General features: G+C 43.3%; 13 protein-coding genes and 1 long non-coding RNA gene across 27 annotated transcripts in view; 7 read left to right on the forward strand and 7 right to left on the reverse strand.

The window, feature by feature from the left end:
- The window catches only part of sh2d3a (SH2 domain containing 3A), a 20,508-nt gene extending 7,293 nt beyond the window's left edge, over positions 1-13,215 (forward strand). For 2 of the 4 annotated variants that reach the window (XM_061770314.1, XM_061770316.1), the window contains 13 exons: positions 392-431; positions 521-637; positions 716-859; positions 1,767-2,056; positions 2,139-2,224; positions 2,784-2,903; positions 2,987-3,147; positions 4,462-4,635; positions 6,014-6,291; positions 7,464-7,635; positions 9,162-9,273; positions 10,349-10,534; positions 11,705-13,215. In XM_061770314.1, the coding sequence (XP_061626298.1) occupies positions 392-431; positions 521-637; positions 716-859; positions 1,767-2,056; positions 2,139-2,224; positions 2,784-2,903; positions 2,987-3,147; positions 4,462-4,635; positions 6,014-6,291; positions 7,464-7,635; positions 9,162-9,273; positions 10,349-10,534; positions 11,705-11,898 (2,074 nt within the window). In that variant the 3' untranslated portion in view covers positions 11,899-13,215. Of the gene's footprint in view, positions 273-391; positions 432-520; positions 638-715; positions 860-1,766; positions 2,057-2,138; positions 2,225-2,783; positions 2,904-2,986; positions 3,148-4,461; positions 4,636-6,013; positions 6,292-7,463; positions 7,636-9,161; positions 9,274-10,348; positions 10,535-11,682 lie in introns of all 4 variants that reach the window. The other 2 variants (XM_061770317.1, XM_061770315.1) reach the window with 2 other exon arrangements.
- On the reverse strand, positions 12,825-31,156 carry trip10b (thyroid hormone receptor interactor 10b). 2 transcript variants are annotated; one of them, XM_061770318.1, is made up of 16 exons: positions 31,083-31,156; positions 28,411-28,567; positions 24,218-24,333; positions 24,095-24,148; positions 22,732-22,879; positions 22,600-22,662; positions 22,262-22,366; positions 21,210-21,338; positions 19,783-19,929; positions 18,539-18,700; positions 17,934-17,957; positions 16,521-16,630; positions 15,633-15,765; positions 15,480-15,562; positions 15,296-15,390; positions 12,825-14,245 (listed from the first exon to the last, which is right to left on the reverse strand). In XM_061770318.1, exons 2-16 carry the CDS (start codon positions 28,432-28,434, stop codon positions 14,100-14,102), a joined length of 1,539 nt encoding a protein of 512 aa, XP_061626302.1. In that variant the 5' UTR covers positions 28,435-28,567; positions 31,083-31,156; the 3' UTR covers positions 12,825-14,099. The 2 variants fall into 2 exon arrangements, with proteins under 2 accessions (XP_061626302.1, XP_061626303.1); XM_061770319.1 differs by lacking the exon at positions 17,934-17,957 and having other exon boundaries at positions 31,083-31,151.
- A 2,811-nt stretch (positions 31,157-33,967) lies between these two features.
- On the reverse strand, positions 33,968-50,202 carry LOC133476649 (noelin-2-like). Its single transcript, XM_061770320.1, has 8 exons — positions 49,795-50,202; positions 47,271-47,420; positions 45,965-46,120; positions 39,550-39,769; positions 37,175-37,281; positions 35,267-35,443; positions 34,777-34,950; positions 33,968-34,403 (listed from the first exon to the last, which is right to left on the reverse strand). Exons 1-8 carry the CDS (start codon positions 49,942-49,944, stop codon positions 34,083-34,085), a joined length of 1,455 nt encoding a protein of 484 aa, XP_061626304.1. The 5' UTR covers positions 49,945-50,202; the 3' UTR covers positions 33,968-34,082.
- A 5,814-nt stretch (positions 50,203-56,016) lies between these two features.
- On the reverse strand, positions 56,017-96,027 carry LOC133476653 (collagen alpha-1(XI) chain-like). 2 transcript variants are annotated; one of them, XM_061770325.1, is made up of 66 exons: positions 95,773-96,027; positions 89,178-89,345; positions 89,004-89,095; positions 87,294-87,415; positions 86,107-86,269; positions 85,349-85,477; positions 83,757-83,882; positions 83,540-83,674; positions 83,119-83,166; positions 81,965-82,006; positions 81,829-81,891; positions 81,678-81,752; positions 80,975-81,055; positions 78,462-78,518; positions 78,270-78,323; positions 78,147-78,200; positions 78,006-78,059; positions 77,887-77,940; positions 76,454-76,507; positions 76,336-76,380; positions 75,257-75,310; positions 75,126-75,170; positions 74,999-75,052; positions 74,871-74,915; positions 74,747-74,800; positions 74,515-74,559; positions 74,379-74,432; positions 73,479-73,523; positions 73,238-73,399; positions 71,889-71,942; positions 71,753-71,806; positions 71,633-71,677; positions 69,996-70,049; positions 69,876-69,920; positions 69,223-69,276; positions 68,787-68,840; positions 68,652-68,705; positions 67,756-67,863; positions 67,589-67,678; positions 67,459-67,512; positions 67,228-67,335; positions 67,049-67,156; positions 65,677-65,730; positions 65,548-65,601; positions 65,332-65,439; positions 65,207-65,260; positions 65,065-65,118; positions 64,939-64,992; positions 64,661-64,714; positions 64,465-64,572; positions 64,324-64,377; positions 64,151-64,204; positions 64,008-64,061; positions 63,525-63,578; positions 63,335-63,442; positions 63,205-63,258; positions 63,082-63,135; positions 62,909-63,016; positions 61,621-61,674; positions 61,506-61,541; positions 61,380-61,433; positions 60,994-61,309; positions 59,427-59,539; positions 59,285-59,353; positions 58,073-58,303; positions 56,017-56,775 (listed from the first exon to the last, which is right to left on the reverse strand). In XM_061770325.1, the coding sequence occupies exons 1-66, from the start codon at positions 95,837-95,839 to the stop codon at positions 56,629-56,631; spliced, it is 5,223 nt and encodes a 1,740-aa protein (XP_061626309.1). In that variant the 5' UTR covers positions 95,840-96,027; the 3' UTR covers positions 56,017-56,628. The 2 variants fall into 2 exon arrangements, with proteins under 2 accessions (XP_061626309.1, XP_061626310.1); XM_061770326.1 differs by lacking the exons at positions 81,678-81,752; positions 81,829-81,891; positions 81,965-82,006.
- A 1,897-nt stretch (positions 96,028-97,924) lies between these two features.
- On the forward strand, positions 97,925-106,087 carry LOC133476654 (retinol dehydrogenase 8-like). Its single transcript, XM_061770327.1, has 6 exons — positions 97,925-98,083; positions 101,109-101,270; positions 103,509-103,688; positions 104,220-104,313; positions 104,989-105,172; positions 105,434-106,087. Exons 1-6 carry the CDS (start codon positions 97,978-97,980, stop codon positions 105,659-105,661), a joined length of 954 nt encoding a protein of 317 aa, XP_061626311.1. The 5' UTR covers positions 97,925-97,977; the 3' UTR covers positions 105,662-106,087.
- Positions 106,088-106,544: 457 nt separating this feature from the next.
- Positions 106,545-121,962, forward strand: fbxl18 (F-box and leucine-rich repeat protein 18). 8 transcript variants are annotated; one of them, XM_061770328.1, is made up of 11 exons: positions 106,621-106,664; positions 109,641-109,723; positions 109,910-110,109; positions 111,520-111,869; positions 112,551-112,686; positions 113,137-113,199; positions 113,312-113,581; positions 115,803-116,226; positions 118,567-118,951; positions 120,827-121,045; positions 121,495-121,962. In XM_061770328.1, the coding sequence occupies exons 1-11, from the start codon at positions 106,636-106,638 to the stop codon at positions 121,649-121,651; spliced, it is 2,316 nt and encodes a 771-aa protein (XP_061626312.1). In that variant the 5' UTR covers positions 106,621-106,635; the 3' UTR covers positions 121,652-121,962. The 8 variants fall into 8 exon arrangements, with proteins under 8 accessions (XP_061626318.1, XP_061626312.1, XP_061626314.1 ...); XM_061770331.1 differs by lacking the exon at positions 106,621-106,664 and adding an exon at positions 107,132-107,389; XM_061770333.1 differs by lacking the exon at positions 106,621-106,664 and adding an exon at positions 107,180-107,298.
- A 2,259-nt stretch (positions 121,963-124,221) lies between these two features.
- On the forward strand, positions 124,222-130,139 carry ptcd1 (pentatricopeptide repeat domain 1). The gene is made up of 8 exons (XM_061770340.1): positions 124,222-124,773; positions 125,436-125,576; positions 126,032-126,250; positions 126,544-126,645; positions 126,773-127,366; positions 127,789-127,905; positions 128,000-128,182; positions 129,389-130,139. Exons 1-8 carry the CDS (start codon positions 124,360-124,362, stop codon positions 129,605-129,607), a joined length of 1,989 nt encoding a protein of 662 aa, XP_061626324.1. The 5' UTR covers positions 124,222-124,359; the 3' UTR covers positions 129,608-130,139.
- Positions 130,140-131,492: 1,353 nt separating this feature from the next.
- zgc:112980 (uncharacterized protein LOC503706 homolog) lies at positions 131,493-147,138 on the forward strand. Its single transcript, XM_061770339.1, has 26 exons — positions 131,493-131,532; positions 131,621-131,673; positions 132,205-132,340; positions 132,411-132,519; positions 133,512-133,602; positions 134,706-134,856; positions 134,926-135,016; positions 135,080-135,205; positions 135,763-135,825; positions 135,895-136,017; positions 136,730-136,885; positions 138,728-138,781; positions 138,874-139,100; positions 139,174-139,253; positions 140,940-141,029; positions 141,116-141,193; positions 141,410-141,517; positions 143,147-143,252; positions 143,349-143,418; positions 144,302-144,525; positions 144,651-144,730; positions 144,852-144,938; positions 145,881-145,967; positions 146,046-146,150; positions 146,297-146,399; positions 146,814-147,138. Exons 3-26 carry the CDS (start codon positions 132,214-132,216, stop codon positions 146,897-146,899), a joined length of 2,622 nt encoding a protein of 873 aa, XP_061626323.1. The 5' UTR covers positions 131,493-131,532; positions 131,621-131,673; positions 132,205-132,213; the 3' UTR covers positions 146,900-147,138.
- A 327-nt stretch (positions 147,139-147,465) lies between these two features.
- On the reverse strand, positions 147,466-155,400 carry smcr8b (Smith-Magenis syndrome chromosome region, candidate 8b). 2 transcript variants are annotated; one of them, XM_061770337.1, is made up of 4 exons: positions 155,182-155,400; positions 153,020-153,426; positions 151,534-152,826; positions 147,466-149,550 (listed from the first exon to the last, which is right to left on the reverse strand). In XM_061770337.1, the coding sequence occupies exons 1-4, from the start codon at positions 155,398-155,400 to the stop codon at positions 149,178-149,180; spliced, it is 2,292 nt and encodes a 763-aa protein (XP_061626321.1). In that variant the 3' UTR covers positions 147,466-149,177. The 2 variants fall into 2 exon arrangements, with proteins under 2 accessions (XP_061626321.1, XP_061626322.1); XM_061770338.1 differs by having other exon boundaries at positions 155,108-155,240.
- Positions 149,348-155,190, forward strand: LOC133476662 (uncharacterized). Its single transcript, XR_009788106.1, has 3 exons — positions 149,348-149,501; positions 153,684-154,174; positions 155,053-155,190. It is a non-coding gene; the product is annotated as an uncharacterized LOC133476662 (long non-coding RNA).
- A 988-nt stretch (positions 155,401-156,388) lies between the features above and the next one.
- mief2 (mitochondrial elongation factor 2) lies at positions 156,389-165,001 on the reverse strand. The gene is made up of 8 exons (XM_061770341.1): positions 164,813-165,001; positions 161,847-162,012; positions 161,156-161,300; positions 161,019-161,083; positions 160,339-160,515; positions 159,970-160,133; positions 158,796-158,948; positions 156,389-158,518 (listed from the first exon to the last, which is right to left on the reverse strand). The coding sequence occupies exons 2-8, from the start codon at positions 161,985-161,987 to the stop codon at positions 158,011-158,013; spliced, it is 1,353 nt and encodes a 450-aa protein (XP_061626325.1). The 5' UTR covers positions 161,988-162,012; positions 164,813-165,001; the 3' UTR covers positions 156,389-158,010.
- Positions 165,002-166,418: 1,417 nt separating this feature from the next.
- On the reverse strand, positions 166,419-175,318 carry alkbh5 (alkB homolog 5, RNA demethylase). The gene is made up of 6 exons (XM_061770342.1): positions 175,080-175,318; positions 174,591-174,942; positions 173,768-174,494; positions 172,676-172,756; positions 169,227-169,349; positions 166,419-166,902 (listed from the first exon to the last, which is right to left on the reverse strand). The coding sequence occupies exons 3-6, from the start codon at positions 174,469-174,471 to the stop codon at positions 166,743-166,745; spliced, it is 1,068 nt and encodes a 355-aa protein (XP_061626326.1). The 5' UTR covers positions 174,472-174,494; positions 174,591-174,942; positions 175,080-175,318; the 3' UTR covers positions 166,419-166,742.
- A 290-nt stretch (positions 175,319-175,608) lies between these two features.
- On the reverse strand, positions 175,609-225,343 carry myo15ab (myosin XVAb). The gene is given in 70 exon segments (XM_061770344.1): positions 175,609-177,435; positions 177,501-177,641; positions 178,795-178,928; positions 179,932-180,065; positions 180,895-181,028; positions 181,472-181,632; positions 181,911-182,085; positions 182,180-182,274; positions 184,555-184,685; positions 185,948-186,030; positions 186,131-186,204; positions 186,452-186,524; positions 186,650-186,719; positions 187,449-187,570; positions 188,560-188,759; positions 189,496-189,570; positions 190,523-190,776; positions 191,231-191,349; positions 191,763-191,878; positions 191,988-192,063; positions 192,427-192,486; positions 192,628-192,743; positions 192,816-192,933; positions 193,443-193,536; positions 193,647-193,707; positions 194,219-194,302; positions 194,378-194,468; positions 195,916-196,259; positions 196,336-196,420; positions 200,343-200,507; positions 200,581-200,654; positions 200,729-200,808; positions 201,118-201,309; positions 201,419-201,491; positions 203,139-203,317; positions 204,411-204,517; positions 204,602-204,730; positions 205,630-205,725; positions 205,797-205,927; positions 206,006-206,087; positions 206,176-206,208; positions 207,184-207,268; positions 207,370-207,545; positions 207,619-207,736; positions 210,279-210,403; positions 210,479-210,524; positions 210,601-210,752; positions 210,817-210,894; positions 211,233-211,358; positions 211,439-211,570; positions 212,697-212,792; positions 212,875-212,998; positions 214,407-214,465; positions 214,564-214,677; positions 215,777-215,938; positions 217,624-217,737; positions 218,812-218,875; positions 219,989-220,092; positions 220,171-220,176; positions 220,281-220,371; positions 220,461-220,535; positions 221,242-221,351; positions 221,412-221,475; positions 221,551-221,633; positions 221,722-222,115; positions 222,194-222,435; positions 222,523-222,720; positions 222,834-223,242; positions 223,244-223,353; positions 224,284-225,343. Coding segments are annotated over 70 exon segments (9,552 nt in total). The 5' UTR covers positions 225,316-225,343; the 3' UTR covers positions 175,609-177,333.
- A 9,039-nt stretch (positions 225,344-234,382) lies between these two features.
- grin2ab (glutamate receptor, ionotropic, N-methyl D-aspartate 2A, b) overlaps positions 234,383-245,639 on the forward strand; it is a 127,473-nt gene continuing 116,216 nt past the window's right edge. Inside the window, exon 1 of the mRNA XM_061770346.1 lies at positions 234,383-234,821. Within this exon, the coding sequence (XP_061626330.1) occupies positions 234,819-234,821 (3 nt within the window). The 5' untranslated portion in view covers positions 234,383-234,818. The remainder of the gene's footprint in view (positions 234,822-245,639) is intronic.

Below are 245,639 nucleotides of genomic sequence, written 5' to 3' on the forward strand. Positions count from 1 at the left end.
AGCAGATGCCACAAAACAGCCAAAATCCAAGGTCATATGGTGGCGCTGAGCTTGGCCCTGGAGCGGTCCCTTGACGCACGAGGCGGCAATGGGAGGAAGGAAGGACGGGAAAAGGGAGGCTATTCAAAGCCTGTTTGTCTCTGGAAAACAAGTGTTATGGTAGCGGCTGATGTCCTACAATGTCCCGTGTGCGTGTTTGAGGGAACAATATGGGAGTGTCACATGGATATTGGCATTGACGCACCACTGCGAAAGCAGTGAAAAGTAAAAAGGTATGTTTTGATCACTATGTTGGTTAGTTAGTTACAGTCGCTATCACGATTACACAAAAAGTGCTCATTTATGTAAAAAAACACAACAATTTGTCCCTAATCAATTCCGTGTTTTCCAGCAAAAGGAGGAGCGTCGCCGCATACTTGAGCCATCTGAAGGTAAACATTGATGCGTGTGTGCTGCCTATTTGACACATTTGCCAAAATGCTGTGTGAGTGAGTGCCGTGCATTTGACACATGATGAAAGGTGTTTGGAGGTCGTAAGGAGATGGACTCACTAAAGAAGGAGCTTGAAGAAGAGCTGAAGCTCAGCACCGAGGACCCCAGGAGCCATGCCTGGTACCACGGACCCCTCACCAGAGAGGTACAACAATTTACAGGGAATTCATGCAAGTATGATGTAAATGGGAACCTACACGCGCGACTAATGTCGGGGCTTCAGGCTGCCGAGGCTCTGTTCGAGAGGGACGGAGACTTCCTGGTGCGTGACTCCGGCTCGTCCCCGGGCGACTATGTCCTGAGCTGCTACTGGAAGAACGAGCCCATGCACTTTAAGATCATACGAGTGGTCCTGAGACCCAAAAAGGTGCGTCATCAGTGGTTCTCAAGCTTTTTATACCAAGTACCATCTCCAAAATGATTTAGATTTCGAAGTACAACGTCCCAATTCCAACGGAGTTGGGACGTTGTGTTAAACATAAATAAAAACAGAATACAATGAGGAAAAGAACCATCCGGACTGTTATGGACGCAAAGTTCAAAAGCCAGCATCTGCGATGGTATCGGGTAACTTTTCAGTCTTTAAAAAAAAAAAAAAAATTTTAAAAAATTCTAAGTTAATGATTATTTGCTAACAATCAAGTTCGTCAGTTTGAACATGAAATATCTTGTCTTTGTAGTGTATTCCATTAAACATAGGTTGAACATGATTTGCAAATCCTTGTATTCTGTTTTGGCGACCGGTTAGAGCGTCAGCCTCACAGTTCTGAGGAGCCGGGTTCAATCCCCGTCCCCGCCTGTGTGGAGTTTGCATGTTCTCCCCGTGCCTGCGTGGGTTTTCTCCAGGCACTCCGCTTTCCTCCCACATCCCAAAAAAAACGTGCATGAGTTGGAGACTCTAAATTGCCCGTAGGCGTGACTGTGAGTGCGAATGGTTGTTTGTTTCGATGTGCCCTGCGATTGGCTGGCAACCAGTTGAGGGTGTACCCCGCCTCCTGCCCGATGACAGCCGGGATAGGCTCCGGCACGCCCGCGACCCGCGTGAGGAGAAGCGGCTCGGAAAATGGATGGATGGATGGATGGATGTATTCTGTTTTTATTTATTTTAGTTTAACACAATGTCCCAACTTCATTGGAATTGGGGTGGTACTTACACGGCGGTGGTCCTGAGGCCGGCCGGGCCCCCCGGGCTGGATGACTGCTTGGTGTCGGGGCTAACCTCAACCTTTTTCCTGTTGGGAAAAAATATGTATGCGCGTGTGCGTGTTTGACAGGGCTACTCCCGGGAGCTGTTCCAGTTCGAGGAGGACCGCTTCGACAACGTTCCCGCTCTGATCCGCTTCTATGTGGGCGGGCGACGGCCCATCTCCCAGGCCTCGGGCGCCGTGGTCTTCCACCCGCTGACCAGGACGCTGCCCCTGCGCGTCATCGCCGAGCGACAGCAGGCCGACTGTAAGAGCGCCGCAGGAAGATCGGCGGAGGGGAAGTCCCATCACGAACGCAGCAAGCGGCTCAGCTTCAGCAGCGCCCTGGGAGACGCCCTGCACATCAACCCTCTGCTCAGGTGGGCTGGAAGCCTTGCCTCGTTCGCCTCGGTACCAAACGCAAAGCCCGCTTCCTGATAAACCTCTCTTCCTGTGCGGCAGGAGCGGGAGTCACCCCGGCAACCTGGAGAACCTCGGCTGCAGGCCTTCACTTCAGTCAGCCCAGTCGGACAGCAACCTGAGGCCCGGTACCCGTCGCATTCTCTCACATACTGTATACGGACAAAAAGAATTGGTCTTAGCCATCCAATTGAGTCAGGCGTTGCCTTCAGGGACATTCTGAAATCACATTTATTTCCTCACGGCTCGGGATGTTCAGTATCACTTTTTTTCAGACCGACACCAGTACAACTGTTGACTCTTGAGTACTCGCAGAGTACCAAGTACCGATACCAATAGTACTTTTCAAACCTAAACGTTCAATGAACACAATGACAGATCATTGTAAAAAAAAAAAGACATTTCTCTCTTTCTGACACACACGATGATCCGCAGTGTAGCTCCAACTACTGACAAGGAGGACATTTTTTTGCCCTACGTATTGGTGGCTGGTCTCGGCAGCCTTCACGAGTTCTCAATACCTTCAAATGAGGCCGGTCTCTGCCCAATAGCGATACCTAGATATCTATTCGCAACGTTGTTCCAAATACCTAATTATCTAATCTAGTTAAGTCGAGTGTCCCAATAGTTTTGTGCACTTCATTAGCCGAGCATCATCCAGCGACGTTTTTCCTCTTCATCACGCAGGCGCTCCTCAGAAAGCCAAACCGGAGGACGTCGGCCCGCCTTCCATCTCGCCAGTGTTCCGCACAGGGAGCGAGCCCCTTCTCAGCCCCAAGCCGCGCCAAACGCATCCCTGCCACCCCGGTAACGTACGCGCACGCTGACATTGAATCTTTCTATTGGCCCGCATTGGATTGTTTACCTCATGTTTTATCCACTCACCGCAGGCGGGGGTGTGACGCTGCGGGGGTCCGACGGACAGCTGCACTCCCGAGCGCCCCCCAAGCCACTTAGGATATCTGCCGTGTTCCCCAAAGCGTACCGACCCACTCCGCTGTCAGACCGGAAAGACGACCCGTCCGCTTTCTATGACGAGCTGGTCGTTCAGGTCTGCCCCTTTCATGCGGGGACCCTGCAAAACGCACTTACAAATAGCCACATGACATTCAAATCATCATTCCCCATTCAAATGAATTGAAATGCCATCAATTCGTTCCAGTCCCCCCAAAAAACACACATTCCATTTGTTACCTTTCGAACAAAAGTTGGGAAAATTCCAGGTCAACTTTTTCACCCCATTCCATGTTGGTACGTTTCACTAAGAACGTTTCAAAAGTTCTGGGTCAACTTCATCACCCCCATTCTGTGTACCTTTCATACAGCTTGGTTGAAAATTGCTGGGTAGACTACGACTCCAAATTCCGTGTAGGTACCTTTCACACAGAAAGGTTGAAAAATGCTGGGTTGACTTCATCACCCCAATCCATGTTGCTACCGTTGATACAGAAAGCTGGAAAAATTCCAGGTCAGCTTTATAACCCCATTCCATGTTGGTACCTTTCACACAAAAGGCAGGGAGGGTAAACACTAGGTGGACTTCATCCCCCTGTTCCGTGTCGATACCGTTCACACATGAAGGTTGAAAATTGTTGAGTTGACGATGCCCCCACATTCTTTCACACAGAAAGTGGGGAGGAAAAGACTAGTTTGCCTTCGTCCCCCCCATTACACGTCTGTACCTTTCTCGCATGAAGGTTGAAAAATGCTGGGTTGGATTTCTCCTTGCATTTTGTGTTGGTACCTTTCACGTAGAAAGGAGAAAAACGCTGGGTTGACTATGTCCCCACATTCTGTGTCCGTACCTTTCACGCAGAAAGTCGAGTCAAGTCATTGCTTGGTTTAAGCAAGTCGCAAGTCAAGTCATGCAATCTCGCTCCAGTCACAACATACTGTATATTGGCGTGGTAACAACATGCTTTTTCACAACCCCCCCCTCCATAAATCACACTTAAAAAGGTATTCACACCTTTATAGAAGTTAGATGAAGAACAATTGCACTGAATTGCTTTAAAGTTGAACGCAACTTTATTTCTGAACAAACTATGCCGTGTGCTTTGTGATGACAGCCTTTTAAGTCCTACGGTTCTTAAGCGAAGCCAAGACAAATATAATTCGATGCGTATTACATCCCCACATTCTTTATTGGTATACTTCACACAGAAAGCGGGGAGAAGAAAGTACCTTTTGAAAAATGCTAGGTTGACTATGTTCCCAAATTCCGTTTTGGTACCTTTCACGCAGAGAGAAGGAAACTGCTGGGTTGACTTCCTCCCCCCCATTGTGAATATTCCGTCTTTTACAGGCAGTATGAAAGTGACTTCTTGTGTCTTTGAGTCCTCACATGTTACCTTGGCGTGTTCAGGTTCCTCAGTCCCAGCGCAAAGGCCACGTGGATCGACTACGAGCAGAGGAAAAGTGGCAGAGTCGGGCGCGGATCACCGAAACCTCCTTTGGCTTCCTGGATGCTGACAACGAGAGCGAGGCGGCGTCCCGTCTGCCGCGACTTCCCGACAAGGATCGCTTCGAACGTCCGCAGGTTCCGACCCACCGCACGACTCAACAGAGTGGTTGCATTCAAACTTCATGAATTCTTCCTTGACCCCGCCCTGTCTCTCCACAAATTCTCAGGAACTGCGTAAAGTTTTTCTTGCTTATTTCTACTCACTCCCCCAAAATGGCAGTGAAAAGGTCAAACTCCCCGGCTGAGGGGATTACAAACAGTATCTTCAATGCCAGTCCAAAGTTTGCAGTCTTCATACCCCCATTCCTGTGCGTGTACCTTTTGCGCTACAAAGTTGTAAAACGACACGTCAACTTTGTCGCTTTACTCTGTGTTAGTAAGTTTCACACAGAAAGGTAGAAAAATGCCAGATCCACTTCGCCACCCCCATTCAGTTTCTGTACCTTTCACGCAGGGAAGAAGAAAAAAATACCATGTTGACTGAGTCCCAACATTCTATGTTGGCACCTTTCACGCAGAAAAGTGGAAAAACACTATTTTGACAAGCTGTGTCAGTACCTTTCATGTGGAAAGGTTGAAAAATTCTCGAACTTCGCCTCGCCATTCCGTGTCGGAATGTCATGTTAACTGCATTCCCACATTCCGTGTTGGCCCCTTTCTCACAGAAAATTCTCTGTTGACTGTGTGTCCCCCCCCCCCCCCCACCCCATTCACCTTTCATGCAGAAAGATGGAAAAATACTGGGTTGAATTCGTCCTGCCATTCTGGATGTGTAACTTTCAAAATTCTGGGTTGGTTTCCGTACCTTTCACACGCACAGGTTGAAAAATACTATTTTGACTGTGTTTCTACATTCCGTGTTGTCACCTTTCGGGCAGAATTGTGTAAAATTACTGGGTTGACATTGTGTGTTGGTACCTTTCGCAAAGAAAATTGAAAAATACCGGTTGGCTTCGTCCCTGCATTCCTTCTTGGTACCTTTCATGTAGTAAGGTTGAAAAATGACATATAGACTGCATCGCTAAATGAATTGTTGGCTCCTTTTATGCAGAAACGTTCAAAAGTGCTGCATTAACTGCATGCCCGCATTCCATGTTGGTACCTTTCAAGCAAAAAGGTTACAAATTCTGTGTCGACTGCATCCCCACAACGTGTGTTGGTACCTTTCGCGCAGACAGGTGGAGAAATACTTGGTTGACTTTGTCCTGCGATTCAGTGTTGGTACCTTTCGCGCCGACGGGTGGAGGAATGCGATGTTGACTTGATCCCTTCTGTTCTGTGTCTGTACCATTTAAAATAACTCGACTGCTGCTTTACAGTATTTTAAATCTTTGACAGAGATTTAGCAAAATGTCTGTATCAGATTTATCCGCTTGTGCGTTTTACACAGACCACAGCGAGGCGGGATATTTGAAAGAAAGTCTCTCTTTTTTCCCCTCCACCACGCTCACAGACGGAGTGGAACTCGTGCTTCCAGTTGGAGCGGTTCCAGTCTCTGCTGTTGCCGGACAACAACCGTCCGCTGGAGCCGAGCGTACTGCTGGCGCTCAAGGAGCTCTTCGACCGCTCGGACCCCAACACTACCGCGCTGCACATACTCAGCGTGGACTGCCAGGTGGCGCGCATCGCGGGCGTGACGGCCGAACACAGGAGAACGATGGGAGTGGGCTCGGGGCTGGAGCTCATCACGCTGCCGCACGGCCGACAATTGCGGCGAGACCTGCTCGAGAGGTACCGAGTGCTCTCATTAAGAATCCGTATCCGCTTCACGCAATAGAAATAAGCAGAATGACCCCCCCAAAAAAAACCATAGTGATCACGTGCACACATGAGCACATCAGCAGAGCGAGCCCTCCCCAATGTGGCGCCCGAGACCAGATTACATTTGCCCCCTGGCAGTTTTAATATGGCATGTAGGAATACTCGGTTATGAAGTATTGATGATGATGATGATAATCAACTGCTTAGCACATCCGCCTCACAGTTCTGAGGACCCGCCTGTGTGGAGTTTGCATGTTCTCCCCCCCGTGCCCGGGTGGCTTTTCTCCGGGTACTCCGCTTTCCTCCCGCATCCCCAAAACATGCATGCTAGGTTGATTTGAAGATTCCACATTTAGTTTTTGTTTCTATGTGCCCTGCGATTGGCCGGCGACCAGTTCAGGGTGTGAACTTTTCCTCCTGTTGACAAAGAACACAAATTGGATGCTTTTCATATAAAATATTGATTAGATCCTTCATAAAAGTAATTATTATTATTATTATTATTTTTTTTTAAATGTGCCAAGCATTCTTGTATTTCATAGACTAAGCACTGAATAATTCTTTATTAATCCCCCCCCCCAAGTATCATTTAGAACTCGCGGAACTTTACTATTAACAAACCGTCTTCATAACGGAAAAGACAAAAGTGCACAAGAATGAAGACAACAACAAGTTTATATATCAGTCACATGAGTCGCACTAGTTCCATGTTGCCCCTCAAACTTTGTGGATACAAGTGCATAAATGATCCGAAGTACTCATTAAAGCCATTACGGTCTTGTCTTTATATGTTCATAAAAATGGTAAAGACGTGCAGTGTTTCTGACACTTTCACAAATTCATCCATATTTCCGATATAACACCATCCATTTTGCCGTGTGTAATTATGTGAATGCAAAATGGCCGCCGGATCCCGGCACTCCAGATGTTCAGCGCGATATGTCTTTACGGTTATCGATGAAATGATATGCCGATGAGCCTTGGATTTGAGCCTTGACTGCAGGCTTAGCGTTTTCCTACACTATGCTGCCTAATTGGTGAGCCGGCGCTGTGTCGTGCCATCTATCGGGGCGCTCCCCTCGCCAGTTGTTTATGATAACCGCCGCCCGGCGCAATAGAACTAAACACCGACGTCCCCGCAGGCACCATCTAATTGCGTTGGGCGTGGCTGTGGACATCCTGGGCTGCACGGGCACGGTGAGCCAGCGGGCCACGGTGCTGCATAAGTTCATCCTACTGGCGCGGGCCCTGAAGGAGCACGCCCGCGACCTCTACGCCTTCTCCGCCGTCATGAAGGCGTTGGACATGCCTCAGGTGGGCCGCAACTGCCGACTTTGTCGGAATGATGTGAATAGGGAATATGACTCCCCATCGACTGTGACTTCACCACTTTATAGCGCTGTTCGAATGTGCGGCGGGTATCCAAAGTCTACACACCCCTGTTCAAATCCCAGGTTTTCGTGATGCAAAAACATGAGCCAAAAGGGGAGGGGAGGAAACATGAACAACTGCGATAATGCGCTGTGGTCCAAAACTACTTTTTTTATTGGACTAATGAGTCAACAACAGTACATAGTGAACGAATGCATGATTCCCAATCAAGCGACTGCGTTTGCCTGAATCACTGCACAGGGATTTTAAATGGACTTTTTAGTCAACTCGATGCAGTAGTAGACTATATCAAAAAATCTGACATTATTCTTGTTACATGATGACGTTTTATTCTCAAAAGATTTGACTTTATTCTCCTATCCTACTATTGCAACATTGGTTCTTTTTTCATATTTCAATGAAATACAAATTAAGTCTGGGGGAAAAAAAATGTATTCTCATGAATTTGACATTTTTTTGACCAAAAGATTTACTTGTTACTTTATTCATTATAATTTGGATGTCCAATGACTTTATTCTCAAAATATTACAACATTTTTATCTCGAATCCCCCAAAATATACATTGATTCCATTTTACTTGAAAAATCCATCCATTTTCTGTGTTGCTTATCATTACTAGGGTCGCGGGCGTGCCGGCGCCTAGCCCACCTTCGGGCGAGAGGCGGGGTACACCCTGAACTGGTCGCCGGCCAATCGCAGGGCACATAGAAACAAACAACCATCCGCACTCACATTCACAATTGTCACAAAAGTCTTCCATCAACCTAGCATGCGTGTTTTGTGGGGAAGTGGGAGGAAACCGGAGTACCCGGAGAAAAGCCACCCGGGCACGCGGAGAACATGCAAACGCCACACCGGCGAGGCCGGATTGGAACCCGGGTCCTCAGGCAGTCGTCCACCGTGCCGCCCCATTTTGGGAATATTGGAAAAAAATACTTTATTCTTGTAATATGGCTTTTTAGTCTAAGAATAAATCCAAATGTTTTCTCTTATTACATAAAAAATACAACTTGAATCTCCCCAAAATAGGAATGTATTTATCATAACTTTATAAATCATTCATTTAAGTAATAGTGTGAAAAATACTAGATTCTCATAATGTTACAACTTTTTATTAAGAAAGTCTGACTTTGTTCTGCTAGTATTACAACAGTTTTATGTTGAAAGGAATACTTAAAATCCTTCCAAAAAATAGGATTTATGAATATAAATAAGATTCTGAATGAGTTGATGTTTGTAATATTCGCGGTAAATGACTACCTTTTTATTCTTAAAAACTTTGGACTCCGTTCTACTGACATGACAACATGTTCATATTAAAGAACTAAAACTTTCAATTTGAGAAAATATACATTTCTTCTCATAAGGTGTACTTTTTTTCTCATAAATCGGAGTTTAATTTTTGGGCCAAAAAAAGCTTGATTCTCGTGTATTCACTTGCACGCAGGTGGTGCGACTGGAGATGACGTGGCGCTTGTTGAGGAGGAATCACACGGAGAGCGCCGTCCTGTTCGAGAAGACCCTCAAGCCCTTCATGAACTCGCTGAACGAGAGCGACGGTAAGACGCGCGCAAAGCCAAAGAAAAAGCCAGGGCCCAGCTGGGCCAGACAAATATTTGAGCTCAAGGGGCTACATTTCAATTGTTCAAAACAATTGATGGGCGTTGAGGTAAAAAAAACAACAAAAAAAACAACTTTATTTTGATATTTTTATATCAAATAATAACAGATATCTATAACTAAATATTATTAATATATGACATTTTTGTAATGTATATTTTAAATGTTTATTTAAATTGTTTATTGTAATATTGTTTTACCATACAAAATACTCACTTTTTTGTTTTGTTTAATTTTACTTGAATATTTAAATGTTATTATTCAGAAGAAAAAAAATAAACAATTATTTAACAAAATACATACAAACCTTGTTACTATATAATAAAAAAAAGTTGTATATTTTTCTTGAATTTCTCTATTGTGGGACTAATAGAGGTTATCATATAATAAAAAATAACCTGCTATTTAATCAAATAATTACAAAAGAACTTGTAACTATGTAAAATACTTGGCCAATTTTTTTCCTCTTATTTAGATTAACCATTTTTGATTGAATTAAATTAAAATGTTAACTATTTATACAAGATTATTTCACAATTTCTTTTCTTTTACGATAAATAACAACCAATTATTAAAATGAATATGTTAAATGTATATTTAAGTGTTCATTTTACTAATATGTTTCTTTAATTATTTACAGTAAATAAATCAATCAGTTGTTTAAAAAAATAAAAACAGTATTTTATTTATTTTACCAAACTTTCAAAGAACAAATGACTCAATTATTTCAGTCAAACTACACGGTGTGTGTGTGTTGTGTGTTTTGGGGGATCTGGTCAGATCGATGTTAAATGTATATGAAAATACATATTTTATAATGTTCTTTTCTCATTTACAATAAATACATCAAGTGATTATTTGATCAAATAAAACATGTTAACTGTATATATGTAAAATACTTGATTTGACTAATATTTGGATCATATGTACGATGAATGAATGACTCAATTATTTCAGGCAAAATACACAACGCGCATGTTTTAACGAGTGTCGTGTGCGTGTGTGCGTGTTGAGAGAGTGTTTTGGGCGGTGCAGTGGCCGTGCCCCACCTGGTGCCCGCGCTGCTGCTGCTGGAGGGTGAGGACGGCGTGGAGGACAGCGAGCGAGACGTCCAGACGCTCTACGACGTCCTACAGGCGGCACGGCGCCACGCCACGCACGCGCGCGACTACCAGCAGCACGCCAGCGCTCTCCTCAAGGGTACGCGCGCCCACACCCACCCACACACACACACACACACACACACACAATCACAATCACTTTTCAACTCATGCCCATGTAGCCAGCTGAAATGCTGCAGGAATTCTACATTTTAAGTCAGAAAATACGCCTTCGTTCTTGTAATAGGCCGTCAAGAGCTTTATTCGGAAACTATACGAAGATATCCATCCATCCATCCATCCATCCATCCATTTTCTGAGCCGCTTCTCCTCACTAGGGTCATCGGGCAGGAGGCGGGGGGCACCCTCAACTGGTTGCCAGCCAATCGCAGGGCAACATACAAACAAACAACCAACCATTTGCACTCACAGCCACACCTACGGGCAATTTAGAGTCTCCAATGAATGCATGTTTTGGGGATGTGGGAGGAAACCCACGCAGATATCATTCTCTATTATGTTTTTCTTTTTTTTTTTTTTTTCCACCAGAAAAAAATATTTTATTCTTGGAGAAATAAATAGTATACTCCTTTATTCTGATATTTTAATTTTAAAAAAGTCCAATTTAATGACCGTAATATTAGAAAATCTTTACGTAATTTTTTTTTTACTTTAATTATTAATTTATTTTCACAATTTCATTGCTTTTTACAAAAAAATTACTTTTGTCTGCTATTTACTTTTCCCACAAAATAGAATGAATTTTATATCAAAATACTTAATTATTATTATTATATTAGGACTTTATTATAATTCTTCATTTTAATTAGATTTAATTCTTGTAATATGCAGTTTTTTTTTAAATAAAAACTTTTTTTCTTGTAACATTATGACTAGGTCAAAAAATACCATTCTGCTCTTAAAAAAAAGAAATATGACATTTTATGTAAAAAAAAAACCAATCAAACCACTGTTCTCATAATATTACAAAGAAATTATGTCAAAAATGCATGCTCCTATGTTTGATTTAAAAATAGATATTTGTGTAATATTATACATTTTATTTCCATAATTTAGGCCATTGCGGTAATATTATGACTTGGTTTTAAAAAACTATTCTTTATGATCATGTTTTTAATAAAAAAAACAAAAACAAAAAAAGGACTTTATGCTTGCAATGTTACGACGTTAATCTCGAAAAAAGCCATCTTTCTCATAATGTTTTTTTTAAATGTACCAAATCAAAAGGACTGACCGCATCCCTCTCTAGGCGACTGGACGCCCATCCCCGAGATGCTGGAGGCCTTCCGAACCGAGTTTGCCCTGCGACTCTTCTGGGGCCAGTCGGGCGCGGAGGCGGACAAGAACGAACGCCACGACAAGTTTGACAAAATTCTCAGCGTGCTCTCGGACAAACTGGAACCGGTCGAGATCAGACCCGAACCGACCCGGCCCCTCAGCTGAGACCGTGGAAACTGCTGTCCTGATAAAAAGGTGATTCCAGTCAGGATGAGAGAAATCTTTGTCAAAGTTCAATCAAACGGATACAACCGGTGGACCTTTCGGTCTTTAAGTGGACCACAGCCCAAACTCCCCCAATCTGCTTTTTGTGAGGACGAGGAGTTCGCCGTCATTTCTGTCCCAACACAAAAGCGCATTTTTACATTCAATTCTACGTGCAAGCAGTGGAGCCCATCGAGGCGTCTTTTGTGATGAAAATGTTATTTTGCGTCAGGACAGAGATGTCCTTGTGCAAATGAGCCGAATTGGATTGCGGCCCAACTACGCAGTTGTACCAACTTCTCCGACGTGTGATTTTGAGTCGAGGCAGAAACAGCATAACAGACAACGCTTTGTCAAATAGGAAATGATGTGAATACAATATGAGCACGTCTGCCTCACGATTCTGAGGACCGGCTTCAAGTACATACATACATACATACAACTGGACTCGTCACTCTTTAGCTTGACCGGAGTTGTACAAACGTCACCTCTATCTTTGGGGATGAGAATGTGATTTGAAGAACTCCTTGTCATAGTTCAATTGCACATATGAGAGGACTCCTGAGTCGAAGAGAACCGCAGCCGCGCAAACGTTCCAAAGATTTTGCGATGAAGGCGAATTTGGACATCACAGAAATGTCGTGGTTCAAGCGCGGCCCATCTGGGCGCTTGTCCACTAGAAAATGAGCACATTGTGGTTTTCCACTGATTCTGGATCAATGTTGGCGTACTCGGCTGATGCTTGCCACACTACAAAATGTTTTTTTTCCACTTGTGTAAATATTATCGTTGAGTAAATTCACTCGCAGTATTTTGACATATGAACACATCAATAATTAGCACCGCAACTCGACTCGCATCAATAAGATCAGCAAGTCACGTTATACTTGGTTCATATTTAATGTTTATTATATTTCTGTTTACAATTGAGCCGTTTTCGCACAGCGTCCTCGTGCCCGTTAGGCCCCAAATGCGGCGCAGACCGTGTGACCCTGAATAGGCTCCTAAACTAAGAATAATAGTCAAATCAATGACATCACTGTGCCTTTGATAGACAAACGTTGACGGTGTCAAGTGGGCGTGACGTAGGAAGGGCCGCCCTAAAACAACAACAACGCAGCAGATTTTCACTTTTCACAGCAGTTTTTGCAAAAAACAACAAGAAATGCAAAAGACAGGATTACTGACTATTCTTAAGATTTCCTAATATTGTTTTTTAGCTTTGAAAATGCTATTCCTGTTTTTTTGTTCTTGAAAAAAATGACTTTTTGAAAAATTGTTGTGAGATTGACTTTTTTTTCTTGAAAATACTTTATGCTCATTACATTTTCTCCAACAAATATGACCTATTATTATTACATTTTAAGCAAACAATTATGACTGGTTTTGTAACGATTTCAATCATGAAAAAAATGTAACATTACTTTATATTTTTAAGAATAAATACCTTTTTATTTAGAAAAAATACAACAATCTGATCCATGAAGTGAAAACTTACTAGTTTGATCTGTTTTTTAACAAATGTTTTCTCATAAGATCACTACTTTTTCCCCCAAAAGATGTCTTTATTTTTGTAATATAATTTAATTATAAATTTAAAAAAAAAGCTTCATTGTCGTAATATTACGTTTTTACTGGTCATTTTTTTGGGTTAAAAAAATGTAACATGCTGTTTTTATTCTCTCCAGAAAATACATTTTGGTAATTTTTGTAAAAAAATATGACTATCCCCATACGATTGTGACTAAAAAAAAAAAAGAGAATATTTTCATAATACATATAAAGACTATCGGTTAGAATGTTTTTTTTCCCCCTCAACTTTATTCATAATATTAAGCTTGAATGCAACTTTATTCTGAAAATGATTTTCTAATAAGATTCCAACTTTTTTTCCCCTTCAGAAAACATGACTTTATTGTGGTTGTATCGTTCATCTTGGTAACTTCCGTGGAAAGACGATATGTTATTTTCCGGAGTAGTGGTTTCGTTCAGTTATTTCGATTTTTGAAAATGACAAAAGTCCAATCCGATCGGGAAAGCGGGGCACAACTTCAGCAGGTTGCGAAATAAAGTGTTTGTTTGTTTGTTTGTTTGTTTGTTGTCACGAAATGCACTGTGAAAGAAGTTGTCCATTTTCTACATGGAGAAGTTTCAACCGCACGTTAGGAGGAGAGTTTGACGTAGGAGGACGGGATGAAGCCCTCCTCCCCGTTGGCCCGCAGGACCCTCATCCAGCCGTCGCCTTTGTCTTCCTCCATGACGCTCAGGAGCTCGCCGTCCGTCACCGAGATGGTGCCCTCGCTATTCCCTGCGTGCCAAAAGCAAATGCGTCGGCGCTTCAAACGTTGGGAGACCGCGTTAGGGGCAGAGGGAACGGTGCCCCACCACACGGCGCCTTTTGTGTCGTTGACATCATCAAGTGGAAACATAAGCTTCGGTTTTTTTTTGGGGTTCTTTTTTTCTGAAAATAATTAGATTTTACTCTCTTAAGGTTACGAGGGGGTTTTCCCAATTCAATGTGACTTTATTCTTGAAAAGACCATTTAGAATATCACGATTGCTTTTTTTCCTCCATTGCGCTTTTCAGGAAAAAATGACAATCTGGAAAAAAAATACAGCTTCATTCTAATATTACATCTAAAAGCTTCTTTATAAACATGAAAAATACGACTTTGTTATTAACAGAGACAGCTTTACTGTCCATTATGTTTTTCTAAAAAAGACTTTCATATTTTTTATCTTCAATATACTTGACTATATTCTCATAATATGACTTTTTAATCCTGATAAATTTAGACTTTATTCTTAAAAAAAATCTAATGGAAAAAACTACTATCTAAAACTACATGACTTTATTGTTATAGGACTGTTACAAAATGTAGTCTATAATTTTTTTTCTAGAAAAAACCCCAACAAAAACGGAAAACAAATAGTATAATGACATTGTGTTTAGCATGGAAAATGCAGCTTTATTCTTGAAAAATAAAACCAACTTCTCTAGTCCCCCCGAAAAAAGGTTTATTCTGGAAAATACTATTCTCAGAGTAAAGGTTTTTATCTTAAAAAATGGGCCTATGACTTCATTCAAAAGAAATGATGATTACTTTATTTTTAAAAACGCGACTATATTCTATTGTGTTTTTTCCCCAAAAAGCCCGTTTGATTCTTTAACAAAATGATTCTCACGACCTTGATCACAAAATACAAATGAATCTAGAACACTTCACTCTTGAAAAAAATACAACTAATATTGCTTAATTACAAGCATTATTAGTTATACAAAGAAATGCAGTTTTGAAATCTGCCTAGTAACAAACAAGCGGACCTAGCTAATTGTTTGCTAGTGTGGGGGAAAAACCTTCAAAGCTGTACAAAGCCGTGCACTGGCTGAACTCGTCAAAGTCGTCGTCAAACTCGGTGTAAATGTTCTGCTGCTTCTCAGGCGTCACGACACTGTGGACACACGCACGCACGCACGCACACATAAGAGCAAATGTCATCAGTTCCTTGCGTTGTCCCTCAGAAAACAAGTTTGTCCTCACGTGTTTGGCGCGTGGTGGCTGTTGTTGTTGTTGTTGATGGCGTTGGCACATTCGTCTCCTCCCACCGCCTCGGACAACCACGTCTACGGAAGCACGGAAAAAGCGTGACGAGGAGCGTCGTAAAAAGCCGCTTCTGCCGTTCTATTGTTGTACTTCGTATTTGGCGATCTCGCCACGCAGGTATCCCATGTTGTGCACCGTCTCGGCGATCTTGGGTTCCAAAGTGGACGGGTCTCCCAAGTTGGCGTTCTGCTCGTACACGCCCTTCATCTTTTCCAGAGCCTCACTGACACACACAAATGCACAAATTATTACTTTGTATAATTACACTTGATTTTTCATTCAATTGTAGTAGATTTGTCAGTATACTCGGATCTATTTCAGTTCATATAGTTACTTTCATTTCAAGTACTTTTTAATTACAAATATGGAATAGTGTTTCATTTGTATTCTATTCACAAAATCCAACGTCATTTTAAAGATGTATTTTCATTGTAAATCAATTTGTCTTCAATATTTATAATTACAGTCAATTATGTCTTTAAATTTTTTTATGAAATGTAGAATGTAATCATACATTAAATGTATTATTTCATTAGATCCTTCATTTAAAGTAGGCATTTTGGAATATATTTTTCGAATTTGATGGCATTGTACAAATTCATTTCAGTAGTGTGTTTTACCGACAAAATGGCCTTCAAATTCAATGTTATTTCATGTTTATTCATCTTGACTTGAATTGAAACTCATTTACATGTGTTTCCATTTCAAATGTGTACATGTTAAACATCTGTCATTCAAAATATCAATTTTTTGAAATGATTCCTTTCACGTTGAAGTTTTTCAATGTTTGCCGCGATTCAAAAGCGGTGCCCACAGAGAATGGATGTTATTTCCATTTTTGACACACTGTACGTGGCGCCATCCCTTCAATGTTAAATGACCGCACACTAACCGACCGTCCGCTTTATTGGGAACAGCCAATAAAGCTCTGGAGCCGGCCGCCGCCGCAGCGAGCGAGGGAGGGTCGGCGCTCTTCACCTGGTCTCCTGCTCCATGTGAAGCTTTTTGAACACGTCGTGGATCTTGGCCTGCAGCTTCTTCTTCCTCTGCTCGGGGGGGAGGTGAGAGAAGTCCTCGGCGGGAGGCGGCTACACACACGCGCACACATTTACTGTACGCGTCAACGATGCCGACCACCGCGATTCCACACAAAAGCCACAATCGTTCGTTCTTTTTGTCTTCTGTGATGTCATCGCAAATCTTCCCCACATTTTGGTTCCCAAATTTGCTTGCGATTTGGTCAGAGTTAGTTCGGATTCTTTCAAATGATATTTGCTTTGCTTTGGTTTGGTTTGGTTTTACCTTCATTCTTTTGGGAAAAGTTGCCTTCATGACATTTTTGTATTACTATTATGAATTGCATTTCATATATGATATCATGACATTATGAATTGAACAGAATTAAAGGCAGTCACGTAGGGTGTAATATGTTAAACTATCGCACACTCCATTTCAAATTACATAACGCATTTTTATAAAAACTCGAATTGCAAAATGAAACCAACACTTAAAGAAATGAGAATTCAATTTAATTTCATAATATTAAAAAGAAAATTCCAAATTCAATTAAAAATGAAATTTAAAAACTAAAATTGAAAATAAAAATAAAGAAACAAAGAAATAAAATCAAGAATTGCGTTAACACAAAATCCAAAAAAACCCTGAAAATTCATTAAAAAGCAGAAAAACTTAATTGAAATTACAACTCAAATTCAAAACATTTTGTTTTAATTTTAAATAGAAATGGAACTTTAAAATTTAAAAATCAAAATACAATTTTAAATAAGTAAAAATGACAATGAAAATTACACACTTTCATAAAAGACCTAACAAAAACTAAGAAACAAAACAATTAATCCAACATGTATAAACTAATTTAATTAAAATTTAAATTATGTAAATTTGTTGATGAAATACAACTTAAAAAATATTGCTAAAAATCGATTTGAAAATGCAATTGTTATTTAATTTAGTTTTCTCAATTTGATTGGCATTCTTAGGCTAAAAAAGCAAACATTTAATAAATAATATTTTCCCCCAATTGACATCCATTTCCTGGCTACTTGATTAGGTACACTTGCACAAAGCTCCAATCAGGTATTAATATGACTAACCTTTTTATTTATCTATTATCTTGTACTTAGTTGTACTTAATTGCGCTACAGCTTACCGACAGATGTTCCTAATATTTTGGCTGGATGAGATCACCAAAATATTAGGAACAACTTTTGCTCAGATTTTCCGTCACTATATTTTTGCAATGCTGTACCAAATGAAGCGGCCATTGGGTATGACATCACAGAATCAATGATTGATTCATTATTATTGTCAAGAAATGAACAAACAAAACAGCACCTCCCCGCACCGTGAGATCAAATGATCAAATGTTACCACGTGTTTCTCAGCATGCGACGTCTGGACGGAAAGAGAGCATCGTTCATTTGAGTGTGACACACACACGTGAAAAACGTGGAAAACGTCAAATTCCCTATAATGCTGCGTGTGTTCCAAGTGCTGTTTGTGCGCTGTTGTGTGGAGAGGAAACAAGTCAGTGCAGGAATTAGACAGGCCCCACGGGGAAACCACAGGAATGTGCACTTTGTTTTACAAGGGTACTCGCTTTTCAGCATTCTTTCTTTCTTGTGTGTGTGTGCGCGCGTGTGTGTGTGTGGATTTTAAAGCTGTTGTCGTGGCGACCATAGAAGAGGGTTAGGGTCAACAATGGACGGAAACAATCTTTAAATACCATGAGCATAATTGGACTTACAAGGGCACAAATGCAAAAAAAAAAACCACAAATAATGATTCCCATATAACCTGAACACTGGTGACCAATGACTAATGATGTATCTGACCAATGGCACATGCTACGCTTAACGAATGACATGTAGGCCCAACGGTGACGAGTAAGTGACGTGATGGACCAATCTCTGGTGCTGCGTGTTAAATGCCTGACATTTAAAGCGACCGATCCAGGTACGCGTGTGTGTAATCACCTTGTGCTTCCTACTGATTGGCCACAGCTTGGATCGAAATTTGGGAAGGTTGAGGCTGGAGTCGGAGCTGGCCGCTTTGATTCCCTGCGTGTAGTCCTCGAAGTCGACGTCGGAAGGACGCTCGAAGCCCGACTTGTGCTGCTCCACCAACAGCACAGAGTCCTGATGGGACCGAGACAAACAAAATGAGCGCGCGCGCACACACACACACACACACACACACCTTGAACTCATTAACGCACAACCTTGAACACGAAGAAACCAAAACACAACATGAACACAGTAGGACAACACTTGAAGACACAAACACATTAACAAACAATCGGAACACAAACAAACCACCTTAACATAAAGACAAACACACACACACAACACACAATATGAACGCGCAACCTGAACCTGAAGACAAAAACACACACTGGACACATTAACCAAACATTTGCCGATGTAACCTCAAAACAAGCACACAATCACACAAAGAACCCCAAACAAATCCACACAACATGAAGATATTGACACACAACCCACAAACACAAAGACACTAATGCATCTCTGTTATTGACCAAAAGTGACCAGTCATGTGCTTGAGAACTATCTGCACCATTTGCACAATTGTCACTGTTCCAGATTGTCGCTCTAGTCATTAGTCATTTCAAACTGCTCTCAACTGCATCATTCGCACAGTTGTCAAAAAGGAAAGAAAAAAGAAACATTGTATTAGCATTACCGCATTATCGTTAATCTTTCATTGCTCAGTGACTCACTGTAGTCTATTTTTATGTTTTTATGTCTCAAAAGTATTTGGGGCAAAATGGCTGTACGAGAGCGGCTCCAACTGCCGGAGACAAATTCATTGTGCGTTTTTGACACACAACATTAACACGTTAACACACAACCTGAACATAGAGACACAAACACTCGTTGAACGTATTTACACGCAATCTGGGCAGAAACAAAATTGAACATAAACAAACAAACACACAACATGAACACATTAACTCACAACCTCAAGACACAAACACTCAACCTAAACACAAAAACACACTCAACACATTAACACACAACCTGAATGTAAACACACACACACACACACACACAGCTTGAATATAAAACCACATTGACACACACAATGTGAACACACAACCTGAACATGAAGACGGAAACACACTGAGCACATTTTCACACAACCAGCGTTTTTGTGTGTTCAGTGTGTAGTATTTGTGGTGTGTCAGCGTGTGACCGGCCTGCTTTGCGTCGACTTTTGCTCCGGCTGCCGAGATTCCGTCCAAACATTTGGAGATGATGGGCTGCACCTTCTTCTCCAAGTCGGAGAACTGGCAATATCCATCCGCCAGACGACGAATCCGACGCTCGTCTAGATCCTGGAGCTTCTACGCACAGATGTACACACGATGTCAACCGGTGCATACCCACAATGCACTGCATGCGGGTCTCAGCAGACCACGGGACGTGTTTCCTCGTAATCCATGTCTTTCGCGTGTTTGTCTTCAGCAAACTGCTTGCGGGCTTCCTCGTTAATTACACTGAGGAACAATTGGAATTTTTTTTCCCTGTCAAGTTAGATCTTTATTGTTGATGAAAAGGCTGATTCCCAAATTGTTCTAGCACGTCACGTTTTTTTTCTCCACAGCTCACCGTGGAGATAAGCACAATTCCACTCATTAGCTGCACTAAGACTTGCGAGCTGATTACGATTGGACTCATCTACAGCTACGTGGCAACTTGTTTGTGCAGTCACAATTGAGACAGTGCGCTGATAAGCGTGTGCAGCTCCCAATAGGTCAGTAGTATCAATATCTGGAAACAGAAAGCTAGCATAGTAGGAATTAAGAGGATTTGTGCCACGTCCTTTGTAAAACATAATAGTGTTAAATAAACATTGCAGTCATGCCTGTTTCTTTCATATTTCATTGTTTGAAGAGTTTTGTAAAACAAGTACAGTACGTTTCGTATTCTTTAAGAAAATGGGGATCTACAGTTCAAAAACTTGACGTGATAGAGAAAGACTGAGATCAGTTTTGGATTCCGCACCCAAAAAAGAGATAAAAACAGCTGTCAGACCTAACTCAACAAAGATTGCGTTCCCCGGTGTTATCTTCAGAGGAGGCTTCCTTCTGGGACGACAAGGCAAGCGACGTTTTTGCCAGCTTGTGAGCTTCAGGGCCTACCTCCTACCTGGAGACGAGTCGGCGACCTGATGGTGACTCGAGTCTCGGCCGATCGCGTCCCCGTCACGTCTCCCGGAGACGAGCCGTGTCGCCTGGGAGTCACGATAAAAACAAATTTCCGTGTCCTTTTGGAGACTTTTTCCAAGTCTCCGATGAGGAGACGTCTCCCGCAAGGTCTCTGCGACATCTTCCAGACTTGCTGCAGAGACGACTTCCGATTTCCGGAGTTCTTTGTGTCATATTGAACTTCCAGTGAGCAAAATATGAGAGAGTGCGAGAGCAATGACACTCAATTGAACACCACCTGAGACCTTGTAACACTAACGGGTCACATAACACCGGGCAGGAAAAATGGCTAATTGGGCCCCATTTGAACATTTTGGACATTAATGGCTGTGAGTCGAGTTATTTTGAGGGGACGGTAAATGTACACTGCTATACAAGCTGTACACTGACTACTGTTATTATTATGATGCTCTCACGTTGAATATTTGCGGTATCTCGGTGTAGTAGTAGTAGTTCTGCTCCTTGTTGTACTTCTGTAGTTGCGCGGCGTAGTCGTTGCGGCATTCCTCCGCCGTGTGCGTGCGGGCGTGCGCGTGCTGCTTGGCCTTCGGTGCAGGAAGAAGACAAGGGACGACAAAGTCAGCAGGAGAATGATGCTGAGAAACAATAAGACACGGATAACGCAACGCAGCCTATGAAAGCTCGAGCCTCGTCTCTCAGCATTCCCACAATAAGATTTGGGAGAAATAATGCCACTGCGAATGCTTGTCTTTCAGCATCCACCAATTTTGGTCAACCTCACTATTGGGACCGTGATTGACGGTCCATTTTTCAACCAATCAACGACAGTGAGTGCTCGTCCCTGAGCAGCCAATGTACTTTTTGTACGGGAAATAAATATTATGACTATATGTAAGTTGTTGTCTCTCAACATTCGCACAATATCATTTTCAACACATTTTACTATTACCGTACTGTAAACCTAATATGATTGTGAAAGCCTGTCACTCAGGATTGATCAACTACGAACGTTTGTCTCGAGGCTTTGCCCCAAATCACATCATTGATCAAGTATAACTATGAATGCTTGTCTCTTTGCATTCCCACATTTTGTAATTGTAATATTGTGACTGAGTCCTCAATGCTCAGCGTTCCCACAATATGATTTTAGGCTTAACATTGGATTACTGGGAATGATTGTATTTCACCATCCATTTTATGATGGGAAAGAAAAAGGAGTACATATTTGTACGTTTACTGGATCGGTAATTGTCATACCAACGCACATTTACACATTTGCTAAACGAAAGGAAATGTGACAGCAAGCTGCCGGATTAGCCCGATAAGTCTCGAGACTTGCGACATATAAAGAGGAAAAAGAAAGATAAAGAAGATAAACAATCAAAAGAAAAGCATCCGCACAAATGTTTTAATAACGTCATAACAATTCTTTTGGACGCACAATATCATCAGTGGGAATGCTTGTCTCTCAGGATTGAAGTGTGCGTGTGTGCGTGTGTGCGTTTACTTTATCTACGTCGATCTTTGTGGCGTTCGCGTCGTTCTCCGTTTTCTCGGCCTGTTGTGTTGCTTTTTCAGCCTCCGCCCACTCCTTGGCGAAGCGCCTCTTTGTCTACAGACACACACACACACACACACACACACTTAACGCATTACAATACAACCTGAAGACACAAACACCAACTTGAATGCACGCATACACACACACAACCTAAAGACACAAACACACAACCTGACAACAAAAACACATACTGAACACATTAACACTCGACCTGAACAACAACAAAAAAAACACACACTGAACAAAATAACACAAATGTGAACACACAGCGTCATGTGACTTACACTTTCCAGCTGTTTGAAGCTGCTCTCCAGGTTCTGTTGGGCTCGCTTGGCATCAGAAAGGTGCTGTGAAGGCAACACGATGCGTTCAGTGACGATTGTCGCTACGCCTGCTGTTGTGTGCGTTTAACTCACTGCTTTGCGGTCCTGTTTGAGGTCCTGCAGGAACTTGATGAGGTCCACGCAGATGTTGGTCATCATGTTCTCGCCGATCAACTCCCGCTGGCCCGCGTAGTCGTTTAACTCGTTCAAGATCTCCTGCAAGGCGGCGTGGTTGCTGAACCTGAACGCAACACACACACACACACACCGCACACAAAACAAAACATGCTTTGAACACACAATACGAACAGACAAACGTATCATACAAATAAACCACCTGAACACACACACATATGATGAGAAATATGAACACGCAGCATCGACATGAAGACAAAATCACACAACCTGAACACGAAGACACAAATTCACAGCCTGAATAACAAAGCACAGACACACAACTTTAAGAAACAAAAACACAAAACACAACTTGTACCTAAACAAACAAAACAAACACACACACAACTTCAACCTGAAGACACAAGAAAAAAACACAACAACAAAAAAACAGAACATGAAGACGCACACAATTTGAGCACACAAACAACAACAACCTGAGCCTGAACACAAAAAAACACAACCTGTACATGAAAACGCATGCACACAAATGGAAGACACAAAAACATGACAGAGAACCCAAAGTACACAACAAACAAATTGAACATAAACCCAAGCAGACACACAACAACGACCCTGAGACAACAAAAAAACACACAACCCGAAGCCACAAACACGCAATGACACAACAAACAGCTTGAACACAACAAAAACACACGTCATCATAAAAACACACAAACACAACTTTAAAACAAATACAAAAGACGTAACCCCAACGCACACACACAACCTTAACACAATTAGACAAAGACACAGCCCGAACACACACACTCTGAAGACACCAAAATACACTAACAAACTTGAATGCGACAAAACACACACAACCTAATTACACAAATCCACAACCTTAACATGGACTCTCACACACACAAACACAGACACACACATGCGCACACACACGCCTATACACACACAACCTTGACACAAATACACAAAGATGCAAACACACATCCTGAGCACGACGACGCAATGACACCACCTGAACACAAATACACGAACACACAACCTTAATAAGACATGAAAGACACAACCTGAACATTGAGACACAAACACACAACCTGAACACAAATATGCAAACACACCACTAACAACTTGAACACAACAAAAACATACCCTGTTACACAAACACATTACCTGAACATGCATGGAATCACAAACACACACGCACACACACGGTCACACACACACACTCTCACGACCTGAAAGTGGAGACACAACCTTAACACAAAGACGCCAACACGCAATGACCATGTAGTAGTTATTGCTGTAGTTGTGTTGTGACCTGCAGTCTTGATCATCTTTGCTTCCTTTCTTTGCGTACTTCTTTGACAGACTCCTGCAACACACGCAGTCAGCGTTATACAATCGCACAATGACACACACACACAAGGCGAGCGGCCCACACCTGAGCTGCTTGGCGTAGTTCTGCTCGAGCTCGGTGCGCTCCTTGACGAACTTGATGTAGCGCTCCACTAGGTCCAGGCCCGCCTGAGTGTGCTTGTCGATCACGTCGCCCTGGTCCTGACGTCACATCACACAGACGCACTTCACGTCAGCCATAATGTTGCAGTTTCGTTTTCAAGACCACGATATCCGAGACCAAGACTTACCAGGGGCCAGAACTCACTGAGACCAGGACAAGACCGAGACCGAGACCGAGACCGAGACCAAAACAAGCCAAGAACATAAAAACAATGTGAAAAACCATGACAAGGTTGAACAGTTCAAGGTGGCATATTTTGGCTGCTCAGACCTCAGATCTCACATGGACTTAGGATACAAGTGTCCATTTCAATGAGTTCGATTCAACTTTACTCGTGTCAGTAGTGACGGTGACAACGATGACGGTGATGACATCATGACGTCAATGATAAATGGTCTTTCACTTTTATAGCGCTTTTGTACCATCAAGGTACTCAAAGCGCTTTAACACTGTCCGGGGGTTCGGCGTCTTGCTCAAGGACACTTCGACATGGTCACACGCGCTCAGGATCGATCCGGCAAAACCACCATACCACCTGAGCCACGCCGCCCACCACGGAACTCTAAAAGTGTCAGTGCTCATGATGATGATGAGGATGAGGATGATGATTTGCTGATTTTTCAGTGGGACGATAATGCGTTGTAGGAAGGAGTCCGGCCCACCATGAAGTCATGCGGCCTTCTGTGAAAGGCCATTGTACACCGCCCTATGATGTCATCAACATCTTTTACAGTCAAATATGCGCTCAAAAACAAAAGTGTACCTGAACATACACACGGCACGCAATACGAACGCACAACCTGAACATAAACAAATGCACAACAACTGAAGACCGAAACACACACGCACGCACACAATAAAAAACAAACCCACACCAACTGAAGACCAAAACACACAACCTGAACATGACCACATACACAACACACAATATGAACACTGATACATGATACACGAACACGCAACACACAATGAGAATGTGGACACATAAACATACAGTATGAACACATTTTTGAACCTCAGCACACACATGACACACAACAACTGAGTACCAATACATTTAAACTGCACCAGGACACACAACACGCGCACAAACATGCATGCATGCATGCACACGTACACACGTGTGCTCACACATGACATGAACACAAAAACACATTATTGTGAAGACACAACTTGAACCACAACATACACAAAAGAATTGCTGCAGTGTCTGTTGCAGTGTCTTCCCTAGTGTGAGTACGTCGTGTAATTCGTCTCCAAAGACGAACGAAAAACACAAAAACATAGACAGAACTAGAACACAAGCGCATGTCGGCACACGTTTGAAGTCAGCCAAAAAAAAAAAAAAGTTGCGTAACGCGAACGTTAGCCTTCGTAGCAGCCGAACAAATGTGACAGTCACATCGCCTGCGACACGTTGGTCTTTCCTGGCAGCAGACGCCGCCGACACCAATGCCGCGCCACAACCTGGTCCGACTGGTACCACACTTGCGCTTGTGTGTATTGTGTGTGTGCATGTGTGTGTTGTACACGTGCGTGTCTTGGGAGTGAGTGTATATGTTGTACAACCCCAATTCCAATGAAGTTGGAACGTTGTGTTAAACATAAATGTGTGTTTTGTGTTTCTGTGTGTTGTGTGTCTCGTGTACATGCGTTGTGTGAAAATGTGTGTTGTGTTTTGTGCGTGTATTGTGTACACACATCTGTTGTGTAACTGTTTTGTTGTGTGCGTGTTATATGCATGTTGTGTGTGTTGTGTGCGCATGTGTATGTTGTTGTGACATACATGAGTTGCATGTGTGTCGCGTACGTGTGTCATGCATATGCATGTTGTGTGTTGTGTAGGTTGTGTGCGCGTGTAGTGCATGTGCTTTGTGAGTGTTGTGTGTACATATGTGTGTGTATTTTGTGTTTGAGTGTGCTGTGTTCGTGTCGCATGCACATTGCTTGTTTTGCATTGTGCGTGTTTGTCGCGGATGTGTTTTGAAAATGTGTCGTGTGTTTTGTGTCTGTGTTCTACGTGTTGTGTTGTGTCTGTGGGCATGTGTGTTGTGAACATATTGCGTGAGTGTGTGTGTGTGTGTTTGTGTTGTGCACGTGTGTCGTGTACATGTGCTCTGTGTGTGACAGAAAGCATGATGACATCGTTGGAATTGCCACACACTGACTAAGACAAAGACTCCACCTAAGTGATGTATGTCAAGGGCAAAGGTTAGGCGGCGTCCTGGAGAGGAAGGAAAGCGGGACACAATGGAGAGGATGAGGACGCCAGCTGACCCCCAACAAGATGGCTCTGCTGGTAACGCCCTTCAGTCGTCATATGTCTGTCTTATGTCACACAATATGACGCCATCCTAAACTCAGCCGCTGACCGACGAACAGACGGAGAGACTGACGGACGACCCTGCAAGCGCCACCGAGGCCTGGAACCAGTCCGACCGGCGCTTGGATTATTTCTAGTGTGCACGGTGGCGGTTATCCTGAAGGGAAAAGTGCGCTAACTGATTCAGTGTCATCGAAAACAACGAACTAACGAATGACCAAACGAACTAAATCATGAAAACAAAAGAGCAGTACATCAAAGGAGCGAGCAAACTCAATAACAAAAAAAGAGAAAACGAGGGAACCCAGTCAATAACGAAAGAATAAATCCATTGATTGACGAAGAAACGAGCAGGCGAGGGAACTCATGAAAGAACAAATGATTGAGTTTACGGAAGTATCGAACAAGTGAGCTAACTAACTAACTAATTACACTTTCACATTGCAGTAAATTGACATTTCGCATTTTATTTCACAGTAAAACAAAATGACAGTTACAGTAGTTAACTACAGTTTTCACTGCATCATGGGTCACACGGAGAATTAGTGGCCTCGCCTGTGTGGAGTTTGCATGTTCTCCACATGCCTGCGCGGCTTTTCTCCAGGTACTCCAGTTTCCTTCCACATTCCCAAAACATGCGTGGTAGGTTTATTGAAGACTCAATTGAATTGAATTGCCCATAGGTGTGAGTGCGAATGGTTGGCTGGCAACCAGTTGGGTGTGAGGATAAGCCATACGGAAAAGGAATGAATGAATGATCATGCGTGTTTCTGTTACTCATAGTCCGTGAACGTGTGTCTCATTTAACACTGGCTTTACACGTATGTTGCACTTTGTTTTCATGAAACCCTGACTGTGGGTCGGCTGCAATAAAGTGACATGCCGGTCAGTTCTGCTGTATGCTTAGTGAAGCTGAGAGAAGCGTTACCTGGCCTCTCCTGTTTACCTCATAAGCTCATGTTACTCATCAGCGCCGCAATTCATAACAACATTGATTTGACACTGTCGTCCGTAAGTACAGTGATCAAGTTTACTTACAACTTTGTTGCCAGTAAGTTACTGGACAAACCCTATGAAATGTCTTACAATGTAAAGAGTGAACTACTTCATGAAAGAAATTCATAAACAAACTAACAGAGTAGTATATGATGTAATAGAGCTAACCAAGCAAATAACAACTCATTTATTAATCAACAAACCAAACAAAGAGAAAAACCAGTACGAGAAGTACTAGAAATAACCACCCAACCAATGCACGTATGAACAAACTAATGTAATAACTAGCTAACCAAGCTATGCAAAAATATAAAAACGTAACTTCTGACTTTTGTGCTTAACTGGGGTACTTTTCACTATTGCGAATGTAACAATGGTTACATTCGGTCTGGGACTTCTCACTCTATCTTCTTGGGAGGAGTAAAAAATAACCCACAAAAAAACAACCAACAGCCAAAGGACAAAACTAAGACTAAAATGACTTCCTTTTTTTTTTTTTTAACATAACAACAAGGTGAGAATGTGGAGGTGTGAGGCGTCCACTAGTAGAGGAATGGACGCTGACCACTTCTTGTCATGCATGAAAAGCAAACAGGTGAAATAGGGTATGATACACTTTGAAGAGAAAACAACAGAAGGTATGCAGGAGTGAGAGATTGTGAAATCTTCTTCTCGCACACCCTTACACACACACACACAAATTATATCCACACTCATGTGCTTGACATGACTTAAAGCAGGCTTCAAAGTTCCAATGAGTTGTTGTTGTTGTTGTTTGTGAAGGTGTGAAACTCACCCACAAATCAGTGCCCCAGTCCATGTCTGCACCTTTCACTCGTCTTACAAGCTGGAATTCTCCTGGAAGTGTTTTGAGGAAGTCCACGCCTTCGCTCTGTGCAAAATAATGCCTTTTTTTTTTTTTACCCTCCCTCCTCTTGAAACTGGTTTGTGTCCTGAGAGAGAGAGAGAGAGAGAGAGAGAGAGTCAAAGAGGGGAGGAGTGCAGCAGCTGAGCTGAGCTGAGCTTAAGACTGAATCACCGGAGTTGTACTAAAGAAGACTAATCAACTGTCAACGTAAAAGCAGATGAATGGACAATCCAATCGCGCAAGCAAAGTAACAAAACGCGTAAACTCACTCACTCACTCACTCACGTGTGAACGATGCGTGAACAAGGGAGCAAGTACCAAACTAAAAAAAAAAAACTAACAAACAAATGATGTAACGAACATAAGTATGAAGGAGTCAACTAACTATGTAACTAGCTATCAAAATAATGGAGGAGTGAGCTAACTAAAAAGAACATCTACGCACTGTTACCAACCAATGAACAAATCCATGTGCAAATGAGTGAAGTAGCTAAACAAAAAACAAAAGAACAAACAATCAAAGTAACTGAATCACAAAACAACAAATAAGCCGTTGACCATAAAGGTAAACGTAATCGCGCAAACTAACTAACAAAGGAACGAACAGCTGGGCGAACTAACTCAATCACAGAGAATGAACATTCAAGCTAACAAAAAAGTACGACATTGAAAGCGAGCAAACAAATTCATGTAAGTAAATAACAAATCAATGTATGAGCAAGCAAGCAAGTGAACAAAGTAACACAAAAACAAACAAGCATGCTAACATGCTGTAGATAGTTGGCTCGCCAAATTCGTTCATACATTAGTTAGCTTGCCAGCTCGCTCTTTTGGTTAGTTAGTTTGCTAGCTTATTCACGCTCTTATTAGTTTGCTTGTTTTTGCTTTTATTATTTCATAGTTAGTGTGCTCGTTTGTTCCTTCGTTAGTTTGCTGCTTTGTTCTTTCGTTGTTTGTTCTCGCATGCTTTTTTACCATGTTAGATGGGGTGCTTGTTTGCATTTTCATGATTTCATTTTTTTTTTTGTAGTTAGTTCACTTGCTCGCTTGTTAGTTAGCTATGTAACTAACTTAACAAACAAACGAACGCACGACCGATTGAATGAGTCGACTTCTTTTCCTTTGGGCTTGTCCCGTGAGGGGTCGCCACAGCGTGTCATCCTTTTCCATGTAAGCCAATCTCCTGCATCCTCCTTCTCTCTGGTCTTCCTCTCGCTCTCTCTTGCCTGGCAGCTCCATCCTCATCACCCTTCTACCACTAGACTCACTATCTCTCCTCTGGACAATTGAATGAGTCAACTAAAAAATTAACATTAAAACAGCTATCATTGGGCAGGAGGCGGGGTACACCCTGAACTGGTCGCCAGCCAATCGCAGGGCACACAGAAGCAAACAACCAGTCGCACTCACATTCACACCTACAGGCAATTTGGAGTTGTCAATGAACCTAGCATGCATGTTTTTGGGATGTGGGAGGCAACCGGAGTGCCCGGAGAAAAGCCACGCAGGCACGGGGAGAACATGCAAACTCCACACAGGCAGGGGCGGGGATTGAACCCCGGTCCTCAGAACTGTGAGGCAGACGCTCTAACCAGTCGTCCGCCGTACCGCCGAGAAGTGGATTACTTAGCGAAATGAAATAGTAGTGAGTCGAGTTTAAAATTTCCTTAATCATCAGCCACAGCATCAGGCACACACTCTAATGAGGGCAAATACAAAAATGGCGCTTTAATAAAGATAATAATACTAAGTTTTGATTGACACTGGTTCATCAGGTTAAACAAGTTAATCTGGTCGTATTAGCAGGGTGTGTCAATATAAACACAATTATAACAAAAAGAAATACAGAAACCTTTTCTACTAGAGAGAAAGGAAACGCAGCCAACTGGTTATTACTCTCGTTCAATGGAGACAGAGTATGTTTTTTTTTTCTTCTTCTTTCTAAGCCTTCACATTTCCAAACAAACGTCTCCTGCTGAAAGTGCGGAAAAGCAGCGAGGGCCCAAGACAATTACAGCATTTTGATTGTGGTGCACGTACACCAAGCCAAATACAACCCACCCTATTAAAACAAACAAACCAAAAAATAAAACCAACCAAAAAAAACAACAAAACAACAAAAACGGGAATTTGAACACAAAAGATGCAGCAACAAAGGTAGACAGACAATATAACAATACTCACAAGGATGCTTAATATTCGGTGAATAAACAACTTATATTACTGCAGCTGAGTCACTTTAGTTGTGAAATTGTTCTTCGTTAGCGTCCGCATGGCTATTATACTGCTCCCCGGTGGCCGAGTCAATCAGTTCCCGTCCAAAAGAAGGAGCCGCAATGAATGAATTGTGGTGCACAAACTGTTTCATTCTTTATATTCCATTTCATATGTGATGTGATTATACAGTGATATTTTTCTGGTTTAAAAAAGTTTTTGGAGGGGGAGGCTGGAACGAATGAATGGCATTTACATTCATTCCAAATAGGAAAGTTGATTTGAGGTACAAATGTTTTGAGTTACGAGCGTAGTCACAGAATGAATTAAATTCATATCGCAAGGCACCACTGTATTACCAGTGCGAACACTGCAGCTTTGCTTACCTTTTGTCTTAGACATGGTAGTGAGTCAGTGTTTCTTTCGCTGTGGAACTTCGTCCAGTCGAGCTGCCAAGCCATTGGTGGCAAAAAATCAGAACGACACGCTTACAGACACATTTTAGGACATATTCAGAAAACTAAAGATTTACTTGGTTGTTGAATTTGACACTTGATGGGTAGGCAGGCACTTTAGAGGCACAAATATTTGGTATCAAAACATTAAAGAAGTCCATTTTCAATAATACGTCGCCTTTGGATGAGGGGGCAGAGGTTCATCTTACTGCATTTTAAACCACTGAATATACGATTACGGGTTAGTATAATTAAAATATAAGCATGGTAAGTAAATATCATTACGTAAAAAATCATAAAGGGGTCAAAGTGACATGATGAGCTTGCGGGGACCATAAACAATCGACTGTCTCTCATATTGATCTGAAGTAACATTGCCCTGTGTATGTTTGACCTTGTTGCCATGGTAACATGGGCGCCCATAACTCCCTGCTCCTCCTTTTCTTTGTCTCCCTTTCGTGGTTCCGAGGATGAGGAGTCCGCTCCTGTCGCTGTGGAAACCGCTGCTAATAAACGACGGTCATCATCATAAACATGCCTTCGCAGAGAAAGTAGGGCGCAGAGTGAAAGAGAGCGAGAAAGAGAAAAAGAGATGAAGGAGAAAGAAAATGGAGTTGCGTGTGTGTGCTTGTTTTCGTACGTGCCCAGTTAGGCCAACTTCCTGTCACACACACACGCACACGCTCTAATTCACACATAATGCGGCTACAAAGAGCATGTGCGCACAAACCCTTTTCAATGGACCTGTGTGTTGGTGTGCGTGTGTGTGTACACCGATAGTTCAGACTGGGAGAATATGCGTCTTTTCCTGACCAAACGCTGACCAAATTTCCTGTGTCCTACTGAGATACAATCTGCTTACACGCACACACTTATATAAGTGCGCATCAGCAAATCCAAACTGGCACCACACACACTGTTCCATTTGTTGTTGTTGACGTTTCCGTCTTTCTATTATTGCATGACTTGTCTATTAAGTGTTTCTCAATGTTTGGTTAAATTATTGTGGAGCTTTAGTTAGTTAGTCACTGACTTTAGTTTAATTTAGGTTTTGGCAGTGGTTCACTAACCTTTTACACTTGTACAACAGTTAAATGTATCTTCAAAGGCAAATAGTTTGACTTGATTTCATTTTCTTGTCCTTTTGCCGTGGTTTTTGTTGTTGTGTTACAACTTCTTGTCGTACTTGTATGACAATTAAGCATTTAAAGATCACCTAAACAGGTGATTAAAAGATGTTTCAATTGGCAAAGTTTGACCGAGGCGCAGATGGATTCTGCTTGGATTATTTTCAAAGGGGGAAAATTCACTTTCAGTTCAATTTGAATGGATGAATTTTCCTTTTGTGGAAATACTTCATCATTCACCTCAGGCCTTGCTGTGCTTGCATGTGTGTGTGTGTGTGTGTGTGTGTGTGTGTGTAATTGGCCGCTGGCTTGCTGTGTAGGCTATAAATAGATTCAAAAAGGTTGTCCTCCCTGCTTGTGAAATATTAACCAGACTCCACCACACATTAAGCATAATGTTCTTTTGTGTGTATAGTACAATATACACGTTCCCTTTATTTCTCCTGTATTTCACCCCCCCTGCTCAGGTTGTCTCTTTTAATGGACGTGCATTATTTAGCAGGGGGCCATCTGACCAGGGGGGCGAAAAGTCAGAGGATAATCGGGGAGATGAATAAATGAAAGTCTGGAACTGATACAGACACCAAGGTCGAACTGAGCCAAAATAACATTTCCAGTTGGCCATATGATAAATAATTAAGCAGCTAGAGTGGAGAGAGAGAGAAAAAAAAACCTCATGAAACAAAACTAAGCTGGCGGTTGTAGTATTCAGCTGAGAAGCTCCTGTTAGCGTGGCTTTGCTTGTTAAAAATCCTAACAAACGACTAAGATAATTGTTCAATTTAGCCAGTTGCAATCTGCTAGTTGACAACTGCGAAGAATGCTACGTACAATGAATGCTCATAAAAAGAATCCACTGAGCAGGGGCAATTGTCAGATCAGAGGTTTAGGTGTGCTGAGCTCCCGTCCAGGCAAGATACATTTCACAGTTTTGTACATTTGAATGCGATTTCTATGAATGATAAGCATAACACTTATTGGGAAAGTCTGTGAATAAACCATCAAATCAGATAACGGTTATTTAAATGTTGAGCCACAGAAAAAAAGGAATGGATTGGATTTATTTATTTCCTTGTTACCCATTCTTGCTAATGTTAACATCACCTGGGACCTGAAAAAAGGCCGGCGAGCGCTATCGACAAAATCCGAAGAAGGCATGATGTTTGTTGACGTTTTTTGAAGTAACGCAACCACGTGGACCTGACGCATCTGCCACAAACTCGACTGTGCTCCTGATACCGCTCCAGACCCGTCAAACATGGTCTGCCAATTGATGCATATGAAATGAAAGCGCGTGATATTGTAGAGCACCTTGTGGCCTGATCGATACTAAGGAGCCAGTTATAATTCCTCTGTTAGCCAGGTATGACAATCTGCTAACAACTCCGACGAAAGCTAACATTAGCCAGCTACGTCCATTTGCTAACCAGCAACTCTGACGAATGGTAATGTTAGCCAGTTACATTCTGCAAATTAACAACTAACAATGATAATGAGTACTAACAATCACAATGTTCTAACTAACAACTCTTAATGAATGCTAACATTAGCCAGTCACGACAATTTGCTAACTAATGCTAACTTCAGCCTGTTACCGATGCTAGCGTATGCTAACCTTCAGTAACTTTGGCATTCGCATTGAGGCCTTTTTTGTGTGTCTAAAACAAAAGAAGAAGAAGAAGAGAGGTGTGAAGTTTGTTGACATTTATTGAAGGAACAGAACCATGCAGACCCGACACATCGACCACAAACCCAACAAACGCAACAGTGTCCATGACTCCTCTCCAGACCCGTCCAATTCGGTCTACCCGTCGGTGCGAATGACATGAAAAAGCGTGACGTTGTAGAGCACCTGGTGTCCGTTGTTCCAGGTGTAGAGTGCCCTCTCTCGGGGGTTGTAGTCCATCATGCTGATGTGTGAGTACAGGTTGTGGAAGGGCACGTCCGTGTACTCATAGGTGGACGTGTTGGTGTTGTAGGCGAAGTGGACCTTGGCTCCGGCCAGGTGCGAGTTGGTGACATAGAGGACGCCGCAGATCATGAAGGCCTCGCCCGCACTGCGTTTGGGGAAGCCCGTGGACCAGCTACGAAGCACGTCCAGAGAGCGCGGGCACAGGCGACTTACCTGAGTACAGTATAGACGGAATTATAATCTGCGAACAAACAACTCCGATGAATGCTAGAGTTAGCCAGTTACAACGAGCAAACTTAATCTTACAAAAGCTAAAATGATCTAATTACAAACCACCAATGAACAACTCTGAAGAATACTGATGTTAGCTAGTTACAAAAATTGAGTAACAAGTCTGTTGAATGCTAATGTCAGCCAGTTAACAAACAACTCTAAGGAATGCTACTATTGGCCAGTTACAATAATAGCCTGACTAACAAATCCTTTGAATTCTAATATGAAAACAAATTCTAACATCAGCCAGTTAAAATCAACCAATGTCACAACTCCAATGCTGGCTAATGTTAGCTAATTAGTTATGTTGTACCACAATGTTTCCGGCGTTGGGTATGGATGTGTATACGGCCCACAGGCCTGTCTCGTCGGCCATGAGGTCGATGTCGGACGATCCCCCCCAGCTGTACGGGAAGGTGTTATTGTAGCCTGCGCCGCTCAGGCTACGCTGCAGCAGCACACTGCGAGAGCGGAAGTGGTACTGCACCTACAACACAAACGCATACAAAGTTGTCTAATTATAATATATATATATATATATATATATATATATATATATATATTTTTTTTTTCTTTTTTTTTTCTTTTTTGCAAAAACAAAAAATAATATTTTTAACTTTACTTATTTGTTAGTTAATTCTAATATCTATAAATAATACAATAAAAAAGAGCATGAATTATAATTGTATTCTTATATTTATTTATTTTTCAAATGTTATTCAATAAGTGCTCATGTCTAATTTACGAAATGTTTGCCCTCCCTGCAGCAAAGTGTATTGCAGCGGAGGTGAATGTTTGCGTACCAAAATGTTGCTCTGGTGCTTGTTGTAGTAGAGCGAGCCGTTGTAGACCACGTGGCCTGTGCCGGCCCAAGCGTGCGGGAGCAGGTGCTGCGCGAAGTTCTGGCCCTTGGTGAAGTCGGCCATGGTTCGGTACTCCAGCACGCGGCGGCCTCGATAGAAGCCGTCCATGGACCACACCTCCATGAGAAACACGATGACGCAATATTTCAACACCACTTTTTAGATCAAAAACAAACCGACGCATTGATTGGTTTTACAAAAAAATGTCATTTCATTTGTTTTCTTCAAACAACCTTTTTCTTGCCAAACAAACAAGTCTGATTTTTGGGAAGAAAAGACTACTTTATTCTTGTAAAATCTGGCTTTATTCTGTGAAAAGTACCGTTTCTTCGCAACATAAATACTCCAGTAAAAGTCAAAAGTATGGTGCAACGCATTCCTACGTACCTGTGATTATTACTGTCTGTTTTCATAAAGTACAATACTGTTGAGTTGCAATTTTTCTTATTAAAAAAACACGTTCCAAATTTTATGCCGCTGCTGATGCCGTTGTGTTGCTGCTCCTGCGTGTCTCCGGGGAGAAACTCCGACAATGTGCAGGGTCACGGCGGCATTATGAATCACGCCTCGCGAGGAGGTCCTGACAGTTGCCTGAACAACCGCTTTCCTGTGCTCAATCAACATTACAGGGCACGTTTGTTTGTGTACACTTACACACACACATACAGAAAATGTACTACCTTGCATTTTATTGATTAATTTCTTCATTTATTTGTATACTTGTGACAAAAACTGCTACTTTCTGCTCCCTTAATTGCCCCACAGGGGAAAAAAATTAAGTTATTTGGAACTGAATCTCATGTCGTTTTCATTTTACTGTTGTAATCAAGGGTTCTCAAACTTTTTGGGTCCGGGAAAACGCTCACAGCGACTCAGTAAGCCGCATTAATATTAGTCATTTTGATATATTGTTATTGTTATATTGTCTGTCTGCATGTGTTGATGCACCATTTGTGTTCAAATAGCCTTTGCTTAAAGCGCGATAACGCTGCCACATAGATACTTTCCGTTCATCCTTTTAAGGTGTTTCACATTATGTTATAGTGGATTTGACGGCAAAGTTATACGTTCTAAGTTGAAATCATCTTGTAATTGTCTTTGTTTGATGTTTCGTTTGACAATCAACTCCAATAAGCAGCTGAAGCCTCTCTTTCGAAGAATTGTTCAGTCCTGCCAAAGTGTGAGTTGGGTTCACCGCCACTGCTCGTATCTCAAAGTGTTGTTCGCAAATCAAAGCAAACAAATCAGCCCAACGCCGGCTCGTATCTCGAAAAAACCCATAGGTCGGGACACTCGTGTCTCAGGGCGCCACTGCATATTCTGGAACAGTGATTCTCAAAGTGTGGTACCCGTGCTCCCCTCTAGTGGTACGCCAAATAATCATTTTTACAATTCGATTGTTCAAATTTCGTTTTAGAACAATTTGGTTTTCAAATTGAATTTATATTTGAATTGAATAATTCATTATTGATAAATAATTGAAGTACAGATTTCTTTCTTCCTGTATTTAAGCGGAGCGATAATGTTCCAACTGTGCATAATTTTACAGCAGCTTACAATAATAGTGAATATTATTTTTAGGAAGAAAACCTTGTGTTTCGATGAGCACCTAGGCCTACAATGCTACTGTATTTGAATGTTAGTCATGATGCGGTACTGGGAGAGCTCAGTGTTTTTTGATCTGGTACTATATGTGAAACATACAGAGGGCCAAAAAGACTTTGCCAAGAGGCTACTGTTACAAAAAAAACCAAAACAATACAAACCATAAAACAGAAAGACATCAAACATCCATGCTCTTTGTTGTCGTATGAAAGACACACACACAGTGCCGAGTTTAAGACTCACCCTGCTGTCAGAGCTGGGAATCATGGCGTCAGTCATCCAGGAGCCGAAGCGGGACCCCGACGCCCTGACGGTGATGGGCCCGGTGACGGCTGTCAGGCGACCGCAACCTGCGCACCGAATGCACACCAATATAACTTTCATTTGGATTTTGGTGCGTTCCGTCATTTTGCAATGCATGAGAACTGGAATGCAGGCAGATGCTAAACGGCCATTTCGTTAGACAAAACCTAATGACGTCCAAAAATAGACACACAACTTTTTTTTCCCCTTGAAAAAGTAGACATTTATTCTTGGAAGATCATGACTTTACTATCCAAAACTGAGAAGTTATTCTCAGACAATAACGAATTATTTCAGGAACATGATTTTTTTTTCTTGAGCAAATCATCTTTATTAAACATGATTTCAATGTGGTCAGATTATGACTTCAAAAAAACTTAATTCATAGTTATGTCTCATAATATTCCAACATTTTCACAAATATGACTATTTTCTAAGAAATTCATCTTATTTCTTGTAATATTATGCTGGTTTTTTTTGTTTTTTTTTACAGACAACACAACCATTTTATTTTAACTTTTATCTTGAAAAATCAAACTTTTTATCTAAAAAACCCTAAAGACTTCATTCTTGAAAAATATGACTTTTTCTCCTAAGATTCTGACTTTCTGTGCGAAAAACACGATTATTCTCGAAAAAATGTTTTTTTAACTTTTTTTTCCATAAAAGATTGAGAGTTGTTTCTCGAAAAACTCAGACAAACCTTGAATCAATTCAATTTCATTGTGGTAAGATTGCAATTTCCCCCCAAATTATTACATTCTCATATTTACATGTTTTCACACAAAAAATAAGACTTGCATTTGAAAGAAAAGTTATGTCAAAGAAATACCACCTTTAATCACCCAAAAAAATCCCAAGCTATGATTGTAGTGTTATTTCAGTTTTTTCAGAAAAAGATCTCCCAACATCCGACTTTAGTCACATGTTGTTTAAGTTGTTTCAAGGAAAAATGAGAACATCTCGAAACAAATGCAACAGAGGAACTCACAAGCTAACTTACACATTCTAACAAAGGAAATCAAAATTGACATTTGATTCCTATTCGAGTGATCCTTCACGAATAGGGCAGCGTGTCAATAGTTATTGACACCTACCTAAAATTTGTTGAATTATATTTACAGTTTAAGGCGTAAATATATCACAAACTACCATGCCAAAACACTTCGAAATCAAAGTCCTTTTACATTACCCTTGAACACAAATGGCTTCGAGAAGAGTTCATGTAAAAAAATAAAAATAAAATGTATTGAAAGTGTGCACAGCATGTACAGTACTGTACATGGATATGTGGAGAAGACTGTAACTTCCGCTAACAACCCAGACTAAAATGAGCTCCTCCCCAACACAAAAAGCTTGTGTGTCAGTTGAAGTGTACGACTGTAACATACCGTATTTTCACGACCATAAGGCGCACTTAAAAGTCTTCAATTCCCCCCAAAATGGACGGGGGGCGCCTTATAATGCGGCGCGCCTGATGTGTGCACCGAGTTCCAAAATCTGTAAATGTTGTTGTGTGACTTTAATGAGCGCTCCGCTTGAGCGACCGGGAGCATTTTCCTGCCGACACGCTGCTTATATAGAGGAAGGCGGACGTGACTGAGGACAGCATGCGGACGTGAAGGGACAGAGGAGGCTAAAGACACGCCCCCAGTAGGTATGTAGTTCCGGTATGTGCATCGGTTTGGCTAAGGACCCCCGAAAATGGCACCTACGAAGAGACACGCGTACGAAGCACAGTTCAAACTGCAAGCTATTAGTTACGCGGAGGAGCACGGGAATCGAGAATTCGAGATCAACGAATCCATGGTTCGCCAGTGGAGGAAGCAGGAAAACGAGCTTCGCCAAGTCAAGAAGACGAAGCTGAGTTTCCGCGGGAAAAAAAGAAAAAGAAAATCCGGAAACAAGGCGAGGTGGATTAATGAGCAAAGAACAGCCGGGAGAAGCGTCTCTACAGTCGCCATTGGACTGAGTGCAATAACTCGGAGCTTGCCATCAGGCTTGACCGACCGCTGGACATCCGTGTGAACAGGGCGTTCAAAAGGAAGTTGTGAGCGGCGTGGGAGCGATGGCGAACACAGGAGGCAGAGGCAGCGGCTGGCGACTTACGCCGCAATTTGCCAATGGATGGTGTCTGCTTGCACTGATTTCAGAAATAGCATGAATAAATGCAAAAGTAAGTATTTTAGCAAATAGCCGGGGAGAGGTTTCCTTGAAAAAAACGCCAGTAGGAGAATTTGGGAATAGTAAAGCAAGAATATGGGGGGGGGGGGGGGGGGGGATTACTGTAATGTACTGGTAAGTTGCTTCTGGACCTAGTTTGTTCATGCAGCTGTGCAGCCTGGTCTCCAGCAGCAGGACTCTCCTCTGAAGCTCCTCGTAGTCGTACGCTCCTATCTCCTCCTGGATGGACGTCAGGACGACGGACAGGTTGAGCAGTTCGCCTCGCAGGGCGGCCAGCGTCTGAACGTCGGACCGGTACTGATCTGCCGTGGACAGGAGGGGCTGAAGCTGAGTCACCTGACCCTTCAGCTCCTAAACAAGAGGAAGAAGCCGGCAGGTTAGCTAGCTGCCAAACATTTCAAATTGGCTTGTAGGCTTAGGGTTCGGGCTTTACAGAGAGGGGCTTAGGTTTAAGGTTGTCAGGGTGTTAATGTGTTAGGGGTTGGGGTTCAGGCTAAATGTTAGGTCAGAGGGGTTGTGGTTTAAGGTGTTACAGTACTAGGGATTGAGCTTTGCAGGATTAATGTACTCGCGTTTAAGGTTTAGGGGTTAGCTTTAAGCTGTTCTGGTACAGTGGCGCCTTGCAACACGAGTGACCCGACGTACGAATTTTCCAAGATATTCGGCTGATTTTTGTCGTCATTCATGAACAACTTGTTGAAAGGCATTCATCTTTTGAGAGAATCAAATCACTTCACGACTGATTCCTTCCTTTATTGGTTTCGTTAAGCTCGGCTGCAAGCCCGCAGCGCACAAAAAGGTTCCCCGCAAACGGCGCCACTCGGGCCGGCCGGCTGCTGGCGAGGCGGCGGGCTCGGAGGGCCCCGGACGTCTCGGTCTCGCCGTCAAAATATCTTCACGTGAAATCAGACTGCGGTGCAGAAAAGATGGGGGATCACTGCACGGTCCCGTGCTGTAAGCAGCATGGCGCCCTGCGCGAGAGAGACCCCTCAATGGGACCCCCATCTCACCCTGTCATCTTCCTCATCATCATCATTGCTAATGGCAATGTGGGCTGGCACAACAAATTGGCAAATTTCCTCACCGGATTATAAAATGAGTATCTGGTTAGAAACACAGCTATATACAGAATGCCAGGTATAAGAGATAATATACGTGTCGAGATGAATGTCTATTGCTCCGAGTATGTACAGGCTGAGTATACCAGCTGGGAAATGGCTCAGACTAAGACTAATCAAATGTAAAACGTGACGTACAAAGACGTACAAAGTTCTAAACTCGTTAAACAAACTACATCTGTTTGTACAGAAAATAACTAAGTAAGTGAGTAACGAATAGGATGTATTTGTACAAACAGACATCGGTGGGTCATGAAAAAAAAAATAGATTTATTTAAAGAAGAACATTTATTTGTAAAAGATTCTGGCAAACAACTAACGTTATTCTTGAAAAATACAACTTTGATGTCTAGAAATGAGAGTTTTACTTTTGAAAAACATCACTTTATTCCTGTAACTATGATTTTTTAAATTGAAAACAAAAAAATATTCTCAATGAATAACTTCATTCACGTATTACATTTCTTTTTCATTAAAAATATGTTTTTTAATCTGAAAATGACAAGTTTACTCTACAAAACATTGCGCCTTTTTTCCCACAAAAATACGACTTCTAAAAAAATCTGACTTTATTTTAATATTACGATTTATTTTTCCTTCGAAAAAAATAAATAAATAAACTTTATCAAAGAAATTCAAAATGTATTCTCTTAAAAATGCCCGGACTCTTCTCATACAATTTAACTTTTTTTTTTTTAAATCAGACTCATTCTCATAAAATCACCTTTTTTTTTTTTTAAGTCAGACTTTTTTCCAGATAACTGAAAAGAGAATTCCACCCCCCCCCCCCTTTTTTAAATTTTTTATTATTATTATTATTTTTTTTTAGAAAAATCAAACTTTATTCTGATCAAGGCGGCACGTCGGACGACCGGTTAGAGCGTCTGCCTCACAGTTCTGAGGTGCGGGGTTCGATCCCCGGCCCCGCCTGTGTGGAGTTTGCATGTTCTCCCCGTGCCTGCGTGGCTTTTCTCCGTCCGGGCGCTCCGCTTTCCTCCCACATCCCAAACAAAACCACGCATGCTAGGTTGATTGAGGACTCTAAATTGCCCGTAGGCGTGAATGTGAGTGCGAACGGTTGTTTCTTTATGTGTGCCCTGCGATTGGCTGGCAACCAGTTGAGGGCGTACCCCGCCTCCCGCCCGATGACAGCTGGGATAGGCTCCGGCACGCCCGCCACCCTAGTGAGTTAGGGTTAGGGTTAGGGTTTTCAAAAAAGCCCTCTTTTACTAGTTTTGAGATTAAAACTTTTAAATCTCACATTAATCTTGCAAAATCACAACTCCCATCCCCAAATCTTTTTTTCTTGAAAAATACAACATAATTGTCAACAAATATCAATTGCTTAAAGAAATACAAGCATTTATCTTGAAAATTCCCAAATACCATCCTTGAAATGTGTTTTTTTTCCTCAAGAAAAACAATGATTTCTTCTTTTTATATGTCGTCTATTGACTCCTATGTCTCGTCTCTGCCGGGAGGTGCGAAAGAGCCGCCCGCCAAGCGAGGAGCCGCAGCGGATAAATGGAAAAAGCCCCATCTGCTCGGCATGGGATAATCCCGGAGGAATCCCGCAGCGTACCACTCAGGCTATGAGTTGTGTTACAAGACCGCTAAACTGAAATGGTTGTGCAGAATTGAGGCCAACTGGATTGGGATAGAGATACTTGGGGATGATGTTTGGGGATCTCCGTGGACTTGTTATCCAGGTCTTTCTTTTGTTGCTGCTCTCCATTGTTGAGGGTTAGTTGCGTTTATGTCCTTGGAGGGAAATGATGCAGATCATCATCATCATCATTTTCGCCTACTCTCCAGCCTACAACGCAGTCCTTCGAGAAAGTGCGTCGTGGTCCATTCACATGAATCTAGGTCTAGCCGAAGATGTATGTTAGATTTGGAGAAGACTACATTGTCTTGAATGTTTACAAAAAGGCGCATGTTAGGTTGGCCTTAGCAAAAGTTCCTTGGGTTTTGTTGTGGATACTAGATTGTCTTTGATGTTCACAAAAACACACACATTACATTCGTGGAAGACTCCAAACGATCTCGGATATTTACAAAAAAATTGACATGAGGTTCATTAAAGATGCTAAATTGTCTTCGGTGTTTACGAGAACATGTACATTGAGTTTACCAAAGTTGCTACGTTGTCTTTGATGTTTATGAAAACCCCGTGAACAAATGCTAAATCGTCATGGATGTTCACAAAAACATTTCTATTTTTTCATTAAGCATCTGCAATGAACCTAACGCATTTGTAACATACAAACGTAATGTATGTGGCTGATGTAGCGTTTTTCACAAACCTAACGTATGTGAACATCAAACTTCGACAACCATAGCGTACATGTTTTACGTTTAAAAAAAAACACAAATCAAAGACATTCTTCATAGACATCAAAGACAGGTTTGTTTTCATAAACACCATCGAAAATGTGCAGCCCTCGTCAATCCTAACAAGCATAAGTCAGTTTTCATAAACATCAAACCCTTCAGCGAACATGCACGTTTTAGTTTTCTTGCAGTAGATTGTTGTTAATGTTAGGGTCTAAATTGTCTCCCATACTTACCAAAATGCATGCATTACTTTATTGAGGACTTTAAATTGTCTTCGATGTTTACAAGCCAACATTTCATCATGACTACGAACAGACAGTTTTGAGTCTAGGACACACCTATCGTATGCTTTTGTCAAGACAATTTAGCTTTGGGCAAACCCGACATACGTTCATTTACCATCAAAGACGTTAGCTTGTTCAACTAACCTAATATCCATGTTTTCGTAGAAGATCAAAGACAATTCAGCACCATCCGACCGAGCACATTGACATTGTGGTTGTTTGTTTCCTCCCATGGAGAGGTCAAATCTTTTACTGCAGCCGTGCAGCCTCATTTGATTACGTACCAACATCATCACGTCTTCAACAAACCTACTGTGTATATAATATCGCGTGAATATCAAAGACATTGTGGGGTCGAAACTACAATTTGTAGAGACTGTAAATGATATTTACAAAAACCCATATGTTATGTTTGTTGAAGACGCCAGTGTGTCTTCATTGTTTTAGAAAAATGCATCCATCGTGTTTGTCCGAGACTCTAAATTTAAACGTTAGGTTCTTGGAGACTACATTGTCTCTGATGCGCACAAAAAGACAGATGTTATGTTATTTGGCGACTAAGTCGTCTTCGACGTTCAGAAAAACGCGCACATTAAGTTTGTCGGCGACTGCGACGTGTCTTCAGATTGATTTGTCCAAGACCTGTAAATTGCCTTCGACGGTGACAAAAACACCTACAGTATGTTAGGTTACTTGGAGACTAAATTGTCTTCAACGTCTCCAAAAACACGTACGTTGGGTTCGTGGAAAGAAATTGTTTCCCAGTTTGAAGACGATGGAAGGAAACAACTAGAATTCGACATTTGCACCCATTGACTGAGATCAGTATGAAACAAAATCAATGTTCTGTGTTCCGAATGTCCTCCGGCAGCATCTTGTTGGATGGAACGGGAGAGTGTGGAAAGAAAAAAACAACCAAATCCAAATATGACTTGATTTTACTTGCTAATGCTTCATCTTCCTCATATTCATCCGACTGCGCCTCTGGCCAACCTTTCCGAATTCCTTCCTTTCATCCGGAACCCCTGCAGAGAGGAACCCCCAGTAATTCCCCACTCCAACTCCCGACACACCCCTCCCGCAACGTGGCTAAAAATAGCATGTGGATATTGATTAGTTAAGTTATTGAATATGCGCCAGCTCTGCTTCTCAGTGTAATGAGGAACCCTTTTCCGATTGTCTTGAGTCATTACTTTAGTAAAACTAAGCGAGCGCATTTGGCGATTGCGTGCTAAGGCAGATAACTTGTGTCTGAACCTAAGGTACAAAAAAAAGACAATTGAGCTTCATTGACAACCCTAACATTGTATTTAAGATGAAGCTAAAGTAGGTGTTATGGTAGCCAAATCTATCCATTCATCCACTGGTGGATGTTCTGCAGCCTCTCACCCAGCTGACTGGGTGAGAGGCTACCTGCACAAATGACAGTTACTGAGTTCGCCAGCCAATCGCAGGGCACACAGGAACAAACAACCATTCACACTCACATTCGCACCTACGGACAATTTAGACTAGTCTTCAATTAACCTACCAAGCATGTATTTAGAATGTGGGATGAAACCGGAGTACCCGTACAAAACCCACACAGGTACAGGGACAGGGACAGGGAGAACATGCAAACTCCACACAGGAAGGCCTGAACCCACGACCTCAAAACTATGAAGCGGATGTGCTAACCACTCAACCGCCGTGCCGCCCCCCCCCCTTTGTGAACATGCCATGAGAATTGTGTTAGTACAGCGATGCAGGTGTCAACACGACGGCAGCGTCCACACGCACACGCTGCTGTTTGTCCTCTTCCTCCTCCCCCACTGCGTGAAATCAATGCCATCACGCTGGAGCGTAACCGAGTAACCATGTTCAAATACTTTGTTACATTTGTTTTTCTGTTGGCTTATTACTTTTACTCCCTACATTTGAAACAAGATACCTGTACTTTGTACTCCTTACTTTGTCAAAATAGGCTTGTTACTCTTTTCAACCTCAGCAAATGACACCACGACGTAAGACAATAGAAATAAGGGGAACACTAGCTAGTGCTTAATAACATGCGGCGTGTAACGTGACTTTTTTTTCCTTCTCAGTGTGACCACTATGAAAGAAAGTATAATTAGTTTGTTTCCATTGTACCAAGTTATAGTAGTATAGTATAGTAACAGTGGAATCTTTGTTTACGTATGCCCCAGTTTTTGTATGATTTGGTTTTCGATTTTTTTTTCTGTCCCAGTTTTTGTACATCCACTCTGTTTTTCTAGAAATTAAAATGCTTCGTACGAAACTCATCGCCACGTGTTTGGGCGACTCATTTCCTACAATCTAGCATGCGCAACTTTTCTGAGTGTTGTTGAGCGAGTGCCAAACTGGCGGTCATCCGAAGCATTTCTAAAGTTTTTTTTATGCATATTTATTGAGTGCGACTGTTCAATATGTCCCCATTAATTAAAAGAAAAATAAGAATAATAAAGTGAGAAACATCTTAGAATTTAAAAAAAAAAACCTCATAGCAAAGTACAAAGGTTTTCTTATTATTATTACACATTATTATTTCTTCTTATTATTGCACATATTACACATTACTTATTATTATTACTACACACACAAAAAAAGCACAAGGTTCCACTGTAATGGGCAGTTTTTTAAAATGTTTATTTGTTTACTTTTAAGTAAAGAAGTTGAATCGGTACTTCTACCCTTAACAGATTTGTATTTATTTTTTTTAAACACAAGTAACTGTGCTTCTATTTCAGTACATCTCTGTGATGTGTGCATGTGCGTGCGTGCGTGCGTGCGTGTGCGCATGTGTGCACCTGTAGACCCTTGGATGTGAGTGTCCGGGGGCTGCTGGCGTACGAGTGCAGACGTCCATCCACGCCCCGCAGCAGCGGCTCATACTCGCGGAAGTGTCGCAGCTCCCTGGAGGTCCGCAGGTGGACCCCCTCCATGGACCGACTCACATTCTGCACCTGAACCACAACAACAACAACAGCAACATCGATCTGCCCATTTTCCAGCCTGTGGCAAAATGTTTTCTTTTTTCATGTATGCGAACATCCCGAGAGGACTGCACACTAAAAGTCACTCATGACAGCTATGCTGAATCATTGAGCATCCATTTCTCACAGAAACACTCCCACTCTCATCACAGTCATCCCCAAAACTCGAAACATATCTCAAAGAAAGCCCTCCAGCTTCCCCCCACATTCCCAAAACATGCATTGTTGGTTAATTGAAGACTAAGTTGTCCGTAGGTGTGAATGTGAGGTTCAATGTTTGTTTGTCTACGTGTGGCCTCCGACTGGCTGGTGACCAGTTCGGGGTGTGCCCTGCCTTTCACCTAAAGTTAGCTGGGATAGGCTCGATTTCACCCGCAACCCTGGTCAGAATAAGCGGATCCAAAAAATGGAAGAAAATTGTTTTAAACTGACCTGACCTACATTTCGTCATGAAATTCAAAAGACAATTTAGTGTCTTCAAATAAACTAACCTAACACTGTCAGTATGGCTAAGCACCAATCGGTGGTGACAGAAATTGGCACGCAAATTGGAATCACAACCAATCAAACAACAACATACTACTTAAATGATTCTGACAACATCTGAAATTCATCTGAAAATATCTCACCCACGCACGCACTCACATTCACACACACACACATTTCACAATGTTTAGTCAGAATGGCAGAATGAATTGGGGAAAGTTTATTCAACACAGCGTGGCAGATACGCAGCCGGCTAGGTCACCTGGAGGCTAGCTAGAAAAAGACAGCTTGTCCACGGCACCGACAGGCGCAAACCCCAGCGAGGGATCCTGGTTAAAGTAAGCCATTTTCAACTAAAAAGAACAACTTTTCTGTAGGGACTCATGGCATATTGGCTTTTTCATTTGTTGGACTATTATTCTGGAATAGTACAAGGAGTAATGATTAGATTCTGATTTGGAAATGATTTGTTACTGTCCGAGCCCTAACTGTCAGACATCACCTCAGTTCAGTGAGCATCAAAAAATGAATTGTGCCTGTTTGGCTTTTTCTTTGGCTTTTTGGGTGACACTTGTCGATACACAGGAAGTTGCATGGATGTGTATGACACACACACACACACACACGCACTCACCTGTTGAGTCAGCAAGCTTATCTGCCAACTGCGGTGGTCTCGTTTGCAAAGGTTCCGGGCAGACGCGACCACCGCGCAAACACACTGGCCGTCCAGGTCCGATGCGGTGCTGTACACCTGCCAAGCCTCCTCCGAGCCCGGATACAAACCCTGCGGTACGTACGTACGCACACACACACACTCAAAATGTCAACAGCAATCCTCCATCTTCCCTTTGATTGCTTCATAAATCACGCTGCTGTGAGCTTTCTGCATAATTGTGCACGCCGGCGTACAAAAGCGGGAATCTGTATCTAAATGAAGCTCTCCCCCGCGTCTCGGACGGGCAGATTTGGCGGGAGCGCGGCCATCCCGCTTCTTTTCATCCAACTGGGGCTTTCAAAGAAACACGTTTTCTTTGAAAAATAAAGCCACCCCCAAATAGATCACAGCACATTTTGCAATTTTCAATCATAGCTTGCTCCTGGGAGCACAAGACCGTCTTGTTGCTTGTTGTTTAGGAATTCGACATAGTTATTAGCCAGCCAAGATGTCAATCAGTGCAGAGCAGCGCTTGGCCCGCTGTTTGGCTGTTAGGAACCCCAATAGAATGACACAACGCAACACTGGTTGCTGTCCAACTGACAAGCATCTCTAAGGAGCCTCACTCAGCCTCTGACATCTCCATCTGTCTGCGTGCGCGTGTGCAGCTCCAGGGTTTGCCATGGTTTGTTGTTGCTACGGTAACAAATGGAGATGTCCTGTGGGTGAGTCAGCCTTCCCAGAGAGAAAATATCACCCCTGGTAGCACAAACAAGCCTGTGTGTGTGTGTGTGTGTAAATGCTGCATATTAAATAAACACCTCCATTTATTAAAAAGAAAATCACCGGTGTTGTTCAATGGTTCTTTCCTTTACTATGACTTCTGTAAACACCTGCATCGCAGACGTGACATCTGTAAAGCTGATGTTTTTGGCATAGTTCAAAGACAGTGGTTATAATTTCCTACGCTATCACATCTGATACCATATGTGATTCTGTCAGTAGGTGTCACTGCTGCTACATTTTATTTTAAGAGCCTTTCAAGAAACCCAAGGGCACTGAACAACACTACTACTAATACCACTACTAATGCAATTACGATGCGGCGTAAGTAAAGCTGAATATGAACACACAACTTGAACATAAACACACAACATCTGAAGACCAAAACACACGATCTGAACCTGAACACACACACACACAAACATAAATAACACACAATATGAGCGGTACACAAACCCAGAAGACACACACACAAAACACCTGAAGACTAAAACACACTCTGTACATTGTGTATTTCACTAAACCACATGACTTAAGGGACTCAGCTAGCTTAGTGCTAACACACAATGCAAAACCCCACAGAAAACACAAAGTTGTGCTCATATGTTTGATGACCCAGGGACAATTTGTAAGATGGCTACAATTCTTTAAAGAAAACATGAAGGACCAGGCGAAACACATTGAATTGTATTTTAATTGGATTCAAATGAAACGGTCAAGCATTTCAGAAAAGCATTATCATTAAACAAAACATAACCATAAAGAAATGATTGATGGTTGTTGTTCATTCAACAGTCATATTTAAAAAAAATAGATATATATTTCCCAAATTCTGCCAGGGTATGTAAACTTATGAGCATAACTGTACATATATGCAGTCGTACGTACCTCCTGTCATATTGGAATGAAAGTGTAGGCTACACCCTTCTTATAGCCGCTAGGTGGCGGTGGCATTTCGGAATAAAAGTCTACAGCTTTTTCATTACCACAAGATAGCGGGTTGTTTGTTTTTGATGTGCCCTGCGATTGGCTGGCAACCAGTTGAGGGTGTAACCCCGCCTCCTGCCCGAGGACAGCTGGGATAGGCTCCGGCACGCCCGCGACCCGCGTGAGGAGAAGCGCGACAGAAAATGGATGGATGGATGGATAGCGGCATACATTTATAAAATCTGAAAGCTTTTTTTTCCATTTGCCCCTATACCCACGTATAATGCGCACGATTGACTTTTGACAATTTTTGATGGGAAAAAATGCACATTATACACGAGAAATTATGGTAATAGTTGAACAGTTTTCATTAGCTTCTGATTTCTAAAGTAGTTATTCCTCAATTTGCTGTGCCTTTGTAATATGTGGCCATTATACATTTGTATGGATTCACAGCCATAGCAGTCCTCTTAGGGAAACCATAACTACGATGTGGCCCATGCCAAAAATGAGTTTGATACCTCGACTCTAAACTCTTCATCGATTCAAATATTTGTCGATTCATTTGAGAATCGATGAGCTGTCAAATAATCGATTGACTGTCGCACCTCTAGTTTTCGCTACAACCCTCAAGGGTGTCCCTAATGTTCAGAGTTGTCTGTCTTCTCCAATCTTCCGTGGACTTTTTGATGCTAAATTCCTCTTTCGTGTGACAACTTCAGCTGACAGCACATAAGCAACCCTTGCAGTGTGTGCGCGCGTGTCCGTGTCTAATAATAGCGAGAGCACATACGCTGACGACGCGTTCGTGCGTGCCATCGGGGGAGACGCCGACGGTCGTCCCGTTGAGTCCCACCAGTGAGGGCAGCGTCTGGGACATCCAGTTGGTGACCATGGCCATGGTGCTCAGCACGGCTCCAATCTTCAGCATGGGCACGCTCATCTTCACCCCCACCACCCCGCCCCCACACACACACACACACACACACAGTAGCTCCTTAATTAAACTGTTGACATGCTTCAAAAAAGAAAAAAACTGAAAAAAAGAAAAGGTCCACTCAATTGCTTCCCAACGTCAAGCATCGACGGTGATGTTAAATCCATGTGAGGATGGTTCCAAGATACTGTGTGTGAGGAGCTTTCTCTCTTTCTCTCTCTCTCTCTCTCTCTCATCCCTCCTCTTCCAACCTGAGATGTGACGTCAAAAAACGACACAAAAAAAACCAAAAGCATGTGCCCTCTTTTTCCCTTCCCTCCCTTTTGTCCTTGTCCTCCTTCCCATCCACCGCAGTCCATCTCCTCGCTCTGCTTCCTGTCCATGTATTGATTGATTTCCTATGCGAGGGAGAGAAAAAGAGAGAATTGATCAGCATCTTTCCTGCTCTGTGGCCTGGTGCTGTTAGTATCTTGGTCAATTGTTTTTCCCACGCGCAACACTGCCACCTTGTGGTCTTGAATGCGTCTCATGCAGTCTCATTTTGTATGAGACGTGCGGGACATCCACAGATGGGTTGGGTTGTCATTAGCTAGCCAATTGGACTCCACTCGAGTGCAGATCGAGATGTCCTCAGTTCAACTCGAAGTAACAGTGAATGGCAAATTTACATTTTCAGGAACGGAAATATGCCTCAAAAGGTGGCAAAGCTATGCTAGGCTGCACTGTAGGTCTGGCTGGAACTGGTGGAAGTGTCTGGAGAGAAAATAACATACGGCGACAGGACGTCGTCTGAAATCAGAAATGAATTAGTACGTCGCTGCGTACGGCACCTGTAAAAGTATCTTCAAATAATAAATATGTATAACCTTTATTAGTCCCACAATAGGGAAATGTGTATCGTTTCAGCAGCACCAGTGGCGACAGGAAATGAAGGCTCGAAACGGATGAATGGCGTTTCTGTTCATTTCAATGGGGAAAGATGATTTGAGATATGATTGTTTTGTGCTCCGAGCGTGGTCACAAAGCCAGTTAAACTTGTATCTCAAGGCCGCACTGTATTGCACGAGTTGAGGCTAAAGGTGGAGCTGATGTTTCAGGCAAATGTCAGGACGCCTGTTTTAAAGAGGGCACGCGCACGCGCACGCGCAACGATAAAAAAAAAAAAAAAGTCCATGAACCTCAAATTGCCCGCTACTTCCATTTTGGGCTGCCATTTATAATGCTGCCTTTGACGAGTGATGCATAATGTATGGCTGAAAACAGTCCGGGAACGACTCGTGTGCTGCAGATGTGCTTCGGCGGGAAGATGTCGTGAATGATGAACGAACGGGCTGTGGCGAATGCAAATCGCCGACCTGCTTTAACTGTAATTCCGCAGGTGGAAATAAAGGTGGGTACGACTCACCTAACAGGAGAAATACTCTTCGGTGGCAACAACATATGAAACAGTACTTTTTCAAATGTATTTAGTGGGGATGGGCCGGAAGTAAATGACGTGCTTAAGCTGACAGAAGACAGAACGCTTTTGTGTGCCAAAACCAAACAACAATTTAGCGGCTAATAACCGTTAGCTACATTGCTAACGTTAGCTACCGTACTGACTCATCGTACAGTATACTGTATGACCATTGGCCACATATTTTTAATCATCTTATGATGACCCTAGAATTACATTACTGAATAAAATGAAGCACTTATCACCGGTATGGTTTATAGATGAAATTAGCATAAAAAGGAAGCACAAAGCCAAAATTATGTGTAGGATTTCCTCCAAGAGCTTGATTATATTCAGCCAGTCTTTCTTACTAGGTGTTGACAAAAAGAAAATAAGGACACATAAAGACAAGTTTCCTTCTATAATCTTAGGGTTTATATCAATATTAAGTTTGTATTTCGAACAAATGTTTTCCCCTCTGAAAACATTTTTTGGGGGAAGGAAAACAAGCATTAGGATATACTGTATGTATTTACTTAAATGATTACTATTCGAAACATTAAGAGTGCCATAGTAAAATGACAAACAGATAAGAAGGTATTACAAATGGATAATTCCCAAGCCTACGCTATAGTCTTCTTTAACTTCTGTCTTGGACTAGCTTCCAGTGGCCTTCCCCAGTCGGCTTCTTCTGATGTGAGAATTAGCAGACAGTCCACTATGTGTCCAAGAGATTCATAGTGAATGGCCCCAGCTCCAAGCCTTGGTTTGTTTGAACAGTTTTCATTGGTCTAGTCTAATTCACCTTACCGTCTCACAGCGCTGATGCTGACCCAGATGGTGGTGTCAGACATGCCCCTTGCTCCATCGCCGGGCACATATAAATAAACAACCATTCACATTCACCAATTTAGAGTCTTCAATTAACCTACCATGCGTGTGTTTTGGGATGCGGGAGGAAACCGGAGTACCCGGAGAAAAGCCACGCAGGCACGGGGAGAACATGCAAACTCCACACAGGCGGGGCCCAGGATTGAACCCGGGTCCTCGCCTGTGTGCAGTGTACTCTTTTGAACAAAACACTTGCAATGAAGGACATTTTATGCATTGCATAACTTTTTTATTTTGCAATTAATTCTATAAAAACACACAATGCATTGTTACTTTATTGTTACATTCATGGTCAAAGTAGACAATTATCCTAAGGGTTTGTTGGTCTGCATTTCGAAGATGCTGGTGTTCCTGTCCAGTCAACCACTTTATCACTCCAGGGACATTGAATGCATCTTCATCCTCGACTGTTCCATCTGGGGAAATTCGAAATAAGGTGTGGGACACAAAAAGAAAGCGATGTGATATTGCTTGGTAGTAGGTTGATGGAGGTCATAGTTGACTTAAGATTTATCCATGCCTTAGAGTTGTTTGCTGCAAACACTGAGTTATTGTATTTCAAAGGGGAAATAAACCCTATTATAAAAAGGAAAACTGTCTTTATCTGTCATTATTATTGGTGTGTTGCTGCCAAAATATTTTTGGATTTGCTAACTCAGTTTAGGTGGTATAATGACTTTCTGACATAACAGTTATTCTGTGTGAATTGCATCCTTCTCTATGTCCTCTCATATGCACAATTAAGATGCGCTGTCTGTAAATACAGTATATATTCAGGGTGATTGAAAAGTAACTCCCTATTTTAAAACACTTATAATTTATTCATATGTTATAATATTTTTCTAAATGTTTTTGTGTATGTTCCAACTGGTGGCTAATGCTCGGCGCCCATTTCGAATTTGAAATAAAACTCCATGCAATGCACTTTCTTCTCGTGTTCATTTCTCGTAAGAATTATAGTTCCGAAATAAATTACAAGTACTTATAAATAGGAGTTACTTTTCAATCACCCAGTATTTTACAATGCTGTAGAAAAATCTCATGCCACGTCACCAAACATAAATGACAAAAAAAGTATATATACTACAATCATTTTTAATAACTACATTTCAGACCGATTAAGTGCAATGGGATAATATTAGCCGCATACCCTGATCTCTCACAACGCAGATCCGGCCTAGTTGACACACGAGTCCACGAGGACACAAGTCCACTATGACAAGTAGGCGAGTCCACTAAGACACAAGGATGCTAGGACACTAGTAGACAAGTACAGTGTTTGTAAATCTGTATTCATGGTCAGAAGACCTCCTTTAGCCTGACTCCTTGTTCAGGTCGCCTGTTGAACCAAATCCATTTGAATACAAGCTGACAACCACTTTAGTCAACATTTTGAGGTCATTTTTCTACATTTTTCATCCTTCCTCTGTGAAAAGCCTGCGCAAATCTAAATGACCGAATTCAAGCGTTTGCAGGAGAAATTGTGTGTCTATGAAGTTGATTCAATTCAGGGTTGGATTGATGTACTGTCTTGCTGCAAACACATCAAGATGATAGTTGGCGCTGATGTTATGTAAACGTCAGGGGAGTCACTGTTGAAGTGTTGAACTCCATTCAAACATTTGCTCAACTTGGGGGGGAAGACGAAACAAAAAAACCTCTTCTGTTCCCAATGGTATTCTGCTGGGGTAAAATATCAGGGGAACAATAAAATAAAACAAAACTTAGCCAGACTGTGTGACGTCAAATTAACCCTTTAGGTCCATTTTGGATGTGTTGAACAAACACACAGTAGGTGGAATTTGGAATATGCTATTCATTTTCAAAACATTTTACCAATGTCATCTGTTGCTTAAATTAGCATCAAATAATAAAGCTATAAACAGCAGAAATGTCCTATTGAAAATGTATGCTAACTTCAATTCATGTGATCATTTATTTGACTTTTTAATTTCGACTTCAAGCATGACTTTTTGTCCTCCAGATGGCAATCCATTTTCCCCAATTCAAAGCATGCAGTATTATTTGTATCCACAAAAACATTGAAAATGTTTCTTCCAATCAGTCATTCTATCTCAAGGCCTAATTATTACATAATTCTGTTTCAATTTGGACCATTAGGTATTTTCTGTTTGTGTACACACACACACACACACACACACACAAAAGCACTGGAAATGTTGCTTCCAATAAAATGGACCCATCTCAGGGCCTACTATTAAAATATATTGGACTACTTAACTTTATTCTTTTCCACCAGATGGTGATACTGTTCAAATCATGTTCATTCATTCATTCACCTTCCGTTCCGCTTATCCTCGTTAGGGTCGCGGGGGTGATGGAGCCCATCCCAGGTATCTTCGGGCGAAGACACCTGGGATGTGGGAGGAAAGCGGAGTGCCCGGAGAAAAGCCACGCAGGCACGGGGAGAACATGCAAACTCCACACAGGCGGGGGCCCGGGATTGGAACCCCGGTCCTCAGAACTGTTAGGCATATGTGCTAACCAGTCGTCCACCGTGCCGCCACAAATCATGTTACACATTGCAAATAAAACGAACAATGATTGAAAATGAATGATTTGACCAAACGGTATTGTTTTTGTTGACATACTTGCCTTTAAAGCGTTAAAACCTATGCAGATTTATTCCTCCCATTCAAAACACAGAACAATGCCCCACTTTTCGCTGTTTTCTGACACTACAAAAAATATCCATGCATGAAAATCATTGTTGCTGTCAAACATTCACCCATCTGAGGGCCTACTAACAATAAACAACGTCAAATTGGACTAGTTATTTTTTAGGTGTGTCTACCAGATGGTGCTACTCTTCCTCCATTCAAAGCATACAGCAAAAATGCTTACGTTCTGACTGTTTTCTAACACAACAAAAACATGAAAATCAAATGATAGGCCTATAAAAACAATACTGCTTCCAATCACTAAATAATCTCAGGTTCTAATAACAATAATATTAAGCAAATACTCCTGATAATGTATATTGACTTTTCAGTTGATTTGATTTGTTGTGTTTATCTTAAGACATCCATCCATCCATTTTCAACACCGCTTATCCTGGTTAAGGTCGTGGCCGACTACACCCTGAACTGGTCGCCAGTCAGTCACTGAGTGGGAACTGAACCTACACTGCCCACACCAAAGTCAGGCAAGTGTACCACTACATCATCAGTGACCTAGGGTTAAACACTCCAAGTATAGTTTATATTTCGTAAGTATATTTCAGGTTTCAAACTGACCTGTTATCCATCCCTCCATTTTCTGAGCCGCTTCTCCTCACGTGGGTCGCGGGCGTGCCGGAGCCTATCCCAGCTGTCATCGGGCAGGAGGCGGGGTAAACCCCCTCAACCGGTTGCCAGCCAATCGCAGGGCACATACAACCAAACAACCAACCATTCGCACTCACAGTCACACCTACGGGCAATTTAGAGTCTCCAGGGATGCGGGAGGAAAAGCGGAGTGCCCGGAGAAAAGCCACGCAGGCACGGGGAGAACATGCAAACTCCACACAGGCGGGGCCCGGGATTTGAACCCCGGTCCTCAGAACTGTGAGGCAGAGGCTGACGCTCTAACCAGTCGTCCACCGTGCTGCCCCTGACCTGTTATAGGAGGGAAAATGCAAATGAACTATAAATGTACAGTACTGTGTCGTATTTTGATTTTATTGTATTTTTTTCAGAGCAGTTTTATAGAAGGTGCCAAGTTTTGTGGTTGCAGACAAATGAAGGAGTATATTAAATATTTCAATGTACATTATGTACTTCTTTTATTTTTAAGTCACTTCCCCACACAATGTTAAACTTCTCAATATACATTAAAACAAATAAAAATGCACTGTCCCAGTTTCCCTTTGCAGACGATAGCACCATGATGACATCACAACAACACACATAAGGATAACAACGTGGCTAACTAATAAACAACAGCAATGAGGGTTTTGGCAGGTGAATTTGGGTGAAATGCGACCATTCAAGTGTTTTTGCAATGGTGTGTAGTAGCGACCATTCAAAGAGTGGAGCAGCGGGTGAAGGCAACAATGAGCAATCATCCAGCCATCCATTTTTTTATAGCGTTTGTCCTTATTAGGGTGACACAGGACGAGCGGAGCTGAGATTCAAACCCCGAACTTCAGAGCTGTGAGGCAGATGTGCTAACCCACACTGTGCTGCTTAATCAGTAAGCAATAAGGTATAAATATGACGAGGCGAGGCACCCGCTCGGAGTCGTGGAAGTAGTTTGTTTTTTCTTTTCCCTGCACGTTAAAAGAGTCAGTCAGTATTGCTCTTTTTATTTGTATTTGTATTTTTTTGGTCCCGTTCCATCCAGTCTTGTCCCGTCCGGAAACGTTAACCACCAAAGCAGACTGGCCCGACCTGGAAGCCAAACTTCTGGCCTGCGTTGCCGAAGTCGCCCACCGCCACGTCGACGACGGGCAATGAGGAGGACTGGGGGGCGTCCATTTCCAACACCGTCCTCTCCTGCCCGGAGCGCATCTGCGGGTCAAAGAAGTGCCATCACACAGCGTTTGCGTTTCGGGGTCATGAGCGTACATTGGGATCGATTGTTCGGAACCGTGGGGTGTGTGGAAGAGAGGTGAAAAAAGAAAGTTTGACAGAAGAGCAGCAGCTAAAGTGAAAGGAAAGCTTTCTAGGTTGCTAGTGAGAGCAGCCATGTATCGTTTGGGGACAGAAGGTAGGAGACAGAGCGGCAGAGTTGAAGATGATGAGATTCTCTTTAAGCTCGTCATAGGGACAGCAAAGACTGGAACAAAACTAGTCGAGGACAAAACTAGCGCTGATGTTCCAATCCGAGAAGAGAATATCCTGACTCATTGTGGCTGCCGCTTCTCCCTCTAGGACATTTTTTTTCCCCCCACCTTTCAGTTTAAAATGGTTTACTTGAACCAGAATCCATCGCTGTACCATGGCCGAAGGTGGAAGGCCGTTGGTTTGCATTTGCACTTGTCTCGGCACCGTAAATCCTCGGTGGCTGGGAACAGCTGCCTCCTTTCTAGCTAGCGCAGCTCTCGTCATCTGTCACGCTGTGTTGGTGCCTGCTCCACTTTGTCGGTCAAACGTCCACCTCCAGCACGGAGTTCAGTTGAAAATTCATGCAGCTCCTCGTGCTCGGCTCTCGGATGCCTTTTTTCCTGCAGAGATCACCGTCTGAGAGGAAGGAGGCCTCTGGACTTCACCGCCGTCCCCGCTGGGGCCACCGAGGCTCCCGCCAAGGACTGTCGGCAGGTCAGCGGCGGTGGACGGCATCTCATTTCTGTGGTTGACCACAGTACGGACACCGGCTCCTGCACTTAACGCTCGACCCCCTTTTTTATTTTTGGTTTATTTGTAAAGTTTCCTTTGGTGTCTTCAAAGGGGCTATGTAAGGCTTGGAGACAGTAGTAATGAGCAGAGGACAGGAGACAGAGACGGAGGTGGCAGAGTCGAAGATCCTGAGATTCTCTTTAGCAGTGATGAGAATAGAAAGGATCAGGAATGAGCTCATTAGAGGGAAAGCGCAGACTGACATAGCGAGAGAAGCTAGATTGACATGGTTTGGACATGTACAGAGCGGAAACAGTAGATACATTGGGAGAAATGGATCTGCCATGTAGAAGGCAAAGAGGAGATTTATGGACATGGTGAGGGAAGACTTGCAGATGACTGGAGTTAGAGGAGAAGATGCAGAGGACGGGGCAATATGGAAGAGGATGATTCCCTGTGGCCACCCCTGAATAGGGTTAAGCCCAAAGAGAAAGAAGAAGAAGCGTATGTTAGCGCGTTTCCCCCTCACCTGACAGCCGTCGTAGCGGGCACGGATGTAATGTGCGTTTTCGTGCGTCAGCTCGCCGTCACCGCCGCGGAAGCGCAGCGCCACCTCGTGGCCGCCGGTGTCGCCATTCAGCCAGGCCACGGAGTTGAGGCAGTGGTAGGTGAACGTCTGCCTGGCCTTCACGCTCAGCAGCTTGAGGAAGTTCATCTGCACCACATGCACCGGAACGCCGTCCACGCCGGAGTACGAGAACTGGGGGTAAAAAAGAGAGGACCGCGTTTTCAGGCTGAAGCAGGTGCAGGCAGGCCGAGGCATAATATAGTTGTAAGTTACAATTGCTTTCAGAGAACTAAGTGTCAGGTTTTAACCCTCATTCTGTATAGGTGCTGTTTATAAGGAAGCAGAAAAATGCCAGCATTTGCAGGCAATGCAAAAACTATGAAATAGCATGCCTCTTTCTCATAGTTTTCGTAATATTGACAAATCAGAGCCACAAGCAAAAAAATGTGGCATTTATGCAGCTTTGTGTTTTTCAAGTAGCCTCTGGAAGCGGGTTGCTGCTGCACCTTTATAAAGCAACACGGCATCCCACAATCAGATATTAAGATGACAGCGGTACCAGTGACTGGTGTGACACATCAAATAGGTGGTGTGCAGCGACAATTGCTTTCAACACAACAGGTTAGGCAAAGTTATTGTGTTAAACTGCACATCCCTGATCTGGTTTTCCACAATTCCCTTTCACACAGCTGCTGTCCCACCTCTGATACTACATTGGAAGCGGGGAAATCCTTGACTTCAACCTGCATTTTGTGCTGTTGCGAATACAGTAGGCTGTGTTAACTGGACTGAAGTCAGCCAACCATAAGCCCGAAGAAAGTCATTTCCAGAAAAGACAATCAGATAATCATAAGATGACAGCATCTGGTGTGACATATAAAAAAACACATTTTAACCCACAGGGTGAGACAGGTGAGTGTCAGATCTTGTGACTACCCCTGAAGCTCGGAAATTTGTGTCTGTGCTATTTGTACAGAACAGAGAAGCAAGAAATTCTTTGCTTTTCCTGGAAATTGCTGCTTTCAGAGGACCTCTTTCACCCTGAGTTGTCACATGATCCCACCGAAGCCCTGGCTAATGGGAAAGTAGTAATCGGTGTCAAGTAAAGTACATGATGCAGAAGTGATCCATCTCCACTATAGTTTGTTTGGTGATTGAAACATTCTAGTGTACCTCTTTTCCTTTCCGGAATTGACTGTACCAGGTGCCGGGTTTCTCCCCTTTCCACCCAGCCAGCTTCACCTGATGGTAAAAACAAAGTCCAATTAATACATGAGACTTTAGAAGATTTTTTTTGTGGTGCCAACAAACTGACCGACTGAAACTTCTTGTCCGGATAGAGACACGTCTCGCCCTGAGCGGTGAAGTTGCAAAACACCTTGAAGGAGTCTCGGTGGCAGCCTCGGTTGGGGTCAATCCAGTACTCACCTGGAGGCACACACGGAGCAAGTTTCAGTTGCAGTTCTCGCGCGGTTTGGAATGGTGTTCCCACATAAAGCTTGTGTTTCCTCAGCGTGGGATGTAGGCAGGATGGTGATAAGTATACTATACTATACTATACAAGTTTGAGTGGAACAGATACTTGCCCAGTAAATATGTACAATACTCCAAAGCAGAGATGGGAGGAAGTCATATATGTGCAAGTCATAAGTCAATCTCGAACCTTAACCTTTCAGTTTCAAACAAGTCCAGATTTACTATGGTATAAATTAAGGAAGTTGAGTCTCAAGCCAAATTTCAAGCAGGTCGAGTTAAGTCATTAGTTAGTTTAAGCAAGTCATATGTTAAATCATACAGTCTTGTGCAGTCACAACATATATTTGTACATTAGCCACTTTGCACTCAATATCTGCACATGCGGTAGTTGGCTGTACTAACACATTCGCAGTCACAAAAGCAGTCTAATGATGGTTTATTACTTTGCCTTCTCAATTGCAACAGAACAAAAGAAGAACAAAAAGCATACCCGGGAAGCTTAGCTCACATTTAGCCCATAATTCACTCCTTTTTTGTAATTTTTGTGTAATTAACATTGTTTTGTCTCTTATCTTTGAGTTGCAAACCTTGCATGTTGCCATTTATTTTATTTTTTTTCACGATTTGATCAAAACCTGAATTATTGACTCCAAATGTAACAATCTTCAGATATCCCCCCCCCATGATACTTGCTTCGTGAGGTAGCCTCTCTGCACCCCGCCTCAAAGCATACTGGTGAGTTGCAGGTTTGCGCACACTACAGAACATAAAAATGTATTTTCTTCAAAAAATAAAAAGACAAAAATGGCACAGTGTCTTGCAAACAATGCCAAATGTTAACAGGCAAGACTGATCCTGTTTCCCTGCCTGGGTGTTTATGACGCTTTTGGCCTTGCTGGGCGGAGCCTCCTGTCACACCTACTGACGATGAGAATGCTCGTGCCTTTTGGACTTACTGTGAGTATTCTGGCTTTGGTGCTTACCATTTGTTTGTCTGTCTTGACGAATGCGAGTACTTCAGTTTCTGTATTTAGTTATTTTGTTTCCTCGCCTTGTATAGTCTAGAATCATGTTGTGTTATTTCTTAGATGGGGTTATCCTTCACTGTGACTCTTATCTCTTTGAGTTCTGTTTTGTACTATTTATCTTATTTATTCACGTCAACCTTTTGTCTTCGTGGTTAGTTGTCTTAAGTTTTAGTTGTTTTTCACAAAAAAGATTAGTCAAGTCGTGCAAGTCTAAGTCAAGTTGAGTTGAATAAGTTAATAGGTTTTAGCCAAGCAAGTCCCAAATCCTAAAATTGGAGACTTTGGTCTGATTCCAGTCAAGTCATGTGACTCCAGTCCCCCACCTCTGCTCCTTAGTAGGCTTAGACACATAGATGAACAGATGATATATAAAAGTACCATTGGGAAGTTCTGGACTAAGTAGCCAGAGCTCCTTGCAGGAGCGGGCGGGGCTGTGGTAGGTCCCTTGGGGGGTGCGCAGTCCCTCCACCTCCACTTTAATAGAGGAAAGAGAGGCGAACACCTCCTCCATGCCTTGGCCCTCGTTCTTTTCATTGGCCCAAGCATTCGACTCGGCCTGATCCCCCTGAATCCACTCCTCGTCCTCTTCGCTGCCATCCACCATCTTGTCCTCCCCTTCCAGAACAGCACCGTCCAGAACATGGGTCCGCCTTTGCCGCCCTCGTTCCGGCAGTGGGGTGACCGCCGGGAGTCCCTAACACATGATCCACTTTCAAATGTCAGTGCTAACAGGGCTACTGCTTTTTTTTTTTTACAGTACTCACAGGGAGTCCTGGAGGTCCTGCAGGTCCGGTGTCTCCTCGTTGGCCAATCGGACCCTAAGGTCACACATAGCGGATTAGTTCAGTGCAGGTTTTTACGACACTGTCACATTAGTTAAAGACACTTACAGGATTTCCTTTAGAACCCTTTATCCCGATAGCACCCTGCAAAGAACAAAGAGGCAGACGGTTGTCCCACAACTCTGCCCTATAATACATATTTGAATCTAACAATTGTACTCACAGATAGACCTGTAGGGCCAGGAGGGCCATGAGGACCTGCAGGGCCAACGGGACCCTGGAATTTAACACAAAAGGAGCAGCAAAGTCAATCGCCATCAAGTAACTTCAAGATCAAGACGAAGACCAAGTCCAGACCAATACTTTGAGGAATTGTTTTTGGAGTTTAGACCAAGTCAAGACCAAGAAAGGGGGACTAATTCTCTCTTAGAACAGTTTTAAAAATGATGACATTCACAGCTTTGGTCTTGAGACCTAATGCTGAGTCCCAGTCCGAGGTAACACAAGACCAAGACCCTCAAAAACAACCTTGAGTTCTGTGTAGACATCAAGAACAATCCAGAGTACTACAACACTACAGACTGGTAAAACCTGCTCTGGCGTACGGTTCCACCATTTTGTTTTGTCATGTAACACACAAGTGCCCCAATGCACAAGTTTGTTTTCGAGTCATGAGCCAAAGCGTCATCATTTTGCACTTTGTGTGGCGAGCCAAATTTGAGATCCAAGCGAATTTCAGATAAGTCACTGCTTGGCTGAAGTAAAAAAAATAAATACAAAAAGCAGTTCTGTCCCCACATACTGGTAGCGATAAGGGTGGCACACTCTATTATCTACTATCGGAGTCCACAGCGTTGAATTTATTGACTGAGTGGCATGCTATTTGCGGTAATTTTGGAAGCTAGCAATCTGGCACAAGTACTTACACGCACGGCGGGGACTCCCCTTGAAGCCCACAGCAATGGGGGAGACGAGTTGTTGAACATATGTATAGCGAGGGGGCCACTGGGAGTTTGGTTGTTTGGTATCAAGTTGACCCTGGATAGTTGTTTTTGCTAGCTGCTGGCCCCTAGCTAGCAGCTAGTAGAGTAGTGATCGAAATAGGAGTGAATTTCTGACTGACACCTTTTAACGGTAGTCACCTGGAAACCACGTTACAGTGGAAAGTAACTGGTAAATTACCAGGAATAGGAAAAGAGTAGACAGCGTCGATAAGCACGAATATGCATAACATGCACTCCAACCATTTTTGTTGTGATTTTTGGCTTGTCCCAATATATAGTAATTACACTTTTTAAAACTAGTTTGTTTCTTTAAATTCTCTTTCACTATGTTAATAGTTCTATTAGCTTAATAGCATTTCAATAGCGAAAAATGATTTGATTTACAAGTAATTTAAGTCACAAACCTTGTCATGAATTAAACTCATAAGTCCTGGTGGCACTGTACTGGTATGACTTTGCCTGGTTGGCCAGCCATGTTTGTATCTGGGATGTTTGTGTTTTTAATACCTCATGTCCTTTCGAACCCGGTAGTCCCTGGTTTCCTGGCAGCCCTCGGTCTCCCTTCTCGCCGATGTCCCCTGGGGGCCCAATCAAACCTATGAGGCCGCTATGACCCTGCACAGGTGGGATTGAGTTCACATGGACTGTTTGCAAATGTGCGCCATTAATCCTGAACCCACTTTGTCGCCGATCTTTCCATGATCTCCCTTTAGTCCGAGTAATCCTGGTGGACCCTGAAAGATATTGTGAAAATATCCTTTAATTGAATGATGTCCAAAGAAGTGTGGTCTAAACAATCTTACCATTGGACCAGGTGGACCCATCTGGCCTGATGGTCCAGTCAAGCCTTGTTCACCCTGGAAAAAAAAAAAAAAAAAAAAGAGTCACAAACTTAACGATTGTACAAATGTATCTCTTGCTCAGCTGACTTACAGCAGGACCAGGAATCCCTCTGAGACCCTGTGGACCAGCCTTTCCGGAGTGCCCCTGACGACCCACCGGCCCTGTTTTCCCGATAGGACCCTCAAATCCAGGAGCACCCTGACACGAACACAAAGTAACGACACTTTCAGATGTGAACTTTCTCAAGCAGTGATTCGAGAGGCGCTTTTTTTACACTTACCTTAGCTCCTTTTTGGCCTTCCTTTCCATTTTTCCCAGCTTTTCCCAAGTGGCCCTGCAGAGGGACATTTTAGAGACTGTAAGATTCCACTGAGGCAAGACTTTCGAGGAGTTAAGAACATGGCTAGACCAAGACTTCGAGGAGTTAAGAACATGGCTAGACCAAGACTTCGAGGAGTTAAGAACATGGCTAGACCAAGACTTCGAGGAGTTAAGACCAGGTCAAGACCAAGACTTTAGGACTTACAACCAAGACATTGAGGAGTTGGACAACAATACAAGAGTTTGAAGGGTTATGACTAAGAAAAGACCCAAACTTTGAGGATTTAAGTCCAAGTCAAGATCAAGACTTTGAAGTTTTTACATCAAGTCAAGACCAAGCCCAAGAGGACCAACCTTATCTAGTCATCCTAATGTCTCGTTAACTCTGGACTGTTTCATTTTTGGTGTCAACATAGATTCAGGGTCCAAAAAATACACCCACCCTTCGGCCAGGAGGTCCTAGTGGCCCTGGTTCTCCCGCTGCTCCTGGTGGTCCCTGGGAAGTAAAGAACGAAGAAACAGCTTATACTATCAGCTATCTTGTTGTTATATATACAGTATTTAACATATATGATTTGGATTTACAGATTTTCCAGGCTCTCCAGTGTCTCCTTTAGACCCAGGAAGGCTGTCCAAACCCTGACAGACAACCAAACACCTTACCGTCATGACAGCATTACATTTATCAACATGAAAATCAGTGATTGTGAAGAAGGTATTCATTGGTGGCTAGCATGTAGCAGAGACGGTACACTCACGTTGGGGCCAGCCTCCCCTTGCTGTCCAAGGTCCCCGGTGAGACCAATAGGACCCTGAGACCAGAGCAGCCCTATTATAACATGTTTTGACGGTGAATATATTTCCCGAATGGTTTTTGAGGGGCCTCTGTGGCTACTCACCGCATTGCCCTTGGCTCCGTCCTCCCCTGGGGTGCCTCGGGAACCTGGAGGACCAGCTGCTCCCGGAGGACCAGTATCTCCTTTCTCCCCTTGGTCACCCGTCTCACCCTAAGGCAGCAAAGATGACAAACATGAAGCGTAGAGACGAGTCAGGACGGATTTTTGAGAAAGTTGGGAATAGAAATAATGAACTCACTATTTTTCCTGAAAAACCAACTGGGCCAGGATCACCTGATTCACCATCCTCCCCCTGAGTGAGAGACAAGAGTGAATGGATAGTGCACGGACTAAGGATTACCATGTAGACCAATAAACGGAAAATGGCATCACCAACCTATCACTGGTGTTGCTTGTAATGACTGACATTTAATCTAACCAATTCAGAGCAAGGGGTGGAACCAACAAATTCCCCGGGACTGTGTGTACAGATTGACACATCACTTTGAAGGGTTTCTGACCCTCCAAAATGATTACCTTTTCTCCAACGAGACCGGGCTGCCCCACCATACCCAGCCGACCCGTGGGCCCCTGTGTACGACATAAAAGTCATCAGAATCCGATGAACTAAAATGCATTGAAACATATGTAGGCGTTCTGTACCTGTCCTCCAATTGGTCCTTGAGAACCGGTTGGCCCTTGTTGCCCAGGTGGACCCTAAAAACCAGTCCTCAAATAAATGAGGGGGAAAAGTACAGTACAAGTACATGCATGTGATACAGAAAGAAAATGGCTGCCAGCTCACCATCAGCCCAACATGTCCGCTCTCGCCTTTTTCACCAGGGAGGCCCGGCATGCCCTTGAAATTCAACATCCGTCAAAGCATTAGATGCTATAACGCGGTGTCCTGATTGGCTGTGCACGTTTCACCTGTAATCCTATTGGTCCTCCCAAACCCTTGAAGCCGCGTAGTCCCTCGTCTCCTTTGGGTCCGTACATTCCCTGCTGACCTTGGGGCCCTACCTCCCCATCTTGACCCTGGAACACAAGATGGCATACTCGGGGTAGCTTCAAGGTTGTTTGTTCTTCACCCCACGATCTCGGGTTTTTGTTTTGACAAGTTCACATCTAGACAAGCCGACTCACGGGAAGTCCTAGTTGTCCGAGGGGCCCCTGAGTACCAGTGGGTCCTGGGGGTCCCTGCAGAGGGAAAGGGACACATGATCAGAGGTGTTATGTTCATGGCGGCCATGTAGAGTGTCTAGATGAACTCACAGCTTCGCCTTTGTCGCCTTTACTTCCTTTCTGGCCTGGTCCTCCTTGCTCCCCCTTTAGACACAGACACGTTATTACATGTTGTTAAGTGCAAAGATACATGCTCCTTTAATACTGCCACTAAACGCTAGTTTAGGGAAGCCGTTTCGTGTAAACCAACACAGAATGGGTCGCAGAGGCAGGAAGGAAATCCCCCAAATTTGAGATGCCGTGATGCAACAGCACTCGCTTCTCCCACGTTGTTGCAGTCAACTATTTAATGAACACAGTTGTAGCAATATCCTGCTTATGCCTGGATCAAACTACAAGATTTTAACCCCATTACTGGCCCGATTTGCTATAGCAAACCATTTTCCAGATCGGGCCCGACCTATTTTGTTGGGAATGAGACAACTAATAATAATAATCCACGCTCAACGAATTGGCCCTATGATAGCCCTACAATGGCAAAATGAAGAGTCGAGGATGTTTGATTTTTTTTTATTTTTTTTATATATATCGTCCGTGTAGTTTGGCATATCAACGAGAACCCTCTCACATACAGTAGCACTTGGACATCGACCAATAGGATTGCCTCGCCTCCCTTGGTCACCATTGGCTAAAATGTTTTGCACACACAAACTAATGTTTACCGAATGACTCGACAGAATGCCAGCATACTGTAATGTTTGCTGACAATCTACCTCGCTACATAACATTATGTTACCTGCTTTCTCGCGGTATTAAAAGTACAGAACATGAACGTTATCTCGAGCGCTCCTTGAAGAATGGACACCCCAAACCGTTCTCTCAACCCGCGACCCTAACCAGGATAAACAGTGTTGAAAATGGATGGATGGATGGCGTTTGCCAGTGTCCTGACTGAGACATGGCAGGATTCTGTGGCAGTAGTCTGACATAGTGTCATCAAATTGAGAGAGACCAAATTGGCTTGATCCAAGCATTAGATGGGTTCTGTGTAAAAGGCACAGGTGCATAAAACTTGTATCAACTGTTACGGCTCTGATACAGTAATTCTGAGCCAACAGCCCCTTCCCCACTGCCTGTTAAAAAGTACAAGTAGTATCAGTACCGAAATAGAGGTGCTACCATCTGGCCCTGTCTTTAGCCCCATAGAGTCCGCAAAATTACCTTAGAAACAAACTTTTACACAAAATCCAATAAAGCTGACAGCATCTGGTGTGATGTACAAGTTTGTTTTCAGACAGCGACAATTGCTTTTGACGCAACAGGGCATGAGGGCGGGAGAAGTGAGTCAGGCGTTAAGCTTGACATCCCGGTCCTGGCTATTCCCGTCCCGTATTAGCCGTCGTTCGGTTCCCCGGTGCCCCTTTTCATGCAGTAAATAGCTTCTGTAACACACACAGATTACCTTGTCTCCATCATCTCCCGCGGGTCCCGCAGGGCCTGCAGCTCCGAGCATGCCCCCCGGTCCATGTTCCCCATCCTGACCTGCCGGTCCCATTGGACCTTTCTCACCCTAGGACAAACACTCAGAGTAAGCACTACAGTAAAGACGTTTTTTTAGGCTATTAAAGACGTATATCTTACAGGCTCGCCCTTCTCTCCCATCGGTCCTGGTCCTCCAATGGCTCCGGCCCGTCCTGGCTGTCCGATGGCTCCGGCCGGCCCGGGGGGACCTCGCTCGGTGGCTGGCCCCTACACCGACAGGAACATTTTGTTTACTTTGAATGGTGTTCAGGTTAAATTGCAGAGGTTTTCTTCGTTCGTGTGGTACCCGCTGGCCATATTTTGACCAACCCTGATACTGAGGTAACTCACCATGGCACCTGGGGCTCCAGAAGGTCCCGCACTTCCTTTTAGACCAGGAGGGCCCTTAGAACATGAAACTCATTATCAAAGCGGTTGAAATCACATCAACTATTGAGTAAATGGGACTTCTTTGCGTCACCATAACGCCAGGAGCTCCTCTGCTTCCCCTGAACCCCTTCAGTCCCGGGGGTCCGCTCTTCCCCATAGTTCCGGGTAATCCGGGATCACCCTGCACAAAAAACAAACCGACGCAAGATGACACAGAGATGATGATAGCGATGGGTGCGAGCGGATTCACGGGCCCACCTTTCCACCTTCCTTCCCGGCCGAACCAGGCAAACCGTGTTCTCCGGGTACACCCGGTGAACCTGGATGACCTCGGTCCCCCGTGGGGCCAGGTTCGCCCGATTTTCCCTGTAATGCACACACAGACGGAACAGAGGCTACGAGCTCATAGCGAATCCAAAATAAACCTTTTATGCCATGCCCGAAATGGCTTCTTCAAACTAAAATAGCCAACTTCCATGAGTCCTCGAGACTTGTATGTGCATTTGTTATCATTGACACTTCAATCCTATTTTGTGTCGATTGGTGAAACTGGTGTCGGGGGCTGACTTTCTTTTTTACATTCCAGGGGGCTTGATTGGGTGAAATCCGTAGTGGGAGTTTGTCAAAGCCCTGGAATTTTCCCCAAATTCCCAAAAGGGCTGTTTCAAATGGCCATTATCCTGTTCAATATGGGGCATGGGTTCTTGAGACCTTTGGGTGTGTCCTCTTGTGATACAATTTCGGGCTGATTTTTTGGAACTTTCCAATTGGGTGACTTCCGCAGTCGGAGGCCAGGAATACGCCCAAAAGGGCTCTTTCATCACTCAAATGGACAATTTATGGCATATGAGTCCTTGAGACTTTTTTGTGCGAGTAGGAGTTTGTCAAAATCCTGGAATTCACCCAAATGGGCTGCTTCAAACCAAAATTGGCCTGTTCAATTTTGGGTTTGGGTACTTGAGACCATTTGGATTCTCCTCCTCCGATTGACATGTCCAACCAATTTCGTGTCGGACGCGGAAACTGGCTGCTTCAAACCACAATGGCTCACTTTGTCAACCTAAGTTCATGTTGATTGGTGAAACTGGTGTCATGAGTTATTTATCACTTTGATACAGGGTGAGTTTTTCCTTGGGGTTATGTTGTATACCCACCTGTGGTCCCACCACACCAGAGGGTCCTGGGGGTCCCGTCTTCCCCTGGAATCCCTGCAGTTAAAACATAATGGTCAGTAAAAGTGTATTCACGATGCATCCAGAGTCCATTAAGCAGAAGAATAGTTAACTTACCGGTTCTCCTCGTTGACCTGGGTGTCCTGGAAGACCGTCTTTCCCACCCGGACCCTACACGAGTGTGTCAAAATGTCGTGAAAAAAAAAAAAATAATAATATTGGAATAATCACATGAAAGTCATACAAGTTGGCCTTCAACCAAATGTTTTCAGAAATGTACGTTGTTGTTGTTGTTGTTTGTAATGTGCTTAGCTAGCTGCGTAAATCCACTTTGTATACACGATGCAATACTCAAAAGATGCCACAAGGTGAGAGCATCACTCTGTCTGTCAGGTATCTCCATAAATTGAGTAGTTTTAACTTTGTTGTTTGATTATATGCTGGGCAACTCCTTTTTACTAGTATTAGACAGATACAATAGTTTTTTTTAAAAAATGGTATAAAATATGTAATTTCAAAATAATAAGAATGTCAGAGTCAGTGGGGAACTCACAGATGCTCCTTTGGGTCCAGGCTCTCCACCTCTTCCTTGAGGTCCTTGTGGTCCCTTTTGAAAATACACATCAATCCATTAATACCCTGCAGGCTGTTAAATCCATCCATCCACCCACCCATCCATCCATCCATCCATCCACCCACCCATCCATCCATCCACTCATCCACCCACCCATCCATCCATCCACTCATCCATCCATCCACCCACCCATCCATCCATCCATCCATCCACTCATGCATCCATCCACCCATCCATCCATCTATCCATTTTCTGAGCCGCTTATCCTCACAAGGGTCACGGGAGTGCTGGAGCCTATCCCAGCTATCTTCGGGCAGGAGGCAGGGTACACCCTGAACTGGTCGCCGGCCAATCGCAGGGCACATATAAACAAACAACCAGTCGCACTCACATTCACACCTACGGGCAATTTAAAGTCTTCAATTAACCTACCACGCATGTTTTTGGGAAGCGGGAGGAAAGCGGAGTGCCCGGAGAAAAGCCACGCAGGCACGGGGAGAACATGCAAACTCCACACAGGCGGGGCCGGGATTTGAACCCCGGTCCTCAGAACTGCGAGGCAGATGCTCTAACTAGTCGTCCACCGTGCCGACGGCTGTTAAATCAATTAATGAATTCGTGCTGTCTCCCACCCTCTCGCCAGTCGATCCCTGGACGCCGTCGTGTCCAGAAGCTCCCTGACAAAAATAATAAAAAAGGAGAATGTGGGTGAAGCATGGATCCAAACTGTCCTTCATTAAATGTCAGCTGACCTTTTCTCCAGGTTTCCCTGTGGGTCCTCTGGCCCCTCTGCCTCCCCGTGCACCCTGACGGGACATCTCAGGGATTATTATTTGTATTTGTTATTAATGAGTACTATTTTCAAATAATTCGTGGAATATTGATTTTTAATTACATGACATTGTTTTTTCTCAATATGAGAAGAGTTTTTTCTTGATACATTTCACTGATGGTGTCGTGGTACATTTGCCTGACTTTGGCGCGGCGAGCGTGGGTTCAGTTCCGTTCAGTTCAGTGCGAATGGCTGTCTGTGTTTATATGCGCCCACTTCAGGCTATAGTCGGCCTTTCGCCTCAAGTCAGTATTAAGAATGGATGGATGTTTACTTATGTAGTATACTCATTATGATCCAACAAGGGGGGAATTCATTCTACACTCTGATCAGTGTTGCACACCACACCGAAAATTACGTTTAAACATAATATGTGGTGTGTTTTTTATGTATTTAAAGACCTATTCTTACTAAATTTGAGTTTTAAAAAATGAGAAAATAAAAATCTGATTATCCCAATAAAACTAAAGAAATCATTTTATTGTAAACGTCTGTGTGTTTTTACGGATTATTATTATGGTATTATTTATCAATATGAATATTCATGTTTACTATAAATACCATACATAATAAAATATATAATTATTTGCAATTGATAATTCATATGTTTTATAATTTAGTTTTAAAAACATGTTTTTTAATTATTTACTTCATTTCTTTGAGTTTTCATCATATACCTATATACATATTAATATTACTACATTTTCTGGTTTTCATTTTCACAAATATGTAATTTTTAAAATGAATATGACTTAATTTTAGTTGGAAAAAATAAAAATCAAATATAGAAAATGATGATTATTTTGTAGACACTATCATAAACGACTGGAGGATGTTACATTGTGGAAAAAAGTAAACGGAATATGAATGTAGACAGGTAGCTAAACAATTGGAGGAGACTATGTGAGGGATACATTGTGCTCATCTCTTCAGATTGTTTTCCTGTTGTGTGGTTTTTCATTTTTGTTTTTCATTCATTAATATGATTGCTGTTATTATTTATACAAATCACAATGAATTAGAATCAACTGTCTTTATTGTAAACAGTTTCATAATCAGTTGGAGGAGACGCCGAGTGGGCTACATTTTGGTCATCTGTAACCATGTATTTCTCAAAACAAGAATCACGCTCTATTAGTAGAGAGCAGGTATCCAACTTGTGGCCTGTGGGCCAGATCCGGCCCACCACATCACTTGATGTGGCCCACGAAAGCAAATCATGTGGAATCAACTTCTTGCTAAAAAACAGAATTGCAAATTACCTTCACTTTTAATAGCATTGACATATTGTAAGCAGTTTTTGTTACCAATCTCACTTTTAAAATAAATTGAATCGTTGAACAATTTTGAATGACTTCTGATTTCATAGCTAGTTATCATCAATTTGATTTGTATATTTAATAATACGAGGCGATCATACATTTACATGAGTTCACAGTCACAACGGCCGTATGACAGAAACCTTAACTACGATGTGGCCCGCGCCAAAAAGGAGTTTGACACGTGTACCTAATAAAGTGTCCAGTAAGTAGAAATGCTAGTAAGTCTTGCACTTACATTTGGACCCCTCTGTCCTGCACTTCCTGGTTGTCCTGGAGGACCCTGTGAACATAGAATGGAATGTTTGTTAAAGTAAAAATACTTCTATGGCCTAAAAGCCTGTTTTTTTAAACTCACTTTTTTGCCTTTCTCTCCAGGAGCCCCTAGTATTCCCGGAAAACCATCAGAGCCCTGTGACAATACATCGGATTAACCAAGCCAGCCGTGTATCCCACTTATGTACTCTACGTAGGTGGATTCTTAACAAAATGACCTTTGGTCCAAGTCGTCCTGGATATCCCGGCAATCCGGGTACTCCAAGTTTTCCCTGAAAAACAGCAGGAAGGTGTTCAATCCTCTTTTTTTCTTCTTCTTCCTTTTCTTTTATAGGGCTGGGTGGGTGAGATGGACTTCAAATACAATCTCATCTTTTCTTCACAAAAATATGCACTCTCTTGTAATTTCCTCCATTAACAACCCGGGCTAAACGTAGCTCCTGCGCGACATACAAAAACATACATGGATCACTTCAACATACTTTCCTTGGCACCAAGAGGTCACAAGATGGCATGGCACCAAAGCCCTCTCTAAGAGAACAATAGGATTACTTTTCAACTAGGGCTTTGGCGCATTTTAGGGTATTTCAAAAAGAGCACAAGCGTGCGATGAGATGAATTCTCGAATAGTAGTGATGGGCAAATGCAGCTTTTGTGAAGCACTGAACCACTTGGACGTGAATTGTTTACAAAAATGATTCCAGATTCAAGATGTTTATTGTCAAATGCACAGTAAGAAGACAAAGGTAGCACTGAGCAAATTCTTCCTTTGATAGTCCCCTTCCACATATACAAAGAATATAAACGATAAAGAACAAACATAAGCATAGAATGTGCAAAGATGCAAGCATTTGACTTCCAGTAGAATCAGCTGGTTGTAGAAGTATTGCGCAGTGTAAACATTCAAGTGAGCAGGGTTACAAATGAAAACAATATTGCAGTGTTTGCTCATTTGATCAAGAGACCGATGGCGCGTGGATAGAAGTTACTGAAGTTCTTTTTTTTTTTTTTGGTCTCGTTCTGGATGCGACGCTCCTGCCGCGTCTGCCGGTGTTTGTTTTGCGGATGCGTGGTGTCTCCTATAATGTTCTGTGCCCTCGGTGGCACGGCTCTCGTAAACGCGGTGTCGTCTATTTTGCAAGGAGCGAACCGAAACTTACATTCAGGCTAACCTGCCATGCTGGTGACATCACTTGGCCACACAGTTCAGGCACGCAGTTGTTAAAGTTACTTCTGACTTCCAACTCCGGTTCATTTCTTTACATTCTCTTTTATTATGTGCTCGTTTCCGTGATTAAAAACACATACAAAATGGTGGTGTTTTGGGGGCTGGAACAGATGAATGGAATTTCAATATATTTGAATGGGGAATATTGAGTTGACGTATGAGTGAAATGAGTTACAATCTTGGTCACAAAACTAATTCCTCCCGTAAATCAACGCACCGTTGTCTACTGTAAAATCCCATCAAAACGATCACGTAAAAATCTGCAGTATTGCGGGGGAAGACTAGTCGATACAATCGACTAACCACCCAGCCCTACTTTCTGAGGACTGCACTTTGTACCTTCTCTCCAAGGATACCCGCGGGGCCTGTTTCTCCCAGAGGCCCCATCTGCCCTTTGGGTCCCTCGGGTCCGTCTTCTCCTCGTCCTCCCGTTGCGCCGTTGTCGCCGCTGTCACCTTTGCCGCCCATCTCGCCCTTGGCGCCGGGGAAGCCGTCCTCGCCCTGAAGTCGGCGAGGAAGGAGGTTAGCGAGGAAGACAACATTTGAGGACTCGGTGAAGGTTGCTGTGGATGGAGCTCACCTTCTCACCTTTGCTGCCCTTCAGTCCTCGGACGCCGTCGGCTCCCTGGCCAACACAGAAGATGTAAGAATTCTCACATTTGTATTTAAAAGAGATGTATTGGGCTCATTTTGGCCATTTCCTTCAAAGATTAACTTGTCCCAGAAAAATTCAGCCCCCAAAGTCAGCTTCCCTTAGCAACCTCAGATTTGGTAGACATCTCTATCATGAGTAGACCCACCAAAAAAACTCTCAAGAAGCCAAGTCTGAAAAGACACGGGAGGACTGCCTTGTTGGTTTGAAGCAGCCATTTTTGGGCTCATTTTGGCCATTTCCTTCAAAGACGAACTTGTCAAAGCCAGTTTCCTTTAGCAACATGAAATTTGGTAGACTTTTCTATCATAAGTAGAACCACAAAAAAGTCTTATGAAGCCATGCCCAAAAACACCCATTTGAGCTCAAAGCAGCCATTTAAGGCTCATTTTGGCCAAATTTGTCATATATTGTCCTAAGACTTTTCTATCGTTAAGTAGACCTACAAAAAAGTCTCAAGAAGCCATGCCCAAAAACACACAAAGTCTGCTTCTTACGCTCAAAGTGGATATTTTAGGCCCTCTTTGCCATTTCCTTAAAAGACAAAAAAAAAAAAGAAGCCCCGAAAGACACATGAAATTTGGTAGACAGGCCCATCATAAGTTGACCCAGAAAAGTCTCAAGAAGCCTTGCTGAAAAAACACACAGGAAGTCTGCTGTTTAACATCGAAATGAAGATTTTAGCCTTAAAACACAAACTTGTCCTAGATTGTCTTCAGAATTCAGCCCCTGAAGCTTGTTTCCTTTAGCAACCTCAAGTTTGGTAGACAGGTCTATCATGAGTAGACCCACCAAAAATTCTCAAGAGGCCTGAAAACACAGACAAACCTTGACTCCTCGTTGTCCGGGGTATCCGACCGGCCCCTGCACTCCCACGGGACCCTGTAATAAAAAAATCACACATTTAGGCGTAACATGTTGCTAGCCCGGCCAATGAAAAAACAAACAAATGCATTCATCGTACCGGTAAACCTTTTTCACCGGGAGTACCTTCCCGTCCAGGATGACCCTGTTGGCGAGAACATGTGCTAATATTGCTAATATGACATGCTAATGTGTCAGTTGATGCTTATCAATCTGGGAAAGACACTGTTTCCACCAAGCAGTAAATAAATAATAAACAAGTGTGTCCATAACCCCCAAAAATGGATCAGTCTGTAGGAATTGTTTTTTTTTTTCCCCCGAGATGAGCTTACGGGAGGTCCGTCATTTCCAGGTAAGCCCTGCATCCCTTTCTTCCCTTGTGGCCCCTGTCAAAAGAAAAAACAAGAACAAAGTTGACAGTCCTCCGAATGACAAAAGTCTTTTTCTCTCTTTTACCTTCTCTCCAGGCAGCCCGACTAATCCCTGAGGACCAGGAAAGCCCTGAGGGAGATACAAAAAACTCGTTTTTTGAACATTCTGAATTTTCGAGGTGATTCCGCTTTTATTTTTGACTGCGCTTGCACCTGAATTCCAAGGTTGCCTTGCTGTCCTGGTGCTCCGATGTCCCCCGGGACCCCCTTAAATACACAAACATGCAAAGCATGGAATCATCCCTCCATATCAGACGAAATAATGACTCCAAATACTCACAAAGTTGCCCTTTGAACCTTGAACACCATCGATTCCCCGAATTCCCTGCGAGGAGAAGACATAGGTATTTAAAAGCGTGCGTGCGTGCGTGCGTGCGTGCGTGCATGCGTTTTGGAAACGTTCACACTCACTGACTGTCCTGGAGGTCCCTGACGACCTCGAGGGCCGTTCATACCTCTTGAACCCTGCAACACACACCATTTTTACATGCTTCAAAAGTAAAGAGCCCTGTCACCGTGCAAAAAAAAAAGACTAGTACTGACCTATACCTGAGTAAAAGTAAAAAAAAAAAATATATATATATATATATATATATATATAAATCAAATGAATTAGAGGTTCTGTAATTGATTCATCTCAAAAACTCCCTTTCAATTCGAATCAAAATATTTGACACAATAAGTGATGCCCTTCAATTCAATGAAATTTTGATCCACCCTCATTACTGTGCCACGCAAGTTCTGTAGGTGTCATAGCATGCATGTAGCATGGTTTCAGACGTTTGCCATGGTAATGTTAAGAAGGACACTAACTATTTGCTTCTCTTAACCGGATGTGCCTCCAAAAACTAACCAAGCACATTTGTACTCATCTTTCAGCCAGACAAAGTAGCGTTAGCTCGTAGGCTAACGTTGACGCTTGCCTCCGCGCATGTTTTGCATTTGCGCAAATCGTATTGTGTTTTAAGTGGGGTCTGTGATTCGAAAGGTCTTTGTGCAGAACGTCACATGATCGAATCCGGGAAACAGCTTGGGACAGGCCTGGTGTCTTGGGACAAAAGTTGAACACGTACAGTATATCATTTATTTATATAAATATATGATATGATATACGTAAACACAAACAGAGGGAAGTGCTTTCACCTGTTTTGCCGAATGCGGAAGTTGGCAGCGCATATAATTGTGCTTTTGATCGAAAAGCGCCATTCAATATGACATTTTCTGCAATAAAGTAAACGAAATTAACATGTTTAAGTCACGACCCGGCATCTCAAAGGCTTCCCCAACGGTGGTCTATATGATTGATTAGTGACCAGTCCAAGGTGTACCAGAATTCTGCCAGGGCAGCTGTCTGCATGTGACTTTAAAATGGCACTAATGAAAGTAATGCGTCTGCATTGGACACTTTGAGTAACAGAACAGGTCAAAGCAACCCGTTTGCACACTTGTGAAACAAGTGTGAAACCCTTTCAATGTGTGTGAACACTCACAGCATCGCCAGGTTGTCCTCTAGGTCCCGGCGGGCCCTCAGAACCCTGCGCACGACAACAACAACAACAACAACGTCAAAAACAACAACACCAAGAGCCACAATACTAGAATTTCTACCTTTTCTCCCAGCTCTCCGGCAGGACCGTGGGGCCCCGGCTTTCCCCTCTCGCCCTGAGGAAACACGTACAATGGCGGCCAGTTCAATCAAGCCTTTCGCAACGAGATGCCACGCTTAATTCATCTTTGGGACTGTTCATGTGCTTTGGCGAGGGCTGCTTTTTTACTCGCAATTAACGAGGCCTCGTGTTAGTAGCATGACGTTAGTATTTTTAGGTAACAGCAGCGACACGTTATTTTACAGCGAGTATGAGTACATCGCTTACCTTGGAGCAGACGAAAGGTGTGTGATTGTTGAATTTTTGAGGGATTTAACTGAGTACGCACATAGTCACGTAGCTTTATCCTGAGCTATTTGGAGTGAGAGAAAAAACTCCAGATACACTTGTTTGATAACTATAAAAAAGTACAATTGCTGCTCTGAACCAAAATGATCAACTTCTTGTTCCAATTTTGGGCATGGGTCCTGGAGACATTTCTGTGCGTTCTGCTACGGTATACATGTGCACCCAATTCCAACTTTTACAGGGGCCTTGATTGACCAGACCAGAATGGTGGACTTCTACTTTGATTTTGGGCATGGGTCTGACTTCAAGACATTTTCATACACCCCGTTATGATAGATTGACGTGTCTAGCCAATTTTGTGCCGCTCGGTGATTTTGTCATTTGTCATTTTTTTTTGTCAGGCTAAATTGGCTGAATTGCCTTGTAGACGTTTGTCAAAGTCTGAGCTCTGGAATTCGCCTGAAGTGGCTGCTTTGAAACAAAATGACCAGCTTCCTGTTCAATATCACTTATTGGTCTTTGTGACTTGTTTATGCACCCTGTTATGTTAAACACGTCCACTCAATTTCATGTCAATCAGTGAAACTGTCAGGGGGATTTTTTTTCCCCAACTGCCTCACGGGTACTACAGACTTAATTTGCCCAAAATGTCAGACTTCTTGTTCAATTTGGAGCAAAGGTCCTTTAGACTTTTGCGTGCATCCTGTTATGATAGTCATAAAACAAATTTGTTTCTAATGTTCACGGGCGCTCGACTAGGAGTTTGTCTCAGTTAAGATCCACCAGAAATTGCTGCCTCAGACCAAAATGACCGAGCGCCTGTCCAGCATCAGTCATGGGTGGGTCTTTGAGACTTTTTGTGTGCCTCCTGTCCCCCAATTTTGCGTTGGCCAGTGAAACTGGTTCCGGGGTAGAAAAGCAAAATCGAACTTTCAAGCCCTGGAATTCACCCTGAAATGGTTGCTTTGAACCAAAATGGCAGACTTAATGTTCAATTTAGAACATTTTGTGTTTTGTCCTGTTATGATAGACATACCCACCGAATTTCCTGTGGACCGTGAAAACCAGTGTCTGAGGCGGATTTTTTTGTCTATTCCCAGTGGGCTCGACTGGCGGAATTCCCGAGTAGGAGTTTGTCATACTTACTTTATTTCCCTTGTTTCCAGGCAGACCGGGCAGGCCCTCAAAGCCTCTGTCCCCCTGGGAGGAAAAGCTGTTTTAGGAGGACATTTCTGACGTGCGGTCGTGTTGTGAGTGGTCTTCACCTTGACGCCCGTCTCTCCGATGTCACCTCGCCCGCCGTCCGCCCCCGCTCGTCCCTGGACAACACCCCAAAAAAACTTTAGCCTCCGTGTTTCACTCACTTGTAAACTTGGGGGTCAAAAAATGAACGAATAAAATCACACCCTTTTTCCAGGGCGTCCGTTCTGGCCTGGGATTCCCGGGGCTCCGGGGGAACCCTAAGGCGGAGCATGGTGTTGAGATGTGAAAGGAGTGGGTCATACAGTGACGACCGGCTTTTTACTTACAGGTGGTCCCAGCTCCCCATTGCTGCCCTTCCAACCGGATGGACCCGGTATGCCCTGGAAGACGCAAAACAATAGTGTATATAATATATTGTATATCTGTTTATGTGTGTATTTACTACACGTGTGTTTGTGTGTGTGCGTGCGTCTGCATGTGTGTGTGTGTGTGTGTGTGTGTGAAAAAAGAAAACTCACGAGCGGACCAGGTCGTCCTCTGAGGCCAAGTGGACCAGGAGGACCTTTCATAGACAACTAGAAAAAGAAGTACGACATGATTGCAATAGGTAACAGATGGCTTTTCCTTTTTTTTGGAAACCTGTGCATGGCCATGCTGAATGGTGGATCCGTATGCCTTTTGTGCTGGAACAGTTTTGCTCTTTAACAGTTTGAAATACTCCCTCTGTTTAATTTGTCATCATTTTTGTTCATTCTCTTTTATGTATATATATCACAGAAAAGGGTTTTAGGGGACAGACAGGGGGGAAAAATAATATTTGAAGTTGGGTGTATCAAGTCAGCCTTCTGGTTTACTTTTCGGAAGGGTGGATAGACTCATTCAATTGTTCTTATTTTTAGAGTCAAACTTTAAAATGGCAGGCTAGCATTTGGAACCACTTTAACATGGTTTTGAAGGGTACCGTTGAAAATAAATAGCTCATTTGAGGTTATGTTTTCATTTTTAGCGTAGCTATACACCTATGAAGGGAGGCTGAAGGTAGGCTGTTCCAACATGTTAAATCATCACAGATTTTTTTCCCCCCAGTAGATGAACGGGATTTGGATTATTTAACTCTGCAAGTTTTGATGCCTAGATATTTGACTCTTCGCTGGCACGGTGGCCGACCGGTTAGAGCGTCAGCCTCACAGTTCTGAGGACCGGGGTTCAATCCTCGGCCCCGCCTGTGTGGAGTTTGCCTGCGTGGCTTTTCTCCGGGCACTCCGCTTTCCTCCCACACCCCAAAAACAGGCATGAATTGGAGACTCTAAATTGCCCGTAGGTGCGAATGGTTGTTTGTTTGTATGTGCCCTGCGATTGGCTGGCAACCGGTTCGAGACAATTGCTTTGAGATTATGACACTGAGACGTACCCATTAGGTTTATCAGCCGCCTGACACTATTGGTGAATTTTGATTAGTGAGCGCAGTCCGTTATTAGCTTTCCCTGGTTTTAGCAGTATTTCTATTGCATCTGTATTCATTTGGCTTCTAATTAGGCCTTTTATCTTTTATGTCTGTCTCCGTTTTGCAAAATAGTAAAGACCCAAAATGTTTCTAAATCTGTCGTTGCCTGAAGCTCTACCCGGTGGCATATCGTTTAAGGCCACATGCAATTCTGCGAGGGTTAATGGGGCGTCGGAAGACTTTTTACTTTCTGGCGTTCATTGAGGGATGCTTCGGTTATTGAGAAAGGTTTTAATGTCATTTGGATTCGTAAGTTACTGTCGTAGTTGTCGAATATATCATTTCTTTCCTAAGGTGATTGAGTCAATTTGACATTTCAATCTTGTATAATGGTCATCGGTATGTTTTCTGGGTTACGTACAAGTTGTTTTGTGAGAAATTGTCCTGGTTCATTATTGTGCTAAAAATGAGTGTAGCTTAGCTGTTGTAGTCGGAACTCTGTTGTTTTTGATAATATGCGATCAAGTTGTTGTTCATCGTTACAAAGTTGGTTCCTAAGTAGGTTCGTCAGATTGATTGCATTTTCTTCCGTACGTCTTTTGATTTTCATCTTCAATTCGCTGTGTACTTTTTGGTGCTGTTTTTTTCTCGTAGGAAGAGTATGGATTGATTTTGCCTCTAATTCCAGCTTTCCCTGCTTCCCAAAGTCAGGATGGAGATAAGAGTTGTGGAATCATCCAAATTTGAGAAAATCTTTCCATTCCTTCTTTACAAATCTATGGAAACTCTGGATCTTTCAGTCGAGAAGTAATAAAGCGTCAAGATTGGAGAAGGTATCGTGTTTGATTCAAGTTTGAGGCAGAGAGAAATTGCAGAAAGTGATTGTTGATTATTGCTGGATGTATTTTGTAAGAAAGTAGTCCATTCTAGAGAAGGGAAATAAATCGTATTCCTTTTTGTTTTGTTTCTCGAGTCTCCATATGTGGGCGAGTCCCAAATCGCGCACATATTGATATAATATTCGAGAAGATTGCCACTGCTCGGTATTTGTTGTTTTTATTTAAGCAGTCTCCGGTTGGATTTGGATGAAGTGCTCTATGAAAGTCTCCAACTATGATAATTGTTGAATTAGCGTACAAATGGGTCAGGTGGGTACACAAAAGTACATGAAGAAAAGCTGGATCATCATTATTAGGAGCATATATATGAACTAATGTGCATGACTTGTTCAATAGAGTTGCCCGAACAATTATGTATCAGCCTTCTGGGTCAGTTTCATTATTTTTGCCTGTGAACGAATTCCATAAAACAAAAGTTTTGTGTGACATATTGATGATAAGTGTACAATTGTAAGTGATCGTGGGACAATCTGTGTATACGTTTGTGGGAAAGATAAACAACTCTCCGAGAGATTCGATATTTAGTGGGAATGTTCTTATTGAGGTAAAAGGAGGTTTGAGTTTGGAGGTGTTATGTAATGAGGTATTGAATGTATTGTACAGTGTATGAGTTCAGCAACGTAAGGGACAAAGACAAGGGGATATATAACACAAAGATCTGTTCATTCGGTTGAAGGGATTCATTTACCTCGGTCTGCTGCAGGATGGCCTGAGCTTGAGCTTCCTGTGCGGAAAAGGTTGCCGACTTTTGGCCGCCGCCCGCCCGGAACTGCACACACAAACAGAGACTGAAGGTTCGTTCCGTCCTCGTGGCGATGCGGAGGGACACGTAGCTTTATCCGGGACCCTGCATTTATCCGGGCTACTTTTTGTTTTGGGGAAATTTGCACTCGATAGTATCCGTAAACAACATTTACGTTGGTTAGCTGTGGAAACATAATTTTCCAAAAAAAAAAAAAACATTTCCATTCTGCACAGAAATAGACTTAAGGCACCGCCTTATTGACTAAGTTTTGAATTGAAAAAGCAACATTTACACAAATGCACAAATGAACAGGCGCCACATAGTCCGACCTCGTGACTATGTGGCTGGCTGCATAGCTTTATCCAGGAGCTGCATTTATCGGCGTTAGTTTGGGAGTTTGGAAGAAAAACAAACATTTCCACTGCACACCGCGGCCTTGTGACGACGCGGAGGGCCACATAGCTTTGTCCATATCCCGTATTTAATGTAATGCCCATGCTTTAAATCGAGGATTTTTAAAGAAGCGCAAGAAATACTCAGAACAATAGGCTGCAGCAGCCCGCGACCCCACTGAGGATAAGCGCTAAAGAAATACATGGATGGATGGATGGATGGAAATACATTTTGCTTTTTTTCCCCACATTACCGGTAAGAGCATTATGTTTCCCGGGGGTCCCGGTATCCCGTCAACTCCGTTCAGGCCCGGTCGTCCTGGGGGTCCCTAAGAAGCCCACAATGATGAGACCGATTGGGAGCGAGCTGCGTCACTTTGACAACAAACAGAGGACGACCCTGACCGGTTCTCCGAGGTCTCCCCGAGGTCCCACCAGCCCCGTGATTCCGGGGGGGCCAGCCGCTCCCTACACACAAACGTGACAAATATGGATCCTCGCGTTGGTGAGCGATATGTTTTATGTCCCGCAGGGCACCAACCTGCGCTCCCAGAGGCCCGTAAGAACCCACAAATCGTGTGCCCTGAAACCACAACAAACAAATTGTTACAAATGGGACTATTCAAACTTATACAGGTGCATCCCAATAAATGAAAATACTGTAGGAGAGTTGATTGTTCAATTCCCAAAGTGAAATTCGTAAATTATACGGCTTCATTCATTCGTCACCAAAAAAAGTACTACAGATTCCAACCTAATTTCCATGTTAATATCTTTTTGCCTCGCATTCGAATTTCTTGGGGATGAATAAATGTGGGTTTTCGTTAGCTGTAAGCTAAAATCATCCAAAATAATAACCAATGAAATCATAAATGCATTCTATTGTGTGTGGTGAATCTATATGATACTGTTTACTAGTCCCAGTTTTTGAATTGAACTACAAAAATACAATAAATAAATGTTTTTTTCATTGTAAAGTTTAGTGAGATGCACCTGTACAGTGAGTTGGCCATTTCAGGGTGCTGTTCAAAGTTTCGGTGAGCGCCTATATCACCGCCGTCAAACTCGAGGCATGGGGGCCAGATCTGGCCCGCCGCATCAATTTAGGTGGCCCGCTAAAGCGAATCATGTTTTCTAAAACTGTCGATGTCATGTTTCCTGGTCAAATCTGCACCCAAATTACAAACGACAAAAAGACAAAAGTGTCTTCACTTTTAATAACGTAGCCCTTTTTGAAACAAATGGAACAATAGTTGAACAAGCTCTTTTTTATTTGAACTTAAAATGTGGGGTGCATGCAGAAAATTGAGGGACAGATTTCCTCTCACTTTAACTGTATGACGAATAATACGCAGCCACACCCAAAACTTCGCAAATCGAGTCACACCGAATCAGAATTTGGAGAGGAACAATATATGATGTGATGCCCAGAGCCACCTCTTTTCACACATTAGCCAGTCACAGTGGTCAAAGAAGTGCTTCATTTGTTCATTATTTTTTAACGGAAGGTCCACCTTCTGTTCTGAACTTTGGAATTCTGCAACAACAACGGCGCCCGAGTAGCATTCCAAAACGATTTTTCTTTTGACTGATGACTCAACAGACTATATAACAATTCCTATATAGTGATTACGGCGGAGGGAATGCCGAAATGATTGCGAACACAGTAGTAGTCTTTAAAAGGAGTTTTCTTACCGCTCCCAAAAGGGCCGGCTCCCCTTTTTCTCCTTTCTCCGGAACGTACTGGCAGGAAGCGGAAGACGACAACATGATCAATATGTCGGTCGCTTGAACATTGGCCCCAACAGCCTGACACCTTGCCACGGTTGGCAAAAATACCACGATCGTGTTCATTGGCCGATTAGATGCAACGCATTCTAGTGAAAGTCATACAGTATGCATGGTGAGAGAAAATTATACATCACAATATTGATACCACGCCCCACCCGTATCGTCTGCCACCTCCGATATTTGACGCCTGTGTATTGATACGGTAAAGTAATAGAAAACAATGAGATACATCGCGATAACGCTCATTTGCCCCGCCCATATGATGGTCTACCCTTTCTGGGATGTTTTTGATATAGAAGGCGGTGTGGGAAGTTTGGGTTGATACCTGCGTGTCCAGACCGTATCCCCCTTCCCTCTCAGCCGGCCTGTAATGTCCGTCCACTTCCTCCTCCTCCTCGTATTCGTACTCGTTCACCTGGTAGCTGTCTGTGAAGTTGTCGTAGTCCTCGTACTCGAAGATCTGTCCGGCGAACGAGAGGTGAGAGGCGACTGGCAAAAAAAATAATAATAATACAAAAAATAGCAACGGACGTTAACCTCACCTCGTACTCGCTGACGTTGGGCCCAGCCGTCACCGTGGAGACGGAGACGGAGACGTCCTGGTAGAGGTCGCTGAAGTCGTACTCGTCCAACTCCTCCACCACATGTTTCTTTGGTGCTACGTCCACCTGAAGACCACAAAGAAGATGAACTTCAAAGTCCATTTTGACTTCATTGGCTCCATTTTCTCGACTGTTGTAAATCCAGCGCTGCGACTGGCATACCTCCGGGAGGAGGCGGGTTGGACCCGGTCTCGGTAATATTTCCTACGGGAGGAAGCGCATTGAAAAGTGTTCGCAAGCAACTTCGATCTTGTCCAGTCGAAGCAGCTCCTCTCATTCCCTTTAAATGTGGCCCGTGAGCGGCACACTGATAATCTTTGAAACAAACTCATCTGCTGATTTGAGTCCAGGAGGTCGAAGCGGTCAAAGTACGTTTGTAAGGAACTGCAGGCAGACCTCGGCGGGCTGATGATCTAAACTTCGCCACAATGATTCAGAGGGTACGACGCACACTGTTCAGAGACACGACTTTTTACACTCAAGCGCATCTACGAAAACAGTGTGTGTCCGTGTGTGTCCCTCAGTCTACAGCGGTGTATTTTTGTATCATTTACAGTCCATCCGGAAGGTATCGCTTCACCTTTTTCCACATTTTGTTATGTTACAATCGATATCTCCAGAAGGTGCCCCAAAAAGTTGAGCATTTCTACTGAAATTCATATACATTGTATTAGGTACAGTAGATGTTACGCTTTTACAAATGCTTATTGGTCAAGTTCCCACAGACAAATATGTACGCTCGCTGAAAGGGTTGAGTGCCAGGGTGGGCATACTGCATTTGGCTGTTCGCAGTTAATGAGCACTCGGTGGACCTTCACTTCGGAAACACCAGAAGGTAATAGGAGCGTTTTTGTTAAAGTGCTGAAATGAAGAAAAGCTGCCTAAGCTCCTTGACTGTTTTCCTTTCCTTTTGGACTGGTCTCTTTCATCAGCGGAATCTGGGGTGAGCCCCTTAAACCCTCAAAAGGGAAAAAAAGACATCCTGCAGCGCTTTGGAGCCCGCAGCCAGTCAATCCTAAATCACATTTGTGGTCTTTGGAACTAAAACAGTCTGACATGGACAAGTGGAAAAATAAAAATGAAAGTCAATGGGGACTTTTCTGCAAGATAAAATAATCATTCTAAACACTTCTGTGGCCTTTTCAGCTTGACCGATGTTTTATTAGATGATTTGAAAACAGCTGGAATACTGCGGCCTTTGAGCCTTGCTTTTTTTCTGCGCAACCTTGTGACCTCTCCATGCCAATCAGCAAAGAAAGGTTAGGATTACAATTTGAAAGTTATTACAGTACAGTGTTCAGAAAAAGGATATTATTATTATTATTACTGATATTATCACTGATGGTGTAGTGGTACACTCGCCTGACTTTGGTGCAGGCGCAGTGGGTTTAGGACCTCAGAGCAAATATCTTGCGGTCCATAAATACTAACCCATAATAATATTTGTATAGGTCACACAACTTTGGGATTTCTACCATCCAACACCTGTCACATGGCACCCCACCTGGAGTGGGGGCGCGCAGGGGGCTCACCTCGTCGGCCGAGATGTCCACCGGGATGCCGTGGTAAGGCAGCGCGCTGTCGCAATCCGGAATGAAATCCCTGCAGTACGTCTCGGCCGCCGCTGGGTCATCCACCAGCAGAAGCTGCTGGATGTCACCCTGTGGAGTAAAACAATTATTCAATTGTTGACATTTTTTTTTTTTAGATTTTCTCACACAGAACAGTAAAACACAAATACAAAATGAGAAGACTTGCAAGGAGCTGCTGTAGGCCACAACTCACGCTCACACAGAAACTAACGGGCCTTGTTCCTGATGTCACTCACTTGTCCACGCCCCTTAAAGGCATGCATACCAAACTCCAGTTGCCATGACTTTCAACTTCTCCCAAAAGTAATTGCACTTCATAAAACCACTTTATTTCTCTACATGATTTTTTGATTTGGCTGTATGATATTTGTACACAATACAATTGCTATTTTTCTTCTTTTCTAAAATCACACAAAAACACCAGCTTCTGGGTGGCTCGAACCAATTTGTGCTATTTCAATTCATTACAATGGGGATTATTGATTTGATGTGAGTAAATTAAGGTACGAATGAAACTCGTAAATCGAGGTCAATGGTTGAAAAAATAACTCAAACGACGAAAGCATTTTTTGACAATTATTATCGTTACTTTTTGAGAATCCCAACTTTTTTCCGACCGCGCTGCGCTCCATTCAAATACGAGCTGCGGCAGTCCGCAAATTTGGACGGCCCCGGTTTAGGGATTCTAGCTCGCCGACCTCAAAGACGTCTCGGTCCAACAGACGAGTTCCAAACACGGCGACGCCGTCGGTGCTGACGTGCGGTCGGGGTCCCCGCGGCAGTTCCAAGGTCTCCAGCTCGATGCAGTCCAAGTAGAGAGTGACCCGCTGGGCCTTCACGCTGTAGGCCACTCGGTGCCACCTGGCGGAAGCGCAGTAAAGTCAGCAAACATGACGGTACAAAGACACGGACGTTAAGTTCAATCACGACAATAAAATGTCAACGAAAAGACGTATGGTGGCCTCGCTGACGTTTACAAGAAACACGGCATTCGGTTCTTTCGAGACGACATTCCTTTTGTGTTCAACGTTTGTTCAAGACTTAATCATATGAAAATATATATGTTAGATGTGCTGTAGACTAAATTGTATGTTCCGTTTACAAAAAACCCACATTAGATTTGTTGAACTCAATAGTATTTGGTTTCCCGAAACACAAGATTGCTTCATTGACGAGTCCAAATTGCCTTTGATGTTTATGTCACCGCATAAGACTAAACTGTCTTTGATGCTAACGAAAATACGTAAGTTACATGTTTGAAGTTGTCTTCATCGTTAGTAGTTTTCTTTATTTCCAAGAATGCATACATTAGCTTCATTGACCGCTTAAAGGTCCCATATTTTGCCCCCCCCCCATAGAGTGACTCTCTAACGTGGACTTCGTATAAAAGTGTCAATTCCATCGAAATGAATGAAACACCTCGCTTTCGGCATGCGAGTGTCCCGAAAAGGCCCCCCGTGACAGTTTCTTCTGTTTGACCCAGTTTGGTATCCGCTTTGTCCATATTTGTCTAAGACAGCCTCCTTTCCTCTGATTGGTCACCTCCATTCAAGAGGCCCACTTGCGAGAACACCCATATTTGTTATGACAGCCCTGGCTCGGGAGGAGAAAGGGAACTAGTGACATAGATAAGCTCGGGAAGTTTGAATGACTTGATTTTAGGCCTCCCGGCCAAAAATGTCTACAACTCAGGAATGCGTGGACGATTTGAACTCATAAGTCCCGTTTACTGAGGCGGCGTAGAGACAGACAGTATTACATCCCAAATACTAGAAAAACATTAGGCTTTCAAAAGACGAGACCTTTAAAGTTGTTTAAAGGCCACACGGGAAGAAAAAGGCGGGAATTGTGTACCAGGTGATTTGCATGTCGGTGTGTTACCTACTTGCCGTCCGCCAGATTGATTCTCCTAAAAGTAGGGTAGAGTTCCGGGGCGGGCTGACCCTCGTGGTCTTCGTACAGAAACACGGGAGAACGTCCGATCTCTAAACCCAACTGTTGTGTACCCTGTGACAACGACAACGACAAAGTTCAAGACTGAACTGTTGACTCGGTATGCGCATAAAGAGCAAGCAGAAAGCATTCGCAGTGCTTTCTTCCTTTTCTTTAGGTTACAGTTTTATTCCGAATGGAGTCAATCCAGTGTTTTCCTCAAAATTCTACACATAGGACAATGTGAACAAGCGTTTTCCTTTGTGTATTACAAATAGAAAAACTCGAGAAGTATTCACAGCGCTTGCGCAATTACTTGATGCACACGCATCACAAGCAACTGCAAGCTCCGAGATTTTGAATATCAGCCACCGATCTTTGGGCAGTGCGGATCGTTCCCGTTTGCAGCGCCATCGGCTGTGAGCGTACAGCAACAAAAACAAACAACGACGGCGCCACTGACTTTCCACCCTTTTTCACCATTTAGTGTTTATTTCACATCCTGCTAAACGGTTTTCCACTATTCACAATATTTTAGTCATGACATTTTTGGGTGAAGAATATCAGCGCTTGTTGTTTGCTCTTTTATCTCCTTTATTTGTACTTTCCTCGCTCTTATTCTTGTTCTGTCGTGGTAAACCGTTTGCACTATTACAGCATTTTGGCGGTGAGATGTTATTTAGCGGCGAGATTAGCGTTGGCCAAAATGTTTGACGCAACATACAGTCTTGACTGTAACAAGAGAACTAAAACTGTCAATCTGAAGTGACCTCTTTTTTGTACACTTTAATGAGAAAAGGATGAACCTGAACTGCATTTTGAGCTTTATGGCAAAGCAAAATACCTCAGGCATACAATGGACCTATTCGCAGAGGATCAGAGCGCAAATAAGGAAAACTGCATTGAAATACAAAGCCAATAAGGCCCCCCCAAAAAAGAAAAGAAAGAATAATATTTGAAAAGATTTGGGGGGGAAGAAATCCACAAATAGGTGAATCCACAGGTGCCTAAAATGAGTCGGTATACGGTGGCTGGGGTCCACCGCATAACGACTCTTTTTCTACATGCTACCGACCTTTCCGACATACACAAAGTGACAAAAGCATTCTCTCGCCTGCCCTGACTCGACTCGCATATGAATTGGAATTGGAATTACAGCCCATTCTCAATCCACAGGCTTTAATATGACATCGGCCCACAACTTGCGGCTATTACGGCTTCAAGTCTTCCGGGCAGGCTTTCCGCAAGGTTTAGGAGTGTGTTTATGGGAATTTTGGACCATTCTTCCAGAAGCACACTTACTTAGGAGGTCACACACTGACGTTGCTCGGTTCTCAGTTTCCACACTAATTCATCCAGAGGTGTTCTCTATAGGGTCGAGGTCAGGAATCCGCAGGCCAGTCAAGTCATGTTATGTTGGAACAGGAAGGGACTGTTCCCACAAAGTTGGGATCGTGGAATTGTCGGAAATATTGGCCCCTGAGTTGCAGTGAAAGTAGGTCTGAATGCTTCAGCATACCAGGAGATTTTGGAAATGAAATACCTTCCGTGCCTTTGTGCCTAGCAAACAACTTTACATCCGACCGACCCATTTTCTATCACACTTATTCTCATTCGGGTTGCAGGTGCATTGTATGAATGGAAACATTCTTGTGACACAAACCTGAGGGTCATACAGGGACAGCAGAAAGACCTGTGAGCCCTTCACAGCTCGAACTGTGGTCATCAGTGAGAAGTCTTCTGGGAATGGAGAATCTGAGCCGAGGAACACATGAAAACTGAGGTCATTTGTCAAGAATGTTCTGGTGGACACCCCACTGCTAGGACTTTATTTTACCAGGGAAAAGCTGCTTGGTGGGAGCGCTCAGTTGGATCTTCTTGTTGATCTTGAGGGAGAGGTCTGGATCCTCTCGGCCCATCCTGCTGGCGCACAGTCCGGCCTCCAGGGACACGCCCTCCATGTCCTCGGAAAGCTCCAGAACCTTCAATACGTCGATGAGACCGGCTGCCAAAAGGACAACTCAACATTAGCTTTGTTAAAGACAGAGAAGGACAACTTGGTGCTAAATTGAAGAGTTGAAATCATCGTTTTTCCGTACCGCTTCTCCTCAGTTGCTGCAGCCTATCCCGGCTATCTTCGGGTGAGAGGCGGGGTACACCCTGAACTGGTCGCCAGCCAATTGCAGGGCACATAGAAGCAAACAACCACATTCGCACCTACAGGCCATTTCCTCATGCATGGTTTTGGGATGTGGCAGGAAAGCGGAGCGCCCGAAGAAAAGCCACGCAGGCACGGGGAGAACATGCAAACTCCACACGGGCTTTGAACCCGGGTCCTCACAACTGTTTGTTTTCGTTGAAAAATCATTTTTCGTTCTTTGACATTTAGAAAACCTCACCTAAGGTGATTCTCACAAAAACACGTCTATGATTTCGTGGACGTCTTGAAATTGTCTTTGATGTTAAGAAAAACAACTACACTAGGTGTGTTGTACTCTAAATTTTCTTTGACGTGGAGGGAAAAAAACATTGGCTTTGGCGAATACTATAGTCTCTCCTATGTTTAGATGAAACGCTCTACATTTCTTTGCAATTGAGTAAAACAAGTACGTTTGGTGCTTGAAACGCTTCAGATTTCACGCTGTGATGTTTGTAACGCCAAATAAACAAATACAATGGAACTCTGAGTCACACACAAAACCGCCAGAAAGAGAGATCTGTCGGACAAAGCTCGAGCAGAAACGAGCAGAAACATCCGTGCACGTGTGCGGTCCACGCGAAATCATGAAAAGGTGAAAAGGGAGAGAGCGAATGAGCGGAGGACATGTCTCGACTGCTCTGGATCATCACGCGTCATTTCCGAGCATTAAGTACACACACACACACACACACATTCATGTCTTGTTAAAGTATGCCAGATGTATTGTCTTTGTGTGTGTGCATGTTTGTAATTCTTACTTTACGGGGTGACTATTGAATTTGCTTTTGTTGTTACTTTACTGGCTAAGAAACCTGCGTTGAAATGTTCATCACCTAAAACTAGGCCCAAGATAAACAAAAAACAACCAAAATGGATTGAAACAAACCAAGTCGCTGTAGTAATTTGTGGCAGTTGTGAGCATGTTTCTCTTCAACAAACCAACTGGTCTCATCTTGTCTTCCATAGCTGAGCGTGTGGTACCGGGCCGGGCTCTTTTCACTTGTGCTTTTATCCTACTCGTCTAATTCTTGGTCAAATATGTCCGCGGGCTGGTAGCATAGTACGGCCGTATGTTGTGTCGTGGGGTCAGTTGTCAATGTGTCACTATCACAGCGTTGTTGGCCCCCTGTGGCATGGTCTCGCCGGTACGATGAATATTTGAAGACCAGCTGTGATGGGAATAGCCGAGGCAAGCGAGGCGAAGCAACGCTCTCCTATCGCTCTCAACTATCTTATTTTCATCCTCGCGGAGCCGTGCACATGTGTGAAGACTGTTGAAGGCCTCTTATTGGCCGGACATTTTGCTGCTCCAAAGAGCGTTAGAGTTTGGCGACGGCACCGGACGGGCAGGTCAAAAGGCATCTGTAAACTGGCCCATTGGAAGACAAGATGCCAAAAACACCTGTTTGATGATTTCAACTTTGAAACGAGTAGTAAACGAGTGGTAAAGTCAACTTGTCGACGAATCCGTTCAACCCCTGATAGAAACCAAACCAAATCATTGTTTACCTTAAACTTACATTTGTTTAACAGCCGAAATAACACGACATCTATGCCCGTGATGCAATGCCTGTCATGACTAAGGATAACAAAGTTCATGTTTTGGAGTGGCCATCACAAAGCCCTGATCTCAATCCTCCTGAAAATTTAAGGGCAGACCTTCGAACTGGACTCAGTTACGTTTGAATGGGTCAAAATTATTGTGAGAAGTTTGTGGAAGGATATTCCAAATGTTTGTACAATTCCGTCGCACAATTTCAAGGCATTGAAATTCATGTATGTTCACTTGTGAAAAAATGTCTCAAAATCATTCTGGTCATTTGAATTCGAATTGATCTAAATCAGCAAAGGTTTAGTCTGATTTCATGTCAGACAGTGAAAAAAAAGTGCATGTGTCTTTTTATATAGTGAATGAATACTTCTGGTTTCAACTATATACAGTGGTGGACTGTCTTGTCGGGCGCTTGTCCGGTGGGCTGGTGTCTCTGGAGCCGATGCCACGCTGATTTATTTCCCCCCCCCCCCCATTTTTCCCAAGAGACTGGGATGGGCCATGTACAATACAGACAGTAACGGAACCAATCAGGATATAGCTGTAGAAAGAAAGCTTCCTCCCTCGCTCCCTGTAACGTAGAGGGGGTGGCCCTTTGAGCGACAACGTAGTGAAAGTAACACGGAGAAAGAGTGCAAAGAAATGGAAGGATATCATCTCAGGTAAAATCACAGGTATGTTCGTCGGAGGGGCTGCCCTACTGTGACGGGTGGAACAAGTCAACAAAGAAATGAGCAGAAGCAGCTGGGCAGGTGGAGGAACAGCCACGGAATTGTGCTTCTGGAAGTTTTCAACTTATTGTGATCATTTCTCGCTCACTTCCTGTCAAGACCAGCGAGGCCTTTGCCGTAGCAGTTGTGAAGAGAGATGTGAGAGACTACATATATATATATATATATATATATATATATACTGCATACACAGCTCACCGCAATAATTAGAGTTCCGTTTGGGAACATTCCTTCAGGGAACACATACATGAACTACTATTCGGTTGTCCTCTGCTAATTATGAGGTGTTCGTCTAAGCCAAAATTGCCAGGGCCAATTTCTTTTGTCCCGGTCCACCCCTGGCTGACATAAGAAGACAAATAAATCCCCGTCGGGGGAAAAGAGGCCATCTGGTGACCGGAAAATAACGCACATCCGGCCGTATTTCGAGCTAACCAACGGTCACAATGGAGCGCAAGGTGGCAAGACACTCGCGCACGCGCACGCGCACGCGTAGGAGACTTGCACCTGCGTTGCCTGAGGAGCGCTTGCCAGAAAATCCCTCAATCATTCCAAACCCTCCGGAGTTGACGTCCTTTGGCTTTCTACACATCTCCCAATACTTTTGTACACCTTCGATCTCATTTAACAGGAAACAACAACTATCTGCAAAGCAGATGTGTGCCAATGCGTTGACGTGTGTGTGCGTGCGTGGCTCAGCGGGTGTCTTTGTTGTTTTGCGCGCGTGCGGTAATGTGTGTGTTTGTGATTAGTGTGTCATCACGTGAGCTCGGGGAAAGAATGGAATCAAGTTGAGGGGAGGCACCACACCAAACTGTCATTACGTGTCTGACGTGACAGACATGTCGGATTTGATTAGCATGTCCAAAGAGCGTAGACAAACAACAAACAACAACAACAAAAAGCTGCATTTATATAATGACTTCTCTTTGTGGTCCGAATGCAACATGATTTAGCTTTTAGTGGGAAAAGAACAGGAATGAGTTCAGATTTGGGGCAAAACAAAATTAGCTTTCGTCAGAAAAACAACAAAAAATACGTTATATATATCAAATAAAAAATAAAATACAATCAAAATAACAAAGTATTTGTGTTGTACTTACTGTTGTTACTTTTCCTTACATTTTGGATACAAATAAAAACACTTTAGATTTTTAAAATTGTTATTTCTTGTTATGTTGGATAATTTGAAAGTCTTTTTTTAACAGTAAAAAAAAGACATATTTGTGTCTTATTGTCAAAAATTGTCTTTTTTGAATGTTTTTTTCAGATTTCAGCTGAAAAGAAAAAACAATGTTTTTGTTTCATCCCAAAAAGCAACAAAATTGACTTTGGTGCTTCAGATAAAAACAATAACAAAACGAGAAACAGTGCAAAACATTTTATTGGTGCTTCTGGGGGAAAAAAACCTTGTTGGCTTGATTATGTTTTATTGTTTTGATGCACTTTTTTAATTAAACACATGTAACGATACATTTGTTTACTGTTGGGGGTCCCGGAATGGATTACTGGCAATACAATTCATTTTGAAATGAATGAAAAATTGATTTGATGTGAAGTTACAAACTTTGTCACAGAACAACTTCAACTCATAAGTCGATGTAGCATTTTATTTTATTGATTGATTGATTTATTTTATATCGGGGGGGTTGGGTGGGAGGCGGTTTGGTGGTTGTCGGATAATTAAAAATGGCTTTTTGGGTGATTAGAGGGGTGGGGGGGGGGAAACTAGAATTTATTAAAACGATACACATTTTTCTCATTGTTTTCGATAAAAAGAAGTAAATTGCCAAATGTATTTGTTATTGTTATGATGTACTGTATGTCGCAAAATATCATGGCAAAAGCGTCACAAAAAAACATAGCAACATAGCGTTTCATTTCCTCTTGGCTCAAACACAGTTAAGAATCTCCCGTGCTGACACACACGCACACGTGCACGTGCACGCGCACGCGCACGCGCGCTGGATAAAGTGGCCGGCTCGACGTAATCCCAGTTGATCCCAGGCCTCGCTACAGTATCAAAGGCACTTCAAAGTCAACATGTTTGCGAACATGTTTTCTCCGGGGCGCTCCGCTTTCCTCCCACATCTCCAAAACATGCATTCATTGGAGACCCTAAATTGCCCGTAGGTGTGAATGTGAGTGCCAATGCTTGTTGTTGCACATAAAAACTGTGCCCTGCAATTGGCTGGCAACCAGTTCCGGGTGCAGCCCGCCTCCTGCCCGATGATAGCTGGCATAGGCTCCAGCGCTCCCGCGACCCTCGTGAGGAGAAGCGGCTCGGAAAATGGATGGATGGATGGATATTTTAATACAAATGCTGCAGCAACACAATATATGTATGTATTGTACTGCCCTCTACAAGCAAACACATGCACACCAGAAGGAGCAGCACAATGTGCATTGAATTCAAATATGAAATCATGATGCACAAACTGTTGAATTCTTTACATGCAATATTTGGATTCATGTTATTACTAATTGTATTATTTCCATTATTATGAGAGAACGCTAGTTTACAAAAGCATGGCAACTTCTTGCCAACTCATCCAACTTTTCCAACTATTTCTCAGTTTTGAGCTACTTTAATATCCGCTAGAATACAAAGAACATGAGCGGAATCAGTTTCACATTGTTGAGCGTATGACAAGAAAGGAGCCTGATGGAAGGCAAACACACTCAGTCACACTCCACATGGCGGCGCTTACATCTTTTGACAAAATGGACACTCACTTCTTCTCTCGTTTTATCTGCGAATGAACATATTTCGAAATATTTGTGTGGAAATCTGTGCTACAAAACATGTTTTGAAGCTTGCTCGGTATCAGGAGAAATCAAATAAATCCCCGAATGGAGAATAATAAAAAACAAAACTTTGCTTTTTCTACAAGAAACGGAACAAAAGTCAATGAAAATCGGAAATCGGTTTGTTTCTCAACCTACAATTGCAAAGTATTTCGGGATGTCATCATCTACGGTCCATAAAATCTCTGCACATAAGCGGCAAGGCCGAAAAGCAACATTTAATTTGGATGACCTTCGATCCCTCCGAAAATGTGATTAGCCACAGTTAAGTCATGATTTAACAAGGCTTAATCACACAGGGCCAGGTGGCTGTGAATTTAAAAAAAAAATCTGAAATACAGTAATAAATACTTCGGAATTTGAATGTGTTCAAAACACATGTATCGCAAATCGTCTTTCCCCATTGAAATGAATTGAAATGCTATTAATCTGTTACAGCCCACCCAAAAACACTAACAAAAAACGTGTGTAACATGTAAGAGTATTGCACTTTATTAAAACATATAGTAACAACAGAATTCAACTGTGTGTCACGACGTAATTCATTGTGCAGCTACTCCAGGAGTATTATGCATACAGCCATGACACGCAGTTGCGCTAATATTAGCTGCTTTTTGAAGATGATAAAGACTATACTGTATGCTGGTGAGTATTGTGACTGTCTCTCTGTGCATGTATTTGTGCTCAAATATCGGTTGCTTAAAGGTTTATAACTTCCGCAACGTTGATGCTAGTTTTGTCTCTGTCGTCCTCCGTTATGTGTTAGCGTTAGGCAAGCGGAATTTAAGGCAAAGTTAATGCGCTTTGGCTAAATGGATTTCTGTTTTATGTTTCGACTCGGAGCGTTATTAAAGAGCTTTAAGCCTCTTTTATGACCAATTCTTCAGTATCTGCCAACTATATGGGTATACGTTCACTGCCGCCATCTAGCGCTCGCGACGACATATCGTTGGTGACTCAAAAGATGACTCGTATATTGAAAAAACTTGAAAGTTGGGTCGCTACCACTGTTCCAACGTTTTTCTTTGCCAATGTGCGCGCTGCCCTAATGTTGACTTTTTAAAAGAAACCCAGTGAAACACGTCCCCCCCCCCCCCCCCCCCAAAAAAGCCCCCCTTTGACGGATAGGTCTTCCTCCTACCTGCCGTTGAGCTGTGGAGCGCGGCGGTGAAGAAGAGGAGCAGCGTCCATCCGTCCGTCCTCCGCATCCTGCCTCGTCCAACTTCTTCTTGGCCTTCTTTCCTTCCTTCCTTCCTGCTGCTCCTCCTAATTAATCAAGCATGAAGGCTTCAATCAATTTAAGTGATCAATTTTGAAACGAGCAGAGACACCACACGTGTTTATTCTGGACAGCGGAAAAGGAAAACCACGGGGAGGGAAGGAAAATGGCCCCCCCCAATTATTGCGAGTTCACTCTTCCCACCCACCCTGCACTACTTTTCCCTCACTTTCTCTCCCCTCCTCCCCCCTCCCCCTTTCTCCCTCTTAATGACACTCCACCTAATTATGCTTTGAATTAGCATTATTAAGCCACTAGTAGCGTAAGTATGGGAAATAACACAGGACATACAAGCATAATTACAAATGAACACTCGTGCACTTTACTTTGTGCATATACACACATGCATGCGTGTGCGCACACACACACACACACACACACACACACATGCTCTCTCTCTCTCTCTCTCTCTCTCTCTCTCTCTCTCGCTCTCTCGCAAAGCATGTTAGGACAGGACAAAAGCTGCTGCCCAACTAATACAAATATGCTGCTGCAGATTCCTGTCTGTCCTTGCCCACACCATTCTACACACACACTAAAAACACAACGTACAAAGTCTCTTAATTCGGTCAAAAGACGGCAATAAAAGTCCAAGAAGCAGGAAGACATTTTGTTCATGGGGATGAGCAAGGCAGCAGGGATTCAAGTGTACAGCACGCACGCATCCGGTGCCCATAAACGCAGACTTTTCCAGCTCAAATGGGGAATTTGGTTCCAAACGTAGTCAAAATGGGACTTTAACTGACAGAGGTGGATTTAAATGACCTTTTGTCAATGTTCCACATGATCAATGATGCAATTAATGCAGAAGGTTTGATGTCATGATTCCACATTTCTTCACCCATTCAAACCATTCCAACTTCTAATGTTTCAGCTCATTCCGAACATCTTGGTCTTTTACAAGTTCCTCCAAACGGTACTCATTTTTCAGTAGTCCACATTTTTAATTTTCCAAGATAGAATTTGCCAAATGAATGCAGATTTTTCTTTGAAATAGAATTTCCACATTTCTAAACGGATTCAAACCATTTCAAATTGTTGCGCTCCTTTTTTGACATATTAGCAAGTATTTTTTTACATTCCCCAAATCCCCAAATGTGTTAGTCACAATTCCCATGACAAAATGATCATCTTAGTGGAGTGGATGTCACGATAAGTCATCGTATGCTATTGGAATGGGCCCAAAAGCAGACGGAAGTAGATGAGGATGCTTAATTTGGGGCTAGGAACGAGGAACATGCAGGAAGCAGGAGGGTGGGCAGGTGGAAGAGAAGAGCTCGACGAAGCGGCACACGCGGGAGGAACACTGGAGGCGGAGGCGATCGCTCCAAATGGTGCGAGCCAAGTAAGGCTAGCTACTGCTGGAGCAAAGACACATGAAATGTCGGGTGGACTTTGAGAGATTGAGGGAGTGTTAACTGAGCGGACGGGGGGGATCGATGAATTGAGTGATCGGAGAAGGACCGATGAAGCGCGGCGTGAGCTTACGTGATTCGGTCTGGAGAGGAAGGCCACGGGGAGGAGAGCCAAACCATCTGACCCACCTTGTACTCGGGCGTAGGGGAGCGATGAACATCCACGAGCCCTTTCGAAATGGTTATCTTTTAACCAAAGACACAAAAATATATCAGCTCATTTACAAAAAAAAGAATTTTCTTGGAGCTGAGGATCAAAATGTAACACAAAAGCTACATTTGAATCTTTTATTTGATTCAAAAATGTGAACTTTTATCTCAAATTTACAAAAATGACTTCCTGGCATTTCAGATAAGAACCAAATGACTGAATGAACATTTTTGAAAAAAGAACCTTTTGAAGTTAACACGTTTTAGTGTTCACCATGATGAAATTGGCATAGGAGTGGTAACATCGCCACAGCAGCTTTTATGACCCTGGGACAGAATATTTCTTTCTATTTCCATCCTTTCATTTCAGTCGACAAAAAGGGTTGTAGAGACCGAGTGTAAGAACCCGCGGGACTCACGGAGGTTAATCCGCGTCTGGTCCACGTGACTTTGATCCTCTTAGGGTGACCGCTCATCTCGCCTCAGCCTTGGGTGGACAGAGATGGCGAGCGGCGGGCAAAAAGTGGTGCTGATCACCGGGTGCTCGTCGGGCATCGGCCTCAGGATGGCCGTGATGCTTGCCAAGGACCACCAAAGGCGTTACCACGGTAGGTCAATTGGTTTTTTTGCTTTCCCAGGGGCCTTAAAAGTGCGCAACGTGCCTTGCGTCCACATTTAGCGATGTATTTTCCAAAATGGATTCAAAAATATTTTTCCCTTACATTTTTTTCACATAATGCCCTATCATAACAAGGTGGGAAAATGTTTTTAGATGGGTTTTTTTTTGCAACTACTCTCAAGCCAAGAAATGGCTCGTTGACGCCAAAAGATGGGAACCCTGAGAGTCTTTTTATTATGTTTGTCGTCAAATGTCATTAACTCTGTTGTATGCTTTTACTGTTGTGCGTGTCGTACTGTTTTGTTTGTTTATGTATTCTCGGACCCCCATTGACATCAAGCGAAAACTAGCCTTTCAGCTAACTTGGGTGCACAACATTTATTCAAATGTTAATTCATTTACACCCTTTTCCCCCAAAAAAAAAAAAAAAAAAAAGAATTTAAAAATCACAATTTGAATTAACAATAAGAGTAATATTTTCAAATATCTAAATCTATACTAGAGCCTTGCTGATGATACTTATTAAAGTTAACATGTGATTGAGCATCCGCGTTGTTATTTTACAGCCAAATTCCAAAATGAGTTCAATCAAACTTTCATCTTACAAAATTCGGCACCTAATGAATGCCCCATCGTGACAAGTTGGAATCAAGTTTTGGAAGAAAAACTCACTAATATTTTGGTCTCGTGGTATTAAATAAGACCGCAAAAATAGTGATCAAGTTGTGATGGAAACTTTATTATTACCTTATTTGATTTCTATTGAATTGAAAACATTTTTCGAACATGATCGCTTCATAAGTGGTTGCCGCACAATAAGGACACTTACGTCACGACAGCGGTGCACTTAAGAGCGTTACAGAGGTCACATGGTTACGTACCGTAGATTATGATTCGTCCATCCGTCCGTTTCCCGAGCCACTTCTCCTCACTAGGGTCGCTGGCGTGCTGGAGCCTCTCCCAGCTATCTTCGCGCGGGAGGCGGGGTACACCCTGAACCGGTCGCCAGCCAATCGCAGGCTGGCCACCGTAAACAAACAACCGTTCGCACTCACATTCACACCTACGGGCAATTTACAGTCGTCAATGAACCTAGCATGCATGTTTTTGGGATGTGGGAGGAAAGCGGAGTGCCCGGAGAAAAGCCACGCAGGCACGGCGGGGAGAACATGCAAACGAGGCCGGGGATTGAACCCCGGTCCTCACAACTGTCAGCCAGACGCTCTAAGCAGTCGTCCACCGTGCCGCCAGATTATGATTATGAATTAACAATAAGAATATTGTACAAGAACTAAATCTGTACCAGAGTCTTGCGAGAGCTACACCAGGACTCTGATTGCTAATATGTAAACGAGCACAGAGTGCCGATGCATTCGCATTCGCATTTTATGTTGCAGCCATATTCCAAAATGTATTTCATTCAAATTGGACCGTAAAAGTTCTACACACACAGTAATGCTCCATCATAACAAGGTGAAGAATTGGTTGTTTCGTGGAGCTAAAAGAGCTAAGCAAAATATGAAATGCTGAGATTCCATTGCATGTCAAACTTACTGTATCATAATTGTTAGAGATTGCATCTTTGTCACTGCTTTAGACATCAACTTCAGCAATATCATATAACGTTCGAGCAATTATCGTCACATTTTGTAATGTTGAGCAAAGGATTCACACACCTTCTGATGTATGAACTGCTCACCTTTTGAATGCAAAATGGAACGAATCCTCAAGCCTATCAACAAAAGAACCCAAAACGACATAACTTGACTCAATTGTTAATAACCCGCTCATCCTTATTAGTCTTTTTCCTATTGAAGTAGTTGTCATGCACACAATAGAGACACTTAACTTGTGACAACAGCGCACATACCTTGTTCTGTAGGCCATAATATGAGCAAAGGGAGTCTGCTTAGGCTACTTTGGGTTCTGTTTACCATCGAATACCAACCAAGAAATCAATCACCACTTTGACTCCATTTACTGTGTGCACTTCTACTTACTATTATTTTCGGTCATTCCCGTGTCAGCATGCAGGAATGTACACAAAGCGGGGAATCCTTCAACCCGCACACCGGTTGAGCCACTGACGCTCTTTCCATGTACCTGCAGCTGACGCTTCGTCTCTGCTCTATTTGTCAAAAGTCATTCCCACAGTAAATCGTCAGGAAACCTTGATTGTTGCTAAAAGTGTTGAAATTTCAATTCATAAGTACGTTTAGATGATTGTATGCTTGTCGACCAGGCAGAGCACATTGTGCAGCATAGCGCTTGCTTTGCTGCTAACGGGAGTGTTCAAAGTTGTGTAGTGTATAAAAAGTCTACACACCCTGTTCAAATGCCAGGTTTATGTGATGGAAGAAGAAAAGAGACTCCATCGTTTTCATACTTTGTGACCCATAAAAAAAAGAACGAAATCTTTGCAAGAGGGGGACTAAGCACAAACAACTGAAATCATGCGGTTTCACACCTTACAACTGGGATGTGGTTGTGTTCAGAATCAACATGGGAATCAGCACACCCCTGCAACCATTGAAAAGTGCCTCTGATTAACCACAAAAAAACACTTCGGCAGAAGCCAAACACTGACTGCAGTTTGGAACTATATACTTGGAAAGTAGTACACCAGTATCTTTACCTTTACCACTTCTAAAGCAACCTATTAGCATTGTTCAAAGTACTGTACTGCTATTGTCACCAAGTGTCATTTTTTGCATTAGCAAGTGTTTAGTCAAATACATTCATATAATAGATACTTCATTTCACTGTATTTCTCGCTGGCACGGTGGGCGGTAGGTTGATTGAAGACTCTGAATTGCCCGTAAAAAAAAAGTAGCAGCCAGACACTTTCCTTCTTTGCCGTTAAAAAAAGTCACAGGCCTTACGAGATTTGTTGTTGTCAAGCACGATGATGGTTTGAACTCTTTGAATTTGGAAGGAATCTCTTTTCGAAATGAAAGAGCTGAAGCCCAAATGTACCACTTTTGTTATCGTCCCTTCATTTACTCCACCCGCAGTCATAGCTACGATGCGAGACCTGAAGCGCAAGGACAAGCTGGTGGAAGCTGCTGGGGACGCGTACGAGAAAACACTCTCTCTGGCCGTGCTGGACGTGTGCAGCGACGAGTCGGTCAAACAGTGTATCGACACCATCAAGGATCGCCACGTCGACGTCCTTAGTGAGTCATCTCAACGCGACGACCGGTTCACTGACTCACAGGAAACGCTTCAGACTGAGGTGATCGGGTTCACTGACTGGAGATAGCAAACTGATTAGAAACACCACACGCTCAGATGACTCCATTAAATCAGGTGAATCGGGAAGCAGGGTCATTGGGAGAAAAAAAAAAATGTTAACTCACAAGAGTCAGTTGAAGTCAGTTACTTCAAGGTCTCACCAGAACCACCACACTCAGACGATTTAGATCGCCTACTTAAGTGAACGAACCGAAGGCATAGGTAGGGTACTGAAACTCAGAAGAGTCAGTTGAATCGAATGACTCAGATGATTTGTTTCACTGACTCAAGTTAGCAGCGTCATCAGAAACACCACAGACTCCGATGAATTGGGTGCCTGACTCAAATTTAGCATACTCAACGGAAACACAGCAAATTCTGATGATTTGGTTTTCTGATTCAGGTTAGTGGACTCACAGAAAACACAGTAGCCTCGGACAAATCCTGAGACAGACTCAAGTTTATGTGTGACAGACCCCATCCACAAAGATACAAATTAAACAGTTTTGGTTGTATTGGGTGCGGTGTGCTCTGATAATCTCAACACCTAACACTCCACAGATAAAGATTCTGTTCCACCGCCGATTTACAAAGAAGTCCTCCGAGACAGAAATCTCACGTGATCTCACAAAAACGAAGAAGTGCAGGTGCTCCCTGGTATGTGCCGATGTTTGCCGAGTGTTGCAGAAGGGCGTGGAAGCGGGAGTTTTGTAGAACGGCCGTGTCGTCGATAAAAATACTTGCTTTGGAAAGTATTCTTCTTGCCATCGGGGAACCCACTTATACAAAAAAAAACAAAAACCACATTGGGTTTTATTTCCGCCCACTTGTTGCTCAGTCAGGCATTTGATCGGTTACATTCTGTTTCACGTCACAATTTACGGCATGACTGTCGGATTAGTCGGCTTTCCCCACACAAAGATTTTTGGTCGTCAACATTGAACACGTTCAATATTTAGGATTGTCGGCCCCAACCCGTTTCGGACCCTACTATCCAGATCAGTCCACTCTGAGCACACCTAAAACCAAAGGATGATTTTATAGGATAATCGTTCAAATAGTTTGGCGTTCGACATACTTGGTCAGGAAGGGGCAAAAACATAGCGGACTTACCGAACACCCCAGACTAAAATGATTTGCTTCACTGACTCAAATTAGTGGACTGACCAAAAACACCACAGGCTGAGATGATTCGGTTATTTCGGGTGACTGACTCGAAGTAGTGGGCTCATCGCACCCACGGAGAACTCAGATGATGACCCACCAGAAAACACTGCTGACTCACTTGAATTGGGGGACAGACTCAAGGTAGCGGTCTCACCAAAAACACAATGGCCTCACTTGATTCATTTGAATTGGGACTGGCTCGGGTTAGTGGACGTGGATGATTCAGTTCACTGACTGGAGTAAGCAGACTCACCGAAAACACTACAGACCCAAATGTTTCAGTAAAATCTGGTGACTGATTCGCGTTAGCGGGCTCATCGTAAAACCCTACGGCTTCATATAATTTTGTTCAATTCAAATTTGTTAACGGACTCTGGAATTTGTTTTACTTACTCGAGTTAACGGACTCACCAAAAACACGACAGACTCAAATGCCTCAGAGAATCTGGTGACTGATTTGAGAAGATTCAGTTGAATGGAGTGACTCAGATGATTTGGTTCACTGACTCGAAGTAGCTGAGTCATCAGAAACACCACCGACTCACATGATTGGTCGAATCTTGTGACGGACTTGAGTCTAACCATCCATCCATCCATTTTCCGTACCGCTTATGCTCACTAGCGTAGCGGACGTGCTGGCGCCTATCCCAGCTGACTTCGGGCGAGAGGCAGGGTACACCCTGAACTGGTCGCCAGCCATATATATATATATATATATATATAGACAATCAACCATTCACACCTACGGACAATTTAGAGTCTTCAATTAACCTACCATGTGTGTGTTTTTGGAATGTGGGAGGAAAGCGGCGTACCCGCAGAAAAGCCACGCAGGCATGGGGAGAGCATGCAAACTCCACACAGGGAGGCCGGATTTGAACCCGAGTCCTCGGATCTGTGAAGCGGATGTGCTAACCAGTTGTCTGCCGTTCCACCCTCAGACTAACCAGAGACTATAAAATTAATGTATCCAACTATTAGCAACCACGATCATTTTGTTTTTCCCCGACTAGTCAACAACGCGGGCATCGGTCTGGTGGGCCCACTGGAGAGCATCCCCATGGAGGAGATGAAGAAGGTGTTCGAGACCAATTTCTTCGGCGTAATTCGGATGATTAAGGAGGTGATGCCGGACATGAAGAGACGCAAAGGAGGACACATCATCGTGGTCAGCAGTGTCATGGGACTCCAAGGTAGGCACCTCCCAAAACTGCATTTAAGAACACTGGGCTTTCTGATGTCCGACGATCGGAAAAGTGCATCGGAGCTCAAAGTCGTGACATTTTGCAAAAAGCAAAACTCCCGACCCTTTGAAGGCCACTGACAGATATGCAATGAGGAGGGAACGGCAATCTGTCAACTCGTGGCATTCGAAAGGTGCTGCTGGAGTTGTTCCCAAATGTTATTGAGCCCAGGCATGCGGAAATAATGAGCATCTCGTTTAACTTTACTCACAAATGCATTTACTTCGTGGGAAATCTCGGCCTGTGTTCAATTGAACACTAATCAATGATAGTGTTGTATTCAAAGTAAGAGGTGGAGATACAGGTTAATTGTATCTTAATCCCATCTAGTGGAAGAGCACAATTGCTCAAGTATGCAATTATACGTCACTTGCATATGAACAGAAAAGCAGATTCAGAGCAGATAAACAAAGATTATCTGTAATAAATATACTTTTCAGTTGTAAATACAGTTCATATTGGGTTTGTTTTTCTTGACAGGAGTTGTCTTTAATGACATCTACGCGGCTTCTAAGTTTGCCATGGAGGGCTTTTGCGAGAGTCTGGCCGTGCAGCTGCTGAAGTTTAACGTCACGTGAGTGTCAATTTACAGTACAAGTCAGGCGTTCTCCAAATGTCGGGGGCCAGAGGAAGGCATTTTTCCAAGGACCAATAATTCTAATGCTAATTAAACATAAAGCTCATGTGTACCCGTGAATGTAAAATAAAACATTTCCATGTCAAAAATCACATTACAAAAAGAAATTCATATTCTTAGAGAAAAAAGTTGTACTGTTATGACAGTTGTATAGTTCAAGAAATAAAAACGCTGTAATCTAACGATATTAAAGTTGTATTTTTCCTAAATAAAGTCAGTAAAGTCAAATTAAACAAGGAATCCTTTTATTCTTAAAAAAAAAGAAAAAAAAAGACTATATTAAAAAAATTGCCTTTTGTTGTAAAAAAAAAAACAAACACTTTTTTCATGCAGGGATGTCAGATATATGCGATGATACGTCACAATCGTATCAGAGCTTTTCAATGGCCTGCAGCCAAGGCAGAGAGGAGTCATTGATTTAGTATGTTTGTTTTACTGTCATGAAGCAAGCACGCACTTTTTTAAATGGTACGACATCATTTATCGCAGATGATTATGCGGAGCCCCAAGCTACGGCTCGGGGACCCCTTATAGTCCTCAGAACTCGGTTTGAGAACGACTGTAATACGCAATATGGAGTTGTGACCCCACAGCGTCACGTTTCATCCTCAGGTTGTCGATGATTGAGCCTGGCCCGGTTCACACGGAGTTTGAGGCCAAGATGATTCAGGACGTGCGGCGGAAGGAGTACCCGGGAGCCGACCCGGACACGGTGCACTACTTCAAGAACGTCTACCTGCCGTCTTCTGTGGACATATTCGAGACGCTGGGACAAACGCCGGACGACATAGCCAGAGTAAGTCCCACCCATGTTCATCCCTGAAACCACGCTTTCCCGTTCTCTTGGGAAGAAGTAACCAAGTACAAATACTTCATTTAATTCATCTTTTATTTTGGACGAAAGTACATTTCAGAGTCTGTATTATTTTTGTACCTGTACTTAAGTAAATGAGTTGAATCGGTAGTTGTATTTGAATCAGTCTTTTTTTTTTTTATCTGTGCGTCTGCTTAAATAAACCAGTCGTGAGTACTCTTGCCACCTCTGCTGTTCTCACAGTGCACCAAGAAGGTGATCGAAGCCAGCAGCCCTCGATTCCGCAACCTGACCAACCCCTTGTACACGCCCATCGTGGCGCTCAAGTACGCCGACGAGACGGGCGGCCTGTCAGTTCACGCCTTCTACCACATGCTCTTCAACCTGGGCCCGCTCATGCACGTCAGCATGACCGCCATGAAGTATCTCACCTGCGGCTGTCTGAGGAGCCGCACTGTGTCGCCAAACTAAGGAAGCATATTGACCGCTGACTTACACTGAATCAACACTACATTACCATTAGGGGTGAAAATTGTGAAAATGAAATGAAAATGCACGACTCAGGGGCCGTCAACCTCATTGTAGTTATGGTTCTCCTCAGAGGGCCGTTATGACTGTGAAACCATATGGACATCATATTATTACATATACACAACAAATTGATGGATAACTAGTTTTGAACTCGGAAGTGAAGGATAATAGTTTGTTCCACTATTTTTCAAGGTACGTACCGAACTGTGATTTTTGGCTCAACGTTACACCCCTATTTGCCATAGACTACTGCATTTACATGCTCATCAGAAAAAAGAGATTCCCCTAGTAAAGCTAGTGTTAATTCATTGTCATGCCATATTTTCTTCTGTACATACAACTGCTGAAATAAACAAATCACTTCAATGTTTTCTTCATTTGCTGTCGTTTGAACAATACACTGACAACCAAACTAGAATGAAGGTTTTTACTGACTGGCGCCATCTTGTGGACTTGTAGGAATTCAGGGGTTATGCAAACATTTCAATGTTGTTTGTTTCTAAGGAAAGTCCAGTTCATTGCCTTTCTGTGACTCTTCCAGTCTCTGTGTTGCAACTTGCTGATGACATTCTAAACTCAGTGGCCACTTCCTTTAAGAATATCCTGAAGGCTGTCAATGGTTAAGTACTTTTGATCAGTTGTGAGGTGTCGTCTTGGTCTCATGATGTCAAAATGTGGACAGCATGATGAAGAGGACTGCTTAAATACCAATTCTAACTTAACTCAAAAATGGCTTGGCTCAAACGCCTGTAAAATTGTTCCAATCAGCTCCAGTGTAAGAAAAAAAGCAAGTTGTGCAAAAAAAAAAAAACAACTGCGGCACTGAACAGTTGGACGTGCATTCACAAGTTTAAACACGACGGTAAAATTCAGTTTAGCTGGCTGTAAAGGTCACGGTACATTTTACGCTCATCATGGAATTTCACCCTCAAGCCCAATTGAAGTGAGTAGTGTCGTGTATGTTAACTACATAACTGAGAAAGACTTAATTATTAATTAAATATGTAAACCTTTGCATACTTAACTCACGGTGCCAATAAAACCACTCAGCGTGAACTTCCTACGACGCTACCTTGTCACATATGAAAATTCAATAATGATAAAAGTTGACATTACCGAGATTAGTTTAGTTTTAGCGTTCGACTTAAAAAGGCGGCCACGGTTAACTATGTCAACCTTTTTAAGTCAAATAAACAAGATCATATTTAAATTAAATGCTATCTTGTTTGTTTATTTTATGTGACATTTCACCTTTTGTTTATCTATTTTTCCTCATTTTAACCTATATCAAACGCTGTATTGGAAGTTTCGCGGTAAAGTCTAACTTCACTAGAGCTGCTAAAACTAAAACGCTCCCATTAACTGAATTGATTCTGGCAGGTCGTCCTGTTACTTGCGCTGATCGAGTTGTAGGAACTCGATTGCTTTCGCCGTCGCGGTGAGTGCAACGCGTAAAGTCCTCCGCCATGTTGCAGCGGTGAATTTTGTCCGTGCTTGCCAAGAAAGCGACTCCGGGCCGGGGAAGACGGTGAGGAGGACCCAACTTCGAAACTATAGCAAAGATGCCTCCTCGGCAGGTGAACACCTGACATTTAGTAGTAGCGCTAATGGTGTCCACGGTGAGAGGTGCTGTCATTTCAGACGTCACAGGAACGACACGTTTGGCAGGTGGGAGGATTAGCAATTTAGCATCAACACGATACCGTATTAGCAAGTAAGGCTAATTGCTACATAGCAGGTGATTTAAACCCCAAGTGTGCTCGTGTCGTTTTTGTTTGTTTGTTTGTTTGTTTTTTTTGTTGTTTTTTTTTTTTTTTACTGATGGACTTTTTAATGTCACTCTCGAGTGACTAAAGGATAGCAATTAGTTTTCACAAAAGGTGTGATTCAATAAAGTATCTCTTTTCCATTGTTAGCTGTGTTTCACTTTCACGACAATCTTTTAAACTCCTGCATTTGAAGATTTTTGAGTTTTCTGTGACGTCCCACTTTCCGTAGTAAAAAATAAATTTCAGACGTAAGAAAATATTGAAATATTAGCTTATATAGCTCATGTACAACTTTCATTTTCATCGCATTTAATCATTTAAATTCAAAAGATACAAAACGAAAACTGTAAATGTTTGTATTTTTACAATTTTATTTAAATTATAATTGCCCTAAAATAAAATTAAAATGCAATTTCTGGTCAACATGTTTCAGGTCTGTAGTAATCCAAATAAAAGAAAATATTAGCTTATGTAGCTCATATACAACTTTCAATTTCATTACATTTAACCATTTAAATTAAAAATAAATGCGAATTAAAATGTTTGTTTTTTCTCTGTAGTAATCCAAATAAAAGAAAATATTAGTTTATGTAGCTCATATACAACTTTCAATTTCATTACATTTAACCATTTAAATTAAAAATAAATGCGAATTAAAATGTTTGTTTTTTCAAATTCAATTTGGAATTAAATTGCAGTTAAAATGTAAAATTCGTGGTAATTTCTGGTCAACATGTTATAGGTTATGAAAGTATGTGTATATGGAGCTCATATCCAGCTTTTGTTTTTTTTCCACTACATTTAACATTAAAAATACAAACAAAATAGTAAAATATTAAAATGTTTATATTTTAAAATCCAATTTAAAATTAAATTACAATTGAACTACATTTGTAAATTAATGTAACAGCTGGTCAACATTTTCCAGTAATAAGAAATCCAAGAAAAGGTGAAAGTAGTTATTTCCAGTAGGCTTTACACAATCAGAATTTTTGGGGCCAATCACGATCAGATCACGAGTTTTAAAAAAAACAATAACCGATCCGATCACAAGATGGAGCAACGTGTCTATTTAAATGACTTGTTCATTTACTGTATATACTTGTGTACTGTATACTGAGTATGTTCAACAAAAGTATTCTCTATTCAGGTCATGTATTCTAATCAGTCAGGTCAAACCAACATTACAACATGACAAAAATAATGGGTGGTAACTTACTGTAATAAAATAACTTTATTGTAATTAAATGACTTCACTCACACCAAAACATTAGAGCATGATACGACAGAAGGGCGGCATGTTTACGTACAACCGTTGGTGCTAGCACTAGCTTGCTAGGCTACATAATGTTTTGTTGCCTGCTTGCAAGCCGTATCGTATTAAAAATACGTGAACATACCTCAAGCAATCCTTGAATTAAAGTACTCTCCCGAGCACTGGTGACCACCAACACACGTTTTTCCACGTTCTGTTATTATAATACACAGGGCGCGATCCGTTGTTGCTGTCGTCACCATGGTAACAAGTGTATTTGGTCGGCTTTTGAGTTGACAAGATAAAGCCCAGTGATCGTAAAAGACGGGATGTGTTGGTATCTGAATACAAGATTTTATTGCAGTAGTCTGACAAAGTGCAATCGTGAAAGAGCAAATATGTCTTATAGTCTGATCCAGGCATTACGTGTTGTCTGTCTCAAACGTGTTGTCTGCCCCTCACCGCTGACGTTTTTTAAAAAAAAATAACTTTATTGGTGGTCAAATATTTACAGTACTACGTCAAAAGACACGCGACAAGGCTAAAAATAAACTAGCTTTTGGATTCAAATATACTGTATACGATGGCGACTCAGAGTAAATGTCTTTTGCGGAGCGCCAAATTATGACATTAAAGCCGATCAGCATCAAATTCTAATTATCCTCCGATACCAATCAAGCCGATCAGATCGGTGTAAAGTCTAATTTCCAGCTTTCATTTTCATGACATTCAGCTGTTTAGATAAAATAAATAAATATGAATAATTGCAACTAACAACATGCACTGCCAGTCCTCCATGTTAACATGAATATTTGAATTCAACAGCCGTCAGTGACAGTGAATGAGATAAATATTCATTCATTCATTCGTTTCCCATACCGCTTATGATCACTAGGGTCGCGGGGGTGCTGGAACCTATCCCAGCTGACTGGGCGAGAGGCGGGGTACACAGTGAACTGGTTGCCAGACTATCGCAGGGTATGAGATTATTATTTGTTACTAAAAATTGAAACAAAATACAATTGAAGTCTCATAAATTACATACAAATTAAAAGAAATGACAAATCAAAGAAAAATGTCAAATATGTGTTTATGTACCGCATGTACTGCCTCCATTTTCATTTGAGTGAACCCATAAATCACCATAAACATTTGTCGGTACAGGCCAGGCTGAGGAGGATCCTGTGATGGCGGCGGCGGCGGTGGGCATGTCCGACCTGTCTGACGAGATCCTTCTGAACATCCTGCGCCACGTGCCTGTGTGTGACCTGCTTACCAATGTGGCGCCCGTCTGCCAACGGCTGCAGACGCTCTGCTGCGACAAGAGCTTGCTGGCACACGTATGCCTGTCCGAGGAGTACACGGTATGCGCATATACACACTTGACCATGCATTATGTTAGTGCACCTTGATGTGTGCTGCTATTTTGGATAGCACCAGAGTAAAAATGGGAACAACGGTGTTGTAGCGTATATGGGGGTTAGATAAAAATGTCATTCATTTGGAAAAAGATACGAATGAAGGTAAACGCCTGCGTTCACTTCCGGGTTAGTCCGATTTACGCTTTAAAGTGAAAATCAAGCTAGTTTGTCTCGTAAAGGGGCACCATGTCATTTTTTTATATATATATAACATTTAGGAGAAAGGGACGACAAACCTTTTATCAGTCTCGTAATCTAAAGGTTGCTACATGAATTAGATAAGAGTTCTCGATAACCAGAGGTCTTTTGGCGTCCTGGCTGAGCCAGTCTTCGGCAAGTTGGTTGAACGAGAGCCACCAAAACAAAAGGGGCTCCGGGCTTGGTCCCCCCCCCCCCCCCCCTTTTCACCCTCTAGGGCCAACAGGGAAGATGGACCGCCTCTTAATGTTACTTTTCCATTTTAGGATTATTTTGCGGTTTAAGACCAGTGGGATAAAATCTGAATTATTGGATTTAAGATAACGAGACCATTTTCCAGCCTTGTATTGCCACGCGCACATCCTCTTTAATCCCTGTAACGAATGTTTCAATTGTATATGGTTGTTGAGAACACTGTAATATTTGCAATGTGGCATTTGTGTTGTTTGGGGTGAAACATCTCACCCGGTTCAGTTGACAAACAGATTTGACATCAGACATTCTAATTTGCTGAAATACAGTCACTAGTGGCGCTATTGCGATGGTACCACTGGTGGCGTTCATGCAAAATTCTTGAAATATTATATAACATTCAAGTCCAGTGAAGATTCTGATTAATTAATCCGGGATTGCAGTAGCCTCCCACTACCTGTGGGTGTCGCTAGTGCTCCTTCTATTGTCCCAGATAGAAAGAACAAATGTCACTGAAAACAGCGAGAAAAAGAAGTCTCTGAGGCTCTTCAGGATGACTGGGAATGGCTGGTAATTAATTTAGCGTCCGGTAGAGAAACCAAATGTCTGTGTCTCATCTTTGATGAGCTACTTGGGAATGGCTGGTAATTTATTTAGCGTCCGTGTGCGAAGTTTAAACCTCCCATGCTTCTTCTTTGATAGACAAGCAAGGTTTTCCTTAAATGTCTTGTGTACGCAGACTGACTCAGCGGGCAGCCGAGGCAGGTATGCGGAACCAGCACGAGACTGGGGGCGCTGGGTGTCATCTTTACTGGCGTGTCCATTACAGTGTCTATAACAGTTACTGCCTGTTTTATGTTTGATTTTTTTTCCTTGTGTTGTCTAATTGAGGGAGGCACTTATTTTTTACATTTCCTATTGGTCACTTTCGACAAACCTCCCCCCTACCTTTCTCTCGTGCAGATGGACGATCAGACAGTACGCCACACGCTGCGGCAGCTGTCCAATCACGTGCAGTCCCTGAGCCTTAACGGCGTCTACTGGCTGAGCAGCGGCGCGGTGGATTCTGTGGGCCGCTGCAAGGCAGTGACGCATCTGGACGTGAGCGGGTGGCGGCTGACGGCGCTGCGCCTCTCTCGCCTTCTGGCCTCGCTGCCCCTGCTGCGCTCGTTGGCCTTCGACGTGCAGCCGGGCTTCGATGCCGGCAAGCTGGCAGGAGAGGCGGTGGACCGACTAAGCTGCCTGGCCGAGCTGCGGCAGACGCTGCTGACGCCCAGCTACGGCGTGGTACCCTGCTGTGCTAAGCTACGCAAGTAAGGACCGCGCAGCAGTTATGCTGCCCGAAAACCGTTTGGGTGTCATTTATATACTGTAGTTCAGGGTGGATTGTGGCCATCCTAAAACGTTTCTTTGAAATTAAAATGTTCAATAAAAAAATCAATTAAGTTTTTTTTAAAAGTCAATAAAGATAATAAATATAAAAAATATATATATATTTAATCATTCAAAACAATTAAAAGTAGAAGTTAAATTCAACTGCAAAAATGAAATTACAATTGCAAATGTAATTACAAGTAAAAACATTTTATTAAAAAGGAACATTTCAATTAATTAAAACGTTAAAGATGATTTGTAAAGGCAATGTTTTCAGTAACTTAAGCGTGAAAATAAGTTGAAAAAAAAGAAATACAAATAAATAATACATAAATGTATAGAAAAATATTTACAAATTAAAAGTAAATATCAACATACAATTCCAAATTAAAAGTTAAACATTAAGTTCAATTAAAAGAATTTAAAGTTTCATTTAAAAATGTTCTCTGTACATGCAATGTTTTCAAGAAATGTTAAATGTTTTTTAAAATTCTAATTCAATAGAAAATTAAAAGGTCTCTCTGTATGGGCCATGTTTTTAAGCAGAAAAAATATGCAATACCTTCTTCGCTGTCATGCAAGTATAAAAATAATTGAACTATTGTCTTGTGTGTTGTTAGGCTGATGCTGCAGTTCGACATCTCAGACGTGACCAGGGAGGGCATCGGCGTAAGCTGCCACCTGATGGTGGGCCAGAGCAGTGTACCGCACTACGAGCAACTGGAGGAGTTCAGCGCCCGACTAGCTCCAGGAGAGGTCACTTTCCATCCATCCATCCATCCATCCATTTTCTGTACCGCTTATCCTCACTAGGATCGACTAGGGTCTTTGGGATAAGGCGGGGTCCACCCTGAACTGGTCGCCAGTCAATCGCAGGGCACATATAAACAAACAACCATTCGCACTCACATTCACACCTACGGGCAATTTATAGTCTTCAATCAACCTACCACGTATGTTTTTGGGATGTGAGAGGAAACCGGAGTGCCCGGAGAAAACCCACGCAGGCACGGGGAGAACACGCAAATGCCACACAGGCAAGGCCGGATTTGAACTCGGGTCCACCGAACTGTGAGGCAGATGTGCTAACCAGTCGGTCACCGTGCCGCCAGGTCACTTTCCACACAGTAATTAGATTAACCTCAATATTCACTTTTATGACTTAAATAAATACAAAAAAACCACAATGCTTATTCATTCTAATAGTACTATAAGATGCCACGAGGTGACAGCTTCCTGTTCCCCCTTCCTTATGTCTTCAAAGGCTCAGTAAGTGTAATCTGTTTTACAACGCAATATGTATGCATAAATTAATATAAAAAATAAAGGACATAACAGTTAATTTCCAACAATACCCTTAAAATGCAATGGTTGTCCTTAGGTGAACCAGACGTTGCTGCTACTCTACCTGGCTGTGTTCAGTGTTCACATTCCAGAGCGCCTCCGCGTTTTCCTGGTGTCCGTCCCTGGCCCCAACCCGGCCCACTGGTCCGCCGCCCCGTCACTGGCCCAGAGCCTGGGCCTCCGTGGTGATCTGGAGGCCCTGCAGTTGCCTCGCTCTTGGCTGGACCCCTCGTCACTGAAGCAGGCGCTAGAGGGCAACAGCCCCAAGCACCTGAGCTTCAGCCGCTGCCCTGCCCTGTGGCCGCAGGTCAGACAAAAAAAACGCATATCCATACACTCACAAGTGAACTAAAGCATCAACTAGGAATAGGATACAGTGGTACCTTTCAACTTTAATTTCTTCTGTGTCCAAGCTCATAACTTCATTCATGAATTCGTATATCAAATATATTTTCCAAGTATAAATTAATTGAATGGCAATTAATCCATTCCAGCTCCCCCAAAACAGGTTTTTAAATAAGAAAAATAGCAATATATAGTGTTTAAAAAAAAAAAAGCAGAATGTAAAAGAGATAAATTGGTGTGATAACGTGTAATTGCTGCAGGTGCTGTCGTATTCGTGTATTGAATGTGAGTCTTTAAGGAGATTGATGACAGGAGCTGGAGCAGGTACAATGTGAGCGTCTGAGCATGAGCTATGGCCTACAGCAGCTCCTTGCCTATGTTGTCATTTTGTATTTGTTGTGTTGGACTGTTTGGCCAGGTCAACAAACAGCTAAAAGTGCATAAAAAAGGCAAAAAAGTCTCGGTAGTAATCCAAATAAAAGAAAATCTTTGCTTATGTAGCTCATATACATCTTTAATTTTCATTACATTTAACCATTTAAATTAAAAATAAACAAATGGCTAATTAAAATGTTTTTTTCAAAATTCAATTTGGAATTCAATTGCAGTTAAAATGTAAAATTTGTGGTAATTTCTGGTCGACATGTTGTAGGTTATGGAAAGTATGCGTATATGGAGCTCATATCCAGCTTTCGTTTTTCCCACTACATTTAACCTTAAAAATACAAACAAAATAAGAAAACAGTAAAATGTTCAGTCCTATCTGATGGTCTACAAAAAGGTCTCATTGCCAAGGTGTGAGTCAAGACACTTCTCATGATGGGTAAGAGCAAAGAGCAGTCTCAAGACCATTGCAAAGCAAGTGTTGCAAAACATAACGATGGCATTGGTTACAGGCGCATATCTAAGCTTCTGAACGTTCCAGTGAGCACGGTTCGGGCCATAATACGTAAGTGGAAAGCCAACCATACCACCATAAATTTGCCTCGATCAGATGCTCCTCCCAAGATTTCTGACAGAGGAGTGCAAAGAATAATCAGAAAAGTTGTCCAAGAGCCAAGGACCACCTGTGGATCGCTTCAAAAAGACCTGGAATTAGCAGGTACTGTTGTCACAAGGAATTACTCACTGTTTTGACTAATGCACTCCGCCGCCATGGCCTGTAGGCACGTTCATCACACAAGACCCCATTACCGAAAAAGAAGCGTGTCAAAGCTCGTTTAAAATTTGCTGAACAACATTTGGACAAGCCATTTAAATACTGGGAGAATATAGTCTGGTCTGATGAGATGCCATAATGCACACCACGTTTGGAGTAGAAATGGCACTGCACATCACCCTAGAAACACCATACCAACAGCGAAGTTCGGAGGTGGGACCATGATGGTGTTGGGTCTGCTACGCAAGTGTGGAAAAGAAGGGAATTTGATTTAATACATTTCCAGATCTGGAAAAGACTGTTACAAGTTACAACTCTCTATTTTCTAAAACATACAACTAATATCAAAAAAGATATACAGATTGATCCGTGTATTTTTTAAAATTATTTTTATATTTTTTTAAAGGCGCTAGGAAGCGCAGTTAAAATGTTTGTGTGTGACTCCATAGTATTATACCATGGGCTTGGTGAATACTCGATTCTGATTGGCTCAGAAAATGCAGGCGGTTGTTGTTGTCGTTATTATAGTTATCAGCTTATAATGTACACCATTCGAACGTCTCAAGTAGTTACATTGTTCCAATACTTTTTTTTTTTTACAGCACTGTATTTACTAAAATGTTTAATTATTTGAAATTGTTTTACCAAAAAGTATGGAATTTAGAAATTGCTAATGTGTAGGAATCCTGGCAATGAAAGTGTAATATTTAGGATGACATTTTTGCTCCTCCGTACTCCTCGATGGGATATCTAGTGGGAGGCGCTAATGTAAACAGAGAAGCGAGGATCGAGGTTGTGAGATGTTTGCAAGTAAAGAAATAAGATTTAGCCTATGAAATGTTCTCTGTCCCGATGAAATGAAACTTCTGCCCTCACTTCAACGTTGTTCCTTGGCCACAAGAAAAAATCAACGAATGCCAAACCATGACTAAGCGGGTATTCACTGGAAAGCTCTTTGGCTTTTGTCTGTTAAAAGAGCAATGGAAATAACGTTTACTTACTTACTTACCTACTTACTTTCCAGGTTTTCCAGTCACTGCTGGAGGGCGGCGTGCGGGATGCCTCGCGGCTGCTGAGCCTCAACCTCAGCGGCATCAACCACGTGCCGTACTCGGAGTGTCGTGGTGCAGATGACCAACTGCTCCCTTCCAACATGAGCCGGCTGGCATCCAGCTGCGTCAACCTCCGCCACTTGAACTTGATGCACACGCACTACCACCACGAGCACGCTTCTACCCTACCGCCACCCGCACCCCATTTGTGCGCCAGCCTCGCTCAACTCCAGCACCTTCGCTCGCTCACCTTAACCGCCTGCGCCCTCTCGGACGGCGTCCAGTCACATCATAGTGCCGCGCAGAACTCGTCTCCCTTACTTCTGCGTGGCTTGAAGAAGCTCCCTCGAGTGGGCTTCCAGAACTACAAAGTTGGCTCGGACGTGGGGAACCAAGGTGGGTAGAGATATGCTACATTTACTTTGTTACATTTGCTCAAAGGGCCCATGCCATCACAATAATTTCTTTTTTTCGACTCTTTTATGCATACCACAGGGCGTGAGTCAGTGACTTGGTTTAAGTTTTACATCTATGGGGATTGTCGATTAAATGCAATAGCATTTAAACACCAAAACGCCTTGCAGATAACAGGATTCAAAATCACTGACGGTGTGACGTAGTTACGCCAATTAATATTCATGTCAATACCTGCCCACTTTGCGGTTGGTACCCACCCCTTCAACGACAACATGGCATTTACCGGTGTTAAGCGAGCGAGTCTCAGCCATACAAACACAGTCTACATTCATATGGGTTAGGGTTAGGGTTACCCTAACCCTAACCCTAACCACTATGTTGTGTTTAACAACAGTACTGTATTTCTAAATTTGAATGTATCTGTGATGGGTGAAATAGATAAATCCCGGCAGGTTCAATTTACATGAATGGGAGCGAATGATGAGCATAACCTGAAAATATCCCGCCCTCTCTTTGACTTTTCACCACATCCCCTGGCAGATCACATTCTCAATTAGTGGGCCGACTATCCGCCGCTTGGTGAATTAGGCTTCACAATAGTAAGACGTTGAAGGGCGTGATGTCACTATTAATGCTTGGGCGCTCCAAGCTTGTAGACACTAGTAGATGCCTTGGTATGGACCAATCAGCTGTTTTCCATATTGAAATTGGGAAAGGGGAGGGATCCAGTCAGAACAAAGCTTATTTACATATTGTATATTAATGACAAATCAATCAGACTTTATTTCTAAGCATTTTTCATCCAAAAAATATGCAACACAAAGCGCTGTACATTATTAAAATATAAATCAAACCTGACCGCTACTTGTTGACAAGGACACTGACATGCACACACGCATCAAGGTTAAAAATAATACCTTAATGACCTAATAACCTGAGGCTGAGTACAGAGCATCCAGGTGAAGAAACACCATCTCGGGGAGCCGTCCGCACCGGGACCAGACCATAGGCCGCGGCCACAGGCCCTCAGGACACAGCCCCCGGCGCAGGATCACAACAAACGGCCCATCATAACTCCCAGTGCAGAGGACATTTAAAGACTAGTAAACGAAATGTAGTCAATCCTGAACCACAGGGAAATCCAATGCAGTGATTTTAAAATCGGCATAACGTTCTCCCGCGATCTGGTCTTTGTAAGGACACGTGCTGCCAAATTTTGTAGTCATTGTAAAGTTGAAATACTCTTTTTGGGAAGACCACAAGCAGGGCATTACAGTAATCACTCCGATTAGTGATAAATCCGTACATTAGCGTCTCTAGTCTAAAATAACACTCTGGTTTATCACTTGTGGTGAGGTCTTCAAAGAGAGTTTTTCTCTTTGGGCCTCAGGACCGATGACTAAAACATCAGTCTTATCCTGGTAAAGATGGAGAAGGTTCCGTGCCATCCGTTATTTGATGTCTCAAATACAATGAAAAAGGGCATCAATTGGACTGCTGTCATCAGGAGACACAGATGTACAGGTGCATATCGTCAGCGTAGCTGTGCAACTTCACTCCGCGCCTTATGATGACACTGCCAAGAGGGAGCATGTACGAATTTAATAATAAAGGGGCATACAATTAAACCCTGGGGCACACCACGTTACTTCATAGCCTTTTGAGGAACATGCATCTAAGCTTAGCATAAAAGTTCTCTCAGTTAGGTAGGTTAGAGTAATGTTTTTATAACATTTGTGTGCAGCACCAGAGAGGCCGACCAGATATTTTTGTCTTTTAAAAAAAAGGTGTGGTCTACCATACCAAAATCAGTCTTTAGATCCAGCAGAAACTATTTGTTTATTGTCATCAAGATTACCTCTAAAATCACTTAAAATCTTGACGCTCTGGTTTACCCTAAAACCAGACTGGTACTTTTCAGAAATATTACAATTTGCTAAACAATGAAAGGTTTTTGTAAGATTTTGCTTTAAAATGGTAAAGTTGATACTGCTCTATAGATTATAGATAATATTGTTAAATCTAAAGAAGGGGCCTTACCACTGCTGCTTTCAGCTGTTCCGAGGCAGTTGAAATCTGGCTGTTTCACCTGCCAACTAGAATAGCTTGAAAAAGGACATTCTGGGTATTTCCAACCCAAATTGCAAACGACGGCTTGTAACTTTGAGGGAGAGGGGGCGGGGGAACTTTAGTTGAGTCACTTATGTCAATGTACCACTGTACTTGAGTATTTTTTTTCCACTGAATACTTGCTTACTGTTAAGTAATCATTTGGAGCAGTACTTTTTACTCGAGTATTCTACCCTCCTTTGTCCCTAGGGGACACCACCTCAGGAATTAGCCAGCTGGCCGCGGGATGCCTCTCCCTGGAGACCTTGGAGCTTATCGGGCCGGGTTTCGTCTCCGCTCTGCCCCGCCTGGAGCCGTGCACCCGTGCAAGCATGGAGCCACGTGGCATGTGTGCATGGGCCAGGGGGGTGGGGGACGCCCACTTGGCAGCGCTAGGCGGGATGACGCGGTTGCGCCGCCTGACGCTAGCCGGCCTGCCCGGCGTCCTGAGAGGCACGGGTTTGGCCCACCTAGTGACTCAGTGCAAGGACCTGCAGGTCTTGTCGCTCGCCAACATCGGCACGCTAAAAATTATGAACTATAACGCCGCCCTGCTGGAGGCACTCAGACACTGCTCGCAGCTACGAGAACTCAGGTAACACGGATGTTACAATTTTCAGAGGGCCTTCAATGACATACTTGTTCTAGATTGTCCCAGAAAATTGAGACCCGAAGCCAGTTTCCCTTAGCAAGGTGGAATTTGGTAGCCATATCTATCATGAGTAGACCCACAAAAAAAGTTTAAGAAGCCATGCCTGAAAATGCACAGAAAGACTGCCATTTTATTTCACACCTGACATTTAAGGCTCATTTTGGCCATTTTTTCAGGGGTCCTTCCATGACAGACTGGTCCATTAAAAATTCATCCCCCAAAGCCAGTTTCTCTTGGCAACATGAAATTTGGTATACAGACCCTTTCCAAAAAAATGTCATGGAAAAGTTTATTGATTTCCATAATTCCATTCAGAAAGTTAAACTTTCATAGATTATAGATTCAGGGCCAGCCAATTGAAACAAAAAGTATTTTTGTTTATTTTTACATAATTTGGGCTTCCAGCTCATAAAACCCACAAAATCAGGAATTCAAAATATTAGAATACTGTGAAGAAATCAGCCCAAATTTTGCAGGCCATAAATGTTATAAACTGTCACACACTAATGATCTATTAAACTCAAAGCACCTGCACAGGTTCCCCCAGGTGTCATTAAATTCCCTCAGTTTGGTTCAATTGTCTGTTGGGTTCAATATGGACTTGACTGCGGACTTGACAACTAGCCAGAAGACCATCATTGATACCCTCCACAGGATGGACGTTTTTCGTCGTTGGTTTACGTCACTTCTTCTTTGTTTTTCGGCACTTCTTCGCAGCTGGAGGACGAGGCATCGAAACTGGGCACAGAAATGTTTAGATTTGAACTGTTCCGGGAGAACCGGAACGTTAGTCCCGGTTCCAATCGGTTCTCAATGCCCAACCCTATACATGGCCCCATTCATTCTTTCCTTTACACGGATCAGTCGTCCTGATCCCATTGCAGAAAAAACGGCACCAAAGCATGATGTTTCCACCCCCATGCTTCATAGTAGGTATAGTGTTCTTTGGATGCAACTCTGCATTTTTTCTCCTCCAAACATGACAAGTTGAGTATTTACCAAAAAGTTTTATTTTGGTTTCATCTGACCATACGACATTCTCCCAATCCTCTTCTGGATCATCCAAATGCTCTGTAGCAAACTTCAGACGAGCCTGGACATGTACTGGATAAAGCAGGGGGACACGTCTGGCACTGCAGGATTTGAGTCCCTGGCGGTGTAGTGTGTTACTGATGGTAGCCTTTGTTACTTTGGTCTCAGCTCTCTGCAGGTCATTCATTAGGTCCCCCCCATGTGGTTCTGGGATTTTTGCTCACTGTTCTTGTGATCATTTTGACCCCACGTGACGAAATCTTTGCGTGGAGCCCAGACCTATGATAAAAATTGCAGGCCTCTCATCTTTTTAAGTGCGAGAACATGCAGAATTGATGGCTGACTAAATAGATTTTTGCCCCACTGTATATGCGCCAAAAAGTCTAATGACTCAATGCCGGAAAATGCACTTGAAATCTGCCGTTTTGGTTCAAACCTGCCATTTTAGAATCATTTTGGCAGTTTTCCAGAGGTCCTTCTATGACATATCTGTCATAGCTTGTCCTAGAAAAATCAGTCCCCGAAGCCACTTTCACATGGCAACATGAAATTTGGTAGACTTATATCATGAGTAGACTCATAAAAAAGATTCTCAAGAAGCCATGCCTGAATATGCACAGGAAGTCTGCTGTTTTGAAAAGCAAATATTTTGTTTATTTTGGCCTTTTTTTACTCCTTAGGGTCAGGGATTAGCCAAACATCTTGTGTGTGCTGAAGTGTTTGGCCTGAATCGATTCACAGATTTTTTTTCAATCTGTTGTATTTATTGTGAATGGATGTGTTCAGGTTAGAGCAGCCCTACTTGAACGCCAACTCTTCCTTCTTTGATGCCCTCTCCTGCTGCTGCAGCCTGCAACGCTTCTGCCTCATCTCGCGCAACGGCTCTTTTGAGGCGGCTGCGGCTGAGTTATTCATGGGGCGCTGCAGCCGCGTGGTCATGTGCCACATGTTCACCGGCGGTACGTTGGTGGCCTGCCGGAATCTGCAGAAAACTCTCCTTGACAGGTCTGCATAAAAGTGCACGCTTAGGGCTGGGTGATTAATTGATTTTGTATGAATTAATTCCACTTTACTTGCCAGGACAGTTTTTTTTTAGTGTAAGCGGTTTGCGTAGTTTGAATCGCGTTCACATCAGCGTGGACGCGCTATCCCCCCATGAGCTGTAATTCTATTATTTCTGGGGGAGTAGATGCTACTGGGGGAAAAAATACAGTTGAAAAAAATTTGTATCAGGAGAAATAAAGCAAATGCCAGAAGCGGGAAAAAGAAATTTAAAACAAACTTTTAACATTGTTCATTTGTTTTTCATTGAAGAGGGGAGGGTGACTTCAAATCAGATTTTTGTGTAAAAAAATGTGATTTTATTTTTAGGGCATATCACCCAGCCCTACCCTTGGTGTAAATACTATTTGTAGGGGGGTAGTAATTTGATATTTTGTACATCCCTCTTGCAGGTTTTTACCTGAGCGGCCGGGCCTTTCTGCAGTCATTTACCCGATACAGCACGAAGACCTGCCTTCCGTCATCAGAGACATCCCCCTCACTCTGTTGGACAGCACCACCTTATTCCAGAGTCACGTGGCCCAGCCGCCGCGTTTGTCACCATGGTGATGACAACTCACAATACCTCCACGCCATTGGTGCTGCTGAAGTTTACGATCAAGAAGACTGATTGGACTCGTTTGTCCTGTTTTCAGCTCTTTCTTTTTAACCTTAAGTTGTGATGCTTTGAATGGAGATGTTACAGTGAGTTTAGAGTGAAGTGTTTTTTTTTTTTAAGAACTGCCATTTAAATTTTGCCTTTTTTTTTTTGCATCAAAAATAACATGCCACTCTTTTATAAGTGCCAAATTAAAGGATGTATTTGTTTGCAAAAATGTATATTGGACCTCCAATTCCAATAAATTATTATTTTTTAATGACTACCTGTTATTTCTGCCACCACAGTCAATCATCAGTCTAAAAGGAAAAATAGTTTTTAAAAATGACTTGAATGTTGCTTGTTTAAAATGTTACTTTTTGTCTTTTATGTATTTTTTTAAATGTCATTTCATTGCAATTTACACTGAACAAAAATATAAATCCAACACTTGTTTTTGCTCCCATTTTTTGTGAGCTGGACTCAAGATCTAAAACTTTTTCTACACACACAAAAGGCCATCCCCCTCAAATATTGTTCACAAATCTGTGTTCGTGTGCGTTTCTGTTTTGTCGAGATAATCCATCCCACCTCATATCAAGATGCTGATTAGACAGCATGATTATTGCATAGGTGAGCCATAGGATGGACACAATAAAAGGCCGCTCTGAAATGTGCAGTTTTATTACACAGCACAATACCACAGATGATCGAAGTTCTGAGGAAGCGTGCAATTGGCATGCCGAGTGCAGGAATGCCCACCAGAGCTGTTGCCCGTGAATTGAATGTTCATTTCTCTATCAACAGCCGTCTCCAAACGCTTTTCATACAATTTGACAGTGCATCCAACAGGCCTCACAACCGCAGACCACATGTAACCACACCAGCCCAGGACCTCCACATCCAGCACGTTCACCTCCGAGATCATCTGAGACCAGCCACCCGGACAGCTGCTGCAACAATCGGTTTGCATAACCAAAGAATTTCTGTCAGGAACCGTCTCAGGGAAGCTCCTCTGCGTGCTCGTCGTCCTCATCGGGGTCTGCAGTTTGTCGTCATAACCGACAGTGTGGCTCGACAGCATAGGATGGTGGTGTATAAGATTAAGAAGACGAAGGCAGAGCAGAGAACCATGTGGTGGAAGCTGGGAAAGGAAGTGGCTCTGGAGTGGCAGAGAAGTATGTTAGAATAATACAGGACATGTATGAGGGCGGCAGAACAGTGGTGAGGTTTGCTGTTGGTGTGACAGAGGAATTTAAGGTGGAGGTGGGACTGCATCAGGGATCAGCCTTGAGCCCCTTCCTGTTTGCAGTGGTGATGGATAGGCTGACAGATGAGGTTAGACTGGAATCCCCGTGGACCATGATGTTTGCAGATGACGTTGTGATCTGCAGTGAAACCAGGAGCAGGTGGGGGAACAGTTAGAAAGATGGAGGCATGCACTGGAAAGGAGAGGAATGAAGATTAGTCGAAGAAAGACAGAATATATGTGCATGAATGAGAGGGGTGGTGGGGCAAGAGTGAGGCTAGAGGGAGAAGAGGTGGCAAGGGTGGAGGACTTTAAATACTTGGGGTCAACCGTCCAGAGCAATGGTGAGTGTGGTAAGGAAGTGAAGAAACGGGTCCAACCAGGTTGGAATGGGTGGAGGAAGGTGTCAGGTGTGTTATGTGACAGAAGAGTCTCTGCTAGGATGAAGGGCAAAGTTTATAAGACAGTGGTGAGGGCAGCCTTGATGTACGGATTCGAGACAGTGGCACTGAAGAGATAACAGGAAGCAGAGCTGGAGGTGGCGGAAATGAAGATGTTGAGGTTCGCTCTCGGAGTGACCAGGTTGGATCAAATTAGAAATGAGCTCATCAGAGGGACGGCCGAGGTTCGATGTTTTGGAGACAAAGTTAGAGAGAGCAGACTTCGATGGTTTGGAGACGTCCAGAGGAGAGACAGCTACTACAGTGGTAGAAGGATGACGAGGATGGAGCTAGAGGAAGACCAAAGAGAAGGTTGATGGATGTCGTGAGGGAAGACATGAGGGCAGTTGGTGTTTGAGAGGAGGATGCAGGAGATAGGCTTACATGGAAAAGGATGACACGCTGTGGTGACCCCTAAAGGGACGAGCCGAAAGGAAAAGAAGAATATAATTTTCTGGTTTGCATTTCAATTTGAATTATTTTAAAATTACTTTCAGATGTTACTTTAAAATCTTCAATGGTGTTTTGTTTTTAAATGTTATTAATACAAGGTTTAATACAAAAAGACTGAATTTCATTAAAAATAGAAATGAGTTTAAAAAAATGTTAATTTTGAAGGGCGTACGCCTATTAGCAGGCATACCAATGCATTACTGATGTTGTCGATTAACTTGAGAAGCTTTAATATAACGTGCACATTTTTCACGATTCCATTCAGTAATTAATAAACACTTTCTTTTGCTGTAGCACATACCATTTTACATGGTGTGACATATGATAATTTATTTTTGTAAATGGTATTTTTTAATAATGACGAGATTTTCAATTTTCTCTACTATCGACTACCCATGACTACCGCATGGTTGCGTCACCACCAAACATGGCGACGCGCACGACACGACACACTGAGCTCGTGTTGACAAACAAGAAAAAGTTGATAAATTGTCAAGTATATAATATATAGCTGCTTTGTAACGTGTTATGTTTAACCATGCTGCTGTCCGTACCCACTTTGTGCTGCCGAAATTGGGCAACAATGTCAGTCATGGTTGCCAAGTTGTCCCGTCTACCAGTGGTCAACAAGCGAGCTGCTACCCGGTATGAAGCTCCACCACCACCACCTCCGGCGAAGCTCTTCCTCACACCCGTCAGACGGTTCTCCCGGTCTGCCTCCACATGGCAGCAGGACGCGGAGATAGCCTCGTCCTCGGAGGAGAACTTCGGCGCTCTGTCCACCGACATGTCTACCCGCAGGTCTTTTAGGAAAGTTAGCCCGGAGATGTTGGACCTGAGCTACCCAGAAGACGACGACAAGAAGTCGGAGCAATCTTCACGTAGGCCCGGGAGGAGAAATACCACCTACTGGTACTTCTTACAGTGCAAGAAACTGATTAAAGCTGGGAAGGTTGGTGCTATTTAGACATTGTCATGTATCGTTAACAGTCCAGAGAGAAGGCACTAGTTCTAGTTATGAAAGAAGGTTCGAGTCTTAAGAGAAGGTACTAGACCACACAGAATGTACTCGTCCCAGAAGAATGGAATGGAATGGAATGGAATAGAGCTTTATTGTCATTGTCACATGAACATTGAAAATCAGTTAGGCATTTCCCAATTTAGACTCGTCGTCTAAGGTCAAATTAACGTATCAAACATCACAAAATGGTGGGTTTTCACTTGGGGGCTACCTCTGAAAGTATAATATACACTTTTTTTCTTTCGTAATTGAATAGCCCATGCCACTGTTTACTACAAATTTAGCGTTTTATTTTGGCGGAATAAATTTCATTCACTGGAAACTTTATTAGGTACTCTGATGGTCTCATGACATCCGATGCAAGACTTTGGCCTTTACAAAGGTAATAATGCTCTTGTATGAATGTTTTCATATTATACTAAGTGTCGTTTCTGATAATTCGACCCTCTTTTGTAGCTAAATAAGCAAAGTGTAATATTTGAAACAGCGCCAAGCATGGTGGCGTGCTCTGCAAACACCAACCACAATAAAATACATCATATTTTTTGGGTTGTGTGGATAATAAAGCAAAGATTATATGTGTTGAATTTCAGCTGCAGGAGGCATTGGAGATGTTTGAGAGAGACATGCTGCACGGTGAGAAGCTGCAGCCGCAAGAGTACAACTACAGCGTGCTCATCGGAGGCTGCGGGCGAGCCGGCCAGCTTCAGAAGGCCTTCAAGCTCTACAACGATGTGAGGACGCATCGCACGTCCCGTGCGCTACCTCAAAATACATGTGCCGCATATTTTTAGGGATACATTTTCTCCATTTTAGGCACTAGTTTTCCAAAAAGTCAGGTTTCCATGCCCTTAAATGTAGATTATACATGGATGAAAGGAACATTTCATAGAAAACAGACAATACCCGTCGTCACTTAAAACCATCACCTAAGTCATTCCTCAAAGTACTTTCCACCTTTCTTTCCATGTTATTATAATACATAAACATATTATTTATTTTATAAAACGATATAAGAGCATAATATAGAATTGTCAGGAAATAGCCAGGTGTCCCATCTATGCAAACACAAATAAATGTCAAATAATGGCTTATATTACTCCAGCATCCAGTTATCTAGTTATGATATTTTTTTAAAACTTCTGGCAATATATTGAAATGTAATTCAAATGCATTTTTTGTGTTGCAGCTGAAAAAGCGAGGTCTGGAGGCGTCGGACGCAACCTACACGTCTCTGTTCAACGCCTGCGCCGAGTCTCCGCACAGGCGTGTGGCTCTGGAGCAGGCGCTCAAGCTGGAACAGGAACTGAGACGCAAGAACCTCACCCTCAGCGTGGCCACTTACCACGCCGTCCTCAAGACGCACTCACTCAACAACAACCTACACGCCTGCATACACACGCTCAGGGTGGGTGTGTGTGTGTGTGTGCGCCATTTGTGTCTTGCATGTATGTGTGTGTGCAAGGAATTAAAGGGATTAATTAAAAAATAGAACATACAAAATATGACTCCTACATGGTGTATCGTGTGTGTGTGCATGTCTTGCCTTGCATGTATGTGCCTTCTGTTTGTCTGTATGTCTTGTGCATGTGCGTGGGTTTTGTGTGTGTCTCTGCTTAATCCTGGATGTATCTGTGTGGTCTATATCATTGTATCTTGTTTGAAGTTTCTGATCACTTTTGTGCGTGTGTATGTTTCTAGGAAATGCTGGATGTTGGTCACGCCGTTACTCAGGAGACATTTCACTACTTGCTGATGGGATCTCTGAAGGACAAAGAGCTTGGCTTTAGGCTGGCTTTGCAGGTCTTTTCACTTTGACTACACTATTGCTAACCAGAACCAGTAATCGCTGAGGATCTCTCAGATGAATTCAATGCAAAATACACGACAAATGTGTGTTTTGTTTTTATTGTTGTTGTTGTTTTTACAGGTGTGGCGGCAGATGCTCAAGTCTGGCCTGGTTCCGGACTCCAAGAATTACAACCTGCTATTGAGGACCGTAAGGGATTGTGGAATTGGCGATCCTGCATTGGCCTCCAGCATCCTACTCCAGTCAAACGAGACACACGTCAAGTCAAGCAAAGGAGTCGATGTTGACCTTCTGGAGCGGCAGCTGCTTGTCCAACCTGACAGCCGAGGTGGTGGTGGTGAGACGCAAAACCCCTTGGTGCCGCTCAGACCGGCAGAAACTGCACTCCTGCCTGTTGGCTTCACCCCTAACCTGCTGGACCTCCTGGAGGGAAAGGGCGGCGGCGGCGTGATCTCCTTCGGGGCTGTGGAAGGGGCGTCCGATAGACTGGCTCTGCTGGGCGGAGCCCACGGTTTCCTGGAGAAGATGGCGGCGGGCGGGCTGGAGCCAGACCTGCGGACTCTGACGCTGCTGGCGGACACCATGGCGCCCGGTCTTCAGTCTCTGGAGACGCTGTTGAAGGTGGCCAAGCGGCACCGCGTCAAGCTGGACACCACCTTTTTCAACTCGGCCATTCGCAGGGCTGCCAGAAGTGGAGACCTGGATGGAGCTAAGGTATTGTTCTTGGGTTAGATGCTTCCAACTTTATGGGAACAGTTTGGGAAAGCCCAGCTTCCGTTTTATGGATTTGTAACGATTGACATGTAGACTAACCAATGACGTGCAAATGACAAAATGCACCAATAATTGGTGGGGAATGTAATGCTTGACATGTCAACTGACAAAATTGAGTCAAAACACTAAGGAAAATTGCGGGGCATCAACCACTAGACTTTGTGACATGTTGACTTGTCACTTGTTGCTAGGCAGAGTTCATAAGGCTCAACACCAATGCCCAATGGAGAAAAAAAAAATAGAACCCTTTTACTTTACTTTTGCCCATGTATAGTTTGTCCCTTCCCTACAGAGCTGAACTCGTGAAGTGAAAAGCAAAAGTGACGTTAGTATCTTAGAATTTTGTGTTTGCGTGTCTGCAGGCCGTGTTGAGTGTTATGCAAAAGCGCAACGTGAGCGTGGATGTGCAGACGTTTGGGAGTCTGGCACTGGGGTGCCAGGGACAGAAGGATGGACTTCAACTCCTCCAAGACATGGAGGTGATGATGATGATGATGATGATGATGTATGTAGCGTATGTATGATGTAATCATTTCCATGTAGTCTGACCAATGGCTCCATGTTTGTTGTCAGGAGGCGGGATTACAGCCCAACGCGCACGTGTTCTCTGCCCTAATTGGCCGAGCGGCTCGCCGTCTGGATTACCCTTACCTGAAAACGCTGCTGAAAAGCATGCGTGATAGGAGAGTGTGGCCGAACCAGGTAGTCATCAAACAGCTGGAGTTTGCAGCGCAGTATCCTCCCAATTATGACCAGGTAACCACGGCGACCATTTTGTTGCTGTCGCCTTTAAGAGACACATTATTCTTTTCCCCCCCCCCCCCCCCACACAAAATTTACAACCATTTCCATGTGTCTTAATTAGGGATCCAATCACGTGATCTAAAATCAGGGTCGATCATGTGATTTTCAGCTGATCGAGATCAGGTGAAAAAGATCGGTTTAATTCATTTTGTGAGATTTTAAATGTCACAAAGTGACAAAATAATCCAACGGTACAAAGATCTTGGCAAATGGAACAGTAATAGCTTCGTTTTAGATTACACAATGTCACTTTTCGGGCTATTTTTAGTACCCGTATAATATAAGTGACAGAAAGAGACGCAGACTTTGTGTTTGTGTGTGCATGCGTGACACACACAAACACAGTTTCTGCCCTCCCTGAGCGTGCTTTAAGATGTTTAATGACACCTCAGGTGTAGTTTACTGCGCAACTAAACACGCAACAAAAATAATTACACACATTATATATTTAGATAGAAGACACACGTGATCGTTTTAGATAACCCCATTGACTGGTTAGCTAGAATTAACATTACATCACTTATTTTTCGGACTATAAAGTGCACTTACAATGCTTACATTTTCTCAAAAGTTGACAGTGTGCCTTATGATCTGGTCCGCCATATGTATGAATTCTGCTTGTGCTGACTGACCTCGAACCGATTTTATGCGGTCAAAAATCTGCCAAAATGTTTTAGTGTGACTTTGGCAAGCCAAGAAGCCGGATTATCGGAGCGTTACGGCTACCGTAGTGAGGAGCCTCGCGGAGTGATATTTACTGTGCTTCAACATGAATATTATGGTGTGTGTGTGTATAAGTTATTTATCTGATTGTTTTGTTTTGCTTAATGTGCCTTATAATCCAGTGTGCCTTATGTTTGAAAATAGACCCGTTCATTGATAGTGCGCTTTATAGTCCGAAAAATACGGTACCTTCAAATAATTAAAAAAAGCTGATTATGAAGAGAATGAAATCTCATTTTTCCAAGAAAAAAGGCAAAATATCAGAAGAAGAAAACAGTTTTTACAGAATGACTCTCACAGACACATTTATACAAATAGGCAGATACTGTATTTATTTCACACTTGATGGGTGGGCAGGCACTCAAGACAGTCACAACTATTTGAATACGAACAATAACAAGTAATGTGCTGCTCATTTCATTTCCTTCTTCCCAGTACAAGTCCCGCAACAACTACCTACTCCAGATTGACGGCTTCCGTGGTTACTACCAGCAGTGGCTACAAGCCATGCCGGCCCAGGACGACCAGGACGGACAGTCGGACTCGAGTGCGACGTTTGTCAAAACTCAAGCTGAGAGGATCGAGGGCCGGAAGAAGCAAAGAGCAGCGGCGAAGATCAAGATCAGCAGCACGGAAGCAACCATGACGCCTTAGTCGTGGCCTCTTTATTGTTAGTAATTCATTCATTCATTTTCCGTACTGCTTATCCTCACTCGGGTCGTTCGTGGGCATGTGAGTGCAAATGGTTGTTTGTTTATGTGTGCCCTGCGATTGGCTGGCAACCAGTTCGGGGCGTACCCCCCCTCTTGCCCGATGACAGCTGGGATGGGCTCCAGCACGCCCGCGACCCTCGTGAGGAGAAGCGGCTCAGAAAACGGATGGATGGATGATATCATTTCAACAGAGCCAAAACATACGTGGTGAAGACCCACCGGAACTTCCACTTATGACCCGGGCTAAGTTTAGCTTCGCCAAGACATAGAACGATCTTAAACAGTTGAGATGTGTCACTTCAACACCATTTCTTCATGCCAATTACTACTTTGCTATCATCTGTTGATTTGGCTCCATCTTGTGCCATTTTAGCGTTGCAGAAAAGTACAAAAATACACATGAAAGCTGTGATTGGGTAGATTTTTCAGCAAATAATGGTGGATAGGTTAATTAAAAAAAACAAAAACGTGAATGGTGAATCATGAATATATAATGCTTATTGTGTTTTATTTTCTTTTTGTGTATGATCGTACACTGTCCCCTGAGGTGATTCTAGGATTTGAAGTTTACGGGTGATGAGCTCCTGGCTCGACAAGATAAATTTCACAGTTTTGCAAATTTTAATCAAATTCCTATGAAAGAGAAGCAGAACACATTTTGGGAAAGTCTGTAACTAAAGCATCACATTTGATAAAGGTTAGAAACTAAAGAGGAATTGATTGGATGTATAAAACAAACATATTGTAACCCTATACTAATTAAAGGGGAAGACGTATCATTTTGATACAGCAGCGTCTACATACACAATAACAGTATGCATTTTTTTTTCTAGAGTAAACCACCCCTCAAGAGTGAGTAATAAAAAATACCCCAAAATTTACCTTCAACTTATTTTCAGGACTTTTGACATGGAAACATTTAAAACACACTGACAGAAATTAACGTTTGTGAATATTTTCAATACTAATATGTGAAAATCTCTCTCTCTCTCTGTCCCAATAGGAGTTATATTGTTAATTAACATCCATTCAGCTTGTCAGTCGCACCTTGGCTTTAATACACATGCGCAGGACACAACAGCTAGCTTCTCTCATTCAAACAGGACAGTGGTGCTGTCGCTGATCACCTGAAACATTTCCTAGAAATGTCAGCTAAGTCCCACCTAACTACATAAACGGTTCTGTATGATTAGATGCAGCAAAATTATGAATGGTAATGAGAAATCTGTTGGTTTTGCGCATAAGAAGTTAAGAAATGCGTCGCGTATCCTGGTTTAAGCCAGGTATGGAAACCACGACCGTATATCACTGGAAGGCAGTGTATTGCTCTGTACAGATAGCGTGCTCAGGGTCCAGTTGGGAATAGGTGGGATGGATTGCGTGGCACAAATACTTTATGATGCAAGGGGGGGTGCCGTGTTTTTGTTAAAATATTTCCTTTCAACCAATTACTGCATGGTTATGCACTTTATTAGCTTGGTTAAAAAGGACATACAGTTGAAAAAAACTATCTCGCAATTTTAGGGGTGCTGGAATTCAATTTTGAGGTACTTGAGCACACCCACAAATGAGCTGAAAAGGCCCAAGAGTGTCCCTGAGGGCACGAACGAGCCTGTTGGCCATTAGCAGGGACACGTCAGTGCGTCCGCCATATTGAATGAGTCAATATAACGTAAACATCTCAGAGTGTGACGCTCTGAATAACCGAACGGCAAATACCAACCACGCGCTTAAGTTTCCGAACGTTTCGGAGTGCACAGAGCGCGCTAGGAGGGAATTTCCGTCCGTACCCTTTATTATATGCTTTTGTATTATAGAAATAAAGTTTGTTGGTGGGAAATTGGATCGTCATATCGGACAATATTGGTAATAAAGTAAGTCTACAACTCAAATTCCGACAGATGATGCTGTGAATAAACTTCCCTTTACGCTCACACGTATTAAATCCACGAAGAAGACAGCCGGAAGTGCGTTTGCCAGCGGCGCGAAGAAATCATTCTTACGAAGGTTTGGCAGTGATCAGTAAGAATGCATGCACTCATTTGCTTTACATTTATTCAACTTTTAAGTACTATTATTGCTCTGTAATGTTACATAAAATGTTCTGTTTGTGGTGACAATCTTACGCGGCTCTTCAAAAGGGCTTGTTTGGAAAGGCGTTTTAGCTTGTCCAAGGTCGTAACCTCACTCGTCTAAACGGACCGATTTGATTTCTGTTCAACAAGCCGGTCCCATTTTAGGGTAATGGGAGTCAACGACAACCCAAGTGCGTCATGTCCAATCTACTCCGTGTTTTGTTTTGGTCGCCGTCACAAAGAAATAGAATGTTAGAAATGGAAGCAAGGTATGCATTTCTGTTCTGGCTTCTTTGCTTCATTTGCGTGACTCGCCCCAAATTAGTCGGAGCGGGCGCAGAGTAGGACAGCTAATATTGTACTTTCTAGGCTCTTTGGTATCATAAGTTGGCAGTTTCCCCTTTCGATGGAGATTTACAGAAATGTTTTAACTCATTTGAAATGTCTGCCGTTGTTTTCCCAGGCGTTCGTGATGTGCGCAGCCGTGGACAATGGCAGTATCATCATCATCAGCGATGATGAAGAAGAAGGCTGTAACCCGCAGGTATCCTCCTACGAATCATCACTTATCATGGAGACGGAGGACATGCCGTGGAGGGGTAAGCCATCTTCGATTTGCTTGTCTGTACTCTGTGTGTGCACCAAACACAACGTTTTGTGTCCTTTTAGACTGTACGCTGTCTCCCAGTAAGATGGACGAAGACCTGGTGGTCACTTTCTCCCGTCCGGCCGAGGTGCTGCCCCATGCGCGCTTCGACTGCCCCAAACATCCTTTTAAGTGAGGCCTCTAGTTTCCGCACCATTACTTTCAACCCAAGTCTATTTAGTTTCAGTTTCACAACAGACGTGAGAGTGAGATAGTGCTACAGGCAGAGAGGTGCATTGCAGCTGGGATAGGGAAGCAGTGTGTACTGTGTTGAATTGCATTATCAATAATAATGTTGGGCTACCTTTTAGCGTTATAAAAGTCTTCTGAACTTCTGGAATCACGGGAATATGCATTGGCCAATTACAAGGCCTATATCGTTTAATACTTGTACATAAAATGGACACCATAGTTTTTCCGGACTCGATAAATTGTCATTGTTGTGGTGAGCTGGCGTGCGCATCACACAGTGAGCTGACAGAGTTGGACGGTCGTGTCATTAGCCACTTGTGGGCTCACCGCAAGTACTTGCAGGGCCCACAGTTGCCACGGCATTCGGGTTAGATTTTTGTAAACACCATCTGCCACTCAATGCAACGGCATGCTCCTAAAGTAAAATAAAATGGTTCAGGTTTAAACCGGATCAGCTCCTCATAGCTTGAGGCACTTGGTGTATCTCAATGCCAGTATTAACTAGAGACAAGTTATCTGGATGCAGATTTTTTTTCTTTTGTTTGTACGCAATTTATTTTCTTGTTTTGTAGTTTGTTGTTTTTTTTTCTTCTATAAATTTGTTTAGTAGAAAAAAGTTCAAAGCTTAAAATAGTTAACGTTTACTAGTAAACACCCACGTTTGCTTGTATTTTATATATTTCTTTTAGCACTATGTAAGAGCAGGGATCACCAACATGGTGCCTGTAAGCACCAGGTAGCCTCCAAGGACCACATGAGTAGCCCGTGAGTCTTTTCTAAAAAATAACTCACCACTAATGCGACATTGTGATTTACTGAGTGTTAATATTTATGAATGTATGCATTTATTTATTTAAACTTAGCATGGAACATGTTATATATAATATATCCCCCCCCCCAAGCCGCTTAAGCCTTCATCTTCTGCCCTTCAGAGCTACGGACGACTGCGGGGATCCTGTGCCTGGGAACCAGCTCCAATGTGAGCAGTGCTTCTGTTACATCTGTGACAAACTGGCAGCCAAGGTATGTGACAAGAGCTGGGTTCACATGGAGCCTTGTATTGTTATTCTAATCTGTTTAGAAGCCCAAACCAAATGAAAACTCTCTACATAAACACCTCAATCGGAATAAAGAGGCCGATTCTGAATGGAATTTCATTCGGATTCACAGTGGTGGAATATTCCCTTTGCCAAAGCGATAAGTAGTACATTTTCATCATGTAAACAGTGAATAAGAATGTCTTGATGTAAATCTGCAGTGACGTCGTTATTTACGCACTTGAAAAGATGGCGCCGCCGACTTCCTACCAGAGCTAATCTGCCACGATGTTTGTATCTTGTTTTCATAAACCTGTTCCTTTTAATAAAAGTGTAAAAGCATTCGCAACTACTTTGCTAAATAGACGATTGACCTCATACTTGAAAATGTGATGCTTACATCGATCTGCGCATGTCATGCGTCTGTTAAATGGCTGTTCTGATTAAATGTAATGATCCATGTAAACGCCAGATCGGAATAGATCATGACGCGTGTAAACAGTTGACCAGAGATCTTCAATTGGAATGACAAAAACAATTCTGTCCGGCTATTTCAAGATGCACACACACATCATCGCAATGGAGGTGGGAGGACTCCAAGACAGCGCGATTGTTTCCCACTTGATCATAACTCAGTTTCAGCCATTTTATTTGAACACTCGTTCAGGGTCATGGGCAAGCTGGTGGTGAGGCACCAGACAGTGCTCGACTGCTATTTGCGTGGGCTAGGGACAGAGCCCTGTGGCGAATAGTGAAAATCCACGAGTAATTGACACCCACCTGAAAGGTTTATGCGATAATTGTCTATAGATGCCACAATATGGCGGCAAAGCACTATTTTTGTCTTAATGAAGCCCATTTTGTGGCACAATGTGGCGCGGAACTCTAAAATGGGACTTCCCTTTGTCCTGTAAAAACGCAGAAAAACTGGTCACATCAAATCTGCGATATAAGTATTAGTCCGACCAATGCGCTATGCTAATTTAATTATTTTAAAGTGGTGTGGTGAGTATGACTTCACAACTGAAGTTACAAAAAAAAAAAAAAACCAGTGAAGCTAATGCACGGAATTTTGTGTGATGATGTTAGTGTCAAAAGTGGCACATGAGCGGCGTGTGCCACTGCAACAGCCACAAGAAGAGCGACTTCTGGAACAGGATGAGAAACAGCGAGCTCCTTGGCCAACTGGCGGTCTTCAAGTTGACGCTGTCAGAGGTCGACGGGCACCTCCGACAAGCGGGTACCGACAAGCTTCACTTTCTTCTTCTTCTTCACGTCATCTGAAAATAACAATAAGACTCTCTCACAGAGTCCATGCTGCAGAGCTTCAAAGCAGACCTCAGAGCTCGGACGGTGTCCTTACTGGTCGACAAGCATGTGAACGACGGCGTCACTTACGAGTGAGTCATGCCACCGTTTTATGCCTTTTGAACCTGACGCCTATTTTATGTTCTCTCCCGCAGCTACTCGCCCGTCTACGGATGCGTGTTGGCTTTCTTGAACAAAGTGGACCAACAAGATGGCCGAGCGGCAGCCGTCATGAGGCTGGCGGTCGCTCAGGAGTTGCTTCAACTTTTGCAAGTTGAAGGGTTTGTAGGCCAATGTACACGTGACGCTTTATTAAGCACACATGCACATTTTTAGAGTTACCTGGGTGATGCAGGTGGACCTAATAAAGCGTGTGCGTGCGCGCAAGTGCAAGGGTGTGTCAGTGCCTGAGTGTGTGTGTGTGTGTGTGAGTGTGTGTTTTGTCTATGTGTGAGAGAGTCTTAACGAAAGAGAGGAGATGGGTGAGAGAGGTGGTGTGTTTGTGTGTGTGCAAGCGTGTGTCAGTGTCTGAGTGTGCGTGTGGGAGAGTGTGTCCGTGTGAGTTTGTGTGTGTGTGAATGAGTGTGAGAGAGTGAGCGTTTGAGAGAGATCGAGTTTGTGTGTGTCAGAGAGGATGTATTTGTGTTGTGTATATCTGTCTGTCTCGTGTGTGTTGGTATGTGAAGGAGAGTGTGTTTGTGGGGGTCAATTTGTGTATCTGTCACTGTGTAGCTATGTTTGCTTGTGTGTATCTGTGGGTCTGAATGTCGGTGTGTGTGTGTGTGTGTGTGTGTCAAGATGTATGTCTCTGTTATGTTTTTTTTCTTGCCGTCCGCAGGATTTATCTCCCAGTGTTGCCCTCCTCGACCGCTGCAGCGGCCAAATGGATGTTAATGGACAGGTGGTGTATGCTTGTATGACACATTTAAGTGTACGTGTGTGCGCTCATGCGTGTGCTTTTGTATGTCAGGTTGGCGTCGTCGCTGCAGCGGCAGATGGTCATGGACGATTTCACGCCAGAGTTCAGACAAAAACTGCAGGATTTTTACAGGACTTTAAGTTTTCCTCCTCAGCTCAAGCACATTAGGACCAGGTGTGTGTCCACTTGCATGCCTTTCACACGCAGTTTGTGTACTTCGTTTTATAGGGCGGATCTGTGTTTGTTGTGTGTCTAAAAGATGTTTTGTGTGTGTGTGTTTAAGGTATCCCTGTCTTTTTGTGGTTTAAGGTGTATCTCTGCTATTTTGTGATTGTTTGAGGTTTTTGTTTAAATTGAGTTTTTGTTTGGAGGTATGTTTTGTGTTTGCACTTGAGGTGATTGTGTTTGTTTGGGGTATGCATATTTTTTGTTTTGTGTATTTGTATTTTTTGTTTGTCTAAAGTGTGTTTTTATTAGTTTGAGGTGTGTGCATATTTTTCTGTTTTATTTTTTGCTTTTTTGTTTGAGGTGTGCAAGTCTATTTTGTGTTTGAGATGTCTGTTTTTAAGGTGTTTTGTTTAACGTGTGCGTATTTTTGTGCATTTGTTTGAGGTGTGCATTTGGTTTGTGTGTGTGTGTGTGTTGCCGTTTTGTAGGTTTGTTTTTGTTTAGTGTGTGTGTTTTAAGTGTTTTTTTGTTATATTTTTGTTTGTTTAGTGTAGTTGTTTTTTTGTGCACTTGTGGACATTTTTGTGTGATTGTCTATTTTGTGTGTAAGGCAGGTTGGTTGTTTTTGCTTTGTTTTTGTTTCTGTGGTGTTTTGTTCTTATTCTGTCCCTAAAACAACTGTAACGTATGTGTGTGTGTGTGTGTGTGTGTGTCGCAGCATGGATGTGCGCCCGTGGGACGACATCCTGCTGGTGTCTGTGTTAAAAGGACAGAACGTGGTCGGCGTGCGCACCAACAAAGGGAAGAAGGACACTCTGTTTGAGGACATTGATGTTTTTCTGCTTAGAGTGGAGCGACTGCTGGACCAGAAGAGGTGCACAATGGAACAACATTGCGTTGTTGCGTAGCTTGAGTCGGTAGACGCACACTAGATAACATTGAATTACATTGTGTTAGGAGTTCACTTCTACTTATCATCCGTTATTTGCTGAAAACTCACCCATTTGTGGTTTTTGTGCTCCTTCTGAAACACTCTAAGATGACACAAAATGGTAGCAAAGAACCTGGCTAAATAGGCAAGTAGTGCAATTGGTGCAAAGAGGTACAGTGGAACCTTGGTTCACAAATTTAAGTGGTTATGCGTCTGTGCCAAGACTGATCGATCGTGAGCAGAGGTTCCATTGTATGTCGAAGTGACGACTCTCCACTAAGAGACAAGCTCTGTATTGGAGTGGAGTTTAGCCTAGGAGGTGGAAGAAGTTACCTGAGGCATCGCTACATGTATATGCGCACTGCATAGAGCTGGCCAATATATATATCGTGAGGACGATAGAAGTGCTTTTGTCACCTCAGCAAAGGACGGACACGGATGCATGATGCATATTTTGAAAGTTTACAGTAAATAAAACCTTTTTCTGAGCAGTCAGCAGCTCGCAAAATAAAGATTGAACCGTTTATTTCTCGTAATTTGATGAAAAGAGCATGGATTAATAACAGAAATGGAAAGCTGCGTGGCAGGCAGCAGTATACAGAAAGGCGATCGCTGATTGGTCAAAAGTCAGATGACAAAATGTGACGTTCCAAGCCACGGGCGGTTGAAAACTGGGCGAAAAGGCACACATGGCTTTGTTTTATGGTCAAAGACGGCGCCGTAGATGAAATGCGTTGTTCCCTTGTTGCCAGCACGCAAATCAAATAAAATCTTGCCAAAGTTTGTGGAACGTGTTGCATGCAGTGGGCTAAAGAAAGTAAATGTTGAAAAGCAGAACCGCGCAGAGGCACACAAGAAGGCAGTACATTTTGCAACATTATCCGAAATCTTCAAAACTACTCCTATTGGACGGGCGTTGAGCCATGGCTCTGACGGCGAGAAGGTTCGGGTAAGTAAAGTCAGTGGGTGGTGTGCTGTATAGTGCTACTATATTATGTGTATAGCAAGAGGGATGTATGACGCCATCAGGCTCTGAAGATAGAGAGCATTTAAAATGATGATAATCTGGTGATTTCAAATAGCACGAGATCCTAAATATAGACTGAAATATTCGATAGCTGCAGCCCTTTATTTATTTTAAAAAGAAATAATCCTAATTATTATAATTTATAAAGAAATCCAAGACATTTTAGTGAAACCTTGAATGCTAATATTCGTTGGGCTTATTTCCAGTAATTTTGTATTTGCAGTGTGTAGTCTTCATTTTAGTAAATATGTTAGACATTGTAAGCATAATTAAAAAAATACTAATAACCAGAGAAAACAAATGATCAGCAAACAGTACACCAGTTGATTCATCCATTTGATATGCCTCCATATATAAATTTAGTGTCGAAAAGCATACAACTAGACTGTGAGTGATTTAGTACTTAATAGAACTTTTATTTAAATTACTTCCCAAAACAGCGTGTCAAAAAACTGCTACACAAATCTCAGCAATTGCTATCCAAAAATAATTTTGGATAGCAATAATTGTCCATTTCGCATTTAAAAAATGTGAAAAAAACTTTCATTCCTATGGTGTCTAGGAGTACACACGGTAGATACTGTATGTTAACTTGGCATTTGGATTATTAGGTAGTCCTTGGAAAAGTTGCTCCCTTGTAAGGAAGGGGTCCCCGGTCCCAAAAATTGGGCGGACCCCCCCTTAACCAATCATAAACTTGCTTGCAGTATATTGACAGCAAGCTCACACGTTAACTTGTTTACTTGAATGTCTTGTAGGTTTCGAGAGTTGAGCCGCTACATACGTGTCGTCCGGACAAAACGGCTCAGTTGGTGAGTGCGCCGTGACACTGTCACTGCCAAATGCCACTTGGTGGTGCTGTGTTGACATCACCCCCTTCTGTCTTTGTGTGCCTCTCTTCCAGCTTCCTGCGGCTGAAGGACCTCATCCCTTTCTTCATGTGCATGGAGGGCAACTTCAACCCTGCGCTCACCACCTTCTTTCAGTCAGGCAGCGGGATCGTCTCGCGCCTCACGCTGCGGGACTTCCAGTTGTACCTGCGTGTGCTGGACACAGCGACGGCGCCCGAGCTGTCCGTCGGTCCCGTGGGGGAGCTCTGCTTCGCTGCCGACAAATGGTGTGCGATCCAAGGTCGGGAAATGTCCCACGTGACCTCCATTTCATTGTCTTCGCCAGAAAGGTTGAGCCCTTCTCTCTGTTTCAGGTGCGGTGCCTCTGACGCGTTTAGAATTGGTCCGCTTTGCTCGCAAGGTCCACAAGTGCTGTCCGGCCATCCGCATGAATGTAAGTGTGCCGCTAAGCATCGTGTGAACTTCAGCAAAGACTAGGGTTGGGCATCGTTTCCGGTCCCGATTCCATTAATTAATGTTTCAGGTAAAAGTTAAATATAGCATAGTTTAGTACGGAAGCGTATTGCATTCACTTGGATTAAAAAAAAAAAAAAAAAAAAAAAAAAAAAAAACTTCTGAGTAATTTTTTTGAGGGCTTTGTTTTTTGAATATTTTTTTTTCTGTTTTTCTGACAATTTTTTTTCCACTTGCTTTTCTGGCAAAAAAAAAATTCACCTGTTTTTCTGACTATTTTTTTTCCCCACCTGTTTTTCTGACTATTTTTTTCCGAGTTATCGGGACACATCGAACTCACGCGAGAAACTGCGGACTCAATAATGGCGGATTACTGCTGGCCCGGGATTGTGGTACATACGCCAGTGAAGCCGATTCCGGCGCCTCAGTTGCACACCATGCGGGTCCAGTATTTTCATCAGTCTCCTGATCGTCTCTTGTGTCACCACGTAGCCAGCCTGAATGCATTTTAAATGCATCATCTGGTATCCATGGAGCATACCATATCTGTCCAACTGATTCTGGACAAACATTGCTGTATCAAGCAGATCTGAATGGGCTTTCCTCCGGAACAAACGCAAAGTCCGCAGGTGCCTGCGTAATGTCGACAAACTAATAACAATACTATCTATGTGACTCAAAGACAGGAGTATCTCCCAGTGTCTTAAACTCATATCAAAATAAAACTTGATCAAACTAAATAAGCCGGTCATGTTGCTCACTACGGAGTCCGCAAAGAGTCACTTGCAGTTCGCAGGTTCTCACGTGAGTTCGTTGTGTCCCGATAACTCAGAAAAAAATAGTCAGAAAAACAGGTGCAAAAAAATTATTCCGAAAAACAGAAAAAACATTTCAGAAAAACAAATTGTCAGAAAAAATGAAAAAAATTATTCAAAAAATCAAAGCCCTCAAAAGAATTACTCAGAAAAACAGGAAATCCAAGTGAATGCAATACGCTTCCGTAATTTAGAACTGTTTTATCACAGCAAATGGTTTATATGTGCAAGTTTTAACTTGACTTCCTGTTTTAAGCTTGTAGCCTTTTATTTTGAAGGGTACGTACCAGAACTCAGCATTTTGGCATGAAAAGTAACTTCACACGACACCGTTGATTTAAAATGTATTTATTTATTTTTGAATAATTATTTTTTTGTTGCTGTTTGTAATGAATGGAACCAAATGCTTTAAAACGTTTCCTTTCCCTGCCCACCAATGAGGCACAAGGTTGGTGTTTGTGATACTGTGAGACATTTGTGAATTTTCTCCCAATTCATTGCGATGTGAAGTTTTAGCTCAATGTTAAGCTTTTTTTTTTTTTTTTTTTTTTTTTTTTTTTAAAGTCATCGGCTCTTACGTTGGTTTGAATACTAAAATAAACTAAATAAAAAAAAAATAAAAAAACAAACTGCAGCCAACCGTTTACCTTGTTAGCTGCCTCAATGTTGGCAGACGTATTTTATTGTTTCACTCAAACAATTGACTGAGAGTTGACTTCACTGAAGCTCCACGCGGTGTAGACTCAGGCTTGGTGTGGGAGGGAGCATGTCAGACTTCTACATATTGTGAAAGCCGCCTTGGCACAATATAAAAAAAAAAAAAAGACATTTTTACCACGTTCTTTATCCAGTCTGAGTTTTGGACCCACTTGCTCAAGATCGTCCACGTGAGTCGCCAGGGGACTGCCGGTATCCCTGAACCCAGTCTGGCCTTCTTAAAAGTATGACTATTTCAAATAATTTTTCCATGAACTCATCATTTTATTTTCATCGGATTCCCTTGCTTTCCTTCCTCTTCTTCAATCAGGAAGCTGCACACACGGTCCGTTCTATTCTGAAGGAGGAGTACGGTGATAACCTGCAGGTCCCGCATCACTTTGTGTCGGTACGTTCTTACACGTCTCATAAACACAGATACATATAGACACACAGACCACTGACACGGCGGTAGATACACGCACAGTTGCACACAGACAGACACGTATAGACAGACAAGCTGGCACACAGACAGACATACGTGAAGACATCCACACACACACACGCATGCACCCTAGTGACCTTTGTGTGTGAGTAGCATATCAAATTTGTGTGTGTGTGATAGCAGGCGTACCCAGATCAAGCTGCGTTGCTGCTGGTCACCGGAGCCTTGAGTCACATCATTCTCCATCCGTCTCTGAATCCAATCATCCCGCTTCTCTGCACATTTGAGGTAGCTACAAATGTGACTTTTGGGTACAACATTAACATCGGCAGCTAACAGTACGAAGCAAGATGTTATTGAGATAATCCTGTTATGTAACTGGTATGTAAACAGATTTGGACCATTGAATAACGGATACTTTGGTCTTTGGTTTAGCATGTTCGCACCTGCATGCTAACGGATGGCAATTTTGATTCAATTTGGTTATTAGCGCTGCTTTATTTGCTTATCTGACGCTAGTCCATACAGAAAATGTAATATGGTTTGCTGTGACACATTTTGGTACGCTTGGAATTTTTGCTATGTGAACACGAACGTGGCCATTTTGCTTGATTTATAGACAGCTGGGTAGGGCTGGAGGTAAGAAAAATCAAATAACTTCAACGATAGGTCGACGCAAAATTTCTGCCTGTAAGCTCTGCCGGGACCCGCCAAAAAAAAGCCGGAACCAATGTTTCACACGGACATTTATTGCAGACAGACGCAGTCTTGGGCCAGTGATAAACTTTGCCAAAAACAACAGAGGAGTGTCTGTGTTTTTTACGACACTGTTAGATTTTTAATGTACATAGAATCAGATTTATGAGTGAGCTGAATTGTAGTTGGCTTTTTTTTGTTTTTTAAACCTAACATGGTAATCGCTAGCACGCTTATGCTAATCGCGATTGCTAGCCATTTAGCATTTTGCTGTCTCAAATTCTGTACACCAAATTTATACCATACACTCAGTACCAACATATGCAGTTTAAGGATCGAAGTCCATCCCTCATAAATGAGAATACAATTCATGTTAATAGTTACAAAAATAATAGTGGGGGCCCCGGGCGATTATTATTATTCGATTAGCTGACCAATAATTGATTCTAAAAATATTCTATAGGGACAGACCTACAGCTGGGGTCATCATCGGTATTATTCATTCTTATTTGTCAGTGACATAGTTCTTTTTAGCAGCTTCCGTAGTTCAGTGTGTATTGTCCCCGTTGATGTGCACTGCTGACACTAACAACATGGCTGTAAATGGAGACAAGCTAGTTTACAAAAGCACTTAATGTTACCAATTAGCCATTTCGTCGCTATATTTAGTAACTTTTCTGAGCCCTCTCGCAACTATTTTTCACAAAAGTGACTTGTGACTTTAATTACTGCGAAGAAACCGACAAGGTTAGCGGAATTTTCCTGAAATTGCTGTCCCCCCTTTCATTATGTTTTCAGTGACTTTACTACCAGCATTGGCTTTCTTCATCGGAGGCTGAAACGCTGGCTAGTTGCAGAGTAAATATCTACACTTAAGTTTCATAATTTCCATCTTCTTATGTGTGTAGTTGGATGTTGTCAAGCTTAGCTTGTTGTCCACGCCGTCATAGTGAAATATCAATTGATATAATACCCTTTCAGAAGTATATTTGTTAAACAGTACACATCTTTCTAAATGAATCAAGTTGGTAAGTGAAAGTCCACCAGAGGCTCATTAAATGCGAACATGAGCCAGAAACGTCCGCCCTGTCATTGTCCACCCTGCCAGCAAGCTCGAGCTCGCTTACGGAACAGGTTAAACTCATAAGGTACTACTCTACTGTTGAACAGCAGGTCTTTTTCGTGAAAGTGTGAGCCAGTGATGTTATGTTTGTACGGCAGAAGAACATGTGGGCTCTCCACTGGTTTTGGAAGGACATGTTGCCTGGCGCCGAGTCTCGCGTGGCTATCGTGCACAAGATCTATCGGGAGCTGGAGAACCCAGCAGGTGGGATTTCACAGCACACATCCCCCTCGAGGTCTTTGGGTGATTTAGGTCTGGGCTCTGACTTCTGCATTCCTGCTTCTCTCTTTTCCCTTGCAGCGAAAGACCCTTCAAGATGTAGTCTGTCTAGCAGACAAGTTCTGTGGCCGTCCGCAAAGAACTGGGACAAGTGCGTGCTGTTAACAACACTATTTTAACCCTTCAGGCATCCATTTTGTGTCATTCAGGTTCAAGACATTTTTTGTGTGTTGAATGAATATACAGCTGTAGGTTGCATTTGCCAGAGGTGTTTTAGTATGGGATATTTGTATTTTCTAGAGGTGCAACAATTCATTGATTATAAAATGAATCAACTATCTTGATAATCGATCAAACGTTGAGTCATTGTTTACCTTAAAATTGTCCAAATCCTCTGATTTCAGCCTCTCAACAGTAAACATTCTCTTATTTCTCTTATCTTTTTGTTTAATCAAACTTTGGAAAACAATGATCAACCTTTTTCTCCTATTTTTCTGACATTATGGATCAAACCATTAACTGAATCATAATTTATGGGGAGAAAAATGGTAGTCACTTGAATCTATTATGAAAATAATCGCAATTTGGAGCCTTAGTATAAATAACCTGAAGCAGCCTCAGAAGTGTACGTACATCAAACTAGCCCGTCGTTCGCATGAATCCGTACTCAAGACGTAGCTCTGTTTGAGAAAGGTTGGAGAGTCCAACCTCACGCCCTCCTGTTTTATTGTTTCACAATGCTAAATAAACAACAATAATCGATTAATAAACAGTAATTGTGAAAAAATGTTTTTACAATAAACTACAGTAATGCAAAATGTTTTATCCCATTGATTAATGGATTGAATAATCAATTTGATAGTGACAGCCCTAATATTGATGTTTTTTGTACCGCAGTAAAAACTTCAATCAATTTAAAAAAAGTAGCTATGCCAGCGACACGCAGTGACTGGCAGAACAATGAAATGCATTTGCTACTAGATAGCAGAAGAAGATGGCATATTATCTTGTCATCGTTAATTGTTGTCTTGTAGATTCCTGCAGCTGAAGGACTTCCTGCCATTCCTGCTGTGCCTTGAGGGCCAAACTGGCGAGGCGCTGAGGACGTTCTTCCCAGATAGAGGACCAGCTGCGCGCCTCACGCAGCACACCTTCCAGCTCTACCTCCGCCTTCTCGGCACCACCGCGGCACCCAAGATGACAATCGCTCACACAGGGGAGCTCTGTGCTCACGGCGACACCTGGGGCCGCGTTAAAGGTGCCCGTCTCTGCATGTGCGTGTGTGTATCTGTCCCTCAATGTGTCCCTGTGTATGTGGATGTCACTGTCTATGTGTGTCTGTCTGTCCTTCCTTCCTTAACATTGTGTGTATGTGCGCCCCAGGTGCTGTACCGCTGATGCGTTCACAATTCGTGCACTTTGCACTCAAGGTCCACAGACACTACCCAGCTTTCTATGCAAATGTAAGTTCCAACTAGTTTTCCCTCTTCTTTTTTTCCCCCCCATCCAGTCATCTCCAAACATGGGGAAGTTTTGTTTGTCTTTGAGTTTGTGTGGTTGTGCGTGGTTGCTTGTGTTGTTCAGTCCCAGTGTTGGATCACACTGCTCAACGTGGTCAACGTCACACACTCACTCAACAGCTTCCCGGAACCAAGTCCGGACTTCATGCACGTATGTTTTTCTTGGTCTTCTTTTGTGTACCTTTTTCTGGTTTGTGTGCGTGAGAATCTGTTTTTGTGGATATGTTTTGTATTTTTTTGTTGTGTGTGCGTGCGCACCTGTATGTTATTTATTTATTTATTTTTGTATATTTGTTTTTCTTTTTGCATGGTAATTTTTTGTGGGAGTCTTTGAGTTGTGTGTGTGTGTGGTTTTTGCGTTTCTCTTAATTTGTATGTTTCTTTTTTGTGGATTTCTTTTTTTGTTTGTTTTTTGTTGTCTTTTATGTATTTTTGTTTGTTTGTGTGTTGTCATCTTGGGTTGTATAATGTTTGAGTGTAGAGGTGCAACAATCAATGAATCGACATCTAATCGATTGTCAAATTAATAGCAATTTTTGATAATCCATCAATCGTCTAGAGACGACTTAAAATTGTCCAAATCCTCAGAATTTCAGCCTCTCAACAGTAAATATTAATAGTTATAGTTATTTTCGTAATAAAGCAGACTGATTATCTTTGTTTCAGCAAAATAAGACATTTGCAAACAACTGTTAGTGTGGAAAACAATGATCAACATTTTTGTCTACTTTCTGCCATATTACAGACCAAACCAGTAACTGAATCATTATCCGTTTGTTTGTGCATTTCAATTTTGTTTTTTACTCCGATTCATCGATTAATCAAAAAATAGTGGACAAATTAACCGATTATTAAAATAATCACCTGCAGCCCTATTTAAGCATGTTTTTTTGGTGTTTGTTTCTTTGGGGATGTCTGTTTTGTTTGTTTTTTGTGTATTATATATTTTTGTGCAACGGCTGTTTTTGTTCTTTTTTTTTTTTTTTTAGTGTGTCGTGTTGGTTTTCATGTGTAAATATTTTCATATTTTTACGCACGTGTACTTCCTTAGTGTGTTTTCAATGAACTGATGCAGTTTTCGTCTTGGCATCAGGAAGCTGTCAACGTTACGAATTCCGTGCTGCTCTCCTTCGACAATGGGCTCATCTCCGACGTACTGATTCCACAGCACTTTATGCTGGTACCAATGTCAACATGCTACACGAATCATCTGTGATACGAGTGCACGTACAATTGTGTGTGTGTGTGTTTCCTGTAGCTGTACCCAGATCAGGCCCTGCTGCTGCTGGTCACCAAAGCTTTGAGAGAGAACATCCTCCATCCTGATCTCACGCCAATCATCCCCATTCTCTGCACCTTTGAGGTAAAGAATACAAGCTACTCCGAAACAGGAAAAGTGCATCAGTTTAGACAAGAGTCTTCAATGAATCCAGTGCACGTTTTTATCCCTGAAGACAATGAGCTCTTCATTTTTTTTACATTTTTTTATTTTTTTTAACCAAATGGCAGAAGAACCTGTGGTCTCTGAACTGGTTCTGGAAATACTTGTCCTTTGATAACCGCAACAAAGCCATCATGGAGAAGATTTATCAGGAGCTGCATCAAACAACAGGTGTGCGTTAATTTTAGTTAAGAAATTTTTTTTGTGCGTACGAGGTTTTGACTGTTGGTGTGTGTGTGTGTGGGGTGGGAGTTGACGTCATTGTCTGCGTGAATGGGTTTCAGTTGGTGTCCGTCTAGCTGTGTGTCAGTGTGTGTGTTGTGCTAATATGAGTTTCTTGTGTGTGTGGGGGGAGGGGGGGGCATTGCCAATTTGAGCGTGTGTTGGTTTGTGTATGTGTTGGGTGGCTTTCAGTGTGTGTGTGCGCGGGGGGTGGAGTCAATGTGTATGTGAGTGGGTGTGTCTGTGTGTGTGTGTGTCTGTGGTGAATTACGCAGTGTCCTTGTAAGGCACTTTTTTTTTTTCTCTCCTCTCGGCGTGTTAATGAGTGCCGTCTTTGTGCGTACCCTGTGTGTGTATCATCAGGAGATGGCACCATTTCTCTTGAGTCCATCGGTCACCTTTTGGATCCTTCCAACAGCACCCTTGCACCAGTAAGTCATGTATCATGACCACCACCAGGGGCGCTACAGACGTGCACTGTCTTTTAGCGGGACACACCTGTAGCACTGTTCTGTCAAACTGCTAATCATAATGCAGTTACTTTATCAAACACTGACAAAAGTCAAGAATGTTGCCACATCATCTTTATGCACTTTTTGTGACTTTTTATTTTTGTAATGTTTTTCAGAAATGTTTTTTCTTGTTATACTACTCAAAGTTGACTATAGTAAAAGCAGTTTAAAACACACATTTGTTGTTGAATTCCCGACAAGACTTCATCAAAGTCGTACTTTTATTTATTTTTGGAGGGCGGGGGTTTATCCGCAGTTATTTGCTGAAAAACTCACCGCGGTGTTTTTGGGGGCTACGGTTGCTTTGGTGCAATCTGGTGGCATGTTAGTGCCAAGGAAACAATGTCAAAGGTGCTCCTGCTGCATCTTGAGGCATCTGTAGGAAATGACTAACCCTTTTGGTCCAGTGGCAGTTACTCAGACTTTGCTGTTTGTGGCTTGGTCCCAATCGCTCTATCTTGTTAGTGGGAGTGGCTTTGTGCGTGTGTGTGTTTTTGTGTGTATTTTTTTATTTGTTTTTTTTTTATTTATGATTTTTTTTTTTTTTGCTACGTGTATGCCTTTTGTGTTTCGTTTTGTACTGTAGTTGTTGGTCACGAGCTGTGGGTCACGACCAAAAGAACAAGATCCCGGATACAAGCGGCCGAAATGAGTTTCCTCCGCAGGGTGTCCGGGCTCTCCCTTAGAGAGGGGGTGAGAAGCCCGGTCATCCGGGAGGATCTCAGAGTAGAGCCACCCCTCCTCCACATTGAGAGGAGTTAGATGAGGTGGCTGGGCCATCTCATTCGGATAATACAGCGGCTGAAATAAGTATTTAACACCTCACAATTTCTCTCACTAAATATACTTCCAAATGTGCATTTGGCCTGAAAATTTCAGCAGTTGTTGGGAACATCCAAAGTTTGATTACTTTGGGTGTTCATATATATATTCACATACAAAGAAAGTAGAACAAATAAGCTCAGAAATTAAGTTGTGTGTAGGGTTAGTGAAATAACACAGGGAAAAAGTATTGAACACATGAAGAAAGGGAGTTGCAAAAAGACATGGAAAGCCATGTTTGATCCAGGCATTACGTGTTGTCTGTCCCACACTGCACATATTTTCTTTAAATAACTTTGACTGTCAGGTTTTTACAGTACTACATCAAAAGACACGCGACGAGGCTAAAAATAAACTAGTTTTTGGATTCAAATATACTGTACACGATGGCGATGCAGAGTAAATGTCTTGCGGAGCCGATCAATGATAATCAATATATATGTGTAAATGCTTATTTCAGCCGTGTGTGTGTATATGTGTATGTATATATTACTAAAACATTAATTCAAAATGTATTGTTTAATTTTATCAATTTCATTTTGTATTTTATGTAAAAAGGTATTTTATATAAATTATTAATTGTATTCATCTATTTTTTTTCTAGTTAAAATATTTTGAATAACATATCCTCATTTTCAAATGAAATTGAAAATAAACCAGTTAAGCCAACAATTATATTACTCAATAACAGTTTAACCATTAAAAGAACATATAATGAACATTTTTGTAGTTATTTAGATTTTTTGTAGTTTATTTGAAATTGTTTCTTTCATTTGTGTAGAAAATCATACTAATTAAGGTAATTATGAAGTAACCAGTTGTTTAATGAAATACGAAATACACACTACTATTTTTTTTTTAATGTTCACTAAATAACCACATTTTCTGGGATAGATGACTAAAAAGTGAATAGGGTTATATTTTAGGAAGAAAATGGACAAACGAATGCACCCAATATGACAGGACTCTTGTCTTGATGATGTTAATGTTTTGTGAGCGGGATTTAAGAACGGAGTGTGTTGTATGTTGCCCGCGGGCCCTACGTTGCCCACCCCTGCTGTAGGTGCTCCGTGTGCTGAAGGTTGACATCACATGACACGCAGCCAAGAGTTTATGTAGCAATAGAGTGGCAAAACTTTGAGCATTTTCAAAGAAAGAAACTTTGCAATGGAATAAATGAGAACAAAGCAGGAATTTACAAAATTTCAGGTTTGACTCGAAAACAGAACTTAAATATAGTTGCAAATATTTTGTAGCTTAATCCTGACAAAAACAAGATTGAGTGCAAGTGCGGTGGAAACACATTACTCTTAATTCCCATGGAAGGTTTTCAATTTGAAATATTTCCAAAATTTCATGGAAATTTGGTGTAAATTTTCCACCCTTTGCGACCCTATGTAGCGCTTTTGTTTTTGTGCAAGTGGAGCGCCGCGTAAGAGAAGCGCAGCGCCGGCGGCCCGCATCTGGCGTGCTGGTGCTTGATGAGGTCCGACAGGAAACTCATCACGCTCAGGTCTCCTTCGCCCAGACCATCTTTCTGGTCTCCTCGCCAGGCGAACGTGAAGCGCAGCGCCCGATTGGCCAACGCCGTCAGGCCGCTCTGCACGTGCGGCAGGAAGGCGGCGGCGGGCACGGACGAGCCCACCAGATAGCCCGCCAGGGAACCCGAGTAGGACGGGCAGCGCAGCGTCCTCTGTTCCAAGTCCAGCACACCCAGGTAGCGACTGTAGCGGGTCAGCCCGTGAAGCGGGCCTGAAGACTGAGACCTGCTTGTGAGAAAGGGATGACAAAACCAAAAATGACATACAATCACATAAGGGTTTCTATCATTTTAGTGGGCACTTGAGAGGGGACAAAAATGCATATTTTCAAGTGCATTAAAGGGGACATATTTTTCCAAAACAACTTTTTCTAGTCTTTGGGATGTAACATTGTCTCTCTGGTGTGAACTATGAATTGATATTGTCCACGCCTTGATGAGTTGTGTTTTTCTGCAAAGAGGCCTGAAATCGGCTCATTTGAATTTCTCAAGCTTATCTGCATCACTAGCGAAGCGTTCCCCTTTCCAGTCGACGTGACAAACGCGTGCGCTCTCGCAAATGGAGGCAACCAATCAGAGGAAAAAAGGGCTGCTCTTAGCCAAATATGGACAATGCAGATACAAAACTGGGTCTAACAGAAGTAACTCTCAGAGCGGCCTTTCCTGGCCACTCGTATGACAAAACCAAGTTGTTTTTAAAAATTAAATGGACACTTTCATGTTAGAGAGCCACTCTATGGCGGTCTAAATAGCCAAAATACAGGACCTTTAAAATTGCAAAGTATGATTTTTATAAAGTTATTTGGACCGTCTACGTTACATAATTGCCAGCAGAGCTGAGTTCCGTTAAAATAAAAATGTCTCGGGGTGACTGACTGTCATAGAGAGACAAAGTCCAAAATTATAAAGATAATTCACATTTCTTAAATTAGACCTTTGTTATAAAGACCAAAATATAGAAATTTAGGAAAACGGAAAAAAGTACATTTCTGCAAAATATGTTGAATATTTGGAAGAAAAAAAAAACCATGTAAATAAAGCCAAGTCTGTCATTGGAACATAAAACTCCATAACACAAACAAACTTGAATGAAATACAGAAGTTGGGGGTCAGAAAAGCAGTCAGTATCTGAGCATACAGTTGATCAGGTTTTTGATTGTGGCCTGTGGAATGTTGCTCCACTCTTTTCCAACGCCTTCGTGAAGTTGTTAGATATGAAATGCAACTGGAACACGCTGTCGTATACGCGGGCCGACCCAGCCTGATCACGCTCAACGGGCGACATGTTGCCCGTACTTGTTTTTTTTACTCTAGTTCTTAAAAAACAGCATAGTTCTGCCCAGCATGTTATTAAAAGAATGACTCATAAGTAGAGAGATTAAATGCAAAATAATATTTTCAGTGAGCGTTTTACAACTATGCTCCGCCCATTGCTCGGCAAAATGCCTCATTTCCTCCTGCGTCATTTTCGGTGCGCCACCAACTGGCCCAGCGGGAGAAATGAATCGGGTATTCATGAAATATAAAACAATAAACTGTTGAAGAATACAGCAAGATGTTAGAGGAGCTGACGGGTTTAATCAACATTTTGTCATCTCTAGTATTGGCTTGACGGATTTTTTTTTGGCTACTCAGCCCTCCATAGAGTGACTCTCTCACACGGACTTAGTATAAAAGTGTAAATTGAATTTAAAAAAACCATCAATTCGTGTCGAGAAAAGGCCCCTCTGACAGCTACTTCTGTTTGACCCAGGTTTATATCCGCTTTGTCCATATTTGGCTAAGACCGCCCCCTTTCGTCCGATTGGTTGCCACCGTGGAGCAGAGCCACTCGTGAGAGCGCACGTGTTTGTTATGTTGACAGTGCTGGCCCGGGAGTAAAAACGGAAGGCGGTGATATCGATAAGCTCGAGAAATTCGAAGGACCTGATTTCAGGCAGAAAAAAATTTTTTTAATGTGTAATTCATGTTTACTGAGGCACTATAGAGACAAATACGAGAAAAAGTTGGTTTGGTAAAATATGACACCTTTAACTGACATTTTCAATATATGAATGGTTCCCCAAAGTTTAACCAGTTTTAAATGATCTCTTATTGGCCGTGAGATTCAAAAAAAAAGAAAAGCCAATGTCGATATGCGTCACAATGCTGATAGTCGGCTCGGCCGATAATCGGTCTATCCCTACTCAGAAGTTAGTGTAGTGATCACCTGTGGATGCCGATCAGCCTCCACGTGAGCAGGTCGCTGAGCTGGAGCGGCGTGCTCAAAGACGGCATCACCGCGCCACCGGGGGCCGGCAGGAAGAGAGCCAGCACGTCCACCGTCTTCCTCAGCTCGGCTTCGTCTCCCGAGAGCAGCACCAGAGGGCGGCCGCTCAGCAGGCAGAAGACCGCGTGGCGGGAGAAGGAGTTGTCTTTGATGAAGCGCCACGCTCGCAGTCCCAGCTTGCTCAGGGGGACGCCGCCCGTGCCGCGGACCCTCGGCCGGGGCGAGGGCAACTCCGCGGCGCCGTCCAGTACTTCGAGCGCGCTCTGGGACGACGACAATTGGCTCACCGGGAGATCGCGCGGCGTCTGATCGTAGGCGCTTCTTGCGTCAGCGGTCTTCGATGCGACGTCCGTTGGGTCATCTTTTGCGAGCTCCTCTTCCTCTGTGATGGCGGCGAGGTCTTCGGGGACTATGGACTCGGTGGTACTAAGGACCTCGATGCTGTCCTCGCTGTTGGTCCTCCTGGTGGGGACTCCGCTGCGCCGAGGTCCTGGGTCCGAGGCGGCCGCAACTGGCGAATCAGACGAGAAGAGAGGTGTGTCGGGCGCGGCGATAAGCGCAGCATCGAGGCTGGCGAGCAGGAGCGGCGAGCGGCCAGCAGCGGCGAAAGATGCGTCGGATGAGGCGAGAGGCACGTCGGGGGCGGCGATCGTCCTATAGGATCGCTCCGTGCCGATCACTTGTATGCTGTCTCCGCTGCTGACGCTTCCCGTCATCTCGCCACTCGCCGATTCTTCTGTTTCCACGCAGGACTCGGAGCTCGGCTGACTCCCCGTCTCCCTCGCCGCCGCTTCCTCTCCATCCTCCTCCTCTCCGCTGTCGTCAGGCCGCTCAAACAGGAAGCTGATCAGTCTGAGCTTTCTGTTCAGCGAGCGGGTGATGCTCGCGCTGCGCAGGGCGGTAATATCACCGCGGAGGCGGAGCTCCGTTTGCGCCAGCTGCTCCGTCATCAGCGACAGGAAGTAGGCGTTGCAGAGTTCCTGTATTGGCTTCAGGCGGCGCTCGGACCCGACGCGGCAGGCGGGGGGCGGAGGAGGAGGCGGGGCGGCGGCCGCGTCCGTCGAGGCGTCGGCGGGCTCGTAGGGCAAGAAGTCGGGCCGCTTCAGCTTCCTGTTCGGGTAGGAAGTGACCTGGCGGAGGAGATCTTTGTGCGTCACGATGGCTCGCTCCACCGCCTCCAGCTCCTCCCACTTTTCTCCGCCGTCATCCTGCAGCAATGCCAAGCGTTCGTACCTGAAACGGTCCGGAAGAGCACGTCGAGCCACGGGTACAAACTGGGAATGTTTTCTGTAGAATACTCATCTGTCAGCATTCGCACAAACATTTTCTGACGTACAGTAACAATGGTAGAATTCTAGTATCTCAATCAGTCAACAATGAATGAAAGCAGACGTTTAAAGCGACATGCTGGGCCGTGCGTTCTTACTGCAGCTGGTGGAGCTTGTGGTGGAGCTCCAAGGAGAAGGCCTGCCTGTTGCCCGTCTTGAGGCTTTCGGCCGCCCGGCGAAATCCGGCCGACAGCCGTCCGAAGTTGTCCATGATCTTGGCCTGCCGCGAGCACACGTAGGCCATGCAGAAGGGACGCACCATCCCGCGGGCCGCCAGGTCCAGAAGGGTCACGTGGCGCACGTACGCGAAGGCCCAGTCCGCCGAGTCCCCCAGGACGACCTCGGAGTCCTCGTTGAAGTTGAGGCGAGACCCGGAGGCGGCGGTGGGGCCGGGGCCGGACGCCTGGTAGTCAACAGACATGATGCGCACAGAGAAGTGGTTCAGGTCCAGGGACCCCGACGCGCCCGCCTCGTCGGGTATGGTCATCACCGGTGTGGGCCCCACCTGGTGGACGTTTAATAGTACTGCATCACTCTCTTTCCTAACGGCATTTCTAAAGCACTTTTCATTTCGAAGAAAATCTCATGCTAGTGTTTATAGACTTCATATTGGAGTTTATGTAAAAATGTACATTGAAATAATACATTTATTTCCATGTACATTTTCAGCATTTACTAAATAATTGTAATAAGTTATAGTTCATTCAATATATCCGGGGGTCCGGTTCGGGGGCCTCAGTATTGCATCTCTGCTTTTTGCAGATGATGTGGTTCTGTTGGCTTCATCAAGCCGTGACCTCCACCTCTCACTGGAGCGGTTCGCAGCCGGGTGTGAAGCGGCTGGGATGAGAATCAGCACCTCCAAATCTGAGACCGTGGTCCTCAGTCGGAAAAGGCTGGTGTGCCCTTTTCGGGTCGGGGATGAGATCCTGCCCCAAGTGGAGGAGTTCAAGTATCTCGGGGTCTTGTTCACGAGTGAGGGAAGAGTGGAACGGGAGATCGACAGGCGGATCGGTGCAGCATCTGATTCGGACGCCTCCCCGGTGAGGTGTTCCGGGCACGTCCCACCGGGAGGAGACCCCCGGGACGACCCAGGACACGCCGGAGAGACTACGTCCTTCGGCTGGCCCGGGAACGCCTCGGGACCCCCCCCCCCCCCCCCCCCGGAAGAGCTGGATGAAGTGGCTGGGGAGAGAGAAGTCTGGGCGTCCCTGCTAAAGCTACTGCCCCCGCGACCCGACCTCAGATAAGCGGTAGAAAATGGATGGATGGATAATGCAATATATATTTTTTCTGTTTAATCAGCTCATTTTTGAAATTGATTTGACCTATTTTAACTATGTGATCACCAAAACAATCATCAGCTTATAGCACTAAAACAATAAATAAAACATTTATATCCAAATTTTTATATTTCTCAATACAGTCATTGATAAAGATATATGGAATAGAATTTGTATTGCAGAAATGATGGGTGCAAATATTTATTTATTTATCGCTACTATTTAGTTTTGAATTCGATACATTATGAACAAAATACTTCTAACTCGAAATCAGCTGTATTATCTATCAATCTTTTTCCTACTATAAGGAATACAAATCTATAATACGATGTATTAAGTAAGGTCTATTTTTCATATAAAATAATACATTATATATTCCAATTTATAATGTATTACATTATAAATGTATTCAAGTAGTAAAAATCTATAGATAAAATTCCAATCTACCTGCTGCATATTACATTGTATATTTATTCTTTATTCAAATCTATCAATAAAAATGAATTCTATCTGCAGTATATTGCTAGAAACAATGTATTAAATACAACACCTATATTATCGAAAAATTAAATAATTCTGAACATGACTTTGATCATGTTATTAAATAGTTCTCCTCCAAAAAGGACCGTGTTGTTACGGATGTTTTATTTGTATTCCACTATGAATATTCTGCACGGACATTGCGTTAATTGAATAATTCGCCGGCGTGCAAATTTGGTCCATTTCGTATTTGATCACAAATCGCTAGTCTCCACGTGTTTGCGTTCTATTTTGTAATTATTGAGCAGTCTTGAAAATGTTTTTGACGATGCAATCTTAATGGCTGAACAAACATGTCGTTTTTCTAGTTTCCTGCAAAGTGATGCTTTGGGAGATAACCGGGAGGGAGTCCGCCCGACGTACTCATCAATGTATGCAATCAATGACATCATCAAATCATCCAGGTTCCGTTTTTGTGTCGGTGTCTCTGCCCCGACCTGCTCGGAGAACTCCGCCACGAGCACGAAGTCCTTCTGGAAGCCGGCCGCCGAAGTCCACGGGTTTCCGCCCCCGCCGCCGGAGGAGGAGGAGGAGGAGAGCGGCGGGACGGAGAGCTCCTCGGGAAGAAGCCCCCACGCTGTTCCACTGCGGTCTGCCTCCGCCTCGCCGAAACCCTCCGGCCCGGTGAAAGGCAGCAAGTCCGGGGACGAGATCATCGGAGGACCCCGGCGGAGCCGCGCGGAGCTTCTCCGGCCGAAACGGAGAAACGGAACAGCTGACACTGACAGTCATGTGACCGCCGACAGAGAAGTAAGTCACACGCTCCCCGGGATTCACTTCCTCTTTTTGGGATGAAAAACAAAAAAAAGATGGGAAAAAGTCGCCTAATTTTGCCACTAAAGTGTGACGAGTGAAGGTTGCGGCTCGGAAACTTTTTGATGTCGAAATGTTCCCCCAAAACTATTTGGAGCTGCAGTCAAGTCACACGTGCTTAAGGCCATCGACCTGTTCCGATGCGCACTTTTCAAAGTAAAAGACTGAGCAAGCTTGAGCGGGGACATCCGGAAACGTTTCACGATAAACGCCGGCGTGACTGCGCCAACCCAATAAAACGTTTTGGTTTTTTTCATCCAAACTTCAAAGAGAAATAAGAACAACATTAAGGTCAAAATGATAAACAAATATTTCGTTTGAAATCATTTATTTGAATTAGAATTATTTTATTCAATATGTTAATTGAAATATCTAAATCAATATAACATTTATTTACAGAATAAATACAGAAATAATACTGTATATAGATGTGGGGGCGGGTTAGGACACCATCAGTGCGTTTAAATAAATTATTGTATGTAATAAACAGTATGGTTGGCAAAAGAACTTTTCACTATTAAAAACTAATTGTTAGAATAAAATTGTATTTGTAATATTTTTGTATTGGAAAATTGATGTATTAAAATTAAAATACAATGAATATTAACCTGTTGAATGTGATTTAAAAATCTAAATAAATGTTTGTGAAAATGTTAAGTGTGACCCTTACCATTTACAATTTGATTCTTTGAAACCAAAATTAAATACATGATTTATTCATTATAATAGTTAACTATACATTTTTACCCCTCTGAAAAGCAGTTTCCATGTGAAATAAAAGTGACGACAGAAATTTTTTTTTTCTCCCCCCAACTAAAACATGACAGACTCTTCAGTTATAACGGATGCTTTATTGTAATTATCATCATCATTTTCACATATAATCTTTCACTCAGCATGAAAAATAAACCAAACACTCACAACACTCGTACTGAGATTCAAATAAAAATAATTCCTTGTAGAGAACTTTGACAAAAAACATCCTTGAGCCTCTTGTATAATACAAATGCATGTACTGTACTTAAGAATCCAGTCGCCCTGCATAATGAGTGTATAAGTGTAAATGAGGCAATTGTGTTTTTCCTCATTTGACATTGAGCCACGTGTTCAAGTGTGCGTGCTGTCCTTTTTTTAATCAGGCACATCCTGAAGTCGGCAGCAGTCCACAAAAACGGCAAAAAGGTGAGCTTTTCAGCCAGTTGAGGAACCCCCCGCCCCCAAAATAAAAATCAGCAAGTAGGTGAATACGTAATTAGCAAATTGCGAACATGCAGGAGACCACTATATTTACAGTTAAAACTATTAACATAGGCAATTATATATTTTGGGGGGCACCAATCACAGGGAACCCCACACATATGTTATGAATTCAGCTCATCGTAGATTTATTGGGGAAAGCTATTTTATGTTATTTGCGACAAAACTCACCTATTCGCCATTTTTGTGGTCAGGCCAAAGATGTCTTACGTAAAAAAATATATATATCTCTTTGCCGCCATCTTGGTGCCAAGCACCCACGTTGAACTGAGGGGAGGAGCTTCATTTCGACAGGCCATAGCCTTGTCAAACAGAAAAAAGTGCTTTGGCGCCATCCTGTGGCATCTATAGGTGATTACAAAACATTTCCTGGTAAATGTATTTTTTTTTTTTTGCTGTTGACTGTAATTTAGTACTTTCGAATTTTAATGTAAGCGATAATTTAATAAATCTTTCACAAATGTTTTAAATGATGTTTTTATTTTTATCTATTTATTTTTAACATTTTTAAATAAAACCAATACATTTAGTCATTAATAAAATGTTGACATTATTTTTCTGACAAAATTTCATTAAATGACAATTTATTAACATAATAAATTTAGTCTTATTTTTAAATGTCATTAAATAATAAAATTTACAAGTTCAATGATGTTATTAAATGAAAATAAAAATCCAGTGAATAAATAAATGTTATTCAGTCATTTTTAAGTTTAAGTTCCATACCGCTTCTTTTCAGACTGATACCAGTACGAATATTTACTCTTGAGTAATCACAGATACAGAGTACCGATAGCACTAATACTTTTGATACATCAAATTTCAATGAACACAACAACAGATAATTATGCACATGATGATTCGCCGATGTGTCAAACTGCCACAGTATAGCGCCAACTACTGGCAAGGAGTATTTACTCGATGACAGATTCTTTTTCCCGTAAGCGTTGGTGGCTAGTATCGGCAGCCTTCAAGAGTGCCCGATACCTTGAAATACGTCAGGCTAATAGGCCCAATACCACTGGCTCGTCCCTAGGAATTATAGTGGGGGTTCACTGTCCTCGTGTGGTATATTTTTTTTTTGCTTGGGCTTAACTGTACCCCGCTTCTCTTGTCAAAAGTCAGCTGGGATGAACTGCCTGAATGAGATGCAGCACGACAGAAAAGGATCATCCTGAAGCCTCGATGCACTCGCGTCATATGAGAAGAATTTCCGGTTCCGAGACGGCACAGTAGAGCATGAATCCCATGCGGTCCACTTGCTCGTCCGTCAGTCCAGTCAGCAGATTGACGACCGGCTTAAAGTAGCTGCTCAGCACCCCCGCCTCCAGGTGACCGATCATCTCGGCGACGCACTGGCAGAATCTCAGGTGCAGGCTGTCGAGGCTCCAGTCCTCCTGGCGCCGGCTCAGGTGCAGCAGCAGGTTGGCCAGGGCGGCCGAGTCCAGCGGTCGCAGGGCCGGGTTGAGGCGGAACGCCGCCTTCAGGAGCTTCAGAGTCATCCTGCGACAGCCCAGGTCCTGCGAGTCCAGCTGGGCCAGGAGCTGGGTCTCACGCGGGTACAGCGGCAGGTGCCAGGCGTTGACCCACGGGGAAGTCAGCTCGGGCTGGGCCGACAGGACCACGTCGCCCTCGCGCAGCAGCGGGAGGACGGAGATGAAGAGAGGGCAGTCGGCCGGGACGCCGCCAGCTTCGTTCGGACACCTGAAAGAGCGGAAAAGATAATTAAACATCAACAACCATCTTAACATACTTGGTTTTGTAAACATCATCCATTGCCTTACCCAGCTGGATAAATAAAGGTTAAATAAATAAGATGAATAAGATTGCTTCTATATGTCTGTCTCATGGGGAATTGAGGTTAGTGGTTACACAACAAATAGCTACAAAAGTATGTCATTGTTTGCTCTGATTTCTAACGGCGGCACTTTGAATGACTTCATTTCTTTGGATTGGTAACTGAGTCATGAGTCTGACCAACCGGATCTCCAGTTCGAGGCGTGGTCCTCCCAGCACGGGTCTGACCAGGCAGTCCAGAGTGCCGCTGATGGACGGCCAGTTGATGGTTTCCATCAGCACTTTGCTCAACATGTTCACCACAGACCCTGCTGACAAGTAGCCGCCCACCAGATACCTAGTCGTCAGATCGTAAAATGAGACCTTAACAAACAAGAAATGCCAGCTGAAAAACGAAATGAATGTGCTGGAATCAGAAAATGATGCTAAAATTGAAAATGGTTGAAATCAAAATTGTTGATCAAAACATAAAAAAAATGAAGATAAAAAAAAAGAATAATGCGATGACAACATAATGGGAAAAAGATGACACTAAAAACAGATACAAAAAAAATTATGACCAAAATGAAAAGATGATCACACAAAATGTTGCTTAAAACAAAAACAAAGATCAAAATGTCAAGAAGAAATTCAGTTAAAAAAAAAGAAAAAAAAAAAAAAAGCAGAAAACGTCATTAACATCCATTCATATCGATCCATCATCTGAGCCGCTTATCCTCACAAGCGCTGGAGCCAATCCCAGCCCACCCTGAACTGGTTGCCAGCCAATCGCAGGGCACACATAAACAAACAACCAGTCGCCCAAAGATAGCTGGGATAGGCTCCAGCACGCCCGCGACCCGCGTGAGGAGAAGAGGTACGGAAGATGGATGGATGGAAAACCCTAAAGTTACGATCCAAACATAAAACGACAGTAAAACAAAAACATGCTCAAAATGGAAAACTCATGTTCAAAACAGAAAATGATGGTACAAAGATAAAAAGACACTGAAAACATTGTTCATAAAAAATGAAAATGACGGTAAAAACAAAAAAATGATGGTCAAAACATAAAATAACACTCAAACAAAAAATGATGACCAAGATGAAAGTTTAGTCCAAAAAGGAAAAATAACAATTCACACATAAAAGTCTGAAAAATCGTGATCAAAACAAAAAAGATGATATGACACAAAACAAAATGACGACTAAAACGCAAATAGTATGATCAAAACATAAAATGCCAGTTAAACAAAAAAGAAATAAAAAATGAAAAATGGTGTAAAGACAATAATAATAAAAGCATAAAATGACAACGGTGACAATCAAAAAGAAAAATGTATATTGTGTAAATGTAGTATAAAACAATGTGAGCCCACCTGTCCCAGTAGCTGCGTCCTCTGGGGAAATATTCCACGTTGAGCCGTCTGACCATCCAGTGCAGAGGGTGCGTGAGGAGCGTCTCCTCTCCCGGGATGAGACGCCACAGGTCCGGCTCCAGCTCCAGAGGAACCAGCAGACACGCGTGGTCCGCGCTCACCACCTGCACGGCAGACAACCAGCGGGCTTTTCAATAACACTGCTACCTTCACTTACCACTTTCATTCCTTCCGGACCTCCAAATCATGTTAAATAGAGACCGACCGAGCGAGCGATATGGTCTCTTCGGGGCAGATGCCGATTATCGGAAGTCATAAGTTGGGGCACTCTTAGTAAGTCCAGGTAGCAGTGTTGCTCTCGTGGTTTACCTGTAAGTCGTCCAGCAGAGATCCCCCGAGGCTCATCTCTCCTAGCGGCATGTCGGGATGACGAGTGCGAAGGAAGCCTTGGATTTCCATGCAGATGTCCAAAGCGCGACACTGAGCTCGGTGGACCTCCGGCGGGGAAAGTGCCACCCGGCTGTGGTAGAACTGATGCAGAAGCTCCTGAACACAACATTTTCACATCGAGCCAGATGGGAGCATAGGAGGTGGTCAGAGAGAAATGGCGATTGGATTACAAAATGACGTATTAAAAAAAAAATTAAAAAAAAATGGATTTGTGATAACAGTACAAAATGACCTAAAAAGAAATAACTGCTTGTCGACCGAAATTAACATCACATCTGCTCTTACGCTTGCATTGTGAATGTCACGTAGCAGTTTAGGCGTTCATTTCCCTCGACAGCAGAGCGTGAGTGATACTGCTCAACATGGCAGCCCCCTGGAATGGGTGAAAATTGATCCATTCATCTGTTTAATTCTTATTCCACGAACGAAATATTCATTAGAATACCATGTTTATACTAGTGGGGGCACATACAATGTATTGCCCCTCTCAAAAAAAAAAAAAAAAGGTTTTCCCTTTATCTGTGATCAAATCAGAATGTTACTCAAAACATCAAATGAAAAATAGTGATGAAAACATGAAATCCCGAGTGAGTGTTTACCTGCAGGGTGCGGCCACATTTCTCCGGTAGGGCTGGCGACTCCTCAGTTGGTTCACATAGGTCGGCTGAGGGACGACAAAAAGCGTTGAGTCATGTAAACCAATCATGCGCCGTCTGTCGTGTTTGTTTGCTGTCACCTTTGCGTGGTTTTTTTTCTCGAGCCTTGGCGACGTGCTGCACCACCACTCCCTCCAGCCCCTTCTTGCTCAGTTCCTCCCAGCTCTCCGCCATCTTCTGCTCCACCTTCTCCTCCTCAGCGGCGCGGCCCGCACGCTCGATCAGCTGACAAAACAAAATGATGATACCATCACAATTCAGTGGCTAAGTAATAATCAATATATTGGAAGAAAGTAATCTAATTATGAGTGATGTGCTGCCATGCTTCCTGGGGATAACACAAAAATGACGTTCAAGTCCCCAAAATTGGAATCAAAACGAAAAGTGACGACACTAAAAATGAAAAATGACCATCAAAAAGCAAAATGTTGCTAAAAATGAAAAAAATGTCACTCAATAGCACATAACGCTGGTAAAAACCCAAAATGAAGAGCACATCGCAAAATACTGATAAAAATGCTAAATGATGATCCAGACACAAAAACATCCAAAATGCTAAATTCCAGTAAGAACGCAAAATGCCGAGCAAATCGCAAAATGCGGAAACAATGAAAAAAGACACAAAATGATCAAAATGAATATTGATGGTGAAAACAAAACGGAGCAATCAAAATGTATTTAATGATGCTGATCCAACCCTAAAATGAGAGGAATAAATGGACAAGTATGTATTTGTATGGATGCCCGTATGGCAAGGTTTGCTCAACTCACCCGCTTGACGGCCAGCGTGGCGATGCCGAGCAGGGCGGCGCCTCCGACGCCCAGCACCAGACGGGCGTTGGCCAGCAAGAAGTCCATCACCATGGTTACGCCATCTGAGCCTCGCCTGCGACCGACTTGGAAGTTCAGCATTGTGACGGTGGCCTTTAGAATCAGCCTGGAGAGCGAAAATACGACATATGGCTGCCAACTGCAGGTAAATACAGTTTTGCTTGGTTTATTTAAGAATATTAGTAGACAGTTATAATTAGAAAAATGATGACGAAAAACGACGGGGAAAAATGAAAAATGACAACCAAAATGAAATTGAGAAATGACTATCAAAATGAATAGTGAACAAAACAAAATTACAATAAAAGAAAAATAGCAGTTAAAAGCAAAAAAAAAAAAAAAAAAAAAGACTGGAAAGACGTTACACGACGATTCCAATTTTTAAATGAGGATTAAAAAATGAACAATTATAATCAAACTGACAACAAAAATTTTAAATGAAGGTACAAACAATTATGGTTAAGTGTTTTGGTATCTTGCTGTTTGTCCAAAACAAAATGAGAGCGAAATTCAGAAATGGGAATTAAAACCATATAATAGTGATCAACACAAAAAGATGTTTCAAAAAATATGTTCAAAAATGGCGACCAAAACAAAATGATGTTAAAAACAGAAAATGTTCCGACTAAATACAGAAGATAAAAAAAAGATAACTGGCGATCAAAATGAAAAATGACAGTAAAAACAAAAACTGACAATCCAAAGAAGCTATGCCACAAAATTCACACTCAACGGCACAGCTTGTGAAACTTCAGCACAGTGAGCATCTCAAGGATTAATGCCACACACATGACGGTAAAACCGAAGGTCGCAACTGATCCATCCAAATACTGACAATCGACCTGAATTTTGCTGATTAAACGTCAATATAATCTTCACTTCTCATAAAACAGTAAATGCTGTCAAGTAGCGCAGAATGATGTCCTTGCTCTCTTTGTCCACTATGGAGCCAAATCAAACGACACATTCATCAGTTAATGCTTTTTTTGGCATGTTTTTGTACTTAAAAATTTCGCTCTGTTGTAAAGCTAAGCAAATACTCCAGAAGAAAGAAAAGGTTATGAAAAAGCCAAATATTCTGCCTTTAGTTCATTGCTGTGTTGTTGTAAGTGTTAAAGGACTACAAAAATAAGTCATTTTAGTAATTATAGATTTGTTAAATAAATCGTCCAACTACTTGGTTATCACAAATCTTTTTCTGCCAAATATCAGAATCGACATCGATAGTTTGGGCCCTAGTAAAAACGAGAAATGACGATCCACAACATAAAATGAGGACAGTAAAAACGACCTCTTATTTGTATGGTTTTAAGCCGTGAACATTTAATGATCTACTTCTAAAAAAAGATTGCAAATAGTGCTGTTGTACACTTTGGCAAAAAGGAGGACATCACACCTGTTGCACCAGGTTTTGGATAGCACATCCACTGGTGTAAACACTCTTCTTACACTCTATTTATAGGCTAACTCACCCACAGTACTGGGGCTCAAATAGATTTAGAACAACCTTACACCGCTACAAAATGTCCGCCACACATCGACTGCTAAGAGGACATTTTGGGTTTGAACATTTGCTCGTATGCCAGTTGGAGTTCAAACAGACTGCAGAAGTCAAACTCAGCAGTTCATTTTAACAACTCACTACAAATGTTTTTGTTCTTTTTTTTGGAAAGATAAAATGAGATAAAAAAATGAACAAAAACGGTGAACAAAACATAAATTAGACCCATAGAAATGGCGATCAAAACAAAAGAAGCATGTAAAAAAGAAAATAGCAGTCAAAAGTGAAAAATGATCAAAACAAGTGGAGACGAAAGATGGCAACCCCCAACAATCACTTGATAAATAAAAAAATGTCAAATTCAAAATGAAAAAATAAGTTAAAGTTACCGAATAAAAACGGTAACTGGCGATCAAAAAGTACATTTCAATCCAAACAAAAAATGATGGTTGAAAATGACGATCATAACGCAAAAGGACACTCAAATGGAAAAATTACTTTAAAAACAAAAATAGTGATGTAGAAAAAACGGAGATTAAAAAAAGAAGATAATTGGCAAAAAAAAGTTGATTGAAAATTATAGCTGTTGATTAAATGTCAATCACGTGAAAATTATGCTAAAAACAAAAAGGACATTTAGAGCACAAATGACAATCAAAAAGAAAAATGACAGAATAAATGCAAAATGAAAAAAAGGAAAGATTCTGATCAAAAGTACAAGTATATGTAAACACGAACGAAGCCCAAACTCAGAATATTGTCATCTTTGGTGTCTCTGTCGTGATGTCTTATGTTTAAAAAAGATAGGAATTGTAGATGTTAAAATTTCCTACGGATACTTTGTCACAGTCACCCGAGCTAGGAGGAAGTTTTGCTGAATGCGGTAGTAGGTTGCGAATATGCCAGTTTCCAGCCAAACTATGCAGCCCACCGTGTCACTTGAATAAATTCTGTCCTCGCCATTGGCCCAGGAATACGTAAGCGAGGAACTGCAGGATACAGACCCGCCCCTAAAACCAGCCAATTTCACCATGGCAAAAAATATGCTGTATAAATGTCCACGATTATTGGGCCTTGGTGTATTTTGATGACAGTCATGATGTTAATAAACCTGGCATTGTTTGAAATGGTGTAAATGCATGTCTCATTTAAGGCAAACTACGATAGCATTTACCTTCTACCCGTGATAAAGGCAACATTAGGTTTTTGGTAGACTTTCAATGACGATGGCAGCTTGTGTCGATTGTGTGGAAGTAAAACTATATCTAGAACCGCGGCAGATATGATACTTTTATATGTTTTCATCCATTTCTGTGTTGTTGTTTTTTTTTCAGAGAGAAAGCAGGAAGAAGACAGCTAGCATCTAATGTCACAAAAAAAGTCACATTTTTTAAATATAACTTACCACTCAACGTAGAGAGGACTGTGACGACACGCTGGCAAAGCATTAGAATCGATTAAGATTGCAACAAATGATGATATGAAAATAAAATCTCAATAATAGATTGACACTTCTACGGTACTAGTTAGCATGCAAGCTAATGCTAACTGCTGTCAGTTATCTTCTTCGTTTACCCAATGTCACGTGGGGGAGTTGGCGCCCCTAAGCGGAACCCCAGTGCAATTACAACGAACAAAAGCTCATTCGTCGCCATCGTCATCGAACTCCCCACCCACATTTGTAGATTTATGTGAAGAGACTATTTCAACTAGTTTACCCTATCAGCAACTTTTGGGGGGAATGGGGGGCAGCAAGAGATGTCAGTCTTCTTCTTTGTTTACGTTGACGAACACGATTTAGGAATTAAACATGTTTGACACAATTTTATATTTATGCAGAGATTTTTTACAATACAGATAACCGAGGAGATTATTTAAGATTTAGTCAACCATACCAGCAACTTTTAGGTAAGAGAGGTTAATCTATTTCTTTGGTGGTGACCAAAGTCGTTACAAAGAAAAGTGTGGACTATGGACACCCATCTGAACTCACCGCACTGCTCTGTCATTGGTTAAATTGGCGTCACATGGGCTACGGGCACCATATTGTTACCCAGCCTTTGCATTTCCCCAATAGGCGTGCGGTTAACTGCGGTGGATTTTTCCAGTCATGCCATTTTGTAAGTGTGTTAACAATATGCAATATTAAACACACCGAAGTTCCTTGAAATGTTTATGAATAACGATAGGGACAAGCTGACAAGTTAGTGAATGCAATCACAAGGCCCATGCTGGTACTATACTGTATATATAGCCAAATAAATATATAGCTATATAACTGGCCGGACTTTCCTTATATACAACTGTCGGTGACAACTTAGTGGCTTTAGGGCCCTCTAATACAACAACAATTCTAGGCAAAGTCACTGGTTGGGCCTCAAAGTCGATTTTTTTCCTTTAATTGTTGTAGATTTAAAAAAAAAAAATCTTAATATGAAGATAACCTACACCACTCGTCACATTTTTAAAAATTGCACTCATCTCTCCGATTTATATAAATACTTTTGAATGTCGACCCGACAAAATGATTCTTGTAAATAGTACAAAAATGGCGTGAGATCACCATATCGTTTTTTTTGCCAATGCCTGTCAACTCTTCCTTTAAGCATGTGTCAGGTGGTGACAAGTAAGACCACCCCTGTTGGAACTCCAGTACAATTAAACATACCCTTTGAAATGTCAGAATAGAGATTTAAGATAACTACAAAATGATTTCAATGTGCTGTGTGAGTATGGCCATCTTTAGCTGTAGTTTACCATAACAACTTTTCAAGTTTACCTCATTTTGTGCTTAGAGAGTTAACTAAAGCGTTGTTTACTCTGGCAACATCTCCTTTTGTGCAGTTAAACATTAATAGCCGAACTCGATTCTCTGCTTGGCACTTTAGCGACCATGACTTGTTTCCCCCCAAAAGTCTTATCTCGTGCGTGGCCAGGTTATTTCTGTCGATGTGTAACTCGAGAACTGTGGAGGGGAGCCACAAAACGGCTGAGGAAAAGCAGGCAACAAATGAGGAACCTTGTGCTTTAATAGAGAAAAAGCAATAACATGGCCTCTCATACTCTAAAAAGAAGGAGGCCCAACTTTTCAATCATCCTACACTTGTTGATGCTGAGAAAGAAACAAAAAGGTGAGAAATGTACGCAGAAAAGACAAGGCTTAAAGACTAAGACAAATGTTATTGTACAGCTCAGCTTTCCTTATGTACAAGCAGCTTTTGAAGGTATGTACATCTTCAGAACACAAACATGCCCCTTCACGTCTCCGCCTAAAGACAAACCAAAAAGAACGGGTGCGCTCGTAAAAAGAAACCCGACGCAGAGGAGTCCCTCCTTCAGTGGCGCCGCATTTTGACTTTGCGCGACGAGCTCTCTCGGTGTTTGTCGTAGTCCGCCTCGCGCTTCCTGTAGTCGTCCGACGACGTACTGTGACGGCGCTGGCCGAACGACGAGTGTCGCCGGTTCTCCTCCTTGTCCATCTCCAGCACTCTTGGCCTACAGGACGACACAAAAGGACATGTGTATAATAATAATAATAATAATAATGATGAAAAATTGTTATAGAGAACCGATTAAATAATTTCTTTCATGATTTCAATAGCTAATGGAATTTGTATTGCTTTAATTGGTAAATATTTGAAGGCATTTTTAAGGACATTTAATAGTTTTTACTTCATTTGACGACATTCCTATTTAATATTTCTATCGATTTTTTTAATTGATTTTTTTTTCTTATTCAATGGAATTTGTATTTACTTAAAAGGTCCCATGTCATCTGAATCTAATTTTAGTCTACTGTTTTATGCAAAAAACAGGTCAAAATGAGTTTGACATCTATGTGGTTTGTTGATTGAATGCAAAAGCCTTTGAATACCAAAACTGCTTGCAAACGACAGGATTCGAAATCGCCAACAGTGTGATGTAGTTACGTTCATTAATATTCAAGTACTTTCCCACTTCGTGGTTGCTACACTCCCAATCATCTCAGGAAAATTGGCTGAGTGACAACGCGGCTGCGTCAAGTGCAAAGCTGAAACTTTGCATCACCTGCCAAACTCAGAGGACTTGAGGAATAAACGGCTTCAACTTTTGGGGGGAGAAATTCCCAAGCATTTCAAAACCAGGAATTGTGCTGCGTTCGGGCCCATTTCATGGAGAATGGCGTCGTAAAATAAGCTTGCGGAAACCATATATAAAAGCATATCTGTTGTGTTTTACAACCATATTTAACTATATTTATAATGTTGAATGTAACTGGGGACACGCTGAAATGTATGCAACATAAATGCCACGCTGAGACTCAATGACGGGCTAGTGATTGAATGGGACAGGCTTTTAAAATATCCTCCTCCTGTTTTACTTCACACAGTTGACAGGTAAGTAGTGGGCGAACAATGAAACTATTGGTGAATTCTGCTTCACCACGATAGTAAGACCCCCCCCCCCACATCTAATGAAATGAACACGCGCAATAAGAGCGTTGGTGTTTTCCATATTTAAATTGGGGAAGATAAGCAATCCAATCAAAGCATAATTTACGTCACATAATGAGAAATCCAGTCGTCTCAATTGCCAGGCGTAAAACGAATAGCTTGGAAAAGGACTTTCTGGCCAATTTGAAACAAATCATCTTCCAAACCCAATAAGAGGACATCTAAGATAAACAAAAATAATGAAAATATTTTTTTATTTTATTATTATTATTATTATATATTTTTTTTTAATCTGGTGGTATGTGACCTTTAAGGACGTTTGTACTTTAATAGTTAAAAGCATTTTCAATGACCTAATGGCATTATCCATCCATCCATTTTCTGTCGCGCTTCTCCTCACGCGGGTCGCGGGCAGGAGGCGGGGTACACCCTGAACTGGTCGCCAGGGTGTAGAGCTGGTCCATTGTTCCACAGCCAGGAGGAAAACCACAATGCTCCTCCTGAATGTGAGACAGACCCTCCACTCTAGCACCCCCCCTTCCTTACCAGGAAGGTTGAGGAGTGTGATCCCCCTGTAGTTGGAACACACCCTCCGGGACCACCACCCCAGTCTGCCAATCCAGAGGCACTGTCCCCGATGTCCATGCGATGTTGCAGAGGCGTTTCAACTAGGACAGTCCTACAATATCCAGAGACCGTTAGGAACTCCGGGGGAACCTCATCCACCCCCGGGCCTTGCCACAGAGGAGCTTTTTAACCACCACGGTGACCTCAACCCCAGAGATAGGAGAGCCCGCCTCAAAGACCACAGACTCTGCTTCCTCATGGGAAGGGGTGTCGGTGGCATTGAGGAAGTCTTAGAAGTATTCTCCCCACCGACTCACAACGTCCCGAGTTGAGGTCAGCAGCACCCCAGCCCCACGATGCACGGTGTTGATGGTGCACTGCTCCCCCCTCCTGAGACGCCGGATGGTGGACCGAACGGCTTCGAAATCGTTCTCCATGGCCTCACTGAACTCCTTCTACGTCAGAGTTTTTGCCTCAGCAAACACCAAAACTGCATTCCGCTTGGCCAGCCGGTACCCCTCAGCTGCCTCAGGAGTCCCACAGGCCAAAAAGGCCCGATAGGACTCCTTCAGCTTGACGGCATCCCTCACCGCTGGTGTCCACCAACTGGTTCGGGGATTGCCGTCACGACAGGCACAGACTACCTTACGGCCACATCTCCGGTCGGCCGCCACAATGGAGGCGCGGAACATGGTCCACTCGGACTCAATGTCCCCCGCCTCTCCCGAGACGTGGGTGAAGTTCTGCCGGAGGTGGGAGTTGAAACTCCTTCTGACATTGTGTTAATATATATTTCCCAATATCCCCGGTGCTGCGTACCTGTGAGCAGCGTCTGGGTCGGCCTTGCGATGAGAGCGCTTCGCTTTGAGGGCGGGCGCCTTCTCGACTGGTGTGGAACTTAATGGGATGTCAGAGTCCAGTCTGGGGGCGTCTGGTCTGGTTCTGAAACAAAATATCAACAATTAGTATGTCAAATTGGTGTCTGTTACCATCAAAACGTGCACGCCGAGTCTCGGCTATGTAAAACTTCACAAGTTTGAAGCTCCACAACAAACACTCACTCGGTAGCGCCCCCTGGAAAGAAAAATCTGGCTTTGATACTAGTTTTACTGATTTTCATGAATTTGGGTGGACGTGGTTATCATAAACGGATGCATCAAAAAGTCTCACGGCCCAATGCCCAAAATTGAACAAAAAGTCAGGGAATTTCGACAAAGTTCTACTAGGGAATTCGCCCAAATGACTCCTGAGAAAATTTGAAAAACTATTTTGCCCCTGACACCAGTTTCACCAATCAAACATGTTTATCATAATAGAACACAGGAATGTCTCAAGGATCTATGTTGGGAAATGAACAGGAAGTCAGACATTTTGGTTTGAAGCATTTAATTTAGGTGAATTCCATGGTTTGGCAAACTCCTACAAGGGAATTTTGTATCCCAGACAGATGGGCCACGCTAAAATGCAAAACTTCTTTGCCTTGGGCGTCTAGTGTGGGCTAATGTCAAAGTGCGATGATCAGTCGTTGCCAAGAAAAAAATTATTTTTCTTCTATTCTGTGTATCGATCAAGCTTGGAGGATTAAACATGAAGATGGCTTTGAATTGTCTTTGTTTTGACTTTTTTCTATTTAGGGTGAGTGCGGAGGAGTTTGGGAAAGGCAGCATGTATCAATTCCAACAATACCCATATAACACAACAAAGCGATAGTGTCGCTCTCCAAACACCTTCCCGTTCCCTCTCGAGTGTTTACCCTACATAGGCTTTACTTGGGCGGTCCGCCCGGGCAGATTGACAGCCACCCAAGAAGAAACTAAAAAAATAAAAACCAAAAATATAGCCAGACAAGGCGATCGCCAAAGTTGCGTTATTTTTTGGCAGCGCTCAAAATCGACGGAAAACCAATCAGTTTTGAGCTGGTTAAAAAAAAAAAAAACGCACTTAGCGAACTTCCTCAGTCTGACTTTGCACCAGCTATGAGCCGCGCTTCACTTAGCGAACTTCCTCAGAGTCTGACTTTGCACCAGCTATGAGCTGCGCTTGCTTCCGCGGTGCGGAATCTCTCCTGTAGAGTAACTAAACCTCGCCTCAAAGGTGGCAATAAACTTGTGACACGTACCGTTCTCACTAAAGGTAGACTAGAAGTAGCTAAGCATGCAACACTTACAGCAAGACATGACATAAGCTAATCGGAAAGCTCACATGAAATGTTGAGTACTGAAATGCAGAATAAGGGCTTAGGTGTAAAGTACGCTTTTAACATAACTCAGACTATAACTGCATTACAGCTGAGAGCAACTTGGACAGCAAATTAGCAGGTAAATTAAGTGTCCAGAGAGACATACAACAGCTACACATGAAAAGCACGCACATAAACCTGAAACGAATCAGTCACCGGGTCAGCCAGGACGATGAGCTTATAAACGCAAAACTACCGTAATTTCTTGTGTATAATGCACACCCACGTATAATGCGCATCCCCAGAGTTTAGCGTGCAGAGTTTTATGAGTTTTGAGATCTACAAAATTATAGGTCTCAAAATTAATTAGATATATATATAATTATATATTTGTTTTAATCAGTTTAGGTTTGCTAACATGCCATGTGTTTATTTGCTAAAAATATTTCATTACATAAGAAAATGTTTTTTTGCTTTGGGTTTCACCTGTGAAAACTGCATTTGCTGTCAAGCAAACATGAAGAGAAGAGAGGGAGAAAAGCAAAACACTTTGAGAGGAGAGGGAAAATCAATCAGAGCTATTGGACAAACATTGAGCATAGCCAATACAACAATATGGAATGTCCTGAAAGAGAAAGAAACTACTTGGATACTGAGCAACAGACTTCAAACAGGTCAGTCAAGGGTATCAACAGCAGTTGAAGACAGAAACGTTGTGAGAGTTGTGAAGAAACACCCAAAGACAACAGCCAGTGAGATCACTGGCAACTTCCACAGGTCAGGGGTGACTGAATCACAATCCACTGTTCGAAGAAGACTTGGAGAGAAGAAATATACAGGCCATACCACAAGATGCAAATCACTCATCAGCAAAAGGAATCGCAAGGCCTGAATGGATTTTCCCAAGAAGTACAGAGATGAGCCACAAAAGTTTTGGAGCAAAGTTTTATGGACTGATGAGATTGAAAGGAAAAGTATGGCGAAAGAAAGCATCTGTTTATGATTCAAAACACACACTCATCTGTGAAGCATGGTGGAGGTAATGTCATGGCTTAGGCTTGCATGGCTGCTTCTGGAACGGGCTCACTAATCTTTATTGATCATGTAACTCATGATGATAGCAGCAGAAGGAATTCTACAAAACAATTGCATCTGACAATTTCAAGAAAAATGCATCCAAACTAATCGGGAGAAGCTTCATCATGTAACAAGACAATGACCCAAAACAACAAAGGAATTCAGTGGGGCGGGGGGTGGTTGGGAAGTCTTACACTGGCCAAGATAATTGCCGGACCTTAACCCAATAGAGCATGGCTTTTACCTCCTGAAGGAGACTGAAGGGAGAAACCCCCAAAGGATTTCAAATGAAGTATGGTGAAGTCAATGGGTCACAGGCTTGATGCAGTTATCTCAAGCAAGGGTTATAAACACCAACTATTAAATGTTATTCACTTCAACTTAATTGAATAATGTCTGTTGCAGTACTTTTGCTCACTTGAAAAGTGGGTGGCTTCAAACAAAAGGTGCTCTGTCCCGAGTCGTTTAACAGTTCTAGATGTAAATACCATGAAAAAAAAGCTGGAATTCTGAACATCCGTCTCATATGAATCTTTTGATCTGAAGCCCAAATGTCTTCAGTATACAACAAAAACAAAGGAACTGACTTTGCCGTTCCAAAACCTTTGGAGGGGACTGTATGTGCAATAAGCAAGCATAGTTCATAATCCTTTGTTTGACGAGATTATTTTGACTGTGCTTGTCAACCACCATGGCGCCACCCTGCCCACCACCACAAGTCAATTCTCAACTCTCAATTACAAGTTTTGTCACAAGTGAATAATTTTATATTATCTTAATTACACAGTAAAATTCAGAATTGGGCCTCGAAAACAGCCAAGCCATACAAGATTCTGCAAACCCCACAGAAGAGGTGGTGGGCTGACTAGCATTTCATTTGTGTGAGATTTCAAGAAGGCTGTGAATAAGGGAAAAAAGTGTGGAGTATTTATTTGATCTTTGGGCTATTTTGACCTAATTAAACACTTGGAAAGTCATATGTCAAAACAAAAAGTACTGTTTTTGAACTCACTTCCTCAGGATGATGACCGCTCGCCTCTCCTTGATGTCCTGGGGTCTGATGCAGTGTGTGATGTCATCAGCAGCGTAGCCACTGACAAAGAAACATGATGGCAGTTCACAGTTGTTACATTTTTAAAAACAAAATATCACAATTTTTTTAAATCAAGCTCATCGATTAAAAGGGAAATCCAATTTCTCTGGAAAAAAAATCAGCAGCTTTGATTTTAAGGCCATATTGACCAGCCCTAATACCCATTAAAAATATAACTATACCTCAAATATGTTTGTGATTAGTAAATGAAAGTCTCTGCAAGGAGCACGTGGTTGTCATGATCAGAACTACATGGGCTGTGCTACTATCAACTGGATAAGAAGTCAATTTGAAAATTTTAATACATTAAAAAAAAAAACGTTTTTTTTTTAAAATATAATCCGATTTATTTGTTTTGTATTGAAGGAATTGTATTTGTTTTTTATCCATCCATTCTCCGAACCGCTTACTTTCACTTGGGTCACAGATGTGCTGGAGCCTATCCCAGATAACTGGGAGAGAGTCAGGGTACATACACCCTCAACTGGTGGCCAGCCAATCGCAGCGCACAAACAACCATTCACACTCTCACATTCAAACCTATGGACAATTTAGTTCTTCGTTAACCTATGCATGTTTTTTGGAATGATGGAGGAAACTGGACTACCCAGAGAAAACACATGTAAACACATTTATTTTTTAATCCAAAAAGTAATTTAAACATCTGGCTTAGAAAAAACCCCAAACCATTTTAAAAATTCTGAATTTTAAATTTAAAATAACAATACACAAATCTAATTAAAATTACAGTAATCGAATTTTTAAACAAAACAATTTGACTTTTTAATTTTTTTAAATATATATATATGTTTTTGCCATTATATATATAAAAAAATATATATATATATGTTTTTGCCGTTATATAAAAACATGTTTTTAAAGTATATCAAAGAAGTATTTTATTTCTTTAATATAAATCTTGATTTGTCAGCAACCTGGTGTTTATAAAATAACAGTAATAACAATAAGCAGAGTGTGTGAATACTTGATGAAGAAGAGGTGCTTGGTTACCTGAGGACCGTGACGCTGCCCCTGCGGACGGGCAGCACGAAGACGGGCTCGGACACGCGGATGGGCTTGAACTGGAAGCGGCACCCGAAGCAGAGTGCGCTGTCGCTGAAGAACGACACGGACACGATGGGCCTAGCGAAGATGTGCAGCGGATCCACATGGGACACGATGCAGCCGCCCGGTTGGTAGTCGTTGATGACGGCGCTGTTGACGAAGCCCTCCGGGATCACGCCGGCGGACACCAGTCGCTTGATCACCAGCTCGTGCACCCAGCTGGGGATGTCGTCCACCTGCCCCTTGCGGTAGAGCCTCTCCTGGCCCGGGCCGCGCTTCTCCAGCTGCGCGCCGTACGTGTAGCCCTCACCGAAGAAGTACTTGTTGCGCAGCGGCGCGCGGTCCACAGTGTGCTCGCGGTAGAGTCCGGCCTCCGCCTTGGCCACCACCTCGTCGATCTTCTGCTCGATGCGCACGCACTCCTCCGGCGTGAAGATGCTCTTCTGGAGGACGCTGCTGCGTACCCGGTGGGCCTCCTGCTCGCGGAGCTCGCCGCTGTCGTCGCTGTGCTCGCAGTCGTCGTCATCGGACTCGCGGCGCCGGCGCTTTCGCCCCGCGCTGCTACCGCCGTTGCTCGTCGGGTAGTCGTCCCGGTGCGGCGGCATCGACCGTAGTTTATCGCGCAAATCGGAGAAGCCACTGGAGGTCATGGTCGCTCCGAAAAACAACGCCGCTTGAGGGTGAAGAAGAAGAGCTGCTAAGTTTAGCTGGTGGATGTCATGTGTCGGCGGCCACGACGTCAAAAGCAGCCCGTGGTGGCTGAGCTCACTCTTTAGCCGTTAGCTCGCTTGACTAACATTAGCTAGTCCGCTAAAATCCTCCGCCGATGCCTTGACCGCTGGAGCGGGGGGACGTCGAAAAACTGCCTGTGGTCCTGTGGATTTGGCTCAGCTCAGCTAACATCAGCTAGTCTGCGTTTTGTGCAGATGTGGCTCTGCTGGACGATAGCTCGATAGGCCAACCTTGGCTAGTCCGCTGGATTCTTCCGCCAGGGGCCCGAGCAGTGGGCCAAGTGACGTCAAAAAATCGATCCGCGCTCGTGTGAATGTGGCTCAGTTCTCGTTAGCTGTTAGCTCGGTTAAGCTAATGTTAGTGAGCTTCCTCCGGCCGGCCGCTGGTTCCTTGACGCGGGGATTAAAATTAATGTTTAAAGGGTATATCAGGTGATATTCTCTGAGCAATATGGAAGCCAACTAACAAACAAAAAACAAAAACAAAAAAAAGCCAAGTTAAACACAACGTCGTCACTTCAACGTACCTTAGCTTAGCCTGGCTTGGACGCCCCGTGTCCGCCGCCGCTTGGAAATGCCACAGTAATAAATCCACGCCGCAACATCTCACGACAAATCGCCACTATATTTCCCAAATAATGGCGTCTCCACCCGGATTTACCCTGAGGAATCTGGGGCAAACCTCGTCGTTCGCACACAAACTCTGGTAAACACTCTAGGCGAACGCCGACGCTCGTCTTCGGAGAGAGGAAGGAAGAAAAAAAAAAGACGACGGAAATAAACTCGTTTAAACCTGCCAGGTCTTTGCGCATGCGGACTGGTGAACTGCCATCTTGGGGCGGAACAGTCACACGAAGACGCCATGGCCATTTTGGGACTCCTCCTGACAAACTAAACTCTTTATATTTCCAATTGAAATAGCTAGTTCCCTGTCTTTTTATAGGATACATGTTTACTTACAAGTAAAACCATACATATTAACCTTTGATGCACATTACGGTCCTAAATATGCAAACAATGTTGGCATCAATGCACCTTGACAAAGGGGTGCTGAATTGCAGCTGATTTTAGTTTCATTATTTTTTTAAAGTAAAATAACAGCAGATACATTGCATGTGACCGTTTACAGTTGGTAGTTAAAAAAAAGGTAAAATATTGTACAGCACAGGTATGTAAAAAATATAGTGAGTCACTACCTTTGGTTTGCAATTTTTTTCCAGTTACGATGGTACAATATTTAATACAAGTGTGCATTCATACACATAACTTGCTGGCCGCAACATTAGGCACGCATGCTAGTGATACACATTACTAGCTGAATGAGCTAAGAAAATTTTGAGCATATTATCATAGCAGCTCTCAGTACACTTTTATTCAACTAAACAGAAATCAAAATATGACAAAATTAATAACATTTTAGACGTTAATAAGGTTCAAGTTGCTGGAAAATAGTTAAGCTTTTTCACCTCAGCTACCTCTGGTGGATCTGGTGGGTCACTGCCCCACCCTGCCCTAGATGCTAAAATGGGTTGGATGATGTGTAAAATGCAGATAAATCACTAATGTGGCAATTTAGTGGTGTCTATTTGTGAAAGAGGCTACTAACTCACAAGATGTCTAACTAGTGAGCATTATTTTATTTTGCACAGGCATATATTTTTTTCATCCATCCCTCTGCAGGTGTAGCTAATGTTGCGACCGGTGAGCAGTGTTCGGAGGTAGGAAGCGTTAGGATACCTCGGGTGGGAAAAGACTCAGTTATTTAATCTGGTCCATCAAGCATTCACATTATCAAGAATCCTGCATTATTATTGTTATTATCCATCCATCCATTTTCTGAGCCGCTTCTCCTCACGCGGGTCGCGGGCGTGCTGGAGCCTATCCCAGCTGTCATCGGGCAGGAGGCGGGGTACACCCAGAACTGGTTGCCAGCCAATCGCAGGGCACATAGAAACAAACAACCATTCACACTCACAGCCATGCCTACGGGCAATTTAGAGTCTCCAATGAATGCATGTTTTTGGGATGTGGGAGGAAACCGGAGTGCCCGGAGAAAAGCCACGCAGGCACGGGGAGAACATGCAAACTCCACACAGGCGGGGCCGGGGATTGAACCCGGGTCCTCAGAACTGTGAGGCTGACGCTCTAACCAGTCGCCCACCGTGCCGCCTATTGTTATTATTATTTGCATTATTTCATCCGTTGTTTCCCAAAAATTTTAAAAGATTATTTAATCATTTAAAAAAAGATATTTGTATTTATCTCATAAAATCATATATTTATTGTAAATAAGTAAAATAATAAATATTACATTTACAGTTTCATTTTAATATTTTATTCAATAAATAATTATAATGGAATAAAATACTACAAATCAAATGGTGACATTAACGAAGAAGTATTTTCGTATTAAAATAAACTTTTGACGGCACGGTGGGCGACTGGTTAAAGCGTCAGCCTCACAGTTCTGAGGACCCGGGTTCAATCCCGGGCCCCGCCTGTGTGGAGTTTGCATGTTCTCCCCGTGCCTGCGTGGCTTTTCTCCGGGCACTCCGCTTTCCTCCCACATCCCAAAAACATGCATTCAATGGAGACTCTAAATTGCCCGTAGGCATGGCTGTGAGTGTGAGTGTTCCTCAGAACTGTGAGGCTGACGCTCTAACCAGTCGCCCACCGTGCCGCCCTTTATTTTTCATACATTTTTCATTTCTTCTGTGTCTTTCAAAAATCAACCTTCACCTCTGAGCACAAAGTTTGAACCAGCCCTGGGCTCTCGGAGCACTATAACATGGTGATTTCGCTGGGCGGCAGGGTGAGTCGCTTCTCCCGCGCCGACATCATGTTCTCCACCTGCATGGCAACCACTCGACACAGCTCCAGGCCCTACGGGAAAACACCACCGGCATTTGAACAAATGTCACAGCATGACTACTTCCTCTTGTTCTTACCTGTTCTAGCTGCAGCTGGATGAGCCGCTGCGTGTCGATATCACCCAGAGCCAGGTCCACGTATGGGTAGCTGGCCCCGGCAGAGGGCCTCTGGGTGCGGCTGGATTGCACTTCTACCAGGGGGACCGCTGCCATCACCTCCTAGAGCCGACAAACATCACAACATTGCCAATATTTTTGTCTGAAAATTCAGCCCCCAGTGACAGTTTCACGTCTATCATGAGTAGACCCACAAAAAAATGTCAAGAAGATGCCTGTGTCAGAAAAGACACAGAAGTCATCCCTTTTGGTTGCAGCAATTTTAGGCTTGGGAACAAAGTTTAATGACTGGCCATAAAACACTAAACATTTTTTAAAGGTTGTGAAAATTCAGTCACCAAAGCCAGTTTCACTTACAGTAGCTACATGAAAGTCTATTAGGCCTGCAACCACTAACGATTATTTCAATAATCGATTAAGATGTCTTTTTTTTATTTTATTAATCTAATTTAAAAAACTTTAGATCCGTTTACTCAAAAACTGGACATTATTTCAAATTGATAGTGCAGAAATTGCACGAACATAAATTGATTATGATTCAGTTACCGGGTTGGTCCGTAACATGTCAGAAATTGTTTGCCAAACAAAAAGAAGATATTTGCAAATGTCATATTTTCATGAAACAAAACATAATCGGTCTACTTTATCATTATAATAAATATAATTACTATTACTAGTGCTTTACTATTATTATACATATAGTTATTAGTATTTACTGTTAGGGAGAGGCTGAAATTCCGAGGATTTGGACAGTTTTAAGTTAAACAAGGTCTATTATCACAAATGGCAACCAGTGCAGGGTGTCCCCCGCCTCCTGCCCGATGACGCCCGCGACCCTCGTGAGGAGAAGCGGCTCACAAAATGGATGGATGGATGGAATTACTTGTTGATTAATCAATTCATCGCTACACCTCTAATGTCAATCATGAATTGGTCCACAAAAATGTCTCAAGAAGCCGTGCCTGAACAGACAGGAAGTCTAGCAAATATTTTAGTTTCCATGGGTCCTATGTTTGATTTAATATATGCCCCGCTGTGGAGTGAAAAAAAATACAAATAATAATAATCCAAAAAAATCAACCCCTGTAGCCAGTTTTACTTAGGGACATGGAATTTGATAGACCTGTCTATCATGAATAGGCCCACAAAAAAGTCTCAACAAGCCATACCTGAATAGACAAAGGAAGTCTGCCGTTTTGTTTTTTTCAACTCCTCTTTTCGCTGTAAGTGACTGAATGTGTGCGTGTGTCCTCACATGTGTGATTTTGTGCAGGAAATGAAGACCCTTTTGATTGACAGCAACGATGCAGGGGGTGTAGAAGGAGGTGGAGCTGCTGCTGTGGATGTAGAAGAACGACGAGCCAAACATGGGGAATGCGCTTACCAGCCCTGCACGCGCACGCACGCACGCACACGCACGCACACACACACACATGCACGCGCACACACGCACGTGAGATTAACATTTGCTGTCGTCCTGATTTTTATTTGCATAATTGCAGCAATCAAACATCATTGAGACACCGTCAAGATTCATTGCGATTTTCAACCAACCTTTATGAAACACTTCTAAATGAATGAAAGAACCATTGTGATTTAAAATGATTTCCCCAGAGCTTTTCATCAAATATTCCACCGATGTAATTGGAGCTAGCTGAAGTCTAATCGGTACGCCATACTCGAGTAGCCTCAATTTTAATGTTGTTCTATACAAAAGAATCACAGCTATTCTTTTACAATGTTTGTAAGTTGTACTGTAGTTGATATCCAAGGCAAGAGATCACCAAGTTCACATTTCAGGGATCTTTGTTCTCCAGCTAAGCTAGAGTTCCATCGATTTTGAATGAGAAGTCATCTAAGACACCGTGTTTATGTTTTTCCTCAGTTTTCCCCCCAAATTTTTCCACCGATCTCATGTAATTTCGAGATACAGTACCTGCAGTTGAATCGATATGCCATCCAAATTTTTTTCGGCATTTGATCTGCCATGATTTTAAGTTTTACTGTTCTATATAAAAGCCAGAACCCTAGCTAGAGCCTGTGTTATCTTTTTTCCACCTGAGTTTTTCGTCAAGTTATCCACCAACCACGATACCTGGCTGCACTCGAGCAGGTAGGAATTTCTGTTTACTGTTCTACTGTATATGAAAGGAGGAACCCTAGCTGGGGTTTGGGTTTTTTTTTTAAATCTTAAATCTGAAATCTGAAATCTGAAATCTTCCATCAGTTGACATACCTGGAGTCCAGTCAGTACACCATAAAGTTTCTTTTCGGCGCCAGAGCAGCCGCAGTTTATTGTTCGATATGAAAGTAAGAATCCTAGCAATTCCGGCGGGATCGTAAACTCCCACACTGATTTTGACCGAAGACTGATGTTCGTTCTGGATCTTACCCATAAACTGTGCTCGAGCCTGGTGCGGGCGGAGGGTCTGGACCTGCCGCATGTGCCGCATCACCATGGCAAGCCACTGCTGCGGCGGCTGCTTTTTGAAGAGCGGCGCAGCGATGTACTCTGACAGCTCGTGTCTGCGGGAGACACAAACACCTTCTCACTCACACAGCTCATTTCTCAAGTTCTTTTCTTTTTTTGGTTTTTTTTTTCTGCTCGACTGACGCTTCTATCATGACAGCAAGAGAGCAAGAGATAAGAGAACACACAACTAGCTCAACTGATGCTGAACCTGTCAACAAGTCTCGCCCTGCATGCATGTTGAACATCACGGTGTTGCATGGTGATGCTATAAGCTAAACTGGGAATACACTGTATGGACAAAAGTGTTGGGACACATCCTAATCAATGAACATGAGGCTGTTCTGTATTTGTGTAATGACTGACATGTTGGCTGACCAGCGACTGAATGAAGAAAGATAATTACAACACCAACGAATCACAGGTTCTGCCTGTAATGATTGACATGATGACTGACTGATGAGGATGAAGCGACATAACCAACCCATCGGTTGAGCTGCATTTATCGATTGATTGTTGACTGTCAAAAATACCAACAGAGGACTGCACTCCATGTAATGATCGACATGCAGACTGACCTAGACTGTCCGCCAGACTGACCAATGAAGAGAAAGTGACGTAACCAACCGATCACAGATGCTGCATTTCACAAATGGAGGCATGAAGAATGAGTCAAAAATCCCCCAAAATGATCTATAAATGAAATACCTTATTCCCTCAACCCCCCAATTTTGCTCGAGCGACAGCGTCCCCGCTTGAAAACCACCAACTGTGGCAAAGCAGTGACCACTTGGATTCATCATATGTTTGCCTAGTCACTTGTTGCTAGGCAGACTTAAATCGCCCCACAGGGCAATTAATTCAAAGAAAATGACCATGACTCACATGCTGGGGATGAAGACGACGTCTTTGGCTCGGTGCTGCAAGGCAGCGAGCTTGGCGATCTGATGGAACTGCTGATCGCTAACTTTTCCTGGCGGGAGAACGTTCAGGAGACCTTTGCGGTAGTCCGGAAGGATCTAGCGACACCGGTGACGAACACGGTTAGGCACAGGTACATTTCAGGTGAAATATTACTACAGGATTGTCAGAAAGTGCATCTGGAATGTATTCCAGATGCACTTCACTTTTTCACATTTTGTTGTGTTATCTACCTACTGTACAAAGTGGATATAAAAAGTCTACACACTACTGTTCAATGCTATTTTTGGCGATATGAAAAAAGGAGATCAAGATAAATAATTTCCCCCAAGAAAGCCAATCACGTTGAATCACCATTTCAAGTGTCCCAAATAAAGTTCTGATGTTCAAGGAGGATTTTCCTGAAACTCTTTTGCTTTCTAGCATACTGTAAGACTGAAAGTTTTGTGCAAATAATAACTGTTATTTGAAACTGTTCATCATTCCCTCTAGACTGAAGCCCCAGTGTATACTCTACACCAACTTTGCGGATGGGCTGTACCTGGTTATAGTGCATGGTCACATAGAGCTCGTTGTCAAATTTGAGAGGCTGAGTCCAGACGACGCGTCGGAACCAGAAGCTGTAGTCGTTGTCTACCAGTTCTGCGTCGGTGGCCACATCCAGGATGTACTCGTGTTTGCTGAGAGGACGCACGTTCTGACCTGCGAGCAACGTCCGACCTCTTACCACATAAGAGTTACCAGGTCAGAGTTCAGAAGGGTACATCTGGAGAGATGGTCCAACCCACCCTTACCTTTACGTCAGGATGTTTGGCGGCTACAGGTTAGCGTTACTAACCTAATAAAGTAGCTAAAGGTGTTTTGCAATGAAATCGCCTCCCTCCCAAAAAACGGTAGCCTTCTGAACTGAACTGGACCATTAGTGTTTTCCATCGAAATTTTTGTGGCAATTGTAATTCCCGGCATGTCTTCAAACGCACCTCCGTCTGTGACCAAAAAGATGGCGTACTCCTCGATGGCCTCCACCCTGTGGAGGCCCATCTCGTAGCACAGCTCCTCCATCACCTCCAGGGAAACAGAACATGTTTTGATCTTCACGTGGCGTTCCAGGCCCCCCGGAAAGAGGAACAGCTGGCGCTTGGAGCTTCTACCCGCCTGAGGAGGTCGAAACAAACAAACAAACAAACAAACAAACGGGGTGTAAAAGTGGAAGTGAATGAAGAGTGTGCACATGTTGAGGAACTGTTACCATCATGGCTCTGAGCTCCATGTTGTTGGGCGGAACAGTGCGGCCGCCGTATTGGAAAGTTTTCTTCAGATTGTGTTCGCATGCCTTAGCGATGCCTGAAGCGCACACAAAATATCCCTCAAATTTTGGTACACCGACAGGTCAGTGGTTGGTTTTTCAATCATTTCAATCTTTACATAAAGAATCTGCGATTGGTTGGTGGTTTTGACTCCTTCTTTCGTTCAGTCATTGGTTAGTCCACGTGTCAGTTTTTGACATAATTGCAATTCTCCATGGAGTCATTGGACATTCCGCATGTCAATTATGTCATGAAGAACTTGTGAGTGATTGGTGTTTGAACTCGTTTTTCATGCAGTCATTGGCTAGTCTACACTGTACACAGTAGTCACTACAATGAGTGGTGGGTTATGTCACTTACTCTTCATTGGTCAGTCTCGATGTCAATCATGGCATGCACCATGAGTGAGGGCCTGGTGTTTTGACTCTCATTCTTCATGCAGTCATTGGTCAGTCCAAGTCAGTGATTCTCTAAGTGTGGTACAGGTACCATTGGTGGTACGTGGGCAGCCTCCCGCTGGTGACCACTGCCTATACAGTTCAGTTGTAATTTACTGTTCCAATTTGATTTGACTTTTATAGGCAATACATTTGAATTCAATCATTCATTGAGTACGTTGTTTTTATTTCCCTGTATTTAAACACAGTGTTAAAGTTCAAACTGTGCATAATGTTACAGCCGCTTATAATAAATACATAGAGCATTTTACACTTGAGACTATGTGAGTCCCGGGACGCACATGTCTCGGAAACAATGAGTCCCGGCAACTTATCATCACGGAATACTGTACAGATCCAGCAATCCTGCGCTACATCACAGTTCTTGCTTTGCGGTCCCGCTATATTGCAGATTTCTATTACAGCTGTTACTCTATCTTTCATACGGTTTGTACAATATTTTTGTTATCCATTGCGTTTGCTCTCTCTCTCAATATATTATGTGTTTAGGCCTGCCACGATAGCACATTTTTTTGAATGTTTTCACGATAAACGATAATACTCTTTAAGTTTTGTTTTCAAAAATGACGATTCAATTTGAAGGGCCCTATGTTCCAAATGGGCGGCTCGATGGGTCCACTGGCTAAAATGTCTGCCTCACAGTTCTGAGGACCGGGGTTCAATCCCCAGCCCCGTGCCTGCGTGTGGGTTTTCTCCGGGCACTCCGCTTTCCTCCCGCATCCCAAAAACATGCCTGCTAGGTTGATTGACAACTCTAAATTGCCCGTAGGTGTGAATGTGAGTGCGAATGGTTGTTTGTTTGTATGTGCCCTGCGATTGGCTGGCAACCAGTTGAGGGTGCCCCCCGCCTCCTGCCCGATGACAGCCGGGATAAGCTCCAGCACGCCCGAGACCCTCGTGAGGAGAAGCGGCTCAGAAAATGTTCTCTTCCTTTATCGGTCGTTTTGGGACCTTTTTCCATCTTTAACTCAACTTCCACGTTGAGTCTCTTTCTCTCTCCCCTGCAACGTTTCTCCTCATCTCTGTCTGGGCTGCGCGCAATCAGTGATTACTTCCTGAGATGCAGATTTGATTGGCTGAAGGGGGTGGCTGAACTCGCACGTGATTGGTCGGTACGCTTCATCACTACCGTAAAGGCTGTAATATGTTATGTGTTGAATCAAAACGTTCTTTCTGGCTATGGTGTGGGTACGTATGGGACTGCTTCTGCGGTCCGCCAGTTAGTGACCTCTCTTTTAAACCAAGTCGTCACAATCGAGCGAGCTGTTTAGCATCTTAGCTTGCTAGCTAGTTAACTCACCGGCTAGCGAACGTAATAGTAAGTGTGCGCAACTATGGATCCGAAGCCATTCCGCCAGTGGCTCGCGTTCAATGTCCATTGTATTTATGGGACGATAACTCCCCCTACTCTGCATCTAATTGGTTAGCACCAAGACAGGACTCCTACTTTTCACCGAAGCACTTCAGCAAGACACACACGTGTGGGTAAGCAATGCGGTGCATCTGTGGATGCAGATTCATCATGCTTTATGCATCCCTGCTCATCTTAAATGAGGGACGCACAACAAACGTGATCCCTCTCATATGAAATATACTTTTAAGGAATAAAAAAGTCTGTCTTGTTTTTGATGAACCCTAAGACCTACTATGCCACTTGTATTTTAATGTTGGTCGTTGTGGTGGTACTCGGAAAGCTTTCCCACCCCTCGTTGGTAATTCATGTAAAAACTTTGAGAACCACTGGTCTAGGTCAACCATTATCAGTCAGAAAGTGTTTTTGGGTTCCTGAAAAGTGATGGTTCTGGAGATATGGGCCATTGCTATCGTGTCAATGCGGGGAACGTGCGTGTGTGTGTTACCCTGATACTGCACCCCAGCACCGTGGGAGGCCTGAGTCAGGTACTTGAGCAGGAAGGGCTTGAGAACCTCAGAGCAGCGACTGAATGCCGTCAAGATGTATAGCAGCCTCCACCCTCGCTGGCAGCTGTCACTACCCCCCCCCCCCACACACACACGCACACACACACATACACACGCACACAAAACTCAGAAAAAGTGTTATCGGGCTTTTGGGTGATATTTAACCTACACTGTACTGCAAGATAACCTTTACATGTGAATTTGACCTGTAAACCTTTTAAATGCACATGACCAAATGTTCAGTGTTTCATTACCTTTTGCACAACTTGCTATTCTCTAACGAGACGCATACACGTGTATATACATAATTTTCAGGCACATGTGTTCATTAAAGGGATAAGGAGTCAATGCAGTTGCATTGCAGGGTGCTCCATTTGTGTTCAAATATCAGTTGTTTGATGGTTCGTAAGTACCGTAACGTTGACGCTAATTTCCGTTCGACTGTCTATGGCGTTTTACATCATACTGTTTGTTTGTATGTTAGCATGAAGCTAGCAGAGTTTTGTTCAATGAAGTTAATGCTTTGGTTGAACATTTTGGTGCTTAAATATAGTGTACAATGTTTCATTCTCTTTGTGTTAGGTGTCAGATTCATACAGTAAACTTCATCTGGGAAGTTGGAACGTATTCTAGGTTCGATTTTTCTCGTCCATAGCTGCGCTCGCTGTAGCGTTTGTGCGGGGCCCCGGAAGCTGAATAAGGTATGCTAGCTTCTACCCCAGTCCCCCGCGCGTTGCCCCGGGAGTGCCCGCTCTCATCCGATCTTGGAAGCTAACCGGGGTCACTTGGATGGGAGAGCATTTAGGAATACCAGGTGCTGGTGCTGGTGCTGGGGTTGGGCAGTGGGCCCATCACCTACTCCTGTAAAAACCTAAAGATGACAGAAAGCGCAATTGCGGCCTATGTGTGCCTCATGGCACTGAGAGCTCTAGCCGACTAACAGTCTTTCCACATACAAATGCTATAGGCTATAGACACATTTTACAGGAGTGACTAATAAAATGCTTGAAGCAAGTACCATTTTTTTGCTGAATAGTGCAGAAGTACCGGTACTAAAAATACATGGAATCATTGAATTTTCGTTCTCTTGTAGTACCAGTATACTTTGCACCCCTAACAGAATGACACAGAAAGGCGTATGAAACGATGTCCTTGGAAAGTTTCATGATCAAACACTCACTGTCAAGTTTGAACAGTTGGACATGCATTCAAAAGTTTACAGAAGGTCACCTGTAAAGGTTATGGTGCAATTTAGGTTCATCCTGAAATGTTCCCCCAAAGCCAAAAATCCCAACCAAGCGAATATACGGCGTGCGATGTAGCGAGACTCACGGTTTGGAGCTGGTGTTAGCTGTGACCTGTTTGACCACCTGACAGTAGGCCTCATCCCTCATCAAGGGGAACTTTCCTACCAGCTGCACACGCACACGTCATGGATGTTCACCCAACACCCAAGCTTGTACAATATCATACAACGTTTGTCTTAAGATACTGTACGTGCAAGTGTGTATGTACCTTGAGGAAAGTGCTGAGCACTTCCTGCTCCGTCAGCCCCTTTAACGACAAGTCCCCCATGAAGCGCATCACCGCTACACAAACGGCAAACACACAGATTGTTCGTCATGCGACAGGATCAGAATATATGTAGGGTGAATCCAAAAAGTATTCCCAGCACATCACGTATCCCACATTTTGTTATGTTCCAGCCGTATTCCAAAAGGGAATAAGGCTGTAAGATAATACAATACTTTACGGATGCATTGGAACTGTCTAACGCAATTTGTCAAAGTGTAATTGTTCTAAGATGTAATGAGAGGACACGAGTGTAGAACGTACAGAGGAAAAGGTCCGCCGCCACTCGGTTCACGGCCGGATCCGGCAACTCTATGAGGGACTCGCTCAGGGGAATCTGGAGGCAGCACAAAGACGCAAGATGTATTGCTTCATGTTCATTTTAACCACCAAAATGTTGGCACATGAGCATAAGAGTAAATATATACTGTAATACGTTACCAAGGAGTATCATTTTGGCACCTTAGAGAACTTGATCATTTCCTCGGGTTCCCTGGAGTCTCGGCTCTTGCTCTTGTTCTTCAGGGAGTCCCTGAAAGCAGTATTACAACACTTACTGTTATCATTGTTATTCATGACGAAAATGGCAATAAATTGCTGGAAGGACGTGTCATCAATCAGTCAATATCATAAAAACAGTTTCTTTTGAATGTATCAATGAAATTAAAAGATACAGTCAAACAAAGAAGCATCATTTGTTGCTGTCCAATGATAAGCAAATTCTGCCAGTTACAAATAAACATAATTTGTTTTAATCCAGTTGTTTTTGAATTCAAATGTATTTTCAAAAATTGTAGCGAATGGAGATATGCGTTTTTCACTGGACAATGGAAAAAGCTGAAAAGATTACAACAACACAAATCAGAAAATATTAGAAAATCTACAGTGTACATACAATAATCTAAATTTAATAAATGTAAATAGATTATCAAATGTATTACAAATAACAAATATGATATCATTTATATTTTATAAAATATAAAAAAATAAATCGTATCGTAAAAATACATTACATAAAATATATTTTAAAAAATCATATAATGAAATCTAATAAATCAAAATATCGCACAAGATATAATAAGAATCCAATATATCATAGACTATAATAAAATAAAAGGAAACAAATGGTATAATTCAATGTAATAAAATACCAACTATACAAAACATCATACAAATACGATCTAACACCATGTATAATCCAAAATGAAATATACTATAGAACATGATTAAAAAAAATATCGGTGTTCAGTGTGCTCCTCACCCTCTCCCAGTGGCAGCCTGTCTGAAGTACTTCCTGGCAAACTCCAGCATGTCGTACTTGCTGTCCAGCAAAGTCCTCTCGTCCATTTCTTCATTCAAGCCATCCAGAGAAACCCTCTGACTCTGACCAAAGCAAAGACGGCCGACATGGTGTCAATCGTACTATTTCAAAAGTGACAACCTACAAAGTTAACGCCTCTCATTCATTCATAGGCTACCGGTAAATTTAGGAAATAGATAGACAGCAAAAAACAAAATAGTCTCTTTTACTCCGATTGTTACGAATGTTTATTGTACCCTTTATATGTTTGGGATATTGTTAAGCACCAAACCAAGGCGAGAAGGTTCTCGTTCCAAGAGAAAGTTCTACTCCAGATAGAAGGTTCTAGTGTCAAAAGAAGGCTGTTGCTGTAGGGGAGGTTGTAGTCCAGAGAGTAGGTCCTTGTTTTGAGAGAAGGTTCCAGTCCCAGGAGCAGGTTTCTAGTGCCAAAAGAAGGTCCTATTCTCGAGAGAAGCTTCTAGTGTTGGGAAAAGGTTCTTGTGCCAAAGAAGGTTCTGCAGTCAAGAGAGAAGGCTCTTGTCCAAAGGTTTGTATTTATTTGTTGGTAGTTTACAGCTACCAATGTATGTAACACTATTACTGTGATGATAACTATTGAAATATGAATAAGAAACATTGAATTTGTCTATAATTACCAGACCCTGAAATGTACTTTCGACGCAGGTTTTCTGAATAAACAGCACTAACGTTTACAATTGACTGATATTTACCAATGGTTTTCATATTCAATGATTCATAAAAATGTAACTACTAAAAATGGAAATCATTGGGGAAAATAAATGATTCATTGTTTGTTTGAAAAGATTTTTCTTCAACCTATATTCATCCGGATAAGGCGACCGAGAGCAGATTCTCATTCGCAATGCCGACCTGGCTATTCGTTGATAGTATTGGGCACAGAGTCGGCAAATTCTGCTGACAAAATAATATAGATAGAGATAAATCGATTCAAAAGTCAATTTAGGTCAACGTACGGCACCCGTGGCGGCATACAGTATATCTTTTTCATTTAGGGTTGTACGTGGGCACGCCACAAGGAGGAGGCGCATACTTCGACGGTCTGGTCGATCTCATGCGCGGCCATGGTGGACGCCGCGGCCGCCGCCGACGACACGGCAAACTGGCCCGCGCCGCCTCGGGGCTCCACCTTGCGGTCCGACGGCAGGGACAGGAAGTCAGGAGGAGCAATGGGATGGATACACTCGGATGGGAAGGCGCCAGAGCGACCAAACACCGCGCCAAACTTCCAACCTGTCACACATGGAGATGGATGGATGAATAAATAAAAGGGGAGGAAAATGGGCAGAGGGTAAGCGAGGAACATGGGCAGATGGATTGACAGAGGGATGGATGGGAGGAGGGATGAACAGTTAGATGGATGATGGATACGTGGAAAGATGAATGGACAGTTGGATGGATGGACGGATGAGTTTCAGTGGGATGGATGATGATATACGGACAGAGCAATTGTAAATGGATAAAGGATAACACGGTTGGAGGTTTAAAGTTCAGTCGGATGGATGAACAGGAGTTCAAAACAAGTATTTCCTGGACTATTTTCAAAAGACCCCTTGATGAAGAAGTAAGCCCTCAGGCATAATTGGGTTCTTATCCTCAGTGCTGATATTTGAGTGCTCATGTGCTCTTTTCTGTGTTATCACCAAATCAAAACAAATGGACGGATGATGGATGGATGAACTGCTAAATGGTAGTTGGATGGATGAACAGTTAGACGGATGACAATTGATGAAAAACTTGACTGATGGATGAAATAAAAGTTGGATGAACAGTTATTTAGATGGATGGATGGGTGAGGATGGACAGATCCAAAGACAGGATGATGGATGGATAGTAGAGAGAGGAATAGATGAACAGGTGGCTGGAAGAGCAGATGGACGAATCGACACTAGTAAGGTTGGATGTGCAGATGGATGGATGTCGGTTTGGATTGAAGAACAGAAACAAGTCAGAAGTTGACATCACTCACCAAAGTCCTGTGTGTCCTTCTCGAGCTCCTCCAAGAAAACCACCTTCTTGCTCACCACACAGCCATAACTGTAACCTGAAGCACGCACGCAAGCCAAAAGACGTTCCCACACGTAGGTCATTTTCATACAATTTGATCAATAACGGTAAAGACGTGGCCCGTTGAATTTCCTTTTGAAAATCAATCAATTTGACTGATACGACGAGTACTGGAATTATTGGGATGTTCAAAGGATGTCATGGTTTCTAAGAAAAGGAAAACAAATCGGAATGACTATTTTTCAAATTTGAATGGCAAAATGGCTGAACTGCGAGGGGTCCGAAAGGAAGTTTCATGATTTGCGCCATGTTTTCTGAAGTTGCAGAATCCATGTTTGGATAGATCAGATTGTTCTCCTATTTCCCAGGAAAACGAACACAAATGCATCTCGGTGTCTGCAGAGTCCCTTCTTCTTTGGTTCACTTGTCACTCAAGTTGTCTTTCCCGTTATTGCCGCACGAGAGAGCCCCGTTATTTTGAGGGATCTGTGAGATGAGGTGTCAGGATGAGGTAGCTATTTTGTATTCGCACAATAGCAGACAGCAAAATATCTTTGTTCTCAGATATGAATGAAAATGTAGGAATTTGTGAACGTGTCAGAACCATTGCATGTCTTTCCCGTTATAACAATTAAAGGGCAAGAGTGTCATGGGTTTAATGAGTCGTTAGGATTATTTCTGCATTTATATCCGCAGAGTTTGAAGGGCAACGCAAAATTGTGTAACTCACACGATTTGTATGGAGTGTTTATGTCTTTACCGTGGTGAAGAAGTGAAGCGTATTTCAATGGTCCACCACCATTTGGTCCGTCACTCAGGATTGATTGGCTTTACCATACTTTTTAAAAATAGGACTTTAAGCATGGCTGTTTCAGCATTTAGCCATACACAGTAAAAGCAAAGCAAGGCGGCATAAAAAAAAATTGCTAAATTCGATTTCAAGTGTCTTGACCATTACTGATCTTATGATACGAAAGTAACCCAATCACCTTTGTCCAGGCCGTCCAGCACCTGTAGTCTGATGACATCGCCCTTGTGGAAGTTGAGCACGCCACGCCGGTTGGCGACAAAGTTGCGCTCCGCGATCACGTACTCAGAATCCTTCTTCATCTCGCCGATAAAGGTGTCCACCAGGTGCTTCGCCTGCGGCGCCTTGGCCGAGAACAGGATCAGCTTCTCGTTGCTCAGGTTGAATTCCAGCATGTTCTCAGAGGGGACGGTCACAAACAGGATGTCTGCGTAACTGAGACAGTCACACTTGTGAGTGACAATTTGGCGTCAGAAGACGAATGAGAGAGATTGTGCATCCTCCAACCTTGATCAACCTTACAAAAGGTCTATTCAATTGATTGTTTTCAGGGTAAAACGAAATGGGCATCGACATTTGCTGTTAGAAGTGGGATTCCACAAGTGATTTGTCTGCTGCTGAGGGACAGGGATTGAGCATCCTCCAACCCCCATCAGCCTTAAGAGAGGTGATTACAATGAAGTGCTTGGTTTTTTTTTTTCCCGTTCAAAACATTGGGGAATCAAATTTTGGTGTCAGAAGGGGGAGTCAAAGACTGTTTATAACAAAAAATGCATCGCGGATGTCAAAGTGCCTTTTGGGCAGGGCTATTTAAAAAAACAAAAAACAAAAGTTTGATCTTGGGTTAAATAAAGAAATCCCATTTTGGTAAAAGCAGAAGGATCCATACGTGTATGCTCTCAGGACTCTGAAGTAGTCTGGAGCTGCGGCGCTGCTTTTCACCGTCTTTAACAGCTTGATGCCGCCTTGTGACACCGACAACACCTGCACTCCTGTTCCCGCGCTACCCTGCACACACACACACACACACGCATGCGCATACACCACAAATGAGGGGAATTAACCCTCAACGACCGCAGGCCTATCCACTTTTCCATCGCGGAACACCGTAGTGAGTGAGTGTTTAAATCGGAATTCGCTTTAGTCCAATCAGTACAGCGTCCGGTTTCTATTTTCAACCGACCTTAAAACTGTTCTACGTCATTCTGAAAGGCAATTTGGCAGACCCTACTCAAATCAATTCATGTAGTGCAACTACCGATAGCTGGATTCCAATCAGTATATCGTCAAATTTCGATTCAGCAGTCGAGCAACTGCTCTTTTTCACCAACCCTCAAAGTATTTTTGAAGGAATATCTGTCAGGTATATTCTATATTTTTTTTGAAATTCCAATCTTTTCCTGACTTAAAGGGACCCTCACTGATGCCGGGAAGAGTCGGGAGAAGTAGATTTCCCAGGTGTCCCTAGCGGCCGTGATGATGGTTTTCTTCACGTGTTCCTGTACCGGATCGGTGTTCTGCTGCACCCCGTGTTCGTCTGTGAGTCACGCGCACACACGCACACGCACACGCACAGTGAAAGGGTCACAAGTGTGTCCTTTTAGTAAGTGTGTGTAAAATGTGCGTGGGAAGAAGAGAGGGACTACCAAAGAGAGCTTTCATCTGCTGCCTTTCATCCCGACGGATGCGGACGCACGCCTCCGACAGGGTGTCGTTGATGATCTGCGGAGGAGCGCACAAATTAAGCACGCCGCCTTTCATCTGCCACATCGTTGGTGACGACACACCGGGACCCGGAAGAAGCGTATAAAACAATATTTGGAGATCGTTAGTCAAAAATCAAGAGTGTATTTAGTGAGATGTCACAATGGTTCGTTCGGCGAGCAGGAGGAAATGTACACAGTTGTTTTGCTTTTTCTTTGGCTTCTTTCCAAAACAAGGAGCAGTCTTTGAGTTTGAAGTTTTGAAGGCATCTTGGAATGTTGCGTTTTTAAGGTGACTAAGTCGCTTTAAGTCTTTTGAGTGCGGCGTTCTGAAGTTGACTAAGCCTCTTTGCGTGTCTTTGAGTGTTATGTTTTGCGTCACCTGTTTGAAAATGAGGTCCAACACCAGCGGATGATTGAAGCTGTCTTTGGGATAGAACACCTGCAAAACAGAGAATCACAATACACCATGAGATGTCATCGCGATATTTTGCTTGTATTGTGTTACACAAATTGTATCCATGCTTCTATCGAAGAGGAGGGTTGAAATGAAATGCAGGTTTAATCGTGCGTGCGCATGCACCTCTTTCCGAAGGTAGAGTTTCCAGGGAACGTTGGTGTAGGTGTAGTGTTCCTGGTTGGTCCTCTGGTGCACTTTGGTCCGGATGCTCTGCGTTTCCACCGGGAGCTCTCGAGAAACTACGCCAAACACGAATACGAGTCACGCTCTTGTATGTTGAAACTTTAGGGTGTGGTTGGGGGTGTCAGGACCTGGTGGAGGTACCGGCACCGGACGATGAGGAGCTTTCCTCTTTGTGTTCTTGGTAGGCTGGAAGGTGCTTTCCTTCATGGCAGATGCAGAGGGCGGGGGGACCGGGGGATGCTTGGGCTAAACGCACATGAACATGTTTTCAGGTGGCAGCGCTTCACTTATTCTGACGCTTAAGCACCTTTGAGTGTCGTTGAGTGTTGAGCAAACATCTTTAACAGCCGCTTTGAAAGTGTGTTTTATCTTTGTCGAAAGAAGTCTGCGCTGAGTTTCAAATTTGAGTGTTTTGCCTGCGTCTCTAAGGTGAACGGGGTGCCGGTGGAGGAAATGAACGATCGTTGGACGGGATCGAGATCGAAGAGGTCTGCGGACATGTTTAAGGCGCCACAGCGTCATTCGGTGTCTTTGAGTGTTGAGTTTTCAAGGCCAGCAATCATCTCGATGTTTTGAAGGCAAATGAGTGTGTTTGAGTGTCTTGAGATGTTGAGTTTTGAAGGCAACTAAGCATCTTTGAGTGACTTTGAGCGCTACGTTTTCAAGGCGACTAATTGAGTTTTGAAGGCAACTACCGGTAAGTGTTGGATTTTGAGTGTGTGTCAGTATCGGTGCGTGTGCGTGTGTATTCACACCTGTGGAGCAGGAGGGTTGTCCATCTGCGGTTTTAAGATCCGCAAAGCTTCATCACGAGGCGTTTGCTTCTTCTTAAATTTACCCTCTGGTCTCCTAAATGATAAATACACCACAAACACGACATTGTAACTGCACATCCTTATGTCATTGTTACACTATAATAATGACGACAACAAGAAAAACGATAATGATAATGTTGTCACCTTTTTTCAGGTGGCAGTGGCTCCACCAAGGGAGGTGGAGAGTTGTACCGCCGAATAATTTCTTGAGAAAAAATAAACAACGGTCACAACGCAGTGGATTTAATCCATGCATCCATTTTCGACAGCGCTTATTCTCACGAGGGTCGCGGTTACGCAGGAGCCCGGGGTACGACCTCAACTGGTTGCCAACCAATCGCAGGGCACATAGAAACAAACACTCACATTCACACCTACGGGCAATTTCGAATCTTCAATTAACCGACCATGCATGTTTTGGGATGTGGGCGGAAACCGGAGTACCCGGGGAAATCCCACGCAGGCACGGGGGGGGGGGGGAACATGCAAACTCCACAAAGGCGAGGCCAAATTTGAACCCGGGTCCTCAGAACTGGGAGGCGGATGTGCTAACCGGTCGCCCATCGTGCCGCCATTGGATTTAATACCTACATTTTGAATGAGCTATTGTTAAAAAAATGATAGTTACTAGTTACTACTACTCATAGTTAAACAATACTTTTCAAGTCTATGTACAAATATTTCTCAAAAATTAAATTAAAAAATGTTTTTTTTACCTTGAATATCCTGACTGGGCACAATCTGCTCAGAGTACTTCACCGCTTCGCCAGCAGGGGGGGCAGGAGACAGCGCCACTGGGGCTACACACGCGCGCACGCAACTTCTTTGTTATTTCAAATTTAAGAACAGACTTCAGGCGTCAACTGGTGTCTTACCCAAATTTTGGGCGGGTTTGTCCTTGTTGATGGGAATTCCAGGGGCTCTCCTCCGAGGACCGCTATCCTTTTTATTGTCACGAGACGCAGCCTGAGCAGCAAAACATTTCATTGGCTCATTATTGCAAATATTACATCATTCAAACTATCAGGAGCAACTTTTGTTGCAAAAATAGCAATATGAAAAAGACAATGTGGCATATTGTATTAGAATCCATGTAATGTTAACCCGATAAGCTGTACAGAGAATGATGGATGGATGCAAGGAATTTAGAAAATGTAATAGATTTTTGAGGGAGAGCAGAACATTTAACATTTAAGTGTTTGAGTGTTGTCTAAAAGAAGATGACAAATATTTGAGTGTTGGGATTTGAAAGCGGCGGCACGGTCTTACATCGGTCAGAGCGTCAGCCTCACAGTTCCGAGGACCCGGGTTCGATCCCCGGCCCCGCCCGTGTGGAGTTTGCATGTTCTCCGCGTACCTGCGTGGCTTTTCCGCTTTCCTCCCACATCCCCAAAACATGCGCGTTCATTGAAAACTCTAAATTGCACGTAGGTGTGACTGTGAGTGCGAATGGTTGTTTGTTTGCGATTGGCTGGCGACCAGTTGAGGGTGTACCCCGCCTCCCGCCCGACGACAGCCGGGATAGGCCCCAGCACGCCCGCCACCCGCGTGAGGAGAAGCGGCTCAGGAAATGGATGGATGGATGGATGGATGCATTTCAAAGCAGGTAAGTCTGGTGGGTTTTTAAGGTGACTAAGAATCTTTGAGTTTTTTCTTTCGAAGGCGACCAAGTGTCTTTGAGTGTCTTCGATAATTGAGTTTTGAAGTGGCTGAGAGTCTTTGACTGTGAACTTTCATAGGCAACTAAGCATCTTTGATTCAAGTGGGGAATTTTTTTAGGCGACTCAGCAGGTTTGAGTGTTGATTTTGAGGTTAATAAGCATCTTTGAGAGTCAGGTTTTTCAGGTGATTCAGCATCTTTGAATGTTTTGAAGTGTGACTGACTATCTTTGAATGTTGAGTTTTGAGTACTACTAAGCCTTTTTAAGCATTGACTTTCTAAGGCAACAAAGCATCTGAGTGTCTTTGGGTGTTAACTTTTTCAGTTGACTAAACATCTGTCTCTGAGTGTTATGTTTCCAAGGCGACCAAGTATCTGAGTGTTGACTTTTTACAGTAACTCGGCAACTGAGTGTCTTTGAGTGTTAAGTGGTCTAAGACGACTGTGTGTTTTTAAATGTTGCCTTTTTATGGCGATAAGACATCTTTGAGGATTTTTGACGGCAACTAAGCGTCTCAGTGTTAATTTTTGAGTCTTTGAGTGTTGACTTTTGAAGGAGGAAAGCATCTTTGACCGTCTTTGAGTGCTGACCTTTGAAGGCCACCTAGCATCAAACTGTCTTTGTGTCTTACGTTTTCAAGGTGACTAGGTGTCTTTTAGTGCAGATGTTCTAGGGCAGCTTGGGATCTGAGTGTCTTTGAGTGTTATGTTTTCAAGGCGACTAATTGTCTTTCAGTGTCTCGATGCAGCAACCTGTTCATTAGCCTGCGGCGGCGAGGTGGATCTGCTCCTGTTGATTTGGGCGTCGCCCGTCTGAGGGTCCGGCTCGGGCTCCGACGTCGGAGGGTAAGGACCAGATGCCGGGCCCGCGGTGGCATAGGGAGACGGTGTGAAGTTGGCATACGGGCTGGGCGGGATGTTGGCATAGGGACTTGGGGGAATGTCGGTGGCGTATGGGCTCGGAGGGTGCTGGAGTAGGGTGCCGGCGGGAGGGCTCATGACGGGAGAGGTCCGGGCGATCGACAGGGCGTCTGTCACGGGGGCCACGGTGGCAACGGGAAGTGACATCACACCTCCCACGGGCAGGACTCGTACGGCTGCAGGACACACAAACGTTTGTGTCACGCACGGTTTCCATTGTATGTGTGTGGTGTTTTTTCGAGGGGGTCTGACCGCCAGGTGGAGGCGGTGGGCCACCCGAAGGTCCTTGGTCTTGCCATCCGACTCCTCCACGGCCCTTCGCAGCTGGATCCGCTCCCTATCAGGATCCACAAACATTGGTTCCAGTCAGTTATGTTGTCCCTGCTAAGTGAAGACAAATATACAATAAAACAAATCAAATAAAACTAATTCTAAAAACGAATAGAAAACAAAAACAAAAAACAGTCACTTGTGGAGTTGTGTTGTTCCTGCCCAGTGAGGAAAAATGCGAATAAAATCAAATCAAAACATTTAAAAATGGGGTGTGACAACATTGGTTACAGTCCCGGAAATGTAGTTCTGTGTGAAAAACATACACAAAAATATGAAAAGAAAAATACAGATCAAACTAAAATAGAAATAAATGTAAGATAAAAAAGAAATAAGCAATACATTATTCATTGATTTATTCATTTTCCACAGCGCTTACCCTCAATAGGGTCGCGGGCGTGCTGGAGCCTATCCCAGCTATCTTCGGGTCAGAGGCGGGGTAAACCCTGAACTGGTCGCCAGCCAATCGCAGGGCACATACAAACAAACAACCATTCGCACTCACAGTCACGCCTACGGGCAATATAGAGTCCTCAGTTAACCTACCACAGATGTTTTTGGGATGTGGGAGGAAAGCGGTTTACCCAGAGAAAACCCAGACGGCACGGGGAGAACATGCGATGCCGGATTTGAACCCGGAACCTCAGAACTGTGAGGCGGATGTGCTAACCAGTCAGCCTCATCTCGGAAGCACGGTGGAGGTAATGTCATGGCTTGGGCTTGCTTGGCTGCTTCTGGAACGGGCTCACTCGTCTTTATTGATGATGTAACTCATGATGAATCTTGAAGTCTACAAAACCATTTTGTCAGGCAATTTACGGAAAAATGCATCCAGACTAATCGGGAGAAGAAGACAATGACCCAAAACACAACAAAGGACTTCATCAGGGGAAAAAGTGGAAGCTCTTAGACTGGCCAAGTCAATCACCGGACCTTAACCCCATAGAGCATGCATTTCTTTTACCTCCTGAAGAGGAGACTGAAGGGAAACCCCCCCAAGAAACAAACAAGAACTGAAAGAGGCTGCACTAAAGGCCTGGAAAAGCATTTCAAATGAAGAATGCAACAGTCTGGTGAAGTCAATGTGTCGCAGGCTTGATGCAATTATTGCAGGTAAGGGTGATGCCACCAAATACTACATTTTATTCACAGTTAATTTCATCATGTCTGTTCCAATACCTTTGGAGGAGACTGTAGTGTAGGTAACCAGTAAAGTAGATTAGTAGGTCGGACAAGCGAATAGGTATTCATGGGTCGGTGGTTTATGAGTCAGTACACGGGTAACCAAACGCCAGGTGTATTTGAAAATCAATGATGTTCTTGCTTTACATGAACGAATGGGCCCAGAAAGCTAGCAGATCACTGAAATTGAACATGACTTGACCACCATCGGTTCGGCATCATTTCAAATCAATAGCAGTATAGTCGTGAAGTCGATGGGCACGGATCAGGGTGGGAGCGCTCACCGTGAATGTGTTGCCGTGGTCTCCGAACACAGCGCGGTGAATAAAACATGGTCGGATGTACTTGAGGGAAAGCTTTGCCGTGAATAATGAAAGACGCTAAAATGCAAGTGCTGTACTGTTGGGAATTCACACCGGCCTTGTGGACTTTGTGCATGCCGAAAACGCTTACATTCATCGTGTTTGTTTAAGAACCACGTATTCGTAACCACCCCGCTAATTAACTTAAGTTAACAACCAACCAACTAGTTTGTGTGTCATCAAGGTGAGAAACATAAAAATCAATCAAACAATCAATCAATTAAACAAACAAAAACTAACTAACAACTGTGTATATATATCAAAGCACATAGTAGTAGTGTGTGCGCGTCCGGCCTTAATCAGGAGAGTGTCAGTTCCCGACTGGTAAGCGGACCCGAACCAGTGAAATCACAGTGGCCATCTGGTGCTTGTGCCAGTTACCGTAACTGGGTAACGTAATCGGGGCAACAGAGCTCTGTCCGACACATCTGATACACGCTAATTCCTGTCAACTACATCCAATAGCGAGTGAACGGCGGAGACCACAGTGCAGTTCCGGTTTGGATTTTGAAGCTAAGTGTCCTTAGCGTCTGATTGTCTCGAGTGTCGAGTTTTGAAGCCGATTAAGCATCTTTGCGTCTCTGAGTATTGTGTTTTCAAAACACCCTTCCATCAAAATCCAATTTTGTTCCTACCGTTTGCATCTCGGTCCAACCGGTCAACTGATGACGCCGTCTCCGCGGCCCCCCACTCTGCCCTCACGCACCTGGACTCTAAGGACTCATGTGTCAGAATGCTGTTCATAGACTTCAGCTCAGCATTCAATACCATCATCCCTAAACAACTGACCTACAAACTGGACCAGCTGGGGCTCAACACTTAGATGTGCAACTGGCTGCTGGACTTTCTGACAGGGAGACCGCAGGCAGTGCGGGTCGGCAGCAACACATCCAGCACCATCACTCTGAAGCCCCTCCTCTTCACCCTGCTGACCTATGACTGCACAGCGACATGCAGCGCCAACCTCTTCATCAAGTTTCCAGACGACACAACTGTGGTGGGTCTCGTGAGCAACGGGGACGAGACAGACGACAGGAGTGAGGTGAGCCGCCTGGCCGGGTGGTGCATGGACAACAATCTCTCCCTGACGTGGAAAAAAACCAAGGAGATTGTTGTGGACTTAAGGAGAGCGCACTCCCAGCATGTTCCCCTGATCATCAACGGTGCTGCGGTGGAGAGGGTGCGCAGCACCAAGTTCCTGGGAGTGCACATCACCGAGGAGCTCTCCTGGACCAGCGACACCTCATCGTTGGCCAGGAAAGCTCACCAGCATCTCTAATTCCTGCGCAAGATGAGAAGAGCCAGAGCACCGACCCCTCATCATGTGGTCGTCCTACGGAGGGACCACGGAGAGCGTCTTGACCAACTGCATCCCTGTGCGGTACGGAGCCTGCACCGCATCCTGCCGCAAGCCTCTCCATCGCATAGTGAGGGCAGCTGAGAGGATCATCGGAACCTCTCTTCCCTCCCTGCAGGACGTTTACAGCACCCGCCTCACCCGCGGAGCCCTCCGCATAGCGGGATGCCACCCGTCTGTCACACAGCCGCTTCAGTCTGCTGCCATCAGGCAGGAGACTGCAGAGTCTGCGGGCCAGGACTAGCCGACTTAAAGACAGTTTTATTCAGGAATCTGACCTCTTTGCCCGCTTTGCCCCTTCCACCTCTTCTGTCCTCTGCCCACCTGAACGCTGAACTCACACTCACACGATACACGCACACACACATTCAGACCAGACTCAGGGTCGCACCGGCCACTTTAACAGCATTGGGATTTTGTCATGTAATTTATAAATGTCTTATTTGCCTTGGTTCTCTGACCTTGACGATGTTGCACACATCACCCGACCTATGATATTTGCACATTCAATGAATACTTTGAATACTGTTTTTACTACAGTTTACTTAGCTTTTATATTGATGTTATTATTTGTACTTGTCTTTTTGCAGAACCGCGGGCCCTTGAGTTACGCATATTGAAGAATTAAAAATAAAAGTAGCTTGCAAAATACAATAAACGGCATTAGGTTTGCAAAACGACCGGACCAGATTTGCATGCGTTTGTGATGGCGATAAATCGTAATTATTCAAGTAGCCACCAACTCAACTCAGCTGGACAGCAACACAATATTTCCGGGTTTTAGGCGGGCGGGTCATAGGCGCACACCGAGCCAAACAAATCAAGTCTGTAAAGTATACCTACAGTACGTTGTGTTTACAACAACACTTAACTATAATAATATAATAATATAACTGCGGATGAAATAGCGAAGCCTGCGGTCATTGTCACCAAGATGCACGCGAGCAATGAATTTGATGTTTAAGTGAATGGGAGCAGAGGACGAGACTAGCCTAAATATCTCCCCCTCTCTTTTTATTTCCACCCACCTCCCATTTCAGCTCATGTTCCCTACTAGTCGTCCAACAATCTAACGAACGCTTGGTGAATTCTGCTTCACAATGATTGTAAGATCCCATCGAAGGATCCGTGGGGTCACTTGGAATGCTTCTCTGCCGCAAGCCACGAGACGCCGTGATATCACCGAGGACCATCTTTAAATTAAGAATAGCTTATTTACATATCAAATACCAATGAGAAATCAAGCCGTCTCAAATGCCGACTCACCGCGCTCCCGTCGGACAGCACGGGCTCAAAGAGGCTGTCCAAATAGCCATCCGTCCCTCGATGAGGCTCCGGGTCTGAGGAGATGACATCTGCTCCCATCAAACAGGACCGCACCTGTGTGCGAGCGTGCGGCTGTTGAAACACTCACCCTGGCTAGCGAAGTGATCGCGGGCGATGTGGGCCGACGATAGGGCGTCGTCGTTGCCGTCAAAGCAGCCGCCCAGCAGACTTCCACGCAAACAAATGAGACTTTTCTCAATTCACGTAAAATAACAAAAAGTAGACCTAAAATTCAACGCCTTTTTGTATAAAAATGGTCAGAAAAGATCATTGTGCCATACAACCATCCAACTAGCTTTTGTGTATTGGTGCTGACAGACTACCTAACAAAAAATGAACCAACCAACCAACCAACTTACCTCAAATGTATTGAACAAAAAGTTCAAACATTAAAAAAGCTACAACTAACCAACCGACCAACTAACCAACCCAATTGGTCTCATGCATTGATATGTACTGTATGTGTGTGTCTTTTACATGCTGGCATTGGCTCGTACGCGTCCCGGTTCCTGCGACGAGATAATGAAGTAGCTGCCGTTCTTGGGGAATCGGGCGGGCAGCTCCAGGTCCGACATCAGGTCCAGGACATAGTCCGAGCCCTCAAGCTCCACCCACTGTGCTGACTCCTTGAGCAGCACCGACCAGCCTCGACGGCCCTCCGTCACACCCCTGACGACATGCATACTAGGTTCATTTGCATAAAATGACACATTATTTCCGACTAACTAACGTTAACTTCCCGACTGATTATTGACCGACCTATAATTTTGTCTCTTACCTGTGATGCAAGATGTCATTGGCCATGTTCTCCCCTGTAGTCCAAGAGTGCACGGGACACAGGACAGACACACCTGAGAGGGGGCACGCAAGGAGAACCATGATTCATTCCTTCATTTTCCATACCGCTTACCCACACAAGGGTCACGGGCGTGCTGAAGCCTAGCCCGGCCGTCTTTGGGTGAGAGGCAGGGTACGCCCCGAACCGGTCGCAGAGCACATATACATAAACAATCATTCACACTCACGTTCACACCTACGGGCAATTTAGAGTCCTCAATCAAACTAGCAGGCATGGTTTTGGGGATGCGGGAGGAAAGCGGAGTGCCCGGAGAAAAGCCACGCAGGCACGGCGCGGAGAACATGCAAAGTCCACACAGGCGAAGCTGGGGATTGAACCCCGGTCCTCAGAACTGTGAGGCAGATGTGCTAACCAGTCATCCAGCTTACTGTCTAGAACAATTGCTGTAATGTAATTATGCTGGTGAACTCACTAAAACAACGAACTAACTAACTGATGAAACCACCAAACTCCTTACCATAATTGTGCTCGATGACCACCTAACCAACTAATTACCCAACCCAAAAAAGGAGCTACTTTGCAACCATGCAAACCAACTAACTAACTAACTAACCAACCCACCAGCCAGACAAACCACTCAACTAGTTTGTACATAATCTTAGTGACCATACAACGAAAGGTCAAATCAAACCTCAATTGTGTTGAACAAAAAGATGAATCCTAGATAGCGTACATCAAATGTAAGGCTGTTAACAGTAGGGTGCAGGATCTCGGTGTCAGTGTACTGTAAATTGTGACACATGACTAACGAATGAGTTTGACAATACCCTTTTCCATATAGCACACCATGTTTCGGGGGAAATGATTCCTCTCTGTCACATCCTGTTTTCTTTTGTCCTCTACTGGTTGTTATTTCTTCGGGTTTCAGTTTCTTAGAGGTGATTGGCGGGCAGAGACTCCTGCGTCGCACCTGCCAGCCATCGACATCGGCGGAAGAAGTTGCCGAGTTATCGTTCATTACGTGTCTCCGTCGTCATTTGCCTACGTTTTTTTAGTATCTCGTGCATTCTCGCGTTTCATGCTCTCCTGCAAGTAGTACCTGTGGTCTTCTGCATTTTGGTAAGTATTTATGGGTTTTCTGTTCGTCTTTTCTTACTCAGCCTTGTGTAGGTTTTTGAAATTTTGTTAATCCTCTTGTACTCCAACTTCCTCCCGTGACACTCCGTCCACGACTTTTAGTTTGTTCTTCTGGTTACTTAGTTTTCCACGTCGACCTTTCGTCGCGGTGCTTTTTGTTGTCTGCATACTCATGCTTGCCTGCATCTTTATCCGTCCATTTTCTTTACCGCTTATGCCCACTAGGGTCGCGGGCTGCTGGAGCCTATCCCGGCTATCATCGGGCGAGAAGCGGGGCGCACCCTGAACCGGTCGCCAGCCAATCGCAGGTCACACAGAAACAAGCAAGCATTCGCACTCACATTCACCCCCTACGGGCAATTTCGAGTCTTCAATCAACCTAGCACGCATGTTTTGGGGATGTGGGAGGAAAGCGGAGTGCCCGGCCGGTTGTGGTGTTCAACTCATTTGCGTGTTTATGCAGTCGTGACACAGACTGTATGTAGAGTAGATGTGGTTCTTTTGTGTGTGTTACAAATGCTCCCACGGCAGTAGGAAATGGTCTCGTTTTGTGGGCAAGTACCATCAGAGCAGTGCACATGGAGTAGGGTGCGCGCTCTCTTGCGGTTGGCGGTCCACTCCAGCAGACATGGCGGGTAGGCGCGCGTGTACTCGGGCCCGCCGCTGCGCCGCCGCATGCCCCGCAGTAGAGCGTGCTGACACACAGAGTCGTAGCCCTCGGGCCCGTGGTCTGACACAAACCTGCGAAAGGCGCACACAACTCATTGGAAAAACAAACAACACGTTACATTCGATCTGAATTCATTAACATTCGGTTAATGAGGCGCTTCATTTGTTAGTGGGTTGGTTAGGTGGGGTCAGTTAACACAATTACTGTCGAAATGATTAACTTTGTTGGTTTGGTGGTCAGTTAGCACAAATACATAAACTATAGTTATTGGTTCCTTGTATGGTTGGATGATTAGTTTTCTATGAACTAATTAGTTTGTTAGAAACCATATATCTGACAATAATAAGCGGTGAGTTTTAGCAATGTGAAATTGTAAACAATAGTTAGTTAGTTAATTGTTGTTAATTAGTTGAATGTTAGTTGATATACTTAGGTGGCAAGTTTGCTCATGATCACAGTTACTGTATGTAAAACTAGTTAGTTAGTTAGGGGTCAGTGAGCATGATTATGATCTAGTTATTTGTATTATTTAAGCTAATTAGAAATAACAACCAGTCAGTTAGCACATCTGCCTCACAGTTCTGGGGACCGGGGTTCAAATCCCGGCCCCGCCTGTGTGGAGTTTGCATGTTCTCCCCGTGCCTGCGTGGGTGGCTTTTCTCCGGGCGCACTCCGCTTTCCTCCCACATCCCCAAAACATGCGTGGGAGGTTGATTGAAGACTCGAAATTGCCCGTAGGTGTGAATGTGAGTGCGACTGCTTGTTTGTTTCTATGTGCCATGCGATTAGTTGGTGACCGGTTCAGGGTGTACCCCGCCTCCAGCAGCCCCGCGACCCTTGTGAGGAGAAGCGGTAAAGAAAATGGAAGGATGGATAGTTTATAATGAACTAATCAACCCAATATAATTGACCAACTAACTAACTAACTCACTAACTGCATAGGTGGTGAGTTAGTGTGGTTTTGTTAACACTAAATAGTTAGTAAGCTGGCTAATTGGTTGTCTGTATGGTTGGTTGGTAGTTGGGTAAAACCAGTTAGCTGATTAACACAAATTGAAGTCAATTGGTTGGTGGGTTGGCATGTCCAAGCAAGCTATTGTTTGGCTTTGGTGAAGGTCCGCTCTCTAGCAAATGTCTTTGCAGCAGTTGTCGTGATGAACTTACTTGAGCAGGTACTTGGCCAGACTCGGGGAAGGCAGGAAGGCAGACAAACACGAGGACAAGAAGAGCCAACCACGCTCGCAATTCAGCATGTTGGGATTCCTCCACACCTGCAAGAGAACAAACAAAGAGCACGATGTGAGCGCCACGTTATATGACGACGTCGTTTCAAGTTCAGCGCACACTGTCTGGACCTGATTGGCCACTTGAGCCAAGATCTCGTCTCGGAGCTCGGCGTTGCCAAGCCCTCTCTGGATGATGTAATTCCCAAAGAGGTTCTCCTGAGCCCCGTTCAGCTCCGGGTCACCCATGAAGCGAAGAATCTTGACACAGAGACATCGCATTACGTAAAAACAACTTCGTTGGTTAGGTAAGTAATCAGCGAGCACAGTTGCATAAACACTAGCTAGTTGGTTGTTAGTTGTATAGTTGATTGGTGGTGGTCAGTGAGTTAGCACGGTTACATCAAACTAGTTAGTCAGTTTGTCGTTTAGATATTTGGACATTCATCCATTCATTCATCTTCTGTTCTGCTTATTCTCATTGGGTTCGCGGGCATGCCGGAGCCTATCCCAGCTGTCATCGGGCAGGTGGCGGGGTACAACCTGAACCGGTTGCCAGCCAATCGCAGGGCACATAAAAAACAAACAAGCATCCACGCACGCAATTTAGAGTCTTCAATCCACCTAGCACGCATGTTTTTGGGATGTGGAAAAGCCACGCGGGCACGGCGGGGAGAACATGCAAGGTCCACACGGGCGGGGCCCGGGATTGAACCCGGGTCCTCGCAACTGTGCCGCCCGATATTTTGGACAACAGATGGAAATGAGCTTTCTGCTAAATGTAGTGTGAGCATCTCTTTATGTCTTTTGATATTAATTAATGTATGTGCACATTGTTCATAAACTGTTAGTTTTAATACACATTGGTTAGTTGATTACAAGGGAGGCGGTTGTTGGCATGTGAAAACTTCTGTGTGATTGAGTGAGTGAGTACGTTAAGGTAGTTAGCTGGTTGGTCAGTAAGTGGTCAGTTACTTAGCACTGTTACATTTACACTATTTTGGTGGGTTGGTAAGATAGCTAGATAGATAGCTAGATAGATAACTCAACTAAGCGATAGTGATATTGGTTGTATGTTATTGCATTTATTATCTATCGTGCGTGCGTGTGTGTGTGTGTGTGTACAGCTACTGAATACTGCATTTAATTGCGCTCGTTACCAGGACAAAGATGTTTAGGGCTCCTTGCTTCAAGTTTGGATCCATTCGGGTCAGGGAGTTTTCCAGAGGGGCTGTCAGCATCCCAAAGTATGGGTCCTAAAAAAAAAAACACACAACCTATAAACGCTGCTTTTTCCCCGTGTGTGTGTGTGTGTGTGTGCGGGCACCCTAAATATGGTGCGGACATAATGAGTCATGAGGTAGTTGTTGATGTCCAGGGGTAAGGTCATCTGTGGTTCAACCTTAACTTTGGGAGCCTGGACCAGCGCCAGGCAGTCCGAGTGCAGCTCGGCACCACCTGCGCACAAACATTTACACACACACTCGGCCATGCATAAACGGTGCATACTTATTTATAGCGTCGTCCCACGCCCACCTGAAGCTGCCTGAAGCAGCGCCGCCAACTCAGCGGGGATGGGGAGGGTGGTCATGTTCACCACTTCTCGGTTGATGCGGTCCTACATGCGCACACACGCACAAACACATTTGTCTCAGCATGTGACTCTCCTCCTCCTCCTCCTCCTCCTCCTCCTCTTCCTCCCTCACCTCCTCAGCCTTCCGCGCTGGCTCCACCACCGTCTGACAATCAAACAACACAATCAAAAGTCACATTAACTGTTCAATAATCCCATTCATGCAGTCTGATTCTTATTGGGCAGAACTGTGCTGATATCTGCTGAATTTCTTTCCAACTTTGTATAAGGGTGGGCTATGGGCAAAGGGCATTCCTTTTTGCTGCAAATCTGGTTAAAAATGTTTTGATTGAATGTAGTTTCTTATATAGTTTTACATTAGATTAGATGATTTAAGTTTTTTTTTTTTTTTTTTAAAAACAATGTCAAATTCATTCATGTTGGGAATTGATGCATATAAAGGATTCTTTTACACTAAAGTTAAAAATGCCAAATGTTGAACATCTTTTTATATTATCGTATATGATTGTATTGGAATTAAGCTGAAATTCATCATTTTTGGGGGGGGGGGGCACAGATCAGGATAAAAGCTGCAGGAGTTATTTTAGTGTTAAGTACTTATCTGTAGGCAAGTTCAAATAAAAAGTTTCAAATGATCCATCCATTTTCAACAGCGCTTGTCCTGGTTAGGGTCGCGGGGCGCCGGAGCCTATCCCAGCTGACTTCGGGCGAAAGGCGGACTACACCCTGAACTGGTCGCCAGTCAGTCGCAGGGCACGCATGGACACGGACAACCATTCGCGCCGTCACTGAGTGGGAACTGATCCCACGCTGCCCGCAACAAAGTCAGGCGAGTGCGCCGCTACACCATCAGTGACAGTTTAAAATGATTCTAGGAAAACTTTATTTACTGTGTTACTTCCATGACCTAAATTAAAACAGCCAATTTGATTGTAATTTATAACATTTTAATTTACTGTAATAATGACATTGGTATTTAATTTATTTTCAATTAGAATTCATTCTGTTTTATTTTTTGTATTTTTAATTACATCCAATTCAAATCAAAATGTAAGACTTTAAGAGTTTAAGAATCCCCCCGCCCACACACACACACACACACACGTGCTCACACGCGTACCCGGATGTACCACTGCCGGTTGACGATGACTCGCACCATGGCACGCAACTTGACGAGATATTTCCTCCTGCGGGCAAACTTCTTTCTGTCAAAATGAATCAAAAATCAAAACAACAACAACAGGGCAATTATTAAATATTCGACGTCAATGGAGGCAGTTCTGAATAAAGCTGCATGATTGGTCACCTGACGACGCATCCTCTGCATCTGGCCTGCAGCTGCGTCATGCGGTGTCGGAACTTGACGAAGTTCTTGCGTATGAAGTACATGCGCACGTATCTCTGTAGCGTGAGGGCGGCGATGTTGAGCACGCGGTCACGCTTGCCCTCCAGGAGCTGATACAGATCCTCCTTCAGGAAGATCTGCGCGCACACAAACGCACTTTGAAGTGTATTCGCGTCCTGTGTGCGTGCGTGCGCGCGTGCGTCAACAAACCTTAGTGACTCCCAACTGGTAGGAGCCGACCTTGACGGGTCCCAGCTTCCTCAGCATGATGACGCAGTTTTCTTGGTCGGCCATGGGGGGGTCCTTCAAGCAGAGCAGCGCTTTGTACCTATGCACACGTACAGTGCCAGGAAAATGTATTGGCTCCCTTCTCAAATTCTTAGATTTTTGCATTGTTTCTTTACTTTAATGTTCAAGATCATCAAACAAATATGAATATCAGACAAATATAACCCAAGTGAAAGGAAAATGCTGTTTTAAAATTGTGATTGAATTCATTAAGGGAAAAAAAACCTAAAGTTACGTGGCCCTGTATGAAAAGTTGTGGCTAATCACAATTTCTGGCTAATTCTTACAGATCACATCCAAGCCTGATGACCTCCAGACCTGTTCAAGCAAGAAATCACTTAAACAGAATCTGTCCCGACAAAATCAAGTCAGACAAAAGATCTAAAAAAGGAGCAACAAAATGACACACTCCCAAAACATTTGAGAACAGTTGAGAAATAAAGTAATTGACATCTATCCAGCTGGAAAGGGTTACAAAAGCCATTTCCTAAAGCTTTAGGATACCAGTGAACCATAGGGAGAGCCATTATCCTCACATGGAGAAAACATGGAACAGCGGTGAACCTTCCCAGGAGTGGCCGGCCTACGAAGATTACCCCAAGACAACAGCAAGAACTCAGGACAACTTCTAAAGAACCTACGGTCAGTGTTCATGACACAACCATAAGTAAGAGACTGGGTACAATGGGATCCGTGGCAGAGTTCCAAGGCAAAAACCACTGTGAATGAAAAAGAACATAAAGGCTCGTTAGTGCCATGAAAAGGTTTTGGTCCCCTTCTCAAATTCTCATTTTTTTGAATCGTTTCCCCACCTTAATGTTCAACATCATCAAATAAATGTAAATAGAAGAATATAACGGAAGTGAACTTAAAATGCTGTTTGTCAATGGTGATTTCAGTTATTAAGGGAAAAAAAAACCGATTCAAAGTTAGCTGCGCTGTGTGAAAAAGTAATGGGCCCCTAAACCTGATAACTGGTTGGGCCTCTCTTAGCAGCAACACGTGAAATCAAGCATTTTCTATCACTGGCAAGGAGTCTTTCAGATCTCTGTGGAGATATTTTGGCCCCCTCCTCCTTGCAGAATTGTTTGGATTCAGCAAATATTGAGGGTTTTCGAGCATGAACAGCCTTTTTAAGGTCATGCCCCTGAAATCGGATTCATGTCTGGACTTTCATTAGGCCACTCCAAAACCTTCGTTTTGTTTTTTTAAGCCATTCAGCAGTCGACTTGCTTGTGTGTTTTGGATCGTTATCCTGCTGCAGAACCCAAGTGCGCTTCATCTTGAGGTCACAAACACATGGCTGAACATTCTCCTTCAGGATTTTCTGTTACAGAGCAGAATTCATGGTTCCATCAATCACGGCAAGTTGTCCAGGTCCTGAAGGAGAAAAGCAGCCCAAGACCATCACACTACCATCACCATGATTGGCTGTTGGTATGATGATCTTTTTTCTGAAATGCTGTGCTACATTTATGCCTGATGTGACGAGAATCACACCTTCCACAAAGCTCAACTTTCATCTCATCAGTCCATAGAAAATTCTCCCAAAGGTTTTTTGAATCATTCAGATGTTTTTTTTTGCAAAAGTAAGACGAGACTTTGTTCTTTTTGGTCAGCAGCGCTTTTCCCCTCGGACCTCTAGCATGGATGAAATGTTTGCCCAGTCTCTTCCTTATTGTTGTGTCATGAACAGCGACCTTAACTGAGGAAAGGGAGGCATGCAGTTCTTCAGAAGTTGTCCCGAGTTATTTATTTTTGGGGGCCTCCTGGATGAGTCATTGCTGTTCTCTCGGGGTCATCTTTGTAGGCCGACCACTCCTGGGAAGGTTCACCGCTGTTCCATAATTTCTTCATTTGAGCTTAATGGGTCTCCCTAGAGTTTTTTGGAATCCTAACGCTTTAGAAATGGCTTTGTAACTTAGTTTCTTAAATATTTTTATATTCAAAGACATTATTTGAAAGAAGTTTTTTATTTTTTTAAAAACAATTATCAAATTCCGCTCCAACGTCACTTCTCACGCAATGCACTAGTCCGTCTGTGCATGAGCAGACTTGATTCAGGCAGACAAAAAACAGACTCGTTAGCACGGTTGTGAGGAAAATGAAGCGGCAGCTGCCCTCTGTGCATTCTAAAATTTTGCCCCAAATGAAAGCCAAACGTGGAAGATACACGTAACCGCTACATTGTTCTCCAAACTTGAGTGCCAATCAAAAATGAAAAAGGAAATTCAAGATATGCTTCAAACATCAGGTCAGAAAATGCCAGCTTACCAGTATTTTATGTCAGGCTGCTAATTTAATGGAAAAGACACCACCTTGTTTGGTTCATAAATTCTTCAATCTGACTCTAATGTCACCAGCCATGAACCTCACCACACGTCGTGGCCAACCGCCGAGTAACCTAAACTCCTGCATATGCACCGAGCTAACTACTTACATACCCGTCTACAAACACACCTGGATAGAAAGCTGTGAAAATTCAGCGTAAATCTGACTAATGTCAGTGCCTCACCGGCCATGAACCTCACCCCACCGTACAACTACGATATACCTACCTGCCTGCGCGCCTACCTACCCACCTGGATAGGAAGCTGTGAAATGTCAGTCTAATGGGATAGCCCTCCTTGCGTATCCGGATGGTCTCCATGATTCCAGAGTAGCGCAGCTGCGTCGAGACCAGGTCCATGTCAAACATTGCAGCTTCCTGAATCGGCAGAAAACCCCCCACATGAGCACTTTTGAAACACAAACACCGAACAGCGTGCTCGTAGATTGATACCTTACGCTGGTTTGGCTTGATACAGCGCACAAAATAAGGGTGACACCTGGAAAATGACAGAGTACCACAGGGAATAAATGGAGAAAAGAAAATGGAGTAGTGTTCCCTGTGTAGTGTTCTACCTCTCCATCTTCTCCAGTAGCTCCTGCAAGCTGCTCTGGAACTTAACGCTGACCGTGCTGGCTTGGAAGCGGCGAGCCGTGCTGCTGCGCCGCGTGCTGGACCGATGCTGGGACAACACCTCGGAATGTTTCAAGAAAAGGTCCGCCACAATCTGCCGGTATACACGCAAAAGTACGTACTGAGGTAAATGACTGAAAAAACAGTAAAAGTCTCACTCTGTTTTTGCTGTGGATGAACAGGTCCAGGACATCCTGGCGGACCGTGTCAAAGTTCTTGTCCAGAAACTTGTTCACCTAGGACCCAAAACATGAGACAACTTTCAGCAAATGAACTAAAGATGTGCATCACCTACCGATTTATACTGTAGTAACTATCACTAAATGACCTACCAACTATCTGCTTACCCATTTGTTCGACTTACCTACTTAGCCATTTACAGTATATCACTACCCACCACCCTAAATAGGGGTGCACGATTTTCTTTTATACTGTACGGCGCGTTTTAGGCCAATTTCTGCCACTGCATCCTGCCTACACTAAAGATATATATGACATTACGTCCGAGCACTTAGTCCTTATGGCATATGTAGAAGTAATGAGCGTAAACAGAGTGCAAGCAATCAAAGTGTACCTGGTAGGTAACTTTTCCGGCATAGTGCTTGAGGGTGAACTGGGGCAGAGGCATCTTTGGCTTGGCATACAGGGGGTCGTTACCATGGTGATAATGGCACTTTTGCAGGAACGTGTGGTCTGTGGCCTAATTGCCACAAGTGCAAGTGCTCCGTGGTTATGAAGTCCATTTTCTTGGGGGCATTTGGATTGGAGGAAAAAGGGTACCTGAGGGAAACCGCACTGATCGTCAAGTATGCGCAGAATCCCATGAGGCTTTGCGGCAATCAGGTCCAAGCAGGCCTGGTTAGAACTGAAGGGCTGCTGCTGCCACTCGATCTGCTCTCGCATGTACTCCTCCTGTAGGATATACAGCGAATGTTCACGCAGTCTCAGCTTTTCCACTCAACTCACGTCCATTCGCGACTTTTTCCACAGAACACAACAAAGACTGTTGGCTTGTTCTTTGATGAAACAGCGACAAGGCAGTGACATGAGTGAAACGTTGGCGTGGAGGTCATAACTTTGCAACCTGTAAAAATATCAATAGCTGCTATTTTTACAACCGTTTTGAGTCCGTGATACATACAGGAGATAGAGTGGCTCACTTGAACAAACATACGGTTGACCCCTGCTGTTTGCTGGGGACCGAGCCTGCCCGCGAATAATGAAAAATCTAGGACTAACTGACACTCCGGAATAATTGCAGGAGCTTGGGCAGTAAGAAAACAACAAATATCGGGTAAAAGAACACAATGAAGCGATTGTTTCTGCGAATAACGGCGGATAGTTTCCCCCCCAAAAATCTGAATAGATATATTCACGAATGCCGAACCACAAAAACGCCTTTTCGCTCTTTACAAAGTCACCTATTTGCGTTTTTTTCCCCCCGCAGAACCTATTCCAAGCTATCAGTCCTAAGGTGCCTCAATATGGTGGCAAAATAGGAAGTATGTTGAAGGGATACGGCTTGACTGTTCTAAGATCTTTGTATGTTGGTGAGGAGCTAGGTTTAGCCTGGGTTGTTAGCAGAAGAATAGGGTCTATGTGTTTTTGCTTGGCTGAGTGGCTATTAAAAAGAAATCCAATTTTCTGTAACCTGTTTCAATGGTAATGTTGTAAGTGGAAATGATCAACTGTTTCTGTTTCAAACTGAATCATGGTTACACTTTTAACTATTCATTCATTCATTTTCCGTTCCGCTCATCCTCACCAGGATCGCGTGCTGGAGCCTATCCCAGCTATCTTTGGGCGAGAGGCGAGGTACACCCACAGGTGGGGCCGGGATTCGAGCTTTGAGGCGGATGTGCTAACCAGGCATCCGCCGTGCCGCCTTCTAACGGTTAATGTAGGCAATTGTAAACATTTTTAAGGGGGCATCAATGAGTCACATTTTCCGCCATTGGCAGAAGGACTCGGTATAGTGAGGCTTCACTGTAATACGACTAGAAAAAGGAGAGGTTGTACAACAAAGGTTTTCCCTGACCTGCTCTTGCTGGATGATGACTTTGTTAAAAAAGAATTGCAAAGTTTCGTTGGCATAGTTGATGCACAGTTGCTCAAAACTGTTCACCTCCAGCTCCTGCAGGGTAAGACGTGAGGCTTTACTCAAGTGAGGGGGCGTCAGTCGTATTTTGACTCATACATGGTCAAAAAAGCGGGACCTCAAATCCATAAATGTCCAGTATGGAGATGGAGAGCACCTCGTTGCGAGGGTATACCCGTCCGTTGATACGCTCTATCAGCCAGTTGAAGAGCAGCGAGTAGAGGATCTTGGCAACGGCGTCTCTACAAGACACACAAACACACACACACACACACACACACACACACGGGGTTCCTATGGAAACAAGAGAAGCTGGTTCCTATGGAAACAAGGGGGCATCGGTGACGATGCGACGCCCCCACCTCTCCTCTCCGAGCACCCCTCTACCCCCTTGTCTTTACGTCCTTTGTTCTTACGTGCCTCTTTCAAAGATGGGAAGAGACTTTCAGAGGTCTCACTCTGAAGCAATCTCCTGGAGGGTTTAACATGGACCAATTTAATTTGATGTTTTAAATGTTTGCTACTTAAAAAAACAATTCATCATAGTATAGGGTAAAGAGTCCATTCTGAGGCGCCATTTCTGGCAACAAAATCAACAACAAAAAAAATATATATATTATATATATATATATATATATATATATATATATGTGTGTATATATATACATATATATATATATACATATATATATATATATGTGTGTATATAAAAATGGGCACCAGCACACTTTTCCTCCATTCCTTCTCACCTGCGAGAATTCCGTTGAACAAGCTGGTCAGAAACTCCACAGCCAGCTCTCCTAGATGCTTCCATACCTCCAAAGGAATTACTAATCATTGCCACTTGCCTCGTCTTCTCTTCCTTCGCTCTCATTTTCCTCATTCATCAACTCCTCAAAGTATTCTTTCCATCCGTCCAGCACACTACTGGCACCAGTCAAGACATTTCCATCTCTATCCTTAATCACCCTAACCTGCTGCACATCCTTCCCATCTCTATCCCTCTGTCTGGCCAACCTGTAGAGATCCTTTTCTCCTTCTTTAGTGTCCAACCTGGCATACATGTCATCATATGCCTCTTGTTTTGCCTTTGCCACCTCTACCTTTGCCCTATGTCACATCTCAATGTATTCCTTCCGCTTCTCCTCGGTCCTCTCAGTGTCCCGCTTCTTCTTAGCTAACCTTTTTCCTTGTATGATTTCCTGTATTGTGAGGTTCCACCACCAAGTCTCCATCTCTCCTTTCCTGCCAGAAGATACACCAAGTACTCTCCTACCTGCCTCTCTGATCACCTTGGCTGCAGTGGTCCAGTCTTCTGGAAGCTCCTCCCGTCCACCGAGAGCTTGTCTCACCTCTTCCCGAAAAGCTGCACAACACTCGTCCTGTCTCGGCTTCCACCACGTGCTTCTCTGCTCTGCCTTTGTCTTCCTAATCTTCCTCCCCACCACCAGAGTCATCTTCCACACCACCATCCTATGCTGTCCAGCCACACTCTCCCCTACCACTACCTTACAGTCGCTAACCTCCTTCAGATTACATGGTACCAAAAATGGCTCCTTGCAAGTGTTAAGTGGCTAAAGACCAACAAATCTTAATAAAATACAACAACTAATAATAAATAATAAATCCAAAAAATGGACTTAAACTGACCTGGCATCCACAGCGCTCTCCACTGTGAGCGGAGTGGAGATCTTTTCATGGACTGTGTCCTGCAAACATAACATGCTGTATATCAACCCTCATGATAATCTAATAAAAATGTAAAGTAATAATGTACGTTGTGTGTGGTCGGCGTGTGGGCGTTCACCATGACTTTGAAGGTGACACACTTCTGCAGGCCTTCGGGCGACACCTGTAGCAGGTCAGCGACCACTCGGATCTCCTGAGTGCTCGCCGCCGCCGCCCCCTCCTGACCTCCAGCCTGCAGGGGGCATCGTTAATAAGCATCATCACCAAGTGTGTTGCGCAGGGGTGGGGAAGGTTTGGCCTGGGGCCTACGTGCAGCCCGCCTCCTTCGTTTAATCCAACCCACCGAGCATTTACATTATCAAGAACCTTGTAATATTTGGTGCATTCATTTTCTTTCTTTCCCCCCCAAAATGGTTGGCTAAAATGTATTTATTTTTGTAATCATTGATCTCATTCAATAATTGGTTTGCTGATTCATTGTAGATAATACAATTAAATAGTTCAGCAAAACGAACAATTTTAAATATTTGATCATTCACTCCACAAATAATTATAATCAAATGAATAAAAAAGAATAATGACAATTATTTCGGATTATTATGACTGTATTAGGGGGTACAGTGGCCTCCGGTTTCCTCCCACAACCCAGAAACATGCTTGGTAGGTTAAGTGAAGACTCTAAAGTGCCTGTGCATGTGAATGGGACTGCGAATGGTTGTTTGTCCGCCTTGCCATTGGCTGACGACGAGATCAGGGTGTACCCCGCCTCTCGCCAAGAGTCAACTGAGTACACGCCAGCACGTCTGCGACCCTAGTGAGGATAAGCGGGATGGAAAATGGATGGATTGATTATTAGTATTATTATTACAACCCCAATTCCAATGAAGTTGGGACAAATCATGTTCAAGCAATATTGAATTGAATACACTCCAAAGACAAGATATTTCATGTTCAAACTGATCAAGTTGATTGTTTTTAGCAAATAATCATGAACTTAGAATTTGATGGCTGCAACACGTTCCAAAAGAGCTGGCACAGGCTCATGTTTACCACGCATGTTTTTGGCATGTGGGAGGAAACTCACACAGGCACGGGAAGAACATGCAAACTCCACACAGGCGGGGCCGGGGATTGAATCCCGGGTCCTCGGAACTGTGAGGCAGACGCTCTAACCGGTCAACCGCCGTGCCGCTATTTTACATCTTCTACATCCAAATTTGGATTTGATTTTCGACCCCCATCTACAAATAACCTGGCCGTTCTATCGGTTTTCCAAATGTCAATGCGGCCGTAGCGCCCTGGTGTAAGGTCCGTGTGTGTGACATGTTGACCTGGTGCGACTGGAAGTAGACGTTGCCGAGATGGAGGACGGAGGAAAGGAGCAGGTAGATGCCCTTTCGCTCCTCGGCGTTGAAGCGCAGGAGATCCATAGCGCTCAGGAGGTGGCGGAAGTCCTGGGCATCGTCCTTCCCCACGATTTTGCAGTCCCCTCCCTGTGACCACGTGCACACACGGGCCTTCATCGCTACACTAATGTTCCAAGAATGTGGTTACAAAAAAAAGTTTTTTTCTGATATTTGCACTTATTTGCAGTATTGAGTTGGTTATTTACGTCGCAGACGAGAAAAGAAGGTAAAATCATTATTTGATCGTCTGCTGGCTTTTGGCTAGGGATAGGTAGGTAGTCACCTATGCTCACGAGCTAGGGGTCGTGACTGAAGTTTGTGGATACAAGCGGTGGAAATCCATTTCCTCTGCAGGGTATCCAGGCTCTCCCTTAGAGATAGGGGGACAAGCTCAGTCATCAAGAAGGAGCTCAGAGCTGCTCCTCCACATTGAGAGGTGAGCCACAGTGGTTTGGGCGTCTGGCTAGGATGCCCAAACCACTGTGGACGCTTCCTTGGTGAGGAGGCCCCGGGGACGACCCAGGACACGCCGGAGAGACAATGTCCCTCAGTTGACCAGGGAACGCCTTCGGATCCCCTCGGAAGAGCTGGACGGAGTGGCTGGGGAGAGGGAAGTCTGGGCTTCCCTGGCTGTGACCTGACTCCGGATAAGCAGAAGAAAATGGATGGCTGGATGGTTGGATAAATAGGTAGGTGAGTAGGTAGGTAGGTAAGGTGGGCAAGCTGGTAGGAAAAGTACGTAGGTAGGGTAGGTGTGTTGGCAGGGTAGGAAGGCAGGCAAGTGGGTATGTAGGGTAGCTGGGTTGGGTAGATAGGTAAGGTAGGTAGAAGGTACAATAGGTACAGTACGTAGGTGGGTAGGTAGGTACAGTAGGTAGTAGAGGCTGACGCGGAAGTGGATGTTGGCTCCCGCTCCCTCCCACTCCCACAGAGCTTGGAGGGTGTTACTCATTTATTTTTGGTTGTTATATTTAAAGTTGAGTTTTGTTAGTTTAATAAATACTACATTTCGAAATCAATGAATAATCATTTATTAATCATGATTTCAATATCGATCAAAATAATTGCGATGAAACATTTTTCCATCATTGCCCAGCCCTAGTAGGTAGGTAGGTACTCTGTATTTCGGTGAGAAGGTAGAGCAGGTAGCAAGGGTAGGTGTCTTGGTAGGGAATGTCGGCAAATGGTCGGGAATATATGTAGGTACAGTCGGTATGGTAAGTAGGAATTTACGGTAGGTAGGTAAACTGGGTAAGATGTCATACTCCCTTACCTGTTTAGAGTGCCTGTTTGTTTCGAGCAGATTGAATTTATGTAAATGAGCAAAATGACTCTTATTTGGTTGTCCACTTCCACCAAAAAAGAAGGCTCACTATTGGACTGGTGGAGGCATTGGACCCAGTAACAGGTCAAACAGAGGTGCACTGCAAATACTGTCATTGTACATAAAAAGTTCGGTAAATACTTGACTCACACCGGGTGCTGGCATGGCTGTGTGTAAAGCAACTGAAAAGGTGAGAAAGTGCTCTCGCAGTCATCTGGCATGAAAAGCTAACTTGATAGCGGAATGGCATCCATCACGTCAATGCATTTACATCAAAGCGAACGAAAGGTTAGACGAGCCACATTTATATTTGGGGCCATTGATCAATGTCTGGAGAATGAATGTCACCTTGGCACAGAGATGACAAGTCATTTGTGAAGCCAGAAATGGATTAGCTGGGCTCTCCGCGTGTGTGTGCGTGCGTGCGTGCGTGCGTGCGTCCGTGTACCTGATTTAGATAATAGTAGGTTTCGGGATCCTGCAGATGCAGTGAGCGCTTCTCGTGTGGAGGAAGGCCCGCCAGCATCTCGTAGAAGATGTGGTAGTTTCTCTCCGATTTGGCCTGACCATTACAAGAAAAAGCCAACAGACTGACCGTTGCAATATAGAATATGTACCTCCTGTATTCGACATTGAAAATGGAACCGCGGCGTTTGTTGTTAGGGTTCGTCGTGGATCACTAACACATAGTATAGTCGTCGGTAGTTATAATATTCATAAGAATAATAGTAACAAGAAGAAGAAATATACAAAAAATAAATGAAGTGCAAAAATAAAAAGAATACAGGCTCCAACTAAGCGGTAGAATATGGATGTATGGATAGGGTATTTACAACAATAATAATAGTTATATAAAAGGATGGTTAATCATAGTTAAATAAATAAAAATGACACCCGTGACCCTGTAATAGACAAGCAGTACAAAATGGATGAGGGATACTATTTTTTTTTTCCAAAGAAGGATGGATCATAATAATTATTTAAAACAAATAAGAATAATAATAATAGTGTAGTAATACAGTGTAATTGACACTCCCATATCATTGGCATGAAAATTCTGAAAAAACCTTGAATAAGCGCGGGACGAGGTAAAACACACAAATAAGCGGGCGATTGGGTTGATAAAACTGCAAATAAGCAGGGCTCGCCGCAAACAATAGGAGATCTGCGAATCATTGAATTTGCGAAGGCCGAACTGCGAATATGCGGGGGTCCACCGTAATCAAGATTAAATGAAAATATTACAAATATTAATGAATAAAGGCTGCTTTTCAGATCAGATAAAGATGTTTCACATGGGCTATGAACATTTTAAATCAGACAAATACGTGTGGAAATAAAGTGGGACAGGTGTGTCTGCGTGATCTCAGATCTTAGGATGGACATTGCGTGCGTGTGTGTGTGTGTGTGTGTGTGTGAAATGGGAGTGTGAGGTCATCTCAGTCCTGCAGATGACAGACGCTCCTGATGGAGACATCGGGATTAAAGAGACATAGCATTATGTTGGACACATCACGAATCTCCTCTTTCTCCCACTCTGACTCACTTGTAAGAAGACGCCATGTGCACGTGTGTGTGTGTGTGTGTGTGTGCTTTCTTTTGTGTTTGTGAGTGTGTGTGTGTGTGTCTAGTTCACCTGAAAGACAATGCGGGACTTCTCCAACAGGTACTGAGATGTTATGGCACCGCTGATTACACCTCTGATTAATTAGGTTTGGAACACACGCACACACAAACAAAAACCCACACACACATGCACACAAACACACGCACAGACATGCAGACACATTTGAGAGTTAAGTAACAAGTCATGCATGGGTAATGCGTTTGGGTCTTCTTTGTCACAGATCAACTTGTCACCAAGTGTGTAAGAGTGTTCCATTCTTCACGTGTGCGGTATCGTTATCACAATGGACAGTGCTCACTATCTCATGGTTATAGAAAAACCACACCAAGGAGGTCATGTTTTCACAAAAAAAAACAACACATTTGTTAGCTTAAAAACATCATTTCCTCACTCATTTTTAACTTACTGTTACAATATCAATACAAAGTACCAATGAGCTTCCTAAAAAACCCAGATCATGGTAATCCGCAAAGGGTTTGGTCTTGTTTTCCGAAAAGGATCAAATATGGCTTTAGCGTCGTACCTGGAAGGATTTTTTCAATCTTAAAAGATTGATCTGTTATAGAATCCACATCTTTTGGTCCTACAGTGTGTGGTGTGTTCCAATAATCTCAACACAGAATATCACAGACAAAAAGATTCTGTTCCAACACCGATCTACAATCCAGTCCTCCACTACAAAAAAACACGCCTAATCCAAAGTGATCTAAAAAAACAAACAAACGAGAAGAAACACTAGCGGATATGTTGGTTGCACCAGTGTAAAATGTGTCTTACTCAGGGAATTTTTGTGAAAAGTGTGCAAATGACTGAAATATGGAAAACATGTTTCTACGATGTCCTGAATGAGCGGAACAATTTGTTGAAATTTAAAATTAGATTTGGTTTCAATCTGTTGAGAAATGTGGAAGGACGAGGTCAAAATTGGACAATTTCTCAATTCATTATTAATTTGGGAATTTTGTGTTAGAAAATGTGGGAATTTGTACTTTCAAATGCATCGCAAATGAGCTGAACATTTTGAAGTTGTAATGGTTTCAATAATAATCAAATATAGAGAGAAATATGGAAGGATGAGTCAAATTTGGAAAATGTCTCAATTGATTCATTGTCATTTTTATCATGGAAAATGTGGAATTCTGATTGTTATTCATATTTTTTAAAACATTCTTTTTGAACTACTCACTCCTCCATGCAGATCTCTGTGAATTTGCCAAAGCGTGACGAGTTGTCGTTGCACACCGTTTTGGCGTTGCCAAATGACTCCAACAGGGGCGTGGCTTCCAAGATCTAATGAATAGGTCAATACAATACTTGTTACCGTTTCAACCTCCAACAGGGTGGACAACAACACTATCAATCCCTTACCTCTATCTGACGGGACACGGCCACGGAAAAGGAATGCAAAAATTGTATTAGCCTAACTACCTTTATACACAGTACGTGATTTCATGATGTATTCTAAATGGCAGATGCACCTGTTGTGTCACATTGCGTTTGTGATGTATGGCTGTCAAGTAACGCAGGATCAGTTTGGTGGCTTCCGTCTTCCCGGACCCGCTTTCTCCACTACAAAAAAATCATTCAAAAAGGGGGAAAAATTATTAAATGAAAAAGTGACGTCAAACTCTGGATTCAAATGGAGGGAAACTTGGTACCTGATGACAATACACTGGTTGTCTTTGGCATCCATCATGTTGGTGTAGGAGAGATTAGCAAGGGCAAAAAGATGACTGCAACACAGGCACACATTTTACTGCCTTTTGTCATAGTTCAATTAGGAAGGTTGGACTTTTCAGTAACGTATGATATTCGTCAGTAAGCTAGCAAAGTGGACTCTTAAGTAGAGTATTACATTCATCGCGAAACTATCAGAGTGGACTTTTCAGTAACCTGTTACGTTACCCGCCAAACTCGGAGGGTTTTTTTTTTTTTAGTAATGTATTACATTAACTCCTAAAATAGCTAGGACTCTTAAATACAGTATGGTTTTACGTTACCTGGCAGTCTAGCAGGGTGGATTTTGGCAGCATGGACTTATAATTTCAATAGAGTATTACATTAGCCAGTAAAGCAAATTGACTAGCAGGGTGGACTCTTTGAATACAATATTACATGAGCCAATAAACTAGCCATTTGGAGTTTTTAGTAATGTACCTGTATTATATTAGCCACTAATCTAGCCTGATGGAGTTTTTAGTAATGTATTACATGAGCCACTAAACTAGCAGGGTGGACTTGTATTTTTATTAGACCGTATTACATTAGCCGCTAAAGTAACAGAAGGACTCTGTAAGTACAGTATTACGCTGCTGAACAAGCTAGGTCACAGTTTTTATTAATGCATTACATTAGTGGCAACAACAACAACAATCCAAAGACAATATATTCACATTAAAGTGTCATTGTTGGCCACATACACCAAAACGAGGGTCTTACGGAGGGTTGTCGCTCAGGCCATGTCCCTCGTACTGGAGTAAAATATCTGTGCCATAAATGTTGAGAAGCTTGTATGGGTTGACGGAGACCAGGATGCCGCCGATGTACGTCTTTTGAGAGAGAAATACATCCATATTGAGTTATCACATGCAAGTGGTGACGAAGCTTACATAAATGAGCTCCTGGTCATAGCGTTTCTTGAGGTTCATCAGGACGGTGGTCTCATTCAGTTCTCTGAAATTAAACAATTGACAACGCCATGAATAGGTCTACCAATGGGCTTCCAGATATTAGACTTGTGAGGCTTACGGCAGTTGTGTCAAGTCCTCCACGCCCTCGGCCCAGCGCTTCACCCTGTGGCTGGTTGTCGGCATGCTTAGGATAGAGTAGATCTAAAAGAACAATGACATGTATTTAGCCCGAAGGATCTGAGTCATCATGGTCCAAATTTGAGATAATTCTTTGTGAACTACCGACTACCTTGTCATACCAGCTCTGCCCAGGAACCCTCTCTCGGACGGGGGTCCAGTCTGGATCCTGAAGCTCTTCGTTCTTGATGTCGGCTGTGGGTAAATATCCATCTAACACACCTGTCTCTCTATACATGGACCACTTGGCCAGATGCTGGACCGTGCCATGGGGTAAAACTCTCTCAGAGGCCCACACATCCTCCCCGGTTTCGCCGCCGCCCCTGGCATTCCGGGCCCAGTGACCCGAGTGCGGTCCATAGGGTGGGATTGGGGCGTAGCGATTATCTGTGCCATATAGTGCAGTTGGGGGCCTGTAGGAAGCATAGCGAAGCTGCTGGTTTTGGATGGCGTTGGCCAGGCTGGGATTGTTGAACCGTCTTGTGAGGACAGAGCCATCTGGCAGCCTGCGGGGCAAACGGGGCTCAAGTTAAAACTTTCAGAACTATGCCACATGCCCTGGTTTATCTCTGTGGTTTGCTGACCTGTAACAGATGCCACGCAGGTCGTCATTCTTCAGGGCAGAGTATAGGTTCGGACTGTCGGGTTTCGGTGCCCCCTTGAACACAGAGTTTTGAGGGAGGTGGAAGAGATCAGATGAACGAAGGCCCATGTTCTTCCTCAAAGCAGCGGTGAGGTTTGGAGTCGCAGGCTGCTGACCAGGGATAACCAGGGAACCATCAGGGAGCTGATACGAAGCATTCCGAATGCTGTGATTTGCAAGAGCCTACGGGGCGGTACAAGCAAGAAACCATCTGTGATCTATGCACCACCCGCAAGAGTCATGAAAACAAGCTGTGTCAGGATTACCTACTTTTGACAAGTCCGGAGTGATCGGTTTGCGCGGGTCGATGATGATGGTTCCGTCAGGCAGAGTGTACGATACACCCCTAAGGTAGGGGTTGTGAAGGGCAGAGGTCAAGTTGGGAGTCTTTGGTTTCATTGAGTCGACAATCATGGTTCCATTGGGGAGGGTGAGGGTTGCCCCCTTCAAGGCCGGGTTATTAAGAGCCTGTTATGGAGCAGGTTGACAGCTAGGTTCAGATAACGTAATGTTGCACAGTTCTAAGGGAGACCGATTATTTTGTCACTTCAGTGCATTGCAATTGGGGGTTGAAAACAAACCTTTAATAAGTCTGGCGGTATAGGTGTATTGGGGTCCCGAACTCCCTCCGGCAGGTTAAAGGAGGCCTTCCTGAGGGTAGGGTTCTGAAGGGCGTTAGCAAGACTCGGAGAAACAGGCTTCCGGGGGTCAATGATTATAGTGCCATCTGGCAGCGTGTAAGATGCCGATTTTAGGTAAGGGTTTTGAAGTGCTGCCGTGAGGTTGGGGGATTTTGTTTTTTTTGGGTCAATGACGATGGTACCGTCAGGGAGCGACTGGGATGCTTCACGGAGAGCAGGGTTCTTTAGTGCCTTAGCGAGGTCTGGGGAAACAGGTTGCTGTATGTGAAGAGACAGGTTAATGGTTATCAAAGGCGGAAACAATGTGGATTCAAAACAGGAGTCATAAATCATTGGTTACTTGGTTTTTAGGGTCTATAATTGTGCCATCAGGTAGAGTGTAAGTAGCAGTCCTGAGATCCTGGTTCTGAAGCGCTCTGGCAAGGTTAGGAGACATGGGCTGCTGGGAAACCCGTGGGTCCTGCATTGGGCAGTAATGAAAGTGACACACTACGAAAATGCTTGTCAGGCTCTCCCCACAAAATCTACTCTTTCTTTGACTGCCCATTACTCACATTTTTTTACAGGTGCAAATAACCCTGAGTAATGTACGATTAACTTTTTGATGAGAGAACATTTGTCACGGAAGTGAAAAGACAATTTAGAAGACCATGGGCAGCCACGAGCGCCAGAAGAGCGCCAGAAGAGATCACAATGTCTCGCAATTGCAAAGGCAATGTTCCGCAATGTTGTCCATTCAGCCACAATATAAGCTATGTTTGGAAATTGGTGGAAACTGGTGGAAACCAGTTTGATTATTTCTGAATGCACAGGAATAATTACACTATACCAGGTGGGGAAGAGCTGCACGGAGAACGACTGGTTAGAGCGTCTGCCTCACAGTTCTGAGGACTGGTGTTCAATCCCCGACCCCGCCTGTGTGGCGTTTGCATGTTCTCCCCGTGCCTGCGTGGGTTTTCTCAGGGCACTCCGGTTTCCTCCCACATCCCAAAAACATGCATGGTAGGTTAATTGAAGTCTCTAAATTGCCCGTAGGTGTGAATGTGAGTGTGAATGGTTGTTTGTTTCTATGTGCCCTGCGATTGGCTGGCAACCAGTTCAGGGTGTACCTCCTGCCCGATGATAGCTGGGATAGGCTCCAGCACTCCCACGACCCGAGTGAGGAGAAGCGGCTCAGAAAAATGGTAATGATAGGTGGGGAAGACTAATGTTTTGTTTTTGCCATTAAATTATCGCAGCTTTAATTTTATTTTCTGTATTTTAGTTCATTAGACTTGCATCTGTGTCAATAAACACCTGAATAAAAATGTACCGTGAGTAATGACCAGTGAAAGTGGGAGTATATTTTTGAGGAACCTCGTATATGCTCACACGCTGCTTCAATACCCACCGTAATAATTGATCCATCAGGCAAAATGTATGAAGCTCCCCGTATTTGCTGGTTTTGCAAGGCCTGACCGAGCTGCGGTGAGGAACGTGGATCTGCAAAAGGCGACACCAAGGTTCCGTCCGGCAACCGGTAGGATGCCTGCATCAGCTGTGGATTGTGAATGGCATTCGCCAGCAATGGTGAAGAAGGTGGCGGGGGTGCATAGGGCGACCGACTGAGTTTCAAAGGAGTCTGATAGGACACTTGGCGGAGATTTGGGTTCTGCTGCAGTGCACTATGGAGCTTGGGGGTGACCGGAGCGTAAGGGTTATGGTGTTGCATCATTGGGGATCTTAAAGATGCAACGTTCTGAAAGTCGGAGCGGTTCTGCAAAGCATCATAGAGCAGCGGTGCTGGACCAGGCTCAGAGATGTAATCGTACCCGGTAACATACGTTTGCCCATATGGTGAGTGGAGGTGCGGAGTGGGATAGGACGCTAGATTCTGGAGTACCTGACCGTGTCTCATGGCTCCAGAAAGCAGTGGAGATGAAGGCCCAGGTTGAGCATACAGGGATGGAGGCCTTTGAAGGGAAGACACATAGGAGGCATCTCTCACTGCCTTGTTTTCCAGCACTTGGGATACCATCGAAGAGGAAGAGGCCATAGGCTGCTCAAAAGGTGATAACGGCCTTTGCAGAGGAGAAGCATAGGATGCGTCTCTCAACGCCTGGTTTTGCAGTGCTCTAGACACCATCGGGGAGGAAGGGGGCATGGGGTGCTCGTAAGGAGAGAGCGGCCTTTGTAGAGGAGGAGCATAGGATGCGTCTCTTACCGCATGGTTTTGCAGGGCACTTGACACTATCGGGGAGGAAGGGGCCATGGGCTCCTCGTGAGGAGATAGTCGCCTCTGCAAAGGAGAAATGTAGGAGGCGTCTTTCACCGCTTGATTCTGCAGTGCTCTGGACAAAAGCGGAGAGGAAGGGATCGGGGGTGAATCGTGGAGGGCCAACGGGGTAAGGTAGGTGGCATCTCGAAGTGCTTGGTTTTGCATTGCAGCAGAAAGCAAAGGGGATGAGGAAGGATACGGCTCTGCATATTGGGCTGCCATTCCATCCATGCCCACCACTGGAATGACTGGAGGGCCAAAAGGGGAAACTAAAGAGGCCTGTCTGATAGCTTGATTTTTCAGGGCAATAGATAGCATTGGCGAAGCAGGGGTAGCAACTGGATCAGTGAAAGGATCCACGTAAGGGGTGGAGGTGTACAGCTCCGGTGGATGGACACCGTGAGGAGGCAACACGGGGGATGACAAACGGGAATGTCGAGGAGAGAGGCGTGGGGATGCAGAATATGACATGTGCTTGAGTGAGGGCGAAGCAGGACGCATCTTCCTAAAGGAATTTTGGACCACAAGTGGACGTCCACGGGCCACAGGACGTGGAGGAAAACGCTCAGACTCGCACCCCACAAGGGGAGCACGGTGTATCATGTGAGGTGACTGAAAAGGAGAAGACGGATGAGAGGAGTCAATAGTAAGAACAGATGATCTATTGGTTCTTATGGAGGCGGCACGGTATGGGCGCACATTCTGGGTGGGTGGGGGTACCGGACGCCCCCTAAGACCCATAGGTGAGGGTCTGACAGTTCCTAAGGGAACATTTCCCCCCATCCTTGGTCTGGTGAGCGGTGTGGGATCCCTGACTAGCCGAGTTGATCGACGGGAGAGAGAGGGGGACGGTGATCGAGCTCCTTCAGGCGATAAGCTTCGGCGAGATGGAGTGGGAGATTGTCTTCTCCTGAGTTGAGGAGAGAGGGCAGGCGATGCAGGATCTGGAGAGGGTGGTCCAGTCAACCTTCTCTCTCTAAATGGACTACCGGCAGGAGCGGGTGATGCTGGCAGACTACGCATACTCATGGAGGCACGTGGTGAAGAGGGAGCAGAATGCAATATCATTGAGGTCCTGGGTGAGGGGGGAGAATTTCGCTGAATCATGGAGGCATGGGGGTAAGAAGACGGCAAGAATCCCCTAGCCAGGGAAGACTGAGGTTGATTCCTGGAATGAGCCAGGGGGTCAGCCATTGGCGAGGAGGGAGACGAGATCTGTCGTGAAATGACTGAGGGGGGTCTTTGGTCATTTATGATACTATCCCTCATGGCTGGATGTGGGGAGGTTATTTGTCTCTGTGACAGGTTTGGTGAGGGCACCATTGAGGCCATAGCATTGGGTTGATATGGTAACTGAGAGGGGGGAATCATGACGGAGCGTCGGGACAGACTCGGAGAGGGTGGCATGCGGCGGGCAGGAAGGGGGGACATACCTGCTTGCTTGATTATCACCGCAGTAGGTGTGGGGATTGATGGAAGGCCGTAACCCTGCTGGGTTATCATCTGTGGATGGCGTGATGCTATTTGCTGTGACATCATCTGGTTTTCTGGTGACATCATTGCTTGGGGAATCATCATTTGTTGCGATATCGTCGGCTGCTGCGACATCATCTGCTCTTCTGGTGACATCATTGCTTGGGGAACCATCATTTGTGGATGGGGTGATGCTATTTGCTGTGACATCATCTGGTTTTCTGGTGACATCATTGCTTGGGGAATCATCATTTGTTGCGATATCATCGGCTGCTGCGACATCATCTGCTCTTCTGGTGACATCATTGCTTGGGGAACCATCATTTGTGGCGGCATCCCTTGCAGTGGCAACATCGCTTGTTGTGGTAACATCTCATGCTGCGTTAACGTCCTTTGCTGTGCGGTTAACATGTTTTGTGGAGACATGACTTGGGGTGGCAGCATTTGGGGTACCATACTTTGCTCCCCTAATATTTGCTGCTGCGGTGAGATGGCTGGCATTGGGTGCTGAGAGGACATCATCATTTGCTCTTGCGTAGACATTCTTTGTTGCTGTAACATCATGCCAGTTGGATGACCTGGCGCAAGAGGAATCTGGTCTTCGTATTGGATATCGGACATGTCTTCAAATTCTGGATCAGGTGGAAGATTAGGCGGAGGGGGAAGCAGTACTTCGAGGCGCTCTTTTCCAAAGAGGCGCACTTGAGGTCTGGGAACTCGGAATGTCTCTCCCCCCTGGAGCCCACCAGTATCACTCCCATACTGATCCATCTGGTCTGCATACTGGTCCACATAGAGACCCTCTACGTCCGTCACTTGCCCTCCAGAGACCTGTTGGCCTCCTGGGGGAAAACCAGAGCTGTAGTCTTGGTAGGGCAAACCCACAACATCATCTTGCATTCCCAAAGCTGCTGCATGAACATTATTGTAATATGCTTGCCTGTTGTCAAAATAATCGACTTGCCCATTGCCATAGATAATGCCTTGCCCAGTTTCATTAGAATTAACCTGAGCCTGATGATACATTTGATCCTCACCCATTGGCACATAATAGTCAAGACCCACTTCATCGTACAATGGCATTGCTTGTTGTTGTCGATGGTAGCCATATAACATTGGTTCCTGGTTGTCGTAGTGCCCTTGGGCAACCAGATGGGGATCATAGTAGGCCCCTGTGTCCTCGCCATAAAGACCTCGCATGTTATATTCAGCATTGGGCCCGTAGATGCCCTCATCTTCGTAGTAGCCCAGGTCCTGGTAGTCTACCCCAGCGCCGTTATAATAATAGCCATATAGATCTTGGCCGCCGTAAGCTACCTCGTCACCGTGACCGCCATAGCCGTTATTGAAGTGTCCGTAACCATTTTGAACGTATCCATGTGGGTCCTCCCACTCCTCATAGCCGTGGTTGTGGTAGCCGCGAAGGTGGCGTCGGCGGCTGTACCCACTGTGCCCCTCCCAGTTGTGTTGCTCAGCGTGCCCTCGCATCTTGTTGAACAGAAAACGATTGCTCAGCCATTTAGCCGCTGCGGTGACCCGACCCAGCACTGTACTCCTGCTCTTGAAGCCGCCAATGTTGCTGTTTTTCTTCCCAAACAAGCCCTTGAAGAAGCCACCCTTCTCAGATGAGTTGCCGCCTCCACCCAGGCGCAGCAACATGTAGGTGGGTTTCTTCCCATCGTTTGCTGCCTTCTCTTTGGCCGCCTTCTTTCTCTTTTTGTTGGCCTTGAACCTCATCATGAAGCGAGAAGTGTTCTTCAGCATGGACTTGCGGCGCTTCTTCTTGGCCAGTCGTTTCCGTCTCTTGCCCAGGCCGAGGAACAAGCGTGAGGTGCTCTTGAGCTTCTTCCGGCTGTTTCTCCGCCGCTTGAGGCCAGAAAATTTCATAAACATGCGGGACATGTTCTTTAGGCCTTTTTTCGGGATTTGTGGAGCTGCCTCCTCTCTCTTCTTCGCTTTCTTGTTCTTGGGATCGGCATCATACCTCCCCTCTTTATGGGGGTGGTGGTGACTGTCTTTGGATTTCTTTTTGGGTTCCTCCTCTTCGTCCTCCTCGTCATCTTCATCCTCCTCCTCGTCTTCTTCAGAGTCTTCACCACCTCTCCTTTGTCTTCCCTTTGCCGCCGCCCCGCGACCTCCCCCGCCCCCGCCCTCTTCTATCATCCTCCTCTTCCTCTTCTTCACTCAACTCCTCGTCCTCTTCTTCATCATCCAGGAGTTCATCTTCTTCCTCCGCCTCCTCATCTGATTGGACTTTCCTTCCCTTTCCTTTGTCTTTCCCACCTTTCTTTTCATCCTTCCCCCCCTTCTTATCATCCTTTCCTTTCTTATCCTTCCCTTTCTTGTCATCCTTCTCTTCCTTTTTGTCATCTTTCACTCCTTTCTTGTCATCCTTGGCAGCTTTCTTATCCTTTCCCCCTTTCTTGTCATCCTTCCCTTTCTTTTCTTCCTCTTTCTTTTTCTCAGGTTCAGGTTTTACACCCCTCTTTTTGTCATCCTTCTTGGTGTCTTTCTTGCCGGGCATATTGCGACAAGTTAGCTAGCTGTGCACCACCATCACATCCCCAAATACTGGAAGAAATGTAAACACAAACATTGAGTTTACTTTTAGCAATGAAAAATAGGAGCTGATATGTTCAGATGAGACACAAAATGCTCCGGACTTTGACCCTTAAGAGAGTTTAGATACGCCTGGGTGGATTTGTGCTGTGTGAGGGCACGCCCGCCTTGCCAGAGTCCTTCTACATTGTTTGAACCTAGCCCCCATGAAGCCTCCTGGAAGGACAAGGATATGCAGACACTTCATAAGGATTTCGCCAATCTTCAAATTTCAGTTTTTCCTACTTTTGACAAAAAACATTGGACAAAGGCACGGAATAACATAGATGGAAGAAGAAAAACAGGTCACAACTTGTAATGATGTGCACAGTCTTTTCCCATGGCAAATCCTCCAATTGATTATCAAAAATTTCAAAAATATCTTCGAAATTTCTGCAATTGGCTGGCAACCAGTTGAGGGTGTACCCCGCCTCCTGCCCGATGATAGCTGGGATGGTGCTCCAGCACGCCCGCCACCCGAGTGAGGAGAAGCGGCTCAGAAAATGGATGGATGGATGGATCTTCGAAATTTGGTGTTGTTTGCCCAAGAAACCTGAATCATTTTGAACAAATTCCCGAGTAGAGGTTCATCTAAGTACGAGTCCTGGAATATATTTATTTATTATTTAGTGGCTGCTTCAAACCAAAATGGATGACTTCCTGTTTAATTTCACGCATGGGACCTTGAGATTTGTTCGTATGTCCCGTTATGATTCATTTGTCTGCTGGAATTCATGTCAATCCAGGGCCCGCGACTGAGCAACTTTTGGAGCCTCTAAAGCGCATCCGTAGTCTGTAGTCGTCATGGTAACAAAAGCCATAAGTGGCTCTTGCGGGGGTGGGTTGGGCAATGTTCATTTGTATGAGACTAGACTGCTCCCTCATAACAGACTCATTTTGTTTTACACTTCTTCTCCATCTTTGGGATATTTTGACAAGAATCTTATAGCCAAGCTATTAAGACACTTGGGAACTGATTTCAATTGTGAAAAAATGCACAGTACAGCTCTTTTAAGAGCTATTGAAATAAACCTAACTCCAGACCGACTGCCCTTGTTTGTTTGTTAGTTTAGGTGCGGTATCGAAGAACCTTCTGTTACAACCGATACATACCTTAATCCTGGATTTAATTTCAATTTCAAAAAATACATAGCATGTCTCTTTTAAGAACAGTTTCAACTAAACATCACCCCCAGAGCGACCTACTTCCCTTGTTTGTTAGTTTTGCTGGGGTCTCCTAAGACCTGCCTCGGCCAACCGACACCATATTCCCATTTATATGCAGGATATACTGTATATTCCCAACCTCTGCAATCAGGTCAGGAGGACAAATGCTTCCTGTAAATCTGGCAAAGCAAACATACACACACACACGCACACACACGCACACATGTACTCACAATAATACCAGGTTAGAGTCACCTCCGCACTCAACCAGCAGCCAGTACAGAAACGGAAACGTCGCCAGGATCTTGGCGGTATTCTGATGGCTTCTTTTTCTAGAGGCAGCTAGAGGAAAAATACAACTAAATAGTCTTGAGGATATACTCTTCTTCTACCCTACTCCATCTTCTGTTGATGGAAAGTCCCCCTCACTGAACACTTTCTCTGTTCAGAGCGTTTTCAGCGTGGCTTTGGTAGGACTTTCTTGCGGCGGTTGGAGCAAGGAGTCTTAATTTGTCATCCTGCTCTACAGGTGAAACCCGAGAGTGCCGGGTAGCGATGGAGGGGGCGGGGCATAAATAATACAAAAGGTTGACAGAGACGATGAGAGAGGCAGAGAGAAAGGATGAAATGCGGGGCGCTAAAGATAAAGCACAAAAGAGAGGCCACGTTTTCCTCAGGTGACATCGGTGCATTATGCCAGGCCCTAAATCTGTCGATAAATGCAATTTTTTTCCCTAGTTCACAGGTGTCTTAATAACCTGTCGGTGACACGCGTTTGTCAAAATACCCCAGGGATTAAAAAAATTACAGGACACGCTCTATTTTTTCACCTGTCTCCCCCTTCTTCTGCGGGGCCAACACTGAATAAGTCTTTCGTTACCATAATGACAAGGGGCAGAACTACTTGTTGGGCCTCGAATTTAAAAAAAGCAAACTGGGAAGCGCACCAGAGCTTCAATCAACACAAAAGAAGCATGGATTGTATTTTCCAGCAGTTCATCAACACCTACCAACCGATCTACTTACCTGTCTACCTGGCGACCTGCTATTCACGAGTTCACCTTTTTTTTTTTTTAAAAACATATTCTCAGCTATTTCCTGCAAATCTTACTGATTCACTTTTTGGGGGAACGCCATGTCGCTAAGTCCTGGCTAATAGAAAAGTAACAATTGACGTCAAGAAGGTATGTTGACGTGATACATCTCGACTGAATGAAGATGGCGGGAAGAGCTAAGTTCAGTCTTGGTTGTTAACAGTGTGTGTTTTTCTTGGTGCAGTTTTTGCAAATTAAAAAAAAAATAAAATCATGAATTTTTGAATCGATATTGCATCGGGTGGTATGGTGGACGACTGGTTAGGACCGGGGTTCAAATCCCGGCCCCGCCTGTGTGGAGTTTGCATGTTCTCCCTGTGCCTGCGTGATACTCCGGTTTCCTCCCACATCCCAAAAAGATGCGTGGTCGGTTGATTGAAGACTCTAAATTGCCCATAGGTGTGAATGTGAATGCGAGTGGTTGTTTGCAGGCTGATATTCTGTATTTTTATAATTTTTTGTATGTTTTTATTCATATTTGTGGATATTTCTCTAATATTTTTGTATTTTTGTTTTATTCCAAATTATTTTATTATTTAGCTGGGATAGGCTCCGGCATGCCCGCGATCCTAGTGAGGAAAAGCACTACAGAAAATGGATGGATGGATGGATATTGCATCGGAAAGGGGAATAGTGCGATGCATTGATCAATGAATCGCTGTTTTTATACACCCCTAATATTTAGGCTTAAAGCTATTGACAACTATAAAAATGTCTAGGGAGTGTCCATTATTTGTGATTTTTTGCTATTTACTGTAAAAGCAATTCAACATTCCATCCATCAATGAAACATAATATTTCCCTTTAAATTAGAGTCAACGTGCAGGCAACTGCCCGCTCACTTGCATGTACATCAAGAAAAACACCCACGTATGACGTCTTCCCGCCGGGTATCGGTATCAGGGTGAACGACTCAATCCGACACACGGGCCCCCGAGAAGGATCGGTGTCAGGGCTGTGATTATGAGTGCCATCAACCAAATTATTCCTCAGGGCTCCGATTGCCAGATCTGTCCAGCCAGGTGTCGGGTTGCCAGATAGTGATCTTTTGCTCTCTGAAGCGTAAGCCTATCTGGTCATGACCAAGCGGCAAGGAGCACACACAGGCAGGCATGTGAGTTTGTGTCTTTTCCTTTTTGTGATTTTTATCTATGATTGCACATGCCGCCTTTGAGCGGGAATGAAAGGAAGCGAGGCCAGGCCAACATGGAAGAGGGAATGGGTGGGGGGGGGGCACAACAGAGAAGCACACTGATGAGGCTTCATCAAAAGCATTCACATACACACACACACACACACACACACGCACACACTGCTGCTGCTATCTAGTGGTCTGGCATTACACCTGCAAGCAGCTCTCCAGGTAGTTGACGGGAATGGCGGAGTAGCCGACGATACAATACCACTGTGATATATTACCTACAGTATCATACAGTACTTATGTATGACATTATCATATCAAGCCTACTGAAGAAGAGCCAGCACGCAAACACTTCTTGAATATGAAAATACACCTACAGTAAACGCAGATACAGTTTATTTGAATGATTTGAACTGAATTGATTGATTAATTGAATTCAATGAATGAAAATGCTAATTTCCTTATTGTGGGACTAATAAAGGTTATCCTATCTTATCAGTAAATCCTATATAATGCTACGCATCCATCCATTTCCCATCCCACTTATCGTAAGTAGCCACATTGTAGTTATTGTAATTGCTAGGTGTGTAACGGTATACCAAAAATCACAGTCGGGGTACATACTTTGGTTTGTAAGTTGATGGTTCATTTCAAAACACTGTTTATCTGTTCTTTAAACAAGGACTGATTTAAAGACATTTAAAATACATCAAAGATAGTGTACATCTTCTTTTAAGGAAAAGGTACAAAACTAATCAATACCTAACACAACATGTTTTCATTGGTTGATTATTTATGCATTGATTACAGTACAAAGAAATTTACAAGGGACCGACCGATTACTGGCTGGGCTGAATATCGGCGCCGATAATCAGCCCAGCCAGTAATCGGTTATTATGACACATGCTGGCATCGTGTTTTTTTTCTTTTCTTTTCTTTGCTTTCTTTTCTTTTTTAACAGTTTATTTTTTTTATTTAAACTTACAGTTAACTTAAGAAAAATTGGGAACTCCCTGCACTTGTTGTTGTTGTTTTAACTTAAAATAACGATAAATTAAACATTAACATTTCAGTTCAATTGAAATTTTAGAAAACTTTATTTACTGTAAAACTTTATTTACTTTAGTTTTCATTTAACTTTATAAGACAGGGTGCTGAGCCTGGGAGCTCCCTGGACTTTTTGTTAGAATTTTAAAACAAAGATGTCTAATATCTAACATTAAAAACAAGTACTTTCACATGTTGCAAATCTGAAAAGCTGTTTAATTAAAACATTCTTAAAGGCATTTAAACGATGTGTTAAGTTGGTATTATTCAAGATTTGTTTTGCAAATATTTTCCGTTTTACTGCAATTGAATATTGACTCCAAATAATGGTTATTAGCCTCCTTGGCTCGTACTAATCTCTATAAAATGTACACCACATTAGGTCCAAATTCATAATTTAATGTGCCTCCTTAGCCATAACATTGATGTTTGACCCTTATGTATCAATACACTGTACCATACCAGAAAACTATAAGCTACTTGTAACAAAGTGGATGGGGACACTTTGAGCTTCGGGGAAACCCCTTTTTATGCTCACCTCTTTGTTAGCGTCACTGGAGTTCCCTCGTCACGTGACGCCGGCCATGCTTCTAAAGAATGCGGAAGTGAGAATAAAAAGCGGGAAAATGGATGGTTTGTTTTGCTCCCCTGAATAATAATAATCATCTTTTATTGTCATGAACATGCATGCATGCACACGAAATTTGTTCTCTGCATTTAACCCATCACAGTGAACACATACACATGTTAGTGGAACACACTGGAGCAGGGGGCAGCTGAAGCGCCCGGGGAGCATTTCGGGGTATCAGTGTCTTGCTCAAGGACACCACAGCCGTGAGTCCGGGGGATGTTGGCGGATGGTCCAGTCGGGGTTTTGAACCTAGGTCCCCCACGGTGGCAGGCGATGATCTTAACCATTGGGCCACGGCTGCCGACGCAGGTAGCTCCGACTTTGCAGCTTCTACCGTGGAGGTTGGAACTTGGTAGCCGTGGGAAGTGGAGCAAATGAGGCAGAGAGAATACTCCGCTGGAGGATGAATTTTTAACGACCGGCCATTCTTTGGTGGTGACCGCCTGGGGGGCTTGAGTTCCACACACACGCACACTGGACTGACGTGGACTCCGCGGGTGGGCAGCGACGACCAAACATGGTAAGTTTTAGTACACTAGTGTTAAATAGCAACCTATATCTATGCTAGCATACATTGTTGGGGGTATTCCCTACGGCAGGGGTGACCCAAACTTTTTCCTCTGAGACCTGCATACAGAAAAATTCAAGGATTCAAGGGGTATTTCACCCTTCAATTCATTAAACACTTTAAAACCAATCCATCAAGCAATTTTATTGTTTATAAATTGTAGTTATAAAAAAAAAAAAAAAAAAAAAACCCTGCTACATCACAAATTGCCATTAAAGGGAATAAGGCAAATTTTACCCAATAGAATAGAGCTTCCTCTGTACTGAGTTGATCTCCATATTCAGAACCAAAACAAGAGAAATCTGTGGTCAGATGAAATTTTTTTTCAAGGCTCATGAATGAGATATGGTCACAAATTGGAGCAGAAAGTTCAGGAAACAATTTTTGCTTCTTATCTTTATTCACCATAATGAAGAGAAATGTTGTTACTATTTTAGTTGTAAATAGTTTCTTTGCGTCTTTGCATAACGTTAGCCTTATAGGATAATAGCCTGAGTCGTTTGTAACATCCATCCATCCATTTTCTGTACTGCTTTATCCTCACGAGGGTCGCGGGCGTGCTGAAGTCTAGCCCAGCTATCTTCGGGCAGGAGGCGGGGTACACCCTGAACTGGTTGCCAGCCAATCGCAGGGCACATAGAAACAAACGACCATTCGCGCACACATTCACACCTACAGGCAATTTAGGGTCTCCAATCAACCTACCATGCATGTTTTTGGGATGCGGGAGGAAACCGGAGTATCCGGGAAAAAAAGGCACAGGGAGATCATGCAAACTCCACACAGGCGGGGCTGGGATTTGAACCCCGGTCCTCAGAACTGTGAGGCAGATGTACTAACCAGTCTTCCACCGTGCCGCTTCAATTTGTAACATTCTGTCAAAATATCAATAAAAAAAATAAATCAATGTGCTTGCTAAAATTAGTTTTTTAAATTGATCTCTATGCAAATTCTCAGTCATCCAGGTCATGGTAATCTGCAGAGGTAGAATCAAAGCAACTGGACTCGAGCTGTTTATTAAATTTTTTGTTTTTTTTTTGTTTTCAGAAAATATTAAAAACTGACTTGGGCAATTATGCTATTAGGCTGATGATATTTAGAAAACATCTATATAAAACCAATTTATTTGTACTACGGTTGTCACACCTGTTTTGGGATGTTGGTGTTGCAAACCCCCCCTACTTTTTCGACACAAACACTTTTTTTTTTTTTTTTTAAATATTGATCCACAGAACTGCTTTACTGTCACAGGAACAATGAAAGTCAGTTGGGCATTTCAAAATTTGCAGCATTGAGGTAAAGAAGAAGAAGAAGAATCATTAGTTAGTAGTCATTAGTTCTTATTGTGGGGGTGGGGGGAGCATATCACAGCTTGGTGGTAAAAGCGGTTTTTAAGCCTCATGGTTCTAGACTTTAATGTCCTGAGGAGCTTTCCAGAGAGAAGTGTTGAGAAAAGTGAGTGTCTGAGATGAAGAGGGGTCATTTAAGATTCCACTGGCTTTCCGCATTAATCTGTCAGTGTAAGTGTCCTTGAGGGTGGGCAGTGTACCTCCAATCGCCCACGGCGCTGCTTTCACCACCCGCTGCAGATCCTTCCTGTCCTTCGAACTACAGCTGCTCAACCAACTTAGGCAGCAGTAGTGGAGGAGGATGTCCATGCTGGATCTATAAAAGTTAATCAGCAGGTGTTGGGGGAGCTGGGCTTGGTGTAGTTTCCTGATGAAGTACGGTCTTTGAGGTACTTTCCTCACCTGATGGGAGATGTTGGTTGATAAGTTAAGGATCTGCGGAGATGTGGACTTGAGTAAGTTGAAGCTTTCCACCCTCTCTTTGTCCTCTCCATCAATAAAGAGAGTAGTGTGCTCAGTTCTTTTGGATTTCCTGAAGTCCATGATCATTTCCTGCATCTTGGCTGTATTTAGGTCCAGGTTGTTCATTTCACACCATTGCCTGAGATGCCATACCTCCTCCCTGTAGGTTGATCCCTTGTTGTCCTAGAAGGGAGGTGTTGTCAGTAAATTTGACAATGGTGTTGTTGTTGGGGTGAATGTAGTCATATGGAAAGATGGATTAGAGCAGGGGCCTGAGGAGAAACCCCTGAGGTACAGTATGTTCAGGATGAGAGTGTGTGTGTGTGTGTGGGGGCGGCGGGGTGTTGTGTCCTATCCTGACATTCTGGGGTCTCTTTTTGGGAATGATGCAACATGGTTTTCACACCTGGATTTGGGGATCCTCTGCCCTTCCTCCTTGCAGATCCTCTCCAGTTCTGTCAGGTTGGATGGTGAATGTTGGTGGACAACCATTTTCAGGTCTCTCCAGAGATGCTCAATTGGATTTAAGTCAGGGCTCTGGTTGGGCCATTCAAGAACAGTCACGGAGTTGTTCTGAAGCCACTCCTTCGTTATTTTAGCTGTGTGCTTAGGGTCATTGTCTTGTTGGAAGGTGAACCTTCAGCCCAGTCTGAGGTCCTGAGCACTCTGGAGAAGGTTTTCGTCCAGGATATCCCTGTACTTGGCCGCATTCATCTTTCCTTCGATTGCAACCAGTCGTCCTTTCCCTGCAGCTAAAAAACACCGCCACAGCATGATGCTACCACCACCATGCTTCACTGTTGGGACTGTATTGGACAGGTGATGAGCAGTACCTGGTTTTCTCCACACATACCGCTTAAGACCAAAAAGTTCTATCTTGGTCTCATCAGACCAGAGAATCTTATTTCTCACCATCTTGGAGTCCTTCAGGTGTTTTTTTAGCAAACTCCATGGGGGCTTTCATGTGTCTTGCACTGAGGAGAGGCTTCCGTCGGGCCACTCTGCCATAAAGCCCAGACTGGTGGAGGGCTGCAGTGATGACTTTGACTTTCTAGAACTTTCTCCCATCTCCCAACTGCATCTTTGGAGCTCAGCCACCGTGATCTTTGGGTTCTTCTTTACCTCTCTCACCAAGGCTCTTCTCCCCCGATTGCTCAGTTTGGCCGGAAGGCCAACTCTAGGAAGGGTTCTGATCGTCCCAAACATCTTCCATTTAATGATTATGGAGGTCCAGTGTGCACTTAGGAGCCTTAAGTGCAGCAGAAATTTTTGTGTAACCTTGGCCAGATCTGTGCCTTGCAACAATTCTGTCTCTGAGCTCTTCCGGCAGTTCCTTTGACCTCATCATTCTCATTTGCTCTGACATACACTGTGAGCTTTTTTGATGATAGAAGCCCACAGAGGTTCTGCATTGCCATGCAGCACGTCATTGACATTTTCTCTCGCTCTTTTTTGTTCTTCCCAGAAGAGTTTGGCAACATTTGGGCTATTTTTAGCAGCGTTTCCTGGAGTGACATTGGTTTTTAACCAATAAGACACGTTTGCAGTGTTTTTCGGTGAAGTGTCGAGTTTTTTTTTGTTTTTCCCCCTCCACTATTGCTTATGTGTAGACCAGGGGAACTCGCATCCAAATCAAAGTCCTTTGGCCACAACACGCTGCTTGATAGTGACTCCTGTTGTGCTGACTGCAATGGAACAAAAACAGGAAGTAGAAAAAAAAAAAAAAAACTTAAACCAGAAACAGCTTCAAAAATGTGTCAATACTAGACAACAAATACACAAATATGAGATTGAAAAATATGAAAATATTAGGGGGAAAACACAAATGTTGGACTAAAAATACAAAATACAAAAAACTGGGAAAAAACTATATAAAAAAAAACAAAAACAAAAACTATTAAAACATTAACAAATAGAAACACATACAAGAATAGTGGGAAAATATTAGGAAGAAAATATGCCATTTTTTAAATATAATATATTTATGAAAAAATAGTTGCAAAATATTACATGAAAAATACAAGTTACGAACAGTAAAAACATTACTGGAAGAAAACAAACATTGAGGGTCAAATACAAAAAAAACATTTTTTTGAATTTGCCAAAATTGTCAAAATACAAAAATATTGTGAATGAATACAAAAATGATAGAAAAAAACACTAGAAAAATATTCAAAATAAGTACAAATATTTGATAAAAAATAAAAACTTTCAGGAAACTGTTTTAAAAGTATTAAATGAAAATAAACAAAACATTTAGAAAATATAATAAGTTTAGAAAATTACAAAAATATTACGAAAATATTAGAAGGAATGCTAGAAACATGCGAAAATATTGGACAAAAAATAAAATATTTATATTACAAACATTACATATTACTAAAAATTCAAAAGAATTTGGAAAACAAATACAAAAATATCACAGGAAGAAAACAAAAATATTGGAAAATATAAGGATTTATGTCAGATTAGTCAAAAATAAAAAGAATCTTATTTTTGTATCCATTAAAAATAAATTCTAGAAACATATTATTACAGAATACAAAATGCTAGACAAAAACACAACAGTGACACAATTATTAAAATACAAAAACAGTAGAACAAATAGAGAAAAACAAAGAAAACTCGACAAAAACCGTTTTAACACCCCCCAAAAATATATATTAGTCGAAAAAAAGTAATCTCTAGGACACAAAGCACCATTAAAGAGTAGCACGATATCCTGTGAACTTCCTCAGACCTGCATGTGTGGATTAAACTGTAGCAGAGGACCGATGTCTCTACTTGTGCAAATAGAGCATCCAAAATCCCACACAAGGGCCCTTTAACGCAGGTCCTTTTGGCACATCCACTTCATGACTTTTTTTCTAGCACAGCTTTAGGCGTACGTGTCAGCGCTCAATCTATCCGCCTGTCGCCCACCGCGCCGCTCGGTCTCCGAGCAGCCGGTCCCGTTGCTGCCCCCGCCCACACCGTCCGCGCGATCAAGCCAATGTTGGTGATCCGTGCGACCGATCTGTCGCCTAAGGAGGTTTCCTCTGCGCGCTTGTCCGTGTTTACGGAGCCCATTCAAGATTTATCACAAGTATTGAAAAACAAAATCAAAAATGTGATGCATTCCATGCATTTGCTGCATTATCTCCCTTCCTCGCCAGGAAATCCAACTGTTGTGTTTTATTGTGATAATGTCGCGTTGGCTGAAGACTGAGTGAGGTGAGAAGGATGAAGCCGGCTCCTCCAATTTACCGTGACGACTTGAAAGCCCCTCACGATGGATGAGTCGTAGAGGGACCCCCGGCCATTTCCCCCTCTCACCCCCTCCAGGAGTCATTCACATCCTCCCCTACCTTCTGTTAAATCGGCATCATCCATCTGCCCCCCCCCTTTCCTGGCCGCTTAGCGTGTGGGCCTTTGACAAATGTATGCCTCCCAGCTGTGTGTTTTGAGAGTTTTAGCATGTCTCTGACGGCTCCAAAGGGTCCCAGGTTGTCCGTGTGGGCGTAACGAAGATAACGTGAGTGGGAAAAAAAGCAAGTGACAAATCATCCCTCTGTGAGCTACGCTAATGCAGTGTTTGTTGATCTCGTTGACCGTAACACGCCAAGGAAACCTCACCTGAACACAATGTGTGCCACTTTTGTAGCCAGAGTCATTACCCACTCCCAGCCTTGGTGGTCCTGCAGGAAGAGGCAGCAGATGGACAATGTTCTCCAATTCCCATTTAGGAGACACACACAGCCAAAGCCATCATCATGGGCCACAAAACGAAACAAATGCCGCACAAACGAGCAGATGAACAACTAAAAGAAGGCCGGCACCTCATCCTTTCATAATCATTTTAAACTGCACGTCATCACTCCCATAGGGCAACATTTAGGCTACTTTATCTCTTTGTATTGGGATTTGTTTCACTTTATATATTTTGATCAGGAATTGGGCCTCCACCCGCCAATTCTTTGCTTCTACACCACTTCCATAATGTTACGATGAAACAGAATGAAAATACAGAGAAACCTCGGTTCTTGTGATTATTTTGTCTGTTCCGGAAAGTCTGACTAAAACTGAATTGTATGAAATCCAGACCAATATTTACCACAGGAAATAATGTAAATCCAATGAATCTGTTCCAGACACCCAAAATGTTCACAAAAATGCATTCTATTGAGGAGGAGCTTTAAATACAAAAACAATGGGGGAAAAAAAAACAGTGTAAGCTTGAAAGTGAGTGACAGACACACACACACACACACACACCATTGCTCCCACCACAGAAATTTTGATGCGAAGAGCGAGAAAACGTTTTCTTACGACGTGACGTCAACCGTGCAGCGCGTTCAACCAGCTCACGGACGAAGTTGAGAGTTCTCACTTTTCATTGTAAGTATTATTGGAAGTCCTTCAGTGAGTCAGCAATGCATTGCGCCTTTAATACGCCAGTTCAACTGTATTCTGAATATGTGAATAAAAAAGTAACAACAATGAAATACACTTTTTACTAGGGAAAATAACAAAAATAGTGTGGCGACAGTGAAATCGTGCATTTATTTACACTTGTGTTACTACACCGTCACTGTGCATTGTGTAGTAAACAATCACTTCCCAATCGCGTACTGGTTGGGGCAACATTGGTGTAACATCCTGTAAGAAAAAAATGTCAAAATGTCGAAAAGGAAACAGAAGTATGAAATGAAAATGCAAAATAAAAAAATAAACACAATTGACCTGACTCGAGTATAATAAAAGCTTAGTAGACAAATATACATAGATATTAGATGTTAGGTGAATAATACAGAAATGTTAGGGGAAAAAAACTAATACACAAAAAATATTCGCTAAAAAATGCAAACCTTTTGAGAAAAACTAAAGCAATATCAAACAAATGATTTATTAAATTACAAGTCAGAAAAACAATAGGTGTAATGAACATAAATATGCAGAACAATGCAAAAATGTTAAACAAAAACTAAAATATTGCAAATAATTAGAAATGTAAAAAATATAATAATACTATATTTAATAATATAATACAAAAATATAAAAAGATATTAGAAAAAGATATTAGTAAAATATGAAACATCCACCCATCCATTTTCTGTACTGCCTATCCTCACTAGGGTCACGGGCATGCTGGAGCCTATCCCAGCTAAATAATAAAATAATTTGGAATAAAACAAAAATACAAAAATATTAGAGAAATATCCACAAATATGAATAAAAACATACAAAAAATTATAAAAATACAGAATATCAGCCTGCAAACAATTTTAAAATATTAATACAAATGTGTTAAATGATTTGACAAAAAAAAAAAAAAATATATATATACATTATTAAAAAAAAAAAAAAAAAAAAAATGGACATCAAATACAAACATTTTTAGGAAAACATTTGAAACATTGGAAAAATACAGTACCAATATATTGGACAGAATATACACAAAAATATTAGGAAAAACACAAAAGTGTCGGGTGAAAAAGGCCAAAATATGAAAAGCGACTTATTTTGCGATGATTGCATTTTTGTCTCTGGTGTGAGCGGATGCTTCAAAAGTGATTTTGTGGTTCTTAAGGAGTTTGTTTTTGTTTTGCTATTAAAACAAATTGCCGTGGAATCTGGGGCCTTCCAATTGCTCGTTTGACATTACGACAGCAAGCTTCCTTGCCAAAGGTCGGAAGACGGCCGCTCGGGGAGTTGCGACATTTTCGTTATCGCTAGAAATTTCACGTGGATCTCGGCAAACCCTGACGAGCTCGCTGTGACTTCATTTGTCATGAAGTCTTGGCTTGAAACCCTAACTTGAACTCCTAACCCCGGTTTGAAAGCGTAAGCTGGGCATAAAACCCCCATTTGGGTAATAACGTATCCTTAAAACAAGGGATGTTCAATTGCACGTTTTTCCGACTGATACCTGTACTAGTTTTCACCCTTGAGTACTTACAGATTCAAATTTCAAACCTTTCTTTCTTTCTTTCTTTCTGATGCACGTGACGATTGCTCAATGTATCAAACCAAGTACTGGCTCATTGTCATTTTGCCCCAAGTACCAGTGGCTGGTATCGGGAGCCTTCACGACCACCTGACGCCTTGAAATAAGGCCGATATCGCCCCGATACGATACCGAATATCTGTCCTCGCCCATCCTTGCTTGAAACACTAACCCACGCTTGAAACTCTTATTAGAACCGCGAAAACCCTTGCTCGAAATCCTTTTTGGGAGCCCTAAGCCTTGTTGAAGTCATGAAAAGTCCTGATATCAGCGCACATTTCCTCATTCACTCCACAGCTCAAGGCGACACCTAAAAATCCCGTTGAAGTGGATGAAAGAGTTTGGCGGCGAGCGTCTCTCTCTGTCCGACAGACGGTTCAAAACCCTACTAATGCTTTAAACGCACAAGCGGAGTCAAAGCATGAACCATCAGTGGTGAACGTTGCACGCAGAGGCCACGGGGCCGGTCCTTTTCATCAGGAGATCTTTCTTTCAGGGAGCGGATTTGAATGCACCCTCTGGCTGTGCCGATAATAGAAAGACCAACTAAAAACCTACGGCCTCCAGATGAGCTATTTTAAATTGTTCACTGGACTGCACCAATTAGCGCCACGCAGCAGCTGAAAACCTTTTCAATGCTCCGCTGCACTGACCGGATGGACGAACGCCGTCAACTCATAGGAACCCCTCACCCCCACCACCCCCACCTAAATAAATAAAATGAAATCAAAACATATCAACTCCGCTCCTCATGTACGCATTGTAGTTGGAGATTTTGGCAGTTTTCACTCCTGCTACTTTTAAAGCAACACATTCAACCATGTGGAGTTTGCGGTGTCATCATTTCTTAGTTTGGTTAGGGTTCGAAAGCAAACGAGGATTTAAGTGTTGGTTTATCAAGGTTTTGGGCTTCAAACAAGTCAGAGTTCGTTTCCAGCCAGGGTCAGCCTCTCAAATTCCCATACTGTATGCTGCTTTGCATGACCTCCTTCATGTCTTTTCTTGCCATTTTGGGGCACAGGCTTGTTTGCTCTGGTGTGTGCTCACTCCACTCACACACAAAAACGGCACGCATCATCATCATCATCATCATCACCATCACCACACAATCCAAGCCTGATTCACTTGTTGTGTTGTATTGTTTCAGAGTCTGTGGAGTCAGTAAACGGGCTGCACTTGCAATCGCCCTCATCGCCTTCTTCCTTCTCCGTACATTCTGTCGGCAGTACTTTGAGCTTTATTTAGACGCAGGAAGTGAATCACTGCATCAGTAAACATACTGTAGCGTCCATTTATTCAAGGCTCTGTGATAGCTGGCATTTATCCAGTTATTCACGCCCACAGGGGGAGTGAGCGAGTGGGTGACCGGGAATGATTCTCTCCGATAGACCGAGTGAGCGGCACTTCCCACCGGTGGGTGATGCTCAGTGGGCGGGACGGGGTGGCACAGGTGTCGAGACGGAGGGGGGGGAAAGAAAAAAAAAAAAAAAAAAAAAAAACGGGCTTAGGTAACACGAAGTTGAGTGGAATGTGTTTACATTTTCAAACCTGAGTTAAGCTTTCAAGCAAAGGTTAGGGTTTCAAGCCACAACTGGAGTTTCAAAGTCGGGATTCGAGACAGTTTTAGGATTTTAAATGAGGGTGCCAAACTAGGACGAGTTTCATTATATAGGGATTCAAGAAAAAAGTTGGGTTTCAAGCCTGAGTTACTGTTTTAGGGTTAGGGCTTCAAGTCTGGGCTTAGAACCCTGATTTGAAGCACTAACATCTGTTTGAAACCCAAACTCTTGCTTGAAACCCAAAATTTGAAATACTAACCTTTTCTTAAACCAGAACAGTGTCTTTAAATCCTAATTTGAAACTCTAATCCCATTTTGATACTTTAACTCAGACTTGAAACCCTAGACTTGGCCTGCAACCCTAATGTGAAACCCCTAACACAGCCTTGAAACCCTAATTTGAAACACTAACCTTTGCTTAATTTGAAACCATAATCGTCTCTTGAAACCCTAATTTGAAACTCTAACCTTTGCTTCAATCATAACGATGTATTTAAACCACAACTGTGGCTTTAAACCCTGATTTGAAGCCCTAACCTTCGTTTGAAACCCTAACCCACGGTTGAAACTTTCTTGAAACCCTAACTTATAAAAATATCGATTGCATGTTTGGTGTGAAAGCTTGCCTCCCTTGGCTCTCTCACACATGAATAAGAACATTTCTTTTTCACGCCGTAATCCAAATCTACACTTTTTTTGTCTGGAGTTTTATCGTGGGTTCTTGTTGTCATGGAAACGGGTCTCTCTATCTTTTGGAGCCTCATTCGGGGGTCCACGATTTTCGCCCGTTTGCTTTTCCTTGGGCGCTCGTCTACAAGTAGGACGCTTGCCTGTAACTGGGATGCTCTGTTGCCTTTGCAAAAGTAGTGACACTGATAAAGTGGTTACCATGGTAACCAGAAATTGCCCACATCATTTTTTTCCCTTTTTTTTTGTGTGTGAGAGGCCTTGTGTAATGGTTTTCTCTCTCTCCTCTAATCTATTTATGTATGTTCATATTTATCAGTTTGTGCACTGGCTGCCTGGCGATGCTTTCATATCGCCACTGCCGTGTTTGATTTCATCGGGAAATTCTTCATTTCCGCCGGTATGTTAGCCAAACGTCGTTAGCGGCGCCTGCAGCATTTTGTCTTGGCTAATTACACAACAAAAGGAAAACTAGTCGATTATTAGAGCGCTGCCTGTGCCGTACTGCGCTGCTATTGCTTATTATCCCACCCCATACTTTCCATAATCACACACTTGCCGGAGCTATTAGCGCCAGCGGCTGGCTCACTTCGTTTAGAGTGTGTGTGTGTGTGTGTGTGTGTGTGTGTGTGTGTGTGTGTGTGTGTGTATGTATGTATATATATATATATATATTATATATACATATACATACATATATATATGTATATACATACATATGTATATA

The sequence above is a fragment of the Phyllopteryx taeniolatus genome, chromosome 4, assembly GCF_024500385.1.
Source record: "Phyllopteryx taeniolatus isolate TA_2022b chromosome 4, UOR_Ptae_1.2, whole genome shotgun sequence".
Taxonomy (NCBI): domain Eukaryota; kingdom Metazoa; phylum Chordata; class Actinopteri; order Syngnathiformes; family Syngnathidae; genus Phyllopteryx; species Phyllopteryx taeniolatus.

Bases quoted from the DNA above. Each gene is read 5' to 3' on its own strand.
- LOC133476654 (XM_061770327.1), top strand. From the start codon at position 97,978: ATGGCGAGCGGCGGGCAAAAAGTGGTGCTGATCACCGGGTGCTCGTCG. The intron at 103,689-104,219 runs GTAGGCACCTCC...TTTTCTTGACAG, and splicing joins CAGTGTCATGGGACTCCAAG to GAGTTGTCTTTAATGACATC. The intron at 105,173-105,433 runs GTAAGTCCCACC...CTGTTCTCACAG, and splicing joins CGCCGGACGACATAGCCAGA to TGCACCAAGAAGGTGATCGA.
- trip10b (XM_061770318.1), bottom strand. From the start codon at position 28,434: ATGGACTGGGGCACTGATTTGTGG. The intron at 24,334-28,410 runs GTGAGTTTCACA...ATGTGACGTCAG, and splicing joins ACTGGGGCACTGATTTGTGG to GACCAGGGCGACGTGATCGA. The intron at 18,701-19,782 runs GCCGGTCACACG...CGGTCCCATCAG, and splicing joins CAAAAGTCGACGCAAAGCAG to GACTCTGTGCTGTTGGTGGA.
- fbxl18 (XM_061770328.1), top strand. From the start codon at position 106,636: ATGGAATTTCACCCTCAAGCCCAATTGAA. The intron at 112,687-113,136 runs GTCACTTTCCAT...TCATTCTAATAG, and splicing joins CCCGACTAGCTCCAGGAGAG to TACTATAAGATGCCACGAGG. The intron at 121,046-121,494 runs GTCTGCATAAAA...TCCCTCTTGCAG, and splicing joins CAGAAAACTCTCCTTGACAG to GTTTTTACCTGAGCGGCCGG.
- LOC133476649 (XM_061770320.1), bottom strand. From the start codon at position 49,944: ATGAGCGTGCCCATGCTGAAGATTGGAGCCGTGCTGAGCACCATGGCC. The intron at 46,121-47,270 runs GTGAGTGCGTGT...GTTGTGGTTCAG, and splicing joins TAAGCTTGCTGACTCAACAG to GTGCAGAATGTGAGTCGGTC. The intron at 39,770-45,964 runs GTGCACACATGC...CCTCTTGTTTAG, and splicing joins TCACATCCAAGGGTCTACAG to GAGCTGAAGGGTCAGGTGAC.
- ptcd1 (XM_061770340.1), top strand. From the start codon at position 124,360: ATGCTGCTGTCCGTACCCACTTTGTGCTGCCGAAATTGGGCAACAATG. The intron at 124,774-125,435 runs GTTGGTGCTATT...GTTGAATTTCAG, and splicing joins AACTGATTAAAGCTGGGAAG to CTGCAGGAGGCATTGGAGAT. The intron at 128,183-129,388 runs GTAACCACGGCG...CCTTCTTCCCAG, and splicing joins ATCCTCCCAATTATGACCAG to TACAAGTCCCGCAACAACTA.
- zgc:112980 (XM_061770339.1), top strand. From the start codon at position 132,214: ATGTGCGCAGCCGTGGACAATGGCAGTATCATCATCATCAGCGATGAT. The intron at 139,101-139,173 runs GTCGGGAAATGT...TCTCTGTTTCAG, and splicing joins CAAATGGTGTGCGATCCAAG to GTGCGGTGCCTCTGACGCGT. The intron at 144,939-145,880 runs GTATGTTTTTCT...TCTTGGCATCAG, and splicing joins CAAGTCCGGACTTCATGCAC to GAAGCTGTCAACGTTACGAA.
- mief2 (XM_061770341.1), bottom strand. From the start codon at position 161,987: ATGCTGAACTTCCAAGTCGGTCGCAGGCGAGGCTCAGATGGCGTAACC. The intron at 161,084-161,155 runs GTGACAGCAAAC...GTCGTCCCTCAG, and splicing joins AGAAAAAAAACCACGCAAAG to CCGACCTATGTGAACCAACT. The intron at 160,134-160,338 runs GTAAACCACGAG...TCTGCCGTGCAG, and splicing joins CTCTGCTGGACGACTTACAG to GTGGTGAGCGCGGACCACGC.
- smcr8b (XM_061770337.1), bottom strand. From the start codon at position 155,400: ATGATCTCGTCCCCGGACTTGCTGCCTTTCACCGGGCCGGAGGGTTTC. The intron at 152,827-153,019 runs GTAAGAACGCAC...GGACCGTTTCAG, and splicing joins CACAAGCTCCACCAGCTGCA to GTACGAACGCTTGGCATTGC. The intron at 149,551-151,533 runs GTGATCACTACA...TCTCACAAGCAG, and splicing joins AGGCTGATCGGCATCCACAG to GTCTCAGTCTTCAGGCCCGC.
- LOC133476653 (XM_061770325.1), bottom strand. From the start codon at position 95,839: ATGCGGAGGACGGACGGATGGACGCTGCTCCTCTTCTTCACCGCCGCG. The intron at 69,277-69,875 runs GTGGGAGACAGC...TATTTTCAAAAG, and splicing joins AGGGATCGACTGGCGAGAGG to GGACCACAAGGACCTCAAGG. The intron at 64,573-64,660 runs GTGAGTTCATTA...TTGCTGCCTTAG, and splicing joins TTGGTTTTTCAGGAAAAATA to GGTGAGACGGGTGACCAAGG.
- alkbh5 (XM_061770342.1), bottom strand. From the start codon at position 174,471: ATGACCTCCAGTGGCTTCTCCGATTTGCGCGATAAACTACGGTCGATG. The intron at 172,757-173,767 runs GTAACCAAGCAC...TTTCTTTGTCAG, and splicing joins GGCAGCGTCACGGTCCTCAG to TGGCTACGCTGCTGATGACA. The intron at 169,350-172,675 runs GTGAGTTCAAAA...ATTTTGTTTCAG, and splicing joins GCGGTCATCATCCTGAGGAA to AACCAGACCAGACGCCCCCA.